The sequence below is a fragment of the Lithobates pipiens genome, unplaced genomic scaffold, assembly GCF_037356315.1.
Source record: "Lithobates pipiens isolate NorthernLeopardFrog02 unplaced genomic scaffold, aLitPip1_a1.2 Scaffold_8, whole genome shotgun sequence".
In the NCBI taxonomy this organism is placed as follows: Eukaryota; Metazoa; Chordata; class Amphibia; order Anura; family Ranidae; genus Lithobates; species Lithobates pipiens.
Genome location: NW_027507903.1, coordinates 652,352,701 through 652,641,058, shown reverse-complemented (window position 1 = coordinate 652,641,058; position 288,358 = coordinate 652,352,701). Strand labels below are relative to the sequence as shown.

The following is a 288,358-nucleotide window of genomic DNA, read 5'->3' as shown; positions in this document are numbered from 1 at the left end:
ACTCTGATGTAAGGGGGGGTCTGTGTGGACTCTGGTGTAAGGGGGGTCTGTGCGGACTCTGATGTAAGGGTGGGGTCTGTGCGGACTCTGATGTAAGGGGGGGTCTGTGCAGACTCTGATGTAAGGGGGGGTCTGATGTCAGAGGGGGTCTGTGCGGACTCTGATGTAAGGGGGGTCAGTGCAGACTCTGATGTAAGGGGGGTCTGTGCAGACTCTGATTTAAGGGACTCTGATGTAAGGGGGGGTCTGTGCAGACTCTGATGTAAGGGGGGCTCTGATGTAAGGGGGGTCTGTGCGGACTCTGATGTAAGGTGGTGTCTGATGTAAGGGGGGTCTGTGCGGACTCTGATGTAAGGGGGGTCTGTGCAGACTCTGATGTAAGGGGCTCTGATGTAAGGATGGTGTCTGTGCGGACTCTGATGTAAGGGGGGTCTGTGCGGACTCTGATGTAAGGGGGGGTCTGTGCGGACTCTGATGTAAAGGGGGGGTCTGTGCAGACTCTGATGTAAAGGGGGTCTGTGCGGACTCTGATGTAAAGGGGGTCTGTGCGGACTCTGTTGTAAGGCGGGTCTGTGCAGACTTTGATGTAAGGGGGGGTCTGTGCAGACTCTGATGTAAGGGGGGTCTGTGCAGACTCTGATGTAAGGGGGGGATGATGTAAGGGGGAGGGTCTGTGCAGACTCTGATGTAAGGGGGGCTCTGATGTAAGGGGGGTCTGTGCGGACTCTGATGTAAGGTGGTGTCTGATGTAAGGGGGGGTCTGTGCAGACTCTGATGTAAGGGGCTCTGATGTAAGGATGGGGTCTGTGCGGACTCTGATGTAAGGGGGGGTCTTTGCGGACTCTCATGTAAGGGGGGCTCTGATGTAGGGGGCTCTGATGTAAGGGGTGGTCTGTGTGGACTCTGATGTAAGGGGGGTCTGTTTGGACTCTGATGTAAAGGGGGTCTGTGCGGACTCTGATGTAAGGGGGGGGGGTCTGTTCGGACTCTGATGTAAGGGGGGGTCTGTGTGGACTCTGGTGTAAGGGGGGTTCTGTGCGGACTCTGATATAAGGGGGGTCAGTGCAGACTCTGATGTAAGGGGGGGTCTGTGCAGACTCTGATGTAAGGGGGGGTCTGATGTAAGGGGGGGGTCTGTGCAGACTCTGATGTAAGGGACTCTGATGTAAGGGGGGGTCTGTGCAGACTCTGATGTAAGGGGGGCTCTGATGTAAGGGGGGTCTGTGCGGACTCTGATGTAAGGTGGTGTCTGATGTAAGGGGGGTCTGTGCGGACTCTGATGTAAGGGGGGTCTGTGCAGACTCTGATGTAAGGGGCTCTGATGTAAGGATGGGGTCTGTGCGGACTCTGATGTAAGGGGGGTCTGTGCGGACTCTGATGTAAGGGGGGGGTCTGTGCGGACTCTGATGTAAAGGGGGTCTGTGCGGACTCTGATGTAAGGGGCTCTGATGTAAGGATGGGGTCTGTGCGGACTCTGATGTAAGGGGGGTCTGTGCAGACTCTGATGTAAGGGGGGGTCTGATGTAAGGGGGGGGTCTGTGCAGACTCTGATGTAAGGGACTCTGATGTAAGGGGGGGTCTGTGCAGACTCTGATGTAAGGGGGGCTCTGATGTAAGGGGGGTCTGTGCGGACTCTGATGTAAGGTGGTGTCTGATGTAAGGGGGGTCTGTGCGGACTCTGATGTAAGGGGGGTCTGTGCAGACTCTGATGTAAGGGGCTCTGATGTAAGGATGGGGTCTGTGCGGACTCTGATGTAAGGGGGGTCTGTGCGGACTCTGATGTAAGGGGGGGGTCTGTGCGGACTCTGATGTAAAGGGGGTCTGTGCGGACTCTGATGTAAAGGGGGTCTGTGCGGACTCTGTTGTAAGGCGGGTCTGTGCGGACTCTGATGTAAGGAGGGGTCTGTGCGGACTCAGATGTAAAGGAGGGGTCTGTGCGGACTCTGATGTAAGGGGGGGGGGTCTGTGCGGACTCTGATGTAAAGGGGGTCTGTGCGGACTCTGATGTAAAGGGGGTCTGTGCGAACTCTGTTGTAAGGCGGGTCTGTGCGGACTCTGATGTAAGGAGGGGTCTGTGCGGACTCTGATGTAAAGGAGGGGTCTGTGCGGACTCTGATGTAAGGGGGGGTCTGTGCGGACTCTGATGTAAAGGGGGGGTCTGTGCGGACTCTGATGTAAAGGGGGTCTGTGCGGACTCTGTTGTAAGGCGGGTCTGTGTGGACTCTGATGTAAGGGCGGGTCTGTGCAGACTCTGATGTAAGGGGGGGTCTGTGCGTACTCTGATGTAAGGGGGGGTCTGTGCGGACTCTGATGTAAGGGTGGGTCTGTGCGGACTCTTTTGTAAGGGGTGGGTCTATGTGGACTCTGATGTAAGGGGGGGGTCTGTGTGGGCTCTGATGTAAGGGGGGGTCTGTGCGGGCTCTGATGTAAGGGGGGGTCTGTGCGGACTCTGATGTAAGGGGGGCTCTGATGTAAGGGGGGTCTGTGCAGACTCTGATGTAAGGGGGGGTCTGTGTGGACTCTGATGTAAGGGGGGTCTGTGTGAACTCTGATGTAAGGGGGGGTCTGTGCGGACTCTGATGTAAGGGGGGGCTCTGATGTAGGGGGCTCTGATGTAAGGGGGGGTCTGTTTGAACTCTGATGTAAGGGGGGTCTGTTTGAACTCTGATGTAAGGGGGGGACTGTGCAGACTCTGATGTAAGGGGGGGTCTCTGCGGACTTTGATGTAAGGGGGGTCTGATGTAGGGGGCTCTGATGTAAGGGGGGGTCTGTGTGGACTCAGGCCACCTAGTGATAGAAGAGAAAAGTGCAACAAGGCTAAGCTTAGGGAGAACGCAATAGATCACTATTAGGGATGAGCCGAACACCCCCCAGTTTGGTTTGCGGCAGAACATGCAAACTAACAAAAGGTTTGTGCGAACACTGTTAAAGTCTATGGGACCCGAACGTGAAAAATCAAAAGTGCCAATGTTAAAGGCTAATATGCATGGCGTTGTCATAAAAATAGTTTGGGGAAAAAAAAAAAAAAGTTTTAAAAATGGCCATTTTTTTCGGGAGCAGTGATTTTAATAATGCTTAAAGTGAAACAATAAGAGTGAAATATTCCTTTAAATATCGTACCTGGAGGGTGTGTTTAGTATGCCTGTAAAGGGGGCACATTTTTCCCATGTTTAGAACAGTCTGATAGCAAAATGACATTTTTAAAGGAATAAAAGTCATTTAAAACTGCTTACGGCTGTAATGTAATGTTTGGTCCCGGCAATATAGATGAAAATCATTGAGAGAACAGGCATGTAGGGATGAGCCGAACACCCCCCGGTTCGGTTTGCACCAGAACTTTCGAACGGACCGCAAATTCATGCGATCTTTAGAACCCCATTGAAGTCTATGGGACTCGAAGGTTCGAAATTAAAAGTGCTAATTTTAATGGCTAATATGCAAGATACTGTCCTAAAAAGGGTTTGGGGACCTGCCTCCTGCCCCAGGGGACATGGGTCAATTCCTAAAAAAAAATTAAAAACTGAAGTTTTTTCGGGAGCACTGATTTTAATGACGATTAAAGTGAAAAAAAAAAGTGAAATATTCCTTTAAATATCATGCCTGGGGAGTGTTTATAGTATGCCTGTGAAGTGCCACGTGTTTCCCGTGTTTAGAACAGTTCCTGCACAAATTGACATTTAACGGAAAAAAAAGTCATTTAAAACTGCTTGCGGTTTTAATGTTATATCTGGTTCCAGCAATATGGATGAAAATCATTGAGAAAAATGGCATGGGTAGCCCCCCCCTGCCCATTACCAGCCCCTTTGGGCCTTGTACGCATATTAAGGGGAACCCCGTACCCATATTAAAAAAAGGAAATACGTGTGGCCCCCAGGCCCTATATACTCAGAACAGCAGTATACAGGAGGTGCAAACAAGACAGGGACTGTGTAGTTTTGTTGTGTTAAGTTGAATCTGTTTGTAATTCTGAACTGGTACATTTTTAAAGTGTAGCTCCAGTCAAAAAAACTATTTTTAAGCTTTTTGGAAAACATAGGGAAGGGTTATCACCCCTGTATAATTTGTTTTGTCGTCCATCTTTTTTCATCTCACTTGCTGTTGTCTCCTTCCATAGGCAAGTAGGAGATGTTTGTAAGTTGGATGTTTGAAAGTAGGGGCCTGCCCTATATGCTCTGCAGAAATGGCGGAACAAGGTGTTGGTTTTGCCACAACATTGTAAGCCCTCAAAGTGACTCTTGGTGGGTGCTGGAGCGCCCTGCTGTGATCGATTATATCAAGAATTGTAATTACATGCCATTGTTGAACAGTGGTAGAAAAATTGACCTTTGGTGGTTGTGGTGCTGGTGCCACAACACTATAAGTCCTCACCGTTACTCTGGGTAGGCACAGGAACGGGCCCTCCTGTGAAATATTATATCAAGAATTGTAATTACATGCCATTGTTGAACAGTGGTAGAAAAATTGGGCCCTTGGTGGTTGTGGTGCTGGTGCCACAACACTATAAGTCCTCACAGTTACTCTTGATGGGCACAGGAACGGGCCCTGCTGTGAAATATTATATCAAGAGTTGTAATTGCATGCCCCTGTTAAACAGGTTGGTACCTGGCTTAAGCTGGCATGGCGTCAACCACCTCTCAGCCTGCCCCTGCAGAGCTGACAAAATATCTGCCCCAGTGTGGCTCCTGTCCCCCAAACAAACCAGTGCAAGCACGGCATAGCATCGTTTTGCCTGCGTACTTGCGTAGCCCCTTGAACGCCTACGGAGCACCGCTGGTTCCGAGGACAGAGCACTGGAAGAGGCCATGAAGGAATAAGAAGAGGAGGGGGTGGAGGAGAGAGGTGTGTCACAACCAGTAGTAGCATTTTGGAGGCGTGGTGGCGGAACAACCTCCAACACTACTGCACCTTGTCCTGCATCCTTCCCAGCTGCCAGAAGAGTGACCCAATGGGCCGTGAAAGACAGATAACGTCCCTGTCCATGCATGCTGGACCATGAGTCAGCAGTAATATGCAGCTTACTACTGACCGCCCTGTCCAGCGAGGCAAGGACATTGCCTTCCACATGCTGGTAGAGAGCCGGAATCACCTTCCGTGAGAAAAAGTGGCATTTGGGGACCTGCCACTGAGGAACCGCACATTGTGCCGAGTCTACCAACTGAAAAGGTAGCAGTTTTAGTGCTAGCAATTTAGCCAAGCTAGCACTCAACCGCTGGGCATGTGGATGGCTGGGAGTGAACTTCTTTTGACGTTCCAGCAGCTGGGCAGGGACATTTGCCTGCTATAATCGGACGTGGGTGTACTGCTAGCAGAGTGCCCGCAAGCACTTGGCTGTGACACACCTAATTCTACACCTTCATTCCTCTCAGAGCAGGTTTCAGAGAGGACTGAAGGTCTAGTGGGGTTGGAGATGCCAGCTGATGAGGAGCAAGGAGACGTCCGCTTTGTTCTTTGGTGTGGGTCTTTGAGGTATTCTTGCCAACGAGCTGCATGGCAGGTCAACATATGTCTGGTCAAGCATGTGGTGCCCAAGCGGCTGATGTTTTGGCCACGCGAGATACGCTTGAGACATATGTTGCAAATAGCAGCGGTGCGATCTGATGCACTCGTCTCAAAAAAGGCCCACACCAAAGAACTTTTAGAATAATGCGCAGAGGCAGGGAGCTCTGCGGTGTGATTCAGTCGGTGTGCTGCCCCTAAGCTGGCCCCCTGGAGGGCATCCTGCCTCGTTGGAGATGTGCCTCCTCCTCCTCCTCCTCCTCCTACTCTCTCATACCAGGCACCCATGGAGCAAACCTAGCAGTATGCTGCAGCTTGTGGAACATGACTGACACATTTCTGTCCTTCTTGAGCATCCCCTCTCTCTGCGCTCACGCTAATGCCTTATTCTAGCTGGGTATCATCATCAGAGCTTACAAAACACTGGGCATCCTCCTGGAGCATGTACCCAACACTGTGCTCAAAGAGTTCAGGGGACTCCTCAGGAGGACGTGGGGAGTCTAGGGAAGGAGTCATTGATGATGACATTGAGACGAGGGAAGAGGATGCATTGGCAGCTGCTTTGCTAGTACCCTGAGCCTGGGTGAGAGAGGATGAGGAGGATGAAGAGGGCTTGGTCATCCACTCTACCAAGTCTTCGGCATGATGCGGCTCAACACGTCCAGCTGCCGAAAATAAGGAAAAGCGTGTCCCATGGCCACGTGCTGATGACGATGCACCACGTCCACGACCAGCACTGTTGTCTCTAGACACAGAGCCTGCTTGCCATCTTTTATCGGCTCGCGCCTGTCTGCCTCTCCTTGTTGGCCTTCCAGACATGGTAATGGCCTGAAGGAAGATGGCAAAACCAGCAATTGGGTAGTGTATATTGTGCTGGAGGCACACACCACCCACTAACTCCTGCAGATGCCTTTATTATAGAACAACAGGAATTAAAGGGTAGATACCAGTGTATACTGTGCTGTGCTGAAGGCACACAACACCCACTAACTCCTGCAGATCAATTAATTAAGCTCAATTACAGAAGAGTAATATAACTATATAGGTGGATAATGGTGTATACTGCACTCAGGGCACACAGACAACACCCACAAACTCCTGCAGATGTCTGAAAGCTCAATTACAGAAGAGCAAGAATGCTAAATTGGTGGATAACGGACGGTGTATACTGCGTTGAAGGTATTCAGGGAACGCCCACTAACTCCTACAGACGCCAACACACTATACAAGGCCGCCGCGCTGGCGGCCTTATATAGTGTGGGGTGTGTACTACACAGCCTGAGCTATGATTGGCCACAGGCATCCTACCTGTGGGCAATCATGGCTGCTCTCACTGCCGGCGCTGTGATTGGCCAAGCATGCGGGGTCACAATGCATGCTTGGCCAATCATGAGCCAGCAATGCACTGTGATGGCACAGTGTATTGTGGGCCGTGAGCAGCACACGAATTTGGCGCGAACGGCCCACAGAGTTCTGGCTTCGCCGAACGGGCAAACAACCGGTGTTCGAGTTGAACATGCGTTCGACACGAACACCAAGCTCATCCCTACCGGCATGGGTACCAGTCCATTACCAGCCCTTAGGGTCTGGTATGGATATTAAGGGGAACCCCTCACCCAAATAAAAACAAAAGGCGTGGGTCCCCCAGGCTCTATATACTCTGAACAGCAGTATATAGACGGTCCCCGGGTTACAAACAAGACAGGGACTGTAGGTTTGTTATTCAGTTGAATCTGTTTGTAATTTGGAATAGGTACATTTTGTAAGTGTAGCTCCAGCCAAAAAATCTATTTTTAAGCTTTTTGGAAAACATAGGAAAGGGTTATCACCCCTGTAACATTTGTTTTGATGTCTGTGCCCCTGTTCAGAAGATTTCACCTCACTTTCTGTCCCAATGACAACTGAATTTGGAAAATTTGGGGATTTTATTGAAACAAGGATTGGTGATAAAGCATCAGTGGAGAGGAGACATGTTTTTCCCATATTAACTCTTACAGAAGAGAATTTCCCTTCCTAGGGGTAGATTTTATCTCACTTCCTGTTGTCTCCTTCCGTTTGCAAGTAGGAGACGTTTGCAAGTCGGATGTTTGAAAGTTGGGACCTGCTCTATATGCTCTGCAGAAATTTGGGCCTAAGGTGTTGGTGGTACCAGAACACTGTAAGCCCTCACAGTTACTCTCGTTGGGCGCTGGAACAGGCCCTGCTGTGAAATATTATATCACAAATTGTAATTACACGCCCCTGTTAAACAGGGGCAGAAAAATTGGGTCTTAGACACTGGTGCTGGTGCCACAACACTGCAACCCCTCACAGATTCTCTCGTTATCAAAAAATTATATGTTGAAAAGGGCCCAGGCGCCACCTCTAATAACTAAATAGAGATCTATATATATATGTGTACATATGTATATACATACACATACAACACCAACAGCCACAAGTGAAAGAAAACCAGGAGAGGGGAGTAGGCAGGACAGGCTCCGGGCAAACCATATAATTTTACCCTAAGGGTAAGTGATTATCGGAGAGATATAGATCCAATACTGATTATTATATTCCCTGGATAATATTACAAGAGGAAAAACTACAGTACTAACTACAATATACTAGAAGAAGTTCAAAAGCAACCTTAAAAATACCATAAAAACATCATAGGTGCATGTGTATAACACTAAATCTAACTGATGTAAACGTATACCCAGTGTAAGCAAACTAGTCACAAGAAAAAGATAAATAAACCTATGATAGGTATTGTTGAAAAAAAAGTGCAAACGTGCAAAAGTGCAAAAACACAAAAGTGTGCAAAAATGCAAAACCGCAAAGGTGTGCAAAAATTGCAAAAACATCAAATTAATCACATAGAAGAAAATAAATAAAATTATATATAAAAAATGTAATATATATAAAAAATATGAAAAAATGTGAAAAAGCAGAAAAACAAAAATATAATAACTTAGTGCATAAAGTCCATAAACAAATTCATAAATCAATCAATTAAACGTCCTTATGGAAACATATAATAATAAGTGCAGTCCAAGGCAAGGTAGGTGTATATGCTCTAAATCTTCAAGCAGGTGCAGTTTAAAGTGACTGGTGCTCAGACACATATAATTCAGGTGACTTCCGTGCTCACCCCCTCAGCTCCCCACTCACCGAATCTCTATGCCCACAAAGGGCAAGCAAGCCTGTATGTTTCAAAATGCAGGAACTGGTCAATCCATAGGTAAAAAGATCCAAAGGAAACAGCTTTCCACCCTTTTCTCCTTCCTCGATATGTAGAGAGGTTCCAATAGGCTGGTGTTAGTAGATCGGGGTGTCCTCAGAGAGATAAAAGGGGTCTCATAGTGTAGTAATTCCAGATCTCAAGCGTTAGTTTCAAACCATAAGCTTTATTGATTAGCACACCGGAAAAAAAAAAAAATTAATATTTAAAAATTCAAATAGCATAAGCCCACAAGGGGAGTGGTATAAAATGTAACAAAATTACAGTCCCGGGATAGCAATAGACCAAGGGAGTTTTTTGTATAAAAAAATGAATGAAAATAAAAATAAAAAAATAAAAAATAAGAGTAAAAAAAGGACAATTGTGTTTGCACACCCCCTCTGGCTAAGCAAGTATAGACAGAGTGAGTCCTAGGTGAGGCTATCCCTACTGCAGGGGTCACAGTTTTTTTAGACCGTTATGGACCTTTATTAATTCCCGTGAGGACTAACGGTGACTGACCCTCCCCTAGGGTGTCACGTTCTGGAGTTTTTTTCACTGTGACCCACTGTGATCCATGCCTCATTCATTTTTAGAAATGTGAGGTAGTTAACACTGTCGTGAGCTAGGCGAGTACGCTTATCGGTCACGATCCCCCCTGCTGCGCTGAACGTCCTTTCGGACAGGACACTGGATGAGGGGCAAGCCAACAGTTTGATTGCAAATTGGGCAAGCTCTGGGCAGAGGTCAAGCCTGCCCACCCAGTAGTCCAGGGGTTCATCACTCCTCAGAGCGTCCACATCGGCCGTTAACCCGATGTAGTCGGACACCTGATGGTCTAGGTGTTCCCTGATGCTGGATCCAGATGACACCTGTCGATGGGTCGGCTGAAAGAATGACCTCATATCCGAAGTCACCAACACATCTTCAAACCGGCCTCTTCTTGCAGGCGCTGTTGGATTGGTACCCACAACTCCTTCTCTGGGAGTGGGAATTGCTCCTCTGCCAGCGCACGCAAAAGCAGAATGCAGCATTTCTCAAAGCAAGGCCTGGAAGTGCTGCATTATGACAGCCCTCTGTGACGGCGGTAACATTTCCGCCATTTTGTGTTTGTACCGGGGGCTAAGTACGTTGCCACCCAGTACTGGTCCTTGACCCTTATGCTTTTTATACAGGGGTCCCTATTAAAACACTGGAGTATGAAGGCCCCCATTTGCACTAAAGTGGAAGCGGTGTGGTGGCCTGGCTCCTGCTCATCATCCAGGATAATGTCGCCCTCTTCCTTCTCCTCTCCCCATCCACGCACAACAGGGATCCCAGAAAGCTTTAAAGCATGCTCTTCTTGCTCCTCCTCATCCGCCCCGTCACCATCCTCCTCTGACTCCTCTTCAGACTCCTGTTGTTGACTTGTCTCAGATAGAGTAGCCCCCCGGGAATTCATCCAGCATTGCGACTTCCTCATCTTCCCGCTCCTGCTCCTCCACAGCTTGATCAATGACACGACGCAATGCATGCTCCATAAAGAAGGCATAAGGTACCATGTCACTGATGGCGCCATGGCTGCGACTGACCAGTTTGGTGATCTCCTCAAATGGATGCAGAAGTCTGCATGCGTCGCACATGAGCAGCCACTGGCGCGGTGAAAAAACCCCAGCTCCCCAGAACCGGTTCTGCCACAGAGTTCATACAGGTAGACGTTAACTGCACGTTTCTGCTGGAGCAGCCTATCAAGCATATAGAAGGTTGAGTTCCATTGCGTCGGGCAATCGCAAATAAAATGTCTGACCGGCAGATTGTGTCGCCACTGAATGTCAGCAAGGCGAGCCATGGCCGTGTAAGATCTTCTGAAATGGGCCGAGATTTTCCTTGCCTGCCGCAAGATGTCCTGGACCCCAGGGTATTTGACAAGGAATCGTTGCACGACCAAGTTTAAGACGTGTGCCATGCATGGCACGTGCGTGATTTTGCCCTGTTTCAATGCGCTAAGCAGATTGGCACCGTTGTCACACACCACTTTACCAACTGTCAAATTGAGCGGTGTTAGCCACTGATCTGCCTGTGAATGCAAAGCTGAAAGGAGTGCCGGGCCAGTGTGGCTCTTGGCTTCCAGGCACAACAGACGCAGCACGGCATGGCAACGTCTCACCTGGCATGTCGAATAGGTTCTGGGGAGCTTGGGCGGCGCAGCGGAAGTGACGCTAGCAGCGGAAAAGGAGGAGTCAGCTGAGGAGGAGAGGGAGGAGGATGGAGTAGGAGGAGGAGGAGAAGAAGAGTCAGGCCTGCATGCAATCCGTGGCGGTAAAACCAAATCTACACGGGTGCCACGGTTTACATGCTTGACGGCCGTCAGAAGGTTCACCCAGTGGGCAGTAAAAGTGATATACCTTCCCTGCCCGTGTTTGCTAGACCTTGTGTCTGTGGTCAGATGTATCTTGGCACCGACACTGTGTGCCAGAGATACATTCACTTCCTGCTGAACATGGCCATATAGCTCTGGGATGCCCTTCTCAGAGAAATACTTCCTTCCTGGGACCTTCCATTGTGGTGTTCCAATGGCCACAAATTTGCGAAAGGCCTCCGAGTCCACCGAGTCCACCAGTTTATATGGCAGTAGTTGGCGGGCTATGAGTTCTGACAAGGCAGCCGTCAACTGTTGGGCAAGAGGGTTATCCGGCGTCATTTTTTTACGCTCGAACGGAAGCCTGCCTTTTTGCAGAAAAACGTGAGCTTGGCGTGATGGAAGGTGGAGTGTAGGACAATTGTGAGGAGAGAGGAGAAGGAGAAGTAGAAGACGAGGCTGAACGGTGAGAGCCTGGAGTGTGGCTTTGTGTGTTCCGTTGCTCCCACTCGGCTCGGTGATGGCTGCTCATGTGCCTTCTTAAGGCGGTCGTCCCTAGGTGAGTGTTGGGCTTACCGCGACGAATGCGTTGACTGCAAAGATTGCAGATGGCAACGCTATTGTCAGCAGCGGACACGTTAAAAAAAGCCCACACTGCGGAGCCATGTGCCGGTGTCCTGGGAGCGCCAGATGTGACCGTACATGGTCGATGACTCGCTCCTGATACATTTGCAGTCTGCTTTGTCCCTCCTGTGCAATGTAAGTTATTCCTGCTTCTCATCCCTATCTGCTGGTCCATATCTCCCTCTGAACTCTCCTCCTCTTCCTCTCTTGTGGGCACCCACGTGACATCACTAGACACGTCATCATCAACATCACCTTCCCCACCGCTATAAGTAGAGATCTCGGAGTAGGCAGCAACACCGGGGACCAACTTCCTCCTTGGGCTGATCTGGGTACTGTCGTCAGACTGCTGAGTAGCGGTTGTTGCTGCCTCCTGTTCCTGATCCAATACCAAGAGTGGCTGCGCATCAGAAATGTCTTGATATGGATCGGAAAATAATTCCTGTGACTCAAGCGGAAGATATGTGGTGGTGGTGGTGTTGTTGGTGGTAGTGTCTTTGGGGGTGCACATAGCAGAGAGTGAAGAAGAGGGTGAAGATCGAGAGGATGAGGAGGGTGCAGAAGAGTAAGGCTGAGCGAGCCATTCAGCCAAGTCTGGTGCGTCCTTTAAAGTAATTGAACGCACCTTCTGCAACTTCCCACTTTGGCTCAAGCCTGTTGCTCCTGCCCTACTCCTACCACCCCTGCGGAAGGGCCTGCCTCTTCCTCTGCCTGTCATTTTTTAAATGACCCTGTGACAAAACTCTCAGTCCCTATACCGATGAAGGACTGCTGCAGTATAGGGCAGCGGTCAGCAATAGTGCACCTCAACCCTATGTATTGTGGACCGATACCAGTCCTTATAGAATGGCAGACTGTACCTCACTCAACCCTATGTACTGTAGCACCCTAGACAGACCAAGTTACCAGTCCTTATAAGGACTTTTGTGGACCAAGTAGGTTGTGTGTGAGTGATTAGCAGACTGTACGTCAGTCCCTATACCGATGAAGGACTGCTGCAGTATAGGGCAGTGGTCAGCAGTAGTGCACCTCAACCCTATGTACTGTGGACCTATACCAGTCCTTATAGAATAGCAGACTGTACCTCACTCAACCCTATGTACTGTAGCACCCTAGACAGACCAAGTTACCAGTCTTTATAAGGAGCTTTGTGGAACAAGTGGGTTGTGAATGATTAGCAGACTGCAGCAGAAGGGCAGCAGTCAAGTATAATATTCTTTCTATATTTGGAAGAAAGAATATTATACGTGTACAAGCCTATTACCATACCACTGATACCAGTCCTGAAAAGAACCTTTGTGGAACTAATAGTAACAGCTACTGATTAAACTGACCCTCACTGCCTCACACACTGCTTCCTGCCTGTCCCTATATAAACTGACAAAACAGAGGCTGCTGAAACAATAACTGGTTACTGGAATAGCACTTTTGTGGACCTGATAGTAACAGCTAATGACTAAACTGGCTGTCCCTGCAGCACACATCGTCCTGTCCCTTTCTCTAAACTGACAAAAGACACTCAGGCTGCTGCAACAATCGCTAGCACAGCACTGCCTATCCTGAACTACACCTAACACCTATACCAGTCCTGAAAAGAACTTTTGTGTACCAAATAGCTAGCGATTTGGGTCACTGTAATCTCTCTCTGCTCCACACAGCAAGCTCTCCCTATAGTGACAGAAGAAAGAATGTAAAATGGACGCCGGATCGGGTGTATTTATAAGTTAGGGGGAATGTCCAAGTGTCCATGTGCTGTAATGTCTCAATTGGCTGTCCTGTACCCCATGATGGATGTGTCATCATAGGTCAAAGTTCTTTTACACAGTAAACGTGGAAGTCCACCGGGCGAACGGCGCCAATATTCCACCGAACGGGCGGACCGCGAACAGCCGAAATTCGCCGCGAAACGACCGCCGGGGGAACCGTTCGGCCATCACTACTCCCTTCATGCAGACATGACGGTCCAAATTACTACGGTGACTAGTGTTGTGGAGAAACCCCTCTGTGTCCATCAATATAACCAAAATATGGGAGGGTTGGACCTCAATGACCAGTTGTTGGCACCGTACCTGGTTGCCTGTAAGGCCAGACGCTGGTACAAAAAAGTGTCTGTTTATTTCAATTGGCTTTGCTGAACGCTCATGTGCTACAAAGAGCTTCAGGACGGACTGGATCCTACCTTAAATTCCAGGAAGATATCGTCAGAGCCCTTCTGTATCCAGACGGTGCTCCACCTCACCTTACCAATCCAAATGCAGTAAGCTGGCTGCTCTTTTTTACTTTATTCTTTCTATTCTGCAATGTTTTATTGTGTTTTACTGTTAACCATTTTTTTTTGTTTTCAGGTACGCCATTCAGTTGCAGCGGGGATTTATTTATGTTGACACCAACAGCGTTTGCTCCCACGATACATAAAGCCGTGACTCCAGCGCTGTCGGAGGTGATTTCACCACCACAGTTAAAAAAAAGAGCATATATGCCGAAGCATGGGGGCAGCAGGGGCGGAGGAACGATTTGCTCCTACCTTTTGCGAGAGGATGCCCCCATGCTTCGGCATATATACATTTTAGGCACAGGTTGCGTTAATAATGTTTTATTTTTTGCTATGTTTTTTTTTTTGTATTTGCTTTGCAGATATGGTATGTCTTACTGTTATACTGTAATGTTATTTTGTTACTTTGTTTTATTGTTAACCATCATTTGCTTAGCGGGTACAACATTTGGCTGCAGCACAGATTTATTTATCTTGACAGCGCTGTTAGAGGTGATTTCAACACCACAGTTAAAAACAAAATGGTGCAGGTATGCCCATCATTAGAAGTGGGTGGATGAAGGGAGGTATTCTAATGGTGGGCATACCCACTGATCAATCTCTTTTTTTCATTCAGCCCATAGGCTGCATGAACAAAAGATTACGATATATATGCCAAACAAGGACCAACAATGTACTGGTATGTTGCTGGAATTTTAGTGGTTAAACCAGAATGATGTCGCCGGGTTTAGGTATCATCTTGGTATCATTCTTTTCAGCCAGTGGTCGGCTTTCATGTAAAAGCAATCCTAGTGGCTAATTATCCTCTAGACTGCTTTTACAACAGTCTTCCATGGTTTTCTTTGGTTTTCTTTGGCTCTTCTGTCCCAACAGGGAAGCTGAGAATGCAGCCGGTGGTTCCACCAGCTGACCATAGAGCTGATCAGAGACCAGAATGGCTCCAATCCTCTCTATGGCTTAAGAAACTGGAAGCTACAAGCATTTCATGATTTAGATTTTGCCGGATATAAACAGCGCCATTGGGAAATTGGGAAAAGCATTTTATCACACCGATCTTGGGCCTGGTCAGATGCTTTGAGGGTAGAGGAGAGATCTAGGGTCTAATAGACCACATTTTTTTCAAAAAAGAGTACCTGTCACTACCTATTGCTATCATAGGGGATATTTACATTCCCTGAGATAAGTATAAAAATGATTAAAAAAATATATAAATGAAAGGAACAGTTTAAAAATAAAATAAAAAAGCAAAAAAAATAAAATAAAATAAAAGAAGCACCCCTATCCCCCCGTGCTCTTGTGCAAAGGCGAACACAAGCATCGGTCTGGTGTCATATGTAAACAGCAGATAAGGAAGAAAGGTGGGACTTTATATGAAGCATACACCCCTGGAGATATCACAATATACATGAAGATGGGCGGTACTAAGTATATCAGAACTATGGACATTCCATGACAGCATTACAAAACAACAATTGGCAGTCATTGGTTTATTGATATAAAAATAACAATAATAGTAATACCATAATAAAATATTGACATACTAAGTTCATAATATAACCATTAAATAGAACAAAGTTCATTGGAATATATAAATTATGACAATGATAATAATGACATAATATACTAGTAACATAATGAGTTCATATTGTACACATTGTATATGTAGCGCCCACACTTTATTAAGTGTGTGCTATCAATGTAAACTTAGTTTTTCTCAGAACTGTAATGGAGTTCTGGGGGTTAATTGTACAGGATTTACTTTGGCATCAGTCTGGCTGGGCTGTACTGAGGTTCCGCCTGGTCATAGGTGCAGTGAGGCACCTGTGACAGGCCGAGAACCAAGCCTAGTTGGACGTGTTAGGTACCGTACTTTCCCGGAGCCAATCAGTGGGCGCGTCTGGCCCCTCTGTGCAGTCTGGGAAAGGGTATTTAAGGTGCTGAAGTCACGTGTTCAGGGTTCGGCTGCTGCTTTGATTCCTAGTTCCAGTCCGGGGCAGCCCCGTGAGAGGTCCCAGACCCAGGAGTGTCTGCCATCCCGCAAGCATGGTCACCCTGACCATCCCCAGAGGCCCTCATGGTCTGGGGTGGGGATCTGTCCGTTCCCAAGCATCGGAACTGGTTAGTTTGAGGCCCAGTAACTGAAGGAGGATTCAAAGCGTCCCGGTGTGCTCTCTGTATTGGAGGGACACAGCAACTCATACAAGTGACCAGGGGAGGACTCTTCAGAGGAGGGCCAACAAGCTGGCTGCTCAGTAAGAGCCTGGGAGCTGAGTTGTATGGACACTAGAGAATCCACACTTCACACAGTATCACCAAGAAGGCTGAGAGATCCAGGTACTGTGGGAAAGGTTCCTACTTATCTTCAGTTACAATCTAGTCTGTGGCAGAGGCTTTGCAAAGTTTCCAGATCACATCTTGGCTGTTAGATCTCTGGCTAGAGGTTTATCCAGCAGTGAAGCGCCCAGCTGCAAGTAGCTACTCTTTGGGTTAATTAGAGACATTCAGTGGATGTCAGCAGTTCAAAGTGCCTGAGTTTTGTCACCCATGCCCTCTGTTGCCACCTGAGAATGTTTTATTGTTAGATGTTACCCCTACAAAATAAAAACCTTGAAAAGGACTTTTATGTGTCAGCATCTGAAGTCACTGGGTACTAACCCTGGGAACCCCTAGACAACAAGCGACAAGCCACAAGGAGGTAATTGGTAAGCCCAAAAAAGTCAAGGCCGTCCCTCGGGGATATGGTCGCTATACATAGAACTATTTTCATGAAAGCGTGTCTCCTTGGTAAAAAAACAATATCTCAACTTCATTGGTACAATCCGATTGGTAAGTATGATCATTGATGGTGTTGCAAATTATGAGCGAAAAAGGCATCTATTAGCTCAATGCGTTTCGTGGCGACTGTCACTCTATACCCCAAAATACATTCTGCTGCTTCTCCTGAGTACGGGGATACCACATGTGTGGGACTTCTTGGGAGCCTAGCCATGTACAGGACCCCAAAATCCAATCACCGCCTTCAGGATTTTGAAGGGCGTAAATTTTTGATTTCACTCCTCACTGCCTAGCACAGTTTTGAAGGCCATAAAATGCCAAGATGGCACAAAACCCCCAAATGACCCCATTTTGGAAAGTAGACACCACAAGCTTTTTGCTGAGAGGCATGGTGAGTATTTTGCAGATCTCATTTGTTTTGGAAAATGAAGAAAACATATATATTTTTTTCTTTTTTCAATTTTCAAAACTTTGTGACAAAAAGTGAGATCTACAAAATACTCACCATACCCCTCAGCAAATAGCTTGGGGTGTCTACTTTCCACAATGGGGTCATGGGGGGGGGGGGTTGAAACTGTCCTGGCATTTTATGCACAATATTTAGAAGCTTATGTCACACATCACCCACTCTTCTAACCACTTGAAGACAAAGCTCTTTCTGACGTTTTTTGTTTTACATTATTTATTTATTTTTTGCAAGAAAATTACTTTGCTTTTTTTTAATTTAATCTTTATTATATTATTTCTATAATAATCCATACATTTCATCTTAAAACTTTATTATACAATTATTATTCTTTCCCCTCCCCCCCCTCCGTATTCTGTTAACCCCCTTTGAATCCATTCCATGTTGTTTCTCCTATTGCCTGATAGTATACTTCTGCCATTTTAAATATTCTCCACTTTTCCCACGTTGCCCCGTATCTTTTCATTTGATCTTTCTCCATACTGATTAAATATTCAATATTGTTGATATACTCAACTCTCTGTATCCATTCTCTGATAGTAGTTTTTTTTTGTCTCTAGCCATTTTTTAGGGATGAGGGCTTTTTCCACATGAAGCAAAAATGGTACTAAGGTTTCTTTGTTTTGATTCCTAGTTTTCTCCGTGCCATAGAATAAGCAAGCCCAGGGGCAATTTGGTATCTTATCCCCAGTTATGATCTCTATATGGTCTAGTATACTTTGCCAGTATTGTTTTATCTCTGGGCATTCCCACCATATATGGAATGTTGTTCCGAGTAATTTGCATTCTCTCCAACACTGTGAGGATTTGGAGGGGTATATTCTATGCAACTTTTCCGGGGTCAAGTGCCAACTTATCAGACACTTGTAATTTAATTCTATGGACCTTATATCCGATGCATAATTATATGCTGCGTTTATCATTTGTGTCTCCTCCAATTTAATATTCATGTCCTGTTCCCATTTTGCTATAGCGGGTATAGCCCCCTGCCCCTCTATTTCTGTAAGAATTTCATATACCTGAGATATACTATGTTTCATTGTAATTTTTGAGTTACAGAGCTTTTTCCATTGGCGTTAGTGTGCTTTCATCCCTTATTGGGCCTGGGATTGAATTAACAAAATGTTGAATTTGTAAATATTCCCAATCTTTTAAGTTTTGCAACCCATTTTTCTTTATTATTTCCTGTTTTGATGTTATGTCTTTTAATTGTTTATTTAACATTTATTTCCCTGTTTTTAACATTATTTAACATTTGTTTCCCTAATTGTGTACCATTACCTGGAATAAAAAAATGTGTACCCTCTAGTGGAATTAATGGTGAATTATATATCCACTTTTCCCTACGGTGTAGTGCGTCCCATAATTTAAGTGCTATTAAAGTTATATCATGTGCTCTATTACTTCCTATTCTATATTTTGGCGGGATCCATATGTTTTTTTTAATTGTGAACCAAAGAGTATCTCCTCCATTTTCACCCATTTCTTAGTTGTGCCAGTGTTAACCCATTCTACCATTCTCGCTAAGGAGATAGCTATATAATACCTATATGTGTCAGGCAGTGCCAACCCTCCTTTTATTTTTTTCTAGTTAATAAATTATAAATTACCCTTGATTTTTTATTTTGCCATATAAATTTTAAGAAAAGTGTTTTAGTTACCTTAAAAAAACTTTTTTGGAATACTAATCGGAAGCATTTGAAATTTATAAGTATTTTTTGGTAAAATCACCATCTTCAACATGTTAATTCTACCCATCCATGTGATTGATCCCTTTTTTATATTCCCTAGCTCTGCTTTGATTTCATTTAATAATGGAATATAATTAGCTTGCTATAGATCTTGGGCCTTACTTGTGATTTTTATTCCTAAGTATGTTATTTCTTTTTTCTCCCATGTAAAGGGGAATTCTTGTTGTAATATTTTCTCCTCCTTTTTGTCTAATCCTATATTCAGTATAACTGTTTTTCTCGGATTTATTTTAAAATTCGAGAGAGCTCCATAATCTCTTATCTCTTTGATTAAGCAGGGAAGGGACAATCGCGGGTTAGTCATGTATAGGAGTATGTCATCCGCGTATGCCGCTACTTTATGTTCCTCATCACCCAATTTTACCCATATTATGTTAACATTATTTTGAATTTTTGCCAGTAATGGTTCCAGGGCAATCACATAAAGGAGAGGCGAAAGCGGACACCCCTGCCTTGTGCCATTCAGCACCTCAAATGGGGGTGACATCCTCCCATTAACTCCTACTCTCGCTGTTGGCTGTGTGTACAAATTATTTATCCATTTCAACATCTTTGGGCCTAAGCCTATGTTCTGGAGAGTTTCCATCCTAAGGCACCAATCTACTCGGTCAAATGCCTTTTCGGCATTGATCGATATTAATATCATTGGGAGCTGGTTTTCCTTATCTTTACCCGTAAGTAAAAGAGTTCTCAGACTATTGTCCCTGCCTTCCCTACCTGGTACAAATCCTACTTGGTCCCCATTTATTAGTTCCGGCATAAGATTTTTCAATCTTGTTGCTAACACCTTCGCATATAGCTTTGTGTCAGCGTTCAGCAGCGCTATTGGCCTATAATTAGAACAGACTGACCTATCTTTCCCGGGCTTCGGTATAACCGTTATGCCGCGTACACACGAGCGGACTTTTCAACATCCAAAGTCCGACGGACTGAGTCCGTCAGACTATTCGATCGTGTGTGGGCTGCAACGGACTTTTGACTCGCCAAAGTCCGAAGGACTTTAGAATATGGAACATGCTTCAAATTTTCCCGACGGAACTCCGCCGGACCCGGTCCCTTCGAAAAATCCGCTCGTGTGTATGCTATTCCGACGGACTAAAACCGACGCTAGGGCAGCTATTGGCTACTGGCTATGAACTTCCTTATTCGAATCCAGTCGTACGTCATCACGTTCGAATCCGTCGGAGTTTAGTGTGATTGTGTGTGGCCAAGTCCGCTCCGACGAAAAGTCCGTCAGAACTCCGTCGGAACTCCGGCAGAACTCCGACGGAACTCCTTCGGAAGTCTGTCGGACATAAGTCCTCTCGTGTGTACGGGGCTTTAGATTTGCCAACAACGATTCTTTCCTAATATCCTCGTTCTTCCCTATTTTGTTTAAGTATTTGCACAGTTCTACGGCTAATTGCTCTTTAAATTTCTTGTAATATTTAATCGAGAAACCGTCCGGACCCGGACTTTTCCCGTTAGGGGTTTCCTTTATTGCTTTATATATTTCATCTATTGTTATGGGCTCATCTAGACTCTTAGCACTTCCTGCTGTTATTTTAGGTACATTTATTTCAGCCAAATAATCTTGCATTTTTGCTTTTCTAATCTGCTTTTGTTCTCCTGTCTCTGTACCTCTAATTGAATATAGTGCTCTATAGTATGTTTTAAAAGCATTGGCTATCTCTGATGTTTTATATTTAATTTCCCCGTACTCATTTTTGATCTTTTCAATGTAGTTTAAGGTTTTTTTTTTCCCTTGATATCCTTGCCAGATGTTTCCCTGGCTTATTTTCCCACATGTATCTTTCTTTAGCTACATTCCTAAATACTTTTCTTGTCTCCTGTTCCAACATATCATTTAATTGTGCACATTTTTTGATAATCTCCTTATGTATGCTTCTATCTACATATTTCTTATGATATTGCTCAAGCTCATATAGTTCTTTTTTTATATTATTCAATCTCTGTTCACTTTCTTTTTTTATCCCAGCACCAATGGAGATTAATTCCCCCGTATCAGGGCCTTATGAGCCTCCCAGAGTGTTGCTTTAGACACATCTATTGTGTCGTTGGTTTTAAAATATTGTTTGATCTCTGCTTTTATTATTCTCTCTACTTCCCCATTTTCTATTAGGGCCTCGTTAAGTCTCCAAGTGCCTTTTCTGTGCTCCATTTCCCCTTCTCTAATTGTAACTATCACAGGTGTGTGGTCCGACGAGGTGATTATTCCAATCTCCGCATCTACCACGCTTTCCATTGTTTCATGGTCTACTAGTAAATAATCCAACCTCGCATACATTTCATGCACTGTGGAGTAATAAGTATAATCCTTTTTTTCCAAATTAATTATTCTCCATATGTCCACAAGCTGTAATGTATGTATTTTTTTTAAATATTCTATGTTGTTTAATTTCCTGTGGGGGGAAACGCAACGTATTGTCTAAGTCCGGGTCAAATTAAAAATTTAGATCCCCTGCTAAGATCACTTGGCCTTGCTTAAATTCCACTAGAGCATTCAAAATCCCATTTAAGTATTTTTTTTTTGGGCACTTACAGTAGACATTTACCAATGTGTATCTTTTCCTATGTAGGGTTACTTTTAAAAATAAAAACCTCCTCTCTGGGTCAACCTTCCTATCCTCAATTACAAAGTTCATATTTTTTGATATTCCTATAGCTACTCCCTTAGCCCCCCTATTTGGGGAGTCTGCATAGTACCACGTGGGGAATGTATATGTATTTAGCCGGATGTTGGAATTAAGGGATATGTGCGTCTCCTATAGGAAAACAATATCCGTAGAGTGTCTCTCGACTTTCTTAAGGATAATATGTCTTTTCTTGGGAGAATTCAGTCCTCTTACATACCGTATATACTCGAGTATAAGCCGAGATTTTCAGCCTCTTTTTTGAGGCTGAAAGTGCCCCCCTCGGCTTATACTCGAGTCATCGCCGTCTGCCTGCCCGATCAGCGTGTCGAGCAGACAGACGGCGGCCATTCTACTATTCAAAAGCCGCGCCTCCATCTGTGATAGGCGGAACAATCAATTTCCCAGCAGTCAGTGGTCCGCCTATCACGGACATCCGCTCATCCTCATACTACGGACGAGGATGAGAGGATGTCCGTGATAGGCGGAACACAGACTGCTGGGAAATTGAGTGTTCCGCCTATCACAGACGGAGACGCGGCTTTTGAATAGTGGAATGGCCGCCGAGGCGCCGCCGAAGAGCGGCGATCCTGGCATGGCAGAAGGACGGAGGCTCGGGACGGAGGCTCGGGACGCAGGCTCGGGACGCAGGCTCGGGACGCAGGTAGGCTGGACACACAAGGCTGCACGGACACACACACAGGGATGGATGGACACACACACAGGGATGGATGGATGGACACACACACAGGGATGGATGGATGGACACACACACAGGGATGGATGGATGGACACACACACAGGGATGGATGGATTGACACACACACAGGGATGGATGGATTGACACACACACAGGGATGGATGGATTGACACACACACACAGGGATGGATGGACACACACACAGGGATGGATGGACACACACACAGGGATGGACGGACACACACACAGGGATGGACGGACACACACACAGGGATGGACGGACACACACACAGGGATGGACGGACACACAGGGATGGACAGGCATGTCTCACCCTCGGCTTATACACGAGTCAATACGTTTCCCAGTTTTTTGGGGTAAATTGGGGGCCTCGGCTTATATTCGGGTCGGCCTATACTCGAGTATATACGGTAATATGTTAAAAGTTTTTTTTTATAATTGTAATTTTTATTAATTTTCAAAGCAAAAACAATACACTTGTGCATTGGAAAATTCAGTAAATAGAGAAAAATATAGATCATGGTGAAAAACATTAGTTACAACAGACAGAGAAAAATGTCCACAAGCGCAGGCACAAAGGTGAACTGCATATCCATATCTCGTACTGTAAATAACAAACGGTTTATGTAAATCAAACAAACTATTTAGTTCAACAAGAGGCCGGTGGCCAAAAGAAAAAGGCAAAACAACCGAACATTCACATGGTCAGCATAGAAAGTCCACGGGAGGGGGGGACAAGTTACCCGGAGGACTGGGTAGGGAAAAGAGGGGATGGTAGCCGTCAACAAAGTGCCCTGATCGGAAGCTGCAGTCAGATGGATGTACCGTAGGGGGGGCCCCATATGCCGATCGATCCCAGGGTTCCCACACTTTATCGAACTGGGGAACCAAATCATGTACCGAGGCTGTCAGATACTCCATTCTCCTAATTTCAGACACCAGTTGGAGTAATCTAGGCCAGGGGGGAGTTGCACTGGACAGCCAACACAGTGGGTCAAGCCTCTTAGCAGCAAGTAAAAAGTAGGAAACCAGTCGATTGGTGTTTTTAGGTATACCTGGTATAGGGAGACCCAGCAAACAATGTAGGGGATCGATCGGGAGGGACACCCCCGTCACCTCCACCACCAACGACCCCACCGATATCCAGAAAGGCCGTATCAAAGGGCATTTCCAGAAGATATGAAACAGTGACCCAATGTCAAGACCCCATGGCCAACAGGATGACGAGACTGAGGAATCGTATTTGTGGATGACATCGGGGGTCTTATACCAAAACATAAGGATTTTTATTGCTGCTTCCCTTTGTGTGACACACTTAGAGGATTTGAAAGTAGAGGACCAAATCTTATCCCATGTCTGCAGGGAGATAGGTTTGTCCAACAACTGAGACCATCTACTCATATACAGATGTGTAAGTTCGTTTAAAGGAGTCGACTCATGGAGGATTCGGTGAATAGAGGAAATTAAATTAAGTTGATGTGGGCCTTGAGCGCAGAGATGCTCAAAAGCTGTGGGAGTGTCAAGGGTTAAAGTCGGAGACCTAGAGCTAAAGAAGTGTCTCACCTGTAGGTAGAAGAAAAAACGAATGTTTGGGGATGTCATATTTTTCTCGCAAGGTTTCAAAGGCATGGAGTCTACAGGAAATAGGGTGTACCAGGTTTCAAAGTTGGAAAAGAGGGGGGTCTAGCCACGGGGAAATCCTACCCATGGACAATCCATCAGGGATAGTAGGATTAAATAAGACATTCGTGAGGGGGGGGCAGGCCGAGGCGAGGGAGTACTTTTTGTTACACTTTTGCCACAAATCCAAAGTGAAGGACATTGGGGCCGTACATTGACGTCTAAGGGTAGGGGGTAGTGGGGATGGGACGCCCCAGATCAAGGAGCATGGGTGAACCGTTTACAGGACCCCCTTCTCAATAGCAGCCCACCGACTCGTGGCATTAAGAGAGGACCAGGTAGCAATAATTCGTAAATGGGTAGCATGATAATATTTCACAATATCCGGAGCACCCAACCCCCCCCCCCCCGACCCATAGGCGCAAACACCACTGAGCTGGCAAAGCGATGAGACCTGTCAGCCCATATACATTTTAGGAAACGTCGTCGGAGAAGTTTAAGCTGTGGGGTTGGAATGGCAACTGGCAGTGTCTCAAAGTGGTAGAGCAGTCTGGGCAAGACTGACATTTTAAGGACGTTGATCCTGCTCAGCAGGGATAAAGGGTATTTTGACCAGGTCAGTAGTGAATTATTTATATCCTGAAACAGGGCAGGAAAGTTTGCACGGAACATGTGGGAGTAAGAAGGGGTCAGAAAAACCCCCAGGTATTTGAGTGAATCACTGCACCATCTATAGGGATAAGATTCTTTTAGTCTAGAGAGTTGTGTGGCAGGGATATGTATGGGGAGGGCCTCAGTCTTGGAGGTGTTAACCTTGTACCCAGAAATACCCCCAAAGGATTTTAGTAGCTTGTGCAATGAGGGGAGGGAAACCTGTGGATTGGTAATAGTTAGCAAGATGTCGTCAGCAAAAAGTGATAATTTGTACTCTCCCTGTCCCATCACCACCCCACGGATATCTGGATGAGAGCGTACGGCCTCGGCCAGGGGTTCCAGACATAAAATAAATATTAGAGGAGATAGAGGACACCCCTCCCGAGTACCATTCAACAGGGGGAAGCGAGGCGACAGAAGGGACGACATCTGTACCTGGGCAGTGACCGTTGAGTATAAGGCTTCAAGTGCCCTCAAAAAGGGGCCCCTAAACCCATAAACCTTGAGCGTGGTGAACATATAAGGCCAGCTAAGCCTATCAAAGGCCTTTTGGGTGTCTAAGCTAAGTAGGAGTGCTGGTTTGTTGGTCCTATCCAGAAGATCGACCAGGTTGATCGTGCGGCGGGTGTTGTCTCCGGCGTGTCTGCCAGGTACAAACCCCACCTGATCTCTGTGAATAAGTTTGGGGGCAAGAACCGATTGCCGGGAGGCAAGGATTTTAGTAAATATCTTGTAGTCAGAATTCAGAAGGGCTATAGGCCTATAATTATCTGGGATGGAGGGATCCTTACCCGGCTTGGGGATCACTGAGATGAAGGAGTGTGAGAAATGTGAATGGGGAGGGGTGCCCTTTAGTAAAGTATCAAATAAAGTGAGCATGTGAGGTCCCAAAATGTCTAGGTTTTATAGTAGAAATAGGGAAGACCATCAGGGCCAGGTGACTTATGCGATGGAAGTTCCCGCACTACATCAGAAAGCTCCTCCGCCGATACCGTCTTATTAAGGGCTAGATCGGTCGACGAGAGTTTGGGGAGTTTAATATTGGAGAAGAAGGCTTTAAATTTCTCTTGAGTAAAGTGGAAATGGTTTTCTGGGGAAAGACAGTTGTAGAGTTTATGGTAAAATTTGTCAAAAATGTTTGAAATTTCATGTGGGCAATAGGTCCTAGATCCGTCAGGTCGGGAGAGAAACTCAGGAAAAGAATTGAACGCTCGTGGACGTAGTTTGTTGACTAGCATTGTATGAGGTTTATTGGAAAATTCGTAGAATTTCTGCCTCATCCAAAGCAGCGATTTGGCTGACCGGTTGAGTTGTGCTGTTTTAATCTGTTCCCTAAGGAGAGTGACCCTCCGGAGCCTTTCCACCGTGGGGGCGCCCAGGAGCTTCCGCTCAGCTGAGAGAAGAGCAGAGGTTAGTGATCGGATAAGTTCGGACCTATCTCTCTTCAATCTAGAGCTCTCTGCAATACAGGCGCCTCTAAAGACGGCCTTATGGGCCTCCCACAGGGTGGAATAATCCGGGACCGACCCTGTGCTCAGTTGGAAAAATTCCGTGAGGCTCTTTGCAAGGACAGAGCGTGAGCTTTCAGAATGTAAGAGGTGGCTGTTAAGTCTCCAGTGACAGGATCTAGGATAAGCCTGAGTGAGTAAGAGATTTAGGGTAATGGGGGCATGATCGCACAAGGTAATCGGCAACACCTCAGAGTTGACCACGTGTGGGATGAGAGGAGCGGAAATAAGAAAGTGATTGAGCCGCGAGTACATTTTATGGACTGGAGAATAAAAGGTGAATTGCTGAGCTGTGGGGTGTTTGATCCTCCATGAGTCGAAAAGCCGATGGGACCTGATGAGCTAACGGAATGAGGTGGCTTTGGAAGCCATCCTCCTGGAGGGTGTGGATGAGAACAGAGTTTTTCTATCTCTGGAGGGAGACATGACCAAGTTAAAATCCCCCCCAACTATCATAAAAGGCTGGGGTGAGCAATGAGGGGAATCAAGCAGGCCACTAAGGAAGTCAAGCTGGCCAACATTAGGGGCATACAGATTGACAAGAGTCAGGGAGGTGCTCAAGTGTTGGCATTCTAAAAGTAGGTACCTGCCTTGGGGGTCTGCATGGGATTTTGTAACCTTAATAGAACACGACTTTCTGATCAAAATTGCAACACCCGCCTTGCCTGTGGGGTCAGAGGCCAGGAAGGAGGTAGGGAAATGTTTGGAGGCAAACTTAAGGGAGCCATCCGCTTTAAAGTGAGTTTCTTGCAACATAATCACGTCCGCACCGAAAGACCTGAATTCCTTCAGGGCCAACCAGCGCTTACGTATGGAACCTAGGCCTTTTACATTATAAGACAGAATTTTTAAAGCCATAAGGGTGCGTTAATAAGATAAGCAATGGTAAGTACCTGGGAATAGTGGCACAGCCTATGGTAAATAACAGTATTCCGGAGCATCGCTAAAGGGAATGTGACTTTGGCGTCAGATATACCCCGGCGATGAGAAAAAAGTAGGAGTGCCCAAAGCCAGGATAACCTGAGGCCTAACCAACCTTTGTAGTGCATAGGAGAATAATGAAACTGAGCTCTAAAGGTGGACATAGTAGTACATAAAACATTATTAAAATACAGTAACAAAAACATCAAAAAATAAACAACAAAAATAAAAAGAGCTGAAAAAAAGAAAAAAACATTAGCATGACCTGAGGGAGTCACGTGCCTCAGGGGACCCAGGGAGTCAACCCAGGTCAAGAGGGTCATGGCCGGACGAACACCAGGGGTGGTCGGACTGAAAAATGGAAGGGTCATCAACTCTCCTTATGAATTCATAAATTAACAAATAACATTTAACATTGTATAGTTCTCGTAGAAAAAACGGAGCCCCATGGGGTGGGGAAAAAGAGTCCCAGCTTGACAAGTCAAGGCAAAGGACAAACTGAATGATACCATAACAACAGGAACTTCTCCCTTCCAATACACAGGAGGAAGGGAAAAATGAGAGGTTCAAAGCAGCAAACAAACTAAACCACAAGAGAACTGGTGAGAGGGTTCAGGAGGGTGTTTGTGGAAACGTGGACGCTGAGGTGTAGAGAGGTGCCTCCTGGTTTTGCTTCGCACGGGCGTCCAGATGCAGCTTGGAGTGTTGGGTAGCGGGTGAATCTGGACTTCGGCGGGATGTATGTCCTCCTCAGGGAAGGGAGGGAGACCAAGGTTCTTTAAGAAGGATTCGCTTTCCGGAAGGTCCCGTAAGGTGTGCTGAGCTCCGTTTTTTGACACCATCAAACGAAAGGGAAACCCCCAGAAGTATGGGACCTTGTGGTGTTGTAAGTGGGAGGTGATCGAGCGAAGGTTCCTACGTTTTGCCAGAGTGATGGGAGAAAGATCACTGAAAATCTGCAATTTCACCCCTTGGTAGATTATTTGAGGTTTGTTGCGTGTGGAACGGATCAGTGCTTCCTTGCTTTCAAAGAAGTGAAACCGGACAACAATGTCCCTGGGTCTGGCTCCAGCCGGAGGTTTGGGGGCCAGGGAGCGATGTGCTCTATCAAGGCACCAGTCAATGTCCACGACCGTGGGGGCCAGGGTGTTAAAGAGGCCCAGGAGGTAAGGACGTAGATCAGTCACCCACAGTCTCCGGGATACCTCTAAAGCGTAAGTTCTGACGTCTTTCTCTATTCTCCAGGTCCTCCTGTTGCAGCTGTAGTTGGGAGACAGAGAGGCGGAGGTTGTGATTGTCCTCTTCAACGGCTTGGACATAGCTAACCATCTCGTCAAATTTATTTTCGAGTGTGTCTGTACGCTCACCCAGCTGGTTAATCTCCTTTCTGAGTTCAACCGCGAGCTTATTTACCTCGGCCGAGACATTATTTGTGATCTGTTGTAGCAAAAGGTGTAGTTTGGCGTCCAATTTGGCATCTAAAATAGCAGGGGTAAGGATCCCCTGCACTGAAGGTGGACCCGGGTCAGGGGCCTGGGGAGCATTAGCCGGGGGAGTGCCAGAGCCCTCAATCCCCAGAGTGGAATCCATAATGGCGAAGGGATCCGGTGGAGAATGAGAGGGTGCAAGTTGAGATCTGGTGACAAAACGATCCATAATAGGCCCTGTCTGCTGTTCAGGGATATGTTTGTAATGTTCCTGTTGCTGACCGATTTTTACCATGGGGTGCTTTGGTACTGTAGAGATAAGAAAAGCTTACCCCCGGATCTGTTAGTAGCTAGTGTTGTTTAGCGGGGGTCGTGGAGAGTGGATAGACCCCTTAACTCATTTAGGAGCCACGATGGTTAAAGATGATTGTGGTCATATTGATTACTGGTGACAGGGGCAGTCAATGTCAGGAGGTTTTATTTATTTTTTTAAACCCTTCACCCTATGGAGCCGTGGTAGTGGGAGCTGTGAGAAACTGGGTGTAGCAGGGTGTAGCAAGATGGCCACCAGGATCCAATATAGGCCGGAGCCAGGGTCTTGCCTGGAGAGGGCTGCCAGAGACTATTGACAAAAATCAAATAAGTGATGTTGCGCTCCCTTAAAATAGATAAAAACTCTAAAGTGCCTAATGCTTACTATTGGTTGCATACAAAATTGCATACAAAATTGCATATACCAATACTATAGACCCAACTATCGTGACAAAACGTAGTCCATAAATAAAGTTTCAAGTGCTAAAAATACAGTGTTTACACAATATAAGAGTGTCCAGTGCTTGATAAAAATCGCATAAATCAAAAGTGCCTAATGCTTACTATTAATTACATACACAGTTGCATATGACTGCACAGTAATGTAAACTCATCTCTAAAAATCGCATAAATCTAAAGTGCCTAATGCTTACTAATATTTACATACACAGTTGCATATGACTGCACAGTAATGTGAACTCATCTACCGTGACCAAAAGTAATCCGTGAATAAAGTGTCAAGTGCTGCAAATTATACTTAAAACATATGACATTTGCACAATATAAGAGTGTCCAGTGTTTCATAGATCCAAAAATCACATACACCAGTGAAAATATGTCATGCAAGCGAACTTGTTCCTCGAAAAACAATTAATGCTGCAAACTGTATTGGTAATGACATATATGTGGATCACACAGTGCAATTAAAATACATAAAATAAAATAAGAAAACACACAGTCTCTTAAAACAGCATATATAAAGTGCCACGTGCTTCGTACAGTGCTTCTCCAGGTACAAGGTGCCAGACAAAACAGTGTGTACACACTCCTGTGCCTCTTCAGTGTTCCACACACATCAAGTGAAATGGCCCCTTACCTTACTGCTGTAAGGAAAACAGCAGAAAACAGGGATCTCAGGCTATCCAGGTGGTGTACCCCTACTCCCGGGTTATGGATATTGTCCCCACATCAGTTATTAAAATGACAGGATCTCCTCTGCCACCAGATCCAGCAACGTCTCCTCTTAGGCACTTTAGATTTATGTGATTTTTAGAGATGAGTTTACATTACTGTGCAGTCATATGCAACTGTGTATGTAATTAATAGTAAGCATTAGGCACTTTTGATTTATGCGATTTTTATCAAGCACTGGACACTCTTATATTGTGTAAACACTGTATTTTTAGCACTTGACACTTTATTTATGGACTACGTTTTGTCACGATAGTTGGGTTTATAGTATTGGTATATGCAATTTTGTATGCAATTTTGTATGCAACCAATAGTAAGCATTAGGCACTTTAGAGTTTTTATCTATTTTAAGGGAGCGCAACATCACTTATTTGATTTTTGTCATACGTTTTTCAGTGGTAGGGTTTATACCTCTGTCGGTGTTCTGCTGCAACCCACCCCTAGTATTTAGTGAGATTTGTATATGATAGCGCGGGGATATCCCAATTCTATCTGCCAGAGACTATTTTTGCCTGGTGCAGTGGGATAAGGGTATCAGTTCTCATAAACCCCCAGAGGTGGCCCAGTAAGGTGTCCTCCTGACGCTGTGGAGGGGGAATTGGAGGGGAGTAGGCAGAGGAGAGTTCAAATAGCCCCACAGGGGACTCACCAGGCCGGAGGGATGCAGAGCAGGGGATCCCAGAAGACCTCGGTGTGCAGAGGTGCAGCGGGTGCAGCGATTCGGCGGCCGAGTACGCCCCCTCCGGGCCGCCTGGATCCGCCGCCGGAGCGGCCCTCGGGTAGCACCGCAGGAAAGGCCGGGGATGATGGAGGCCTAGTAGGCCGCAAGATGGCACCCGGCGAGGCGGCCTACAGCAGCCGGAACGGACCAAATCCTTCGATCCACGGACCGCAGATGGCGGTCAAACACAGTCAGACCTGTGGAGGAGCACCCGAGGAGCAGGATGGTGTAGTTTGTGGGCACCTAGGGCGATCTGGAATGGCGGATGGCACCAGATTGTCGGAGGTCCGGCGGAGCTCTGCAAGAAAGCGTTCCGGCCGGCCACGCCCCCCATATGTTAAAAGTTTAAACTCTATCATTAGGCATATCTTGTACCATTCTTATTTCATTTAATGGATTCGGGTCAACAGATTTTCCATCCCTTCTAAATGACCACAAGGTGGCAGTACATGTAGAGTACACTCAGTGGAGGTGTGCTGATTATGTTATTATGGAGCACTTCTGATAAATGACCACAAGGTGGCAGTACATGTAGAGTATGCTGAGAGGAGATGTGTGGATTATGTATTATTATGGTGCACTTCTGATAAATGACCACAAGGTGGCAGTACATGTAGAGTACACTGAGTGGAGGTGTGCAGATTATGTATTATTATGGGCACTTCTGATAAATAACCACAAGGTGGCAGTACATGTAGAGTACACTGAGGGGAGGTGTGTGGATTATGTATTATTATGGTGCACTTCTGATAAATGACCACAAGGTGGAGGTACATGTAGAGTACACTGAGTGGAGGTGTGTGCATTATGTTATTATGGTACACTTCTGATGAATGACCACAAGGTGGCAGTACATGTAGTGTACGCTGAGTGAAGGTGTGCAGATTATGTATTATTATGGGAAACTTCTGATAAATGACCCACAAGGTGGCAGTACATGCAGAGTATAGTGACTGGAGTTGTGTGGATTATGTATTATTATGGGGCACTTCTGATAAATGACCACAAGGTGGCAGTACATGTAGGGTATACTGAGTGGAGGTGTGTGGATTATGTTATTATGGAGCACTTCTGATAAATGGCCACAAGGTGGCAGTACATGTAGAGTACACTGAGTGGAGGTGTGCTGATTATGTGTTATTATGGAGCACTTCTGATAAATGACCACAAGGTGGCAGTACATGTATAGTACGCTGAGTGGAGGTGTGTGGATTATGTTACTATGGTGCACTTCTGATAAATGACCACAAGGTGGCAGTACATGCACAGTACACTGAGTGGAGGTGTGTGGATTATGTTATTATGGGGCACTTATGATAAATGACCACAAGGTGGCAGTACATGTAGAGTACACTGAGTGGAGGTGTGCTGATTATGTTATTATGGAGCACTTCTGATGAATGACCACAAGGTGGCAGTACATGTAGAGAACACTTAGTGGAGGTGTGTGGATTATGTGTTATAATGGAGCACTTCTGATAAATGACCACAAGATGGCAGTACACGTAGAGTACACTGAGGGGAGGTGTGTGGATTATGTGTTATTATCGAACACTTCTGATAAATGACCACAAGGTGGCAGTACATGTAGAGTACACTGAGTGGAGGTGTGCTGATTATGTTATTATGGAGCATTTCTGATAAATGACCACAAGGTGGCAGTACATGTAGAGTACACTGAGTGGAGGTGTGCGGATTATGTGTTATTATGGAGCACGTTTGATAAATGACCACAAGGTGGTAGTACATGAAGAGTACACTGAGAGGAGGTGTGCTGATTATGTTATTATGGAGCACTTCTGATAAATGACCACAAGGTGGCAGTACATGTAGAGTACACTGAGGGGAGGTGTGGATTATGTATTATTATGGTGCACTTCTGATAAATGACCACAAGGTGGCAGTACATGTAGAGTACACTGAGTGGAGGTGTGCGGATTATGTGTTATTATGGAGCACGTCTGATAAATGACCACAAGGTGGTAGTACATGTAGAGTACACTGAGAGGAGGTGTGCTGATTATGTTATTATGGAGCACTTCTGATAAATGACCACAAGGTGGCAGTACATGTAGAGTACACTGAGGGGAGGTGTGGATTATGTATTATTATGGTGCACTTCTGATAAATGACCACAAGGTGGCAGTACATGTAGAGTACACTGAGTGGAGGTGTGCGGATTATGTGTTATTATGGAGCACGTCTGATAAATGACCACAAGGTGGTAGTACATGTAGAGTACACTGAGAGGAGGTGTGCTGATTATGTTATTATGGAGCACTTCTGATAAATGACCACAAGGTGGCAGTACATGTAGAGTACACTGAGGGAAGGTGTGGATTATGTATTATTATGGTGCACTTCTGATAAATGACCACAAGGTGGCAGTACATGCACACTAAACTGAGGGGAGGTGTGTGGATTATGTATTATTATGGTGCACTTCTGATGAATGACCACAAGGTGGCAGTACATGTAGAGTACACTCAGTGGAGGTGTGTGGATTATGTTAATGGGTCACTTCTGATGAATGCCCACAAGGTGGCAGTACATGCAGAGTATGCTGAGTGGAGGTGTGCTGATTATGTATTATTATGGTGCACTTCTGATAAATGACCACAAGGTGGCAGTACATGTAGAATACACTGAGTGGAGGTGTGCAGATTATGTATTATTATGGGGCATTTCTGATAAATAACCACAAGGTGGCAGTACATGAAGAGTACGCTGAGTGGAGGTGTGTGGATTTTGTGTTATTATGGAGTGCTTCTGATAAATGACAACAAGGTGGCAGTACATGTAGGGTACACTGAGTGGTGGTGAGTGGATTGTGTGTTATTATGGAGCACTTCTGATAAATGACCACAAGATGGCAGTACATGCAGAGTACACTGAGTGGAGGTGTGCTGATTATGTTATTATGGAGCATTTCTGATAAATGACCACAAGGTGGCAGTACATGTAGAGTACACTGAGAGGAGGTGTGCAGATTATGTTATTATGGAGCACTTCTGATAAATGACCACAAGGTGGCAGTACATGTAGAGTACACTGAAGGGAGGTGTGGATTATGTATTATTATGGTGCACTTCTGATAAATGACCACAAGGTGGCAGTACATGCAGACTACACTGAGGGGAGGTGTGTGGATTATGTTAATGGATCACTTTTGATGAATGACCACAAGGTGGCAGTACATGCAGAGTATGCTGAGTGGAGGTGTGCTGATTATGTATTATTATGGTGCAATTCTGATTAATGACCACAAGGTGGCAGTACATGTAGAGTACACTGAGTGGAGGTGTGCAGATTATGTATTATTATGGGGCACTTCTGATAAATGACCACAAGGTGGCAGTACATGAAGAGTACGCTGAGTGGAGGTGTGTGGATTTTGTGTTATTATGGTGTGCTTCTGATAAATGACAACAAGGTGGCAGTACATGTAGAGTACACTGAGTGGTGGTGAGCGGATTGTGTGTTATTATGGGGCACTTCTGATAAATGACCACAAGGTGGCAGTACATGTAGGGTACACTGAGTGGAGGTGTGTGGATTATGTTATTATGGGGCACTTCTGATGAATGACCACAAGGTGGCAGTATAAGTAGAGTACGCTGAGTGGAGGTGTGTGGATTATGTTATTATGGCACACATCTGATAAATGACCACAAGGTGGCAGTACATGTAGAGTACACTGACTGGAGGAGTGTATAATATGTTATTATGGCGCACATCTGATAAATGACCACAAGGTGGCAGTACATGCACAGTACACTGAGTGGAGGTGTGTGGATTAAGTGTTATTATGGAGCACTTCTGATAAATGACCACAAGGTGGCAGTACATGTAAAATACGCTGAGTGGAGATGTTTGGATTATGTGTTCTCATTATGTGTAATTATGGTGCACTTCTGATAAATGACCACAGGGTGGCAGTACATGCACAGTACACTGAATGGAGGAGTGTATATTATGTTATTATGGCGCACATCTGATAAATGACCACAAGGTGGCAGTACATGTAGAGTACACTAAGTGGAGGAGTGTATATTATGTTATTATGGCGCACATCTGATAAATGACCACAAGGTGGCAGTACATGCACAGTACACTGAGTGGAGGTGTGTGGATTATGTGTTATTATAGAGCCCTTCTGATAAATGACCACAAGGTGGCAGTACATGTAGAGTACGCTGAGTGAAGGTGTGTGGATTATGTATTATTATGGTGCACTTCTGATAAATGACCACAAGGTGGCAGTACATGTAGAGTACACTGAGTGGAGGTGTGCAGATAATGTATTATTATGGGCACTTCTGATAAATGACCACAAGGTGGCAGTACATGTAGAGTACACTGAGGGGAGGTGTGTGGATTATGTATTATTATGGTGCACTTCTGATAAATGACCACAAGGTGGAGGTACATGTAGAGTACACTGAGTGGTGGTGAGCAGATTGTGTGTTATTATGGGGCACTTCTGATAAATGACCCAAAAGGTGGCAGTACATGTAGAGTATAGTGACTGGAGTTGTGTGGATTATGTATTATTATGGGGCACATCTGATAAATGACCACAAGGTGGCAGTACATGTAGGGTATACTGAGTGGAGGTGTGTGGATTATGTTATTATGGAGCACTTCTGATAAATGGCCACAAGGTGGCAGTACAAGTAGAGTACACTGAGTGGAGGTGTGCTGATTATGTGTTATTATGGAGCACTTCTGATAAATGGCCACAAGGTGGCAGTACAAGTAGAGTACACTGAGTGGAGGTGTGCGGATTATGTGTTATTATGGAGCACTTCTGATAAATGACCACAAGGTGGTAGTACATGTAGAGTACACTGAGAGGAGGTGTGCAGATTATGTTATTATGGAGCACTTCTGATAAATGACCACAAGGTGGCAGTACATGTAGAGTACACTGAGGGGAGGTGTGGATTATGTATTATTATGGTGCACTTCTGATAAATGACCACAAGGTGGCAGTACATGCAGACTACACTGAGGGGAGGTGTGTGGATTATGTATTATTATGGTGAACTTCTGATGAATGACCACAAGGTGGCAGTACATGTAGAGTACACTGAGTGGAGGTGTGTGGATTATGTTATTATGGAGCACTTCTGATAAATGACCACAAGGTGGCAGTACATGTAGAGTACACTGAGGGGAGGTGTGGATTATGTATTATTATGGTGCACTTCTGATAAATGACCACAAGGTGGCAGTACATGTAGAGTACACTGAGTGGAGGTGTGCGGATTATGTTATTATGGAGCACTTCTGATAAATGACCACAAGGTGGCAGTACATGAAGAGTACACTGAGAGGAGGTGTGCTGATTATGTTATTATGGAGCACTTCTGATAAATGACCACAAGGTGGCAGTACATGTAGAGTACACTGAGGGGAGGTGTGGATTATGTATTATTATGGTGCACTTCTGATAAATGACCACAAGGTGGCAGTACATGCAGAGTACACTGAGTGGAGGTGTGTGGATTAAATGTTCTTATCGAACACTTCTGATAAATGACCACAAGGTGGCAGTACATGTAGAGTACACTGAGTGGAGGTGTGCTGATTATGTTATTATGGAGCATTTCTGATAAATGACCACAAGGTGGCAGTACATGTAGCGTACACTGAGAGGAGGTGTGCAGATTATGTTATTATGGAGCACTTCTGATAAATGACCACAAGGTGGCAGTACATGTAGAGTACACTGAGGGGAGGTGTGGATTATGTATTATTATGGTGCACTTCTGATAAATGACCACAAGGTGGCAGTACATGCAGACTACACTGAGGGGAGGTGTGTGGATTATGTATTATTATGGTGAACTTCTGATGAATGACCACAAGGTGGCAGTACATGTAGAGTACACTGAGTGGAGGTGTGTGGATTATGTTAATGGATCACTTTTGATGAATGACCACAAGGTGGCAGTACATGCAGAGTATGCTGAGTGGAGGTGTGCTGATTATGTATTATTATGGTGCAATTCTGATTAATGACCACAAGGTGGCAGTACATGTAGAGTACACTGAGTGGTGGTGAGCGGATTGTGTGTTATTATGGGGCACTTCTGATAAATGACCACAAGGTGGCAGTACATGTAGGGTACACTGAGTGGAGGTGTGTGGATTATGTTATTATGGGACACTTCTGATGAATGACCACAAGGTGGCAGTACAAGTAGAGTACGCTGAGTGGAGGTGTGTGGATTATGTTATTATGGCACACATCTGATAAATGACCACAAGGTGGCAGTACATGTAGAGTACACTGACTGGAGGAGTGTATAATATGTTATTATGGCGCACATCTGATAAATGACCACAAGGTGGCAGTACATGCACAGTACACTGAGTGGAGGTGTGTGGATTAAGTGTTATTATGGAGCACTTCTGATAAATGACCACAAGGTGGCAGTACATGTAAAATACGCTGAGTGGAGATGTTTGGATTATGTGTTCTCATTATGTGTAATTATGGTGCACTTCTGATAAATGACCACAGGGTGGCAGTACATGCACAGTACACTGAATGGAGGAGTGTATATTATGTTATTATGGCGCACATCTGATAAATGACCACAAGGTGGCAGTACATGTAGAGTACACTAAGTGGAGGAGTGTATATTATGTTATTATGGCGCACATCTGATAAATGACCACAAGGTGGCAGTACATGCACAGTACACTGAGTGGAGGTGTGTGGATTATGTGTTATTATAGAGCCCTTCTGATAAATGACCACAAGGTGGCAGTACATGTAGAGTACGCTGAGTGAAGGTGTGTGGATTATGTATTATTATGGTGCACTTCTGATAAATGACCACAAGGTGGCAGTACATGTAGAGTACACTGAGTGGAGGTGTGCAGATAATGTATTATTATGGGCACTTCTGATAAATGACCACAAGGTGGAAGTACATGTAGAGTACACTGAGGGGAGGTGTGTGGATTATGTATTATTATGGTGCACTTCTGATAAATGACCACAAGGTGGAGGTACATGTAGAGTACACTGAGTGGTGGTGAGCAGATTGTGTGTTATTATGGGGCACTTCTGATAAATGACCCAAAAGGTGGCAGTACATGTAGAGTATAGTGACTGGAGTTGTGTGGATTATGTATTATTATGGGGCACATCTGATAAATGACCACAAGGTGGCAGTACAAGTAGAGTACACTGAGTGGAGGTGTGCTGATTATGTGTTATTATGGAGCACTTCTGATAAATGGCCACAAGGTGGCAGTACAAGTAGAGTACACTGAGTGGAGGTGTGCTGATTATGTGTTATTATGGAGCACTTCTGATAAATGGCCACAAGGTGGCAGTACAAGTAGAGTACACTGAGTGGAGGTGTGCGGATTATGTGTTATTATGGAGCACTTCTGATAAATGACCACAAGGTGGTAGTACATGTAGAGTACACTGAGAGGAGGTGTGCAGATTATGTTATTATGGAGCACTTCTGATAAATGACCACAAGGTGGCAGTACATGTAGAGTACACTGAGGGGAGGTGTGGATTATGTATTATTATGGTGCACTTCTGATAAATGACCACAAGGTGGCAGTACATGCAGACTACACTGAGGGGAGGTGTGTGGATTATGTATTATTATGGTGAACTTCTGATGAATGACCACAAGGTGGCAGTACATGTAGAGTACACTGAGTGGAGGTGTGTGGATTATGTTAATGGGTCACTTTTGATGAATGACCACAAGGTGGCAGTACATGCAGAGTATGCTGAGTGGAGGTGTGCTGATTATGTATTATTATGGTGCAATTCTGATTAATGACCACAAGGTGGCAGTACATGTAGAGTACACTGAGTGGAGGTGTGCAGATTATGTATTATTATGGGGCACTTCTGATAAATGACAACAAGGTGGCAGTACATGTAGGGTACACTGAGTGGAGGTGTGTGGATTATGTTATTATGGGGCACTTCTGATGAATGACCACAAGGTGGCAGTACAAGTAGAGTACGCTGAGTGGAGGTGTGTGGATTATGTTATTATGGCACACATCTGATAAATGACCACAAGGTGGCAGTACATGTAGAGTACACTGACTGGAGGAGTGTATAATATGTTATTATGGCGCACATCTGATAAATGACCACAAGGTGGCAGTACATGCACAGTACACTGAGTGGAGGTGTGTGGATTAAGTGTTATTATGGAGCACTTCTGATAAATGACCACAAGGTGGCAGTACATGTAGAGTACGCTGAGTGGAGGTGTTTGGATTATGTGTTCTCATTATGTGTTATTATGGAGCACATCTGATAAATGACCACAAGGTGGCAGTACATGTAGGGTACACATTGAGTGGAGGTGTGTGGATTATGTGGTATTATGGGGCACTTCTGATAAATGACCACAGGGTGGCAGTACATGTAGAGTACACTGAGTGGAGGAGTGCATATTATGTTATCATGGCACACATCTGATAATTGACCACAAGGTGGCAGTACATGTAGAGTACACTGAGTGGAGGAGTGTATATTATGTTATTATGGCGCACATCTGATAAATGACCACAAGGTGGCAGTACATGCACAGTACACTGAGTAGAGGTGTGTGGATTATGTGTTATTATAGAGCCCTTCTGATAAATGACCACAAGGTGGCAGTACATGTAGAGTATGCTGAGAGCATATGTGTGGATTATGTTATTATGGTGCACTTCTGCTAAATGACCACAAGGTGGCAGTACATGTACTCTGCATGTACTGCCACCTTCTGGTCATTTATCAGAAGTGCTCCATAATAACACATAATCCACACACCTACTCATCGTATTCTGCATGTACTGCCATCTTGTGGTCATGCATCAGAAGTGCACCATATTAACTTAATCCACACACCTCCACTCAGCGTACTATACATGTACTGCCACCTTGTGGTCATTTATCAGAAGTACCCCATAAAAACATAATCCACACTCCTCTACTCAGTGTACTCTGCATGTACTGCCACCTTGTGGTTATTTATCAGAAGTGCCCCATAATAACATAATCCACACTCCTGCACTCAGTGTACTCTACATGTACTGCCACCTTGTGGTCATTTATCAGAAGTGCCCCATAATAACATAATCCACACTCCTGCACTCAGTGTACTCTACATGTACTGCCACCTTGTGGTCATTTATCAGAAGTGCCCCATAATAACACTTAAAGCGGAGGTCCACCCTAAAGTGGGCGCGCTGGGCGGGTAAGTGTCCTTATTTTAAAAGTCAGCAGCTGCAGTATTTGTAGCTGCTGGCTTTAAAAAAAAAAACAAAAAACGGCGGAACTCCTGGCGGACTCCCGCTTTAATCCGCACATCTCCACTCAGCGTACTCTACACTTACTGCCACCTTGTGGTCATTTAACAGCAGTGCCCTATAATAACACTTAATCCACACACCTCCACTCAGCGTGCTCTACACTTACTGCCACCTTGTGGTCATGTATCAGAAGTGCCCCATAATACCAGATAATCCACACACCTCCACTCAGCGTATTCTACATGTACTGCCACCTTGTGGTCATTTGTTAGAATTGCACCATAATAACATAATCCACACACCTCCACTCAGCGTACTCTACATGTACTGCCACCTCATGGCCATTTATCAGAAGTGCTCCATAATACCACATAATCCACACACCTCCACTCAGTGTACTTTGCATGTACTGCCACCTTGTGCTCATTTATCAGAAGTGCCCTATAATAACATAATCCACACACCTCCACTCAGCGTACTCTACATGTACTGACACCTTGTGGTCATTTATCAGAAGTGCCCCATAATAATACACAATCCGCACACCTCCACTCAGCGTACTCTACATGTACTGCCACCTTGTGGCCATTTATCAGAAGTGCTCCATAATAACACTTAATCCACACACCTCTATTTAACATATTCTAAATGTATTGCCACCTTGTGGTCATTTATTAGAATTGCACCATAATAACATAATCCACACATCTCCACTCAGCGTACTTACTCTACATGTACTGCCACCTTGTGGTCCTTTATCAGAAGTGCCCCATAATAACATAATCCACACACCTCCACTCAGCGTACTCTACATGTACTGCCGCCTTGTGGCCATTTATCAGAAGTTCTCCATAATACCACATAATTGGCACACCTCCACCCAGCTTACCCTATATTTACTGCCACCTTGTGGCCATTGATCAGAAGTGCCCCATAATAATACATAATCCTCACACCTCCACTCTGCATACTCTACATGTACTGCCACCTTGTGGTCATTTATCAGAAGAGCCCCATAATACCACATAATCCACACACTTCCACTCAGCGTACTCTACAATTACTGCCACCTTGTGGTCTTTTATCAGAAGTGCACCATAATACCAGATCATTCACACACCTCCTCTCAGCGTACTCTACATGTACTGCCACCTTGTGGTCATTTATTTGAATTGCACCATAATAACATAATCCACACATCTACACTCAGCGTACTCTACATGTACTGCCATCTTGTGGTCATTTATCAGAAGTGCCCCATAATAACACAATCCATACACCTCCACTCAGCGTAATCTACATGTACTGCCACCTTGTGGCCATTTATCAGAAGTGCCCCATAATAATACATAATCCTCACACCTCCCCTCAGCGTACTCTACATGTACTGCCACCTTGTGCTCATTTATCAGAATTGCCCCATAATAACATAATCCACACACGTCCACTCAGTGTACTCTGCATGTACTGCCACCTTGTGGTCATTTATTAGAATAGCCCCACAATAACATAATCCGCACACCTCCACTCAGTGTACTCTGCATGTACTGCCACCTTGTGGTCATTTATTAGAATTGCTCCATAATAACATAATCCACACAACTCCACTCAGTGTACTCTACATGTACTGCCACCTTGTGGTCATTTATCAGAAGTGCCCAATAATAACACTTAATCCGCACACCTCCACTCAGCGTACTCTACAAGTACTGCCACCTTGTGGTCATTTATCAGAAGTGCCCCCTAATACCACATAATCCACACAACTCCACTCAGCATACTCTACACTTACTGCCAACTTGTGGTCATTTATCAGAAGTGCCCCATAATACCAGATAATTCACACACCTCCACTCAGCGTACTCTACATGTACTGCCACCTTGTGGTCATTTATTTGAATTGCACCATAATAACATAATCCACATACCTACAATCAGCGTACTCTGCATGTACTGCCACCTTGTGGTCATTTATCAGAAGTGCCCCATAATAACATAATCCACACTCCTCCACTCAGTGTACACTACATGTACTGCCACCTTGTGGTCATTTATCAGAAGTGCTCCATAATAACATAATCCATACACCTCCACTCAGCGTACTCTACATGTACTGCCACCTTGTGGTCATTTATCAGGAGTGCCCCATAATACCACATAATCCGCACACCTCCACTAAGCGTACTCTACATGTACTGCCACCTTGTGGTCATTTATCAGAAGTGCCCCATAATACCACATAATCCACACACTTCCATTCAGCATACTCTACACTTACTGCCACCTTGTGGTCATTTATCAGAAGTGCACCATAATGCCAGTTAATTCACACACCTCCACTCAGCGTACTCTACCGGTCCTGTCACCTTGTGGACATTTATCAGAAGTGCCCCATAATAATATATAATCCGCACACCTCCCCTCATCGTACTCTATATGTACTGCCACCTTGTGGTCATTTATCAGAAGCGCCCCATAATAACATAATCCACACTCCTCCACTCAGCGTACTCTACATGTACTGCCACCTTGTGGCCATTTATCAGAAGTGCTCCATAATAACACGTAATCCACACACCTCCACTCAGTGTACTCTACATGTACTGCCACCTTGTGCTCATTTATCAGAACTGCCCCATAATAACATAATCCACACACATCCACTCAGTGTACTCTACATGTACTGCCACCTTGTGCTCATTTATCAGAAGTGCCCCATAATAACATAATCCACACACCTCCACTCAGTGTACTGTGCATGTTCTGCCACCTTGTGGTCATTTATCAGAAGTGCACCATAATAACATAATCCATACACCTCCACTCAGTGTACTCTACATGTACTGCTACCTTGTGGCCATTGATCAGAAGTGCCCCATTAACATAATCCGCACACCTCTACTCAGCATACTCTACATGTACTGCCACCTTGTGGTCATTTATCAGAAGAGCCCCATAATACCACATAATCCACACACCTCCACTCAGCGTACACTACATGTACTGCCACCTTGTGGTCATTTATTAGAATTGCACCATAATAACATAATCCACACACCTCCACTCAGCGTACTTACTCTATATGTACTGCCACCTTGTGGCCATTTATCAGAAGTTCTCCATAATACCACTTAATCGGCACACCTCCACCCAGCATACCCTACATGTACTGCCACCTTGTGGCCATTTATCAGAAGTGCCACATAATAATACATAATCCGCACACCTCCACTCAGCGTACTCTACATGTACTGCCACCTTGTGGTCATTTATCAGAAGCGCCCCTTCATAACATAATCCACACTCCTCCACTAAGTGTACTTTACATGTACTGCCACCTTGTGGTCATTTATCAGAAGTGCTCCATAATAACATTATCCATACACCTCCACTCAGTGAACTCTATATGTACTGCCAACTTGTGGTCATTTATCACACGTGCTCCATAATAACACATAATCCACACACCTCTACTCAGCGTACTCTACACCTACTGCCACCTTGTGGTCATTTATCAGAAGTGCCCCATAATACCAGATAATCCACACCCCCCCACTCAGCGTACTCTACATGTACTGCCACCTTGTGGTCATTTATCAGAAGTGCCCCATAATAACACTTAATTCACACACCTCCACTCAGCGTACTCTACATGTACTGCCACCTTTTGGCCATTTATCAGAAGTGCTCCATAATACCACATAATCCGCACACCTCCACTCAGCGTAATCTACATGTACTGCCACCTTGTGCTCATTTATCAGAAGTTCCCCATAATAACATAATCCACACACCTCCACTCAGTGTACTGTGCATGTACTGCCACCTTGTGGTCATTTATCAGAAGTGCACCATAATAACATAATCCATACACCTCCACTCAGTGTACTCTACATGTACTGCTACCTTGTGGTCATTTATCAAAAGTGCACCATAATAACATAATCCACACACTTCCACTCAGTGTACTGTACATGTACTGCCATCTTTTGGTCATTTATCAGAAGTGCACCATAATAACATAATCCACACACCTCCACTCAGTGTACCCTACATGTACTGCCACCTTGTGGTCATTTATCAGAAGTGCCCCATAATACCACATAATGCACACACCTCCACTCAGCGTACTCTACATGTACTGCCACCTTGTGGTCATTTATTCGAATTTCACCATAATAACATAATCCACACACCTCCACGCAGCGTACTCTACATGTACTGCCACCTTGTGGACATTTATCAGAAGTGCCCCATAATACCACATAATGCACACACCTCCACTCAGCGTACTCTACATGTACTGCCACCTTGTGGTCATTTATTAGAATTGCACCATAATAACCGAATCCACACACCTCCACGCAGCGTAATCTACTTGTACTGCCACCTTGTTGTCATTTATCAGAAGTCCCCCATAATAACACTTAATCCACCAACCTCCACTCAGCGTACTTACTCTACATGTACTGCCACCTTGTGGCCATTTATCAGAAGTTCTCCATAATACCACCTAATCGGCACACCTCAACCCAGCTTACCCTATATGTACTGCCACCTTGTGGTCATTTATCAGAAGCGCCCCATAATAACATAATCCACACTCCTCCACTCAGTGTACTCTACATGTACTGCCACCTTGTGGTCATTTATCAGAAGTGCTCCATAATAACATAATCCATACACCTCCACTCAGCATACTCTACATGTACTGCCACCTTGTGGTCATTTATCAGAAGTGCCCCATAATACCACATAATCCACACACCTCCACTCAGCGTACTCTACATGTACTGCCACCTTGTGGTCATTTATCAGAAGTGCCCCATAATAACACTTAATCCACACACCTCCACTCAGCGTACTCTACACTTACTGCCACCTTGTGGTCATTTATCAGAAATGCCCCATAATACCAGATAATCCTTACACCTCCACTCAGCGTATTCTACATGCACTGCTACCTTGTGGTCATTTATTAGAATTGCACCATAATAACATAATCCACACAACTCCACTCAGCGTACTCTACATGTACTGCCACCTTGTGGCCATTTATCAGAAGTGCTCCATAATACCACATAATCCGAACACCTCCACTCAGCGTAATCTACATGTACTGCCACCTTGTGGCCATTTATCAGAAGTGCCCCATAATAATACATAATCCGCACACCTCCCCTCAGCGTACTGTACATGTACTGCCACCTTGTGGTCATTTATCAGAAGTGCCCCATAATAACATAATCCACACTCCTCCACTCAGCGTACTCTACATGTACTGCCACCTTGTGGCCATTTATCAGAAGTGCTCCATAATAACACATAATCCACACACTTCCACTCAGTGTACTCTACATGTACTGCCACCTTGTGGCCATTTATCAGAAGTGCCCCATAATAATACATAATCCGCACACCTCCACTCAGCGTACTCTACATGTACTGTCACCTTGTGGTCATTTATCAGAAGCGCCCCATAATAACATAATCCATACACCTCCACTCAGCGTACTCTACATGTACTGCCACCTTGTGGTCATTTATTAGAATTGCACCATAATAACATAATCCACACACCTCCACTCAGCGTACCCTACATGTACTGCCACCTTGTGGCCATTTATCAGAAGTGCTCCATAATACCACATAATCCGCACACCTCCACTCAGCATAATCTACATGTACTGCCACCTTGTGGCCATTTATCAGAAGTGCCCCATAATAATACATAAGCCGCACACCTCCCCTCAGCGTACACTACATGTACTGCCACCTTGTGATCATTTATCAGAAGTGCCCCATAATAACATAATCCACACACCACCATTCAGTGTTCTCTACATGTACTGCCACCTTGTGGTCATTCATCAGAAGTGCTCCATAACAACATAATCAGCACACCTCCACTCAGTGTACCCTACATGTACTGCCACCTTGTGGTCATTTATCAGAAGTGCTCCATAATAACATAATCCATACACCTCCACTCAGCGTACTCTACATGTACTGTCACCTTGTGGTCATTTATCAGAAGTGCCCCATAATACCACATAATCCGTACACCTCCACTCAGTGTACTCTACATGTACTGCCACCTTGTGGTCATTTATCAGAAGCGCCCCATTATAACATAATCCACACTCCTCCACTCAGTGCACTCTACATGTACTGCCACCTTGTGGTCATTTATCAGAAGTGCTCCATAATAACATAATCCATACACCTCCACTCAGCGTACTCTACATGTACTGCCACCTTGTGGTCATTTATCAGAAGTGCCCCATAATACCACATAATCCACACACCTCCACTCAGCGTACTCTACATGTACTGCCACCTTGTGGTCATTTATCGGAGGTGCCCCATAATAACATAATCCACACACCACCATTCAGTGTTCTCTACATGTACTGCCACCTTGTGGTCATTCATCAGAAGTGCTCCATAACAACATAATCAGCACACCTCCACTCAGTGTACTCTACATGTACTGCCACCTTGTGGTCATTTATCAGAAGTGCTCCATAATAACATAATCCATACACCTCCACTCAGCTTACTCTACATGTACTGTCACCTTATGGTCATTTATCAGAAGTGCCCCATAATACCACATAATCCACACACCTCCACTCTGCGTACTCTACATGTACTGCCACCTTGTGGTCATTTATCAGAAGAGCCCCATAATACCACATAATCCACACACTTCCACTCAGCGTACTCTACAATTACTGCCACCTTGTGGTCTTTTATCAGAAGTGCACCATAATACCAGATCATTCACACACCTCCTCTCAGCGTACTCTACATGTACTGCCACCTTGTGGTCATTTATTTGAATTGCACCATAATAACATAATCCACACATCTACACTCAGCGTACTCTACATGTACTGCCACCTTGTGGTCATTTATCAGAAGTGCCCAATAATAACACTTAATCCGCACACCTCCACTCAGCGTACTCTACAAGTACTGCCACCTTGTGGTCATTTATCAGAAGTGCCCCCTAATACCACATAATCCACACAACTCCACTCAGCATACTCTACACTTACTGCCAACTTGTGGTCATTTATCAGAAGTGCCCCATAATACCAGATAATTCACACACCTCCACTCATCGTACTCTACATGTACTGCCACCTTGTGGTCATTTATTTGAATTGCACCATAATAACATAATCCACACACCTACAATCAGCGTACTCTGCATGTACTGCCACCTTGTAGTCATTTATCAGAAGTGCCCCATAATAACATAATCCACACTCCTCCACTCAGTGTACACTACATGTACTGCCACCTTGTGGTCATTTATCAGAAGTGCTCCATAATAACATAATCCATACACCTCCACTCAGTGTACTCTACATGTACTGCCACCTTGTGGTCATTTATCAGAAGTGCCCCATAATAACACTTAATCCGCACACCTCCACTAAGCGTACTCTACATGTATTGCCACCTTGTGGTCATTTATCAGAAGTGCCCCATAATACCACATAATCCACACACTTCCATTCAGCATACTCTACACTTACTGCCACCTTGTGGTCATTTATCAGAAGTGCACCATAATGCCAGTTAATTCACACACCTCCACTCAGCGTACTCTACAGGTCCTGTCACCTTGTGGACATTTATCAGAAGTGCCCCATAATAATATATAATCCGCACACCTCCCCTCATCGTACTCTATATGTACTGCCACCTTGTGGTCATTTATCAGAAGCGCCCCATAATAACATAATCCACACTCCTCCACTCAGCGTACTCTACATGTACTGCCACCTTGTGGCCATTTATCAGAAGTGCTCCATAATAACACGTAATCCACACACCTCCACTCAGTGTACTCTACATGTACTGCCACCTTGTGCTCATTTATCAGAACTGCCCCATAATAACATAATCCACACACATCCACTCAGTGTACTCTACATGTACTGCCACCTTGTGCTCATTTATCAGAAGTGCCCCATAATAACATAATCCACACACCTCCACCCAGTGTACTGTGCATGTTCTGCCACCTTGTGGTCATTTATCAGAAGTGCACCATAATAACATAATCCATACACCTCCACTCAGTGTACTCTACATGTACTGCTACCTTGTGGCCATTGATCAGAAGTGCCCCATTAACATAATCCGCACACCTCTACTCAGCATACTCTACATGTACTGCCACCTTGTGGTCATTTATCAGAAGAGCCCCATAATACCACATAATCCACACACCTCCACTCAGCGTACACTACATGTACTGCCACCTTGTGGTCATTTATTAGAATTGCACCATAATAACATAATCCACACACCTCCACTCAGCGTACTTACTCTATATGTACTGCCACCTTGTGGCCATTTATCAGAAGTTCTCCATAATACCACTTAATCGGCACACCTCCACCCAGCATACCCTACATGTACTGCCACCTTGTGGCCATTTATCAGAAGTGCCACATAATAATACATAATCCGCACACCTCCACTCAGCGTACTCTACATGTACTGCCACCTTGTGGTCATTTATCAGAAGCGCCCCTTCATAACATAATCCACACTCCTCCACTAAGTGTACTTTACATGTACTGCCACCTTGTGGTCATTTATCAGAAGTACTCCATAATAACATTATCCATACACCTCCACTCAGTGAACTCTATATGTACTGCCAACTTGTGGTCATTTATCACACGTGCTCCATAATAACACATAATCCACACACCTCTACTCAGCGTACTCTACACCTACTGCCACCTTGTGGTCATTTATCAGAAGTGCCCCATAATACCAGATAATCCACACCCCCCCACTCAGCGTACTCTACATGTACTGCCACCTTGTGGTCATTTATCAGAAGTGCCCCATAATAACACTTAATTCACACACCTCCACTCAGCGTACTCTACATGTACTGCCACCTTTTGGCCATTTATCAGAAGTGCTCCATAATACCACATAATCCGCACACCTCCACTCAGCGTAATCTACATGTACTGCCACCTTGTGCTCATTTATCAGAAGTTCCCCATAATAACATAATCCACACACCTCCACTCAGTGTACTGTGCATGTACTGCCACCTTGTGGTCATTTATCAGAAGTGCACCATAATAACATAATCCATACACCTCCACTCAGTGTACTCTACATGTACTGCTACCTTGTGGTCATTTATCAAAAGTGCACCATAATAACATAATCCACACACTTCCACTCAGTGTACTGTACATGTACTGCCATCTTTTGGTCATTTATCAGAAGTGCACCATAATAACATAATCCACACACCTCCACTGAGTGTACCCTACATGTACTGCCACCTTGTGGTCATTTATCAGAAGTGCCCCATAATACCACATAATGCACACACCTCCACTCAGCGTACTCTACATGTACTGCCACCTTGTGGTCATTTATTCGAATTTCACCATAATAACATAATCCACACACCTCCACGCAGCGTACTCTACATGTACTGCCACCTTGTGGACATTTATCAGAAGTGCCCCATAATACCACATAATGCACACACCTCCACTCAGCGTACTCTACATGTACTGCCACCTTGTGGTCATTTATTAGAATTGCACCATAATAACCTAATCCACACACCTCCACGCAGCGTAATCTACTTGTACTGCCACCTTGTTGTCATTTATCAGAAGTCCCCCATAATAACACTTAATCCACCAACCTCCACTCAGCGTACTTACTCTACATGTACTGCCACCTTGTGGCCATTTATCAGAAGTTCTCCATAATACCACCTAATCGGCACACCTCAACCCAGCTTACCCTATATGTACTGCCACCTTGTGGTCATTTATCAGAAGCGCCCCATAATAACATAATCCACACTCCTCCACTCAGTGTACTCTACATGTACTGCCACCTTGTGGTCATTTATCAGAAGTGCTCCATAATAACATAATCCATACACCTCCACTCAGCATACTCTACATGTACTGCCACCTTGTGGTCATTTATCAGAAGTGCCCCATAATACCACATAATCCACACACCTCCACTCAGCGTACTCTACATGTACTGCCACCTTGTGGTCATTTATCAGAAGTGCTCTAACACATAATCCACACACCTCTACTCAGTGTACTCTACATGTACTGCCACCTTGTGGACATTTATCAGAAGTGCCCCATAATAACACTTAATCCACACACCTCCACTCAGCGTACTCTACACTTACTGCCACCTTGTGGTCATTTATCAGAAATGCCCCATAATACCAGATAATCCACACACCTCCACTCAGCGTATTCTACATGCACTGCTACCTTGTGGTCATTTATTAGAATTGCACCATAATAACATAATCCACACAACTCCACTCAGCGTACTCTACATGTACTGCCACCTTGTGGCCATTTATCAGAAGTGTTCCATAATACCACATAATCCGAACACCTCCACTCAGCGTAATCTACATGTACTGCCACCTTGTGGCCATTTATCAGAAGTGCCCCATAATAATACATAATCCGCACACCTCCCCTCAGCGTACTGTACATGTACTGCCACCTTGTGGTCATTTATCAGAAGTGCCCCATAATAACATAATCCACACTCCTCCACTCAGCGTACTCTACATGTACTGCCACCTTGTGGCCATTTATCAGAAGTGCTCCATAATAACACATAATCCACACACTTCCACTCAGTGTACTCTACATGTACTGCCACCTTGTGGCCATTTATCAGAAGTGCCCCATAATAATACATAATCCGCACACCTCCACTCAGCGTACTCTACATGTACTGTCACCTTGTGGTCATTTATCAGAAGCGCCCCATAATAACATAATCCATACACCTCCACTCAGCGTACTCTACATGTACTGCCACCTTGTGGTCATTTATTAGAATTGCACCATAATAACATAATCCACACACCTCCACTCAGCGTACCCTACATGTACTGCCACCTTGTGGCCATTTATCAGAAGTGCTCCATAATACCACATAATCCGCACACCTCCACTCAGCATAATCTACATGTACTGCCACCTTGTGGCCATTTATCAGAAGTGCCCCATAATAATACATAAGCCGCACACCTCCCCTCAGCGTACACTACATGTACTGCCACCTTGTGATCATTTATCAGAAGTGCCCCATAATAACATAATCCACACACCACCATTCAGTGTTCTCTACATGTACTGCCACCTTGTGGTCATTCATCAGAAGTGCTCCATAACAACATAATCAGCACACCTCCACTCAGTGTACCCTACATGTACTGCCACCTTGTGGTCATTTATCAGAAGTGCTCCATAATAACATAATCCATACACCTCCACTCAGCGTACTCTACATGTACTGTCACCTTGTGGTCATTTATCAGAAGTGCCCCATAATACCACATAATCCGTACACCTCCACTCAGTGTACTCTACATGTACTGCCACCTTGTGGTCATTTATCAGAAGCGCCCCATTATAACATAATCCACACTCCTCCACTCAGTGCACTCTACATGTACTGCCACCTTGTGGTCATTTATCAGAAGTGCTCCATAATAACATAATCCATACACCTCCACTCAGCGTACTCTACATGTACTGCCACCTTGTGGTCATTTATCAGAAGTGCCCCATAATACCACATAATCCACACACCTCCACTCAGCGTACTCTACATGTACTGCCACCTTGTGGTCATTTATCGGAGGTGCCCCATAATAACATAATCCACACACCACCATTCAGTGTTCTCTACATGTACTGCCACCTTGTGGTCATTCATCAGAAGTGCTCCATAACAACATAATCAGCACACCTCCACTCAGTGTACTCTACATGTACTGCCACCTTGTGGTCATTTATCAGAAGTGCTCCATAATAACATAATCCATACACCTCCACTCAGCTTACTCTACATGTACTGTCACCTTATGGTCATTTATCAGAAGTGCCCCATAATACCACATAATCCACACACCTCCACTCAGGGTACTCTACATGTACTGCCACCTTGTGGTCATTTATCAGAAGTGCTCCATAATAATGCATAATCCGCACACCTCCACTCAGCGTACTCTACATGTACTGCCACCTTGTGGTCATTTATCAGAAGTGCCCCATAATAATCCATAATCCACACACCTCCACTCAGTGTACTCTACATGTACTGCCACCTTGTGGTCATTTATCAGAAGTGCTCCATAATAACATAATCAGCACACCTCCACTCAGTGTACTCTTCATTTACTGCCACCTTGTCTTCATTTATCAGAAGTGCTCCATAATAACACACAATCCACACACCTCCACTCAGTGTACTCTACATGTACTGCCACCCTCTGACTATTGTCCCTGCCCTCCCTACCTGGTACAAATCCTACTTGGTCCCCATTTATTAGTTCCAGCATAAGATTTTTCAATCTTGTTGCTAACACCTTCGCATAGAGCTTTGTGTCAGTGTTCAGCAGCGCTATTGGCCTATAATTAGAACAGACTGACCTATCTTTCACGGGTTTCGGTATAACCGTTAGATTTGCCAATAATGATTCTTTCCTCATATCCTCATTCTCCCCTATTTTGTTTAAGTATTTTCAGAGTTCTGTTGCTAATTGCTCTTTAAATTTCTTGTAATATTTAATTGAGAAACTGTCTGGAACCGGACTTTTCCCGTTAGGGGTTTCCTTTATTGCTGTATATATTTAATCTAAAAAATAAAATAAAATAATGGGTATTTTATGTAGGAAAAAGAGAGGGGAAATAACCTCTTTCTGGACGGCATTCTGGCCCTCCATGCCTGCATCCAGTGTCATTGGCATTCCTGTAAGTAGTCTTGGTAAATTGGTGTTATTTCCCCTCTCTTTTTTCTACATAAAATTCCCATTATTTTATTTTATTTTTACAAATTAACTGTGTGTTTCAATACTTAGACATCTACCCCATACTTGCTCCTGAAGAGTGGCAGTCACCACGAAACGTGTCGAGCCAATAGGTGCAACACCATCAATGACCATACTTACCAATTGGATTGTACCAATGAATTTGAGATATCGTTTTTTACCAGGGAGACACGCTTTCATGAAAATAGTTCTATACAATGTGTACAATATGAACTCATTATGTTACTAGTATATTATGTCATTATTATCATTGTCATAATTTATATATTCCAAGGAACTTTATTCTATTTAATGGTTATATTATGAACTTACTATGTAAATATTGTATCATGGTATTACTATTATTGTTATTTTTATATCATTAAACTAATGACTGCCAATTGTTGTTTTGTAATGCTGTCATGGAATGTCCACAGTTCTAATATACTTAGTACCGCCCATCTTCATGTATATTGTGATATCTCCAGGGGTGTATGCTTCATATAAAGTCCCACCTTTCTTCCTTCTTATCAATTAATAGGGATGGAGGCGCTTGACGGTGTTATCCTTGCTTTCTCATAGAAAATCCCAACTGGTTGCTCTTGTTTTTTATATATATAAACAGCAATTGCACCAAGCATGTGAGGTATCACCATGAAGGTCAGATCGAGGGCAGTCATTTTAGCAGTAGACCTCTTCTGTAAATCTATAATGGTAACCTGCAAAGGCTTTTAAAGGCTTTTAAAAATGTGTGTAGTTTGTCGCTGCTGCACGTTTGCGCGTAATTTTAAAGCATGTCGTGTTTGGTATCCATGTACTCGGCCTAAGATCATCTTTTTTATTCCATCAAACATTTGGGCAATATAGTGTGTTTTGGTATCATTAAAATTAAAAAAGTGTGTTTTTTCCAAAAAAATGCGTTTGAAAAATTACTGTGCAAATACTGTGTGAAAAAATAAATGAACACCCACCATTTTAATCTGTAGGGGGTTCAAAGTAATTTTCTTGCAAAAAAAAAAAAAAAAAATGTAAAACAAAAAGCGTCAGAAGGGCTTTGTCTTCAAGTGGTTAGAAGAGTGGGTGATGTGTGACATAAGCTTCTAAATATTGTGCATAAAATACCAGGACAGTTCAAGTCCCCCCCCCCCACCCATGACCCCATTTTGGAAAGTAGACACCCCAAGCTATCTGCTGAGAGGCATGGGGAGTATTTTGCAGATCTCACTTTTTCTCACAAAGTTTTGAAAATTGAAAAAAAGAAAGAAATATATATTTTTTCTTCATTTTCAAAAACAAATGAGATCTGCAAAATACTCCCCATGACTCTCAGCAAATAGCTTGGGGTGTCTACTTTCCAAAATGGGGTCATTTGGGGGTTTTATGCCATCTTGGCATTTTATAGCCTTCAAAACTATGATAGGCAGTGAGGAGTGAAATCAAAAATGTACGCCCTTCGAAATCCTGAAGGGGGTTATTGGATTTTTGGGTCCTGTACACGGCTAGACTCCCAAAAAGACCCACACATGTGGTATCCCCATACTCAGGAGAAGCAGCAGAATGTATTTTGGGGTGTAATTCCACATATAACCGTGTCACGTGTGAGCAATATATCACTGCGTGAATTGCAGAAAACGTACCCGATTCTGTAGATCAGTGATTCTCAACCAGGGTTCCTCCAGAGGTTGCTCGGGGTTCCTTCAGCATTGGGCAATTTCTGCCTCTCAGATAAGTTCCCACTGACACCATTGATCTTTCTAACTATCTGTAAGGAGGTAATTCTTCCCAATGATCACAAGTGTAAGGACCATTCTTCCCACTGACCTTCACACTAATGTATCACAGGTTGTAGATTTCTCATTTCTAGCAGGGGGTTCCCTCAGACCACAGAACTATTTCATGGGTTCCTCTGTGTTGAAAAGGATAAGAAAGGCTGCTGTAGACGATATAACTTTTTGCGCAAACCAATAAATAAATATACGCTTATTGACATTTTTTTTTACCAAAGACATGAGGCTGAATACATTTTGGCTTAGATGTATGACAAAAATTGAGTTTATTGGATTTTTCTTATAACAAAAAGTAGAAAATATATATATTTTTTCAAAATTTTTCAAAATTTTCGGTGTTTTTGCATTCATATATAAAAATAAAAATCACAGAGGCGATCAAATACCATGAAAAGAAAACTCTATTTGTGGGAAAAAAAGGATGCAAATTTTGTTTGGGTACAACATTGCATGACCGCATATTGTAAAAAGTCCTCTGGTCTTTGACCAGCCAAATGGTCTGGGGCTGAAGTGGTTAAGGGATGCAGACCCTGTCACTTTTTCCTCATTAGAGCCCTGCAGGTGCAGCAGCTGATTGATTATAATCATGAAACCATACAGATTGGCACATGGACACAGCAAACACACAGGGATTTCTTCAGAATAACAAAAGGTCAGAATCAGCAACAAAGTTTGTTCCAATTTCTGCGATGTACAGAGATCACCCCGAGGGGAATGTTTTTTTCCTCAACAAAAGTAGAGTTACACTTTAACATATTTTTACTGCTAAAATTAACAGTTGTGATCAGTTCAGGATTTTACAATTGTATTTTTAGTATTTACAGAAGATTTGTGTAAATTTAACACAATTTTTTTGCATTTCAATTTACAACATTTTGATGTCATTATTTTACATCATTTTACAGGTAATTTCACAGACATTTGTTATCATGTAGGTTAAATGTTAGTGTTAAGGGTGATGGTTAGTGTTAAATGTTAGAGTTCAGCCACTTCCACACTGAGGCATTTTACAGGCATTTTTGCGCTACAAATAGCGCCTGAAAAGCGCCTGTAACCTGCCTCTTCTGCAGCCCCAATATGGAGGTCCTAGAGCTTCCACACCGGGGCGGAGCGCATGCAGGACACAGGGAGACATAATGGCTGTGCGTTTATTTCACAGAAACCAAATCAGAAACAGCCGAAAGCAATCATTATCTGTACCTTGACCCCTCCCCCTCCACACACCAATCATATTTCCCCAATGGATGTTTCCTCATATTTCTGTACAAACCGCCGAGAGGGAAATCTTCACATCAACAACAAAGAGATTTCTACCGAAGAGAGAAAACCAGAAATACAACATTTTACAGATTTATATCTTGTTTACTGTGTTATACCTCCGACATGACATGTCCCCTCCCCCACAGTCACACACTATTATTATTATACATTTATATATCTCTGACATATACCACAGTGCTGTACAGAGAACACTGACACTGTCACATCATTTTCTGTACCAGAGGAGCTTACACTCTAATGTCCCCTTCCCCAAAGTCATACTCTATTATTATACATTTATATATCTCTGACATATACCACAGCGCTGTACAGAGAACACTGACACTGTCACATCATTTTCTGTACCAGAGGAGCTTACACTCTAATGTCCCCCTCCCCCACAGTTACATCATTTTCTGTACCAGAGGAGCTTACACTCTAATGTCCCCTCCCCCCACAGTCACATCAGACTCTGTACAGAGGAGCTTACACTCTAATGTCCCCTCCCCCACAGTCACATCAGACTCTGTACAGAACAGCTTACACTCTAATGTCCCCTCCCCCCACAGTCACATCAGACTCTGTACAGAGGAGCTTACACTCTAATGTCCCCTCCCCCACAGTCACATCAGACTCTGTACAGAACAGCTTACACTCTAATGTCCCCTCCCTCCCCCCACAGTCACATCAGTCTCTGTACAGAGGAGCTTACACTCTAATGTCCCCTCCCCCCACAGTCACATCAGACTCTGTACAGAGGAGCTTACACTCTAATGCCCCCTCCCCCACAGTCACATCAGACTCTGTACAGAGGAGCTTACACTCTAATGTCCCCTCCCCCCACAGTCACATCAGTCTCTGTACAGAGGAGCTTACACTCTAATGTCCCCTCCCCCACAGTCACATCAGTCTCTGTACCAGAGAGGTTGTGTGTGCTGCAGCTCTCCTCTCCAGACACCAGGGGGCAGGTGCGTTCCCCAGCCCCAGTGAGGATGGGAGATTCTGGGGATGACCCGGGCGATGGTCCCCCTGGAGGATCCAACTTGCAATCCCAAACCCCATCTTCACCTGAAGACCACGGCTATGGCCCCAGACAACTGGAGTCTCCCCCCGGCTTTCAGACAGCGGGTTGCTGATTACTTAAAGAGGATGAAGAAGGAGGAGGAGAAGCTGGTGAGCCTGAAATCAGAGTACAGGGAGAAGAGAGCCGTGCATGATAAAGCATGGAGAAAGAAGAGACAGAGAATTAAACCAGAGGTCCAAGTTTTGGAGGACGCCATGAAGTGCCGGCAGAATCTGGTGAAACATTGAAGGATAAAAGTGGAGCTTTCAAGGAGAAGATCCAGAATGAGGAAAGGTTCCGGAGAATGAGGGATGACACCAGTGGTGGAAAGGCATCGGCGGTGGCAGTACGGGTGAGGAGGGGGTCCTGGATGATGCCCCTGTTATCCCATCCCCCTCAGGATCTGTCATACCGGAGGAAATGGTGGCCTCCTCCCCTCCCCAGCAAGCTGGAGGAACAACACAGGAGGCACATCAAGATGGCAGAGGTCTGCTGAACAATATTCATGAAATGGAGTCTCCTTTGAGTGGAAGAATCTTTGAGTTTTCAGCGGATGAGGATGATGGCGAGGACTCTGCACCTGGACCTGTATATATAAAACTTTCCGAAAAGTCATGTTTGGTAAAAACTGTCAGTATGGACTCCAGCATGGAGAGCAGCATGGCAGAAAATAGAAAAAGACGGCCACACTCCAAAATAATTCCTTTATTGAATAAAGCTTAATCCATACATCAATCAGAGACACAGTCCATATAAAAACTGATGCGTTTCGCACCATTAAAGGCGCTTAATCATAACTGTAGGACTACCGATCGCAATCTGTCTTTTATACACAGAATAATATATGGTGGTCACCTGACCGATTATATCCAATCCAGATAGCGATCAGCTGTGGTCCTGCAGAAACCTTTCACACATGTGGGGGAGGAGCGATCAAGGAGGTGATCAACCGATATATTAGATCATTTCATCCCATAAAAGAAAAAAGGAGCTAAATAATAAGGATATATTGGATGACCTTATAAATTCCGGGTTAGATTAACCAGTTGCCGACCGCCGCACGCCGATGTACGTCGGTACAATGGCACGGGCAGGCATAAGGACATACATGTACGTCCCTTGCCTCCCGCGGGTCGGGGGCCCGATCGGGCCCCCGCCCGGTGCCTGCGGCGGTCGGTATTCGTACGGGAGCGATCCCGGACGAGGGGACGGCCATTCATTCATGGCCACCCCCTCGCGATCGCTCCCGACGAATAGAAATCCCCGGTGACATCACTTCCTCTCCTGTAATGTAAACACAGGAGAGGAAGTGATGTATTCTCTCCTCCGTGTCGGTATTTTTCGTTCCGACACGGAGGAGAGCGGATCAGTAAGTTGCACCAACACTCTACACACACAGTAGAACATGCCAGGCACACTCACACCCCCCCTTTACCCCCCGATCACCCCCCCAATTACCCCTGCCCCCCAGTCACAGTGACACCAATGTCATTTTTTTTTTTTTTTTTTTTTTTTTGCATTGGTGTCATTTGTGACTGTAATAACTGTTAGGGCAGTTAGAGTTAGCCCCCTTTAGTTCTAATGTACCCCCCTAACCCCCCCAATAAAGGTTTAACCCCGTGATCACCCCCCGTCGCCAGTGTCACTAAGGCTGGGTTCACATTGCAGCGGTTTATGAGAACGAATGTGATTCGCACCGCACTGCAGTGCAAATCACATCCGATCTCTGTGCGATTCGAGTTCAGCCATTCGCCGCACCCGCCGCACCCGCCACACCCGCCGCACCCGCCGCAAATTCGCACGGGACCCTTTTTTTGGCCCGCAGCAGAATCGGATCGCATGGGTGTTCACACCATGCGATCCGAGTTTGCAGATCGCACTGCGATATGCGAACTGATCTGGGGGTGTCAGTAACATTTCACTGACACTCCCAGCAGTTCGCATAGGGCAGTGTGAACTGCCGCCGGGAGGCATGCGATGCGGGAACCCGCCGCGCATTCGTGGCGTTTCCGCATCGCTCCAGTGTGAACCCAGCCTAATAAGCGATCATTTTTCTGATCGCCGTATTAGTGTCACAGGTGACGCTAGTTAGGCAGGTAGGTATTTAGGTTCGCCGCAGCTTTTTATAGCGCCAGGGACCCCCATATACTACCGCATAAAGCCCCCTGATTGCCCCCTAGTTAACCCTTTCACCTGTGATCACCATATAACTGTTACAGGTGACGCTGGTTGGTTAGTTATTTTTTTATAGTTTCAGGGCACCCGCCATTTATTACCTAATAAAGGTTTAACCCCCTGATCACCCGGCGGGTGTCATTTGTGACTAATAACTGTTAGGGCAGTTAGGGTTAGCCCCCTTTAGTTCTAAGGTACCCCCCTAACCCCCCCAATAAAGGTTTAACCCCGTGATCACCCCCCGTCGCCAGTGTCACTAAGGCTGGGTTCACATTGCAGCGGTTTGAGAACGGATGTGATTCGCACCGCACTGCAGTGCAAATCACATCCGATCTCTGTGCGATTCGAGTTCAGCCATTCGCCGCACCCGCCACACCCGCCGCACCCGCCGCAAATTCGCACGGGACCCTTTTTTTGGCCCGCAGCAGAATCGGATCGCATGGGTGTTCACACCATGCGATCCGAGTTTGCAGATCGCACTGCGATATGCGAACTGATCTGGGGGTGTCAGTAACATTTCACTGACACTCCCAGCAGTTCGCATAGGGCAGTGTGAACTGCCGCCGGGAGGCATGCGATGCGGGAACCCGCCGCGCATTCGTGGCGTTCCCGCATCGCTCCAGTGTGAACCCAGCCTAATAAGCGATCGTTTTTCTGATCGCTGTATTAGTGTCACAGGTGACGCTAGTTAGGCAGGTAGGTATTTAGGTTCGCCGCAGCTTTTTATAGCGCCAGGGACCCCCATATACTACCGCATAAAGCCCCCTGATTGCCCCCTAGTTAACCCTTTCACCAGTGATCACCATATAACTGTTACAGGTGACGCTGATTGGTTAGTTATTTTTTTTATAGTTTCAGGGCACCCGCCATTTATTACCTAGTCTCACTAGTGTACCCCTAAATTTAGGGGTGTCTACTTTCCAAAATGGGGTCATTTGGGGGGGGTTTGTGCCATCTTGGCATTTTATGGCCTTCAAAACTGTAACGCCCTTAGAAAGCCTGAAGGCGGTGCTTGGTTTTCGGGGCCCCGTACGCGGCTAGGCTCCCAAAAAGTCCCACATATGTGGTATCCCCGTACTCAGGAGAAGCAGCAGAATTTATTTTGGGGTGTCATTTCACATATGCCCATGGCATGCGTGAGCAATATATCATTTAGTGACAACTTTGTGAAAAAAAAAAAAAAAAGTTTGTAATTTTCCCGCAACTTGTGGCAAAATATAAAATATTCCATGGACTCAACATGCCTCTCAGCAAATAGCTTGGGGTGTCTACTTTCTAAAATGGGGTCATTTGTGGGGGTTTTGTGCCATCTTGGCATTTTATGGCCTTCAAAACTGTAATAGGTAGTGAGAAGTGAACTCAAAAATTTACGCCCTTAGAAAGCCTGAAGGCGGTGCTTGGTTTTCGGGGCCCCGTACGCGGCTAGGCTCCCAAAAAGTCCCACATATGTGGTATCCCCGTACTCAGGAGAAGCAGCAGAATTTATTTTGGGGTGTCATTTCACATATGCCCATGGCATGTGTGAGCAATATATCATTTAGTGACAACTTTGTGAAAAAAAAAAAAAAAAAAAAAAAGTTTGTAATTTTCCCGCAACTTGTGGCAAAATATAAAATATTCCATGAACTCAACATGCCTCTCAGCAAATAGCTTGGGGTGTCTACTTTCTAAAATGGGGTCATTTGTGGGGGTTTTGTGCCATCTTGGCATTTTATGGCCTTCAAAACTGTAATAGGTAGTGAGAAGTGAACTCAAAAATGTACGCCCTTAGAAAGCCTGAAGGCGGTGCTTGGTTTTCGGGGCCCCGTACGCGGCTAGGCTCCCAAAAAGTCCCACATATGTGGTATCCCCGTACTCAGGAGAAGCAGCAGAATTTATTTTGGGGTGTCATTTCACATACGCCCATAGCATGTGTGAGCAATATATCATTTAGTGACAACTTTGTGTAAAAAAAAAAAAAAAATTTTTTTTTTGTCATTATTCAATCGCTTGAGGCAAAAAAATAAAATATTCAATGGGCTCAACATGCCTCTTATCAATTTCCTTAGGGGGTCTACTTTCCAAAATGGGGTCATTTGGGGGGGTTTTGTACTGCCCTGCCATTTTAGCACCTCAAGAAATGAGATAGGCAGTCGTAAACTAAAAGCTGCGTAAATTCCAGAAAACGTACCTTAGTTTGTAGATGTGACAACTTTTGCGCAAACCAATAAATATACAATTATTGACTTTTTTTTTACCAAAGACATGTGGCTGAATACATTTTGGCCTAAATGTATGACTAAAATTGAGTTTATTGGATTTTTCTAATAACAAAAAGTAGAAAATATCATTTTTTTTCAAAATTTGCGGTCTTTTTACGTTTATATCGCAAAAAATAAAAATCGCAGAGGCAATCAAATACCATCAAAAGAAAGCTCTATTTGTGGGAAGAAAAGGACGCAAATTTTGTTTGGGTACAACATTGCATGACCGCGCAATTACCAGTTAAAGCAGCGCAGTGCCAAAGTGTAAAAAGACCTCTGGTCATTTACCAGCAAAATGGTCCGGTCTGAAAGTGGTTAATGGGCTGCAACAGGTCGTCTCCTTGGCACTCCATACATATAATATATTTCTATATCACATACATAACATACGATATTCATGTGTCTGCCAAATACCCAATAAAACCGATAAGTGAGGTATAAACATCAATAAATGTGCAAAACAAAACATGTGATATAAAATGTGTTAGAAGATTCTATAAATGTGTGCATACATGTCGTTCCGTGTATGTGGCTGGATATCGATATCCGATGTTCAAGATGAAAGCAGAACAAAGCGAGATGCTTCACCCATGAAATAAGGTGATAATAGACACACACACGGATGTATACATACATGTACAGTGTGATAATAGACACGCACACGGATGTATAAACACATGTACATAGTGATAATAGACACACTAACGGATGTATACACACATGATAGAAAAGGCAGGTCAGGGACAGAAACCGTTTTGTATAATGTGTGGAATAAGAACATATTGATCCTCAACAACCTAAATGTGGCCACATGTGACATGAGACCCCATAATCTACGTGTCCATAGAACTCCAGATGTTTCATGTTTGTGTAAAATTAGAATATTCATCATCACTTCAGATCACTAATATAGTCCTAGTGTGTTATAGCAATAGAAGAAAGTGAGGTGAAAGGACTATATAGTACCGAGCGATGTGAGGGAGGAAAGGGACTGTTTATACAAAGTAACATGAAACTCAATAGATAGGAATGGGGGGCAAACGGGCAAAATATACCGAAGAATGAAAATGCCTAAAACAAGTGAAATAGTGAATGGAAGGGATTATGTGAATATCATATACTATAAATGATGTTTTCAATTGTGATAGTAGAACAAATCCTATTCAAAATGTGAACATCACATATCGATATCCAGCCCCATACACGGAACGACATGTATGCGCACATTTATAGATTCTTCTAACACATTTTATATCACATGTTTTGTTTTGCACATTTATTGATGTTTATACCTCACTTATCGGTTTTATTGGGTATTTGTCAGACACATGAATATCGTATGTTATGTATGTGATATAGAAATATATTATATGTACGGAGTGCCAAGGAGACGACCTGCTGCAGCCCATTAATCTAACCCAGAATTTATAAGGTCATCCAATATATCTTTATTATTTAGCTACTTTATCTTTTATGGAATGAAATTATCCAATATATTGGTTGCCTTGATCACCTCCTTGATCGCTCCTCCCCCACATGTGAGAAAGGTTTCTGCAGGACCACAGCTGATCGCTATCTGGATTGGATACAATCGGTCAGGTGACATCCATATATTATTTTGTTGTGTATAAAAGACAGATTGTGATCGGTAGTCCTACAGCTATGATTAAGCACCTTTAATGGTGCGAAACGCATCCATTATCATCTGGACCTGTGTCTCTGATTGATGTATGGATTTAGATTTATTCAATAAAGGCATTATTTTGGAGTGCGGCCGTCCTTTTCCATTTTCTGCCATTTGACTTTGCCGAGCCAGCACCCTTCATCTCCTATATACTAGGACGGTGTGAACACAAGTGATACCACCTGGAGTAGTAATTACCTTGATTTGATGTTTCTGGACTATGGAGAGCAGCATGGAGAGCATACTTGCCGACAGTCCCGATCAGAGGCTGTCCCAAATAAAATTCCGGGAGTTGCTTCTGGCTCCAAAAATATGGCCGCCGCTGCGATAGCTCTTTCCTGATTCCCCTGGCTCAGATCTGAACTCCGCCCCTCCAGCCCTCTGCACTTCAGCTCCTCCCACTCTCCCTCGCAATGTTATTTGGTTGTCTCCACCACCATTTTCATGGTGTTGTACTGAGACAGTTTTAACCCCTTGAAAACTGGGGGCATGCACGGGGGTGGGGGCAGTAGACGGCTGAATAACATTATGACAGAGTGGGAGGAGCTGCAGTGAAGAGGGCTGGAGGGAGAGGGCTGGAGGGTGGAGATTAGGAGGACTGTACTGGAGGCTATAGGGGCGGAGTTGCGATCTCAGCCGAGAGCCAGGGGAAGCAGAGAAACTGATTTCATCACACTGGCCTGTGAGAGGCGGAGCCAAGGGACTCCACTGCACTGGGGACATCTGATCTAAGGAATGACTCCTCTGGGGACACCTTCTCTAAGGAGGAACTCTGCTGGGGACACCTTATCTAAGGAGGGACTCCGCTTGGGATACCTGATCTAAGGAGGGACTCCGCTTGGGATACCTGATCTAAGGAGGGACTCCGCTGGGGACACCTTATCTAAGGAGGGACTCCGCTTGGGATACCTGATCTAAGGAGGGACTCCGCTTGGGATACCTGATCTAAGGAGGGACTCGGTTGGAGAGACCTGATCTAAGGAGGGACTCCGTTGGGGACACCTGATCTAAGGAGGGGCTCCGTTGGGGACACCTGATCTAAGGAGGGACTCCATTGGGGACACCTGATCTAAGGAGTGACTCCACAGGGAATTTTGCCTCCTCATGTACAGAGATGAAGTGCTCTCTGTGTCAGGACCTGGGGCATCTGGCTTAGGATTGCAATAAGATGCAATCTTTGTGGTAAGTTTGGACATGTGTACAGTCAGTGCCCTGAGGCCTTACATAATCAGTCACTTTGGTGGAAGAGATTTTTTTGTCTGGACATGGTGAAGGCAGAGGAAATTGGGGCTGTGGCAGGGGTCCCCAATGTCTCTGTCCCTGTTGTCTCAGTGCAATCAGTGTCTGATGGTCCATCCAATGTTCTGTCATCCCCTCGTGTTGTACCCCCAGAGTCGGTGCCTATGGATGTTGTGTCTGATCCCCTGTGTCAGTCTCCCCATAGGTAAGGGGGCTGTGGTGGGAGCTGGACCAGTGTGTATGATTGCACTGATCCTGCTCCCCAGCATCTGAGGACCAAATGGTGTGAGACACTGGGGGATGGAGTGAATGATGGTGGGGTGCTGGGGTTAAGGGTGGGGGACTGTTGTGGTGAGTGGAGGGAGTGGGGTGGATGATGTTGTGGGTGATGGTAGAATGGAAGGTGAGGGGGTTTTTCAGTCAGGATTGTCTCATGATAATATGGAGTGGTTGGAGACAAAAATAAAGTCTGGGAAGAGGAAGAACAAGAAGGATGTGCCTGTACCTGAACTTGGGAGTGTGGAGGTGTCCAACACATTTGAAGTGCTTTCTGAGGTGGAGGGAGAGGGTTCTTTGTATTATGAATCTGTGATTTCAATGTAGGAGGAATCACAGAGTACGTTGAAGTGTGTAGGGTCACTCAGTAGGGAGGGGGTAAGCAGGCTAAGAAACGTTTACTTCATTCATCCTGATGGTGGTTCCCACTCCTTGGAAGGTGGCAACCGTTAATGTCGCCAGCATACAAATCTGTAAGTGCTCGTAACATGGCCTTATTTTTGCTCAGTAGGTTTGATGGTGATATTTTTGTAGCACCCCGATGTTTAGGCAGGGTTGCTCCTAAATGTACCTGCCAGGTGTAGTTACCTTGGTTCATTGTTAGGGATCAATTGATGTCACACAAAGTCTATAATTGTTGCACTTTTCTCTTCTGCCACTAGGTGGCCAGGTACCTGGTGACATTAGATAAGACAAGGGCAAAGCAAGGACAGAGTAGGAGTATATGGGGTACGTCAGCCAATGGGCAGGGGTTTTCTTAAATCCTTGGCCTGCTGGGAGAGCATATATATTTGGGTGGAGTCAGGTGATCGGGGTTCGATGCCACCTTGACGGCTGTCTGGGTGGACTTGAGTTGTACTGCCCAGACTGCTAGGCTGCAGTTTGGGCCTATCCTGGGCACACCTGGCTGCCAGGCTGTGTGAGGGTCTATCCAGAAGCAAGAGAGCAGGGTAGGGTTGGGATTGCGGCTTACAGTCCAAACAGAAGTGCCGGTGCTGCCGGTTGGGGAACCTGATGTGGTTGGAGGTAGAGGGGAAGCTGCCGCCACTAAGGGACCAACCGCCTTATTACCAGGGACCACAGTGAGTAGCTGAAGTAAGTACCAGAGCAGTATTCTCACCAACGGGGCACGGTGAAGAATTGGGAAACTTCAGCAGGCGTCAAGCCAGGGACCCAACCAGCGAAGGTGACGCTTGCAGAGCAGCCTTGTGTGCCAAGCCAGGGACCGAGTAGGCCAGTGGGGTGAAGCTTGAGAAGTATCTGAAGTGCCAAGCTAGGGACCCAGCAGGGAAGCTGGGGTGAGGCTTGAGGAAGAGCTCAAGGGATTAGTTGGCGGTGAATCAGCAGGTCTATGAGAGACACTGGGAGCTCAGCGGGTTGAGAACCTACAAGAAGTGACTGTAGAGAAAGTGAAGGAGTTTATTACAAATTGAGTTAGAAACCGTCCTAAGACTGTTGCCATAGGAGACAGCATTCCTACATATGCAGATGTGGTGTCTTGCTGGATGCCGTTCCCTGCATGGCTGTCTACCTGTAGAAGTCTCTGAGTCTGCCAATTAACATTGCAACTTCCTAAGGGTGTCCTGACCCTAAACCAACTACCTAAGGGTGTCCTGACCCTAAACCAACTACTTAAGGGTGCCATGGCCCTAACCCTCTTCCCCACTGTTCTGTTCAAGAGAAATAAAATCTCTTTGCATTTCAGAAGTGTCTGGCGCCCATGAATCTATCTTGCACTACAACCACTACGCCTTACAACCCACTCTATATTGAAGGATGTCAGCAGCTCTTGACTCTCATTAGGCTAAAAAGAGGCCTGGGACCTTGCTTCATTTTCTCTTTATAAGCGACCCGGTTGCCACTATAGATAATGACTCCAAATGATTATATCTGTGTAACTGGGGGGGAGCTGGCTGCGGGGTATGAAATGGAGGAGTGGGAGACTAAGTGGCTTAATATGCGCAATTGCACAAAATCACTGATGATACGTGAAACAGCATTGAAACGTTTTACACGCTGGTACTATACCCCCTGGCACCTACATACTATTTACCCCCAGGTCTCCCCTCCTGTTTCTGGGGCTGCACTCTTCCTGGTTCCTATTTGCACATATTTAGGGAGTGATAGATTACGAACTATCAGGGAACTATTCCCCCTCATAGAGACGTTGGCGGGCAGACAAGCTCTGGCACATGAACATTGTCCTTTTTTTTTGGTAAAATCCCAGATGTCCCCAAACATTTGCTGAGACTCATACACACTACATGTGGAGCTATGCGATGGGCAATTGCACTAAACTGGAAATCAAATGTGGTAACCTCCTCTCCAGTAATCACACGTCTTCACCAAATGATGTGGATGGAAAAAACTTTCCATACATTACAGGAGTCCAAATCTTCTTTTGATGGAAAAGGAGAGGCATGGTTCATTCATCGCCATTCACAATGAGATCCTTCTACAACTATGAGCTCAATGACAGTTGGTTCTCATGTAATTGATTTACCTTTCACCTATTCCAGTTCTTTCAGTTCTTTTGCAGACAGAATTTCTCTTTTTGTTTTTTGATGTTGTTTTCTTTTGATATTATATACAGTTCTTATATGATGCATATTCTCTGTCAATTCATAGATTGGGGTACATCCCTTTGCCTTTTGGTTTTCCATTGGATGAACCTTACTTGGGGATCCAGATTGTGTGACGGGAATACGGAGCATCTAATGTATTTATATCACCTGATTACAATTCCATGTATTATATATATCTCTATGTCATCTTTCACCATTTGTCTATTGTCATTTATTGTTCTTTTTTATTTTTTTCAATAAAAAAAAAAAATTGTAAACAAAAAAAACTTTTAGGCCCCTTTCAGAGGGGTGGATGGAATTGTGCTTTTAGCTGCGGATTTTATAGTGTTCACAATGCTTTCCTATGGCCCTCATTCACACACTGCGTTCAGCTGCGATTTAGTTACATGCGGTTTGGTGCGGATGGAAAAAATAGAATTGAGCGATTTAGCGCCGCTCTCTGCACATAGCCGCAGGTAATCGCAGTGTACTATTTCACCTGCGGATCGCAGCGTGAGAAGAAAAAAGAACAGGAAGCGCATCATAATCCGCAGGTGTAGCTGGGAAATGACACAGGAAGTTCAGAGGGAGAGAGGAAAGAGGAGAAGGCAGCATGGCGGCACCACATATTTACCAATGAGGTCATTATAGCCCTGGTGCTGCCCGACCGGAGTGATGGGACTCAGAATGCCCGGGATATGCCAACCAAGTGCTGAAGAGATCAAAGTGGGAGGAAGTCTAGAGATTTGTCCCACCGAACTGGGGCGCTATGTCTGCAACTCAACAGGACAACCGAGGTGAGGGCAACCTTTGTGGTGTCTATGTAGCAGGGTACACAGGCATCATTGGTTTCCCATACCAACCACAAGCTGAAGATTTACCCCCTCAATGACCAGGCCACAGCACTGCGTCACTGACAATTGTGCAATGCTACAAACCAAAATTGTCATCTTTTTTTTCCTACACAATGTGTCTTTGGGAAAGGTATGGCATTTGTATGTTTTGTGTCTGTACTCGTAAGGTGATCTGTGAAATAATGAATTGCGGGAGGGACAGCCACCATTTTGGAAGACAGATTGGACACTTCTGAAACTTTTGTTTGGGAACAGTGACAGTAGCGAGCGGGAGATGGAAAATAGCCTCTGATTACTGTATTCATGTCACTGGCAGTGAAAGGGTCAATATGGGAATCCAATGCTTGGTGTCTCCCCTAGAAGTGTTTCTCAGGTGGGGGGTCCGAGCAGATCTCTCTCCCCCTTTGTTCCTAACATGCGTTATGTTTGATATATAACAAATAATACAATGGAATATATATTGCAGGAAAGGAGGTTTATACACAATGGAGGTCCCTATGTGACCGCTACAAGAAAGAACTAAACCAAGAGAGGTCTGCAGATAGGAGCGGAGCGCCCTCAACTCCTTGTAGGCCCAACCCCCATGGAGAGGCTTTGTCATTTTAGAGGCTCACCACCGAGATGAGCTCGTAAGTGTGTGTGTGTGTGTGTGTGTGTGTGTGTGTGTGTGTGTGTGTGTGTATATTTTTTTACTTTATTTTACATTGTGGGCGGTATAGCTGCACCGTCCCATTGATTTCAGTGGGCTGGAGAGGTGAAGGTGTGGTATACACACTGCTCCTTCACCACTCCAAAGATGCTGCTAACAGGATTTCTGTTTGCGTCTTGCCAGAACACCACTTAGGGTTGACACCTGTCCAGGATTCACCCGGACAGTTCAGGTTTGGAATCATGCGTTCTAGTTTTAAGACCACCTGCAACCCGGACACATTATTCAGACCGGACTATGGCTTCCCAGCGGGGTTGCTGGCTGCAGTTGTGTAAGCCGAGAATGTCTGTTACACTCTCTATCACACTACCCAAAGCCAGCACTAACAATCCCCACCCCCCACACACACCACCCCCCCACACACCACACACCACCCCTCACACACACACACACACCACCCCCCACACACACCACCCCTCACACACACACACATCACCCCCCCCACACACACCACCGCCCCACACACACACACCACCACCCCCCCACACAACCACCCCCCACACACACCACCGCCCCACACACACCACTGCCCCACACACACACCACTGCCCCACACACACACACCACCCCCCCACACACACCACCCCCCCACACACACCACTGCCCCACACACACACACCACCGCCCCACACACACCACTGCCCCACACACACACACCACCCCCCCACACACACCACCCCCCCACACACACCACCGCCCCACACACACCACCCCCCACACACACCACCCCCCCACACACACACACACCACCGCCCCACACACACACACACACACCACCCCCCCACACACACCACCCCCCCACACACACACACCACCCCCCCACACACACACACCACCCCCCCACACACACACACACCACCCCCCACACACACACCACCCCCCCACACACACACACCACCCCCCCACACATACCACCCCCCCCCCACACACACACACACCACCGCCCCACACACACACACCACCCCCCCCCCACACACACCACCCCCCCACACACACACCACCCCCCCACACACACACATCACCCCCCCACACACACACCACACACACACCACCCCCCACACACACCATCGCCCCACACACACCATCGCCCCACACACACCACCCCCCCCCCCCACACACACCACCCCCCACAGATCAGGAAATGTCTCACTGCCTGTGATTAGCGCAGCTCTGCGCCAACTTCCTGCTGGGCTCTGCATGTGGAGCATGAGAACACGCCTGACCTCATCCCTAATAGAGGGCTATTCTGTAGTGTACACATGACAGTATTCAAGTGTTCCTGCAAGAGCACGAGCGAGGCGTGCAAGTTCATCACCAGAAAATGATGGCGCTGACCCAAGTCAAGAAACCAATTCAGAGAGAGTTTCATCCCAAGATTATCAACCAGTCACTCAAGAGCCTGCGCTATGTATTTTCCAAACGTCACAACAACCTACATCCACAAAAAAACATATTACTTACATATGACAAGGGAGCTGTTCTTGGTACACAACGGCTTCTTTTTTTGGGCAAAGTACCACATCAGCAATTCTGGCATTGGAGGTCTTACTGCTAACATGAGATCTCCATAAAGAGGACCTTTCATCTCTTATTTCTATTACATGAAATCTCCATAAAGAGGACCCGTCATCTCTTATTTCTATTACATGATATCCCCATAAAGAGGACCTGTCATCTCTTATTTCTATTACACGAGATCTCCATAAAGAGGACCCGTCATCTCTTATTTCTATTACATGAGATCCACATAAAGAGGACCTGTCATCTCTTATTTCTATTACATGAGATCTCCATAAAGAGGACCTGTCATCTCTTATTTCTATTACATGAGATCCACGTAAAGAGGACCTGTCATCTCTTATTTCTATTACATGAGATCTCCATAAAGAGGACCTGTCATCTCTTATTTCTATTACATGAGATCCACGTAAAGAGGACCTGTCATCTCTTATTTCTATTACATGAGATCTCCATAAAGAGGACCTGTCATCAGTGGCGGCCCGTCCATAGGGGGCGCCCAGGTGCCGCCTCCCCTCCGCCTAGGTGTAAAAAAAAAAAAAGTTAAAAAAAAAACAAAAAAAGTAAAAAAACAAACAAAAAAAAAAAAATGTCATTTAACAATTTAACATAGTGTACTGTGGCACCGGTCACAGTGCACTATGAGAAGCGCCACATCGATGCAATCACAAGATTGCATCCATGGCGCTTCATTTGCGGGTTAAAAACCCGCCTTGCGGAGCACTGTAGAACGCCGACTAGCTTCCGCGCGTAAAATCACTGTGATTCTACGGGCGGGAGCATTGTCTTTCTTAGACAGGGAGGTCACTTCCGGCTTTCGGCTGCTTCACGAAACCCGGAAGTGACATCGGCAGCTCCGTTCCTCAGCCCGAGCGGAGCTGCAAGAACGGTGAGTGCCATACATGACTCTCTTACCTATCCAAAGTCTTAATATACATCATTCTACCAGCATTTTCTTTACCTGACTAGAATTCTCATTAAAATTTTCACCAGAAATACTTGCTTTCTATGCTGTAGTTTTAGGTACGGGAGTGACAGAGAACTATTGTACTGATCTCAAACACGCAACTTCATGTTATGCAGTATGAAGTGAATTTGTTGAGCAGCCAAATGCCAGACAAAGCACTCGCCCTAAGTCATATTCACAAGAAGTTGAATATGTGTAAAAGTTCTACAAGAAAGATGTACCACTTCTTGAACTACAGGAAGGACTTGAAATTCTGGCCTAAAGGAATGCCAAATAAAGAGAACATCTAGAAACTGATTACCATAGTTGACTTTGCTTTGCCCCGCCCTTGTGCATTTTTTTGTTGCAAGCTTTGCAAAAGCAAAGACATCTTTATGTTTTAAAATTAATACCAGTCTGCTGCTTGCAGTTTTCATTTTCCAGAAATTGAAAACTGGGTGGAAACTAAGCAGAAACATGAAGAAGCTGTTATTGTGAGCATGTAACATTTGTTGTGAGCATGTAACATTTTACAAGTTATTTCTACTAGGTATTGTAACAAATTATTGCGAACATGTAACATTATGACCCCTTTCACACTGGGGCGTCGGGGCCGTCGGCGGTAATGCGCCGCTATTTTTAGCAGCGCTTTACCGTAGTTTTTGCAGGGTTTTTTGGCTGCTAGCAGGGTGGTTTTAACCACCGCTAGCGGCCAAAAAAGGGTTAAAACCACCTGCAAAGTGCCACTGCAGTGGCGCTTTGCCAGTGGTTCAGTTCAATGGGCAGGAGTGGTGTATACACCGCTCCTTCACTGCTCCAAAGATGCGGCTTGCAGGACTTTTTTTTTAGCATCCTGCCAGTGTACGCCTCCGGCTTTCACACTGGTGAGACGGGAGAGGCGCTTTACAGGTGCTATGCAGGCGCTATTTTTAGCGCTGTAGCGCCTCTAAAGTGCCTCAGTTTGAAAGGGGTCTACAGTATTCCCCAAACTATGCTTGTTCTGATCATGTTTCCAGTGCTTTATCTTTACAACGTATTGGAGGTTATTTTCTAAAATTGGAGTGTGCAAAATCTGGTGCAGCTTCCAGTTTTTATTTCCATAGCTTAGTTTAACAATCTGAAGTTACAAGCTTATTTTCTATCATGCGCTGCTGCAAAAGTTTAGTAAATCTCCCCCACTGGGCCTGATTTACTAAAGCAAATGAACAAGAGCAGGAATAAATTGCTATGGTACTAGTACATTGCAGGTTTGCATGTGAATTTCTGTGCACATAGTATACTGTATGTGATCTCTAAACCCATATAGCAAATCATACACTGATATTTAATGTGTATATTGTAGGTCTAGTTTGCATTTTATTTAAAACATTTAAATAATGCTGCATTTGTGCATTTTGTTCCAATAAGGTCCTGGAGATTCCATAGCAAACCACACTTATTGCTAAATAACCAGCATATATGCCGTAGCCTGTGCATCAGACACCTAGTAAATTCCATAAGGATACAGTGGGGGACATTTACTAAAACTGGTGCCCTCAGAATCTGCTGCAACTTTGCATGGTAGCCAATCAGCTTCTAACTTCAGCTTATTCAATTAAATGTTGACAATAAAACCTGGAACCTGATTGGTTTCTATGCAGAGCTGCACCAGATTTTGCACTCCTCAGTTTTAGTAAGTAGCCCCCCAGTGAACTTACCTAAACAATCAAGGACATGACATATGCGGAAATCCTATAGTGACAATAGTTTTCAAAATCTGTTTTTAAAGATGTTGTATTTTATGAATTAACTCGCCAGCATTAAAGTGGAAGCAAACTCATAGATTTAATCGTTTCAAACAACAATTACATTGAGTTTTGTTCTCAACCAAACTGTCAAATTATCCAATGACTGGTGTCATCAGGGCCGGTGCTACCACTAGGCAAACTAGGCAGCCGCCTAGGGCGCACTGCTGCCTAGGGCGCCTGGCCACTGGTATTCCTACTCGTTTCTCTGTGCCTGTGTCCCGACTGAATGGAAGCAAGCAAACATTAATTGATGGGCACTGGTGAGGCTGCATTGATGGGCGCTTGTGAGATTGCATTGATGGGCGCCGGTAGGCTGCATTGATGGCCGCTGATGTGGCTGCATTTGATGGGCGCTGGTGGGTTGCATTTGATGGCCACTTCATTAAAAACGTGGGGTATACATGGGCAGGGAAAAGGGGGTGGTGTCAGGGGCAGAGCCAAGGGTGGTGGCGAAATAAGGTTTAGCCTAGGGTGTCAAAAATCCTTGCACCAGCCCTGGGTGTCATAACTGATCTTTTGTGCAGTATCATGGCAGTTGATGAATAAACAGAGGTCAAAATGGCAGCTTCCTTGGCTGAAAATGTTAGGCGGGTTTACTTCCACTTTAATTGAGTCCCCGAATGGTCATATTTAAAAAAAACAAAAACAAAAAAAAAAAAACAGGCACCTCCATGTACTTTTGTGAGGCCATATTTTTTCCATTTTTCCATTATGATTTTGTGGCATTTGGAAGAAGGGAAGAAGGCAAATGCTAGTGATTGCTTTCCAGTGCACAATAATCTGCTGCTTTCTTGTACCCTCCACCAATACACTGAATGAATATCGCTTCCACTGCAGACTTACAATAATAAGTAGATTAGAAATTGTTTTTGCAATGCTCTGCCAGCTAATACAGACAATTCATTAATATTTTATATGGGCCTATCCTGCTTATTCAGCACTGTTACATCCAGGTTTGATGCTTTTGCTTTTAGGTCATCAAATTCCAGCTTGGGAGCTGGGCCAAAGTTTCTATGTTATGGTTATGAACCTCGTGGTACTTTTATTGCATTCTTTAACAGTTGGTTTAAACATTGACATTTTCAATATTTTATCCAGATATATAATCTGTCCTGTGATTCTGGGGCTGTATACTCTGTCCTGTGATCTGAGCTGTATACTCATGACACTATGGGTGGAAGGAAGTGGAATACAGGGGACGGATTAGGTGGATTACATAAGGAGCGTGGTTTATGCGAAGTGGGAGGGGCCACAAATGATGGGCGGGGTCATGATGGGCGGGGTCTGCCGCCCCCCCATCCAAAAACTTCACCTGCCGCCACTGCTTGTCATCTCTTATTTCTATTACATGAGATCTCCATAAAGAGGACCTGTCATCTCTTATTTCTATTACATGAGATCCACATAAAGAGGACCTGTCATCTCTTATTTCTATTACATGAGATCTCCATAAAGAGGACCCGTCATCTCTTATTTCTATTACATGAGATCTCCATAAAGAGGACCTGTCATCTCTTATTTCTATTACATGAGATACCGATAAAGAGGACCCGTCATCTCTTATTTCTATTACATGATCTCCATAAAGAGGACCCGTCATTTCTTATTTCTATTACACGAGATCTCCATAAAGAGGACCTGTCATCTCTTATTTCTATTACACGAGATCCACATAAAGAGGACCCGTCAACTCTTATTTCTATTACACGAGATCCACATAAAGAGGACCTGTCATCTCTTATTTCTATTACATGAGATCTCCATAAAGAGGACCTGTCATCTCTTATTTCTATTACATGAGATCTCCATAAAGAGGACCTGTCATCTCTTATTTCTATTACATGAGATACCGATAAAGAGGACCCGTCATCTCTTATTTCTATTACATGATCTCCATAAAGAGGACCCGTCATTTCTTATTTCTATTACACGAGATCTCCATAAAGAGGACCTGTCATCTCTTATTTCTATTACACGAGATCCACATAAAGAGGACCCGTCATCTCTTATTTCTATTACACGAGATCCACATAAAGAGGACCTGTCATCTCTTATTTCTATTACATGAGATCTCCATAAAGAGGACCTGTCATCTCTTATTTCTATTACATGAGATCTCCATAAAGAGGACCTGTCATCTCCTATTTCTATTACATGAGATCTCCATAAAGAGGACCCGTCATCTCTTATTTCTATTACACGAGATCTCCATAAAGAGGACCTGTCATCTCCTATTTCTATTACACGAGATCTCCATAAAGAGGACCTGTCATCTCTTATTTCTATTACACGAGATCCACATAAAGAGGACCTGTCATCTCTTATTTCTATTACATGAGATCTCCATAAAGAGGACCTGTCATCTCTTATTTCTATTACACGAGATCCACATAAAGAGGACCTGTCATCTCTTATTTCTATTACATGAGATCTCCATAAAGAGGACCTGTCATCTCTTATTTCTATTACATGAGATCTCCATAAAGAGGACCTGTCATCTCCTATTTCTATTACATGAGATCTCCATAAAGAGGACCCGTCATCTCTTATTTCTATTACACGAGATCTCCATAAAGAGGACCTGTCATCTCCTATTTCTATTACACGAGATCTCCATAAAGAGGACCTGTCATCTCTTATTTCTATTACACGAGATCCACATAAAGAGGACCTGTCATCTCTTATTTCTATTACATGAGATCTCCATAAAGAGGACCTGTCATCTCTTATTTCTATTACACGAGATCCACATAAAGAGGACCTGTCATCTCTTATTTCTATTACACGAGATCTCCATAAAGAGGACCCGTCATCTCTTATTTCTATTACATGAGATCTCCATAAAGAGGACCCGTCATTTCTTATTTCTATTACACGAGATCTCCATAAAGAGGACCTGTCATCTCTTATTTCTATTACACGAGATCCACATAAAGAGGACCTGTCATCTCTTATTTCTATTACATGAGATCCACATAAAGAGGACCTGTCATCTCTTATTTCTATTACACGAGATCCACATAAAGAGGACCTGTCATCTCTTATTTCTATTACATGAGATCTCCATAAAGAGGACCCGTCATTTCTTATTTCTATTACACGAGATCTCCATAAAGAGGACCTGTCATCTCCTATTTCTATTACACGAGATCCACATAAAGAGGACCTGTCATCTCTTATTTCTATTACACGAGATCCACATAAAGAGGACCTGTCATCTCTTATTTCTATTACATGAGATCCACATAAAGAGGACCTGTCATCTCTTATTTCTATTACATGAGATCTCCATAAAGAGGACCTGTCATCTCTTATTTCTATTACATGAGATCTCCATAAAGAGGACCTGTCATCTCTTATTTCTATTACACGAGATCCACATAAAGAGGACCTGTCATCTCTTATTTCTATTACATGAGATCTCCATAAAGAGGACCCGTCATCTCTTATTTCTATTACACGAGATCTCCATAAAGAGGACCCGTCATCTCTTATTTCTATTACATGATCTCCATAAAGAGGACCCGTCATTTCTTATTTCTATTACACGAGATCTCCATAAAGAGGACCTGTCATCTCTTATTTCTATTACACAAGATCCACATAAAGAGGACCTGTCATCTCTTATTTCTATTACACGAGATCCACATAAAGAGGACCTGTCATCTCCTATTTCTATTACACGAGATCTCCATAAAGAGGACCTGTCATCTCTTATTTCTATTACACGAGATCCACATAAAGAGGACCTGTCATCTCTTATTTCTATTACATGAGATCTCCATAAAGAGGACCTGTCATCTCTTATTTCTATTACATGAGATCCACATAAAGAGGACCTGTCATCTCCTATTTCTATTACACGAGATCTCCATAAAGAGGACCTGTCATCTCTTATTTCTATTACACGAGATCCACATAAAGAGGACCTGTCATCTCTTATTTCTATTACATGAGATCTCCATAAAGAGGACCTGTCATCTCCTATTTCTATTACACGAGATCTCCATAAAGAGGACCCGTCATCTCTTATTTCTATTACACGAGATCCACATAAAGAGGACCTGTCATCTCTTATTTCTATTACACGAGATCCACATAAAGAGGACCCGTCATCTCTTATTTCTATTACATGAGATCCACATAAAGAGGACCTGTCATCTCCTATTTCTATTACACGAGATCTCCATAAAGAGGACCTGTCATCTCTTATTTCTATTACACGAGATCCACATAAAGAGGACCTGTCATCTCTTATTTCTATTACATGAGATCCACATAAAGAGGACCTGTCATCTCCTATTTCTATTACATGAGATCTCCATAAAGAGGACCTGTCATCTCTTATTTCTATTACACGAGATCTCCATAAAGAGGACCCGTCATCTCTTATTTCTATTACATGAGATCTCCATAAAGAGGACCCGTCATTTCTTATTTCTATTACACGGGATCTCCATAAAGAGGACCTGTCATCTCTTATTTCTATTACACGAGATCCACATAAAGAGGACCTGTCATCTCTTATTTCTATTACATGAGATCCACATAAAGAGGACCTGTCATCTCTTATTTCTATTACACGAGATCCACATAAAGAGGACCTGTCATCTCCTATTTCTATTACACGAGATCCACATAAAGAGGACCTGTCATCTCTTATTTCTATTACACGAGATCCACATAAAGAGGACCTGTCATCTCTTATTTCTATTACATGAGATCCACATAAAGAGGACCTGTCATCTCTTATTTCTATTACATGAGATCTCCATAAAGAGGACCTGTCATCTCTTATTTCTATTACATGAGATCTCCATAAAGAGGACCTGTCATCTCTTATTTCTATTACACGAGATCCACATAAAGAGGACCTGTCATCTCTTATTTCTATTACATGAGATCTCCATAAAGAGGACCCGTCATCTCTTATTTCTATTACACGAGATCTCCATAAAGAGGACCCGTCATCTCTTATTTCTATTACATGATCTCCATAAAGAGGACCCGTCATTTCTTATTTCTATTACACGAGATCTCCATAAAGAGGACCTGTCATCTCTTATTTCTATTACACGAGATCCACATAAAGAGGACCTGTCATCTCTTATTTCTATTACACGAGATCCACATAAAGAGGACCTGTCATCTCTTATTTCTATTACATGAGATCTCCATAAAGAGGACCTGTCATCTCTTATTTCTATTACATGAGATCTCCATAAAGAGGACCTGTCATCTCCTATTTCTATTACATGAGATCTCCATAAAGAGGACCCGTCATCTCTTATTTCTATTACACGAGATCTCCATAAAGAGGACCTGTCATCTCCTATTTCTATTACACGAGATCTCCATAAAGAGGACCTGTCATCTCTTATTTCTATTACACGAGATCCACATAAAGAGGACCTGTCATCTCTTATTTCTATTACATGAGATCTCCATAAAGAGGACCTGTCATCTCTTATTTCTATTACACGAGATCCACATAAAGAGGACCTGTCATCTCTTATTTCTATTACACGAGATCTCCATAAAGAGGACCCGTCATCTCTTATTTCTATTACATGAGATCTCCATAAAGAGGACCCGTCATTTCTTATTTCTATTACACGAGATCTCCATAAAGAGGACCTGTCATCTCTTATTTCTATTACACGAGATCCACATAAAGAGGACCTGTCATCTCTTATTTCTATTACATGAGATCCACATAAAGAGGACCTGTCATCTCCTATTTCTATTACACGAGATCCACATAAAGAGGACCTGTCATCTCTTATTTCTATTACACGAGATCCACATAAAGAGGACCTGTCATCTCTTATTTCTATTACATGAGATCCACATAAAGAGGACCTGTCATCTCTTATTTCTATTACATGAGATCTCCATAAAGAGGACCTGTCATCTCTTATTTCTATTACATGAGATCTCCATAAAGAGGACCTGTCATCTCTTATTTCTATTACACGAGATCCACATAAAGAGGACCTGTCATCTCTTATTTCTATTACATGAGATCTCCATAAAGAGGACCCGTCATCTCTTATTTCTATTACACGAGATCTCCATAAAGAGGACCCGTCATCTCTTATTTCTATTACATGATCTCCATAAAGAGGACCCGTCATTTCTTATTTCTATTACACGAGATCTCCATAAAGAGGACCTGTCATCTCTTATTTCTATTACACAAGATCCACATAAAGAGGACCTGTCATCTCTTATTTCTATTACACGAGATCCACATAAAGAGGACCTGTCATCTCCTATTTCTATTACACGAGATCTCCATAAAGAGGACCTGTCATCTCTTATTTCTATTACACGAGATCCACATAAAGAGGACCTGTCATCTCTTATTTCTATTACATGAGATCTCCATAAAGAGGACCTGTCATCTCTTATTTCTATTACATGAGATCCACATAAAGAGGACCTGTCATCTCCTATTTCTATTACACGAGATCTCCATAAAGAGGACCTGTCATCTCTTATTTCTATTACACGAGATCCACATAAAGAGGACCTGTCATCTCTTATTTCTATTACATGAGATCTCCATAAAGAGGACCTGTCATCTCCTATTTCTATTACACGAGATCTCCATAAAGAGGACCCGTCATCTCTTATTTCTATTACACGAGATCCACATAAAGAGGACCTGTCATCTCTTATTTCTATTACACGAGATCCACATAAAGAGGACCCGTCATCTCTTATTTCTATTACATGAGATCCACATAAAGAGGACCTGTCATCTCCTATTTCTATTACACGAGATCTCCATAAAGAGGACCTGTCATCTCTTATTTCTATTACACGAGATCCACATAAAGAGGACCTGTCATCTCTTATTTCTATTACATGAGATCCACATAAAGAGGACCTGTCATCTCCTATTTCTATTACATGAGATCTCCATAAAGAGGACCTGTCATCTCTTATTTCTATTACATGATCTCCATAAAGAGGACCCGTCATTTCTTATTTCTATTACACGAGATCTCCATAAAGAGGACCTGTCATCTCTTATTTCTATTACATGAGATCCACATAAAGAGGACCTGTCATCTCTTATTTCTATTACATGATCTCCATAAAGAGGACCCGTCATCTCTTATTTCTATTACACGAGATCTCCATAAAGAGGACCTGTCATCTCTTATTTCTATTACATGAGATCCACATAAAGAGGACCTGTCATCTCTTATTTCTATTACATGATCTCCATAAAGAGGACCCGTCATCTCTTATTTCTATTACACGAGATCTCCATAAAGAGGACCTGTCATCTCTAATTTCTATTACATGAGATCTCCATAAAGAGGACCTGTCATCTCTTATTTCTATTACATGATCTCCATAAAGAGGACCCGTCATCTCTTATTTCTATTACACGAGATCTCCATAAAGAGGACCCGTCATCTCTTATTTCTATTACATGAGATCTCCATAAAGAGGACCCGTCATCTCTTATTTCTATTACATGATCTCCATAAAGAGGACCCGTCATCTCTTATTTCTATTACACGAGATCTCCATAAAGAGGACCTGTCATCTCTTATTTCTATTACATGAGATCTCCATAAAGAGGACCCGTCATCTCTTATTTCTATTACATGATCTCCATAAAGAGGACCCGTCATCTCTTATTTCTATTACACAAGATCTCCATAAAGAGGACCTGTCATCTCTTATTTCTATTACATGAGATCTCCATAAAGAGGACCCGTCATCTCTTATTTCTATTACATGATCTCCATAAAGAGGACCCGTCATCTCTTATTTCTATTACACGAGATCTCCATAAAGAGGACCTGTCATCTCTTATTTCTATTACATGAGATCTCCATAAAGAGGACCTGTCATCTCTTATTTCTATTACATGAGATCTCCATAAAGAGGACCTGTCATCTCTTATTTCTATTACATGAGATCTCCATAAAGAGGACCTGTTATCTCTTATTTCTATTACATGATCTCCATAAAGAGGACCTGTCATCTCTTATTTCTATTACATGATCTCCATAAAGAGGACCTGTCATCTCTTATTTCTATTACATGATCTCCATAAAGAGGCCCTGTCATCTCTTATTTCTATTACATGATCTCCATAAAGAGGACCTGTCATCTCTTATTTCTATTACATGATCTCCATAAAGAGGACCTGTCATCTCTTATTTCTATTACATGATCTCCATAAAGAGGACTTGTCATCTCTTATTTCTATTACATGAGATCTCCATGAAGAGGACCTGTCATCTCTCATTTCTATTACAGTGACATCAGTTTTTTGGGGCAAAAAAATGTGCCTGTGTCTGATCTATTCAAAACAGGTTCTGAAAGTTCTGACACGACTTCAATACTTGGGCAAGCATCATGTATACAGGGGCGGACTGACCATTCGGTCACTCAGCCACGGACCGAGGGCCCGACCACTAGGGGGCCCCATCAGGGTTGTCAGCCATAATAAAAACCAGGGACAGTATGTAAAAAATCTGTGTTTTTTTTACTTCTGTCCCTGAAATGTCCCTTACGACATACTTTGATTGTAAAAATCTCGACTCAGCCAATGGGAAAACAGTGTACCCGCCCCCTTCTCCAGCGCGGCTTATTTGAGATATGAGCAGGAGATGCCGACAGCTGGAGGAGAGAAGAAGGAGGGGGAGGGGACAGCCTGCAGCCTGATAGAAGATAAGCTAACTGAGCTGAATGTATTATTATGAGTGGTTTACCCCTGTCAGCAAGGGGGAGGGGAGGCTGTGTTTGCTCAAGCAGGGCCCCTCCTGTCTCTGAAGCAGTAGATCGTTTATCTGTCTGAGGAGAAGTGAACTGCTTCTGGAGGAAGTTCATGTCCTGAATGTCTCCCCCCAATCTCTGCTACACCTCCCTACTTATTACCTGCCCACCAGTACACAGGCACAGTCCCCTCCCATGCATTACTACTTCCTGTGTCTGTGAGCTACTGGGGTACTACAAGTCCCAGCATGCCAGGAGATTGGGGCAGCAGTGTGTTCCATCAGACTGATTTTTGGGTAAAAAGTGCTGGTGTGTTTACTGTGTATATGCATACTGTATGTGTACTGTGCATGCATGCGTCTGTGTGTATGCTGTGCACTACTGTGTGTGTCTTTGTATACTCTGTGCATGTGTCTGTGTGTGCGTATATATATATATATATATATATATATATATATATATATATATATATGTAATATGTATATCACTACAGTATATAGTGTGTGTGTACGGTATATTCTGTGCACATGTATATAGTGTGTGTGTATGTATATATATATATATATTAGTGTGTGTGTGTGTTTATACTCTTGCACGTGTATATACTGTGTGTGTATATACTGTGCAGGCATGTGTCTGTGTGTGTGTGTGTATATATACTGTGTATCTACTATGTGTGTATATATACTGTGTGTGTGTGTATACTGTGCATGCATGTGTATGTACTGTGCATGCATGTGTGTATACTGTATGATCCATGTGTGCTCACTGCTGCTCAACAGAATTTGATCCAACAATCCTGTGCCCATAAAAAATGCCCTTGTTGCCATTCAGAACCATCTGATTGGTGCACTGCTGAGCTCAACCTGGGATCAGGCAGCAAGGCAGGTCTGGGTGCACACCTGTGCAGTGATAACACGGTGCACAGCTTTTATTCATATGCCCCACTGCCCGATCTGAGGACAACCCCAGCAGTTCACTATTCCGCTGGCTCTACGACTGCACATGCACAGTTCAGAGCCTGCAACATGTGGCTTTATTTTAATTTTTTTAAAGGCCTTGCACGCCAGCTGCCTACCCCACCAAGCACCAAGGTGCAAGTGTGTGTGTGTGTGTGTATATATATATAAGGGGATAATCATGGAAGGTGGCACTCTGGGGGCTCTACCATAGGGCATGTCAAAAGTGTCCAATCTGTCTGCCATAATGTCGCAGTCCCAATGAAAAAAAAAACGCAAATCGCCGTCATTACTAGTAAAAAAAAAAATATATAATAATAAATTATAATATAAATGCCATAAATCAATCCCCTATTTTGTAGATGCTAACTTTTGCGCAAACCAATCAATATACGTTTATTGTGATTTTATTTTTTAACAAATATATGTAGAAGAATACATATTGGCCTAAACTGTGGAAAAAAAATGTGTGTGTGTGTGTGTGTGTGTGTATGTGTGTATATATATATATATATATATATATATATTAGTATAAAGTAAAAAAATATTGCTTTTTAAAAAAAATTATCTGCCTTTTTTTGTTTATAACGCAAAAACTAAAAATCCCACAAAAGAAAGCTCTATTTGTGGGAAGAAAAGGACATCAATTTTGTTTGGGCACAACGTCGCACGACCGCGCAATTGTCAGCTAAAGCGACGCAGTGCCAAATCGCAAAAAAGTGCTCTGGTCAGGAAGGGGGTAAATACTTCCGGAGCTGAAGTGGTTAAGACTCTCCCATTGGCCATGCCCATTGTTCGCCATGGTTCACTATGCATGCCAGGGGTCCATGATGTTGTTAAGGTGGCACTGCTCATGAGAGGCTCTTGGTGCCTTTACTGGGTCACCAGCTCTAGGTCTCCTGCCACCCTGCATTTCGCCGAGCTTTGTGCCCCTCCTCTAAAAAAAAAAAAAAAAAAAAAAGGCTGCCACGTGGCTGTCATCTGTAAGCCTGGGGGCCCCATAATCTCTTATTGCCCGGGGGGGCCCCCATAAGGTGTCAGCCCGCCCCTGCAGGTATATCAGTATGCTGTCCACCAAGTGTGACCTCAACATCAGAAGCATAATCTATATATTCTATCTATTTGCAGACAAATCTTGATAGGAGAGTCCGGGCTCCTTCCACCACTCATCAAACACGCCATACTCAGCAAGAGACACCTTTTTGAGGAATATTTTGACCAAATAATTCAAGAAATTAGAACCCAATCGCAAAACCCTGCCACAAAACATGATGAATTCCTCAACATCTCAGACCCTGATGTGATGTTTTTGAGAATATTACTGTGTGTAGTCGGGGAGATTCCTCCTGATAAGTGTACTGAAGTCAGGGGTGATATACATGCCTATCTTACATATATAGTTTCTGCTTGCAAAGAGCAATGCCCATACCCAAGATTTCAGCCATGGGGTCTGGGTTTTAATACACCTAGTGGCTCTTTGAATAAACCAACGCCAAGTCATCAGTACCATGAGACCACACCTGCCATGAACCCATACGCAGGACCGCCACCAACGTATACACCTTTCCCATCTCATCCTGGTTTGCAAAGAATATATGTGCAGCCACACCCAGTCAGTTCACCCTCATCTTCACAATCAGGATCACCTATAGATCTTGGTAGTGAACCAAGCCATTCTTCCCTGCGTTCCCCTTACCCAGTTTATGAAAACTTGTAGTTTTGTTGTTTATGGCTTTTTTATTTTTCAGTTTTTGGTAATGCAATGTTATTTATATCTTTAAACCAGGGATATGCAATTAGCGGACCTCCAGCTGTTGCAGAACTCCCATGAGGCATAGCGAGACTCTGACAGCCACAACAATGGCACCCAGAGGCAGAGGCATGATGGGACTTGTAGTTTTGCAACAGCTGTAGATCCGCTAATTGCATATCCCTGCTTTAAACTAACTAATGTTTACAACCCCTTTAAGTTAAGTAGACCAAGGTTAGGTTCCTGCCACGTTTTCGGTGGGGCCATCTCTCAGGAGAATGTTGGACACTCTGAAGCACTTAATTTCAAAATGGATGTCTGATGTTGCTCCCTGCACCCCTCTTTGAACAAGCCATTTGTTGTTTATATCTTTTGTGATGTTATTTGTTGTACTGAGTCATGTTTTACTAAAATTCTCAACATTCCAAAGGAATAAAAACAATTTTTTTTATTTTTTTTTCTACAGATGCATCAATGTTTTGTAATGTTTTTCTATTTTTTATACCCTTTGTTAATTTACATAGCAAAGAAAAAAATAAATCCAATTTAATTGGAAAAAGTTCTCAACTACTTTATTTTAAAAAAAAAATGTAAAGAGTGATAATAAGAAGGTTGATGCAAATGGATAACAGAAAATACTAAACATAATCATACTGCCACGGTAGATGTCCATCATCGGTAAGGAAAAACTCACAAAAATGATCCTGTAGCGCATGATTGCTTGGGTGAGTGGTAGTAACACGCCCTCTGTGTTCTTCACAAACAGGTAACGGGGATTAATTGGGCGTAACCGCCTTTCCCCTTAGAAAGTTATGGAGAACACAGCATACCAAAACCACATTGACCGTGTGATCCACTTCAAGGTGCATTGCAGTCACCAGTACATGCCATTTGGCGGTACAAATACCGAATGCGCACTCCACCAATCTGCGTGTACGGCTCAGACGGTAATTAAAAAGGTGCTTCTTGGCAGTAAGACCATGCCTCGTATAGGGCCTGATGAGGTGAGTGAATAGGGAAAATTCCACATCTAGCGCTACTAGGGGCAGATCCGGTCAAGCAGTACCAGGTAGAGGCCTTGACTGTGGTACATTAAACTCTCCATACTGCAAACTCTGTCCCATCATGGAATTCCTAAAAATTCTCGAATCTCCAGAACTCCCATAATCTCCAACGTCCACCGCTATGAAGCACATGTTTGTGTCACTCCGTCCCAGCAGGACAATGGAGAAGTACTTTTTGTAATTAAAATAGCGGGAACCTGAGTTTGGTGGCTTGATGAGCCTGATATGTTTCCCGTCTAATGCCCCGATACAATTTGGGAAGTTAGTCTTCTCCCAAAATTCCTCCGCTATCTCTTCGCACAGACCGGCTGTTGGTTCCGGCATTACTGTGGTCTTACGCTCCTCCCAAATGGCAATACAGGAGTCATGTACTATAGTCAACACAGTTGAAATTCCCATTAGGAACTGATGATGAAGGAGGTAAAACTCGCTCCAGTGCCAAGGTATCTGCAATACAAAATTGAGAACAATTCAGAAAATATAAAAAAAAGTATAAAATATATAGATGTGTGTGTGTGTGTGTGTGTGTATATATATATATATATATATATATATATATATATATATATATATATATATACACACACTACTGTCAATAATGTTGGTAAACCTGCATGCACATGAATTTAAGCATATGTTCAAGATATGGAAAACCTACGTTAAAGTAAGTAACAGTCGTTCTTCCTCACATATGCATCATCTCATGTTGGTATTGTGTCTGATGAGGCCTCCTCCAACAAGTCCCAACAATTCATCAAAACTCACCACCGACATCCTCGTGAAGTTATAGAACTTGTCTCTGTGAGTTCTCAGTTCACCAAAGATGACGGCAAAGTAGCCAATAGAAAGACTCTGTGAGGTTAAAGGTGCACCCAGTAATGACGGGGACATCTCCTCCACTCGATCTCTCTTCTCCTCTTCATTCTCATGAGCAGCAATATGAGCATTGCCATCAAACTACCCATACATGCATTCATCTTCAACGATCTCAGCACCATACACAGAACACTCCTCTCACTGCAAAACTCCGACACACACTCAGCCAGTGAACAAAGAGACAGGAAATAGATGGTTTGAAATGCAGAGGACCGAAATGCATCATGGGTAGATTCAAGGAACCGAAAAAAAACAATAAATAAAAAAAAGGGTTTCTATGGGAATTACTACTGCAGCTAAACACAACCGCATGTAACCGCACAAAAACGCAGGTAATCGCATTGTACAAATGCAGTTGATTGCAGTGCCTTGAATTTCACAGAACAAATTATATGCTTTTAACTGCGGCAGATCAGCCATCGTGTGAAAGTGGCCTTAATCACTTGCCTACTGGGCACTTAAACCCCCTCCTGCCCAGACCAACTCTCATTGGACACACCGATCGAGTGATAAATGGCCGCTGTGATTGGCCATTTAGCACGATCTGTGATTGGCTGTGTCCAAGGGACATGGCCAACACAGAACTTCCTGATGCACGCCTGCGGTGGTGCGTAGAGGGGAAGTTAACAGGAGGACGTCCAGGGATGTCCACACGGCAGTTAGCGTCCGCGCTGTAGCCGTCTTTTGGCTATAGCGCGGGCATGAAGTGGTTAAAGCCTTGGGCATTATACAGGTGACACAAATATTTAACCCCCTTTGAATACCAAAGATTGGGATCCAGGATAGAGTATAATTATTGTAAATTAACCACTTGCTTACTGGGAACTTAAACCCCCCTCCTGCCCAGACCAATTTTCAGCTTTCAGCGCTGATGCACTTTGAATGACAATTGCACAGCCATACAACACTGTACCCAACTGACATTTTTATCATTTTTTTCCCACAAATAGAGCTTTCTTTTGGTGGTATTTAGTTACAGCTGAGAGTTTTATTTTTTGCTAAACAAACAAAAAAAGATGCAAAATAAAAAAAAATTAAAAATCATGTTTCATAGTTTGTTATAAAATTTTGCAAACAAGTCATTTTTCTCCTTCATTGAAATGCGCTGATGAGGCGGCGCTGGTGGGCACTGATAGGCGGCACTGGTGGGCACTGATAGGCGGCACTGGTGGGCACTGATAGGCTTCACTGGTGGGCATTGATAGGCACAGTTAAGGCGGCACTAATAGGCAGAGATAAGGTGGCACCGATAGGCACAGATAAGGCAGTACTGATGGGCACAGATAAGGCAGCATTGATGGGCAAAGATGGGCACAGATAATATGGCACGGATGGGTGGCACGGATGGGTGGCACTAAGGGGCACTGATAGGTACCACTGATAGATGGGACTGATGGGCACTGATAGGTGGCACTGATAGGTGGCTCTGATAGGTGGCACTACTGGGCACTGATGGGCGGCACTGATGGGCACTGGTAGATGGCACTGATGGGCACGGATATGTGGCACTGGGGTGCAGCACTGTTGAGGCAGATTGTGGGCACTGATAGGTGGCACTGTGGGCACTGATGGGTGGCACTGTGGGCACTGATGGGTGGCACTGATGCGGGGCACTTTTTTATTATATAGGTGGCACTGTCAGGGGGCAGGTGGGCACTGATACGCTGGCCGTGATCGGGACTGATGTCCCGATCATGGCCGCTGGTGATCGGCTTTTTCGGCTAGGAAAAATAGCCGATTACCGGCTCTGTTGTGTCACATGATCAGCTGTCATTGTCATAGACTCGCTGATCACAGAGCACGCCGCACAGGCCGCTCGTGCACGGGACGACGTCAATAGTAGTACGTCAACAAGCAGTATAACGGGGGCGTGGCTTGGACGCCGAAGGGAATGGACGCTGCATGCTGAGCTGAGCTGAGCTCCGTCGGACCGTGACACTAGCTTCCCCTCCAGCCAGATCGAGCTGTGCGATGGACGCCGCTTGCTGAGCTTCCCCTCCAGCCATATCGAATTGTGCGATGGATGCCGTTTGCTGAGCTTCCCCTCCAGCCATATCGAATTGTGCGAAGGACGCCGCTTGCTGAGCTGAGCTGAGCGCCGTCGGATTGTGACACCAGCTTTTTTCCCAGCCATATCGAATTGTGCGATGGGCAGACGAGATAGACTGCCTGAATGTCCTGAATCACAGAGCTCCTATCCCACCTCTGGAGTACGCCGTATAGCGGACATTTTCGATTCTCAGGCACAGAGGACACAGAGGACTAGGGGCCGCCCCGCTAGTAAGATGGCGCTGAGAAGCCACGAGGCAGAACACAGCGAGGATTCCAGGTCGGCTTCAGAGGATAGGGTAAGGGAGCAGGATTGCTCAGATCACCCTCTTAAGCTTTCAGAAATGACAAAAATAGCTGCGGACATTAAAGGCACTTTGTTTTCTGCTATTAATGATCTAAAAGCTGACTTTATAGCTCTGTCGGATCGGCTGTCCCAGAATGAAAGAGCAGAGGCAAAAAGGGATAGAGCGGTGGAGAGGCTGTCTTCCACTGTCTCATCCCACACCATTCATCTTATTCAGATGAACAAGCACCTCGAGGAACTTGACAATCGGGGGCGCAGACAGAACATTAGAGTGAGGGGGATCCCCGAGAAGATTGAACCTGCTCAGATAAAACAAGCTTTGCAGTCAGTGTTTAACGGAGTGTTGGAGAGACCTAAGGATGCTGACATTGAGTTTATAAGAGTGCACAGAGCGTTAGCATCAAAGCCAAGTGACACAGCTCCTCCAAGGGATATTATATGCTGCTTGCAAAGCTTCCCATTGAAGGAAGAGATACTGGGGAAAGCAAGGAGGAATGACCAGATCTTTTTTAATGAACATGCTGTGGCACTATATCAGGATCTTTCCTACATTACACTACAGAACAGGCGAGCTTTGCGCCCATTGACTAACGTTCTAAGGGAAAGGGGCATCCCTTATCGATGGCGCTTTCCTTTTGCGTTGAACGCCACGTTTTTGGGAAAACAATACCATCTGCGCATGCCTGAGGATATTTCAAGCTTCTGTGCACAGCTACAAATTCCACTGACTGAAGTGCCGGAATGGTACAGGGAGTTTCGTTGCCCCCCGTTGGGGACCTCTCCACCGCATACCCCACAGTCATCTCCGTCGAAGCTAGTAGCCAAAAAACCTCGCCCGGACAAATCTCAGAGCTTGAACAGGGGCAGATCTTCACAACCTGGGACAGACTACTGGCTACAGCTACATGCCTGAGTTCAGAGTGGGAGCTTGTCTTCCTTCCTTTGTTTTTTTTTTTAGGACCGGTTAATAACAGGTTCCATATATTTCACACTTGGGCACTGATATGTCGGATAGCCACTTCCCATAAGTGATGATTCCTGCTCGGGGTCTGTTGAGCTGTTTCTAGAGACTCCCCCCCATTAAAAAGAAATTTCTTTTTTCTTTTTGGCTTTTCTCCATATTGACTTTATTGTAGCTGAACTGAATATGTTTATAAGGGGAATGGCCTGAGTGGCACAAAGATATAAGGACACACCTTTTTTTTTTTTTTTTTTTTTTTTTTGTGTACATGCAGTGGTGGGGGAGGGATGGGGGGTATTATCTGTATTATCTGTATTATCTGTATTATCCTTATTATTTTTATTTTTGGGTACTTTAGTTATGTTTATACGCTGGGGTGTGGGGCCGGGAAGTAGCTGTGATCCGATTATTTCACTCTTAGATATGGTAATTTAGGGAAGGAATCACACACCGCTATAGGGGGACTGTGGGGGTGTTAAGTGTGGCAGCTGGGGGTATATTGAGCACTAGGATCAGCCAGAGTATTATGGGTGGTATGGTAGTTGGCGATTACTGCAGTTTTCATTATAGTTTTCATTATAGTTGTTGTTTATTAAAGGCGCCTATAGCGCAATATTAAAATAAATTCCATGTTCATAATCCTGCTCATGATCTCAGCCTTCTGGCTGGAAGGGTATATATGTGGCCTTAATATGTGCTTAATTTTTGAGTCACGGAAGGATTGGAGTGGTTTTTCCTTATATTTATTTAAACAGATAATTAATAGTTTTTGTGTTTTGGGTTTTAATTTATTACCATTTTCCGAAGGAAAGTCCTCCCATTGCTTCCACATGTGCATCGCTGTCTGGTTTTATCCAGACGGGGATTCACAACGTTTTCTTTTTTCTTCTCCTCTCCTACAGTTGATAGGAGGAGACATTTTATCTAGTGATTCCATTTGGGTGTCTATCCACCTAAGTGACGGTTTTTTTTTTTTTTTTTTTTGTTGTTTCTTACCTAATCTTTTCTTTTTTCCCTTCTTGCAATTGTATTTAATATGGCGTACTCTATGTTAGATGAACATGCTTTTGTGATCTCCCATAACGTTAGGGGTCTAAATACACCGGAGAAGCGAATGGCGGTGCTTAGGGAACTCCATAAGCAGAAACCGGCAGCGGTGTTTCTTCAGGAGACCCACTTCCGGTCCGGTAAGACTCCTAGATTGCATGAGAGACATTATCCATATGTTTTTCATGCAACAAATCCCGAGGCTAAATCTAAGGGGGTGACAATTTTGCTACATAAAAATGCTGATTTCACTTTACACCAGCAGATGGCGGACACTGCCGGAAGGTATCTATTTTTGAAGGGGATTTGGGCGGGAACTCCGGTTACCTTGGCCAATGTTTACTTCCCCAACACTGCACAGGTCACGTTTTGTCAACATGTGGTAGATGAATTGAAGGGCTTTGCATCTGGATGTGTGGTGTTGGGGGGAGATTTTAATTTAGCGCTAAATCCCCTTCAGGATACATCAGATGGCAGGTCCAGCATTCCGTATAAAAAGTTGCGTAAAATCAAGACACTTTTAGCTTCCCTTACTTTAGTAGATACTTGGCGTTTGGCAAACCCCTCAGGTAGGGATTACACATATTTTTCTTCCCTGCATAATAAATTTACACGCATAGACTACATTTTTGTTACTCAAAGGGATATATCCCGTATAAAATCTGCTAAAATAGGTGTGCAGACCCTCTCTGATCATGCCCCTATATCGTTGCAGTTCCATAAAACGAATATACATCGCGGCCCCCACTCGTGGAGATTAAACCCCTCCCTGCTCACGGATAAGGACAACACTGACAAAATAGCGGATATAATTAAATTATATTTTACAGAAAATGTCTCTGAAGAATTGTCGCCTTTTACAATTTGGGCGGCCCATAAATGCGTGGTTCGGGGGGAACTCATACGGCTGGGGGCCGCGAGAAAAAGGGTTGCAGAGAGGGAGATTAACGATCTTATACAGACCATTAGAGACCTAGAGGGGAAGCATAAACAATCCTTAGCAACTGACACAGCAGTAACGTTATTAGATTTGAGGAAAAAATTACAAGCTCATTTGAACCTTAAAGCACAGAAGATCCTTTTCTTTAAGAAGGGGTTCTTCTATGAACACAATGATAAAACAGGCAAACTTTTAGCGAAGGCCCTTAAGGAAACATTATTATCGACGAATATTGCTGCAATTAAAACCAGTGCTGGTCAGACAACACAGGATGCTGCAAAAATCGCGCAAAGATTTCAAGAATATTACTCCAATTTGTATAATTTACCGCAGCTACATAAACCTAGCGACTTAAGGGGGACGTCAGCAGAGATTACTAATAAATTTCTGGCTGACAGCGGACTCCCCAAACTTACTGAGGAGGAAGCGCTGTCGCTGGAAGAACCAATAATTGAAGGTGAACTTACTACAGCTATTAAGGAATTAAAAAAGGGGAAAAGCCCTGGACCGGACGGTTTAACAGCCCACTATTATAAAACCTTTACGGAATTATTGATTCCATACATGATTAAGACATTTAACCACTTTCGAGACCCACAAACGTTACCAGAAGATTTTCTGAGAGCGCACGTTACAGTATTGCCTAAACTTAATAAAGACCCTCTAGATTGTGCCAGTTATAGGCCGATTTCTTTATTGAATGTGGACCTAAAAATTTATACGAAAATACTAGCGAACAGATTGCGCCCATTGTTGCACAAACTTATAGGTCCAGAGCAGGTAGGTTTTATGCCTGGTAGGGAGGCGAAAGACAACGTGATTAAAGCCCTTAATCTTATACACAGGGCCCAAACAGAACAATTTGAAGGCATGCTCTTATCTACAGATGCAGAGAAGGCCTTCGACCGTGTGTCGTGGGACTTCCTGTATGCGACTTGCTCTCATATAGGTCTGAGAGCACATATGCTATCCTGGATTAAAACTATTTATTATAACCCTACGGCACAAATTAAGGTGAATGGGACACTGTCAGACAAGGTGCAGATACGGAAAGGGACTAGGCAAGGGTGTCCTCTTTCGCCCTTGCTGTTTATACTCACCTTGGAACCGTTAATCCGCACAGTTAATTTATCATCCTCTATACATGGCTTCCACGTAGGCGATAAGGAATATAAGTGTGCTGCGTATGCGGATGATCTATTGTTTTTTATAACTCAGCCGCATGTTACTATGCCTAATTTGTGCACTATATTTAAGCATTATAGCTATATAGCGAATTTCAAAATTAATTATAAAAAATCTGAGGCCCTTAACCTTACGCTACAAGAGACAACGCGGGAGGCTGTTTTACGCAACTGTAAATTTAAGTGGGAATCCCGCTCTCTTAAATACTTAGGAGTTCATTTGACTCCCAGTTTAAACGAGATATATAGCCAAAATTTCTTGCCATTGTTACAAAACGTGAAAAAAGACCTGGATAGGTGGACACTCAAACATTTCTCCTGGTTTGGTAGGGCAGCTATCGTCAAAATGACAATCCTGCCCAGATTTCTGTATTTTTTTCAGACGCTGCCCATATGGTTACCTGCAAATTTTTTTCGGTCATTGAATGCTATTTTTAGACACTTTCTATGGGCATCTAAAAAGCCACGCATAAGCCTTGCAATACTTACTAGAGATAAAGGCAGTGGGGGAATGGGATTCCCCAATTTCAAAAATTACTATAAGGCCACTCATCTTACCAGAATGATTGACTGGACCTGCCATGCGGATAATAAAGATTGGGTGAAACTTGAAAACGATGTAGGCCCTATCCCAGTGACATATTCCCCTTGGATTCCGTGGGACTTATGCCCTAAACAGCTTAAGCAACATCCCCTTATAGGGACCACTTTAAGACTACTACAAACAGTGTCTCAAAAGACGGGTTTGACTACTTCACCTGGCCCATTAACACCGCTAGTAGATAATCCTGACTTTATACCAGGCATGCATAAACCTATCCGGCACTTCATATGTGGGAATCTGCCCTTATTAGCCATTCATTGCTTTGAGGGTAACAAGATTAAATCAATGGCGGACTTACAACATACTTTGGGCTTAACCGTTTTGGGACATTGGACGTATAGACAAATACATGATTATATTTTGAGCCCACGGAGGCTTAAACATTTTATACGACCATTAACGCCATTTGAGGCGGTTTGCCTTCGTGCTAACGCTTCTACGAAAAATATCTCTCTCACGTATGCTTGGTTACAATCCGCAGCATGTCTGGAACCTAATAAACATAAGCTTTTCTGGGAAGCAGCATTAAATGCATCATTTACAAACGATCAATGGCTACAGGCATGTGTATTTGCTCATAAATGTGCAATTAGCACCAGATTACAGGAAACTTCTTTTAAACTTTTGACGAATTGGTATAACACGCCAATTAAATTGCATAAGTGGTTCCCTGCTGTTCCAGACCTATGTTGGCGTTGTAATCAAACTAAGGGCACTTTACAACATATATGGTGGGAGTGTGACCTAATCAGACCATACTGGGCCCAAGTGATTAGTATTATACAACAAATAACTGATACACAGATCCCCCTAGACGCTAAATGTTGTCTACTACACATTACTGACCTCTCAATGAGAGAATATAAAAAATCGCTGATCAGATTCCTACTAACTGCCGCCAACACAGTGATACCGAGACATTGGAGGAACACTACGACTCCCTCAATTACGGAATGGCTGGGAGAGATAGGATATTTGCACAAAATGGAAGAAATTAGGGCTATAGCCCATGAAAGCACGGGCAAGTATATAGTTGTATGGCGACCTTGGGTAGTGTTTAGCTATTCTTCTGTATACGCCTCTCTGATACAAACATGAGGTGGAGGGGGCGTTGTGTGTTAGAGCTAGCAATGCCCGCTTATTCCTTAGGGACAACTGTTTTTTTTTTTCCTCTTCTCCTTTCTCTCTTTTTTCTAAGGTGCTGGCCCTGAGATAGGCTGTCACCACTTTTCTATATCCATTAGTCACATTTGGCCTTTGTATGATAGGTAATAGGGTGAATTTAGAGTGGTATAAAGTTATAATGCAGACATGCCGGGACAGGCTTTTACAATCCATTGATATATATGTTTAGGTCCTATTGACGCTTTGGGATTGGTAATGTACCTATCCTTCTACTAAGAGGTCTTTCCATCTTTTGGAGGGGCTTATTAGTTTAAGGGGATCTCCTGTCAATCTGTTTATATGCAAACAAGAGGACTAAAAGTATGAGTCTGTAACACTATTGCTACCCTATTGTACACACAGGCAATTGTATTAGCGATTATTATGTATTGTTATATTTGTATTGTAACTGGCTAATTCTTTAATAAATTCTAATTGTAAAAAAAAAAAATAGTAGTCCCGGCAAAGCAGGTCCGCGCTGTAGCCGTCATTCGGCTATAGCGCGGATCTCTAGAGGTTAAAGTTAAACCACAGAGGGTTGTTGGGAGATTTCAGCCAAGTATGTGTGGAGACTTTCTTAACAATATAAGGAAAGAGTGAAAGTGTAGTGGTTATGACCGAGGTTCCAGGGTGGTCAGGAACCCGTCCCTTGTAAACAATATTATGTAAAGATAAAGTCATTTATAACACTTTTTCAAATAACATGGCATTGGTCAACTACAATAAACAAGTCCATCAATGCAAGATTACAAGTTCAGTGAAAGCTGTGCACCAAAGTGTGAATTGTAAAAATGGAATGAAACTTACCGCTTGATGTTATCATTGTTTTTGTCATCCAGCCCGTTAGTCTGTGGGTGATAGGCTGCCGTCACACTCCTTTTAATTCCCAGAAGGCAGCACATCCTGTCGTTGAGCTAAAAAAAAAAAGTAGAAAGTAGCAATAAAAAAAACACAAAACAGCAAAGATAATACAATTGAAATTACACATACTTGATTAACAAATTCTTTGCCCTCGTTGGAAAGACGTATGTAGCACTAACCCCTGAAGGAGCTGCTGGTTTGATTGGGCTTACCGTCCGTTACCTTCTTCACCTCGATTTGTGTCTAGGGGTTCCCGTGGTAGATGGCCCAGAAACTTTAGAGACTGACGACAGATCCGCTTAAAGGGATTTTTATTTGCAAAAACTGTAGTTAATGAACAGTCTCTTAGTATAGGATCAGAGGGTTAGGAGGAAAGGTTCAGGTACTCTAATGCCACGTACACACGTAGCCGACTATCCGACGGACTTAGACTGGCGAACTTCCCGCCAGACTGTCCGTCGGACTTTCCGAACGCGCTACTTGCCCACACACGGCACTTTTTCAGCGGACTAATGCGGCGTACTAAGTCCGTCGTACTATCTGCCCTACTTTTGAAATGAACAGACTCGCCCACACACGTGGAGGAAAGTCCGCTCATTTCGAGCGGGTCTCCAGGTAGGCGGGGCCCGCGAAGGAGACGGCGCTAGCCCCACCACCTGGTATGGAGTTAAAGGGGAACCCCAACGCTGAAAAAAATCGGCGTGGGGGTCCCCCCTAAGTCCACAACAGACCCTTGTCCAAGCACGCTACCCGGCCGGCCAGGAAAGGAGGGGCGAGCGAGCGCCCCCCCTCCTGAGCCGTACCAGACCACGTGCCCTCAACATGGGGGTGCCTTGGGGAAGGGGGCCGCACCCCAAAGCACCTTGTCCCCATGTTGATGAGGACAGGGGCCTCTTCCCGACAACCCTGGCCGTTGGTTGTCGGGGTCTGCGGGCGGGGGGGCTTATCGGAATCCGGGAGCCCCCTTTGTGAATGAGTATGGGGTATAATGTACCCCTACCCATTCACCTGTAAAATAAAGTACAAAAAAACACAACACACAAGTTAAAATAGTTTATTGCACAGCTCCGGGGATCTTCCGTCTTCGGGGGTCTTCTCGCCGGACTCCTCCGCTATCTTCTTCTAGCTCTTTTGCTAGCGGAGGAGCCTGGCATTCTTCTTCGTCGCCACGGCCTCTTCTTCCGACTTCGGGGGTCTTGTCCCCCTCTTCGGGTCTTCTGTCGCCGCTGCCGCCGCCTTCCGTTCTTCTTCTTCTTCTCCTGGAGATGTTGACTCAAAGCTCTCTCTGGCCGCAATGCCAGGGACGCGCTGCGCGGTGACTTATATAGGGACAAGGGGCGGGGTCATCGGTTGATGTCACATGGGTTGATGTCACATGGGTTGATGTCACATGGCGACAGTCCCAGCATCCTCCGGGACTGTGACATCGTAAGGGGGCGGGGTCACCGTGTGACATCAACCCATGTGACATCAACCGATGACCCCGCCCCTTGTCCCTATATAAGTCACCGCACAGCGCGTCCCTGGCATTGCGGCCGAAGAGAGCTTCGAGTCAACATCTCCAGGAGACGAAGGAGAAGAACGGAAGGCGGCGGCGGCGACAGAAGACCGGGCCACCGCCTGTAAAAGAGCTATAAGAAGGCGCGGTTGCCCGGCAGAAGAACCGAAGAGGGGGACAAGACCCCCGAAGTCGGAAGAAGAGGCCGCGGCGACAAAGAAGAATGCCGGGCTCCTCCGCTAGCAAAAGAGCTAGAAGAAGATAGCAGGGGGCGTGGCTTGGCGCGCGCGGAGAATGGCTGCCTGAAACCAGAGCTCCGGGAGACCCGCAGTCCTATAGCCTTCTCCTTGGCAGTACCGCAGCTGAAAATGAGCAAATCAGGGCGCCACAACACGGGGACTAGACCGGGCCGGTCCTCAGCTCCCTCATGCGCCCGCAGCATCCAGGATATCTTCGCCACCCAGACCCGCTCAGGCCGCAACACGCCGACCAAGATGGCGCCGGCTCGAGGCGAGGAGGAAGAACTCAGCGACGGGTCCCAGTCAGCGGCGGAGGACGCGGTAAGCGGATCGGGGCATCCCAATCACCCTCTCACATTAGGAGACATGACCTCCATAGCCGCAGACATTAAAACTACTCTCTTTTCTGCAATTACTGACTTAAAAGCGGACTTATTGTCGCTGACTGAGAAGATGACTACTATGGAGAGGGCGGAGGGCAGGAGAGATAGAGCCATAGTCAGGCTGGAAGCCACTGCTGCATCCCACTCTGCCCATTTGATTGAAATTAACCGTCATTTAGAAGACCTCGACAACAGAGGCAGGAGGAGCAACCTAAGGGTGAGGGGGGTCCCGGAGTCGGTGGGCCCCGAACAAATACCTTCCGCCCTAAGATCAATCTTTAACAATCTATTGGAGAACCCGATTGATACCCCCATAGACCTGGTGCGAGCGCACAGGGCCCTGAGAGTGAAACCTTTGGACTCCGCACCCCCCCGGGATATTGTCTGCTGCCTCCAAAGCTTCCCACTTAAGGAGGAGATCCTAAATCAAGCACGGAAAAATGAACATGTGTTCTTTAATGACAGTGAGATCTCCCTGTTCCAGGACTTGTCACCTATCACTTTGCGCAACAGGCGGGCGTTGCGCCCACTCCTAGAAGCTCTCAGGAACAGGGGGATTGTTTACAAGTGGCGATTCCCCTTTGCCTTGCAGGCCACGCTGGATGGGAGGCACTTCGTTTTGCGGATGCCAGAAGAGCTGCCAGGCTTTTGCAATGCCCTAAACATCCCGTTCACGGAGCTACCAGACTGGTATGTGGAGTTCAGGCTTCCCCCGACTGATTGCAGTCCTGAGAACACACCCCACGCATCCCCTGCTAAACCCCCGCCTAAGAGAAGCAAGATGGGAAAATCTGGAGGCCAAGGCCCGAGCCGCTCGTCCCTTTCTGCTCACCCTCCTAGACAGCGTGACTGCCCCTGAGCAACTTGCTCGACTCAATGAGATGGTCCTTGCTACCCTATACTGTGGTCATCGCATGGTAACTGCGGTTCGTGTTGGGTTTTTTTTTTTTCCCCCCTTTTTTTTTTTTTTTTTTCTTTTTTTTTTCTCCCCTGTTCTGCTAAGGACTCTCTCCACTGCTGCGCTGTTGCCTAGTTGGCATTCCTCTACTATCCCCGCTTGCAGAACCCGGGTTGGATGGGCTGGGAGCCGGAGGCTGCTGGCTGAGGCCTTTAGTTTATAGTTTGTGCGGCTGATTGACTGCCTATCGGGACTCGGCCTGAAGTTTTTCCAAACCCCCGGTTGATATCCTAATTTTTATTTTTTGTACTGACCCGTTTACGGTTTTACGGATCATTTATACTTAATTTAGTCCTGTTTTTTTATACTGCCAAGGAACTTTTATTTGTGTTTTCATGTTCAGATTTGTTGGACTGCGGGACCTTCTGATTCCAGCTCTCCTATATGGATTTCAGTTTGGTTGATTGCTTTGGTACTCGTTGCAGACTTCAAATAGTACAGACGTGCCCTAGCATTCTCTGCTCGGAGTTCCTCCCACTTACCCCGCAAGTGAGTAGTGTCGTGCCGTTAATGCGCACGGGTACTGCTCACATTCTATTATAAAGCTTGCAGTCCTGTGTACTGCAGGCAGATTCTTGTTTTCTTTTTCCCCAGATATATAGCCTGAACCCACGGGCTAGATCCCTATCTCCCCTCATTTTTTCCCTTCCCCCTTTTACCCTCCTCTAATCTCTTCTTTCTTTGCCTTCTCCCTCTTTTTCTGTGTCTTTTTCTTTCAGGTTACAAGGCGGCGAGAAGAGGGAGTAGTGCCTTCACAATGGCGTACTCAGGGCTGGGCCACGGTCCTACCCTGATATCTCATAACATCCGCGGTCTGAATACCCCGGAGAAGCGCTCTTCCTTGCTCAGAGAACTTAATAAGGTAAAACCTATGTTTGTTTTTTTACAAGAAACGCATTTCCAGTCCACTAAAATTCCTACCCTACGACATAAAAATTTCCCTATGGCATATCATGCCACAAACCCCTTGGCTAAGACCAAGGGAGTCACGATTTTGCTGCATAAAGCGGCGGGTTTCGAGGTCACTCAGCAACTAGTAGACCCTGACTGTAGGTACCTGTTCTTGAAGGGGACCTGGGGAACGGTCCCGTTGACGTTGGCTAACGTGTATTTCCCAAACAGGGCCCATATAACTTTCTGCAGACACTTTATTGAGGAACTCAAGGGTTTTGCTGAGGGTGGTATTTTGCTCGGGGGGGATTTCAATATACCGCTAAACCCCTCCCAAGATACGTCTTCGGGCAAATCCAGTGTGACTTATGGGGCTTTGAAATGTATCAAGAATCTTTTGCACTCGGTAACGTTGGTAGATTCGTGGCGCACCCTGAACCCGTCCGGTAAAGATTTTACTTGCTACTCAGCACCCCATGACAAATATGCGCGTATCGACTACATTTTTATTACACAGAAGGATCTGCCGGTGTTAAGTGAGGCGCACATAGGTATCCAATCAATCTCAGACCATGCTCCCACCTCTCTCTGTCTTAAGCGAACCGAGCGCAGGCCGAAACCATGCATGTGGCGTTTAAACTCTTCCTTGTTGTTAGATATTGAGCTACTGCCAAAATTGACTGACGTTTTGCGCCACTATTTTTCTGAGAATAGCTCTGATGATCTCTCCCCCTTAACAATTTGGGAAGCACACAAGTGCGTGATGAGGGGGGAGCTCATTAGAGTAGGAGCTGCCCGCAAGCGGGAAGCCGAAAAACAGATTAAGTCCCTTTCAGCCAAAATTGCCGGTCTGGAGGCCCAGCATAAACAATCCCTAGACGCTCAAAAAGCCCAAGAACTTTTGGCGACACGCGGCGAGCTCCGAGATATCTTGGAAGCTCGCAGTAAACGCGCGCTTTTCCTTAAGCACAAACTTTATTATGAGCACGGAGATAAGGGGGGGAAATTTTTGGCGAGGGCGCTAAAAGAGGCCTCCTTAGTTAACAACATTATGGCGATTAAAACCAGTGACGGCCGGCTAACAAATAGAACGGACGAGATTGCAGAGAGTTTCCACCAATTTTATTCCAAACTCTATGACATTCCCCTCCAACACAAACCGGGGGAGTTGGGGGGTGACAGGGCCCAAATTATTCAGGATTATTTGAGGCAGAGCGACCTACCATCGCTCTCCCCAGAGGATGCGGAGTCTCTGGAACGACCGATCTCTCCAGAAGAGTTATCGCTTACCATCAAAAACCTTAAGCCCGGAAAGAGCCCAGGGCCTGACAGGTTGTCGGCCCTTTACTATAAGACGTTCGGGACCGTTCTGGAGGCCCCACTTCTAAAAACCCTTAACTTTCTTATGGACCCTCACCAAATTCCTGCCACGTTCTTGGGGGCTCATATCACGGTGCTCCCTAAGCCAGGCAAGGACCCATCGGAGTGCGCAAGTTACAGGCCCATTTCTCTTCTCAACCTAGATCTAAAAATTCTAGCCAAAATAATCGCAAACCGCCTGCGCCCCTTTTTGCCTCACATAATCGGTCCAGAACAGGTTGGGTTCATGCCGGGGAGGGAAGCCAAAGATAATGTGATTAAGGCCCTGAACTTGTCATACCACTGCCGCAGATTGGGACTCGAAGGCCTTCTCCTGTCTACTGATGCGGAGAAGGCCTTCGACAGGGTCGCGTGGGACTATTTGTTGGCGACTTGTGCCCACATAGGTCTGAAATCCCACATGATGTCCTGGATTTCCTCCCTGTACATGAACCCCACGGCTCAGTTAAAAATCAATGGAACCCTTTCAGAACCGGTAACCATTAAAAATGGGACGCGACAGGGCTGCCCCCTGTCGCCCCTTTTATTTATACTCTCATTAGAACCCTTTATCCGTGTAGTTAACCAAAACCCTGATATTACAGGCTTCCAGATCGGCTCTAAATCCTACAAAACAGCAGCTTACGCTGATGATCTGCTGTTTTTTTTGACTCAGCCCCATGCTTCTATCCCCAATCTATTAAAGGCATTCTCTATCTATGGCTATGTTTCTAATTTAAAAATTAATTATGCTAAGTCGGAAGCCATGAATATTTCTCTCCCACCCGAGGTTTTAGATCAGGCTCAGACCAACAATTCCTTTCGTTGGGAAGTGAATACGCTTAAGTACTTGGGAATTTTGCTGCCCTCTCAACTTGACAAAGCTTTCTCTAGCAATTTTACACCTATGCTGAGGCGGATCCAATCTGACTTAGCGAAGTGGTCCTTTAAATTCTTTTCATGGTTTGGGAGAGCAGCAATAATTAAGATGGTGGTACTCCCTAGATTGCTTTATCTTTTTCGCACCCTACCAATCGCGGTACCGGTCAGCTTTTTTAAGCAATTACAGTCTGTACTCTGGAAATTTGTTTGGGCGGGCAGGAGGCCGCGTGTTGGCCTTCGCCTGTTGATGAGGCCGAAGGCAGCGGGAGGCTTGGGCTTCCCGAATTTTAAGCTATATTATTATGCCGCGCACTTGGCCAGAGTTATAGATTGGCATTGCCATTCTGAAAACAAAGACTGGGTAGCTTTAGAAGAAGCAGGCTCCCACACTCCTTTAAAATTCTCCCCGTGGATACCCTGGGCTAGCTGTCCCCCAGAGTTCCTACAACACCCTCTTATTAGGGCAACCCTACAAGCCTTTCATAAATCTTCTACAGAGTATTCAATTGCTACTTCACCGGGACCTTTGACCCCCTTGCTGAATAATCCGGATTTCCCTCCGGGGGAGGATACAGGTACATTCGCCTGGAAGGGGTCGTTACCCCTTCTGGCTCTACATTTGACTCAGTCTGGACAGTTTATTTCTCAGGACGATTTGCTGAGTGGCCCCGAACCCCAGGTGCTCTCCTTCTGGAATTACCGACAGGCACGTCACTATGTCATGGCACCCGTGAGACGGAAGGAGATGCTGAGAGACCCTACCCCTTTTGAAACTCTTTGCTTGGAAGGCAGGCCGGTGGAGAGGGCGACCTCACTTATGCGCACTTGCCTTCAGCAGCAGGGGAGTGCGGATCCGGTACGTTTTAGAGACCAATGGGAATCGTCACTCCAGACTCGCCTTACAGATCTGCAGTGGCACAACGCATGCATTTTGGCCCATAAGTGCTCTATTAGTACTAGGCTACAAGAAAATTCTTATAAATTATTGTCACAATGGTATGCCACTCCAGAAAAAGTAAAGAGATGGTACCCTGCTTCCACGGACCTCTGTTGGAGGTGCGGTGAGGTCAAAAGAGACATGTTGCACATATGGTGGAATTGCCCCCGGATTTCTGAATTCTGGGGCAAGATATGTGACCTGATTTTACGCATTACGTATATGACACTACCCCTGACACCGGCCTGCTGCCTGCTTAATATTTCTGATTGGCCTCTGGGCAGATATAAAAGATCTTTGTCAAAGCATCTCCTTATTGCCGCTAAGTTCCTGATCCCTAGACACTGGAAATCGACCTCAGTCCCGTCAGTAGGGGAATGGTTACGGGAGGTTAACCGAATGTTCGCAATGGAAGAGACGCTGGCCACAGCTAACGAATCCTCTGAAAAATTTCATAGCACCTGGTCCCCATGGGTCCAGTTTAAATATTCAGACTCATTTGCTAGCTTATCCACAGGTTGATGAGTTCCCCGATCTTTTTGGACCGACTATTTAGGTGTTTGCTGACCTATTTCAGCAGGCGCGGATGTGGATCTCTGTGTGAAAACTGCCTCCATCGCAGTCTTGCTCCTTGACTACTTATTTCTATTTCTTTTCTACCTTTTCTCTCTTTTTCTCTCATTACCCTCCTTTGTTCCCCTCTAGCTCACCCACCCCCCCCCCCCCCCTTCCCCCTTGTTAAAACATGTACCTTACAGATCAGTTGTACTATCTGCTCACAGGATACTATACTGTTTAAATTAGGTGCTGTGACATTGTTCTTTTTTTGTTGAGTACTCATTCTTTTCACGGAAGCTGTAATTGCCGCTCCGGACCTTGAGTCCCAGTTACATTATAGCTACCAGAAGACATTTATAATTTTATATGTATCTATAAGTCTGAGTATAATTGCTATGCACTATTTGTTTCTTACATTGCATACTGTGATGTTTTAAGCCTGTTATGTGATTTAACTTGAATAAAAAAAATTTTTATTGGAAAAAAAAAAAAAAAAAAAAAAGAAGAAGATAGCAGAGGAGTCCGGTGAGAAGACCCCCGAAGACGGAAGACCCCCCGGAGCTGTGCAATAAACTATTTTATCTTGTGTGTTGTGTTTTTTTTGTACTTTATTTTACAGGTGAATGGGTAGGGGTACATTGTACCCCGTACTCATTCACATAGGGTGGGGGGCCGGTTATTCGGGGGCCCCCTTATTAAAGGGGGCTCCCGGATTCCGATAAGCCCCCCGCCCGCAGACCCCGACAACCAACGGCCAGGGTTGTCGGGAAGAGGCCCTTGTCCTCATCAACATGGGGACAAGGTGCTTTGGGGTGCGGCCCCCCCTTCCCCAAGGCACCCCCCATGTTGAGGGCACGCGGTCTGGTACGGCTCAGGAGGGGGGGCGCTCGCTCGCCCCTCCTTTCCTGGCTGGCCGGGTAGCGTGCTCGGACAAGGGTCTGTTGTGGACTTAGGGGGGACCCCACGCCGATTTTTTTCGGCGTTGGGGTTCCCCTTTAACTCCATACCAGGTGGCGGGGCCAGCGGCGTCTCCTTCGTAGGCCCGCCTACCTGGAGACCCGCTCGAAATGAGCGGACTTTTCTCCGGGCGGGAAAAGTCCGTTCATTTCAAAAGTATGGCGGACTGGCATACCCACAGCCGGATTGTCCACCGAAATGCGAGTCCGGCGGGAAGATTGGAGTGCAAAACTACTTTCTAAGTCCGCCGTACTTTGAGTCAAAAAAGTATGCCGGAGGCTACACACGGGGGGGATTGTTCGGCGGACTTCAGTTTGCCGGACTTTTCCACCCGCTTGTTTGATCGTGTGTACGCAGCATTAGTGTCAAAGTCAATAATAAAGAACTCTCTTAGGCCGCGTACACACGGGCGGATTGTCTGTCCAACTTAGTCCGCTGAACCGTGTTTCAGCGGACAATCCGCTCGTGTGTGGGCTTCAGCGGACTTTTTCAGCGGACAGTCTGACGAACAAAGTCTTACGGAATTTCCGAAATTTTGTCCGTTCAAACTTGGTTTTGTCCGTCCAAACTTGGTTTCAGCGGACAGTCCGCTCGTGTGTAGGCAAGTTGGACGGACTAAGTATGGCGCATGGTCAGAAAGGATTTACACGGCCGCAGGTTGCATTGCAGTGTATAGGACGTCGTTTTTCTAGTCCCGTCGTACGTGCTGTACACGTCATCGCGCACACTTTCAGCGGACTGTATGCTCATCGTGTGTGGTCATGCAAATTTTGAACGGACTGTCTGTCGGATTGTCTGACGAACTTAGTTGGCCAGACAATCCGCCCGTGTGTACGCGGCCTCACTTTGACTAAATCCAGAGAATAGCCATTCACAGCTGGATGTTCACTCAAGTTGGATAGTCCCTCTCTCACAAGGCCTAGCAACCAACAAGGTGCTTAAATCAGGAACAAGTCTCTGCCACAGACGTTGTTGTAGAACATGTAGAAATAAGTCTCTGCCACAGATGTAGGAAACTAGAACTTGTAGAACACTTATGTAATACCTGGATCTTTCAGCCGGTTTGGTGATACCCACGAGATTGGATTCACTTAGGTCCCTCAGCCTCACCAGGCTCTTGCTAAGAAGCCAACCCGTACATGGCTTTTTTTCGGCACTACAAGTATATTTGTTGATATATCATGGAGCAAAGACACTGAGCCACCTCAACAGCCGATTTAGATTTTAGAGGATAAGCCTCCACTCACTTTGAATAGAAATCAGTGGCAGTCAGGATATATAGATAACCATCCACTGTTTTGGATAAAGGGCCTGTAAGGTAAATGCTGACCAGCTCCCAGACAGCAGACACCTGTGATGAAAGACTTAGGCCGAGTACACACGGGCGGATTGTCTGTCCAACTTAGTCCGCTGAAACGTGTTTCAGCGGACAATCCGCTCGTGTGTGGGCTTCAGCGGACTTTTTCAGCGGACAGTCTGGCGGACTAAGTCTTTCGGAATTTCCGTAATTTTGTACGTCCAAACTTGGTTTCAGCGGACAGTCCGCTCGTGTGTAGGCAAGTTGGACGGACTAAGTATGGCGCATGCTCAGAAAGGATTTACACGGCCGAAGGTTGCATTGCAGTGTATTGGACGTCATTTTTCTAGTCCCGTCGTACGTGCTGTACACGTCATCGCGCAAGCTTTCAGCGGACTGTCTGTTCATCGTGTGTGGTCAAGTCCGTTCATTCAAATGTTGGACGGACTGTCTGTCGGATTGTCTGACGAACTTAGTTGGGCAGACAATCCGCCCGTGTGTACGCGGCCTTACACTCCAATGCCTTTGGAGCTGCCAAAGGCTTTCCAACCTTCTGCAACTGGTCACATTCCTGGATCTGTTTAAAAATAAACAAAAAAAATAAAAAATAGACCACTTGGTAAACACGTGTAAAGCTCTCATAAAATGGAAAAAATTATTCCGCGCTAGGAAAAAAAAAAAAACGAAAACAAATATACTAAATGTGAAACAGGCAGCAGCAATAGATGTGATACAACACCAAACAAGTATACAGAAACAAAAAACTGCGCCAACCCTACAGTAAAAAGTGTCAGAAAGTAATAACAAAATAAATAGGCATTAACCTTAAATGATTATAACAATGGAAAAACACCTTAAGTGCATAAAGAACACAGCAATGTGTAAAGTGAAAAAAACATAAATAAAAGTCCATTCAAGGGAAGTTCCTATGTGGATCCAAATAAGCGTTTGTGACACCACGGTGATTAGAAACGATCCAAAAGCTCATAAAAGTGCCCGTCACCGTACAATGAATGTGCTTACCAGAAAATAAGCAATTTGGGCGTTTGTATATAATCGATGGGTCCCATCAAAAGATATCCTCCTTTTTAGTGGGTCAAATCTCCATCTCCCAATAATGCCCTCCAGGTATTAATATGCTTCGTGGAGCTCAGTAATTCCCGAAAAAGAAAGGGGCTAACATGGCATGATATCGTTTGAACAATTTATTAAAGAAAAAGGTAGCACACTTACATGTGGATGAGTAAAATACAGCTTGTATAAACAGTAATAAGAAACCGGCCGGTAAAACAGGAGCCCGTCCTCCTCTCAAACAGCGTGGTGGCGTCACTGCGTGCCCTCCCAGACGCGTTTCGTCATACCTGACGTTGTCAATGGGGAACGGGCAGCGCAGTGACGCTCCACCTCATAAAGATACTACAGCGTACCAAGCCTCATTCTGAGATGCAGGGCTGGGTACTAGCACGCCATTGTGGATAATGGCAAATAGCCCTAAAGATACGATCTGTCCACTGCTGGTGATACAAAAGGACTACGATATACTATAGATCGCTGACTTGATGAACATCATGCAGATGCAGCGGATATTCAAAAAATAAATAAAATAAAAATAAAATGGATAAAAAAGGCTTGCGCATACTGAAAATGACATTAAGTGCTGGCTCATGAGTGTTAGTGCGCCGCCAGGTGCAAAGTAAGTATTACACCGGCACCGCACCGCATCCCAATATATAAAAACAGGAAAAATCCAAAAATAAAAGGGAATTAACCAAATAGTGGGATAAGTAACATTAAATCATGTAAGGGGATCGGTACAAAGAAAACATGTTAAACCGCATTCGACATATCTAACATGTCTAACCCCTATACATCAATGGTCACTAAAAATATATAGATAGCCAAAAGGAATCACATTGATCAGAGGGTCTGTAGACTATATAATGACCAGAGAAAATGATTATAAAAATATTCCATACGTATGGGTTCACCAAAATAATCACAAGAAATTGTTCATACATCAAAGTCAAACCCTTTAATTGCATAGGAACAATAACTTGAATGGTGACGAAGGTTTTATCAATACAAAAGAAAAAAACACAAATCCGAAATGAAAAGGATATAATAAAATATGATAAAAAATAAAAAATAAAAAATCAAAAATTTAAAATATGTAATGCATAAAATCTGTGCAAAAATAAATATAATGAAAATATCCTATATCTAGATATCATAGCCCAGTCCAACATCTCAGAACTGGCAAGGCCGCAAAGACTATCATGGTACATATAGAAAATAGATTTGACATACATAATACATAAAGAATATATATGTGTCTTACATGAAGCTATCAACCATAATATTGGGAATGAAAAAGGAAATGAATCAGGAATTGTCAATGAAGGCATTGACATCAGTGTCAATATTAAGTCCAAAGGGGATATAAGTTTTGAGGCGATGGACCCAAGACATCTCGAGTTTTGAAATTTCCCTCACTAAAGAGCTGCCCCGCCAATGAGGCTTATATTTGTCAATCCCTAAAAAAAGGGTCTTGGAAGGGTCTTTGTTGTGAAATCTCAAGTAGTGCTTAGACACAGAATGATTTGGGAAACCAATAATGATGTTAGTTATGTGTTCGTTAAGTCTGACCTGTAGGGGGCGTTTTGTGCGTCCCACATATTGCAGCCCACAAGGGCATTGCAACATGTAGACCACTCCCGTGGTGACACATGTAATGCATGGTTTGATGATATGATCTAATCCAGTGGCCATACTCCGAAAAGTGGTGGTCCGTCTCTGATTGCAGGAGTTCAGAGAGCAGACCCTACACTTTCCGCATTTGTAAAATCCAGTGAGTTGGTCAAAAAAAACCCTACTCCTGGCGGGAGGGTCAACAACATTGGGTGCTATACGGTTACGTAATGACGGAGCACCTCTGAATACCACTTGAGGTTTCTCACTGATCACATTTTTTAAAGTGGCATCACTACTGACAATGTGCCAGTGTTTATTTATAAGTTTTTTTATACTCTTCTGTTGAAGAGAATAAGTAGTTATAAAAGGGACTTTTCCATGGAAATCATTTATACGTGGACCCCTTTCAACTAACAGGTCATCACGATTAATGTTGGTCACTTCATTGAGGGTTTTGATCAAAAAATCCTGTTGGTATCCCTTTTCCAAAAATCTGGAGGTAAGTATTTCGGCCTGTACATGAAATTCCTCTATTCTGGAGCAATTTCGTCTAAGTCTAATATATTGACTTTTAGGGACTGCTCTAAGCCAGGGGATGTGGTGACAACTGTCGATAGGAATGAATGAATTCCTATCTGTGTCTTTAAAGAATGTCGAAGTGACAAAACGATCCTCTACCACTGAAATATTCAAGTCCAGAAAATTGATTCTTACCTGACTCAACTCGTAACTAAGACTTATGCCCCTTTCGTTGTTGTTCAAGGACTCTAAAAAGTTCCTCAACTCACTCTCTTGGCCATTCCAAAGGAGGAGGATGTCATCTATATACCTAGCCCACAATCCAATCTGGGGTATATTGTGGGCATAGATGACATCCTCCTCCCACTTGGCCATGAAGAGATTGGCCAAGCTAGGGGCATATTTAGCCCCCATAGCTACGCCCATGGTCTGTCTATAAAACTGGCTCCCAAACCAAAAATAGTTATGGGAAGCAGCAAACTGCAGGAGAGACATAAGGAAAGCTACCTGCTGGGTAGAGAGCCTAGGGTCTCTATCTAAATAGGAATGGACTGCAGCAAAACCTAAGTTATGCGGAATACTCGTATACAGGGAGGCCACATCTGCCGTGACCATCCATGTATCAGGACCAGCAGACAGGTTTTCTAAAAGGTTGATGACATGTCTCGTATCTTTAACATAGGAGGGAGTCATTTGGACCAAAGGCTGCAGATATGAATCGATATATCTGCCCACCCGGGAAGTAATGGAATCAATACCACTAATGATAGGTCTTCCCGGGGGACAGACAGGACTCTTATGTATTTTAGGTAAGTAGTACAGGATCGGTGTGCGTGGGGCTCTAGGGATCAGGAAATGGCTCTCTTTGTTGTTCAAAAAACCGGCTACCTGCCCTGCCTTAACCAACTTTTGCAATTCCTTAATATAGGTAAGTTTTGGATCAGAGGGTAGTTTAATATAAGTATTGGTATCACCCAAAATTCTATTAATTTCTGCCTCATAATCCGCCCGATCCAGCACTACAATAGCACCACCCTTGTCAGCAGGCCTAATGACAAGATCTTTACTCTCACAAAGCGAGTCCAAACCTTCCTGCAATTCTTTTTTCATTTTACATCTCTTCACTTCCAGTGCATCTAAGTCTCTTAAGACAACATCTCTGAAGACACGTAATGCAGCAGGGAGAGTGCCGGGAGGGTTAAAAAGTGAGGCATTAGCCAAGCCTGAATGAACAACCTGTGGAACTGCATTATTTGATGTATTAAGATTATGTGTATTGGATGATCCCATCATATATCTTTTAATATTTATCTTCCTCACAAACTTATGTACATCCATATAAGTTTGGAATTTATTTAGTCTAGCTGGGGGTACATACTTCAAACCTTTGTCAAGAATTAGTTGTTCAGACTCTGACAAAGTTTTGGAGCTCAAATTAAAGATGCCCTTACCAATTACATTCTTGGCCTTTTTAATTGTTCGGGCTCTCCTCCCCCCTCTGGTTCCTCTCCTCTTTCTCCCAGTCTTTTTATGCCTTGTGTGGGTTTGTGAAAACCCCAACTGGTAGGTGCATTAAGGCCCAAAGAGCCCTCAGCAAGTTGTTCCTTGGTAGGGACCTGATGGAATTTGGTTCTTAAAGGTTCCTGGACTGGGACAAAAGAGGCTTGCGAGTTACCTTCAGTCACAGGGGTGTTAAGATCGCTTAGTGGAAAGAAGGAGTTCCCAGTGGGAATACCATAATTCCACTCCGAAAATCCTCCCATATCGTAATAAGGAGAGGGGTTATGATCCCAATAATTACCCCCCTGGGAGTTCCACCCATCATAATAATTGTTGGGGGGACCTCTTCCTCTTGTATTTGAATGTTGTACCCAACCTCTCCCACGGGGTGGGTAGTTCATGTTGTGGGGGAGTGTGTATTCACCATTCCCATTCCTATGCCCATTATATGGTCTCGACGTGCCAAAAGGTCTAAATTGGCCCCGAGGGGGAAGTGCACCCCTATTGTTACCCCGTCCTCTCCGGGGGGAAGGGTGTGCATAGTTAGTGTTGTTGGACTGGACTTTGTTCATGGATTGAGGTCGTTTTTGATTAGACGGTTGTGGAGGTGGCCCAGGTTGTGAAACTGTATCTACTGTAGGGCCCACTGTTTGTGTGGAACTCACCTCCATGCATTCCTGTGTGGGACCCACTTCCAACAGTTTTTTTTGCCACTCAAAGACAATATTGTTATTATAATCAGCTAGATCCCTATTATATTTTTTCTTCTTTTTGGCCCTTTGATCTCTGTCCTCTTTTTCAAGGATTTTTAATAGGTTCTGCGATTTTTCTTGATAATCTATACTTCCTTTGACTGGAAATAACTTAGTTTGAATTTCTTTTATCTCATCATCTAATTTTGATAATTTAGATAAATTTTGATAATTTTTGATAAAATGATAGAAGAAAAAACATTAAAAAATTAGTGTGTACCCAGCATTCAATATCCTTGCTCATGCCTTTCCAGATGAATCTTGATGACATGGCCATCCTGGTCTTCAAAATTTCTGAGTGACCTCCCATAGGAGTAGAATGGAATTCTCCAAAGATCCTCCTAGCTTCTTCCCTGGATCTAAAAAACAATTTTCCCCTCAAAGTAGACCTTGTCTCCTGGAATGAAAGGGAACAATTAACAGTGTGTCCTGCGAGCCCCGAGGTGGGGGATGTTATCAGTGTGCCTCGATCCCCACTGGGGGGAGGAATTGCAGGGGTGCTGACAGTGTGCTGCAAGATCAGTATATGTGATGCTGCTGACGTATGTACACTGATCTGTGATGTTGAGCTATGTACTCCTGACACTATATGGGTGGAATACAGGGGACGGAGTGGGTTAATTCTATAAGGGTTGGGGCTTATGAGAAATGGGAGGGGTCAAAAGGAAGGGCGGGGTCTGGCATCCCCAATCCTAAAACTTCACCAGCCGCCACCGTCCTACAGTCCCAGAAAATAGCACCCAAATAAGGTCAATTAGCACTACCGTATATACTCGCGTATAAGCCAACCCGAATATAAACCTAATTTTACCACAAAAAACTGGGAAAATGAATTGACTCGAGTATAAACCTAGGATGAGAAATGTGTAGCTACTCTAAGTGGAAAAAACGGTCAACAATGCCCATTTGCAGCCTCTCTATGCCCATTTGCAAGCCTCACTGTGCTCATTTGCAAGCCTCACTGTGCTCATTTGCAGCCTCACTGTGCCCATTTGCATGCCTCACTGTGCCCATTTGCAGCCATAGGTCCTCCAAACTTCAAACTCAGTAGTTAATGGTTCCCAGATGCCCCCCAGCTGCAGCCAAAATTTGGAGTCTCTGGATCCAAAGGGCCCCGAAAATGACATTGCTGCAGATGGACACAGTTGACCGACTTCGGGGCCCCGTATCTCGGGACCACCTGGTGCTAGGAACCCCAAATTTGGTGTGAAAACCCAGTGGAACTATCACTACAACTACAACACTACCCAAAGTAAGTCGGTTCAGAAAATGTCAAGCAGTTCGGCAGCAGAGAATTACATTTTCTGAACTGACTTTGGGGCCCCATATCTTGGGGTCACTTGGTGCTAGGAATCCCAAATTTGGATATGTTGTAGTCCTAGTTCCACTGGCGTTTCTAGCACCAAGTGGGCCCGAGATACGGGACCAAAGATAGTTTTGAAAATGTCATTCTCTGCTGCGGAAAAGTGATTGACTCGAGTATAAGCTGAGGGGGGCATTTTCAGCACAGAAAAGGGTGCTGAAAAACTCTGCTTATACTCGAGTATATACGGTAACTCTCAGAAACTGGGCGCACATGCAAATGGAAAGCAGCGCTATTGACGGCAAACATGCCTGTCAGATCACATATGCTGGAATAGTGGACATCAATGGGGCTCAAACCTGCAAAATCCAAAGTTCTCACTGAAGGCTAATATTCAAGTTATTTGCCATAAAAAGTGTATGGGGACCCGAGTCCTGCCCCAGGGGACGTGTATCAATTGGAATTTTTTCATTTTAAAACAGCCGTTTTTTTCAGGAGCAGTGATTTTAGTAATGCTTAAAGTGAAACAATGAAAATTCAAAGTTCCTTTAAATATTGTGCCTGGGGGGTGTCTATAGTATGCCTGTAAAGTGGCGCATCTGGCCGATGTATGGAACATTGCTGCAGCAAAATTACATTTCTAAAGGAAAAAATGTCATTTAAAACTGTAAATCTGTAATGAATTGTCAGATCCCAGCAATATAGATTAAAAAAAACAAGAAAAAAATGGCGTGTGGTCCCCCCCAATCCATACCAGGCCCTTTGAGTCTGGTATGGATATTAAGGGGAACTCCAAAAATCCATACCAGACCCTTATCCAAGTAAGCAGCAATGGCGAGGAAAGGGGGGATTAGACTGTGCTCCCTTCCTGAACCATACCAGGTTGCATGCCCTCAACATGGGGAGAGTGCTTTGGGGTCCCCCAAAGTGCCTTATACCCGCATTGATGGGGACAAGGACCTCTTCACCACAACCCTTGACTGGTGGTTGTGGGGATCTGTAGGTGGGGGCTTATCAGAATCTGGAAGCCCCCTTTAACAAGGGGGCCCCCAGATCCCGGTCCCCCCATGTGAATGGGTATCAGGCAGATTGTATCCCTACTCATTCACCAAAAAAAGCAGTGAAATATGCCAAAAGACAATAGCCGTTTTTTGACAATTCCTTTATTAAAAATGTTTTATTCTCCTCCTGCGTCTTCCTTTGGTCTTCTTCTTCCTCTGGTCTTCTCCATCTTCCCCCGCTTCATCCTCTGTTCTTCTTTCTTCCCCACCGTTGAAGATTCGGAAAACGAACCTCTTCCGATGGGGCTGATGACGTCATTCCGAGACCCCGCTCCTTGTGACTTCACTGCCTGGGCCATGATGGGTCAGTAATGTCACAAGGGGGTGGAGTCTTCAGGTGATGTCATACGATGGCCATGCCCCATAGTTATATATGATCTATGTGCTATGGAAGGGGACAGATCGGCTGGCCGCAGCGTTGGAGGATGGTCGCTATTTTCATGTTCAGTGGGTTGGTGGCGGAAGCAGCGGTGGAGAAAGACCGGAGGACAAAGCAGGGAAGAAGAAGCCAGAGGAAGATAGAGAAAAACAGAGAAAAAAATGTATTCATAAATGTTGTCCTAAATATATTTTTATTTTTATGTTTTTGATACAAAAGAAAATCCCAATCAGTGTATATTGATTGGTGTGTGAAAGTTCTATCATCTACAAACTGGGATATGTCCTGGAATTTGTATTCTTTTATTTGTTTTATACTACAAATGGCGGAGATAAAGGACTTCTAGTGGGACTCTGACACTAACTGTCACTGGGGGGAAGTGACATCACCAGTGACACTAATACAGAGATCAGTGCTAGAAATATGACACTGGCTGGGAAGGGGTAACATCTCGGGGTGATGAAGGGGTTAAATATGTTCCATAACTCGGTGTGCACAGTGTGCTGCATTATACTAATGATCTCTGACAAATCACTCCCTCTGTACACAATCCAACACTTAGCTCTGAGCTGTGATTGGACACAACAGATCAGCTGGTCCCGGGAGTGAATCATTGACTGGGGCGCTGTGTCCAATCACATCGGGAGTCAGGTGTGGGGAGAACATGCTCCTAAACCTGGGAGTAGACAGAGATGTACCAGATCACCAGTTTGCCTACATCGCCCCCTATCCTCAGTACAGCGCCCCCCATCCTCAGTACAGCGCCCCCTGTCCTCAGTACAGCGTCCCCGTCCTCAGTACAGGGCCCCCGTCCTCAGTACAGAGCCCCCCGTCCTCAGTACAGCACCCCCTGTCCTCAGTACAATGCCCCTGTCCTCAGTACAGAGCCTCCCGTCCTCAGTACAGAGCCCTCTGTCCTCAGTACAGAGCCTCCCAGCCGCCGGCGGCGCGCTCCCGATGGCAAGGCGGCAAATTTAAAGGGACGTACATTTACGCCCATTTGCCTGCCCGTGCCATTCTGTCGACGTACATCGTCGTGCGCTGGTCGGCAAGTGGTTAATGTGAAAAACAATGATTCTATTGCCCTTAATGGGCTGTAATAAGAATTTGAATGGAACTAGGCTACCATAGATATATTTTCCCTAACTTCAACACTATTTACATATTGTACAATATAAGACGTACATAAACTCAGTACAGAGCCTCCCGTCCTCAGTACAGAGCCCCCCGTCCTCAGTACAGAGCCCCCCGTCCTCAGTACAATGCCCCCGTCCTCAGTATAGAGCCCCCCGTCCTCAGTACAGCACCCCCTGTCCTCAGTACAATGCCCCTGTCCTCAGTACAGAGCCTCCCGTCCTCAGTACAGAGCCCTCCGTCCTCAGTACAGAGCCTCCCATCCTCAGTACAGCGCCCCCCGTCCTCAGTACAGCGCCCCCGTCCTCAGTACAGAGCCCCCCGTCCTCAGTACAATGCCCCCGTCTTCAGTACAGAGCCCCCCGTCCTCAGTACAGCACCCCCTGTCCTCAGTACAATGCCCCTGTCCTCAGTACAGAGCCTCCCGTCCTCAGTACAGAGCCCTCTGTCCTCAGTACAGAGCCTCCCGTCCTCAGTACAGAGCCCTCCGTCCTCAGTACAGAGCCTCCCGTCCTCAGTACAGCGCCCCCCGTCCTCAGTACAGCGCCCCCGTCCTCAGTACAGAGCCCCCCGTCCTCAGTACAATGCCCCCGTCTTCAGTACAGAGCCCCCCGTCCTCAGTACAGCACCCCCTGTCCTCAGTACAATGCCCCTGTCCTCAGTACAGAGCCTCCCGTCCTCAGTACAGAGCCCTCTGTCCTCAGTACAGTGCCCCCTGTCCTCAGTACAGCGCCCCCTGTCCTCAGTACAGCGCCCCCGTCCTCAGTACAGCTCCTCCCATCCTCAGTACAATGCCCCCCGTCCTCAGTACAGCCCCCCTTCCTCAGTACAGCCCCCTTTCCTCAGTACAGCCCCCTGTCCTCAGTACAGCCCCCTGTCCTCAGTACAGCGCCCCCCGTCCTCAGTACAGCCTCCCATCCTCAGTACAGCGCCCCCCGTCCCCAGTACAGCTCCCCCAGTCCTCAGTACAGCCCCCCGTCCTCAGTACAGCCCCCCGTCCTCAGTACAGCGCCCCCCGTCCTCAGTACAGCGCCCCCTGTCCTCAGTACAGCGCCCCCCTGTCCTCATTACAGCTCCTCCCGTCCTCAGTACAGCACCCCCTGTCCTCAGTACAGCTCCTCCGTCCTCAGTACAGCTCCCCCCGTCCTCAGTACAGCCCCCGTCCTCTGTACAGTGCCCCCGTCCTCTGTACAGCGCCCCCGTCCTCAGTACAGCACCCCCCGTCCTCAGTACAGCATCCCCCGTCCTCAGTACAGTGCCCCCGTCCTCAGGACAGTGCCCCCGTCCTCAGGACAGCGCCCCCGTCCTCAGGACAGCGCCCCCGTCCTCAGTACAGCGCCCCCCGTCCTCAGTACAGCGCCCCCCGTCCTCAGTACAGCGCCCCCCGTCCTCAGTACAGCTCCTCCCGTCCTCAGTACAGCTCCTCCCGTCCTCAGTACAGTGCAGTCAGGTGGTCGGTACGTGGATAATATTTGCACCAGAACATATATATGATTTTCAGGAAGATGGAGGTTTAATGCCGACATTCCATTGAATCATAAAACATTGTGTGTGTGGAGATGGATGTGTGTCTCAGTCTTGGTCCTGATAGTTGGGATGAAGGTGGAGCAAACAAGGACAATGAGATTGTGATTAGAGACATGGATTGTATTCTTCTTCCAACATCAACATCAACTTCCATTATCACCAGAAATAGAAATTGGTAAATGTTAGACAATCACTTTTATAAACAAATCCAGTTTACAAAGTTAATTTAACCACTTAACAACCGCCCTATAGCCGAATGATGGCTACAGGGCGGTTTCTTTACTCTGGGAGGCCGTCATATGATGTCCTCCCAGAATTGTGCTCTCGCACGCCCCCTGGGGCGCGCACTCAAGAGCATTCGTGACCGCCGGGTCCGCGGCCATCGCTGCCGTTTACCACGTGATCGCTCCATCAAATGACGGAGTGATCACTAGTAAACAAACCGGCGTCATGTTATGACGCCTGTTCCTCCCTCCCCTCTCTGTACCGATCGGTACAGCGGAGGGGGAAGAGATCGGTGTCAGCAGTGCTGTGGGCTGCATCTGCAGTGCCCACATCGCTGCTCACTGAATTTAACCCCTCAATTTCCTGCCAATACTCTGCAATACCCTCCAATACTCTGCAATACCTGCCAATACTCTGCAATACCCCCCAATACTCTGCAATACCAGCCAATACTCTGCAATACCCCCTTATACTCTGCAATACCCCCCAATACTCTGCAATACTCTGCAATACCAGCCAATACTCTGAAATACCCCCCAATATTCTGCAATACCCCCAATACTCAGCAATACCCCCCAATACTCTGCAATACCAGCCAATACTCTGCAATACCCCCAATACTCTGCAATACCCCCCAATACTCTGCAATACTCTGCAATACCAGCTAATACTCTGCAATACCCCCCAATACTCTGCAATACCCCCCAATACTCTGCAATACTCTGCAATACCAGCCAATACTCTGCAATACCCCCAATACTCTGCAATACTCTGCAATACCAGCTAATACTCTGCAATACCCCCCCAATACTCTGCAATACCAGCTAATACTCTGCAATACCCCCCAATACTCTGCAATACTCTGAAATACCAGCCAATACTCTGCAATACCCCCCAATACTCTGCAATACCAGATAATACTCTGCAATATCCCCCAATACTCTGTAATACCCGCCAATACTCTGCAATACCCCCCAATACTCTGCAATGCCCACCAATACTCTGCAATACCTGCCAATACTCTGCAATACCAGCCAATACTCTGTAATACCCGCCAATACTCTGCAATACTCTGCAATAACCCCCAATACTCTGCAATACCCGCCAATACTCTGCAATACCAGCCAATACTCTGCAATACCCCCCAATACTCTGCAATACCCGCCAATACTCTGCAATACCCGCCAATACTCTGCAATACCAGCCAATACTCTGCAATACACGCCAATACTCTGCAATACCCTGCCAATACTCTGCCATAAATTGCCATACCCAGCCATACTCGGAGATACCCAGCCATACTTGGAGATACTCTGCAATACTCAGCCATACTCAGTGATACCCTGCAATACCCAGCCATAGACGTCCCCCCGCCCTCCGGTGCTTCTACCGACTCGCCAATACGATCAAAGCCAGAATCTTTTTTTTATTTATTTTATTTCAGGCTTCCCAGCCTAGAGGTGAGATGTGTGGTCTTATTGACCCCATATCTCACTGTAAAGAAAGACCTGTCATGCCATATTCCTATTACAAGGGATGTTTACATTCCTTGTAATAGGAATAAAAGTGATCTAAAAAATATTTTTGGGAAAAAAAATGTCAAACTAAAATAAATAAAGTAAAATGAACAATAAAAAAAATAATAATAATTAAAGCGCCCCTGTCCCCATGTGCTCGCATGCAGAAGCAAACGCATACGTAAGTCCCGCCCACATATGAAAACGGTGTTTAAACCATACATGTGAGGTATCACTGGAACGTTAGAGCGAGAGCAATAATTCTAGCCCTAGACCTCCTCTGTAATTCAAAAAATTTAACCAGTAAAAAAAAAATTAAAGCGTCACCTATGGGGATTTTTAAGTAGCGATGTTTGGCGCCATTCTACCGGCATGTGCAATTTTGAAGAGTGACATGTTAGGTATCTATTTACTCAGCATAACTTTATCTTTCACATTATGCAAAAATTGGGCTAACCTTACTGTTTTTTTTTTCTTAGCACAAAACATGTTTTTTTTTCCCAAAAAAAGAGTTCGAAAAATTGCTGTGCAAATACCATGAGTGATAAAAAGTTTCAACAACCACCATTGTATTCTCTAGGGTCTTTGCTAAAAAAACATACATAATGTTTTGGGGTTTCTATGTAATTTTATAGCAAATAAATGATGATTTTTACATGTAGGAGAGAAATGTCAGAATTGTCCTGGGTGTTCCAGAACGCCTGATTGTGCTCCCTGCATGTTGGGCCTCTGTATGTGGCCACGCTGTGTAAAAGTCTCACATATGTGGTATCGCCGTACTCGGGAGTAATAGCAGAATGTGTTTTAGGGTGTAATTTGTGGTATGCATATGCTGTGTGTGAGAAATAAACTGATAATATGACAATTTTGGGGAAAAAAAAAGGAAAAAATCTTGATTTTGCAAAGAATTGTGGGAAAAAATGACAACTTCAAAAACCTCATCATGCCTCTTACTAAATACCTTGGAATGTCTTCTTTCAAAAAGGGGTCATTTGGGGGATATTTGTACTTTTCTGGCATGTTAGGGTCTCAAGAATTGAAATAGGCCGTCAGTACTTCAGGTGTGATCAATTTTCAGATATTGGCACCATAGCTTGTGGACTCTATAACTTTCACAAAGACCAAATAATATCCACCAATTTGTACTTATTTTTACCAAAGATATGTAGTAGTATAAATTTTGGCCAAAATTTATGAAGAAAAATTACTAATCTGCTAAATTATATAACAAAAACGAAGAAAAATTCTTTTTTTTACAGAATTTTCGGTCTTTTTTCTTTTATAGCACAAAAAATAAAAAAACGAGCGGTGATTAAATACCACCAAAAGAAAGCTCTATTTGTGTGAAAAAAAGGACAAAAATTTCATATGGGTACAGTGTTGCATAACTGAGTAATTGTCATTCAAAATGTGAGAGCACCGAAAGCTGAAAATTGGTCTGGTTATTAAGGGTGTTTAAGTGCCCAGTGGTCAAGTGGTTAAGGACAGAGAGTAGAAAATCTCCCGAAAATATTTTATTTCTGCAAATCCCAACAGAATGGATCAGTATGTGCTGCAGACTGCAGTCACTGGAGCTCCACCGGATGTGGAGGCCACATGTTTCCGGTGACAGTGGAGCTCCATCTGCAGAGATTCACAATAAAGTTTTGTAAAAAAAAAAGAAGTGGAGTGGAGGCCACATGCTTCCTGTCTACGGTGGAGCTCCACTCTGCAGCAATACCCTTTCTCTCAGCTACAGCCATTCATTGTGTGTTACAATAAAGTTGAATAATAAAAAAAAGGTGGGGTGGAGGACACATGCTTCCTGTCAAATGTGGAGCTCCACTCTGCAGCCACACCCCTCTCATAAATGAGGAAGTAGGAAAGTCTCATGAATGAGGAAGTAGGGGAAAATAAAGAGAAGTGATATAGAACTGATGAGAAGTTCTGTGATGGTGGAAGATGAAATATGATGTTCCAGGTAGTCGGGTCTTAGAGACATTTCCTGAGATGTGAAGAAGAGATCTACAGAATCCAAAATTTCCATAGAGAAGGTAAGAGAGATGGGAACATTGGGATGGGCGGGACATAAAATACATCAGAAGAGACTTCTATTTATTATGTAAAGGAGAACTCCACCTTTAACTTGCTGAGAAAGTGTAGTAGCTTATCTTCACCCTCCTTACCCAACTTCTCTAGATAGCATACAACCCACATGACTTCCCTAGGTAGCCCACAACCCACGTGACTTCCCTAGGTAGCCCACAACCCACGTGACTTCCCTAGGTAGCCCACAACCCACGTGACTTCCCTAGGTAGCCCACAATCCACGTGACTTCCCTAGGTAGCCCACAACCCACGTGACTTCCCTAGGTAGCCCACAACCCACGTGACTTCCCTAGGTAGCCCACAACCCACGTGACTTCCCTAGGTAGCCCACAACCCACATGACTTCCCTAGTTAGCATACAACCTTTGTGACTTCCTTAGGTAGCATACAACCCTTGTGACTTCCTTAGGTAGCCCACAACCCATGTGACTTCCCTAGGTACCCCACAAACCACGTGACTTCCCTATATACCCCACAACCAACGTGGCTTCCTTAGACACCCCACACCGGCTTCCCCAATGGGGATAAGGGTCTCTTCCCCACAACTGTAGGGGTCTGTGGTTGGGGGCTTAATGGAATCTGGAAGCCCCCTTCAACAAGGGGCCCCCCATATCGTACCCCTACCCATTCACCAAAAAAGTGTCAAAAAGTAATAAACACAAGAGACAAGTTTTTGACAATTCATTGATTAAAAAATAAAATATAAAAAAGTGTCCCTCAATGTAAATCCCTTGTCAATAACGCCGCCTGTCGGCCCGAAAACAATCAATGAAAAAAAAAAAGCTAAAACATTCCACCTCCTAGGATGGCCTCCCGCCAAATGCATGCTCTACACTTTGGCATTTCTTATATAGGAAGGGGTGGGGGTCACCTGGCTACATCACCCAGTGGCACCGCCCTGTCAGAAACCATGAATCAGACTGAGACAGAAGTACAGATAATCACACTTGTTTAATAATAATAATAAGGTAAACAGAGTAAGCGTAGTCAATACATAGCCAGAGTTAAGTAGCCAGATCGGGTAGTCAGCCAATGCCAATGTCAGAGAGCCAGAGATCAATGTAGTAGTACAGCAAGCAGGATCAGGAGCCAGAAGGGACGTCAGCCGAGCAAGTCTTCAACAGGAACGCAGGAGAAAGTCTCTGAGATGTGACTAAAGGCAAAGGCAGAGATGAAGTGAGCGAGATGGCTTTCAGTAGCCAGGACTGATGAGCAGATCATCAACAGCTGAGTCACTGTGGAGAGAAAGGAGCTGGAAATTAGCCGACAGCTAAGCAGCTAGCTCAGAGAAGGAAGGGCTGAGCCCAGGCCTGACAGTACCCCCTCCCCCTCTGAGGATCACTGGGCTTGAGGGGAAAATGCCTTTGGAAATCACGGAGGAGGACAGGGGCATGTACCTCCGAGGATGAGACCCAAGAGTTTTGCACTGGACTGTACCCCTTTCAATGCACCAAGTACTGTATGTGCCCACGGAACCTATGGGAGTCAACAATGGATTGTACTTCATAATCCTCAAGGTTCTGTATAGGGTGAGGATGTGGCACAGAGGGTGGTAAAGCGGTTGCAGACCAAAGGTTTCAATAAGGAGACATGGAACACATTAGAGATGCGCAAACTAGGAGGAAGGTCCAACGCGTAAGCCACTGGGTTAATCCTGCGAAGGATACAGAAAGGCCCAATAAACCGAGGTGCAAACTTCAAAGAAGGAACACAAAGTCAGAGGTTGCGAGACGACAGCCAGACTCTGTCCCCAACCTGGTAGTAAGGTGCAGGCAGGCGTCTGCGGTCAGCATGGAGTCTGTACCTATCATTAGCATGTTGCAAAGCCTCCTGGACTTGTACCCAAGTGGAACGAAGGCCACGGAGATGCTCCTCTAACGCAGGAATACTCTGCGGAACAAACGAGGCAGGCAACGCGGAAGGTTGGAAACCATAGTTCGCCATAAACTGGGACAAACGGGAAGCTGAATTCAAGACACTATTGTAAGCAAACTCTGCCCATGGTAAGAGGTCTGACCAGTTGTTATGATGGTCAGAAATATAGCAACATAGGAATTTCTCCAATCACTGATTGGCTCGTTCTGCGGCCCCATTAGACTGGGGGTGATACGCAGAGGAGAAAGCAAGCTTAATAGCCAACTGTGCATAAAAAGCTCACCAGAACCGGGACACAAACTGACTATCCCTGTCTGAGACCATCACCTTGGGTAGCCCATGTAAGTGGAAGATCTCCCGAGGAAATATAGAAGCCAGTTCCTTAGAACTGGTCAACCACCATAAGGATAACTGTGTTGCCCTGGGAGTTGCGTAACTCCACAATGAAATCCATAGACAGGTTGGTCCAGGGCCTCTCTCCATTGGATATGGGTTGTAGGAGGTGCACTGGAAGGTGTTGTGGAGTCTTACTATGAGCACACACAGAACAGGCAGCTACAAAGGCGGTTACATCAGCATGTAAAATAGCCACCAGAATTGTTGGAAAATGGCCCAAAAGAGTTGATTCTTCCCAGGGTGGCCAGAAGCCTTGGGAGAATGGTAGGTCTAGAGCACAGCAGTATGGAGACTCTTGGAACAGAGCAGCGATCGCAAGGTTTCTCAGGAGGAGCATCGACCTGAGTAGCAAGAATTTGGTCACCCAAAGGAGAAGTAGTGCAAACCATAGCCAGAATATGATCAGGAGGAATCACAGGAACCAGAACCGACTCCATCTTGGAAGTGGAGGAAAATTGTTGTGACAAGGCTTCAGACCTTACATTCTTGGTACCGGGTAAGAATCAGACAATGTAATTAAAACTTGACAAGAAAAGAGTCCATCGCTCCCTTCTGGGAGAGAGGTGTTTAGCCTCAGACAAGAATGTCAGATTCTTATGGTCAGTAAGAATGAGAACCGGCACAGTGGTACCTTCAAGGAGATGTCTCCATTCTTTCAGGGCTAAAATGATAGCCAACAGCTCTCTGTCACCAATCTCGTAATTGCACTCTACTAGTGACAATTTTATTGGAAAAGTAACCAAACGGATGCGCAGAAACAAAGGCAGCCTTGAGACTCTCAAAGGCCTTAATGGACTCCGGAGACCAACTCTATGGGTTGCCATCTTTCCTGGTCATATCAGTCAGGGGCTTGACCAGAGACGAGAAGTTACGAATAAACTTCCGATAATAGTTGGCAAAGCCAACAAAGCGCTGCAGTGGATATAAACCCACGGGTCGAGGCCACTGTAGGACCGCTGAAAGTTTCTCTGGGTCCATCAAAAAACCAGCAGTGTAAATGACATGCCCAGGAATTTGCTTTCAATATTTTTATTGAGATTTTTTTTCATGAAAAGTATAACATTCAATAACCATCCCATTGGGTCTCACCATGTGTTAACTGCAACCCTTTCTGAGTAGTTCTGTAGGGAACACTAGCGGAGGCAGCCCCCCCGTGTCGGGAGTTGTTAAGCCCACCACCCCCTTGGGATCACACTGTGGTGGTGCCCAACCTCCCTCAGGCCCTGTGTCCCCCCCATTTTTATAACTGCGACTGTCTGGCCTCCTAGCTAGCCTGGTCAGTCTCTTCAGCAAGCTCCACAGAGGGGCGATTCAATAAGGTCATTTGGAAACACAGTCGCAGGAAACAGCTTGGGTACCTAGTCTGTTTATAGTGCTATCTGCTGTACCAGTTGGGGGCATAACTTCCCCTACTCATACATAAAGGAAAGTGGGAGCAGAGTGTCCCCAAGAGAGAAAGAGGAGGGAGGGAGAAGAGGAGAGGTGGAGTTCCAGGTGCAACTAGTTATCCGTTCGTGACTCCCAGGCGGAGGGAAATATTGCAAATAGAGGCCCAGGGTTCCCAAATAGCTTTGCATCTTCCCCTTTTGTCTTGCAGTTTCGCTACTAGTTACTTCATCACCCAGGAAATTTTTCTCACAGCCCCCCTGAAGGGTACTGAGGGTGTTTTACACACCCTTGCGAGTTTTATTTTTGCTCCCAAGAGAATATAGAACGTTAGAGTTTTCAGGGTACTTGGGATCGAAGGGATTTTGTGGTTTAAGAGGGCTATGGTGGGGTCTGGGGAAACCGTGAAGCCCGTTATCTTCCTCAGGGCGTGGAACACCTTTTTCCAGTAGGACCTAATTTAGGGACAGGACCACCAGGTGTGGAACATTGCACCCTCCAGTTCGCACACCCCCTTGCAGATGCTTGCCAGCTTTGAGGGGACATACCACCTGGTTATAAGTTTGATGTTGGCTTCAATCAGGGAGACATTAAGAATTTATAGGAGCGTTGGAATGCTTGGTACCAGACAGCGGGTTCCCATGAGTGTCCCGTATCCATTTCCCTAGCCCGGGCGTATGGTGGAATGCTGTCCTTATATGCCAGGAAGGAGTAGATTAAGGAGATACCTCCCCTCTGACCTGTAATGTTAGAGCACCATCGTTCATAAGGGGTCATTTTGGGTGGCTCACTCTTAACCATCAAAATAGAATTGTGGAAATGGACAAGTTGGGGAAAATCTGAACAATTCTGAGTCAGGCATTTCTAGGTTTGTTCAGTGACACAGGCTTAAAGGTCCCTACGGGGACAGAAAGTGACCAATGCGAAACAAGCCTTTGTTAGTCCACCAGAGGAACGCTTGAATGTTCAGGCCTGGAGGAAACATCGGATTGTGGAAGATTTGGGATAGGGGGCGCAAGGTAGAGGCCAATGAATGTTGTTTGTGAAGCGTAGTGCACAGTGCCACCGAGTGGGCGAGGTTAGGAGACATAATAGGAGGTCTTGTTTTTGTGTCGCTCCACAGGAGGTAGTCTATCATATTTAAAGAGTCTGCTGTTCTTTCCGTTGAGAGCCAGTCTAGTTTAGGACCCCTAGGGTACACTATCGAAATCTGGGTGAGCTGGGCGGCTTGGTAGTACAACCACAGGTTTAGAAGACCTACCCCTCCCTGTGCTTTAAGCCTGTATAGAACCTCCTTGGTACACCTATGGCCTTTATTCCCCCAGGCAGATCATACTATTTGTGACTGTAGTTTTAGAAGGAATTGTTTCTTTATAGAGATTGTAAGAGATTAAACAGATATAGCATACGCATGAGAAGGGTAATTTTAACTGTGTTGACTCTGCCCAGCCAGGATAGACCACATTTCGACCACCTCTCCAGGTCCTCACTACACCTACGCACCATGGGGGGGGGTAGTTCGCTGAAAAAAGATTGTTAATCTTGTTAGTGAGCCTGATGCCCAAATATGGAATAGCGTCTGTCGCCCAAGTGAAGGTAAAACTGTTTTGTAGCTGGGTGACGGTGTCCGGGGGGACAGAGACATTCAGTGCTATGGTTAATAGGTTAACCGTCAGGCCTAAAAATCCGCCCAAAGTCCCTGAGGACTTTGTCCACAGTTGGAGTGGATGTGAGGGGGAGGTGATGAAAAGGAGGAGGTCATCTGCAAATAATGCTCACTTAAGTTACTGATCACCGCATGTTACCCCCCTTGATGTCTGCATTGGTCCGAATCGTGTTAGCCAGCGTTTCCATGGCCATCGCGAAGATGAGGAGGGACAATCCCTGTCTGGTCCCCCTGCCAATGGCAAAGGTGTCCGAGTATCTGCCTAGTAAGCGCACTTGTGCATTAGGTGTCGAGCATAGCGAGTGAATTAGACCTAGGAAGTTTGGTCCAAAACCCCATTTCTCCAGCAACTCAAAAATGTATGTCCAGGCTACTGAGTAGAATGCCTTATGGAGGTCTACTGAAAGGACGTACCCCTTCTGAGGTGGACCACCATCTCAGCGGGGGTTGAGCAAAGATATAACATCAGCAGCTCTCCTGATTTGGTCTGGGCCCTGTCTCCCAGGGATGAAACGCACCTGATCTCTGTGTATGTATGTTGCAATGAAACATGCCAATCTATTAGCCAATATCTTAGTCATTATACGTTATGTTATGTTATGTCAGATCGTTATTGATGAGCCAGTTTGGGCGATAGTTGTCGACCTAGCTTGCATCTTTCCATGGTTTGGGGATGACAGAGATATAGGCAGAGTTAAGGTCTCTGTCTAAGGGGGCTCCATCCCTGAGAGCGTTGAAGAACCGCGTAAGGTAACGCGCTAGACATTGGCCAAATTTTTTGTAATATCCCGTGGAGAAACCGTCTGGCCCAGGAGAGGAGCCCAGTTTGAGGGATTTGATGGTGCCTAAAACCTTCCCAGAGGTAAAGGGGTCCTCTAGGAGTTCCCTGTGGCCTTGGGCTATTGATGGGACAGGGAGGGAATGGAGGAAGTTACTCTTGTGTGCAGGAAAAGGTCGGAGGGTCAGGTTTTGTATTGTTTAGAGTAGAACTTCAAGAAAGAGTCCATAATTTTTGGTAGGGTGTTGGGTCAGGTCTCCAGTTGGGGATCTAATCTTTGGAAAGTCTAGCGTGCGATTTTTGGGAGTCAGTTTAGTAGCAAGTCTGGATCCAATTTTGTCCTGTTGGGAGTAAAATTTTGCCCCAGACCATCTGAGGTGTTTTTCAGCTGCTGTTGTGAGTGATAGGTTGAGTTGAGCTCAAGCCCTATCCAGCTGTGCTAAAGTCACTGGCTTGGGGTTGCGCTTGTGGGTCTTAGAGACTGCCTGATGTTCTTACTTTATTTTAGAGGAAAGCTGGATGAGCTTCCCTCTGAGGACCATTTAGTGGGCGGCCCACAGAGTGGCAGGGGACACTTCATTGTTGTTTTTTCATTAAAGTACTCTTTTATGTACTGTTCTATCAGTGTACACTGAATCGGGTCACTCAGAAGGGCCTCGTTGATGTGCCACCTGGAAGGGCCTGAGTAGCCAGAGGACCGACTCGTGACTAGAGTTACAATAGAATGGTCTGAGAGGGGGGTATCCTTTAATTTTGGGTGAAAGGGTCAACGGGTCCGATTTGGATTGCGTGAAAATGTGGTCTATCCTGGCATGGGAGTTGTGGGGAGCCAAGAAGTGTGTGTATAATCTTTTGCTCGTGGATTGAGCTCTCTCCATACGTCCACCAAACATGCCTCCTGCAGTAGGTGGGCTATTCTTGTGCTCTATTTCGAGGGGCTTTTGGGTCTGGGTTTCCCCTACACTGTTTTGTCTATGGAGAATTCAAATGCCACATTGGAGTCCCCTCCCATGAAGACCGTTGTTGGCCCTTGTTGGGGGCGTAGTACGATATGAAGGTATAGGTTTCCCCATCTATGGCGCCCGAAACTAGAATGGATCGACCTAGGGGATCTGTGACTACCTCTGTCTGGGATAATTTGATGTGTTTGGAGAAGCAAATGGCTACTCCCTTCGTCTTGTTATCTGCGGAAGCCAAAAAGAATTGTGGGTAGTGCTGGTGTAAAAAGGAGGGTCTATGGGTGGCAGGGAAGTGTGTCTCTTGTAAGAAGAGAATGTCAGCCTTCATGTCATGATAGATTTGGAATATTTTTCTGCGTTTGATCAGGGAATTGAGACCCTGCGTGTTGTGAGTGATAATTTTGAAAATGGTGGATGGGGGTTGTATCAATGGATCAAAGGTGAGAGTATCTCAAGCCCGGTATAGATCTTACCTTCTCTTATTGATGATTCCGAAAGGAGTGACCATTTCAGAGGATGAACCAACACCCTGGCCCTGGATCGAATAGTTTGGAAATTCCGGGTACACCTGGAAGTAAGAACGAAGGAAGTAGAAAACGGAGAAGCAAGGAAAGAATGAGAAGAAAAATTATTAAGCGTAAGGATTGCAGCAATTGTATTGGCTAAAAAAGCATGGTAACATGGGCCCCCCAGGCCCTCATCCCCCCCCCCCTCAGGGTGGGTGCGGACCTGCCAGCACCCTCCTCATAACCTGAAGGATCAGGAGTACTCTGAGTCAGAGTCTCCTATTCCTCCCAGAGAGGACTTGACCCACCACGGTCCTTCCGCTAGTAATAAACAGTGACATTACAAAATAAACAGAACACCCTTGAAAAGAGTAATATGTGATTCAAAATCCCACACGGTGACTCTCCACCCCAGGCCGCTCCCCTGAGCATCCCCCGTAGTCAACAGGAGACCCCGGGAAAGACCGGTTCTGTGTGGGGAAAATAAATTGCCTCAAAGCCCACCTTGGGATCCCCCCTCCTGACCTTCTGGCCCAGCTTAAGAGTGCCCGATATGGAGAAGGCGCTGAATGGAATATGTGGGCCCAGAGGCAAACGACATCTTGATGGGAACACTACAAGACTCTGTATACGTTTTTGGAGAGAATGGCATATAATATGGGAGAAACAGAATATAATTAAAGAAGCAACTCTGAAACTAGGAACAATTAAAGTCTCACTCCTGGGCTACTTGACTTGGCCCCGCTGCCCCAACCTACTCCCAGAAGAGGCATCTATCTTGTCGTTCTGCCACCCAAAATAAGGGAGGAGAGACCACTAAGACTCTAGGGAGGGGTGCATCAGGGAAAAGCGGATCTCCAAGGGGTATGGGGTATAGCCTGGATCGAGCGAGAAGGGAAATCCTAAGCCAGGGCCCTGGGTTAGGGAAGTGGACAGACCAGTCAGTCATGTCAGCAATGCATTCTTAGACCTCTTGGAGTGTTGCAACAACCAGTTGGGCTGCAGGGGGCTAACAGGAGGTGGTTGTTTTGATGACGAGGAGGGTTCCTTGTTGGGTGGAGAGGGAAGATGTTCCTGGGAGAGTAGGCCAAGGTGAAGAAGTAGGCATTTGCCCTTCACAAAGGATGAGAAGCCATATCCTTTATTGCGATAGGAAAAATTCAGGTGGAGAGGGAACAACCATCTGTACGACATCTCCTTCTGTTGTAGGACTTGGAGTAGTGGTTTAAGCGATCTTATTTTTTGCACGTTGTAGGGTGAGAGGTCAGCAAATATCTGGACTGCATGACCCAGTAAAGTGAGAGCCGAAGAACCTCTTGATTTTCTCCTCACCTCCTCCTTCACCAAATAAAAATTAGGTTTGACTATAATGTCCCTGGGAAGTCCGTCGGAGCAGGGGGGAGCTGTAATGCCCTATGAGTTCTGTCCATTTCCAGGTGGTGGTCAGCAATGTCTGGGATGAGGCCCGTGACAAGGGCCTTGACTGCTTGATGAATGTCTTTCACAGATTCAGGGAGTCCCCGTATCCTGAAAGTGTACCGTCTGGACCTGTTCTCCAGGTCATCGATCTTTGAAAGGGTAGTTTCCAGTTGGTCCTGCATGTCATGGATGCTGGCTGAATTTTGATTTATTCTAGCAACAGACTGATCAGCCTTTTTTTCTATGACATTTATCCTCAGCCCCAGCTGCTGCAAATCTGCATGAATGGATGAGGTGATATGGGCTGCATTCAGAAGACAGCTATTATAAATGGGAAGTCAGTGGGGGCTGGAGAGTTGACACAGGCTTCCCGGCCTGAAAAGGGATCATGCATAGGTGTTGTGGGGATCCCTGATAACGATCTCCCTAGCAGTGATTCAATGGATGTGGGAGAGGGCGGCATGGTCAGTGGGGAGCTTGCTGTATCTGGAGAGGACAAGGGAGCCATGTTCTGGTCCGCTATGGACTCATCAGCTGCCTCTGCCGAGTTTCTCCCTCCTGTGGGGGCCGCCATTTTAGCATAGCTGAGCGGGCCTGGAGCGGTGTTTAACTGGCTGCTGACATCCATGGGTTCCCGGGGTGTTCCCCTGCTTAGGCATCCTGGTGTGGCTTGCCAGTGTTCTGGAGGCTGTAGCGGGCGTTAGCAGGGCCGTGGTGGCACGGAGCTCTATAGGGATCACGGCCATCTTAGTAGCTTCCGTGCATGCACCTTGATAGCCCAAGAATTTAACCTGTTCACAATGGAATTCGCACGTTTCCAATTTACAGTAGAGATTGTTCTCTCTTGGTCTCCGAAGCACACAACAGACATCTGTTTATTGGCTCTCCAGGGACTTGGAAAATATTATGATTTAGTCGAGATAAACCACCACACATAACTGCAAGAAATCTTGGAGGACATCGTTAATGAACTCCTGTAAAACTGTCAGAGCATTACAAAGGCCAAAAGGCATTATGAGATACGCATAATTACCTGATCTGGTATTAAACACAGTTTTCAACTTGTCACCCTCCTTAATCCCGGCGAGATTGTATGCCCCTCTCAAATCAAGCTTCGTGAAAACCGTTGCTCCCTTGAGGTGGTCAAATAACTCCATAATCAACAGAATGATGGGATAGGCATTCTTAATCGTGAAACATTTGAGATCCCTATAATCAATACAAGGTCTCAGTTCACCACTCTTCTTCTTCACAAAAAAGAAACCAGCACCAGCAGGAGATGAGGATTTGCGGATGAAAACTTGAGAAAGTGCATCTGCAACATACTCCTCCATGGCCTTATCCTCTAAGACCAACAAAGGGTAAACCCGGCCACGAGGGGGTATAGCACCAGGTTGAAGGTCAATTGCGCAATCATATGACTGGTGTGGAGGCAAAGTACCAGCTTGACCTTTGTCAAAGACATTGCTAAAATTATGTTAATCCTGCGGCAGGGAAGAGAGTGAAGAGGTGCACAGGACCTTGACTACCTTCTGGGAGCATGACTAACTGCATTGTGGCGACCAAGAGAGAACCTCAGAACGGAAACCAATAAAAAGTAAGGTTGTGAACCAATAACCAGTGGAACCTTAGGTGTGGAAATAACTTGGAATTGGATTATCTCATGGTGAAGAGCCCCTACAGCCATGAACAATGGAACAGTCTCATGATTCACAAGGTCAGGCTAGAGGTCTCCCGTCGAGCCTCAATAGCAAGTGGAATATCACGCAGCTGCAGTGGAATCGAGTGCTTCGATACAAAGGCAGCATCAATGAACAGGCCTGCAGGCACAGAGTCTATAAGAGCCTGTATGTCGATTTATGACTCAGCCCAAGACAGGGTAACCTAAACCAGGGGCTTATCTTTCTAGGAAACTGGAGACAAAATGCCACCTAAGTTCTGTCCGTGACAGGACCTCAAGGTTTGGGCGTTCCCTGGATGGGTAGGACAAGATTTCAAATAGTGACCACCCTGGCCACAATAAAGGCACAATATCTCCCTCCTAGGGGCTCTCTCATCCGCAGAGAGACGCTTGAAGCCCCAGTGAATGGGTTCATATTCACAGACCGAATCGGTACCAGGAGGCATGGGAGGTGAGGGAGGCAAAAGTGGGACTGCAAAGCTCGGAGACAAATGTACAGGAGGCTTGCGCCATCGCTCCTTAAATGAGTCTTTCTCTGAGTCTGGAGTCAATGAGGATGGCAAATGTGATGGCATGGCAAATGTGATCAACCTCTCCAGCTCAGTGGGTATATCTCAGGCTGCTATCTCATCCTTGATGTTATCCGGGAGACCATGAGAGAAGGCAGTCACAAGGGCCTCATTGTGCCAGGCAACCTCTGCTGCCAGAGTACGGAATTCAATGGCGTAATCCACAACAGTTCTCGTACCCTGATGGACATGAGGCTCTTGGCAGTAGAAGCAGAGCGTGCGGGAATGTCAAATACCCTTTTGAAGGAAGCCACATATTCTGGGTAACTCAGGACCACAGGTTTTTGCATCTTCCATAGAGGGTTTGCCAAGGCCCTCTCAGAAACCAGACATGCCTCTTATAAAGTTAATACTCGAGGCGGGTGCCTGCACAGAGACTGGAGCAGCAGCAGGGACAGCCTGCAACACACGTTGTACTGGAGCAGCCATAGGAAGATTCCAGGTGAGCCATGCGATTCAAGAGCATTTGTAACGCCATGGCAAACTGATCCATGCGGTGATCCTGGTCATCCAATCTGGAAAAAATATTACCAACAAGTGGACTGACTGCATCTTCTGAATTCATGGCCTGCGCCTACTGTCAGAAACCATGAATCAGACTGAGACAGAAGTACAGTTAATCACACTTGTTTAATACTGATAAAAAGGCAAACAGAGTAAGCTTAGTCAACCCATAGCCAGAGTTCATTAACCAGATCGGGTAGCCAGCCAATGCAAATGTCAGAGCCAGAGATCAACGTATAAGTACCGCAAGCAAGATCAGGAGCCAGAAGGGACATCAGCCGAGCAAGTCTTCAACAGGAACGCAGGAGAAAGTCTGAGATGTGACTAAAGGTGAAGGCAGAGATGAAGTGACCTGGATGGCTTTAAGTAGCCAGGACCAGCAGATCACCAATAGCTGAGTCACTATAGAGAGAAAGGAGCTGGCAATTAGCCAACAGCTAAGCAGCCAGCTCAGAGAAAGAAGGGCTCAGCCCAGCCCTGACACGCCCCTTCTGATGTCATGGATTGGTGCATGCTGGGCAAGTTACATCACAAGGGGGTAGGGCCACCAGGTAATGTTGCCAGGTGACCCCGCCCTTACCTATACAAGGGACCCCTACAACCTGCAGTCCCCCACCACCACAGCCCATGGTTGTGTGGAAGAGACCCTTGTCCACATCAACATGGGAACAAGGAGCTTTGGGGTGGGTGGGCAGAAGCCACTCTGCCCCAAATCCCCCACCCCCCATGTTGAGGCTTGGTATGGTTCAGAAGGGGGGCTGCTTGATCTCCCCCCCCCCCTTTCCTGACCTGCCAGGCTGCATGCCTAAATAAGGGCCTGGTACACCATTTTTTTCACTTTTTTCTATTGATGGCTGTTTTTTTTTTTTCTTCAGCTGTCAGTGGGGAAACCCATAGAGAGCTGACTCATCGGTTGCTAAGGACACCACAGCCAGCTTCCTGGCCCCTCTCCTTAACAACCAGATTACATTGCACCCAGATTGAGCAAAGCTTTGCCCACAGATTACATTTTACAGCACTCAGTGCATTGAAGGGTGTTTGGCAGGGATAATACTCGGTGAAAACCCTGCAAATTCAGGTGTTCAGGAAAAGGTGAACCGTTCACCCCAACATGCTTGTGATAACTTACCGCATGATTTCATGCGTTATTTTAAAATGTATAATACTTGCAAGTTTATAATGAGAGTTTCTTTGTGAATTTTTAACGTTGTAAGATATATTGCAGCATACTTGAATGCAATAACATATCACTTAGTGGATTGTGCCCTATGTCTTGTGCCTAGTAGCCAGGAGTTTCCCTGATTTGTTGTTTTGGGCAAGATAGTGGATCTTTAGAGACGGAAGGTATTTATCATGCTGCTGAACCATCAACCCTTTGAGTTCAGTACGGAGTTTAGTCAAGGAAGTGACCACAGTAACATCTGGGGAGGTTTTGTTTTTGACTTCCAGATTTTGGATATTAGTCAAGTTTGGGGCCCCATTGAATGGGTCATGCTGGGTTGATGATGTCACAAATTGGATAAGGCCACCATGTGATGTCATTTGGTGGCCCTGCCTCTTAAGTATTTAGGAATTGGATGGTGGGGGCAGCGCATGGTGTGATTGATGCTGGATCTACACTGGGGGACTTTCTTTTTGTTTCGTTTTAACTATTTAATGATCGCCCCAGCAGGCTCTCCTGTATGAACCGCCATCATTGTTCATCAGCTCGTGCAGGCGGTGTTGCGGGCGTGCCCGCAGGTTCAGTGGACTCGATGTCTGCCAGCAACCTGCGGTCGCAGTGAGGAAAGGCAGAATGGAGATCTTGTCCTTGAAATTTTAAGCTTCTTCTATAAGCAAATAATTTATTTGTGCTTAAAAGCACAAATGCAGCTCCCTTATATAATGCCAGGAAAAATGCGCTTGTATATCTCAAAGTAACACAGACAGATGCTGGTATCACATTGAGCTTAGCAGAGTCCTGCAATAAAATGATCTACTGCTTTATTTATATTGTAAACATGAATAACAAATGAAGATGGTGGCTTCAGAATCAGCCAATCAGACACTTGTATTCTTTCAAAAGAACCAATCTTACACATATATATTCAAATAGAATTCCAATAGTGACGTGTGCAGATGGTCGTATTCAGAGCCATGCGGCCAGCCCCCTATTTGAACACTAATTACATGGCTCTGAATACGATTGTGTGCACATTCCCACCGCTACCAATGACATGAGTCATACTCTATCATGGCTCAGTGGGCCATATTTTTTGTATGGTTATGCTATGGTTCCCATGTACGCAGATCTGCTTACTAGGAACGTTAATGCAGTCGACATGAAGTGGTCAGTCTCTTCGGCAGGCATGAATGAACATCCTTAAAAAAGCAAACAGATCTGCTGTGTCCACGGGAAGGTTTCCACTGTCAATGGTCTTCCACCATCGTCTGTATGTGTGAATATGCTCGCACTATTGTCAGTTAAAGTAACGCAGTGCTGTATCGCAAATAATGGCCTAGCCATTAAGGGGGAAAATCCTTCTGGTCCTGCTTGCTTTGTCCCTCCTCTTTCCTGACCTGCTGGGCTGCATGCTTGGATAAGGGTCTGGTATGGATTGGGGGGAAAGCTGTTGTGTTTTTTTTTTTTTTTTTTTTTTTTTTTTTTATGCGGTCTTGTTTACATTCAGCTGTCAGCAGGGAATTCTGCTGACAGCTGTTGAGTCATCGGTTGTTAAGGACGTGGCAGCCACCGACTCTTTAACAGCCAAAATGCAAACAAAAAACACATTAAAAAATGCAACAAAAACACGTGTTCAGAAATGCAAAATGCAACGGAAAACTGCATCAAACTCAAACTCAACCACATAGATGTGACCTGAGGCTTCTGCTGCATACACATGATCAGATTTTCTGGTAAACTAGGTCCGATCGTGTGTGGGCTAGTCCGATCGTTTTGGGGGGGGAGGGAATCCGACGGACCTAGAAATAGATCATGTTTCAAATCTATCCAATGGACTAAAAATATGGACGCAAGAGAAGCTATTGGCTATTTGTTCCGTTTTACATGATCACGTTCAAAACTAACGGACTTTCGACCGGACTTAGTCTGTTGGTGTGGGCCAAGTCCGTTCTTTCTGAAAGTCCATCGGAACTCCGCCAAAAGTCCGTCGGGAAGTAGTAGTTTGCCGGAAAGGCTGATCGTGTGTACTCTGCATTTGTCTTGTAAAAGTGCCAACCTATTACAATTAGAAAAATATCTGGTTTGACAAAAAATGGAAAACCTGAGCAATCGGTGAAATAATAACAAATTGTAATAATATCATGTATTTGTTATGACATGCTTCGCCTTTGCATGTTCAGATTGGACACTGTGTAATCTTCTATTGTTCTATACTTTATTTCACTACTTACTCTGTTAATCTTTGATATGTTCTTTCCTTTGTTACCCTGATTACTTCCCTTACTAATAATCTGCTAAGTATACATCACAACATGTTTGTCTGTAATTCCTTCATCTATAATCTTCTTCTCATTGAGGTTTGTGAATATGGAAGTGATACACAAGAGACGTGTACTGAACGCTTTCCTTCTTCCTTCTCCTACATGACTTTATTCTTATGTCGCACTTTGTTAACGGACTCTTTTGTATTTTGTTTGCTGGACTTGTAAAAGGTTTTAATAAATATCTAATATAAAAATAAATCCTCTTTATACCGGTGTTGTGTGAGGACCATTAGAACACATTGTCTGTTGGATTAAGTAACTAATTGCTCTGTATGCAAACTTTCCTTTCGCAGCCGACTCTCAGAGTCTTTCGTTTTCTAACATTTGTAACCTGCGGTTCATCAGAAGGTTATTCTTCATATCTCCTTCAGAATTCATATGAATTATTATAATTTAATATCAGAAAAACCTGACATATCAGTATACTGTACACAGAATAGTCTGGTCTGAAGGACACACACAGATCCCATCCATTAACCACTTAAGGACTGAGCCTCTTTCTGATGTTTACCAGTTAAAAACATTTTTTGGCTAGAAAATTACATAGAACCCTCAAACATTATATGTTTTTTTTCGAACACCCTAGAGAATAAAATGGTAGTCTTTGCAATACTTTCTGTCACACCGTATCTGAGCAGCGGTCTTACAAGACAACAATAAAGTTAGTCTATTTTTTTTATATTGTGAAAGATAATGTTACACGAGTAAATTGATACCCAACATGTCACGCTTCAAAATTACGCCCGCTTGTGGAATGGCAACAAACTTTTACCCTTAAAAATCTCCATAGGCGACGTTTAAAAAATTCTACAGGATGCATGTTTTAAGTGACAGAGGAGGTCTAGGGCTAGAATTATTGATATCGCTCTACCGATCGTGGCAGTACCTCACATGTGTGGTTTGAACACCATTTTCATATGCGGGTGCTACTCACCTATGCGTTTGCTTCTGCACGCGAGCTCGCTGGGACAGGGTACGTTTATTTATTGTTTTCTTATTTATTTTACCTTTTTATTTTTGTACTGTTTTTTTTTTTTTTTAAATTTGTGTGACTTTTATTCCGATTACAAGGAATGTGATAGAAAAAAAAAAACATGACAGGACCCCTTAAATATGAGATCTGGGGGTCAAAAAGACCTGAGATTTCATATTTATAGTAAAATGCAATAAAAAATAATTTTGTCATTTAAAAAAAAATGAAAACAATGTACCTTTTAAGAGCTATGGGCAGAAGTGACGTTTTGATGTCGCTTCTGCCCAGCAATGATATGGAGACGGATGGGGGCCATCTTCCCCTCACTAGTCTCCTTGTCAGGTTACAAGAAGGATCTGATCGCCTCCGCCGCCGCCAATGGCTCCGGTAAGTGGTGGAGGGCACCGGAGCGTGGCAGGAGTGGGGACCTCTCCCACCACCGGTAAAAGGGATCTTGCGGTGAATCTGTTGCAGAGACCACTTGTTGTGGTTTTTAAGAACAGTTTCCCACACAGTATTTATAATAAAGTCGTTTTTAACGAGGATATTTTTAAGATACAAAATCAATCTATATGACACAGTCTATACATGTGAAACGTATTCACGGAGACAACTGATCATACAAAATAGTTACATTTATTGGTTGACAAAAACAAATATTTACATGATTTTAAATATCGATTGCGTCACATGAACATCTTGACAATTAATGGAAACACCCGTAAAATGAACGTAGTTCCTTGGACATAATATCACCATGATAACTTCTCAGTAGAATCAATAACCTTACTGCAGGAAAGTAAGTGGTTAATAATGTGAAATAAATTAGAAGGTTGTTTTGTCAATAAATGTGGCAACTATGCAAAAAAGAAAAATATAATGAAAAATGTAATCTTTAGAGAAAAATCTAAAAGGCGGTTATTGATTCGGGAGAACGTTCATTAATAGTATTGCATTCAATACATCAATATTTGAGAGAACGTACATGATAAAATCAACATGACATAATTACCCATTCCAAGATGGCTACTGCTCCTAATGGCTGGTTACCAGAGTTAAGATGGCTGCCGTGTCTTTCAAAATGGATACTCTTAAAGAGGATTTACTTCTTGTGACCTCCGAGTTCCAATGATCAGGTTCAGGAATCTTCATGAATGTGAAAATATGTATTCATGCATGGTGCATGCTTGTCAGTCTGTCTAGGAGTGTGTGTATCTCCCAGTGTCCCCCTCAGGGTGTGTCCCTGAGCCTCCCTCCCCCATGGCATCGTACTTGCTCCTAAATACCATCTCAGACAATGAGATCATAAAATTATATTAAGTTCTGCCCAAAAGGTATGTGTTCCTTACTTTTCATTGGTAGGCAAGACTTTATAATTCACCATTTCTGGGGGCCCAATCATTTTAAGGTAATAGCACCTTCAGCCACCAGGTGTCTCACATGTGTCTGGAGTTTATCTCTTTAAGTTAATATATTCTATTTTTATAATATGTATTCGTTTTTTATATATGTTGTCACAAATATATATATCTAGTGTTCAGGGATGCTAGTAACCAACATAATATAAAATACGCTTAGCATGATTTTGATTAATCCCTACTACATAAAATGTTTATATAGATAGATAGATTGCCCAGCTTTTCAATGGGTCATATAAATAAGTCACCTAATTCTGATGGGAGGGGGAGTGTTCTTTTTGGGAGCAAAATTTATTATTTCTTCATAAATTTACAACACACTTTTATCTTAAACCTTATCTTATGGTAGCTAGCTGCTGCCATAACAATGATATTGCTCTTCAAACAGCTGATGTATAACAATGGTGGGCGGTCCGGAAGTGGTTAAAGTGTACTGTATACCTCTCCCTGACAAAGTGGCCACTAAAGAGCCACACAATGTGTTGTTTGTGTTTTAACCTGTTTTTATGATGAATAAATACCGACCTTCCTGAAGAATCCTCTTGGAAGCATCTTATTAGTGAATGGAGGTCTCTGCTGACCACACACGGCTTCCATTTTTGGGGTCTTCTCTTTTATCACCTGACCTCTCTGTAGACATCTTACTGGCTGATACTTTGGAGCTGATTAGTACCAGTCTTGGCTATGAATGGAACAGATTTGGGAAGTGACACCTAAAAATACAAGTCTGTATAAATTGTGGCCCTCAGCAGGGTAGGATTCTTTTGTGACCCCGATATACCAACTAGATGAATGCCGAGTAGAAGGTTCTGATTGACCCTCACATTTATGGGTTGTAAATGACAGAAATCCATCCAAGGCTAATACTTTCTAATTGGACAGCCAGAAAGCCAATTGTTATCCACAGAAGGAAACAAATGCTCCTAATTGGTTCCATTCATCACACTACAAATGAGTTGATTATTCTTTGTGGTCCTTCCAGGTGATGTCATCTCGGATCATCTCCTGATGTCATGGCGACCTCTTCCTCCTCATCCTCCTCCTCACAAGGTATGACTGCTGATCCTGACAATCCTTTCCAACGTTTTCCTCCATCTCACATCTCCAGAGATTGGAATTAGATGATAGAAATCTTATGTTTCTATAGTCTGGGCATTTCCTGTAGACATCTGGTCAGTCCACCCATTAGAAGAGTGTAATACAAGAAAACAAATATTACGCTAACCTGTGAAAAGAATAAATAGAACAGCTGCTACACACGAATGTGACAAAATTCATATACAAAGGAAAAGCAATAATGTAGCACTAATAGTAAGAACAGTACTGATATACTGTAAAAAATACAAACAATACAACAAATGTGTGTATACTAAAAACTGTGATAGAGTGACTAACACCTAAACAAGTGCAATCCAAAAAGTCAGTGAAGACTAGGAATACAAATAAATCAGTCCCAAGTGTCAATAGATCAGATACAGTGGTTCATATGGTAGATAGACAGAAGAGGATCCAAAGGGCATCTGAGGACAGTGACATCAGACGAATATACAAAAGGTGGATACTCTTTCCAGAACCAAGGGACCTGCGTGTGGGCAACACCAGGTCTACCGAGCATAAACTGATGAATCCTCAATCTCTCAGGAATAATACGGCAGGTCACAGATGGTCCTTCAGCCAATGGAGGGACTGTTGGTCTTTCAGCCAATGGAGGAACTATCCGCAATAACCTCAGGCGCTCCAATCCTCTCTCAAGGGAATCCAAAGGTGGAAGGGTAGTCTCCAAGCAATGAATCAAAAAAAGGGCCCACAGAGCAGAACATATGTAAAACAAAAAGGACAACAACTTCCCATAGTTTAGCTCAAAATACAAGTTTATAAATGCTAAGGGGGTAGTAACGGCGCTCGCCTGCTGTTAGTAATACCTGCAGGAGACTCACCTGCTGTTAATTGCACCTAGTCCCTGCGGGAGTCTATTTCAAATCAAAGGGTGTAACTAAAGTGAAACCTAGTTATTAACCAGTTGCCGACCGCCGCACGACGATGTACGTCGATAGCATGGCACGGGCAGGCATATTGGCGTACATGTACGTCCCTTGCCTCCCGCGGGTCGGGGGCCCGATCGGGCCCCCGCCCGGTGCCTGCGGCGGTCGGTATTCGTGCGGGAGCGATCCCGGACGAGGGGACGGCCATTCGTTCATGGCCACCCCCTCGCGATCGCTCCCGACGAATAGGAATCCCCCGTGACATCACTTCCTCTCCTGTAATGTAAACACAGGAGAGGAAGTGATGTATTCTCTCCTCCGTGTCGGTATTTTTCGTTCCGACACGGAGGAGAGCGGATCGGTGAGTTGCACCAACACTCTACACACACAGTAGAACATGCCAGGCACACTCACACCCCCCCTTTACCCCCCGATCACCCCCCCAATTACCCCTGCCCCCCAGTCACAGTGACACCAATGTCATTTTTTTTTTTGCATTGGTGTCATTTGTGACTGTAATAACTGTTAGGGCAGTTAGAGTTAGCCCCCTTTAGTTCTGATGTACCCCCCTAACCCCCCCAATAAAGGTTTAACCCCATGATCACCCCCCGTCGCCAGTGTCACTAAGGCTGGGTTCACATTGCAGCGGTTTATGAGAACGAATGTGATTCGCACCGCACTGCAGTGCAAATCACATCCGATCTCTGTGCGATTCGAGTTCAGCCATTCGCCGCACCCGCCACACCCGCCGCACCCACCGCAAATTCGCACGGGACCCTTTTTTTGGCCCGCAGCAGAATCGGATCGCATGGGTGTTCACACCATGCGATCCAAGTTTGCAGATCGCACTGCGATATGCGAACTGATCTGGGGGTGTCAGTAACATTTCACTGACACTCCCAGCAGTTCGCATAGGGCAGTGTGAACTGCCGCCGGGAGGCATGCGATGCGGGAACCCGCCGCGGATTCGCGGCGTTTCCGCATCGCTCCAGTGTGAACCCAGCCTAATAAGCGATCATTTTTCTGATCGCCGTATTAGTGTCACAGGTGACGCTAGTTAGGCAGGTAGGTATTTAGGTTCGCCGCAGCTTTTTATAGCGCCAGGGACCCCCATATACTACCGCATAAAGCCCCCTGATTGCCCCCTAGTTAACCCTTTCACCAGTGATCACCATATAACTGTTACAGGTGACGCTGGTTGGTTAGTTATTTTTTTATAGTTTCAGGGCACCCGCCATTTATTACCTAATAAAGGTTTAACTCCCTGATCACCCGGCGGGTGTCATTTGTGACTAATAACTGTTAGGGCAGTTAGGGTTAGCCCCCTTTAGTTCTAAGGTACCCCCCTAACCCCCCCAATAAAGGTTTAACCCCGTGATCACCCCCCGTCGCCAGTGTCACTAAGGCTGGGTTCACATTGCAGCGGTTTATGAGAACGGATGTGATTCGCACCGCACTGCAGTGCAAATCACATCCGATCTCTGTGCGATTCGAGTTCAGCCATTCGCCGCACCCGCCACACCCGCCGCACCCGCCGCAAATTCGCACGGGACCCTTTTTTTGGCCCGCAGCAGAATCGGATCGCATGGGTGTTCACACCATGCGATCCGAGTTTGCAGATCGCACTGCGATATGCGAACTGATCTGGGGGTGTCAGTAACATTTCACTGACACTCCCAGCAGTTCGCATAGGGCAGTGTGAACTGCCGCCGGGAGGCATGCGATGCGGGAACCCGCCGCGCATTCGTGGCGTTCCCGCATCGCTCCAGTGTGAACCCAGCCTAATAAGCGATCGTTTTTCTGATCGCTGTATTAGTGTCACAGGTGACGCTAGTTAGGCAGGTAGGTATTTAGGTTCGCCGCAGCTTTTTATAGCGCCAGGGACCCCCATATACTACCGCATAAAGCCCCCTGATTGCCCCCTAGTTAACCCTTTCACCAGTGATCACCATATAACTGTTACAGGTGACGCTGGTTGGTTAGTTATTTTTTTATAGTTTCAGGGCACCCGCCATTTATTACCTAGTCTCACTAGTGTACCCCTAAATTTAGGGGTGTCTACTTTCCAAAATGGGGTCATTTGGGGGGGGTTTGTGCCATCTTGGCATTTTATGGCCTTCAAAACTGTAACGCCCTTAGAAAGCCTGAAGGCGGTGCTTGGTTTTCGGGGCCCCGTACGCGGCTAGGCTCCCAAAAAGTCCCACATATGTGGTATCCCCGTACTCAGGAGAAGCAGCAGAATTTATTTTGGGGTGTCATTTCACATATGCCCATGGCATGCGTGAGCAATATATCATTTAGTGACAACTTTGTGAAAAAAAAAAAAAAAAAAAAAAAAGTTTGTAATTTTCCCGCAACTTGTGGCAAAATATAAAATATTCCATGGACTCAACATGCCTCTCAGCAAATAGCTTGGGGTGTCTACTTTCTAAAATGGGGTCATTTGTGGGGGTTTTGTGCCATCTTGGCATTTTATGGCCTTCAAAACTGTAATAGGTAGTGAGAAGTGAACTCAAAAATTTACACCCTTAGAAAGCCTGAAGGCGGTGCTTGGTTTTCGGGGCCCCGTACGCGGCTAGGCTCCCAAAAAGTCCCAAATATGTGGTATCCCCGTACTCAGGAGAAGCAGCAGAATTTATTTTGGGGTGTCATTTCACATATGCCCATGGCATGCATGAGCAATATATCATTTAGTGACAACTTTGTGAAAAAAAAAAAAAAAAAAAAAAGTTTGTAATTTTCCCGCAACTTGTGGCAAAATATAAAATATTCCATGAACTCAACATGCCTCTCAGCAAATAGCTTGGGGTGTCTACTTTCTAAAATGGGGTCATTTGTGGGGGTTTTGTGCCATCTTGGCATTTTATGGCCTTCAAAACTGTAATAGGTAGTGAGAAGTGAACTCAAAAATTTACGCCCTTAGAAAGCCTGAAGGCGGTGCTTGGTTTTCGGGGCCCCGTACGCGGCTAGGCTCCCAAAAAGTCCCACATATGTGGTATCCCCGTACTCAGGAGAAGCAGCAGAATTTATTTTGGGGTGTTATTTCACATACGCCCATAGCATGTGTGAGCAATATATCATTTAGTGACAACTTTGTGTAAAAAAAAAAAAAAATTTTTTTTTTTGTCATTATTCAATCGCTTGAGGCAAAAAAAATAAAATATTCAATGGGCTCAACATGCCTCTTATCAATTTCCTTAGGGGGTCTACTTTCCAAAATGGGGTCATTTGGGGGGGGTTTTGTACTGCCCTGCCATTTTAGCACCTCAAGAAATGAGATAGGCAGTCGTAAACTAAAAGCTGCGTAAATTGCAGAAAACGTACCTTAGTTTGTAGATGTGACAACTTTTGCGCAAACCAATAAATATACAATTATTGACTTTTTTTTTACCAAAGACATGTGGCTGAATACATTTTGGCCTAAATGTATGACTAAAATTGAGTTTATTGGATTTTTCTAATAACAAAAAGTAGAAAATATCATTTTTTTTCAAAATTTGCGGTCTTTTTACATTTATATCGCAAAAAATAAAAATCGCAGAGGCAATCAAATACCATCAAAAGAAAGCTCTATTTGTGGGAAGAAAAGGACGCAAATTTTGTTTGGGTACAACATTGCATGACCGCGCAATTACCAGTTAAAGCAGCGCAGTGCCAAAGTGTAAAAAGACCTCTGGTCATTTACCAGCAAAATGGTCCGGTCTGAAAGTGGTTAAAGTGCTTAATGGCAATTTTACACATATAGCGATACCCTCACTTAAGAGGGCCGCAAGTTTGGTTTGGGCCCTGAGCGCAGCTCCGCCAACCCCCCCCTGGCAATCTGCTCTACCCACTCTGGCACAGTTAGTATCTAGCAATACACATTAAATCGCTTATACTCTAAATATGTGTGTGTGCGTGGGTGGATAACTCAAGCTCATAGACAATCTTTCAAAGTATATAACTGACTTTACTTGTTGTTTTTATAAAAGGAATAACATGAATCGAACATTTGGTTTGCAACACATAAGCAGGTCCCTGTAGTAACCAGTAATAAAGATAAACAGAGTAATCAGCATAATAAAGTATTGCTATGCAACTCTAGCGCTGCCCTTTTTCAGCTACTTCCCCGCATGGGTAAACTAACACCCAGCACTATCTACCTATGCAGTCAGGCCTGACTGATCTAGATGGAAGTCCAGTGAAACAATATTCGCTAGCAATCTTTCGGTGGTGCACTTGAAGAACAACTTTGTAATCCAAACGAATAGTAAAGGTAAAGTATCTGTCTTTAAACAGCTCTCACCACCTGGACAAGTCCAAGTCCGTTTCCTCCGCCGATTCGTCTAGGAACAGGAATCCACCAACCTCCGAGTCTTCAATCCTTCTGGTGTACTGCAGCAAGGATGAGAAAATGTCTCTCAGGTGCAGCTAGGCTGGCAGAGGGCTCTTTGGAAAAGAGCACAAGGCTCAGGCTTCAGGCCTTGTGCCTCCAGCAGTTCAGCACAGACCTCCTCTTGCTAGGAGAGGGGGGGGTGTCCAAAAAAAAAGAGCAAACTAGGCCTCTCCCCCTCCTTATATGCCCTCCCCCATGAGTCTCTGGGGCATAACTCCAAACATCCTGGGAACCAGCGGGGTTCTGGGAACAGTAGTTTTATAGTCCTTAAAGAGACCCTGCTACACACACATACATAAAATTATAAAAATAAAAAATAAAAATGCAAATAAATATCCCACATGTGCAAATAGATAGCAATATGAAACGTGCATAAAGATATTATAGAGATCCTAACTCACATTTTCACAAAAATATTATGTGTTAGTACAGAAACTTCAATACACTTACTACAGTGTTAAAAGTGCATATATGCATTTGTGCAAAACATACATTGAAAAAAGTGCTAGGTGCTTATAAAGTTGCCACAATATCAATATCAACCGTGAAAAAAGTGCTACGTGGTTCTAAAAGTGCCACGATATGTAAATCCAGTCCTTTGCACTTTGTAAAATCGCTAAATGTAAGCGTGCAAGTTATGAGTTGATACGGAAATCCAATGACGAAACGCGTAGGGTGTGGCCTATGGTGTACACACTCTCTCATGGCGGCGGTGAATTCAAACGCTGTGACTTGCATACATACTGAGGCGCTGTTTTAATCTTCTATTTTGTGAGTAGTACTTTATGCATTCAATAAAATTTGTTTTTAAAACTGGATTACACTATGTTTGCTCCATTCTATTTTCAATGAGGATAATTACTGGATGGTAACCGGACCAGCTCTATATAGCGGCACAGGGGCTCACACTGTGGAGGCGCATTAACCCCTTAAGGGGCGGGGGAGCTGGTGAGTGCGGATTATTGTCTTTAAACACGGAAATCGCACCGGTTGCAATCCAGGAATCCACTAAACATTGAAGCACACTGTCACTTTTGTTCCAGAAGGACTTTCTGATATAATTTTTTCTGCCGTTGGATTTCCGTATCAACTTATAACTTGCACGCTTCCATTTAGCGATTTTACAAAGTGCAAAGGACTGGATTTACATATCGTGGCACTTTTAGAAGCACGTAGCACTTTTTTCACGGTTGATATTGATATTGTGGCACCTTTATAAGCACCTAGCACTTTTTTTAATGTATGTTTTGCACAAATGCATATATGCACTTTTAACACTGTAGTAAGTGTATTGAAGTTTCTGTACTAACACATAATATCTTTGTGAAAATGTGAGTTAGAATCTCTATAATATCTTTATGCATGTTTCATATTGCTATCTATTTGCACATGTGGAATATTTATTTGCATTTTTATTTTTATAATTTTATGTATGTGTGTAAAATTGCCATTAAGCACTTTAATAACTATGTTTCACTTTAGTTACACCCTTTGATTTGAAATAGATCCCCGCAGGGACTAGGTGCAATTAACAGCAGGGGAGTCTCCTGCAGTTATTACTACCAGCAGACGAGCGCCGTTACTACCCCTTAGCATTTATTTACGTTTTTCTACCTTTTAGGTTGAATATGTAAGGTAGTGGCAGCCCCTCCTTTTATCACTACGATTTTTGGTCTTCACCTTTGGTGCAGCCTTTTGATTCTTTAGTAACAATTTAGGGTCCTTAGCGCAACTTATCCCCCTCTTTCCAAAATACAAGTTTGGCTGTTTATTGCCATAAAACCAGCATACAAAAATGAAGGAATAAAAATAGTGATCACAATAATAAAAGCAATATAGGGAACATAGAAACCACGTCCTACGTGTTTCATCCCAGGGGACTTCTACTGGAGCATCTAACTGCTCCCACATATTGCACATATATATTATATAAACTATAGAATATGTAACATCAATCAAAGACCTTAATCAATAATTAGTAACAAAGAATTTGTTGATAGGAAGAAGTTAATCACATGGTAGACTATGCTCCCACCCCACAATGAGAAAACCAATCACTCACCCTGTACTAAACCTCCTAACCAATGGCCGGGAACACCGGGAATGTGGGGATGGGATCACACTGTAATCAGGGTTCTGAAAAATGCAGTGAAAACGGGCAAAAAGCCTGAGAAAACGGGCCCTCTGAACATGTGGTGAATATTAGCCAATCACTGACTAAATTACTGGCCCTGTAGGGCCCAATATAGCCAATCAAGAGAGGGCCCTATCCAACATAAATATAAAGAAAAATGGCATAAGCCCCGAAAACGAGGCTTGACTTGGAATAATACAAGCCCCAAAAGCGAGGCGTGGCTAGACCATCCTACCCGGAAGTGACGCAAATGAGTGTACGTGGCCATCCGCAAGTCACCACGCACGCGCCACAGTAGGGCCCCGCAAATCGCATAGCACCAACCACACGTGCGCCACAACAAAAGACAGAAAATGCACATTGCATAAAATCAGTGGCGTAACCAAAAGAAGGAGGGAGAGATAAAACATCAGACTTGCGCCAAAGAGCGCAACAATCAACATCCACATCCACATGAGTGATTATGCTCGGTAGACCTGGTGTTGCCCACACGCAGGTTCCTTGGTTCTGGTAAGAGTATCCACCTTTTGTATATTCGTCTGATGTCACTGTCCTCAGATGCCCTTTGGATCATCTTCTGTCTATCTACCATATGAACCACTGTATCTGATCTATTGATCCTTGGGACTGATTTATTTTTATTCCTAGTCTTCACTGACTTTTTGGATTGCACTTGTTTAGTTGTTAGTCACTCTATCACGGTTATTAGTATACACACATTTGTTGTATTGTTTGTATTTTTTTTACAATATATCAGTACTGTTCTTACTATTTGCACTACATTATTGCATTTCACCCATTAGAAGAGTTCAGGAGTTTTTCATTAATTCCACCATCACATTCCCGTGTCTTCAGATTTTATTTATCATTGATGGATATGATTTTCTGAGATGGTCCAGTGATCCATTATGAAAGGTAAGAGAGTAGTGGTGCGCAGTACTAACTCAGGAAATATTGGCCTACAAAATCTGTAGATACTATAGATGCAGGTGTTTAAATGCTAGGTGTGTGGCCACCCAGACCAAAAAATGTATTGGGAGCTTAATATGTACGTTCTATGAGGGAGCGTGCGAAAACCTCACCACTATCACATAATAGTGTTTGGGATGTATATTGAAGTGATATAAAAAAAAAAAAAAAAATATAGTGGTAAAAAACTAAATAATTTCTGATGTGATTTTTTAGGGTGAGCATAGGACTCTAAAATAGCAATGCTAAGCAGTAAATAGGTCCGTTCTTACAGCATCCCATAGGTAAAATCAATATATAAGAATTGTGATAAAAAATATATTGCGATTTGTTGCGACTAATCCAATCGCATAAAAAGTGCTGGTGCTAAGTGATACAATAAACGTGTTGCAATGTCTACTACACCGTGAACAACAATGTATAAATACACAATTATTAACTAAAAAACAGTTTAGTGCAAAAAGAAAAAAAGGAGATAGCTACTTGTGATTAGCAAAGAAATCGCATAACGTGCCAGTGTTAGACAAATTGAGTTGGATGCGTATGGGTGTCTCTTCACCCTATACTAGGTAATAACTGCAGTGAAGTGAGATAAATTCATGCAAAATTGGCACAGAAAAAAATTGAAAAACGCAGCATTAAAAACGCATAAAAAATAAATGTTACAGGTGAAAAAAACTATCTAACAATAATGCAAGTGAAATAGTGCTCAATGGTCAGAAACTATATGACATATACATTCCACAATAACGTGTGTAAAAATTGTGTCCATATACAACATGTGCGACAACCAATAGCGATTATATCCAAAATCGCATCAGGTAAAAAACGCATGCAGTACTGGTGTTAAGTGCTATATGAACTATAGCGATCTGGTCGGTGGTGATAGTAGTGAAAAATATCCCACGTGGTCCTGTGTACTCAGGATATGGGTGTCCCCTTACCTTACAGCTGTAAGGTAACAGCATGTAACATATATATCCTCAGGGTTCCTGGTGGTCTTTATCCCACGAGGTCTTGTTACTGTGTCCCCGTCTCTTGCCTATTCCGCTGTGTGGTCACTTTAAATTGGTTGTTCAGCGATGCCCAGTATAGGGGAGGGGATGGTTACCTCAGCAGGGTATGTAGGGGATTTAAGCAAATAAGGAGGAAGGGAGCCCCATAGTGTAGTATTTATGAACAAAGTTTCAATTTATTCAAGAAACAAAGAGATACTCACAAACAAACACAGTTCAAGCATAGAGTATAAACGAGCTGCGAGCTCGATTGCGTCACTTCCGGTAGCGTCCCGACGCGTGTTCGTCACGGTCACGTGACTTCATCAGGGGATCCCCTGATGAAGTCACGTGACCGTGACGAACACGCGTCGGGACGCTACCGGAAGTGACGCAATCGAGCTCGCAGCTCGTTTATACTCTATGCTTGAACTGTGTTTGTTTGTGAGTATCTCTTTGTTTCTTGAATAAATTGAAACTTTGTTCATAAATACTACACTATGGGGCTCCCTTCCTCCTTATTTGCTTAAATCCCCTACATAACCTGCTGAGGTAACCATCCCCTCCCCTATACTGGGCATCGCTGAACAACCAATTTAAAGTGACCACACAGCGGAATAGGCAAGAGACGGGGACACAGTAACAAGACCTCGTGGGATAAAGACCACCAGGAACCCTGAGGATATATATGTTACATGCTGTTACCTTACAGCTGTAAGGTAAGGGGACACCCATATCCTGAGTACACAGGACCACGTGGGATATTTTTCACTACTATCACCACCGACCAGATCGCTATAGTTCATATAGCACTTAACACCAGTACTGCATGCGTTTTTTACCTGATGCGATTTTGGATATAATCGCTATTGGTTGTCGCACATGTTGTATATGGACACAATTTTTACACACGTTATTGTGGAATGTATATGTCATATAGTTTCTGACCATTGAGCACTATTTCACTTGCATTATTGTTAGATAGTTTTTTTCACCTGTAACATTTATTTTTTATGCGTTTTTAATGCTGCGTTTTTCAATTTTTTTCTGTGCCAATTTTGCATGAATTTATCTCACTTCACTGCAGTTATTACCTAGTATAGGGTGAAGAGACACCCATACGCATCCAACTCAATTTGTCTAACACTGGCACGTTATGCGATTTCTTTGCTAATCACAAGTAGCTATCTCCTTTTTTTCTTTTTGCACTAAACTGTTTTTTAGTTAATAATTGTGTATTTATACATTGTTGTTCACGGTGTAGTAGACATTGCAACACGTTTATTGTATCACTTAGCACCAGCACTTTTTATGCGATTGGATTAGTCGCAACAAATCGCAATATATTTTTTATCACAATTCTTATATATTGATTTTACCTATGGGATGCTGTAAGAACGGACCTATTTACTGCTTAGCATTGCTATTTTAGAGTCCTATGCTCACCCTAAAAAATCACATCAGAAATTATTTAGTTTTTTACCACTATATATTTTTTTTTTTTTATATCACTTCAATATACATCCCAAACACTATTATGTGATAGTGGTGAGGTTTTCGCACGCTCCCTCATAGAACGTACATATTAAGCTCCCAATACATTTTTTGGTCTGGGTGGCCACACACCTAGCATTTAAACACCTGCATCTATAGTATCTACAGATTTTGTAGGCCAATATTTCCTGAGTTAGTACTGCGCACCACTACTCTCTTACCTTTCTTGATTCTTTGGGGTTCAGGTACCCCGTATTCAGTGTGTGCAGCGGCACTAAAAAACTATTCCCCTTCCTGATTAGGCGCAGGAATAACTCCTATACTTATAGTGATCCATTATGACTGGAGGTCCCCAATTTTTGGGGCTATTTGTGTAGTGGTCGGGGGAATCCTTTGTCTATAATCCTAAGGAGAAAACAGCCCCGTGTCACATGACACATACTGCTGGGAGATTTGGGGGTAATCAGAGTTCTTAGTTCACACTGATCAGACTCCTCATTATTCAGGGAGGAAGGTTTTTTAAAACTTTTTATATTTTTCTTTTAGTTTACTATGAAACAATCAATAAACATGATGTTTAAAATGATCATCCATACATATACATTAGGGGGTCTGTATATAAAATAATTACTATGAGTTTGTGTCATTTGTACAGTCATCACTAATAATCCCTGTAATTTATCTAATAGGTTTACTTCCTATGATCATCAGCTCATAATACATTATTTTCTTGAAATACCTCAACCAGTAAGATATGGCATTATGACCACTAGATGGAGCTGATGATCATAGAAAATAAACATATTAGACACATTATAGGGATAATTCACAAAGGTGATGTTTTTTGTTTTTGTTTTTTGTTTTTTTATTAGCCCCCCTAGGTGTTTGCACCCAATATTAATCCATCTGAGAGGTAATTTACCACTATGGTGGCAATCATATGAGATTACCACAGGGAATCCAATCCCTCCATAGGATGATGTACATTTAGACATATTGGGGGATCATTTCCTTTCCCTTCTATATGCTCTTTATAGCATTGCTGGCTACCAGTACAGACTTATCTGCTGTCATGTGTCAGAAATCCTCCAATCAGGATGAATGTTTATGGCTGCTGATTGTCCTCTCTGCAGGGTCGGCTCCTGGTGTCCTGGGAAAGAGGAAACAAACCCCCGGGGATCTTCTCATATATTCTCTGGAGGATCTGAAAGGAAGTGACTTCAAGAGATTTAGGAACAAATTGTCTGATTTCTCCTATGGAGATAAACGTCCCATCCCCCGAGGAAGACTAGAAAATGCAGACTGGATCACCACCAAGGACATCCTGATAGACACATATGGAGAAGAAGGGGCTCTGGATGTCACCATTCATGTCTTTACACTGATCGATCTGATGGGACCCGCAAATGACCTCCAGGAGAGGAGAGCAAAACATGGTGAGTTCCCATCTATAATGACCATTTCCTACCAATTCCTGATCAATATCTGTGAGAGGAAGAACTAGGAATGTCACCCAGGGAAAGCCAGTGACCAATCAGGAGATTTCAACTGGATGATCCCCTTCCCACTGACAGTACACACTTATAGGGCCTCACAAAAAGGGGTCTTTATTCTGGGGGCCACATATTTGGGTACTTCCCTTTATACTGGGAGAGCGCTACACAGAGACTCGGATCCCACCAAGATCCCAGGGATTGTACTAATGATCAGAATCCGGGACTCCCGGTTCCCTGTCACATGAACACTGTGATATCCTCTGGCAATCATGTGTGTCTGTGCAGCTCACCCCTGTGTTTTCTTTCTTTTCCAAATTGAGAGAAAGATACATTGTATACATACAGGATCCATTATATAATACATTGTATACATACAGAATACATGATATAATACATTTTAGACATACAAGATTCATTATATAATACATTGTATACATGCAGGATATATTATATAATATATTGTATACATACAGGATCCATTCTAGAATACATTGTATACATACAGGACACAATATATAATACATTGCATACATACATGATCCATTATATAATACATTGTATACATACAGGATATACCATATTATACATTGTGTTCTTTCTAATAAAGAAAAAAATAGCTAGATCAAGGTTTGATCCGGGTCAGTGCCAGATTTAGTTTTAGGGTCAGGGTTAGTGTATTTTGAGTATTTTTATTTTTAACCACTTAAGGACCAAGCCTCTTTCTAAGATTTGGTGTTTAAAAGTAAACTTTTTTTTTCTAGAAAATTACTTAGACATTATATTTTTTTTTTCTAACACCCTAGAGAATAAAATGGCGTTTGTGCAATACTTTCTGTCACACCGTACTTTCATACAAGCACACTTTTTTTGGGAAAAAATACATTTTTTTTTTTTAAACAAAAAAATAACAACAGTAAAGTTAGACCGATTTCTTATTTTTTTTATTGTGAAAGATAATGTTATGGCGAGTAAATTGATACCCAGCATGTCACGCTTCAAAGATGTGCCCGCTCGTGGAATGACGACAAACGGGAGAGGACGGGATCACTTCCACTGCTATAACAGCTCCGGTAAGCGGCGAAGGGCACCAGAGAGCGGTGTGAGGGGGGGCCCCTATCCTGCCACAGATTAAAAGTGATTATGCAGTGAATCCGCCACAGAGACCACTTTTATCATAAACTGGACCACTCATTGAAGAAGAGGATACCAGGGTTATGGTAGCTGCTGTCACAACAGCGATATGCCGACATATATCAGTGTGAGCCGGTCAGGAAGTGGTTAAACATTTTCTAAACTAGTATCAGTGTCAGATTTTTTTAGGTAGGATAAAAAAGCAAAATGTCTGCAATGTTTTTTAGGCTGTACTACGGGTACAAACCACAACTAACAGTGTTGGTGCCAGTGTTACCAGAAGAAGCTCAATTTGTCCTGAAATGAATACGGTATAATCCTCCTGGATACACAATGTAGTTGGGATGATATGTACAGATTTATTAACACAGGTCAAAGTTGTAAAATTGTGTTCAGGCATTAACATTTGTTTTCCCCTCAGTCACTAAGGGGTTAAACAATCTTTACTGAGGGAGTTTACAGCATAAAATACATTTGGGTATAAAATTGTGGATGAAGGAAAAGGTTACAGAGTTCAGGAACAATGTAAGAGGGAAGCAGAGTAACACTTCTCCAGGATGCCGGCAGTCAGTCACCATAACACAATGACATCACTCAGCATGCCAAGCAGAGCAATACAATCACAGCCAAGGCTCCAGATTCTAGGTGTGTGTCTGTAATCCCTGCATAGAGAATTGGGGGCTTTTCTGGTCCCCCCACCATGGTCACATGTCACTGCAATGTGCTGAGATGTTACCAGGCAGACAAAGACTCTCCCCATCACCTGGAGGAGGAGAGACTCCAATCTACAGAGGGTTGGTGGGATGATGGTGTCTGGGAGGATCTGCTACACTAATAACTCTCTTAGTTATTATTTTATACATTTCAGAGGTTTGTCAGGACTAATCACTTCCCTAATCTTCTTTCCAGCCAAACTGAAGAAGACGACACATGACAACACATTATCAGGTTAGTAGGACATCCACCTTTCATATGAAATCTCTTCTGGATGAACATTTTGTTTTTATTGTAGTCTGGATCAGTGGTGGAACTGCCAGGGTCACAAAGGTTGCATTTAAAGTGGAAGTAAACCCATCGATTTAAACAGTTAAATAAAAAAAGGCATGCCGGGAATGCTAACTGCACATTGGCTGTGCTCTCAGCCAAACTATCAAACCATCCAATGGCTGGTGTCATAACAAATCACATGTGCAGCACCATAGCAGTTGAAGATTAAGCAGGCAAAGATGGCAGCTTCCTTGGCTAAAAACGATAGGGGAGTTTACTTCCACTTTAAGACCGGGCCCTGGTGTTCTGCCACTATAGGGGGACCAAGATGGCAGGAAGGGGGCCTACTGCAGAACATAGGCTCAGTTCAGACTTTTGTGATCCCAAGTTGCAATTTTGTGATTTGACATTGCAGTCTATGCCACTCAAATCACACCAACGCCCTAGAAAAGTATTGCCTTTTCTTTGTTGCTGTGAGTTTAGTCACATTTATTAGGACAGCACCCATTGAAATGAATGTGTTTTGACTTATCATGCGGTTTTGTGTTGAAAGTCACATAATAAGTCGCAGCATTCTTAACCTAAAGGGCCCCACAAGAGGAACAAGCAGAAAGGGCCCCTGCCTTGGGGTTGCCACCTCATCCCTTTAAACCCGAACATATATGAATTACACAGGCTCTGAGACTAATTTAGTACAGATAAGGCACCAAGTGAGTTTAATTACCACCTTAATCATCCACAGAACCTGTGTAATCACTATGTGTTCGGGTTTAAAGGGATAAGGTGGCAACTCTTTACTGTTTCAGAGAGAAGAGCCCCAACCTTGGAGGGAGGGGACCTTGGACCAGAGGAAAGGGCCTAAGCCCTTGTACACACGGTCGGACATTCTGACGGAAAATGTCCGATCGGACCGTGTTGTCGGATAATCCGACCGTGTGTGGGCTCCATCAGACTGTTTGCATCAGAATATCCGACCGACAACATTTTTAGAGCTGGGCTATAAAACTTTCCGACAACATGATCCGATCGGACTTTGTCCGATCGTTTGTAGAGAATTCCGATCAGACAAAGTGCCACACGTATTGGCTACTAGCCTGAATGTAGTCCCATTGTAACGAAATAACGTCATCATGTTTACGAACGGTCGGATTTTCCGACAACTTTGTCCGACCGTGTGTATGCAACACAAGTTTCGGACAAAATCCGTCGGAAAAAATCAGACGGATTTTGTTGTCGGAATGTCTGATCGTGTGTACAAGGGCTAAGACTGACGGAAAGGGCTCCAGCAGTCAGGGGGTACCCTTCATGGTTTCTTGCACTGGAGCCCTGTAGGTTCTATTTTTATGTCTCTGGTCTGGATGGTGTGTCCATAGTTTGGATGCTTTCATAGTCCTCCTGTATTTCATGGGATATCTTCTTTTAGGGTTCCATTCTTCGGGTTTATGATTAGAATACAATATTCCCAACTTTGTCTTATAAATACTATTTCATGTGTGTATGAGGAATAAATTATTCTCTTTTCTCTCATAAAGACATCAGTAAAGAACACAGAGAGAAAGAGAAATTCCAGAGGATTAAAGAATATAATTCCTGTATGGGGGAGGCTGTTCATCTACAGGAAAGATTCACCAATTTATTGATGATAAACGGACCCCAGAATAAAAAGGGAAAAGAAGAAGAAATAAGGAGTTCAGGCAGAAGACATCTACAGATCATGGAGAAAAGGTCCCCAACCACAATCCAGGCCCTCTTTGACCCTGATAAATGTGGGTTCATCCCTAAGATTGTGGTGTTACACGGACCTGCTGGGATTGGGAAAACAATGACCTCCAAGAAGATCATGCTGGACTGGGCCTCTGGGGATCTCTACCAAGACAAGTTTGATTTTGTGTTTTATCTGAGCTGTAGAGAAATCAACACCATCCCTGAAAACATAAGTCTTGTGGGACTTTTATCCAGAACCTGCAGACTGAGTTCAGATGACCTGGTGTATGTTCTGAAGGATCCTGGAAGTCAGAGAAAACTTCTCACCATAGTTGATGGGTTTGATGAACTGAGGTGGACTCTGGAGGAGAAATCTAAGGGTTGTCTTGACATTTCTATGGAAACCCACAAAGAAATAATTCTCCAAAGCTTGCTCAGGGGACAGGTTCTCCCAGAATCTTCTCTGATCATCACCACAAGGTCACTGTCCATGAAGAAACTTAACACATTCATCTATGATTCTCGCAATGTGGAAATCCAGGGATTTACAAGGGACAATCTAAAGCAATATGTCCATAAATTCTTTGAAAATAAAGAAGATGCAGACAAGGTTCTCAGTATAATAAAAGACAATGACGTTGTGTACACCATGTGTGCCGTCCCCATCACATGCTGGATTGTCTGCACTGTAATGACACAAGAAATAAGAAAAGATTTGGATGCAATTCAGTGTCGTACAACGACTTCAATTTACCTTCTCTACCTGGAGGTTTTACTAACCCATCACAGCAAGAAGGAGCAGTCTGTACACCGGAAACAAACCTGTCTGAAGAAGCTGTGTGCTCTGGCCAATCAGGGAGTTCTGAACCAACAAATCTTATTTGAGAAGAAAGATCTAGAAAGACATGGACTTTCTCTGGATGAGGTGGAGTCTGTATTTCTGAATGAGAACATCTTTCGTTGGGACGTCCGCAGCCAAACCTGCTACAGCTTCATCCACCTGAGTGTACAGGAGTTCCTTGCTGCTCTCTATTATGTACTGGATGATGGGTCTGGGTCTATGGAAGGTACTTTCCTCCCGGAGATCTGTGAAGGGGAATCACTCGATGTCTTCAGTTTATATTCCTCACATTTAGTATTATCTGTACAATTCCTGTTTGGTCTCTTAAATGAAAATCAGGTGAAGACATTCTCAGAGGTCACAGGAATCTCCATCTCACTCCGAGCCAAACCTGCAATGATGGAATGGGCCATGAAGGACAATCATCAGACTTTCCTTATTCAGACCATCTTCTATCTGTATGAGACTCAGGATGAGGACTTCATTAGGAGAGTCCTGTCTGGTTATAAAGATTTGTCTCTGAGCGGCTCATATACTGATCACTTGTGGATGAAGAGGAATTTTTCCAAGCAGCTGATCTATTGCTTGAAGACTTTGAAGAGAGAAAGTTTTCAGTCTTTATATTTTGTAGATCTCACTGTGGGTCCAGAGTGCCAGAAACTTCTATCTCCATTCCTACACAGGATTCAGAAGGTCAGGTAAGTGAGTGTGAGGATATCCTAACTGAATCCAGAGAATGGGCAGGAACCTGCATACAGTATAACGGTGATTATCAGACATGTTCTCCATCTACCACACTTGTTAGAAGTCCTGGGAACTCACACTTTCCTCAGCCCTAAGCCCTGCTTCACACTACAGCAATTTTCCAGCGACATTCTGATGACATGTAAAGTCGCAGGTCAGGTGAAAACACAAAGATTTTATTGTACGTCCTGCACTACTTTTGTGTGATTCTTGTGCTGCACGACTCCCATAGACTTCAATGTAAAATCACCAGAAAGTCGCACATTTGTCTGAATCTTTAAGATTTTTCCTGCGACTTCTGAGGCTTCTTTACCCCTCACCTCTCCTCCCTGGTCATCCTTGCTGCCTAAAATCTTCCTCCAATCACATCCCAGTGACACCTGAGCGTAGCGGAAACGCACATTCCCACTTCCATTATTTGTGTATTTTCCATGTGTAATCACACATTGTGTATAGGGAGCCCATTCACTGGAATGTTCTGCCCGACATGCAACAAACACCCCAAAGTAGCTCAAGAATCTTCTCAGTCATGGAGCGTCATGCATCTTGGCAGCAAAACATGCGTCTGATAACTGTGATTGGGGTGTCATTAACAATCAGCCGGCATTCATATCTGCGTGTTTTCAAATACGAGGCGACCCACACAGAAGATGTGCGCTTTGTCATACGTCTAAAAAATGCACAGCAACGCACGGCACACATGCGCAGATGTAAATGAACGATAACACAAAAGCAATGCTCCTTGTTGTGCTCCTTTGAAACATACAGCAAAGCGCATGTATTCTTGCGGTCTGCCATGCATTCAAATTGTGCAAATTAATAATAATGCAAGTGTGACCCACATTTATGAAACGCACAGCAAAGCATGGATTTTCTTGCAGACATGAACTGGGTGGTGGGAAATTAACTTGAAGCGCAAAAATTCACATTATAATAGTAACTAAAAGATATAAAATGAAGCGTAACAATCTAAACAATAAAAATTCCAAAGTGCTATAATGGTGGGAACCGCCAAACTAAACTTGTTGTACTTGAAGTTAATTTGTATGGCAATTATCTGTAGAGGGGTTTCCACCATCCCTGATAATATAAAAAAGATGTCTTCTTCTCATATTGATGTGTATTACATGTGACGTCACATATCACTGGAATTATCACACTGGTAGGTAATCTGTATGGTAAATATCTATAGGAGGGTTTCCACCATCATTTTCTATGTCATTTTTTCAGTGTGACGTGTATTATATGTGACGTTACATATCACCGTTATTGTGGTAATATTGACGTTTATTGAGATTTCCATACATTAGAGGATGTCACCATTATCAATCAGTTATTGATTAGTAAGTTAGGGCTGCACTTTTATTTGTGGTGTGAGAACACATAACAGAGTTTAGTGGGAGGTCTTTTACTGACACTTTTTTAACTTCCCTCCAGTATTTTATTGTGAACAGTAGTGTGGCAGGGCCGGACTGGCCTACTGGGATACCCCCCGGTAGGCCGCCTGCCCTGGGGCCGCTTTTAGTTATGGCTGCATTGGTGCTTGTTACTGCGGATCACAGCGCCGGCTGGCTCTGTGTTCCGTGGGCGCTCTGTAACATGGCCCCACCCCCCCAGACCAGCTCGTGTGATAGTAGAGCTGGTCTGAGGGCGGGGCCATGTTACAGAGCGGCCGCCGAACACAGAGCCAGCCAGTGCTGTGACCAAGCCGTGTGTGCCTGGATAGCAGGATGGCCGGGGGGAGCTGCATATAGAGGAAATGAGCCTTCTATATTCCTTCATACAGCCACTGAATGCTTGCAGGAGGGAGAGGAGAATCAAGCATTCAGCTTCTGCATGGAGGAATATGGAAAGCTCATTTTCTCTATATGCAGCCCCCTTTGCTGATCCTCCTATCCAACTTCTTTTACTGCCCCCGGTTCACCTTGTGCTTCCTGCCCCCCTGCTTTCCTCCCTCACCACACTCTCCAGTCCCCCCCACAGTTCTCTCCCCTGTTCTTTCTGCCCCCCTGCTCTCCAGTTCCCCCATCCTTCTCTAGCCACCATCCCAGTGCTCTTCACACCCCCCCAGTGCTCTTCACACCCCCCCAGTGCTCTTCACACCCCCCCAGTGCTCTTCACACCCCCCAGTGTTCTTCACACCACCCCAGTGCTCTTCACCCTCCCAGTGCTCTCCACTCCCCCCAGTGATCTTCACACCCTCCCGTGCTCTTCACCCCCCAGTGCTCTCCCCCCTGTTCTGCCCAGTGCTCTCCCTGGCCTGTTCTTTCCCCCCAGTGCTCTCCCCCTTTTTCTCCCCCCAGTGCTCTCCCCCCATTCTTTCTCACCCCCCAGTGCTCTCCAGCTCTCTCCATCATTCTCCACTCCCCCCAGTGCCCCCCTGTTCTTTTCCCCCTATTCTTCCCCCCTCGTGCTCTTCACTCCCCCTTGTTCTCCCCCCAGTGCTCTCCCCTGTTCTTTATCACCCCCCTAGTGCTCTCCAGCTCTCCCCATCACTCTCCAGCCCCAACCCCAGTGCTCTCCAGCCCCCCATTCTCCCCACCCCTGTTCTTTCTGCCCCCCCGGTGCTCTCAAGCTCTACCCATCGCTCTCCAGCCACCCCAGTGCTCTCTACCCCCATGCTCTCCACTCCTGTTCTTTTTGGCTCCCCCCCAGCACTCTCCACTCCCCACCCCTGTACTCTCCACTACCCCTGAATTTTGCCCCCACCCATGTGCTCTCCAACCCTACCAGTGCTCTCCACCCCCATAATGCTCTCCAGTCCCCCATGCTTTTCCCCGTTCTTTCTGGCCCCCACTGGTGCTCTCAAGCTCCCCCCATTGCTCTCCACTCTCCCCTACTCTTTGTACCCCCCAGTACTCTCCAGCCCCCGTGCTCTCCACCCCTGTTTTTCTGCCCCCCCAGTGCTCTTCGTCCACCCCACACTCTTAGCCCCCTCAGTGCTCTCAGCCTACCATGCTCTCCACCCCTGTTCTTTTTGCCCCCCCCAGTACTCTCAAGTTCCCCCCAGCGCTCTCTGCTCCCCACGCCTGTGATCTCCACTACCCCCTGCTCTTTGCCCCCACCCATGTGTTCTCCAACCCCGCCAGTACTCTCTGCTCCCCCTTCTCTCCAGCTCCCACCCAGTGCTCTCCACTTCCCCAGGACCAGAGGACAGGCCGTCTGGGACCTGAAAATGAGGACAGCTGAAGGTGCAGGTGGCCAGGGACCACTCCATCTCACAGCAAACAGATCCTCTGGAAGGAGCACTGTCCCCATCCAAAAGGAGAACAGACCCTGCCTGCTGCTGGCCGTCATGGATATCCTGCTGTTATGCAAGGTACCGTACAGAGCATCAACAACACACCTTCCCACAGACAGGGACTGCAGACTGGGACATGGGGCACAGGAGAGGCTGCATTCATGGGCACAGCAGAGGCTGCCTTAATGGGCACAGGAGAGGCTGCCTTCATGGGCAAAGGAGAGGCTGCATTCATGGGCACAGTGAGGCTGCATTCATGGGCACAGTGAGGCTGCATTCATGGGCACAGTGAGGCTGCATTCATGGGCACAGTGAGACCTCATTCACGGCACAGTAAAGCTGCATTTGATGGGCACAGTGAGGCTGCAATGGTGGGCACGGTGAGGCCACATTTGTGGGCACAGTGAGACCTCATTTACGGGCAGAGTAAAGCTGCATGTGGTGGGCACCCACTCCCCTTACCTTAGTCTATTGTTTCTGTGGAAGGTGGTTCCCCCCCCACGTTCTTAGTTCCTGGGGTCCCCCTTGATGATTGTCCACTTACCACTTTTAACTGGAATTTGCATATATATATGTAATCTCCCTATGTGATTTCATATCTATATATAATACACTTTTCATCAAATGTGCTTTAAAATGTATGGTTTTCCCTTTCATGAACAAGAAAATAATGACGTTATGCTGTGGGGCTGGTATGAAATTTTTTCCAGGGCTGGTTTTTATTCCCAGTCTGGCCCTGTAATGTGGTGATTATTACGTATTATACTAAAGATCGGCATTTGGCATTAATAAACAGATTTTAGTTGTGCCCCACCAGGCCGACCCTCCCCCATTGGCAATGTGCCTGGCTGCTCAGTCCAACTGCCTATCCCTGCACTGATTGGAAGCACTCATAGGCAGCACTGATAGGCAGCACTGATTGGCACTGATAGGTGGTACTGGTTGGCAGCACTGCACAATGGCCCTGATAGGTGGCACTAATGGACAGCACTGATTGGCACTGATAGGCAGCACTGATGGGCGGCACTGATGGGCAGCACTGATGGGCAGCACTGATGGGCAGCACTGATAGGTGGCACTGATGGGCATTAATAGGCAGCACTGATGGGCACTGATAGGCAACACTGATCGGCACTGATAGGTGGCACTGATTGGAAGCACTAATTGGCACTGATCGGTGGCATTGGTTGGCACTAATAGGCTTCACTGATTGGTAGCACATGTGGGCACTGATAGGGATCACTGATGGGCTCTGATTTATGGCATTGGTTGGCACTGATAGGCAGCACTGATGGACACTGATAGGCAGCACTGTTGGGCATTGATTGGCACTGATAAGTGGCATTGGTTGACACTGATAGGTGGCACTGATGGGCACAGACAGATGGCACTGGTGGGCAATGATTGAAACTGGTGGGCACTGAACAAAGAATGAAAAAAGGAGGGGAAAGTGGGGCTGGAGGACAACCAACCTCAGGGACTTTTAGACTGTACCCGGGTAGAATCAGTCAGATATCCATATAAATAAGATAATTTGTATTTTATTAACAAAATAGAGAATACAAATGAAACACAGGACAATATTGACATCAAATAAAGATGTTAATTCATTAAATATATACAGGAGAGGCATAAATCCTAAAATCATAAGATGTTACCAGTCCTACATATATAGTAATGCTGCTGTTTTCTACATGTTTCGCTCTCGTGAGCTTCCTCAGAACAGTGCAGCTTACATTAAAAACTATGAAAAATAGAATAGAAATGTTTTTTTTTTTTTTTTTTATATGAAAAATTATTTTTGTTAATAGGATACATATAAATATGAATACATATATATATGGGTATTGTACATACAGAAAATATTAAACATAAGGGCGTTAGACAAAAATTGTTAATCAATAATTATTGCAACATGAAAAGGTGGGCAGGTAGATAATATCTCACCAAAATCGCATGAGCTCCAAAAGTCTCTGTTCCTGGAATTAGATCAAATGGATCCAACCAATAAAATCATGCATAGAATAAATCAGTTGATATGGAAAGTAATGGCTGCACTGAAAAGCAACATTCCCAGAAAATCTGCAGAGAGGGACAGTATATGATCATGAAAAAATGAGTGTTTGAATTTATAAATTTGAAAATTTAATGTTTAGTGTTTTCCCCAGAAAAAAATGAAATGGAGAAATGAATGGTCTCAAAAAAACAGGAATTACTTGGATATTCTTTAGGTAGCTAACGTTGAATCAATCAAAACGGCTTCCGACCATAGTGATGTTGATATAGTATTGCCAGAAAAGTTCAGCAAAATCTTTGGTCCTACCACCTGTTCAGATGGAAGAGCCAAAAAAAGAAATATAAATTTGAAAAGTTGTAATGCAGTAATCGCTGACAATGAATGAATGCTCGTGTTGGTCTAAATCAGGCATGTCCAAAGTCCGGCCCGCGGGCCAATCGCGGTCCAGTTTTGAACGGCCCGCCTGGCTATCAGGGCTGTCAGATGAGTGATCCCCTGCCGGGCTATACATCGGCACTGTGAGAAGCTCCTCAGCCCCAAAAGTGAAAGTAAAATGCAGGGAAGTGTGCTGTGCTCTCTGCCTCCCCCTATAGTGCAGTACCCGGCTGAATGAGGAAGCTGGAAAGGTACTGTACTATGCTAGAAGCTACATTTGTTTTAAAAGTGCTTTATTCATGTATGTATGTCTGTATGTATGTCTGTATTTATGTATGTCTGTGTGTCTGTATGTATGTGTGTCTGTGTATGTGTCTGTATGTGTGTGCGTGCATTTGTCTGCATGTGTCTGTGTGTATGTTACTTTTAATCCAGACCCCCCCCCCCCCCATTCCTGTACTATCAGAACTGCTTTTGTAGGGCTTGTGTGTGATAGCAGCCAGGACTGCTACTCCTCTGCAAAGCAATCCATGCACAGATCGCTTTTCAGAGGCATTTGAAAGGCGGTAAAGAGGCATTATGTTGCCTCCTGACCACTTGTTTTAAGCCTGTAAATGCAGCATCACTATACTGCAACTGTGCAATGCACACAGTTGTGGGGTAGTTGCAGTGCAGGCCCATTCACCCTGGGTATACCTCCATCTGAAGCCATATCATGTGTACACCCCCAGCTGTTACCTCTGCAGCTAAAGGGGGACAAGTTGGGGGTGGTAAAAACAGCTTAACCATGTAGTTTTACTGCCCCTCCAACCTGACATGTGAACAAGCCCTTGGTTCACATCTGTGTGGCTGCTAGCTGCGTGTAGGGAAGCCCAATCATTTCAATGGGCTTCCCTACCCACAAAAATGCAGGGAAAGAAGTCCCCAATCTTTTTTTTTTTTTTCTTTTTTATTGAACTGCACCAAAAGCACCCCACGTTTTCCAATGTGTGGGGTACCATTAAGAATTAATGGTACCCCTAAAGAGCAGAGGCAAGAGAATTCTTGCTGGGCAGTGTATTAGTGCTTGAACGAACACGCAGACAGAATTTTAATGGTTCAATGGTCGGCCCTCGTGCATGTTCACTTCATCAAATCTGGCCCTCTTTGAAAAAAGTTTGGACACCCCTGGTCTAAATGAATAGATTACCTGCAAGGTGATCAGTCAAAAGGAGGGTTGATCAGCCATAAAAACTGCGTCGCAAATGCAACAGATAGCCAGCCGACCGAAGGGGAGAACCTTCCCAATCAATTGCCAAAATTGCACTGATATCAGCTGGGGTTTTAAAGCCCTCTCGAGCTTGACGGCATCTGACGTCACCGCCAAGCTGCGGGCACATAGAGAGAGGCTCCGCCCTGTGCAGAGCCTAGATCAAGGTACTGCGCATGCGCGAGTGACGCAAATCGTGTCATCTTCGCGTGACGGCCATCTTGGAAAGCCCTGATGCCCTTAGTGTCTTACAGGAGAGGACAGGGGCCAAAATTAAAAAGCAGAAAAACAAATACCGCTTTGTCATTAATCCAAGGAGCAGCAGGATTGGGAATTTCAATGATGGAGGCAGTGCCTGGGGCGAAAAGAGCCTCACAGAGGAGGGCACCATAGGCTGCGACCTTAGATTGATTAACAAGGTCTAGTGCCCCCGGGCGCCCATGCAGATTTCTTAAAGGGGACATGTACATATATATTGGCGGCGGTCCAACGATATTATATAATCTATAGGCAAATGAATAAGGATGCCACGATATAAAAAAATAAATGAAACATCAATAGTGGAGATTAAATTGAATTATATTAATTACATTGAACTAACATTTTGGGAAACTCATGCGACCACGGTGCTATACATCACCATACATCTGCACACCTGAACAAAATAAATAACAATAAATAGTACAAAAAGCATGAATATATAAAGAGATATATAAAAATATATGTAAGAAACAGAAAAGAAATATATATATAATGAGAACCTACAGAAATGGCTTATAACTGAATGTATCATTTAAACCTGGAGGGCAAGTTGCCCTTAAATTAAAGATCCAGTGTGCTTCACGCTGCAACAAAATGCGATTGTAGTCACCCCCTTGATCACCTGAAGGTACGTACTCAAGTGCGAAAAAGTGCATCTTGGTGGCATCAAAATTGTGCTAAAGGCCAAAATGACGGCTAATTGGGGTTTCCAATTTCTTCCCCCACACCAGAGAGACATGGTCCCTGATGCAGTGGAAGAAAGGACGTTTTGTTTTTCCTATATAATAGGCATTGCATTCGCAGATCATAATGTAGACAATGCCAACATATTGACAAGTCACTGATAACCTGGGCTTGAATAAATGACCATCTGGTAGCAAAATCGATTCTGAGGCACAGATGTACCTGCAGAAACTACATTTATGACACGTTTCACACCCCCTATGTTTTCTACCCACCGTTGACTGAGGGACATAATGGCTACACACCAGAGTATCCCCCAGTGATCGGAACCTCCTGAAGGTGATCTCAGGATAATCCAAAAGATGCTTGGATATCCCTAGATCACTCTTCAGAAGGTACCAATATTTCTTTAGGATGTCTTGCATCTGAGAGTGCTGACCATTGAAACGTGTTATCAGTCTAACACCAGGACAAGATTTAGGGGGTCTCTGACCATGGATCAAAGTGGTTCGATTTAGTTTTTTTGCTTGTAGATAGGATCGTTTAAGGCACTTATTGTTGTATCCATGGTGCCGTAGATGTAAATGGAGCTTTCTAGCTTCTAATTCGAAATCTATGTCATTGCTACAATTTTGCTTCAAGCGAAGGTACTGACCGTAGAGAATGCTAGCTACCAGGGGGGCGGGGTGAGAGCTAGAGGCATGCAGCAAGGTATTTGCTGCTAAAGGTGTTAAAGCTGTTTACGGTGTAGGGTGGAATGAATGTGCCCTGTGGAGGTTACAAAAATTTGTATATCAAGAAAAGTGAGTCTAGAAAGACTCCTCTCCATAGTAAATTTGAGGTTAAAACTATTGATTCCCAGAAGATCAACAAAAGTTAGCAAATCAGCCTCAGTGCCAGTCCAAATGAAGAAAACATTGTCAATATATCTTCTCCATGTGGGAACCAATTCGAAGAACCCTTGCAGATCATCTTGATGAAAAATGTGTCGCTCCCACCCCCCCAGGTACAGGTTGGCATAGGATGGGGCACACTTGGTCCCCATTGCCACACCCTGCACCTAGAGGTAATGGCCCAAACAGGAAGATGTTATTGGTCAACACGAAATGCAGAAGGTCCAGGATAAATTGATTATAATCTGAGGAGGCCCCGCCGCTCTCAGAAATGAAGCCCTCCACAACGCAAACTCCCAAACATGGGGGATGGAGTTGTAGAGGGCCTCAACATCAAGAGTGACGAGCCAAGATCCTGCCGGGATCGAGGTCCCCTCTATTGCCTTTAATAAATCTGTGGTATCTTGTAGATAAGATGTTAAACACTCCACATAGGGACAAAGAAAATCATCTATAAGGGCACTCGCATGTTCCGTAAGAAATCCTTTCCCGGATACTATCGGGTCGTCCGGGCGGATTAGATGGATGTTTATGCACCTTAAGTAGTGCATATAGGGTAGGAGTTTTTGGATTTTGTATATTGAGAAATTCCCAAGTTTTTTTAGTGATAGGTCCCTTATGATAAGCGGATCCAATTCATTTTCTATATTGGTTGGTAGTATAATTAATGTGACTTTCTGGAACTTTACGATACCACTCTTTGTTTTGTAATAGTTTCCCAACCATTGACTCGTATTGTGTGTTGTCCATCACCACCAGTTTTCCGCCCTTGTCTGAAGGCTTAATGATAATATCCATATTCAGTTGTAAAGAAGCAAGAGCCTCTCTTTGTTGAACAGTTAGGTTTGAATGTTTGCAACCTACCCATTTGGTTTCAACAATTTCATTGGTTACTTGTTGTAAAAAGGCCCAAATGTTGGGATTGCTTTGAAGGGCAAGAAATCTGGTGGACTTTGGTTTGTATTCTTTTGCCTTGGAGATGGATATACTGCAGGGAGGGGCCAACCAAAGAGAACAGAAACCTTCACCAGACAGGGATTCCACCTCTTCTAGATCCGTCTCATCGATGTGCCCCTCCTCCCAGAGCTCCATTAGTTCCTCCATAGCTTTAATGTCATTAAGAGTCACTGCTTGTAAAGAGGAGTCCACCTGTTGTGGAGCCTGAATCGATGGTTGGGAACCATCATATAGGACCCTAAACATTAACTTACGGGCAAATAAATTTAAATCTTTAATTAGCTCAAATGTGTCAATCGATTGGGTCGAGCAGAAGGTAAGGCCAAGTTTCAAAATAGAGATCTGAGTCTCAGTAAGAGTGGTAGATGATAAATTTATTATTTTGAGATCATCTAGGATTGCTTCGGAAGGATCAGTGTTGGATCCAGCACTTTTTTTTTTGTGATCGTGCACCGGTTGGGAAAAAATAGGGGCTGTGCAAAAACCCGATTCTAAGGTGCCTGCAGCCTGACCTCCTTCAGATTGAGGAGAAGCTGCAGCCAACAGCGAATCAGATGTGCCGAAATGTGAGGTGATGGAAGAAGAAACTTGTGTTTTTGATGAGCCAGGAAGTTTGGCCATAGAGGTACTTGTATTCATAGGAGTGCGATTCAATTGAGGAGGTTGTTTGAGCTTAGCACCCCCCTCCTTACCGTTAGTGAACTTGTGTTGAAATGACTTCTTAGATGATGAGATTCTTTCCGTAACCTGTGAAAAAGGGACAGAAACAAAAGAGTGAGAAGAAGTGTCAGAATCCGACTGTTCCGAAGCAATAACAGTAGCATTTGATGATTTGACCAGATATTTCTTCCTATTACTAGATGAGGTCCAGTTGTAAGCCTGACTATTGTCATATGCGAGTTTATCCCGCATATATTTTTTCTCCTTAGTTTGAATTAATTCCATTACATAATGCTCTAAATTGGCCTTCAGTGTGGTTTCCCGATCTGCAAAGAGCGCATCCGTGGTGATTGTCTTATTCTCCTCATATAGTTTTTCAATTTCACTACAACACTTAATTCATTAACATAATGAGAACAAAGCAGCTGCATCATGTTGTCTGAGCACTGTTGCAGATTAGCTTCCCATTGGGATTTGAGCAAGCTCCAGCTTGTGGATGGTTGGAAAAATTTGGATTCTTAAACCCCAGGGTGGACATTTGGTCATCAGCATATTTAGAAAAGTACCATTTGTTTCAATAGATTTGTGACTTTCTTTCCAACATACCTTGGAGTCTTGGCCCCCATACACACAGTAGGACATTCCGGCAACCAAATCTGTGGGATAAATTCCGACGGATTTAGTCCGGAAGAGGTCCGGAAGTGGTGTCGCATACACACGGTCGGACTAAGTTGTTGGAATTTCCGGTTGCCAAGAATGCTGTGATGTAAGCCGCGTACGAAGGGACTAGAAAAAGGAAGTTCAGCACCACATCCGGCACCCTTTGGGCTCCTTCTGCTGATCTCGTGTTTATCGCGTGTTAGTAAAAGTTTGGTGAGAGACGATTCGTGCTTTTCAGATTTGTGCTTCAGTTCAGTACTGCTCTTCAGTTTCTGCTTGTCTTTGTGTATCTGATTATCAGTGCGTGTAGTCAGTAAGCATTTGTTTCTCATTGTGGACTATATCTTGGTATAGTACACTTTGATTTGCATTGCTTATTGTCTGCTTCTGCTTTTCAGGTCGTTCTTTCAGGCATTGCTGTTTATCAGTGTTCTGTTGTCCGTTCTGACCAGCCGACCATTGAAAAACATGTTTCGTGTACGTATTCGTCGTACAGTTTGTGCTGTGCAGGCACTTGGTGTTGGGCCTTTAGCTTTCACACAAGCCCGGTCCATGAACAGGGAGGGGAGGCGTTTGTGGACCAAGAATTGGTTGCGCCAGCATGACCAGTTCTCTCACATGCTTTTGCTCCGTGAGATCCTGGAGAATAATCCTGATGATTTCAGGAATTATCTCCGGATGACGGACCCTGTTTTTTACCGTCTGCTGGCTTTGCTGTCCCCTTATATCACCAGGCAGGATACCTGCATGTGGCAAGCCATCACTCCGAAGCAGAGGCTCATCGCCACGTTGCACTACTTGGCGACAGGAAGATGCCTTCAGGGCCTCAAGTTCTCCACAGGCATCTCCCCCCAGGCTCTGGGGATCATTATTTCAGAGACCTGTTCTGCCATTATTCAGGTCCTGCAGAAGGACTATATGAAGGTAAGTTTTCTCCTTTAACATCACATTCTATTTATTTAATGATTGCTAATGTCTTGGATTTCTTTCCTCATTCCCTAATTAGCATGATTGCAATATGCTCTAATTCATATGCTCTGCCCCTTTGTCCTCATGCATGCTGGAAGCTTTTCAAGTTCCTTTTTGGTCCTTCATGCATATTTGCCTCCACTAACTTCCCCACCATGCTCTTCTGGGCCCATAAAACTATAGTCTAGTCACTTAGCAATGCCTTTGTCAGCTCCATAGTATTGCTTTCCCCTAAACACCCCCTAAAATGTCTACAAATGTTATGTGTGTGCTTCAATTCATGCAGAATGACATTGTTTTATTTTGGTTGGGCCAAACTCATTATGAACCCCCCTTCCCCCCAACTGCTAGGTCAGCTGATAGCAATCCTCTATCTGCTGACTTTACCAAACCCAATACACACTATACCTACCTTTTTTCTGGTCACATTTATGGACAAATTCACCAAAGCATGTAGTGCAAGGGCCTGCCTCAATACTTTCAAATGCTATATATTTTTTTTCTCCTATTAATAGCAGAATGACAAAATGTGCTTCCATTCTGTATTATTTTTGGTATTATGACACTTCTTACCTGTCCGATGGGCTGCCAATAGTGTAAGTAAGGAGGGGCTGCCCAAAGTATCACACATTATTTAGACATTCAGCTCTCAATGAAGTGGAGAGGGTTACCTGGCCAAAACATCCCCCCCTCATTTTTTGCAAGGGCCCATCAGATGGGGGGTGGGGGAGGGATGGGGGGTGATGACTCTGATAAGGGGACCTTATACTTTAGGCTTTAAATACTCATTTCCCAAAATGTTATACTGATCTTGGCCAAAAATGTTTGTGTCTAATCTGCTTGCAATGTTGATGTGCAATATTACAAATTTTTTGTCTTGTTTCACTCCACAGTTTCCTTCAACGCCACAGGAATGGCAGACTGTGGCCTCCCACTTTGCTAGCCGTTGGGACTTTCCCAAATGTGGAGGTGCAATTGATGAGAAAAACTTCTGCATCGTCCCACCCCCCAACTCGGGGTCCTACTATTATAATCACAAGGGGTTTAATAGTATCGTGATGTTGGCCGTGGTGTCAGCAACCCATGACTTCCTGTATGTGGATGTGGGGAAAAATGGCCAGATGTCGGATGGTGGAGTGTTCTCATGGACGGAATTCTACTGGCGTCTCCAGAGTGGCAGTCTGGGCTCGCCACCCCCAGAAGAGAATCAGGAAGGACTCCCGTTTGTATTAGTCGCGGATGAGGCGTTTGCCCTGGCAAACCATCTGATGCGACCTTTCCCGATGAGGACCCTCACCCTGGATCAGAGGATCTTTAATTTCTGGCTGGCCAGAGCCAAAAGAGTTGTGGAGAACACTTTTGTAATACTGGCCAGCCAATCCACATGGCTGAATATAAAATCAATCACATAGTGCTTGCCTGCTGTGTTCTGCACAATTTCTTGAAAAGACATTCAGCAAACTATGTGGTCTCAGTTGGCCCAGATGCAGACTTGCCTGAAAATGATAACCTCACGGCCCTTGAAGCTGCTCATCCTGGCTTGCCCCCCCCCCCCAAAGCACCCGTGAGGTCAGAACCCAATACATGGAGTACTGTGTGGGTAGGGGGGCCATTGATATGCCAGACAATGTCTGAGAGGCATTCTTTGAAACTACAGTAATCTTTGTTTTCATTTACTGCTTGGCTTGGTTTTAGGTGTCTTCTAGGTACATTTTTTATTTTTATTGTTGTGCCTTTTCTACAACAGTGCAAACCCAAGTTCTGAGCGAGATGAGGGGACAGTCTCTTCTTCAGATAATTTTATTATGTTGTGGGTCTGCTGCACACACACCTTGTTTTTGTTAACTAATGTATATAGTGCATTAGTTACCAATATCTTGCTCATTTTCCGCACCATGGCAGAAATATGTGGGGTCAGGAAAATGGCTTGATTGGCAAAATTTACACATCACTGTGGGTGTTATTTACTAAAGGCACATCCACTATGCACTACAAGTGCATCTGAAACTGCACTTGGAGTGCGAAGTGGAGTTGCCTTTAGTAAATAACACCCATTGTCACCGAAAACAACAATTTTACTCCAAATACTGCTTTTGCGCATTGAAAAAGGAAGACACACATTTTTGATAATTTCACTTTTTAATCAAAGCACATTCACATGTGCGTTTAGAAAAGAGTTTTACAACAAACCAACATATTGGGTGTATCAAAAACATTATTTTAGGTAACTTTTTTTGAAACTCGGTGTTTTTGTGTAAACAGGCATGTATCAAAGCGTAACATACAGAACACAGGAACTTACAAAGTTCAACTTTGAAAAGTGAAGACAATATCAGACATGGGTATGTACAAACTGTGCTGATATTGCCTTCATCACATGGGGTGTCACCCCTGGAAAAGTCAAATTTGGAAGATGCACACAGTGTGTCAACATGTGCTATCTCCCATCATGGAGGATCAATGTACATGTTTTTGGGCTGCAACCCCTTCATCTCAGCCACTTTCTACAAAACACGTACATTGATCCCCCATGATGGGAGATAGGGCATGTTGACACACTGTGTGCATCTTCCAATTTTGGCTTTTTGTAAAATGCAAAATTATACATCAATGATGTTCTTCATTTTATTTTGAACATCATTGATGTTTTTTCTGTATATTTTCTAAATCCCGAATGCACCTCATTATCTCCCCAATCAGTATCTGGGCACTTTCACTGGTAAAATTTGATTCTTCTTCCACATCACCTAAAAAAAAAAAAAGCAAAAAAAAACACCATGTATTATAAATATGACAACATACATTGATGAGCTTACCAGAAGCTGTGGTCTCTGACGCTCACCTGTTGTGGTGACAATTTGTCCAACTTCAACGATCTCTCCTTCCTCCTCCTCCTCTGCTTCTGGTGTTGGAATTTTGCCTTCTTTGGGAGGTGCGGGGTCCCTGGTGTCCTCAGACTTCCCGAGTCTTCTCTCCCCTATGAGAATGTAAAAAAGGAATACTTAGCACACAGAGGGCAGAAATAGGAATATGAAACATTGCTTGGAAGTGTGGTACAATTGTGTTTTTTGGGTTTTCAAAGGTGAGAACATTATTGTGGACACTTTGTTAAGCTGGAATACTTACCTGCAGTGTGAAGAAATGTAGTGAAGTGTAATTTGTGAAAACATCATGTTAGGTGTGGGCTAACGAACAATGTTTCTTATGAACGATTGTAACCATGAACTTGAAAGTGGCCATTTTAAACTGTACAACATGAAATCAAAGCACATGGAGCAGTATACAAGCAATAATAATCATATGAACACACAACTACTTACTTTTTTGAAGAACACTCTTGATCCTTCTGTACTGATCGTGCTCCCTCAGTTTCAGGTCTGACCAGCATTTTCTCAGTTGATCCTTGGATCGGCGTACCCCAAAATTCTTCTGAAGACTCTTCACAACTTTAGTCATGATCTTGGCCTTTCTGATATTTGGGTTTGGGTAAGGTCCATACTTCCCATCATAGTCAGTCCTCTTCAATATGTCCACCATCTCCAACATCTCTCCAAAACACATATTTGAGGCCTTAAATCTTCTCCTCCAGGATCGGAACATTTCAGGCTCCGGGCTTTCCTCACCCTCCTCCTCGTTAGTGGAACTATTAGTGCACACCTGTGTTCTGTCCGCCATGTGCTCTACCCACTGCGCCAAAAGAGAAGGGGCGGCGAATAGTCTAGAAAGAACGTCAGAGGCGGGCGGAGTTTCACGCATGTGCACTGTATATAAAACGCAACACACGTGTGTCGTACGTATGATCTGTCAACAGAGTGAGGAGCTGACGCGCCGATCGTGCAAACAAAGGTACAATTTTTAACTTGGTACATCACTAGACTAGACTGCTTCTATCTAGGCCTATGTTGGGACAAGATTAGGAGGGTTTAGCATGGCATTATTAGTATGTTAGGGTTTGTCTTGTGTTGAGTCTTGCAGACAAGATGGATCCCTCCAAAACACCAATTTTATGGAGCTATTCCTTAAACTGTTCAGGGAGCTGCCCTGCCTGTGGCAGATGAACAACCCATTTTATAATGACCAAAGTAAGAGGAAGGCAGCGCTGGAGAAACTTCTTGCTTTGGTGCGAATCATGGTCCCCACGGCAGACATGACCTATGTGATGTTTAAAATTGGTGCCATGAAGAGTACATATCTCAGGGAGAAAAAGAAGCACCTGCAGTCCCTGAGATCAGGAGATCCAGATGCCATTTACAGTATTACCCCAGGATGGTGTACTTCGAGAGGCTGCATTTTCTGGTAGACCAGGGGTTACCCAGGCCATCACTCTCCAGTCTTCCTTCAAGGCTTCCTTCACCCCCAGCTGAGGCTTCCAACGTCCAACCTGGGCCTTCCAGGCAGCAACATGTGGAGGGGCCCAGCTTGAGACAGGTATAGCATTGTTGAACATATTTCTTGTTGTACATTTAATGATGCTAACTAGATGTTATTATTGATCAGTAAGTTGTGATTTAACAAAGTAGTTTACAGTACATCTCAATAGACAGTAGTGAGCAAAAATGTTTGGGCCAAGAATGAAAAATGCTCGGTTCAGAATGATAGCCTGTTCTATTTGGTAACATTCAATTTGCAACAGTCATGAGCACAAAATGGTGTGATTGATGAGAAAAAAACTAAAACTATGTCCCATTTTCATACACAGGAAGACCTCAGCCAGGAGGAGGCTGTGGCAAGTAGCAGCCAGGAGGTCGACCATTGCCCTCCTCCTCCTGCCACAACTACAGGAGCCCAGCCACAGCCTGGAAGGGAGCCTGGAGGGAAGTACCCAAGGAAGACAAGAGAGTGATGGCCGGGGTTCAGTCTGGTCTGACAGAAGATGCAGCCTCTTGTAGAACCACATCCTGGGGACATAGATAGCATCTGCTCTTCCTGATCTCTAGGACTTCTGGACCAGACTTCTCTCCCTGAGATATCTACTCTTCAGGCCACCAAATTAGCATTTTCGAATTAGTTCATGTCTGCCCTGGGGGACAAGTTTCTCCAGCGCTGCCTTCCTCTTTAGTTGTTTGACACGTAAATAAAGGTTTATTTTGGTTTGAAGCAATACTTGTGTATGTGTTTTACTTCAAAAAGGAGAGTTTATTTGTGAGTAGGCAGGTACATTTCAAAAATACAAAGTGAAATGAATAACAAGGAGCACCAACACCAAACAACCTCCTGTAGATTAAAAATGAAAAAACAAAATACAAAAAAAATAACGGTGTTGTGGTAAGTTGAAACCCAAAACACTCCCAAAAAAATGCAAAGATGAGCAAACTGACAAAAAAGGAGATGATGAAAAAACCAACCACAAAAATGTAAAACAAAAACAACAAAAAAAAGATTGTGTAGATGTGACGATTTTAAATATTGTATTGCTGGAATGAGTAAAAAGACTCAAAAAATACATGCAGGAGAAGTGTGTGTGACTATGAGCATCAAAACAATTTCATTCTTGCAGCATTGTAAAGAACAAGAGAATGTGCTTCATGAAAGAATTTTTAACATTGCAGCGTGACAAATGTGCTATATCGATTACGAGCGGTAATTTTACCTGAGCGAGCGCTTCCGTGTCCGAATTTGATTGTGAGCATGCGTGGCACCTTGTTCGTCGGAGTAGGCTATACATGATCAGAGTATGTCCAATCGGAGCATGTTGTCGGAAAATTTTATAGACAAGTTGGAAAACTTGGTCCGTCGGATACTCCGATGGAAACAGTCCGATGGAGACCACACACAGTCGGATTATCCGACAACATGGTCCGATCGGACACCTTCTGTCGGAATGTCCGACCGTGTGTACAGGGGCTTAGAAAGAATCTATCCATGGATAATCCTCCAGCCGCTATACTTTGTGACCGCTGGAAAGTGTTCATGAGGCCATCAAATGCATTACCACAGTATTTAGCCATTGAAGAGAAAAAAAAACTCAACTTTATTTTTAGAATTATGTTATAATATTAATTAAATTAATATAGTAATCGTATTATCGTAATCAGCAATTATACTTAAATCAACACGAATAATAGATTGATCGTATCTTCATCTATACTAGGTGAGGGGGTGGGTAACGCCCTAATAAATATGAAAGGAAAGATACAAAGATGAGGCGATCAAAAAAATGTTGCAAAGGGGTACCACATCCCAATATTGTATATAAACAAAGAATGAAAAAAGGAGGGGAAAATGGGGCTGGAGGACAACCAACCTCAGGGACTTTTAGACGGTACCCAGGTAGAATCAGTCAGATACCTATATAAATAAGATAATTTTAATTTTATTAACAAAATAGAGAATACAAATTAAACACAGGGCAATATTGACATCAAATAAAGATGTTAATTCATTAAATATATACAGGAGAGGCATAAATCCTAAAATCATAAGATGTTACCAGTCCTACATATAGAGTAATGCTGCTGTTTTCTACATGTTTCGCTCTCGTGAGCTTCCTCAGGACAGTGCAGCTTACAATACACATTATGAAAAATAGAATAGAAAAAAAATTGTGGCACTAATGGGCACTGACAGGTGGCACTGAAGGGCACTGATTAGTGGCACTGATAGGTGGCATTGGTTGGCAATGATGGGAATAGATAGGCGGCACCAATTGGCACTAATCTAGGAGAGGGGAAGTTTCCCATTGAGCACTCAGCTAGGCATGTAAGAGATAGAAAGGGGGTGGAGCCATATACACGGAGTGGCCTGCCCAGCCCTCGACATCAGCGTGTTTGATAGGCTAGCTGTTTGGTCCCACCCAACCCAGACATCAGCCCCGAGTTTTGACAGCTCCTATCTGCAAGCAGTGACATTAGATTACAGTTTAAAGCACTAAGCGGCTCTTACATGCCTCCTTGACTGCTCAATGGGAAACTGTCTCACAGGCAGCGCCCTATACAGTCTCTTGCAGCATCTTACAGAAGATCTCCAAACACACATTAGGGTGTGTCCAGGCACCCCCGGCACACCCTGTGTGCATGCCTATGGTCTGCATGTTTCTGAATGCCCAGCAACCTGCAGAAAAACACATGCTTTGCCACATGTTTTGGAAACATGTATCGTGCTCGCTTTGCCATTTTCGTAGTACAATCGTGATGGACGGTCGCAGCACATTTTTGAAATGTACAGCAAAGCATACAATTTCTGTGCGGTTGATGTGCATTCAGAATCATGCAGATGTAAATGCAGCCTGATTGTTAATGAGGCCCCAATCACGGTTAGCAGATGCATGTTTTGTCATGTGACAAAACACGCTATAAACACGGATCCATCAAAGTCACATAGGAATGCTTCTCAGTAAAGTCGCTTTGAAGTCGCACCTGGTCGCCAGGAAGTTGTAGAGCAAAGTCAAGCTGGAAGTGGCTGCGACTTTCATGTTTTGCTGTGTGAACCAGACCTAAATGGTGGTTCCCACATATCACCTTCTACACAACTTCTGGTAACAATCACATCATTTACATCGTATTAACCCTTTCCCTGCCCCCAATTATACCATTTATCACACAGAACATTTGGAGGGAAAGCTTTGTGTTCAGAGATGTGGGGGAGGGAAATAATGCCAGGGGTGTGACATCATCATCCCAACATTGGAGGGGCCAATTGTCTGCAGAAGTGGGCGGAGATGGGAATGTCTGGACTGCATTTTATATCTGGAACCAAAGTGGTGTTCCAGGATTTTCCAGAAGATGAATGGAGACCCCTGTGTAGGAAGGCCAGAGACCCCGTATACATATCAGGGGCCTCCTTTTAAGTTTTGTCTGGAGTGTGACTTCAATGACCACTCATAGCCACCAATGAGAAGTCCTCATCAGGTCCAGTATGAGACTGTAGAGCCAGAGGGAAGGCAGCCATGTGGAAGGGAAATGTTGGGGTTACATTGTTATTCTTGGTGTCAGAGGTCATACATTCTTGGTGATAATTATTATCTCATTATTGGCTTTTAGATTTGATGGTTGTACTATTTCCAGTACAGATTGTCCGGGAGAGGACAAAGCAGAAGATTATTTCTTCTTTTCAGGATATGAAAGGAAGTGTGATTCTCTTTCCTTTCTGATAAACCCGGAGAGTAAAATTCAGGAATTACGGTAAGAGAAATGTCTGATGTGTCGTGATGGGGAAATGTGACGTCTTGTGATTGTTCCCGTCTCTCAATGTCTCCTTCTATCTCTGGATGTCCTCCAACCTCACCCATGTAGAATCTTCCATCACCTGTCCTCTTCTCATGTCTTCTCCTCTCTCGGAGGGAATCTTTCTCTTTGTAATCTCCTCCATGGGATTTGGGGTTCTCCTTATAGTAGAAAAGTGACCAGGCTCTGTACATATGGAATGACCATCCATATTTCTAACAAGCAGGGAATAGGATGGAATAGACCCCCTTAGGACTCGTCTGATGATTATGTAGAAGGAAGCAATGCTCAGTAACACTTCTATGACATTTATCATGTGTCTTCATTGTGTTTATGAAGCTCTGAAAACACTATAAGAATGCTGGAGAAATGTCCGGGGGAGGGGTTGTTCTTCTAGTGGGAGGAGCCTAAAGGGGAAGTGATGTAGAGGAAATGATCTCCTCTGATATGTGGATTTTGGATATATTACAATAATTCTATAAAATGAGAACCAGCCGCCATGTCATCATACTCACTATCGCTCTCCTGCCCCCTGGAGGACAGATTTCCCGGTCTGAGGATAATACCCGCTTGGTGACTTGTTACCAGATCTGTTTTATCTGTATGTGTCACAATAGCTGGGATACACGGGTCATTAATAGTTTATTAATAATAACATGTAATATATCCTCACATAGAATCACAATATAATCATGTAAGAATGCACACAGCGCCCGGCGACCCTCCTCTCCTTCATAACAGTATAGCAGCGGCTCTCCTAGTGTATCTGACAGGCGTGATGACATCTCCACCTTTCACGTTACGCCCTAGGCGGGGCTTCATCATGTATATTTGTGTTGTTTGTTTAAAATGTGTAAATATTAACACTTTCAGGTTTAGGGAGTCTCACTTCTAGCGAAGTGATGAGGGATGAGCTGAACACCCCCACTTCAGTTTGCACCAGAACTTGCGAACAGACAAAAAAATTTGATCGAACACGCAAACACCATTAAAGTCAATGTTACATGAAAAATAAAAACTGCTAATTTTAAAGGCTTTTATGTAAGTTATTGCCATAAAAAAGTGTTTGCGGACCCGGGTCCTGCCCCAGGGGACGTGTATCAATGCAAACAAAAGTTTTTAAAATGGCCGTTTTTTCAGGAGCAGTGATTTGAATAATGCTTAATGTGAAAAAAATTAAATACTCCTTTAAATATCATGCCTGGGGGGTCCACTTAGTCTGCCTGTAAAGTAGCGCATTTTCCCCATGTTTATAACAGTACCATAGCAAAATGACATTTCCAAAGAAAAAAATGTCATTCAAAATTGCTCACGGCTGTAATATATTGCCAGATCCCAGCAATATAAATAAAAAAAAATTGAAAAACAGCAGGTCTGGCATGGATAGTAAGGGGAACTCCATGCCAATGTTTTTTTTTTTTTTAACCACTTCAATACAGGGCATTAATACACCCTTCCTTCCCAGACCATTTTTTAGCTTTCAGCGCTCTCACACTTTGAATGCCAATTACTAATGCAACACTGTATCCAAACAAAATTTTTATAATTTTTTTTCATTCAAATAGAGCTTTCTTTTGGTGGCATTTAATCAGCACTGTTTTTTTTACGACAGAAGTGAAAAAAAGAGCGAAAATTATAAAATTTTGCAAATAAGTAATTATTGTTCATAAATTTGGGCCATAATTTATACTGCTAAATTTCTTTGGTAAAAATAACCCCAATTAGTGGATATTATTTAGACTCTTTGAAAGTTATAGCATCTGCAAGCTATAGTGCAAATCATTGAAATCACATCTGATCACACCTGATGCACTGACGGCCTATCTCCATTCTTGAGGCGCTGAAATGTCAGGAAAGTACAAATACCCCACAAATTACCCCTTTTTGAAAATTAGACAGTCCAAGGTATTTAGGAAGAGGCATGGTGATTTTTTGAAGTTGTAATTTTTTCCCACAGTTCTTGGGGGAAAAAAAAGAATGTCCAACATGCAGGGAACCCCGTCAGGGGTTCTAGGAGCATAAATGACACCTCTAATTTCCTAATGATCTATTACATTTTTGAAGGCCCTGGAGCACCAGGGCAGTGGAATTACCCACAAAATGACCCCATTTTGGAAAGCAAACACCCCAACATCTATTCTATGAGGCATAATGAGTCAGTTCCTTTTTTTCCACAAGTCTTTGGAAACGTGGAAAGAAATTAAAACATATATTTTTTTTTTACACAAAGTGGTCAGTTTATAAGATATTTCTAACTCAAAGAATGCACATAGCAAAAATTACACCCCAAAATACATTCTACTACTCAACCTGAGTACGGCAATACCGCATGTTTGAGACTTTTACACAGCCTGGCCACATACAAAGGCCCAACATGCAGGGAGCACCATCAGGTGTTCTAGGAGCATAAATTACACCTCTAATTTCCTAAAGACCTATTACACTTTTGAAGGCCCTGTAAATGCGTTACACAAACTTTTTTTTTTTTAAAGCATCCTGTAGATATTTCATCCTCTGCTCCCCCCCCCCCCCACGAAGGTAGGATGAGTTCTGCAACCTTACCCTTGTAATGTGGATCAAGATGGGTTGCCAGCCAGTATTGATCCCTCTCCTTCATACCACAAATCGTAGGGTCCTTTTGCAGGCTTTGCAGAATCAGGGAGGCCATGCAATGTAAGTTTGCAGAGGCATTTGAGTCCTCTGGGTCACTAAGGATCACATTATCCGCAACTACCTCCTCCCAGACATGTTCCAATCCTTGGGTTTCTGGGGACTGAAAGCCATCCCTTGAAGACTAAATGGGGGGGGGGGGGGGAGAAATAGGCTTGGCGCTATACCCTTAAAAAATTTTGAAATTTGAAACTTAGATACACAATTGGCAACGAATTTCCAGCGTGCTGGATGGTAAAATGAAATGACTTTGTATAAATGTGTGTTGCCAACTGATATAAATGTGCCTATCAGCAAGTGTCAACAAGCAATTATTGCACAATTAGAAACCATAAGTGTCATAAAAATCATAAAAATTCTAAAGTTCATAAACCATAAATCAATTAAAACAGCATGCAGTATCCAAATGCAAAAAATATATATAAAGTGCAAAGTGCTGGTGAACAAGTTACAATCACTAGTGTTGTGACGAAAGTAGAGCTCAATAGTATAAGGAATAAAATATGTGGATATAAAAAAAAAAAAAAAAAAAAATATATATATATATATATATATATATATATATAAATAGTCCTTTTATCTATTATACACGTCAAATCCTCACATAGTGCAAATGTGATAAAAGGTGTATGTTAATTAAAGGTACAAAAAGTGAGAAAATGTGATAGAATCTTCTAGAAAAATATAACGATATAAGAATATATAAATAGAAAAATTGAAATGGAAAAAAAAATAAAAATAAAAAATGTTTTAAAATTAAAAATTAAAAAATAAAAATCAAAATAAAAATAGAAATAGTAAATAATAAATAATGTCCCGAAAAATTTTTTTGGTGTCCAAAAAGGAAAAAGGGGGTGATAAATTAGTGGGGTGTCCTCTGTGGGTGAGAATGGAGGAAAGGGGGAGGGTGGCTTCAACTGTTGCTCCCGGTGCTCTGTGACTAATTATGCAATTGCTCTCACCAGAGATGTGACCCCTTCCAGGGTGGATCAGCCTTCACAGTATCAGCCACTGTGTTGCTCTCTGGCTTGCCTCTATTGCGATTCTGGGAGACCCTCGTTCCTCCGTTCGTATGCCGGTTATATGTAATAAGTAAGAGGCATATCCATGGTGTAGTATGTTTTATAAAGATTCGTATTTATTGTATTGACAAAAAGTTACTCACAAACATCCGTTCGTATATGCGTTAAAAGGGGGATCCCGTTCGGCTGTCACGCCGTCTAAGTTAGCGGTGTATGCTGTCTGGTCACGCCCTACGCGCTTCGTCATCAAAGACGTCCTCTGAAGCGGCCATCTGCATACACCTTTTCCCATATATAGGGTGTAATGTGTCACCACGCATGTGCGGAGAATCCCACGGCCATTTTAATTGAGGGAATGCCCTCTGTTGATATTATATTGAACGTATTAGGCTAGATGGATGATTAACCAATGCGCCTATATTCATATGAATGTAAATGTAAATGTGAAGATTTATACTGCCGGGACACATTACTCCTTAATACATAAAGGGATTTTAACCTTCCGAATAATGGATACAACGTGATATGAGAAACTAAGAACGAAACATGAAAATAAAAACAATAATAAAATAAAATAAAAGCATAAATGTATAATCTGAATCTCTTTCTTTTTAAATTGTTTTAAACATTTATTGGAAAGTTATTTATTTAAAAAGTTATTTATTTAAGAGAATTTTTATTTATTATTAAAAAGTGTTTAAATGTTTAAGGAGGGAATTTAAAAGAGGAAAGGTATTTTCCCGAAAGTGATGTATGTATTTCTCTTTACGCGGGGGATTTTTTGGAAGTTCCTGAAGGAGGTGATATAAATATAGGTTTTATGGAGAAGGTGTGTTTAATATTCTTGTGTTTAAAATTTCTTTGGAAAACTAAACTAAAATATGGAATAGAGTGCGGTAAATATGAAAAAGTGAAAATGTAGGGGGGAGAAAGATTAGGTAATAATAATATTAAATAAAAGTTATTAGAAAGACCAAACACCCCGTGATTTTGGGTTCTTAATCCTTATTTGTTTTGTCAAGGGGATAATTAGAGGGGATAGAAAAAGGAGGATGGACTATATCTTGTTTGGGAACCTTGAATGAATAACGTTCGACCCTTTTTGTAGATTATATGGATAAGGTCAAGAGTGGGGATAAGAATAAAGATGGATTTAATGGGAATGGATATGTCATTAATATGGAGTGTCATATGGCCATATTAAAAAATTAAAATATATAAATGTGTTGTAGGCATTCGATCTATGTGAAATATCAATTTGTTTAGGCATTAAAAATTAGTTAAAAAACAATTGAGATCTAAATCAATATTCATTCCTGCAGGGTGTAAAGTTTCCATATTAAAAATCCATCTTGTTTCATTCTGTGAGACTTTTATGGTTTTGTCTTCTCCTCTCCAGTGGCCTTTGATCTTATCAATTGCGTAAAAAATCTTTTTTTTGGGGTCCTGGTTGTGAAAGTCTCTGAAATGCCGTGAGACACTGTGTTTGTCATATCCGTTTTTGATGTTGTTAATGTGTTCCCTAATTCTTTCGTGTAGTTCTCGCGTAGTTCTTCCCACATATTGCTTGTGGCAGGGGCACTCTATAACATATGTAACGTGAGTGCTTCTGCAGGAGATGTGCAGGAGATGAGTTCTTTTATAGAGAAAGTCCTACCATTGGTGGTAGAGGTAAAGGTGGTGATTTTTCTATTCGTTTTTTTACTTTTACGGCAAGGAAGGCATTGACCGCACTTGAAGAATCCTTTCAAGTGTTTTGCAATCTTTATCTCTCTTGGTGGATCAATTGTATTTTTAACCAATTTGTTTCTTAAATTAGGAGCTTTCCTGTAGATAAAGGAGGGATTGTTGGGTAAAAGTTGTTTCAGATTGTCGTCTACTTTCAAAATGGGCCAGTGTTTTTTTATTATTCTTTCTATTTCCTTGTGTTGCCTACTGAACCCTGTGAGGAAAGCTGTCTCTATGTTCTTTGTTTTCTTCTTGGTTGTTTCATTTCCTAACAGTTTTTTCCTTTCCATTCTCATTATACTTTCTTTAAGGCTTCATAGATGTGATTCTTTATACCCTTTCTTCATAAATCTTCCAATTATTACTTCAGCCTGGGTGTTAAAATCCTCTACTTTTGTGCAATTCCTGTATAATCTCAGGAGTTGCCCTTTGGGTATGTTGCTAATCCAACGTGGATGATGGCAACTTGAGGTAGGTATATACCCATTTCGGTCTGTGGATTTGAAATAAGTCCTTGTACCCAGGGTACCCTCTGATTTGAAAATCTGTAGGTCCAAGTAATTGATGCTCCGTTCGTCCCAATTTCCTGTAAAGGTAATGTCATATATGTTGTGGTTAATTTCCTCAAGAAAAGACTGTAGTTCTGAATGTGTGCCTCCCCAAATGATAATAATGTCATCAATGTACCTTTTGTACATTTTGAGGTTTCTCCTCGGTATGCCATAAATCTGTTCTGCTTCCCAGTGATCCAAGAACAGGTTTGCCACGCTGGGTGCATATTTTGCCCCCATGGCTACACCTTTTGTTTGTACATAGTGTTTACCTCTGTACCAGAAATGGTTATGGCTCATTGCCAGATCCAGGCCTTCTAATATATACTCAATCTGTTCTTGTTTGAGTTTAGACTTATTATGCAGGGCCCACTCAACTCCATTTAGTCCATCCTACTGTTTAATATTCGTGTATAGGGAATTCACATCAATCGTTACCAATATGTCCTTCTCTTCAATGTTGATGTTCTGAATATCCTTCAGCAATTGCCTACTATCTTTCAGATATGACTTGCCTTTCACTACTAGTGGTTGTAGGAATCCATCAATATAGGCGCCCAGTCTTGAAAATAAAGAATCTATGCCACTGACAATGGGTCTTCCTGGAGGATGTGTTTGATTCTTGTGAATCTTTGGGACATAATATATTACTGGGGTTTTTGGTGCATTGGGTACTAAGTACCTTGCTTCCTTTTTATTCAGTATACCTTTAGTGAGTCCCTTGTTGACATAGTTGTTCAACTTCTTGTTGTATTCTTCTTTTGGATTTTAGTACTTTATATGTGTCCGGTATGTTGAGGAGCCTAGATATCTCTTCTTCATAGTCTATTTTGTTTAGTATGACCAGCCCTCCTCCCTTGTCAGCCGGTCTGATGACTGTCTTTTTTCTTTTCCAATTCTTTGATAGTCTTCCATATTCCCTTTCTCGTGGCATAGATTCTTTATTTTCAAGACTGGGCGCCTATATTGATGGATTCCTACAACCACTAGTAGTGAAAGGCAAGTCATATCTGAAAGATAGTAGGCAATTGCTGAAGGATATTCAGAACATCAACATTGAAGAGAAGGACATATTGGTAACGATTGATGTGAATTCCCTATACACGAATATTAAACAGAAGGATGGACTAAATGGAGTTGAGTGGGCCCTGCATAATAAGTCTAAACTCAAACAAGAACAGATTGAGTATATATTAGAAGGCCTGGATCTGGCAATGAGCCATAACCATTTCTGGTACAGAGGTAAACACTATGTACAAACAAAAGGTGTAGCCATGGGGGCAAAATATGCACCCAGCGTGGCAAACCTGTTCTTGGATCACTGGGAAGCAGAACAGATTTATGGCATACCGAGGAGAAACCTCAAAATGTACAAAAGGTACATTGATGACATTATTATCATTTGGGGAGGCACACATTCAGAACTACAGTCTTTTCTTGAGGAAATTAACCACAACATATATGACATTACCTTTACAGGAAATTGGGACGAACGGAGCATCAATTACTTGGACCTACAGATTTTCAAATCAGAGGGTACCCTGGGTACAAGGACTTATTTCAAATCCACAGACCGAAATGGGTATATACCTACCTCAAGTTGCCATCATCCACGTTGGATTAGCAACATACCCAAAGGGCAACTCCTGAGATTATACAGGAATTGCACAAAAGTAGAGGATTTTAACACCCAGGCTGAAGTAATAATTGGAAGATTTATGAAGAAAGGGTATAAAGAATCACATCTACGGAGCCTTAAAGAAAGTATAATGAGAATGGAAAGGAAAAAACTGTTAGGAAATGAAACAACCAAGAAGAAAACAAAGAACATAGAGACAGCTTTCCTCACAGGGTTCAGTAGGCAACACAAGGAAATAGAAAGAATAATAAAAAAACACTGGCCCATTTTGAAAGTAGACGACACTCTGAAACAACTTTTACCCAACAATCCCTCCTTTTTCTACAGGAAAGCTCCTAATTTAAGAAACAAATTGGTTAAAAATACAATTGATCCACCAAGAGAGATAAAGATTGCAAAACACTTGAAAGGATTCTTCAAGTGCGGTCAATGCCTTCCTTGCCGTAAAAGTAAAAAAACGAATAGAAGAATCACCACCTTTACCTCTACCACCAATGGTAGGACTTTCTCTATAAAAGAACTCATCTCCTGCAGAAGCACTCACGTTACATATGTTATAGAGTGCCCCTGCCACAAGCAATATGTGGGAAGAACTACGCGAGAACTACACGAAAGAATTAGGGAACACATTAACAACATCAAAAACGGATATGACAAACACAGTGTCTCACGGCATTTCAGAGACTTTCACAACCAGGACCCCAAAAAAAAGATTTTTTACGCAATTGATAAGATCAAAGGCCACTGGAGAGGAGAAGACAAAACCATAAAAGTCTCACAGAATGAAACAAGATGGATTTTTAATATGGAAACTTTACACCCTGCAAGAATGAATATTGATTTAGATCTCAATTGTTTTTTAACTAATTTTTAATGCCTAAACAAATTGATATTTCACATAGATCGAATGTAATACATTCAACAATAAGGCCTACAACACATTTATATATTTTAATTTTTTAATATGGCCATATGACACCCCATATTAATGACATATCCATTCCCATTAAATCCATCTTTATTCTTATCCCCACTCTTGACCTTATCCATATAATCTACAAAAAGGGTCGAACATTATTCATTCAAGGTTCCCAAACAAGATATAGTCCATCCTCCTTTTTCTATGCCCTCTAAGTATCCCCTTGACAAAACAAATAAGGATTAAGAACCCAAAATCACGGGGTGTTTGGTCTTTCTAATAACTTTTATTTAATATTATTATTACCTAATCTTTCTTCCCCCTACATTTTCACTTTTTCATATTTACCGCACTCTATTCCATATTTTAGTTTCGTTTTCCAAAGAAATTTTAAACACAAGAATATTAAAATTGGTACATGCTCAGAATCCCAAGAGTTTGAGTTTCTGGGGGATAGAGAAGGTTACGAAACATTGGCGTGGAGGTAACTTCATACGCCAACTGAGCAGACGTGAGTCGTATTGGATACATGAAACAAAGGTTCTTGCCCCAAGTGGCTTGAACGTTGATTTTGATTTAAATTGCTTCATTTCGGATAGATAGTTTTGCTAATTTCATTTTTTATTTTTATTTTTATATTTATTTTTATTTTTATTTTTATTTATATATTTTTTATTTTTATTTTTATTTATTTTTATTTTTATTTATTTATATTTTCATTTTTCATTTCCACATTTCATTTCAATTTTTGTTATTCATTTTTCATTTTTTGTTATTCTTTTCATTCATGTATCTATTCTGGTATTTATTTTTATTTTTATTTGGCATACTTATTTCTATTATGTAATTCATTTGTGTTATATTGTTTTATCCATGCATGGATCAGTATTGCTTGTTGATGGCGTCGGCGGCATTGGGGTTTTATTTTATGTTTTGCAGTGGTGCAATGATGGGTTGAGATATTTTTATGTGTCCCCACATTTGTGCTATAATACTGCTCTTTTAAAGGTAATTAGAAATTTTTTTGTAATTTTTTTGTTATTTAACAAGCCCCTTTTGAGGGCACCGGGTTGGTGCGTGTGTGGGTTGCCATTGATGTGGTTCAACTTATATGCACCTCTCTGTGTTATTAGTTTTATTAGTTTTTATAACTTTTCTTCTCTCTCTGGTAATTATCTAAGTGTTAATTTGGCTTCCGGAGTCACGCTTGATGTGTGTTGTCTCTGTGAAACTGCCTTGCGCATTATCTTCTTTTCCATTGGCTCATTATCAGTATACCAGCTTAAAAGCGGCTGTCCGACGTCACGCTGTCGCCGCTGATGAAGTCCCGCCTACTTTCGGGGACGCAACGCGTACGGACCACGTGACCTAAGCCGTGACGTCATCCGCAAGCTGCTATACTGATCCATGCATGGACGCTGTGATACAATTGTTTTCATGCCCTGCACTCAGCACTGGAGATCAGTGCACCAGAATGTGAGTGTATTTCTTTTATTTCTGTTTTAAATAAACTTGTGGAAACAGAGAGCACTAGATTCTGTTCTTTGTTTTTTATGGTATCATATTGAATTGAGGATACTGAAAAGGATTCTATCTTTGAGCATTACCGCTATATCTACTGAATGTTGTGATTTACCCATGATGGGAACATGCGTTTTCTGACCTGCCTGTTAAATCAGGGGTCCATATTTTGAGGTGAGAGCCCATCTTGCTTATTGGTGAAGGAATCACATCATCACTTATTTTTGTCGATTTGAAGGCACATTGCACAAGCGGATCTTCTCTTCTGACATTTCTACCTGTTGTTCTTTATATCTATGGACTTTTGTGTTTGGACGCACTAAATGGTGTGTCACTTATTTATTTATGCGCTGTACTGTTACTTTTTTACAAGAATATTAAACACACCTTCTCCATAAAACCAATATTTATATCACCTCCTTCAGGAACTTCCAAAAAATCCCCCGCGTAAAGAGAAATACATACATCACTTTCGGGAAAATACCTTTCCTCTTTTAAATTCCCTCCTTAAACATTTAAACACTTTTTAATAATAAATAAAAATTCTCTTAAATAAATAACTTTTTAAATAAATAACTTTCCAATAAATGTTTAAAACAATTTTAAAAGAAAGACATTCAGATTATACATTTATACATTTATGCTTTTATTTTATTTTATTTTATTATTGTTTTTATTTTCATGTTCCGTTCTTAGTTTCTCATATCACGTTGTATCCATTATTCGGAAGGTTAAAATCCCTTTATGTATTAAGGAGTAATGTGTCCCGGCAGTATAAATCTTCACATTTACATTCATATGAATATAGGCGCATTGGTTAATCATCCATCTAGCCTAATACGTTCAATATAATATCAACAGAGGGCATTCCCTCAATTAAAATGGCCGCGGGATTCTCCGCACATGCGTGGTGACACATTACACCCTATATATGGGAAAAGGTGTATGCAGATGGCCGCTCCAAAGGACGTCTTTGATGACGAAACGCGTAGGGCGTGGCCAGACAGCATACACCGCTAACTTAGACGGCGTGACAGCCGAACGGGATCCCCCTTTTAACGCATATACGAACGGATGTTTGTGAGTAACTTTTTGTCTATACAATAAATACGAATCTTTATAAAACATACTACACCATGGATATGCCTCTTACTTATTACATATAACCAGCATATGAACGGAGGAACGAGGGTCTCCCAGAATCGCAATAGAGGCAAGCCAGAGAGCAACACAGTGGCTGATACTGTGAAGGCTGATCCACCCTGGAAGGGGTCACATCTCTGGTGAGAGCAATTGCATAATTAGTCACAGAGCACCAGGAGCAACAGTTGAAGCCACCCTCCCCCTTTCCCTCTTTCTCACCCACAGAGGACACCCCACTAATTTATCACCCCCTTTTTCCTTTTTGGACACCAAAAAATTTTTTCGGGACATTATTTATTATTTACTATTTTTATTTTGATTTTTATTTTTTAATTTTTAATTTAAAAAATTTTTTTTTTTTTTTTTCCATTTCAATTTTTCTATTTATATATTCTTATATCGTTATATTTTTCTAGAAGATTCTATCACATTTTCTCACTTTTTGTACCTTTTAATTAACATACACCTTTTATCACATTTGCACTATGTGAGGATTTGACGTGTATAATAGATAAAAGGACTATTTATATATATATATATATATATTTTTTTTTATTTTTATTTTATATCCACATATTTTATTCCTTATACTATTGAGCTCTACTTTCGTCATAACACTAGTGATTGTAACTTGTTCACCAGCACTTTGCACTTTATATATATTTTTTGCATTTGGATACTGCATGCTGTTTTAATTGATTTATGGTTTATTAACTTTAGAATTTTTATGATTTTTATGACACTTATGGTTTCTAATTGTGCAATAATTGCTTGTTGACACTTGCTGATAGGCACATTTATATCAGTTGGCAACACACATTTATACAAAGTCATTTCATTTTACCATCCGGCACGCTGGAAATTCTTTGCTAATTGTGTATCTAAGTTTCAAATTTCAAAATTTTTTAAGGGTATAGCGCCAAGCCTATTTCTCCCCCCCCCCCCCATTTTATCTTGTGGTTCCCACCCATTGGGTTGGAATTAAAATAGGGGCCGCTCTTACCTGTATCACAATCCATCGCCGACCTAAAACCCCCCTTGCTTTTATCATCCCTTGAAGACTGCTGCATGTTATCCTTGACATCCATGCTGACACAATCCTCCTCCTCCTCCTCTTCTTCCTGTGTGTTTGATGGACTCACAGAAATGGTATCTGGATAAAGGGGGCCTTGAGAGGAAAGGAAGTCCTCCTCCTTCCTCCTGCTGTTCTGCCTCAAGTGCCCTGTCCATGATTCCATGAAGCGTGTGTTAGACTAGAGAGACAGTGTCACTGAAGCATGCATTGTTGCTGCTCACCATCCTTGTGGCCTCCTCAATTGGTGACAGGACAGTGCATGCATCCCTGATCAGTAGCCACTAGCATGGTGAAAAGAAGCCAAGCTCCCCTGACCCTGTCTTGGTGCCACACTTGCACAGGTGATTGATGGCTCTCTGCTGTGTGTGCAGCTGCTGCAGCATTGCCAACGTTGAGTTCCACCTGGTGGGCATGTCACAAATGAGGCAGATGATAGGCAGGTTGCCTTCCCTTTTGAATGTCAACCAGCCAAGCAACGGCATTATATGACCAGTGGAAATGAGAATAGATTTTTCTGGCCTGCCACAGGAGATCTTCTAAGCCTGGGTACCTGGTCAAGAAACATTGCACCACCAAATCCAAGAGTGTGGCAAACATGCAATATGGTCAAGTGTCCCTGTCGGTGGAGAAGAGAGAAGGTTGGTGCCATTGTCACGTACAACCATTCCTGGCTGATGCTGGCATGGCGTCAACCACCTCTGAGCCTGCCCCTACAGAGCTAACAGCATCTCTGCCCCAGTGTGGCTACCCTCCCTACGCAGACCAACTAAAGCTCTGCATGACATGTTTTTGCCTGAATGCTTACGTAGCCCCTTAAGCATTTAGAGAGCACTAATGGTTCATAGGACAATTCTGCAGAAGAGGTCATAGAGGAAGAAGAGGAGAAAGGGGAGCATACAGATGTTGTATTATAATCACCACTAGCTTTTTGGAGGCGTGGCGGTGGGGGAACAAGCCCCAACACTGAACCCTGTCCTGCATCCTTCCCAGCTGCCAGCAGAGTTGAGAAGAGTCATGAAGGATAGGTAACATCCCTGCCCATAGTATAAACAAAAAAAGTCAGTGCTACTACCCATACACCACATAGATAGCAGAGATCCGCATTCGCTGGCTGAGTAGAGTAATGTAGAAAAAATGATCCGCACTCTGGTTGTTCTTAAAATGTTTTCATTTTATTGAATAGCCACAGTGAACAAACGCAGATTAAGTCAGTTGATGCGTTTCAGCCTATAAGGACTTAGTCATAACCACATTACAGACATAAAACTTTGAAATAAATAGCTCTAAAGATCACAGGCTCCACCCATTGATTGTCTTAATTGACTGCAGGCAATTATCCAAAAAAGAGAATCGGCTGCAATACATATAGGGTGATCCATGTGTATGCTACTAATTTTCACACACCTTGTAGTGACAATATGTACATGTATGTACACACACGCATGTACACACGTGCATACATTTATACACATATAAACATATGCATAATGAAACGAATTATAACATTTAAAAAAAATAAAAATGAATAATTCAGGTATGTGAAAAACCCCAGAAGAGAGAAAGGAGGAGAGAGAGAGAGAGAGAGGGGGGGCTCTGGGGAGAGGCATATTTAAAGTGGAGGGCCAACCTGATAAAAAAATACATTAAAAATTAGAAAAAAATCATAAAAAAATGAAAAAAAATTTTTTTTAACTTACAAGAAATGCCTGTTGCTAGGCACATCATCCTAATCTGCCTTTCTTCTCTCCTCGTCGCGTTGTCTTCTGGGTAATGGGTCGCGCTGTGTTCTGGGAACTGTGTGTCCCAGAACACAGCGCGTCCCATTCACAAAGCGATGTGTGACTCGCGCATGCGCAGTAGGAAACGGGCAGTGAAGCCGCAAGGCTCCACTGCCTGTTTCCCTTAGCGAAAATGGCGGCACCGGGACTTGAGGCCGAGGGACGGGTCAGCCTCGGGCGGCCGACATCGCGGGCACTCTGGACAAGCAAGTGCTTATTAAAAGTCAGCAGCTACATTGTTTGCAGCTGCTGACTTTTAATTTTTTTTTTTTTTCTAAAACGGCCCTCCTCTTTAATGTAAGTGCAAGTCCAGATCCCACCTCAGGTTTAACCCCAGGGTGATCTAGTTTTTAATCTAAATATCCACCATGCTTCTCTCCCTATCACCTCCTTTGGGTGAGTGAGACAATTTTCTATTCCTCTGAAGCAAAATGAGGAAAGATCGCCCTGATGACATTCTCTAAAGTGACTTGTTGCATTCAAAATATTTATAGCATTTGGGTTGTTTGTGTTGCAGTAATGTTCCTCTATACGGGCTCTCAGAGGATGTGTGGTACAACCTACATATTGAAGGCTGCATAAAATACAGGTGATCAGGTAAATTACATTTGTGCCACAGTTGATGTATTGCTGTATAATAAACTCTTCATCTGCGGCTGTGGCAACAAACGTTTTACCCAAAAGACACAAATTACAGTACCTACGGGTTTTTGTATTACAAGGATAACTTCCAGGATAGGAAAGCCAGGTGGGTTGGCATTGTTTAGATGAGAAAAGACTAGGTGATAGTGCAGTCCCTAATGTCGGCAAGAAAAATGGCAACCTACTTGCAAAATCCCATTTAAATCTTTATCTGTATATAGTATTGGCAGATTCTTTTTTATTATTCTGACGATATTCTTGGGAAAATGTAGTTACAAATTTAATAGGTTTGCCCATTCTTACATTTCTAGCGTTGTAAGGTTTATAAGATTTATTCTTATTTTTATACTCCTCTCTTGGTTTTAGGTTTATCTGACAGTAATTCCTCTCCATCCATTATCAAAACCCTTTCCAGTCCTTGGTGTATAACAGATTTGTTGTAACCTCGGTCCAATAAGCGCTGATGAATGTCCTTGCTAGGGATGAGCCGAACACCCCCCCCCCCCCCCGGTTCGATTTGCACCAGAACTTTGGAGAACGGCACGAAAATTCGTGCAAACTTTAGAACCCCATTGAAAATAAAAAGTGCTAATTTTAATGGCTAATATGCAAGATATTGTCCAGGGGACATGGGTCAATGCCTAATTTTTTTTTAAAAACGGCAGTTTTTTTGGGAGCACTGATTTTAACGATGATTAAAGTGAAAAAAGTGAAATATTCCTTTAAATATCGTGCCTGGGCGGTGTCTATAGTATGCCTGTGAAGTGGCAAGTGTTTCCAATGTTTTTCCAATGTTTAGAACAGTCCCTGCACAAAATTATATTTAACGGAAAAAAGTCACTTAAAACTGCTTGCGGTTTTAATGTTATATCTGGTTCCGGCAATATGGATGAAAATCATTGAGAAAAATGGCATGGGTAGCCCCCCTGCCCATTACCAGCCCCTTTGGGTCTTGTACGGATATTAAGGGGAACCCTGTACCCAAATTTAAAAAAAGGAAAGGTGTGGAGCCCCTAGTCCCTATATACTCAGAACAGCAGTATACAGGCAGTGTAAACAAGACGGGGACTGTGTAGTATTGTTGTGTTAAGTAGAATCTGTTTGTAATTTTGAACTGGTACATTTACGTATAACTCCAGTCCAAAAATCTATTTTTAAGCTTTTTGGAAAATATAGGGAAGGGTTATCACCCCTGTATAATTTCTTTGGCCATCCGTCTTTTTTCATCTCACTTCCTGTTGTCTCCTTCCATTTGCAAGTAGGAGACGTTTGTAAGTTGGATGTTTGAAAGTAGGGGCCTGCCCTATATGCTCTGCAGAAATGGCGGAACAAGGTGTTGGTGTTGCCACAACACTGTAAGCCCTCAAAATGACTCTTGGTGGGTGTTGGAGCGCCCTCCTGTGAACTATTATTGTTATACCATTGTTAAATAGTGGTAGAAAAATTGGGCCTTAGGTGGTTGTGGTGGTGGTGCTGGTGCTACAACAGTATAAGTCCTCACAGTTACTCTCGGGGGGCGCAGGAATGGGCCCTGCCATGAAATATTATATCAAGAATTGTAATTACATGCCTCTGTTACACAGGGGCTGAAAACTTGGGCTGTTGGCATCACCCAGAACCAAAAATGTTCTTCCAAGATATCGGCAGGATCGTTGAGGAGGAAGAAGATAGTCAGTCAACATAACAGGACAGTCATTCAGCATCAGCATAGGCAGTCTTGAAGTGATGTGACATTTAAAAAAAAAATATTCGGTTACATCAGCTTCAGGTGCTTTTTGAAGGTCAGTCGATCAACCGAGTCGGGGGACAGGTGTTCCCTGTGATCAGTTATAAAGCCACCAGCAACACTGAAGGAGCGTTCTGAAAGAACACTGGATGCAGGACAGGCCAGTAGCTCAATTGCATACTGTGCAAGCTCTGGCCAGTGATCCATCCTCAAGACCCAGTAAGCCAGAGGATTTTCGGTGGGAAAGGTGTCCAAGTCTGACCATGCCCCTAGGTATTCCTGCACCATGTAAATCAGACGCTGGCGATGGTTGCTGGAACCGATCATACCTTCAGGCTGAGGACTAAAAAATTGTCTGAACGCATATGTCAGATGGCCACCTTCTCCACCGTTCCTTCTGTGACTGACCGAAGCCACAGCATAACGTTGTCCAGCACCAGGAGTTTGTAACCTCCCAGTCTCTGGGAACGCGTTGCACAGACCTTTCTGCAAGGCCTCCCGGAGATGTCGCATCCTCTACTCCCTCTGCGATGGCAAGAGAAGGTCCGAAATCTTACCCTTGTACCGTGGATCAAGGAGCGTGGCCAGCCAGTAATGGTCCCTCTCCTTGATCCGAAGAATACGAGGATCCTTCTGCAGGCTTTGCAGGATGAGGGAGGCCATGCAGCGTAGATTAGCTGAGGCATTCAGTCCGGAGTCTAGGGATGAGCTTCGTGTTCGAGTCGAACATCGGCTGTTCGTCCGTTTGGCGAATACTGAACGTTATGGGCCGTTCGCGCCAAATTCGTGTGGCGCTCATGGCCCACAATGCATTGCGCCATCGCAGTGCATTGCTGGCTCATGATTGGCCATTCACCCTGACCGCAGAATACACCGTTATATCCACCTATATAGCTAGCTATATTGCTCTTTTTAAATAGAGCTTGCAGTCAGTTGTAGGAGATTCTGCATGCCCTGACCGCAGAATACACCGTTATATCCACCTATATAGCTAGCTATTTTGCTCTTTTTAAATAGAGCTTGCAGTCAGTTGTAGGAGATTCTGCGTGCCCTGACCGCAATATACACCGTTATATCCACCTACATAGCTCTTCTCTAATTGAGCCATCTGCCATCTGCAGGAGTTAGTGGGTGTTGTGTGTGCCTCCAGCACAATATACACTACCCAATAGCTGGTTTTCCCATCTCCCTTCAGGCCATTACCATGTCTGGAAGGCCAACAAGGAGAGGCAGACAGGCGCGAGCCGACAAAAGAGGGCAAGCAGGCTCTGTGTCTAGAGACAACAGTGCTGGTCGTGGACGCGGTGCATCGTCATCATCAGCACGTGGCCATGGGACGCGCTTGTCCTTTTCGGCAGCTGGACATGTTGAGCCGCAACATGCCGAAGACTTGGTAGAGCAGATGACCAAGCCCTCTTCATCCTCCTTATCCTCTCTCACCCAGGCTCAGGGAACTAGCAAAGCAGCTGCCAACGCATCGTCTTCCCTCCTCTCAATGTCATCATCAGTGACTCCTTCCCTAGACCCACCACGACCTCCTGAGGAGTCTCCTCTATGAGCACAGTGTTGGGTACATGCTCCAGGAGGATGCCCAGTGTGGCCAAAACATCTCGCGTGGCCAAAACATCAGCTGCTTGGGCACCACGTGCTTGACCAGACATATGTTGACCTGCTATGCAGCTCGTTGGCAAGCGTACCTCAAAGACCCACACCAAAGAACAAAGTGGACCTCTCCTTGCTCCTCATCAGCTGGGATCTCCAACCCTACTAGACCTTCAGTCCTCTCTGAAACCTACTATGAGAGGAATGAAGGTGTAGAATTAGGTGTGTCACAGCCAATTGTTTCCGGGCACTCTGCTAGCAGTACACCCACGTCCGATTATAGCAGGAAAATTGCCCTGCCTCAGCTGCTGGACCATCGAAAGAAGTTCACTCCCAGTCATCCACATGCCCAGCACTTGAATGCTAGCTTGGCTAAATTGCTAGCACTTCAACTGCTACCTTTTCAGTTGGTAGACTCGCCCCCCTTCCGTGAGTTTGTACAATGTGCGGTTCCTCAGTGGCAGGTCCCCAAACGCCACTTTTTCTCACGGAAGGCGATTCCGACTCTCTACCGGCATGTGGAAGGCAATGTCCTTGCCTTACTGGACAGGGCGGTCAGTGGTAAGGTGCATATTACCGCTGACTAATGGTCCAGCAGGCATGGACAGGGACGTTACCTGTCTTTCACGGCCCATTGGGTCACTCTTCTGGCAGCTGGGAAGGATGCAGGACAAGGTGCAGTAGTGTTGGAGGTTGTTCCGCCACCATGCCTCCAAAATGCTACTATTGGTTGTGACACACCTCTCTGCTCCACCCCCTCCTCTTCTTCTTCCTCCATGGCCTCTTTCAGTGCTCTGTCCTCAGAACCAGCAGTGCTCCGTAGGCGTTCCAGGGGCTATGCAAGTACGCAGGCAAAACAATGCCATGCCGTGCTTGCGCTGGTTTGTTTGGGGGACAGGAGCCACAGTGGGGCAGATGTTTTGTCAGGCCGAGAGGTGGTTGATGCTATGCCAGCTTAAGCCAGGAATGGTGGTTTGCGACAATGACACCAACCTCCTCTCTGCCTTCCGACAGGGACCCATGTGCAGTGTGTAGCTCACGTCCTTAACCTGGTGGTGCAGCGGTTCTTGGGCAGGTACCCGGGCTTACAGGATGTCCTGAAGCAGGCCAGGAAAGTCTGTGTGCATTTCCACCGATCATTTAATGCTTGTGCTCGGCTGGCTGAGCTCCAAAAGGAGTTGAACCTGCGCAAGAATCGCCTTATATGTGACATGCCCACCAGGTGGAACTCAACGATGGCCATGCTGCAGCGGCTGCACACGCAGCAGAGGGCCATCAATGAGTACCTGTGCGACTACGCCACCAGGACAGGGTAAGGGGAGCTCGTTTTTTTCTCACCACGTCAGTGGGGCATGATCAGGGATGCATGCACTGTCACCGTTTGAGGAGGCCACAAGGATGGTGAGCAGTGACAGTGCATGCATCAGTGACACTGTACCTCTTGTCCACCTCTTGGAGCATACGCTGCGTGGAATAATGGACAGGGCACTTGAGGCAGAACAGATGCAGGAAGAGGAGGACTTCCTTGCCTCTCAAGGCCCCCTTTATCCAGACAGTGTTCCTGCTGTGCCACCCATCACACAGGAAGAGGATGAGGAGGATGATTGTGTCAGCGTGGACGTGGAGGCTGGCACTCAGCATCAGCAGCAGTAGTAGTCTTGTAGCGATGATTGACAGTCCCAAGAAACCCGTGAACTTGTATATGGCTGGGAGGAGGTAGCTGCGGATCATGTTGTCCTTAGTGACCAAGAGGACTCCAGAGCGAATGCCTCAGCTAACCTACGCTGCATGGCCTCCCTGATCCTGCAAAGCCTGCGGAAGGATCCTCGTATTCTTCAGATCAAGGAGAGGGACCATTGCTGGGTACAAGGGTAAGGTTGCCGACCTTATCTTGCCGTCGCAGAGGGAGCAGAGGATGAGACATCTCCGGGGAGGCCTTGCAGAAAGGTCTGTGCAACGCATTCCCAGAGACTGGGAGGTTACAAACGCCTGGTCCTGGACAACTTGTTGCTGAGGCATCGGTCAGAAGGAGCGGTGGAGAAGGTGGCCATCTGACCGATGCGTTCAGACAATTTTTTAGTCCGCAGCCCCAAGGTATGATCGGTTCCAGCAACCATCACCAGCGTCTGATTTAAATGGTGCAGGAATACCTAGGGGCAAGGTCAGACTTGGACACCTTTCCCACCGAAAATCCTCTGGCTTACTGGGTTTTGAGGATGGATCACTGGCCAGAGCTTGCACAGTATGCAATTGAGCTACTGGCCTGTCCTGCATCCAGCGTTCTTTTGGAACGCACCTTCAGTGCTGCTGGTGGCTTTGTTACCGATCACAGGGTGCGCCTGTCCACCGGCTCAGTTGATCGACTGACCTTCATCAAAATGAATCAGTCTTGGATCACCGGCAGCTACCAAGCACCTGAAGCTGATGTAACCGAATAATTTTTTTTTAAATATCACATCCCTTCAAGACTGCCTATGCTGATGCTGAGTGACTGTCCTGTTATGTTGATTGTCTATCCTCTTCCTCCTCTGCTGATATGTTGGAAGAACATTTTTGGTTCTGAGTGATGCCACCAGCCCAATTTTTCAGCCCCTGTTTAACAGGGGCATTTAATTACAATTTTTGATGCAATGCTTTGCAGCAGGGCTCATTCCTGCACCTTAAGTAGAGTATATGGGAGAGGTTGCAGTGTCGTGGCACCAGCACCAGTGCCTAAGGCCCAATTTTTCAGCCCCTGTTTAAAAGGGGCATGTAATTACAATTCTTGATATATTATTTCACAGGAGGGCCCTGTTCCTGTGCCCACCCAGAGTAACTTTGAGGACTTATAGTGTTGTGGCACCAGCACAACAACCACCAAAGGTCAATTTTTCTACCACTGTTCAACAATGACATGTAATTACAATTCTTGATATAATCATTCACAGCAGGGCGCTCCAGCGCCCACCAAGAGTCACTTTGAGGGCTTACAATGTTGTGGCAACACCTTGTTCCACCATTTCTGCAGAGAATATAGGGCAGGCCCATACTTTCAAACATCCAACTTACAAACGTCTCCTACTTGCAAACGGAAGGAGACAACAGGAAGTGAGATGAAAAAAGATGGACGGCAAAACAAATTATACAGGCGTGATAACCCTTCCCTATGTTTTCCAAAAAGCTTAAAAATAGATTTTTTGATTGGAGCTACACTTTAAAAATGTACCAGTTCAAAATTACAAACAGATTCTACTTACCACAACAAACCTACACAGTCCCTGTCTTGTTTGCACCGCCTGTATACTGCTGTTCTGAGTATATAGGACCTGGGTACGGGGTTCCCCTTAATATCCGTACAAGACCCAAAGGGTCTGGTAATGGGCAAGGGGGGCTACCCATGCCATTTTTCTCAATGATTTTCATCCATATTGCCGGAACCAGATATAACATTAAAACCGCAAGCAGTTTTAAATTACGTTATTTCCGTTAAATGTCATTTTGTGCAGGGACTGTTCTAAACACGGGAAACACGTGGCACTTCACAGAAATACTATAGACACCCCCCAGGCACGATATTTAAAGGAATATTTCACTTTTTTTCACTTTAATCGTCATTAAAATTAGTGCTCCCACAAAAACGGTCATTTTTAAAAACATTTTAGGCATTGACCCATGTCCCCTGGGGCAGGAGCCAGGTCCCCAAACCCTTTTTAGGACAGTATCTTGCATGTTAGCCATTAAAATTAGCACTTTTTATTTCGAACTTTCAAGTCCCATGGACTTCAATGGGGTTCTAACGTTCGTACGAATTTGCGGTCCGTTCGAAAGTTCTGATGCGAACCGAACCGGAGAGTGTTCGGCTCATCCCTACCGGAGTCCTCTGGGTCACTAAGGACAACATGATCCACAACCAGCACCTCCCAGCCACGTACAAGTCCACGTGTTTCTTGGGACTGTAAATCATCTATAAAAGACTGCTGCTGCTGAGTGCCAGGCTCCACCTCCGTGCTGACACAATCCTCCTCCTCCTCCTCCTCCTCTTCCTCTTCCTGTGTGATGGGTGGGACAGCAGGAACGCTGTCTGGATAAAGGGGGCCTTGAGAGGCAAGGAAATACTCCTCTTTCTGCCTCTGTTCTGCCTCAAGTGCCCTGTCCATTATTCCACGCAGTGTCTACTCCAACAGGTGAACAAGAGGTACAGTGTCACTGATGCATGCACTGTCACTGCTCACCATCCTCGTGGCCTCCTGAAACGGTGACAGGACAGTGCATGCATCCCTGAGCTCCCCTGACCCTGGTGCCGTAGTCGCACAGGTACTCATTGATGGCCCTCTGCTGCATGTTCAGCTGCTGCAGCATGGTCAACGTTGAGTTCCACCTGGTGGGCATGTCACATATAAGGCGGTTCTTGGGCAGGTTCAACTCCTTTTGGAGCTCAGCCAGCCGAGCACTGGCATTAAATGATCAACGGAAATACACACAGACTTTTCTGGCCTGCCTCAGGACATCCTGTAAAGCCTGGGTACCTGCCCAAGAACTTCTGCACCACCAGGTTAAGGACGTGAGCCACACAGGAAACATGGGTCAGTTGTCCCTGTCGGAGGGTAGAGAGGAGGTTGGTGCCATTGTCGCAAACCATCATTCCTGGCTTAAGCTGGCGTGGCATCAACCACCTCTCAGCCTGCCCCTGCAGATCTGACAAAATATCTGCCCCAGTGTGGCTCCTGTCCCCCAAACAAACTAGCCCAAGCACGGCATGACATCTTTTTGCCTGCGTACTTGCGTAGCCCCTTGAACGCCTACAGAGCACCACTGGTTCTGAGGACAGAGAACTGGAAGAGGCCATGGAGGAAGAAGAAGAGGAGGGGGTGGAGGAGAGAGGTGTGTCACAACCAATAGTCGCATTTTGGAGGCGTGTTGGCGGAACAACCTCCAACACTACTGCACCTTGTCCTGCATCCTTCCCAGCTGCCAGAAGAGTGACCCAATGGGCCGTGAAAGACAGGTAAAGTCACTGTCCATGCCTGCTAGACCATGAGTCAGCGGTAATATGCACCTTACCACTGGCTGCCCTTTCCAGCGAGGCATGGACTTTGCCTTCCACATGCTAGTAGAGAGCCGTAATCGTCTTCTGTGAGAAAAAGTGGTGTTTGGGGACCTGCCACTGAGGAACCGCACATTGCACAAACTCACGGAAGAGGGCCGCGTCTACCAACTGAAATGGCAGCAGTTGAAGTGCTAGCAACTTAGCCAAGCTAGCATTCAACTGCTGGGCATGTGGATGGCTGGGAGTGAACTTCTTTTGACAGTTCAGCAGCTGGGGCAGGGAAATTTGCCTGCTATAATCGGACGTGGGTGTACTGCTAGCAGAGTGCCTGCAAGTACTTGGCTGTGACACACCTAATTCTACACCTTCATTCCTCTCATTGCAGGTTTCAGAGAGGACTGAAGGTCTAGGGGGTTTTGAGATCCCAGCTTATGAGGAGCAAGGAAAGGTCCGCTTTGTTCTTTGGTGTGGGTCTTTAAGGTACGCTTGCCAATGAGCTAAATGGCAGGTCAACATATGTCTGATCAAGCATGTGGTGCCCAATCAGCTGATGTTTTGGCCACGCGAGATACGTTTGAGACATATGTTGCAAACATCAGCAGTGCGATCTAATGCACTGGTCTCAAAAAAGGCCCACACCAAAGAACTTTTGGAATAACGCACAGGGGCAGTGCCCTGCACAGGCGGAGCTCTGCGGTGTGATTCAGTTGGTGTGCTGTCCCTAAGCTGGCCCCCGGAGGGCATCCTGCCTTGTTGGAGATGTGCCTCCTCCTCCTTCTCCTCTCTCCTATCAGGCACCCATGTGGAGTCAGTGACCTCATCATCCCTTTCCTCTTCATCACTGGAGCAAACCTGGCAGTATGCTGCAGCTGGTGGAACATGACTGCTAGATTGCTGTCCTTCTTGAGCATCCCCTCTCTCTGCGCTCACGCTACTGCCTTCCTCTAGCTGGGTATCATCATCAGAGCCTTCAAAACGCTGGGCATCCTCCTGGAGCATGTACCCAACACTGTGCTCAAACAGTTCGGGGGACTCCTCAGGAGGACATGGTGGGTCTAGGGAAGGAGTGACTGATGACATTGAGACAAGGGAAGAAGCACGTTGGCAGCTGCTTTGCTAGTACCCTGAGCCTGGGTGAGAGGATGAAGAGTGCCTTGTCATCCACTCTACCAAGTCTTCAGCATGATACGGCTCAACACGTCCAGCTGTCGAAAATAAGGACAAGTGTGTCCCATGGCCACGTGCTGATGACGATGCACCGCGTCCACGACCAGCACTGTTGTCTCTAGACACAGAGCCTGCTTGCCCTCTTTTATTGGCTCGTGAATATCTCCCTCTCCTTGTTGGCCTTCCAGACATAGTAATGGCCTGCAGGGAGATAGGAAAACCAGCAATTGGGTAGTGTATATTATGCTGGAGGCACACAACACCCACTGTAAAGACTGCAGATGCCTGTATTAGAGAACACCAGCAATAAAGGGTAGATACAGGTGTATACTGTGCTGTGCTGGAGGCACACAACACCCACCAACTCCTGCAGATGCCTGTATTAGATAACACCAGCAATAAAGGGTAGATACAGGTGTAAACTGTACTGGAGGCACACAACACCCATTAACTCCTGCAGATGCCTGTATTATAGAACACCAGCAATAAAGGGTAGATACAGGTGTATACTGTGCTGGAGGCACACAACACCCACTAACTCCTGCAGATGCCTGTATTAGAGAACACCAGCAATAAAGGGTAGATACAAGTGTATACTGTGCTGGAGGCACACAACACCCACTTTAACTCCTGCAGAAGCCTGAGAAAAGAACACACCGTCTCTGCCTGTCTATCTCTTTCCCTGCATGTCGGAACACACTACACAAGGCCGCCGCGCTGGCGGCCTTATATAGTGTGGGGTGTGTACTAAACCCCCTGCGCTATAATTGGCCGCAGGCATCCTGCCTTTGGCCAATTATGGCTCTCTTCAATGCCGGCACTGTGATTGGCCAAGCATACGGGGTCACAGTGCATGCTTGGCCAATCATGAGCCAGCAATGCACTGCGATGGCACAGTGGATTGTGGGCCGTGAGCACCACACAAATTTGGCGCAAACGGCCCATAACGTTCGGTATTCCCCAAACGTGCGAATAGCCGGTTTGACTCGAACACCAAGCTCATCCCTAGTCCCTGCTCAAAAGTTGAGTCTGTTGAACAATTTTGTTTGGCTTGAATATACTCCCCATTAGGGATGAGCCGAACACCCTCGGTTCGGTTCGCACCAGAACTTTTGAACGGACCCCGCGTTCGAAACGAACGTTAGAACTCCATTGAAGTCTATGGGACTCGAACGTTCGAAATGGAAAGTGCTAATTTTAACGGCTAATATGCAAGATACTGTCCTAAAAAGGGTTTGGGGACCTGACTCCTGCCTCAGGGGACATGGGTCAATGCAAGAAAAGGTTTTAAAAATGGCCGTTTTGGCGGGAGCACTGATTTTAATGACGATTAAATTGAAAAAAAAAAGTGAAATATTCCTTTAAATATGGTGCCTGGGGGGTGTCTGTAGTATGCCTGTGAAGTGCCACGTGTTTCCCGTGTTTAGAACAGTCCCTGCACAAAATGACATTAAACGGAAATAACACCATTTAAAACTGCTTGCGGTTTTAATCTTATATCTGGTTCCTGCAATATGGTTGAAAATCATTGAGAAAAATGGCATGGGTAGCCCTCCCTGCCCATTACCAGCCTATTTGGGTCTTGTACGCATATTAAGGGGAACCCCGTACCCATATTAAAAAAAGGAAATGCGTGTGGCCCCCAGGCCCTATATACTCAGAACAGCAGTATACAGGCGGTGCAAACAAGACAGGGACTGTGTAGGTTTGTTGTGTTAAGTTGAATCTGTTTGTAATTTTGAACTGGTACATTTTTAAAGTGTAGCTCCAGTCAAAAAATCTATTTTTAAGCTTTTTGGAAAACATAGGGAAGGGTTATCACGCCTGTATAATTTGTTTTGTCGTCCATCTTTTTTCATCTCACTTGCTGCTGTCTGATGTTTGTAAGTTGGATGTTTGAAAGTAGGGGCCTGCCCTATATGCTCTGCAGAAATGGCGGAACAAGGTGTTGGTTTTGCCACAACATTGTAAGCCCTGAAAGTGACTCTTGGTGGGCGCTGGAGCGCCCTGCTGTGAACGATTATATCAAGAATTGTAATTACATGCCATTATTGAACAGTGGTAGAAAAATTGACCTTTGGTGGTTGTGGTGCTGGTGCCACAACACTATAAGTCCTCACCGTTACTCTGGGTGGGCACAGGAAGGGGCCCTCCTGTGAAATATTATATCAAGAATTGTAATTACATGTCCCTGTTAAACAGGGGCAGAAAAATTGGGCCTTAGGCACTGGTGCTGGTGCCACCACACTCCAACCTCTGCCATATACTCTAGTTTTATTGCAGGAATTAGCCCTGCTGCAAAGCATTGCATCAAAAATTGTAATTAAACGCCCCTGTTAAACAGGGGCAGAAAAATTGGGCTGATGGCATCACCCAGAACCAAAAATGTTCTTCCAACATATCAGCGGAGGAGGAAGAGGATAGACAATCAACATAACAGGACAGTCACTCAGCATCAGCATAGGCAGTCTTGAAGGGATGTGGTATTTAAAAAAAAATTATTCGGTTACATCAGCTTCAGGTGCTTGGTCGCTGTGGGTGATCCAAGACCGATTCATTTTGATGAAGGTCAGTCGATCAACTGATTCGGTGGACAGGCGCACCCTGTGATCGGTAACAAAGCCACCAGCAGCACTGAAGGTGCGTTCCGAAAGAACACTGGATGCAGGACAGGCCAGTAGCTCAATTGCATACTGTGCAAGCTCTGGCCAGTGATCCATCCTCAAGACCCAGTAAGCCAGAGGATTTTCGGTGGGGAAGGTGTCCAAGTCTGACCTTGCCCCTAGGTATTCCTGCACCATGTAAATTAGACGCTGGCGATGGGTGCTGGAACCAATCATACCTTGGGGCTGCGGACTAAAAAATTGTCTGAAAGCATCAGTCAGACGGCCACCTTCTCCACCGCTCCTTCTGACTGATGCCTCAGCAACACGTTGTCCAGGACCAGGAGTTTGTGACCTCCCAGTCTCTGGGAACGCGTTGCACAGAGCTTTCTGCAAGGCCTCCCGGAGATGTCTCATCCTCTGCTCCCTCTGTGATGGCAAGATAAGGTCGGCAACCTTACCCTTGTACCGTGGATCAAGGAGAGTGGCCAGCCAGTAATGGTCCCTCTCCTTGATCCGAAGAATATGAGGATCCTTCCGCAGGCTTTGCAGGATCAGGGAGGCCATGCAGCGTAGGTTAGCTGAGGCATTCGGTCCGGAGTCCTCTGGGTCACTAAGGACAACATGATCCGCAGCTACCTCCTCCCAGCCACGTACAAGTCCACGTGTTTCTTGGGACTGTAAATCATCCCTATAAGACTGCTGCTGCTGATGCTGAGTGCCAGCCTCCACCTCCATGCTGACACAATCATCCTCCTCCTCCTCTTCCTCCTCCTCACCCTCTTCCTGTGTGATGGGTGGCACAGCAGGAACACTGTCTGGATAAAGGGGGCCTTGAGAGGCAAGGAAGTCCTCCTCTTCCTGCCTCTGTTCTGCCTCAAGTGCCCTGTCCATTATTCCACGCAGCGTATGCTCCAAGAGGTGGACATGAGGTACAGTGTCACTGATGCATGCACTGTCACTGCTCACCATCCTTGTGGCCTCCTCAAACGGTGACAGGACAGTGCATGCATCCCTGATCATGCCCCACTGGCGTGGTGAGAAAAAACCAAGCTCCCCTGACCCTGTCCTGGTGCCGTAGTCGCACAGGTACTCATTGATGGCCCTCTGCTGCATGTGCAGCCGCTGCAGCATGGCCAATGTTGAGTTCCATCTGGTGAGCATGTCACATATAAGGCGGTTCTTGGGCAGGTTCAACTCCTTTTGGAGCTCAGCCAGCCGAGCACAGGCATTAAATGATCAGCGGAAATGCACACAGACTTTCCTGGCCTGCTTCAGGACATCATGTAAGCCGGGGTACCTGCCCAAGAACCGCTGCACCACCAGGTTAAGGACATGAGCTACACAGGGCACATGGGTCAGTTGTCCCTGTCGGAGGGCGGAGAGGAGGTTGGTGCCATTGTCGCAAACCACCATTCCTGGCTTAAGCTGGCGTGGCGTCAACCACCTCTCGGCCTGCCCCTGCAGAGCTGACAAAACATCCGCCCCAGTGTGGCTCCTGTCCCCCAAACAAACCAGCGCAAGCACGGCATGGCATCGTTTTGCCTGCGTACTTGCGTAGCCCCTGGAACGCCTACGGAGCACCGCTGGTTCTGAGGACAGAGCACTGGAAGAGGCCATGGAGGAAGAAGAAGAGGAGGGGGTGGAGGAGAGAGGTGTGTCACAACCAATAGTAGCATTTTGGAGGCGTGGTGGCGGAACAACCTCCAACACTACTGCACCTTGTCCTGCATCCTTCCCAGCAGCCAGAAGAGTGACCCAATGGGCCGTGAAAGACAGGTAACGTCCCTGTCCATGCCTGCTGGACCATGAGTCAGCGGTAATATGCACCTTACCGCTGACCGCCCTGTCCAGCGAGGCAAGGACATTGCCTTCCACATGCCGGTAGAAAGCCGGAATCGCCTTCCATGAGAAAAAGTGGCGTTTGGGGACCTGCCACTGAGGAACCGTACATTGTACAAACTCACGGAAGGGGGCCGAGTCTACCAACTGAAAAGGCAGCAGTTGAAGTGCTAGCAATTTAGCCAAGCTAGCATTCAACCGCTGGGCATGTGGATGGCTGGGAGTAAATTTCTTCCACCGGTCCAGCAGCTGGGGCAGGGACATTTGCCTGCTATAATCGGATGTGGATGTACCACTAGCGGAGTTCCCGGAAGCACTTGGCTGTGACACACCTAATTCTACACCTTCATTCCTCTCAGAACAGGTTTCAGAGAGGACTGAAGGTCTAGTGGGGTTGGAGATGCCAGCTGATGAGGAGCAAGGAGAGGTCCGCTTTGTTCTTTGGTGTGGGTCTTTGAGGTACGCTTGCCAACGAGCTGCATGGCAGGTCAACATATGTCTGGTCAAGCATGTGGTGCCCAAGCGGCTGATGTTTTGGCCACGTGAGATACGCTTGAGACATATGTTGCAAATAGCAGCGGTGCGATCTGATGCACTCGTCTCAAAAAAGGCCCACACCAAAGAACTTTTAGAATAACGCGCAGAGGAAGCGCTCTGCGCAGGCGGAGCTCTGCGGTGTGATTGTCGGTGTGCTGCTCCTAAGCTGGCCCCCGGAGGGCATCCTGCCTCGTTGGACATGTGCCTCCTCCTCCTCCTCCCTCCTTCCAGGCACCCACGTGGAGTCAGTGCCCTCATCATCCCCTCCCTCTTCATCGCTGTAGCAAACCTGGCAGTATGCTGCAGCTTGTGGAACATGACTGCCAGATTGCTGTGCTTCTTGAGCATCCTCTCTCTCTGCGCTCACGCTACTGCCTTCCTCTAGCTGAGTGTCATCATCAGAGCCCACCAAACACTGGGCATCCTCCTGGAGCATGTACCCAACACTATGCTCAAAGAGTTCAGGAGACTCCTCAGGAGGACGTGGCGGGTCTAGGGAAGGAGTCACTGATGATGACATTGAGAGGAGGGAAGACGATGCGTTGGCAGCTGCTTTGCTACTACCCTGAGACTGGGTGAGAGAGGATGAGGAGGATGAAGAGGGCTTGGTCATCCACTCTACCAAGTCGTTGGCATGTTGCGGTTCAACATGTCCAGCTGCAGAAAAGAAGGACAAGCATGTCCCATGGCCACGTGCTGATGACAATGCACCGCGTCCACGACCAGCACTGTTGTCTCTAGACACAGAGCCTGTTTGCCCTCTTTTATCGGCTCGCGCCTGTCTGCCTCTCCTTGCTGGCCTTCCAGACATGGTAATGGCCTGAAGGGAGTTGGGTAAAACAGTAGTTGGGTAGTTTATATTGTGCTGGAGGCACACAACACCCACTAACTCCTGCAGATGCATTTTTTATAGAACAGCAGAGTTAAAGGGGTATATACAGATGTATACTGTGCTGTGCTGGAAGCACACACAACTTCCAATAACTCCTGCAGATGACAATTGGGCCCAAATAGAGAACAGCTATGTAGGTGGATTATAGCGGTATGTACTGGGTACAGAGCACGCAGACAGCACGCACTATCTCCTGGCACTACTGACTGCAAGCTCTATTATTAAAGATGGACCACTAGCTATAGAGGTGAGGTGAATATCACAGTGTATACTGCGGTCAGGGCACGCAGACAATAACCAGAAAACAGCAGAGTTAAAGGGGTATATACAGATGTATACTGTACTGTGCTGTGCTGGAAGCACACACACAACTTCCAATAACTCCTGCAGATGGCAATTGGGCTCAAATAGAGAACAGCTATGTAGGTGGATATAGTGGTATGTACTGGGTACAGAGCACGCAGACAGCACGCACTATCTCCTAACACTACTGACTGCAAGCGCTATTATTAAAGCTAGATCACTAGCTATATAGGTGAGGTGAATATAGTGGTGTATACTGCGGTCAGGGCACAGACAGTAACCACTACACAAGAGCAAGATAGGAAATCAGCCAAAAACGATTGGTGTGTAACTGTGTTGAAGGTACACAGAACACCCACTGCTTCAGATGCTAACACACTACACAAGCCCGCCTCAAAGGCGGCCTTATATAGTGTGGGGCGTGCACTACACAGCCTGAGCTATGATTGGCCACAGGCAGGATGCCTGTGGCCAACCATGGCTCTCCTCGCTGCTGCCGCTGCGATTGGCCAAGCATGCGGGGTCACAGTGCATGCTTGGCCAATCATGAGCCAGCAATGCACTGCGCCATCGCAGTGCATTGTGGGCCACACGAATTTTGCCGCGAACGGCCCCAACGTTCGGAATTCGGCGAACGCACGAACGACCGATGTTCGAGTCGAACGTACGTTCGACTCGAACACGAAGCTCATCCCTACTCCCCATAAGGGATGGCATTGAGGGTGTGGGATGGAGGACAACTGGCTGCAATAAGTGTAGTGTTACCAGAGCATGGTTTCCTATAAGTGCATGTTGAAACATCACTGTAGTTGGATCACCCATTAGAGTGATATCTAAAAAGTTGATACTGAAAGCATCATGCTCAATTGAAAAAGGAAAATTTAACTGATTATTATTAAGGCATGTCCAAAATTTAAGTAATCCTATAGTTTTACCATCCCACACCATCACAAGGTCATCAATATAGCGACCAGTCCACACAATCTGCCTAGCAAAAGGTTGCTGGGAGAGAAAAAAAATGTGTTCCTCCCACCAACCCATGTAGAGATGTGCCATGGAAAGTGAGAATCTAGCACCCATCGACGCCCCACAGCGCTGGACATAATACACGCCATCAAATAAAAAACAATCGTGTTTTAATAAGAGCTCAGCGCTTAACAAAATAAACTCCTGTAGCTCCTGAGAATAGGAGCTATAGCGTTAAAGATGATATTGGATGGCCTGCAATCCTGCACTGTGGGGGATCGACAAATAAAGAGCCCTCACATCCAGTGTAGCCCACACATAGGTGGATGTCCATTTGACAGATGTAATATGGGATAGGACTGTGCTCGTATCTCTAATGTAGCCAGGCAATCTGTGTACTAAAGGCTGTAGGTGCCAGTCTACCCATTCTCCCAAATGCTCCAATAAGGAACCAATTCCGGCCACGATTGGTCACCCCTGTAAAGAACAATCGATTTTGTGAATTTAAGGGAGACGATGGAAGACCAGCACCACAGGTTTATCCACATAGAGATTGTTATGGACGTCTGGTATTGAGTCTGACTTGGTGGAAGGGGACCTCTCTTATGGCTCTGGTTCCGGTCTCTCTGGAATGGGAACAGGGAGACTGGAGCGCAGCGGGGTAGAAGAGTCCAGCCAGGTGCAGCAACAGGTGCTGGGTAGGTGAGGATCCTTTGGAGCAGGAACTCTCTGTAGTATGGAAGCAGCAAGGAGGAGACTGCAGACTGTGGAATCAGGATGGATGGATCCTCTGGATGAGAAGGTAGCAGACACAGGAGTAAGCAGGAATCAGCAGAGGTATCAGGTACAAGCAGGTGGTTCGGCAACAGGAAAACAGTCCAAGAAAGGTCAAACAAGCCGGGGTCGGAGCAGGAGAGGTCAACAAGGTCAGACGGAGCCGGGTCAGGTATCAGATAGGTAGCAGGCAGATAACAGGTAACTTCAGGCACAAGCTGCAGACGAGACAGCACAGAACCACAGCAACTGTGTCTTTAAAAAGGGCCACTGGCGCCAATCGAGCTAACGCTCGCCCGTGCGTGCGTGTACTGCGCGCACATACGATTGTCGTGCACCCGCGCGTGTTGGAAGACGCTCGTGCCCACGACGACCCGCGACACGAACGCGTGTGCGCACACGGAGAGCCGGTCGCACGGAACGGACGGATTCCTGACATTGCCCCCCCACAAGGGGCAACCTCCGGGTGCCCCTAGAGGCTCTTTTCTCCGGGTGTGCAGCAAAGAAGGCCTGGATCAGTCTATTAGCATGTACATTAGAAGCAGGTTCCCAAGAATTACTCTCCGGGCCATAGCCCTTCCATTTAATTAGAAACTGACCTTGTCCCCGTCGTCTTCTGAAATCCAGAATGGCCTCCACTTCAAATTCTTCACTGCCATCAATTAGCACAGGGTCAGGCGGTCTTGTCTCTCTACCAGGGAAGGGATCAGGTACAGCAGGCTTAAGTAGAGCTACATGAAAGACTGGATGTATTCTCATGGAATCAGGTAGGGACAGTTCATAAGACACCTCGTTAATTTTTCTCTTAACAGGAAACGGACCCAGAAACTTGGGTGCCAATTTCCTGGAGGGGCATGCTAATTTTAAATTAGAAGAAGACAGCCATACCTGGTCCCCGACTTGAAGGATTAGTTCTCCCCTTCTTCCTCGATCGAAGCTCCTCTTGCTGTCAGCCTGAGCCTTGGTTATGACCTCCTGAAGGGTCCGATTATTCTGTTGCAGAAAGGATACCTTATCCTGAACCGCTGGAACATGGGATTCTGTAGGGACATCGGGAAGAAAACACAAGTTAAAACCGTAGTTGGCAAAAAACGGGGACTGCCCAGTGGTAGCATGGCTGGCATTGTTGTAGGCGAATTCCGCCAGGGGTAACAGGGAGACCCAATCGTCCTGGACAAAAGAAGAGAAACATCTAAGATATTGCTCGAGGGTCTGATTGGTGCGCTCCGTTTGCCCATTGGTCTGTGGGTGGTAGGCAGAGGACAGAGCCAGTTCTATTTTTAAAGATTCACATAGGGCTCGCCAGAAACGGGAGGTGAACTGAACCCCTCTATCGGACACAATATTGATGGGTACCCCGTGAAGCCTGATTATTTCTTTAATAAAAATATGGGCAGTCTCGGTTGCGGAGGGGGTTCCCGTTAAGGGTAGGAAGTGGGCCATCTTGGTCAGACGGTCACAAACTACAAAGATAGCAGTGCAGTTCTCAGAAGGGGGAAGTTCCACAATGAAATCCATAGTGATCATCTGCCAAGGGCGGTCGGGTGCGGGAAGAGGTTTAAGCAGCCCCCAAGCCCGATTTCTGGGGACCTTATTCCGACTGCATACGGGGCAGGAGTTTACATACTGCTTGCAAAACTCCCTCACGCCTGGCCACCAGAAGGAGCACTGTACCAGTTCTAAAGTCTTGCAGACACCAAAGTGCCCAGCGAGCGGGTGGTCATGAAGGAGACTCAAGACCTTAATTCTCACATCTTCAGGGACGAAGATCAAGTTGTTCTTCCAAAGCAGGCCTTCCCTGGATGCTAGTGAGATTCCCGGGGGACAGGGAGATGAGGAGGAGGCACTCTTTAGCAGAGACACTAGGTCTGGCTGGATGAGAAGAAAGGTGTTAGCAGGAAGGATGGTATCTGGGGGTGCGGTGTCCTTAGGACTGTCAAACATACGGGAGAGTGCATCAGGCTTAACGTTTCTTGATCCAGGGCGATAGGTTATATGGAAACAGAACCGGGAGAAAAAGAGGGCCCAGCGAGCCTGCCGAGGTTTTAGGCGTTTTGCGGAACGGAGGTACTCGAGGTTTTTGTGATCTGTGTAGATGAGCACGGGGTGTACCGCCCCCTCGAGTAAATATCTCCACTCCTCCAAAGCAGACTTAATGGCAAGTAATTCCCGGTCACCCACATCATAATTCCTTTCCGCTGGAGAGAGTTTTCGGGAAAAGAACCCTACGGGGTGCATCAGGTCGTCATCACCTAAACGCTGGGAGACCACCGCCCCCTACTGCTATCTCAGAGGCATCTACCTCTAGAATATAAGGTCTAGATGGGTCCGGGTGACTGAGGATAGGAGCAGAGGTGAACAAGTCCTTGATTCTCTTGAAAGCGGCCTGGGCTTCAGGACCCCAAAGGAAGCGCGTATTTTGCTTGGTAAGCTGGGTGATGGGGGAAATAATGGCTGAGAATCCTTTAATGAATTTTCTATAAAAGTTAGCGAAGCCCACAAAGCGCTGGATGCCTTTCTTGTCGGTGGGGGCTGGCCATTCAAGGACAGCAGCGACCTTTTGCGGGTCCATCCTGATGCCTGCTGGAGAAATTTCAAGGCCGAGGAATTGGATCTCCTGCTGTTCGAATTTACACTTCTCGGCTTTAGCGTAAAGTCCATGTTGCCGGAGCCGAAGCAGTACTCTGCCGACGTGTCCCCGGTGCTGCTCCAGGGACCTGGAGAAGAAGATCAGAATGTCATCAAGATATACGATGACGAAGATATCCAAGAAATCACGGAAGACATCATTAATTAAGTGTTGGAAGGTGGCTGGGGCGTTACACAACCCGAAAGGCATTACCAGGTACTCGTAGTGCCCAAAACGAGTTCGGAACGCAGTTTTCCATTCGTCACCTGCTCGTATGCGGACCAAGTTATAGGCCCCTCTCAAGTCTAATTTAGTGAAAATAGTAGCCGACCTCAGCTTTTGGAAGAGTTCAGGAATCAGAGGTAGGGGATAGCGGTTTTTAATCGTGACCCTGTTCAGCTCCCGATAGTCCACACAGGGTCGAAGGGTTTGATCTTTTTTAGTAACAAAGAATATTCCAGCCCCGGCAGGAGATGTGGAGTGACGAATGAACCCCTTCTTGAGATTCTCGGAGATGTATGCCTTCAGAGCCTCTTGTTCCTTCTCGGATAAAGGGTAGACACGTCCAAACGGGATCTCAGCCCCAGGAAGGAGCTCAATGGGGCAATCGTGGGGACGATGTGGGGGTAAGGAGTCAGCCCCCCGTTTACTGAAAACATCCAGAAACTCATGGTAAGACTCGGGGACAGATTGACATAAGTCCAGGTCTGGGTCTAGGCAGAGGAGTGTTCCGGTTTGTACAGAAGCCCCAGACAAACAGTGGTCCTGGCAGTAAGGGGAGAGGAACCTCACTTCCCCTGAAGTCCAGTCGATGGAGGGATTGTGGGCCTGCAGCCATGGGATGCCCAGGATCACAGGAAAGAGTGGGGATGAAATGACATCAAGGATTAATAGTTCTGTATGTTGGCAAGGGGTAGAGGTGGGTAGTGGAAGGGTCTCCTGGGTGACACGGCCGGACTTAATCTGGGAACCATCGGCCAAAAAGATAGCGAGTCCATGAGTCTTTTTCTGGAGTGGAATCGAATGCAGGTCGGTGAAGGCGGAGTCAATGAAGCAACCGCAGGCTCCGGAGTCAAGGATGGCGTTGACGTGTATCGTTCTTCCCGGCAGCTGAAACGAGAGCAGAAGGGCAACATGGAGAGAGTTGGAAGGCGGGTTAAAGGAACTGTGAGACGCAGAAGAGAGGCACTTACGTGGCTTCACAGGACAGTTGGCCATATAATGTCCGGAGCCGCCACAGTATAGGCACAAGTTCATTTGACGGCGGCGGGCTCGCTCTTCAGGAGACAGGGAGGGTCGGAGTAGTCCAAGCTGCATAGGTTCCTCAGGAGCAGGAGGCACACTGGCAGGTCCTCTTTGAGGAGGTGGAGAGAAGAAAGGTGTGGAAGACGGGGTCCCGGCCGTCATCCAGGCAGGTCTCAGTGGTTGGGAAGAGCGTTCGGCCCTACGCTCGCGAAGTCTGCGGTCTATCTGGATGGCCAGAGCAATTAAGTCCTCTAAGGCGTCAGGAGTGGTAACACGAGCTAACTCATCCTTGAGACTTTCAGACAGGCCCATGCGGAATTGGTGTCTAAGGGCCGCCTCATTCCACTGGGTATCTGCGCTCCAGCATCTAAGGTCCGAGACATAGTCCTCAGCCGTCCTGCGGCCTTGCTGGAGCGCAGTTAATGCAGACTCTGCGGTGGCAGCCCGTTGGGGATCGTCATAAAGTTGTGCCATCCCCTCGAAGAAGGTGGAAAGAGTCTGTATAAGAGGGCTGTCATTCTCCAGGAGGTGGTGGGCCCAGGACTGAGGCTCTTCTTGCAGGAGAGAGATGACAAACCCCACCTTAGTTGCCTCCAGGGAGAAAGTCCTGGGCTGGAGGGCAAAGTAAAGCTGGCAGGCGTTGCGAAAAGCCCGGAACTTGGAACGGTCCCCAGAAAATCTTTCTGGAGTGGGAACCCTAGGCTCAGGTGGGAGCATCATGATTGCCGAATGTGCAGCTGGCTGAGCAGGAGGAGGCTGAGGTGTGGTGTCTGGTGACCCCGGGGTAGAGAGATGCTGGACACGCTCCTCCAGCCTGGTGTAGCCATCCTGAAGAGATTTCACGGCCAGGGAGAGAGCCGCAAGGTGGGAGCAGATCTCCTTCATGGCGGAGGCCCCTTCCGCAGACTCAGACATGGCTGTCTCGTACTGTTATGGACGTCTGGTATTGAGTCTGACTTGGTGGAAGGGGACCTCTCTTACGGCTCTGGTTCCGGTCTCTCTGGAATGGGAACAGGGAGACTGGAGCGCAGCGGGGTAGAAGAGTCCAGCCAGGTGCAGCAACAGGTGCTGGGTAGGTGAGGATCCTTTGGACCAGGAACTCTCTGTAGTATGGAAGCAGCAAGGAGGAGACTGCAGACTGTGGAATCAGGATGGATCCTCTGGATGAGAAGGTAGCAGACACAGGAGTAAGCAGGAATCAGCAGAGGTATCAGGTACAAGCAGGTGGTTCGGCAACAGGAAAACAGTCCAAGAAAGGTCAAACAAGCCGGGGTCGGAGCAGGAGAGGTCAACAAGGTCAGACGGAGCCGGGTCAGGTATCAGATAGGTAGCAGGCAGATAACAGGTAACTTCAGGCACAAGCTGCAGACGAGACAGCACAGAACCACCGCAACTGTGTCTTTAAAATGGGCCACTGGCGCCAATCGAGCTAACTCTCGCCTGTGCGTGCGTGTATTGCGCGCACATACGATCGTCGTACACCCGCGCGCGTCGGAAGACGCTCGTGCCCACGACGACCCGCGACACGAACGCGTGTGCGCACACGGAGAGCCGGTCGCACGGAACGGACGGATTCCTGACAGAGATACTCAGCAATTTTGGATGACAAAACTCTCATACTAATGCCCAACTGTAAAAAAGGGTTAATTGAAAAAGTATAGTGGGATTGTTGGACAGGAGATGATATGTATGACTGTCACTAAGCTGTCAAATGGCTTCAGATCTATATTGTTCCTTAGTCATCACCACCACTGCTCCTCCCTTATCTGCTTCCTCTATCACTAACCCCTTATTGTCTTTTAACTGCTGTAGAGCCTGTCTCTCTTCCTTAGAGATGTTTGTTTTCCTAGATGTTAAGCTACATTGTTTCAATTGTATCAATTCTCCTTCTATTACAGCCTGAAAAGTATCTATAGTGGAATTTCTTGCATTTACAGGGTAGAAAAACTTGTCCCCATATTATGATGTACTACATGAAACTCCATAGGAGCCCATATGTGACTCAGAGTGCAGCTGATTCTCTTTTTTGGATAATTGCCTGCGGTCAGTTAAGACAATCAATGGGTGGAGCCTGTAATCTTTAGAGCTACTATTTATTCCAGTTTTATGTCTGTAATGTGGTTATGACTAAACGCTTCAACTGACTTAATCTGCGTTTGTTCACCGTGGCTATTCAATAAAATGAAGAAATTTTAAGAGCAACAACCGGAGTGCAGATAATTTTTTCTACAACATCCCTGCCCATGCCTGCTGGACCATGAGTCAGTGGTAATATGAACCGTTCTGCTGATTGACCTGTCTAATAAGGAAAAAAACATTGCCTTCCACATGGCAGTAGAGAGACGGAATGGCCTTACGTGAAAATAAATGCCATTTTGGAACCCGCCACTGTGATACAGCACATTCCACAAATTCACAAAAGGGTGCTGAGTCTACCAGCTGAAAAGGCAGCAGTTGCAGTGCTAGCAATTTTGGCAAAGCTAGCATTTAGACGCTGAGCATGTGGATGGCCGAGACCAAATTTCTTTTTACGGTTCAGCTTCTGGGGTAAGGAAATTTGCCTGCTGAAATCAACTATGCTGTGCTGCTAGCAGATTGGCTGCAAGTACTTGTGGCACCTATTGCTATACCAAGTTTATAGGAGGACGGGAGGTATAGTAGGGTTTGAGATCCCAGCAAGGAGAAGTCTGCCTTTTCTATGATGTGGGTCTTTCAGGTGCTGCTGCCAATGGACTGCACGACAGGTCATCATATGTCTGGTCAAGAATGTAGTGCCCAAGTGGCTGCTGTTCTGGCCATTCTTGATCTGCTTCAGACATAGGTTGCAAACAGCAACGGTGCGCTCTGCTGCACACATGTCGAAAAAGGCCCACACCAAGGAACGTTTAAGAGTTAGCAGGGAGCCAGCAGCGCCCTGCACCTGCGGAGCTCTGCAGTATGATGCAATAGGGTGGCTGCCCTTAAACTGCCCCTAGAGGACATCCGTCCTTGTTGGAGTTGTGCCTCCTCCACCTCACTTTGCTCCTCTCTTCTATCAGGCACCCAAGTACGGTCAGTGACCTCATGATCCCCCTCCCACCTCATCTCTGGAGCAAACTTTGCAGTACAATGCAGCTTGGGGAACATGACTGCCAGTTTCTTGTCTTTTTGTGGCACCCACTCTCTCTAAGGTCACGTTACTCCCTTCTTCCACCTGGGAACCATTTATCAAAGCCTTCAAATTGCTGCGCATCCTCCAGCAGCATGTAACTGATACTGTGGTTGAATAATTCTAGGGACTCCTAATTCGCAGTGCATTATGGGGTGTTCCGCGGCACTCAAATTTCCCGTGAACGTCCCATATTGTCCGTTGTTCGGCAAATGGTCAAACACTCGATGTTCGAGCTCATCCTTAACCTTGACTTTTATTTGCTGTTTTTTACAGAAGAGCTCTAGAGCTCTATTGTGGACCAAAGCAATTTATACGCTGGTCAATTTATCACCATTTATCACCACAAATCCTCATTTGACCCTTGCCAGAGAATGTGTCTGGAAACCTATTACGGTTCCTGAATTTAAGACCTTTCTGGACCTATCCCTCCTCATGGGCATTACTAAAAAGTGTGAGTCGGGGTCATATTGGGCCACTGACCCAATTCACCGTATGCCGTGTTCTCTACTTCCATGGCCCGGGCTAGATACAAGCAAATCTTGTGGTTTATGCACTTCAACGCCAATGAACTCTGTCATCCTTGGGGTGATCCTGAATATGATCGGCTCCGCAAAATTCGGCCCCTCTAAAACCACTTCAACAATTCGCAACCTTGTTTTTTTTTTCCAGATCAGATTATCTGCGTTGATGACTCCCTGATTACATTTTCAGGCCTTCTTGCTTTCAGTTTCTCCCCAGCAAGCGTGCCAGATATTGGGTCAACATATATAAGCTCTGTGACAGGGCCACACGCTATACATATAGTTTTATGTTTTACGAGGGAAAGGATAGTAGCACAACTGCCCAGGCTACATAGGGAGCAGTGGTAAGATTATTTGGGACTTGTTGTCACCCTTATTCAGAAAGGGGTACCATTTATATGTGGACAATTATTACACAAACGTGCTACTTTTTAGTCACCTTTTTGATTCTGGAATTGGCACCATGCGATCTAATTGCCAGGGCTTCCCCCATCGACTTTTAGATTACAGACTTAGATGGGGGAGAGAGCCTGCTTGAAGTATAAAAAAATCGCTTGCAGTAAAGTGGAGGGACACACAGAATGTTTTTGTTATGTCCTCCATTCACGCAGATACGACAGTCCAAATTCCAACAGCGACTGGTGTTGAGAAGCCCCTCTGTGTCCATGAATACAACCTTAACATGGGAGGGGTGGACTTTAAGGACCAGGTGATGGCATTGTATTTAATTGCCCTAAGGCCAGACGGTACAATAAAGTGTCCGTATAATTATTTTAACTGGCTCTGCTGAATGCTTTTGTGCTATACAAAGCGTTAGGATGAACTGGATCCTTCCTAAAATTTCAATAAGAGATCATCACAGCCCTTCTGTTTCCAGACAGTGCTGTAGCCCAACTTCCCAATGCAAATGCAGTGAGCCGGTGTTGTAAAATTTCATGCGACCCCGTGAATTTCGCTCACCCCGTCACTTCCGGTGAGGCTCCGTCATTCGAACAGCTGACGGCGGGCCTTTACTGCGCATGTGTCAATCCCCTGCCCTTAACAGCGCATGCGCTGTAGATTTATTCTCACGGTGGAGAAAAATTATAGCCTCGAGTGGGCGGAGACTTGCGGGTGGGCGGGCGGAGCTGAACAGATGGTGAGAATGTCCCCGCCCGTAACAGCTGACGGCGGGCCTTTACTGCGCATGCGCCAAGGAAGTGACGGGGTGAGCGAATTTCACAGGTCATAGCAAATTACCTTAGCGCCACGCTATTGGTTGTACAGGATACTGTCACCCCATAGGCTACCGTAACGATCGTTATGCATTCTGTATAATAAAATTAGCTGTGACCTGTGAAATTCGCTCACCCCGTCACTTGCGCTGTTAAGGGCAGGGGATTGACACATGCGCAGTAAAGGCCCGCCGTCAGCTGTTCGAATGACGGAGCCTCACCGGAAGTGACGGGGTGAGCGAAATTCACGGGTCGCATGAAATTTTACAACACCGGCTGCATGAAAGGCATTTTCCGGATGTCCTCCCTGGTACCTCTATAGAACAGTCTTCTGGACCGTACCTTTTCCACTTTAGTAGGTATTGTACTTGTTTGTGCCTTCTCCTACAATCTAGAATGGCCTCTACTTCTAACTTCTAACTCCTCACTACCATCAATAAGAACAGGTTCTGGTGGCCTAGTCCCTCTGTCAGGGAAGGGATCGGATACTGCAGGTTTTAACAGTGAGATGTGGAACACAGGATAGATTTTCGATGAGTCAGGTAAAGATAGTTCATACGATACCTCATTTAGTTTCCCCTTTACTGGGAATGGTCCTATGAACTTGGGTGCCAACTTTCTTGATGGACATGCCATCCTGAGGTTGGTTGTGGAATGTCATACCTGGTCACCCAACTGCAGATTCAGTTCCCCTCTTCTCCTCCTTTTATCAAAAGTCTTCTTGCTGTCAGTCTGGGTCTTCGTTACTGCCTCCTGTAAGACCTAGTTATTGCGACTGAGGAAATCCATGGTGCTCTGGACTGTTAGAACTGAAGATTCTGGAAAAAAGACAGGTGAAAGTCATAATTCACATTGAAAGGGGACTGCCCTGTAGTTGAGTGACTGGCATTGTTGTAGGCAAATTCTGCTAAGGACAGTAATGACACTCAATCATCTTGAACAAAGGACATGAAAAATTGAATATATTGCTCAAGTGACTGATTAGTCCTTTCTGTCTGCCCGTTTGTTTGGGGGTGGTAAGCTGAGGACAAGGCCAATTACATTTTCAAGGTTTTACATAAGAAGAATGAAGTGCATTGAACACCTCTATCTGGCACAATGTTTGCAGGGACTCTGTGTAGTCTGACAATTTCCTTTATAAACACTTTGGCAGTTTCCATAGTAGACGGTGTGCCTTTCAATGGCAGGAAATGGGTCATTTTGGACAATTGGTCCACAACTACAAAGATTGCAGTACATCCTTCAGAGGACAGGAGCTCTACTATAAAAACTTGGAGATCATCCTACATGGTCTATCAGGAACAGGCAAGGGTGGAGGGGCAGAGCTGGCAGCCAGAGGTGGTGGGAGATAGGAGCTCTGCCACGGTGGACAATACATCACGGCTCACAGCCCATCTACAGAGGCACAAATAGCATCCACAGAGAGAAGAGACAGAGGGACACACAGCAACCACCATGCATAAAAGAAAATAGAGAGAGGGACCAAGAAAACTCACTGATTTCTTCCCCCTAGCGGCGGGCTGAGAAATCCAAGATGGCGCTGGGAGCCACTCATCCTCGTCTGCAGCCAGCGTGCTCAGAGTCACAACAGAAAGAAAGACCATCCACTGCAATCCTCTCCCTTTAACAGCCCTCCAACAAAAAAGGAGGCTTGGGGAGGAAGAAGAGGCTCTGGATGATGCAGGGAATGGAGGGGAAAACATGGGGGGAATCCTCCACATCTGGTCAGCACCTTGATGCATTCCCCACGTCGGGGCAGCCCATTATAGACACAACTATGAAGGAGATGCTGCAAATACTGTGGGGGCCCTCTAACATGATATGGCAGTGTTTATGCATTTCACGCAGAGAAACGAAAGTTCAGCAACAGGTTAGAATATGTGGAGCAGAAAATGGAAGAAATCACTCCACATAATGAGCTGGTAGATGCACACTTTGATGTGGAAGAGGAGCTCAAAGCCATGCGTCTTAAAATGGCGGATATTGAAGACAGGGTTCGCAGGAACAATGTTAAATTCAGAGGGAATCCTGAATTGATTAAACCAGCTGACCTTTCTGCGTATTTGCAAAAGCTTATGACAACAGCCCTTCCATCCTTGTGTCCAGCTGACATAATAATAGGCAGGGCTCACAGACTGCCTAAACCTAAACCTAAATCATTCCTGCCTGACCAGGTCCCCAGGAACGTCATTGCAAGGATCCACTTTTATCATGTTAAAGACCAACTGATGCGATACGCTAGACAGCATCCTGCAATCCCAGACCCTTTCACTGGAATTGCACTCTATGCCGACTTGTCTAAAGCTACACTGACGGTGCTACACAATCTGGACCCTATCACCAAACTTTTGCGTAACCACAACATTTTCTACAAGTGGGGCTTTTTGGCCATACTGCTGGTGGATATGCATAATAAATTGCATTCGATCAATTCACTGAAGAAAGGCATGGAACTCCTCACAAAATGGCGTCTCCTCCCTGAGAATGGTGACCCTGCATCCCCTGAGCTCCTCCAGGACAGATACACTAATAATCACCAAAACCGGCAGGGTAACTGAACCACTCATGTCTATAGTCCTGCAGGATCACCCGCAAGCCTACCACACTACTCAGAGCCACTGAACCCTCTGTGCCTTCTAGTCTAATAACATGCATTTCTATTGGAACACCCTATCACCCGCTCTTTGGCTGATGTAAGTACTGTTCTTTCCCCAACCTCATTAAGGTGATGTTTCCCATAACCTGTTTTTTTTTTCGGCAAGTACTGCTTAACTTTTTTAAGTTACTGAACAATCCAGTTTGTTTGTTTGTTTTTTTCTTGTTTTTTTTGTTTTTTGATGGTTATAGTGGAGGACTTATCTCTGGTCATACACGTCATACAAAACATTAACAAAACTTCTCATACCAATTTTTAACACTAGATGGCGACAAAGCATGTACTACCATTTGAATGGAACTTAAACTAATGTCATACAATGTTAGAGGCTTGAACAGTCAAAAGAAGAGCATTATGGAAAACGGCCCTGGTCTTAAAATGCAATATTCTATGTGAGATGCATTTATCTAGCATGAAACCCCCAAAGTGCTCACACATAAAATTTCCACGGATCTTTACATCCAACAATACTTCCAAAAACATGGAGTTTTAATTGCTTTTTGGGACACTCTAACATTTTCTTTATTGCAGGACCATATTGACCCACAAGGACACTTTATCATACTGGTTGCACAAATAGACTGGGTCATATACACACTGGTGAACTTATATGCACCTAATGTAAAGGCAATGAAATTTATTTGTAAAATCTTTAAGCTAGCTAAAACAATACAAAAGGATAATCTAATTATGTGTGGGGATTTTAATATGATCTTGAATGGAGAGCTCGACTCCTTGATAGCCCACAGACATCTTTAGGATCTTTGTGCCATGAAGAAAGGCTCTTTGATCCTTGGCGATGCCTGAGAGCCACTGAGCGGGACTACATGTACTACTTCACGATGCATAGTAGCTAATGCAGAATAGATTTTATTCTTACAGGCATGTATACTCTATAGAAAGTCTGAAATGCTGATATCCACAACATCACATGGTTGGACTATGCGCCAGTAACTATCGATGTTGTGGATACGAGCAAAACATCTCACAAACTGCTGTGGCGCAACAACACTTCCCTAGAGAAAGGAAAAAAAAAAAAACACAGCACATATCGCAGCTCCATAAATCCATTGCTGATTTAGAGGCTTAACACAAAAATCCCATTACTACTTCCACCCAATTACTAGAAAGCCTTACTTCCTGCCGTGAGGAATTGTGGAAGGAACTCAGGGCAGACTATGACACTTCTTCAAATGCATGAAATTGTCATTCTACCCTCAAAACAGGGCAGGTAAACTTAGCCTTCCAACACAAAAAAGGCAAGCACGCACTAATCTCTCACATATCATACATCACCAAACTAACACCACGTTCCACAACCCTAAAGATATAGCCAACACCTTGAGAGATTACTATGAATCCCTCTAAAACCTTAACAAAGACCCGCACACCCATTAACTGACAGAAGTAGAGATAAATAAATTTCTACAAGGAATTCAGCTCCCTACCAAGGATGTAACCACACTTCAAAAATTGAATACTCCCTTCACCATCGGAGAGATCGAGAAAAAAAATAAAATAGGACTTTTCGCTGGCGATATCATCCTAACTATGACCAAACCAGAATCCTCTATTCCAGAAGTAAAATCCCTATTTAACAAAATTGAATATATAGTGGTGAACCGCCCATGAGAAACATGGAGTTCCCAAAGACTGTTGCCAACATCCTAAAATTTATAGAAAAAAATCTCTATATATAGGTGCAACAGTACCCGTCGGTACAGTAGGACTTTTAAGGTGAACAAATGATTTTTATAAAATATTATTTATTGGAATAAAGTTTTTTTTTTTTAAAAACAACATGTAAACAAACACGATAATCCATACAAAACATCAATGCATGGATGCATAAATGTATTTCATTAGATTTGATTATATGATTATACAAATTTGCTCCATTAGCCTGACATGTTTCAGGAGAACTTCCATTCTTCAAAGGCGTGTTTAGGAGAAAAGATATGTCCGGTGAACCAACACACATGGAATTATCTGTTAATGTTGAAAAATCACTCCATCAGCAAGTGTTCTATCACTGTTAAAACAAATTTTCTCTTAGGCCGCGTACACACGGGCAGACTGTTCGCCCAACTAAGTTCGTCAGACAGTCTGAGAGACAGTCTGTCCAAACTTTTGAATGAACGAACTTGCCCACACACGGCACTTTTTGAGCGGACTGTTTCAGCGGACTAAGTCCGCTGAAACAGTTCGCTCAACTTTTGAAATGAACGGACTCGCCCACACACGCGGAGGACAGTCCGCTCATTTAGAGCGGGTATCCAGGTAGGCGGGGCCTGCGAAGGAGACGTTGCGGGCCCCGCCGCCTGGAATGGACTTAAAGGGGAACCCCAACGCCAAAAAAATTGGCGTGGGGGTTCCCCCAAAGTCCACAACAGACCCTTGTTCGAGCACGCTACCCGGCCGGCCAGGAAAGGGGGGCGAGCGAGCGCCCCCCCCTCCTGAGCCGTACCAGGCCACGTGCCCTCAACATGGGGGGTGCCTTGGGGAAGGGGGGCCACGCGGCCCCCCAACCCCAAAGCACCTTGTCCCCATGTTGATGAGGACAAGGGCCTCTTCCCGACAACCCTGGCCATTGGTTGTCGGGGTCTGCGGGCGGGGGGCTTATCGGAATCCGGGAGCCCCTTTTAATAAGGGGGCCCCCGGATACCGGCCCCCCACCCTATGTGAATGAGTATGGGGTACAATGTACCCCTACCCATTCACCTGTAAAATAAAAGTACCCAAAAAAAACACAACACACGAGATAAAATATTTTATTGCACAGCTCCAGGGGGTCTTTAGTCTTCGGGGGTCTTGTCCCCCTCTTCGGTTCTTCTGCCGGGCCACCGCGCCTTCTTATAGCTCTTTTAGAGGCGGTGGCCCGGTCTTCTGTTGCCGCTGTTGCCGCCTTCCGTTCTTCTTCTTCTTCTTCTTCTCCAGGAGATGTTGACACGACGCTCTCTCCAGCCGGAATGCCAGAGCCGCGCTGTGCGGCCACTTATATAGTGACAATGGGGCGGTGTCACATGGTATATGTCACATGGGTTGGTCACATGGGTTGATGTCACATGGGGACTATGACATCCTAAGGGGGTGGGGTCACCATGTGACCAACCCATGTGACATATACCATGTGACACCGCCCCATTGTCACTATATAAGTGGCAGCGCAGCGCGGCTCTGGCATTCCGGACGGAGAGAGCGTCGTGTCAACATCTCCTGGAGAAGAAGAAGAAGAACGGAAGGCGGCGGCGGCAGCGGCGACAGAAGACCGGGCCACCGCCTCTAAAAGAGCTAGAAGAAGGCGCGGTGGCCCGGCAGAACAACCAAAGAGGGGGACAAGACCCCCGAAGTCGGGAGAAGAGGCCGGCGGCGGGGAGGAAGAAAGCCGGACTCCTCCGCTAGTAAAAGAGCTACAAGAAGATAGCGGAGGAGTCCGGCGAGAAGACCCCCCGAAGACGGAAGACCCCCGGAGCTGTGCAATAAAGTATTTTAACCCTGTGTTGTGTTTTTTTTTGTACTTTTTTTCACAGGTGAATGGGTAGGGGTACATTGTACCCCATACTCATTCACATAGGGTGGGGGGCCGGTATCCGGGGGCCCCCTTATTAAAGGGGGCTCCGGATTCCGATAAGCCCCCCGCCCGCAGACCCCGACAACCAACGGCCAGGGTTGTCGGGAAGAGGCCCTTGTCCTCATCAACATGGGGACAAGGTGCTTTGGGGTTGGGGGTCTGCGCCGCCCCCCTTTCCCAAGGCACCCCCCATGTTGAGGGCACGCAGCCTGGTACGGCTCAGGAGGGGGGCGCTCGCTCGCCCCCCTTTCCTGGCCGGCCGGGTAGCGTGCTCGTACAAGGTTCTGTTGTGGACTTTGGGGGAACCCCACGCCGATTTTTTTTCGGCGTTGGGGTTCCCCTTTAAGTTCATACCAGGCGGCGGTGCCCGCGACGTCTCCTTAGTGGGCCCCGCCTACCTGTATACGCGCTCGAAATGAGCGGACTTTTCTCCGGGCGGGAAAAGTCTGCTTATTTCAAAAGTTGAGCGAACTGGCATACACACGGGCGGACTGTTCGCTCAAACCAAGTTTCAGCGGACAATTTTTCGGAAATTCCGAAAAACTTTGTTCGTCAGACTGTCCGCTGAAGCCCACACACGAGCGGACTGTCCGCTGAAACACTGTTCAGTGGACAAAGTTGGGCGAACAGTCCGCCCGTGTGTACGCGGCCTTATATTCACCGACCGACACAGCTCCTTTCTGTAACTAAATGGGTTGCTATTAGGAGAACTAGGCAAAATTGTTATACAATACACAGAACTTTTAGTCCTGCCCCAGGGGGCGGACCCTGTGCTAAGCAACCCTCCCCACTGCTCCCAGCAGCCTCAGTTTTTATTTTGTCTAGTAAGGAGAATGGCCTAGGAACCCTGCGGGCCCTTTTGGTCTATTCTTTTGATGTAGGTTTGATGTTTTTTTGTGCAAGATGAAAGATCCTGGGATCTTCTATCAACTGCCGGCTGGGTGACAGGCTGGTTAATGATATCCTTGTAGTCTCCCCAGTTTGGCCATTGTGTGTGTGCAGGCCGCAGCTGAGGCTCGGCAGGCCATGACATGCCTCAGCTCCAGATGTAGTCAGTGAGCTTCAATGCTCCGGGATATACATATGACCGGCCTACTGCTGTCTGGATCACAGTATACCTGGCCAGCAGCTACCCTGTAACTGTGCAGGAGTAGGTCTGTGATGAAATGCCTACCAGCTCTTCAGGACTGGTAAGTAAGCTCCCCCTGCTTCAGTGGGGTGAGAAGCTGGGCATTCCCTAGGACAGAGATGTCCAAACTTTTTTCAAAGAGGGCCAGATTTGATGAAGTGAACATGCACGAGGGCCGACCATTGAACCATTAAAATTTTGTCTGCGTGTTCGTTCAAGCACTAATACACTGCCCAGCAAGAATTCTCTTGCCTCTGCTCTTTAGGGGTACCATTAATTCTTAATGGTACCCCACACATTGGAAAACATGGGGTGCTTTTGGTGCAGTTCAATAAAAAAAAAAAAAAAAAAGATTGGGGACTTCTTTCCCTGCATTTTTGTGGGTAGGGAAGCACATTGAAATCCCTAAACGCAGCCACACAGATGTGAACCAAGGGCTTGTTCACATGTCAGGTTGGAGGGGCAGTAAAACTGCATGGTTAAGATGTTTTTACCACCCCCAACTTCTCCCCCTTTAGCTGCAGAGGGAACAGCTGGGGGTGTACACATGATATGGCTGCAGCTGGAGGTATACCCAGGGTGAATGGGCCTGCACTGCAACTACCCCGCAACTGTGTGCATTGCACAGTTGCGGTATAGTGATGCTGCATTTACAGGCTTAAACCAAGTGGTCAGGAGGCAACATAATGCATCTTTACCGCCTTTCAAATGCCTCTGAAAAGCGATCTGTGCATGGATTGCTTTGCAGAGGAGCAGCAGTCCTGGCTGCTATCACACACAAGCCCTACAAAAGCAGTTCTGATAGTACAGGAATGGGGGGGTCTGGATTAAAAGTAACATACACACAGACACATGCAGACAAATGCACACATACACAGACACACATACATACAGACACACATACATACAGACACAAAGACATACATACATACAGACACACATACAGACACACATAAATACAGACATACATGAATAAAGCACTTTTAAAACGAACGTAGCTTTTAGCATAGTACTGTACCTTTCCAGCTTCCTCATTCAGCCGGGTACTGCACTATAGCTGAGGAGCTTCTCACAGTGCCGATGTACAGCTCGGCAGGGGATCGCTCATCTGACAGCCCTGATAGCCAGGCGGGCCGTTCAAAACTGGGCCGCGATTGGCCCGCGGACCGGACTTTGGGCATGCCTGCCCTAGGGGGTCGATTCGGGGGCCACCTCACCTCCTTATCTTCTCTCCCAAGTCCCGATCTCCCCTCATTCCCCCCCTCTGAGGGGGGTGGCTGCATGAGCTGCAGGCAGTGTGTGTGTGTGTGTGTGTGTGTGTGTGGGGGGGGTTCACTGGATTCTCACCTGTGGGGGCTCTGTGCGGCTGGCGTTGGTCCTGGTCCCGGTCTGGGGGGGTCCCAAAAGAGTCTCTGGGTTTGTTATGTCACCGCGTGCTGCTGTCCGCTGGCCATCTTGGATGTGGTAAATGCTGTATACCCTTTGTGAGCCTCAGCAGCCATCTTCTATGGCAGTGATGGTGAACCTCGGCACTCCAGATGTTTTGGAACTACATTTCCCATGATGCTCCACTACACTGCAGAGTGCATGAGCATCATGAGAAATGTAGTTCCAAAACATCTGGGGTGCCAAGGTTTGCCATCACTGTTCTATGGGATCTCCTATTAGTTACATTGGCGGCCATTTTCTTGGAGCCCGAGCGCTCTTTTCACCGCAGTTCTCTTGTGACAGCATTACATGTGCTCTCACATGCTGTTTCCTGTGTCCACTGTGTGTACAGGACGCTGGATGGCTCTTTGCTGAACGCTGAAACAAGCTCTGCAGAACATTTCACCGCTGTTATAGACAGCTGCTGCCGACAGTTTTCTCCAGTCTGCAACTGGGAACCTCCTAGGGACTACAGGCACTGCTACTGGCATTCACAGAATGCCCCGGGGTGGTAAGTCTGGCTCTAAGTACCCCCCACGAGGCGGAAGCAGGAGGGTGGGACCTTCACTGTCCCCTTGCAGGTGGCAGACAGGCTAGGGTCAACATGGCTTCAGAAACTGGTGTTTGTTCCCCTGAAATCCAGGCTATTGCATCCAGGTCACCTGCGGATGGCGCTGTACCCATGGGCACCCTGACGGCGGTCCTTGACGCTTTTGTTGCAAAAAATAGGGGCGGTGCATGGTAGGAAAGGTGCCCGTAAGAGGCCCCTGCCCCCCTGTCCTCTGGGGAGAGCTCTGAGGCAGACTCGGGTCCTGCTGCGGCTGGTGACCCCTGCTCTGACCTATCAGACGTGGCTGACCAGGACCATTCGGACAGTGAGGATGAGTCCCCGTCCGGGTCCGTGCACGATAAAGCACTAGTTGGAGCACTTATGACAGCTGTGCGTGATACCCTGAAAATTCAGGAGCCAGCGGATCCCTCTGCTGACGTACCGGTCCCTTTTGGGTCCCACAAACCAGCACATTCACCTAAGGTGTTCCCGTATTTGACTTAAATTTGCCCGTGCGTTACCCCTTTGGGGAAAGCCTTCTCAAAAAATGGTCGGCTCCTCCGGTCATGGACCCCCCAGTATCTAGGTAAAATAAAGTAACCACAATCCCGGTTGAGGGGACTCCTGCATTCAAGGATCCCACGGACAGGAAGGCCGAGGCAGTGGCTCGTTCCTTGTTTACGGATGTGGGGTCAGCAAACACTGACTGAGTGGGCAAAACTTTTGACTGCGAATTGGGGGAACAAAACGCCTCCCCTGTCTGCGTGGAGCTAGCAGACCAACTGGTGCAAGGCCTTAAGTACGTTTGTGACGTTGCATCCAAGAAAGCCTTGACGGATCTTTCCTTCCTTGGAGAGTGGCTCTTTGGAGCCTCGTTGGATGATATTATTAAAAATGCCACTGGTGGTAAGAGTACCCTAATTCCACAGGCCAGGAAGGCTGAGGCCGCGTACACACGGGCGGATTATCCGCCCAACTAAGTTCTTCAGACAATCCGACAGACAGTCCGTCCAACTTTTGAATGAACGTACTTGACCACACACGATGAACGAAGAGTCCGCTGAAAACTTGCGTGATGACGTGTACAGCACGTACGACGGGACTAGAAATTCGACGTCCAATACACTGCAATGCAACCTTCGCCGTCGAAATCCTTTCTGAGCATGCGCCATACTTAGTCCGTCCAACTTGCCTACTCACGAGCGGACTGTCCGCTGAAACCAAGTTTGGACGGACAAAATTCCGGAAATTCCGAAAGACTTTGTTCGTCAGACTGTCCGCTGAAAAAGTCAGCTGAAGCCCACACACGAGTGGATTGTCCGCTGAAACACAGTTCAGCGGACTAAGTTGGGCGGACAATCCTCTCGTGTGTACGTGGCCTAAGGAGCCACACCGCAGGCAAGAGCCCTCCTTTTCTGCTCACAAGCGGCTTTTTCATCCACTCGGTGCTTCGGCAAAACGCCCCCAGCCCGACGGGATGCCCACGGACGGACTGGAACTGCAAACCTAACAAGCCTGCGAACAAAAGTGCTACTGCATGAAGGTTTGCCCCCCACCCACATATCGGGTGGGGGGGTCGTCTTCGGGAGTTTGCAGCCCGGTGGACCACTGGGTCTGCAATCTGATTTCCACAGGCTACAAGATAGTTTCTCTCTTGGCCAGCAAAAGGGTTCTTCCCCTCCAGCATACCTGTATCCCCGGTTCTCTGGAAGGCCCTGTTAAGGGCGGGAAGGGACTTGCTGACTCAAGGGGTAATTGTACCGGTTCCGGAATCGGAAACGCTTCCAGGGGTTCTACTCAAATCTGTTTGTGGTTCCCAAGAAGGAAGGGATACGTCCGATCTTGGACTTAAAAGCCCTCAATCAATTTGTGAAGGTGCAGAGGTTCAGAATGGAATCAGTTCGCTCAGTAGTCGCACTCCATCAAGGGGACTACCTGGCATCCTTGGACATCCAGGATGCGTACCTGCACATACCCATATGCCTTCGGCATCAAAAATGTCTGTGTTTGGCTGTCGGAGAAGCCCACTACCAGTTTGTGGCTCTTCCTTCTGGCCTGGCATCAGCCCCCCCGAGTCTTTACCAAGGTATTGGCTCCGGTATTGCCGTTGCTGAGGCAATGTGGGATCACAGTCGTGGGTTACCTAGACAATCTCCTCCTGAGGGCATCTTCCACCTCAGACTTAGAGGAGGATATGGCGATCACTGTGCAGACCCCGCAAGAATTTGGTTGGCTGTTGAACCTAAAGATAATTGGAAAAGAAATACACTTTTACTCCTCTAGGGAGAGGACTTTAACATGGGCAAGTGGCCATACAAAATATACAAGATAAGATTGAAATAGCAATATGCAATTTAATAATATAGAAACATTAAAATTGACAAAATGCAATATACATGGCATCTGTTTACAAACATCAACAAATAATTGTGCATATCCTGTTATGTTGAGTGCTACCCCAATCCATCTGTAGAAGACCCTGCAGTGGACGGGGAACAGCGAACCCAACACGTTTCGAATTCTTACATCAATAAAGTCTCTTCATCAGGGGTGTATAAAATCGCATCACATACAAAAGGGGGGAAAAAAACAGGATATCTAAAGACAAAAAAATACAACAAAATTAACATCAATATTAAAGAGAAACAGGGTTAGATACAAGATAACTAAATGTATGAGGGGGAGGGAGAAAAAAAAATATATATATATTTTTTTTTTCTTTTAAAGAAAATTTTATTGAAGTTTATTTCAATACAGGAGAAAAACTATAAGTACAAACAGATCTCTTCCGAGTTTGTCCAGATAGCGAGCATTGGTAATACAATGAAGCAAAATGTACAAGACAAGAGAATAAATAACAGAGTCATCAACAACCCAAACAACATTGCAAAACTTTTCACAAGCAAGTGTGGTTTGCACCGATCGGACCCTGTGTAAGTCGGATGTCTAGGAAGTTAGGCTCTATTCCAAGAGCTGTCTCCAGGGAGGTTAATAGGCTTTGTTCACATATCATTATAATTATAATGCAGAGTCAAGGAGTTTAAAATCAGACACACTCTCAGAAACATATAAGTTATCCCCTGGACCCTGTGCATATTGAATTATGGGGATTGCGGTATCTGCGTCATTCAGAGAGATAATAGTCTTACTCCGCCAAGGTTAGTGTGAGCCGAGTCTTTATATTTTTTTATATAATTATTTTTTTTCCTTTTTTTTTTATACAATTTTTTTATTAATATGATTTTCTCTCCCTCATATATTTAGTTGTAGAGGACAACAGACATCACTCACCACTATGGTGACAAAAGATCAATAATTCGCACAATCAAGGTAGTGTGCAATGGTGAGAGGGGAAGATAAAAACCTCTCGTAACCGTCCTGGACAGACGCACCAGTGGTATTCACAGCCGTCATAAAAATAAATATGAACCACGTAAAAATGTACTCACAAGGGACATCAGAAGAATGTAACCCTGTAGAATAAACAGGAGTAGTAAGGAAAACGGGAGATATGCAGGTAAAGTGCAAACAAATATTGCAGTATACCCAGAACTATTTTATATAAAATTATATAACCCAACTCAAATGAAAATAGAAAGTATAACTGCATATCTAAAAATAAATATAAGGATAAAGATAAATATATAACAATAAACCTACTACAGGGAATGATTAGCGAGTGCTACATCCACTGTTGCGTCTTAACATCAGAAAAAATGGTGCCTGCATGAAGACAACAAACGCTAGAGCATACACTATAGTAATGATGATAGATACCTGATCACAGTACAATTAGGTTGCATAAGCACATACTATAGTGTGCATCCAAGAAGCCGCCACTCAAAATTAGTCAGAAAGGGTACGCCAATTATTTAGGTATATAAAATAAGCAGGTCCTAAAAAAAGAAAAGAAAAATGATGTACGCAAGTGATGGACAACAATATAGGGCCAGCAAAATAAAGGAAAATAAAGGAAAAAACCTTACAATACCAATGAATGAGGGCTGCTCTCAGGCTCACGTCCTGGGACTGCCAGGATAGAGCCTGAACTAAATGCAGCCATCAATTAAATCAGGGCAGGTCTAAAGGGTGGGCCTGTAAAGGTGTAGCAGCCAATAAAATAAATGAGAGGGCGGTCCTGGGTGCAGTGGTGCAAAAAGAATACATCCAGCCTACCGTCGCCAAGACAACAAGTGCGGCGTAGCTGGATTCAATAACAAACGCCAGGACAGAGAAACAATGGTGCGTGCGGCGTGGTAAACAAGCCCGCCGCTGCTATGGAAACGTGCGGGTCAGTGCAGGTGATGTAATTACGGCATAGTGCTGGTGTAATTACGTACCACGTGGTGTGCACGCCTGCCGTTGTCATGGAGACGTAAACGCCACAGTAAAACAACAAAACGCAAGCCGGTGGGTGGTCCCTCGAGACGGCAGAGTCCCGAGGAGCCCCCACACATGGAGGAAACAAAGCCGCCAATCCCCTGAATCACGCATAGCAACATGGCATGGCTGGAAACAGGAAGCAGCAGCATAAGGGACAGAAGCCGTCTCACGGCGCAGGAATGCCGGATGGGCGATCCGGAGAGGCCAGATTGCGTCCGTGCAATAAAGGGAGGCCGGACCAGCAGAGACAGGAACAGCCTCCCGTGCGCCGAGTGGGTACAGTGTCACGGGGTGCAGCAAAGAATGAAAACCATAGGGCATAATCATAAGTCCAGGACAAATTAAAACCAAAAAGACAAAAAAGATATATAATGGATGAGAGAGAGAAAAAAACATATATTATTACAAAAAAAGTAAATAAAAAAAAATTCAATAAAAAAATAAATAATAATAATTTTCTCCCATTCATCATTTTCCACATGACCAGCTCCATTGGATTATTGGTTAAAAGGTTCCCATTCACTTCCACCTGAGGAGAACCCTTCCAGAAATGGTCTGAAGGATAGGGTGCCGTTCAAACCAGGGGGGCTCGTGGCCTTTAACCAAAAAATCCAACGCTGTTCACGCTGGAGTAGCGTCTGGTTGGGGTCACCACCCCGTATTTCAAAGTGAATGCGGTCCAGAAAGACAAAGGACACCTTGGGGCATGCCCCAGCATGGACGGTGGTAACATGTCTACCCAAGGGGAGTGTCTGAGTACATGATTGCATGGAAATTAAATGCCGGTAAGCCCTCTTCCAAAACTCCTGGATGGTTTTACCAACATAAAAACAATTACAACTGCATAAAAGTAAGTAAACAACACCTGGAGTCTTACAGTTAGCATAATGGCGAGGTGTATAACGTTCGCCATTGGGAAGTACAAAATTGGGAGTAACATTCATAAATTGGCAATAATTACAGCCACCACATGCAAAAGTGCCAAAACGTTTGCATTGATCCTTCCGATTGTCGCCCCTAAATTCACTGAATACCAATTGATCATGTAGAGATCTAGCCTTCCTAAAAGTAAAAGATGGATTTTTTGATACTAGTGGACCAATTGTTGGGTCCATTGTAAATACATGCCAAAACTTTCGTATTATGGCCTGGACTCTATTAGACTGATTAGAATAGGTTGTGATAATCGAAATTGGATTCAATTTCTTCCCTTTGGAGGAAGGATAGTCAAGTAAATCCTTCCTAGTTCTACCGCAAGCACGTGTAAGGGCCTTCTTAAGACAGGTGTTGGAGTAACCTCGTTCTAAGAGTCGTGCTTTCAAAGAGTCTGCTTCTCTTTTGAAAGCAACGTCGTCAGAACAGTTTCTCCTGATCCTAAGGTATTGACCATAAGGGATCGATTTAATAAGTGCCGAGGGATGGAAACTGGATGCATGCAGGATCGAGTTACCCGCCGTATGTTTTCTATAAAGACTAGTACTGAGAAGGCCCCTTTCGTCTTTGTGGATGGTCACATCTAGAAATGTAATACTGTATTGATCATAGGTCATGGTGAATTTAAGATTAAACTGGTTCAGATTAAGTTTAATAAGGAAAGACTGCAATAATTCAATCGGGCCGTTCCACACAAGTAAAATGTCATCAATATACCGTGCCCACAAGGATACATTCATCATAAGTGGGCCAAGGTCCATATCATTATAGATGGCCTGTTCTCACTCCCCCAGGTACAGATTGGCGTACGATGGGGCACAGGAAGTCCCCATCGCAACGCCCTGCACCTAGAGGAAGTGGGAACCATTAAAGACAAAATGGTTGTGATGGAGGATGAAGTCAAGGGCATCCAAGATGAAGTTTCTAATGGAGGGATCCAGAGTCAAATCTCTAGATAACACTTTCCCAATGCAAGCCATCCCTCTCTCGTGGGGAATGGAACTATAAAGTGCTTCCACATCCACGGCCACCAAAGTGGCGTTGGGTGGAATAGAAATCCCATCGATACTTTGTAACAATTGCAGGGTATCTTGTACGTAGCTCGGGAGTTTGGCCACGTAGCGGCGAAGGTGGCTGTCGATCCATTCGCTTAATTTTGCCCTAATGGATCCATTGCCAGAAATTATGGGACGACCCGAGGTATGGCACAGACTTTTGTGCAGTTTGGGTAAACAATAAAATGTTGGGATACGGGGGTTCTTAGTCCGTAATGAATTCCCATTCATTTTTGGTAATAACATTTAGAGATCGCGCACCATCCACATGACTATAAAAATCACGATAAAAATTATTGACCAGTTCACCTGAGATTTTTTTATACCAATCTTTGTTGTGTAAAATTTTGTTACACATTTCTACATAAAAAGATGTTATCCATAATTACTATATTACCACCTTTGTCGGATGGTTTGATAGTAATTGCCGTATTGTTGGCCAAAGATTTAAGAGCATGTCTCTCTGATTCAGTTAGGTTGTCATTGGCAACATCAGTAATCTTGATCCGTCAGATCTCCTAGACATGCTAACTTGACAAATGCTAATACGTTAGTATTGGTGGCAAGAGGTGGAAAAAAATCCGATTTCTTTTTGAGAGTAATTTGAGGTGATGACGGTAGATCTGATTGGTCAAATCGGCCAAGTAGGTATTCAAGATCAACCTGGTCAATAAAGTCAGTGGGTTCATTTTCCTCAAGTAGTTCAACAAGGTCGTCCAGGGCTTTCAGTTCCTGGATCTCCAGGTTGGACTTACATGGGGCATCTTTAGAGTAAAGTTGTTTGAGTATTTATTTATTTATTTTTTATTTTATTTTTTTATTTTTTTTAATTTACATTTTTTTGTAATAATATATGTTTTTTTTTCCTCTCTCATCCATTATATATCTTTTTTATCTTTTTGGTTTTAATTTGTCCTGGACTTATGATTATGCCCTATGGTTTTCATTCTTTGCTGCACCCCGTGACACTGTACCCACTCGGCGCACGGGAGGCTGTCTCTGCTGGTCCGGCCTCCCTTTATTGCACGGACGTGATCTGGCCTCTCCGGATCGCCCGTCCGGCATTCCTGCGCCGCGGGACGGCTTCTGTCCCTTATGCTGCTGTTCCCTGTTTCCCGCTATGCCATGTTGCTATGCGGTGATTCAGGGGATTGGCGGCTTTGTTTCCTCTATGTGTGGGGGCTCTTTGGGACTCTGCCGTCTCGAGGGACCACCCACCGGCTTGCGTTTTGTTGTTTTATTGTGGCGTGTACGTCTCCATGACAACGGCAGGCGTGCACACCACGTGGTACGTAATTACACCAGCACTATGCCTTAATTACTTCACCTGCACGCACCATTGTTTCTCTGTCCTGGCGTTTGTTATTGAATCCAGCTACGCCGCACTTGTTGTCTTGGCGACGGTAGGCTGGATGTATTGTTTTTGCACCACTGCACCCAGGACCGCCCTCTCATTTATTTTATTGGTTGGCACACCTTTACAGGCCCACCCTTTAGACCTGCCCTGATTTAATTGATGGCTGCATTTAGTTCAGGCTCTATCCTGGCAGTTCCAGGATGTGAGCCTGAAAGCAGCCCTCATTCATTGGTGTTGTAAGGTTTTTTCCTTTATTTTCTTTTATTTTGCTGGCCCTATATTGTCGTCCATCACTTGCGTACATCATTTTTATTTTCTTTCTTTAGGACCTGCTTATTTTATATACCTAAATAATTGGCGTACCCTTTCTGACTAATTTTGAGTGGCGGCTTCTTGGATGCACACTATAGTATGTGCTTATGCAACCTAATTGTACTGTGATCAGGTATCTATCATCATTACTATATTGTATGCTCTAGCGTTTGTTGTCTTCATGCAGGCACCATTTTTTCTGATGTTAAGACGCAACAGTGGATGTAGCACTCGCTAATCATTCCCTATAGTAGGTTTATTGTTATATATTTATCTTTATCCTTATATTTATTTTTAGATATGCAGTTATACTTTCTATTTTCATTTGAGTTGGGTTATATAATTTTATATAAAATAGTTCTGGGTATACTGCAATATTTGTTTGCACTTTACCTGCATATCTCCCGTTTTCCTTACTACTCCTGTTTATTCTACAGGGTTACATTCTTCTGATGTCCCTTGTGAGTACATTTTTATGTGGTTCATATTCATTTTTATGACGGCTGTGAATACCACTGGTGCATCTTCCACTGTCCAGGATGGTTACGAGAGGTTTTTATCTTCCCCTCTCACCATTGCACACTACCTTGATTGTGCGAATTATTGATCTTTTGTCACCATAGTGGTGAGTGATGTCTGTTGTCCTCTACCACTAAATATATGAGGGAGAGAAAATCATATTAATAAAAAAATTGTATAAAAAAAAGGAAAAAAAATAATTATATAAAAAAATTTTTTTTCTTCTCCCTCCCCTCATACATTTAGTTATCTTGTATCTAACCCTGTTTCTCTTTAATATTGATATCAATTTTGTTGTATTTTTTGTCTTTAGATATCCTGTTTTTCCCCCCTTTTGTATGTGATGCGATTTTATACACCCCTGATGAAGAGACTTTATTGATGTAAGATCTCGAAACGCGTTGGGTTTGCTGCTTCCCGTCCACTGCAGGGTCTTCTACAGATGGATTGGGGTAGCACACAACATAACAGGATATGCACAATTATTTTTTGACGTTTGTAAACAGATGCCATGTATATTGCATTTTGTCAATTTTAATGTTTCTATATTATTAAATTACATATTGCTATTTCAATCTTATCTTGTATATTTTGTATGGCCACTTGCCCATGTTAAAGTCCTCTCCCTAGAGGAGTAAAAGTGTATTTCTTTTCAAATTATCTGTTATATTAGGATGGGGCAATGTTGAGGCCTTTCTAGATTTGTGATGCTCAGCACCTGGTTCAATTTGATTCGTTGAACCTAAAGAAGTCGGTGGTCGTACCGACTCAGCGTCTGGAGTACCTGGGTTTACTATTGGACTCCAGGGAAGTGAGGGATTTCCTCCCCTCAGACAAATTGCTGACTCTCAGAGCTGCGGTCAAGCTACTGATGAACCGCGAGTGGTTGTTGCTCCGCTTTTGTATGCGGGTGCTGGGGCTCATGGTGGCCTCCTTCGAGGCAGTTCCTTATGCCCAGTTCCACACCAGAGTCCTGCAGAAGGAGATTTTGACAAAATGGGAAAAATCTCCGTTGTCCCTGGATCGGCAGATCCAGATGAGCCAACCATTCAGGGACTCCCTGATCTGGTGGTTGAGGTCCCCGATGATTCAGTCCGGAAAATCATTCCTTCCTCTGACATTGACGGTGATCACTACGGACGCCAGTCTGTCCAGCTGGGGTGGAGTGATGGGTATTCAGTTGGCTCAGGGCCTCTGGTCAACGGAGAAATCCATGTTTCTGATCGATCTGCTCGAATTAAGAGCGATCAGGCTGTGCCTCCACACTTGGTCGATGAGTCTTCAAGGGCATCCAATCAGGATACAGTCAGACAACGCCACGGCTGTAGCATACATAAATCACCAAGGGGGAACAAGAAGCTCGACCGCTGCTCGGGAGGTCACTCACATACTTCTGTGGGCAGAGCGACACGTACCGACCCTGGCGGCCATTTACATCCCAGGGGTGGAAAATTGGAAGGCGGACTATCTGAGTCGACAGATGCTGGACCCAGGAGAATGGGCATTGCATCCGGAGATATTCAGGCTGCTGTGCCTGAAGTGGGGCACACCAGATGTGGATCTATTGGCATCCCGTCTCAAACGGAAGGTACCAAAATTCGTGTCCAGGACCAGAGATCCGTGGGCAGAAGCATCAGATGCGCTGGTGGCTCCGTGGGATCAGTACCAGCTGATCTACGCCTTTCCTCCACTGAAACTGTTACCACGCCTGCCTTGCAGAGTGGAAGCCGAGGGGATCCCAGTAATCCTGGTGGCCCCAGATTGGCCTCAGCAGCCCTGGTACGCAGACCTGGTGCGTCTGGTAGCAGACGCACCCTGGCGGCTGCCGCTGTGGGAGGACCTCTTATTTCAAGGTCCAATCTTTCCCCCTGCTTTACCATCACTGGCTTTAATGGCATGGGTTGAGGAACCGGTGTCTGTAGGACTCGGTGATTCCAACTATGTTGAGGGCATGGAAAACTTCTTCGAGGAAGATATACCACCGTACTTGGAAGGCCTATATCTCCATGTGTGAGGAGAAAGAGTAGCATCCACGCTCCTTCTCTATATCCAGGATCCTGCTGTTTCTTCAGCGAGGTGTAGACCAGAAGTTAGCACTGAGCACCATCAAGGGGCAAATTTCAGCTCTGGCTGTTTTTTTCAAGCGACCCCTGGCGTCTCACTCATTAGTGAGTACCTTTGTTCAGGGAAATGCGGCATGTAGTCCCTCCAGTGCGTCCTCTGTTACCCCCGTGGGATTTGAACCTGGTGTGGTCGGCGCTTCAGAAGCCGCCATTTGAGAATATCAGGGAGATTCCCTTGTTGACCCTTTCACAAAAAGTGTTTTTTCTGGTGGCCATCACATCGGCCAGGAGGGTTTCGGAATTGGCGGCCTTGTCATGCAAGTCGCCTTATCTGGTCATCCACAGGCATAAGGGGGTGTTGAGTCCGCAACCGTCCTTTCTACCGAAGGTGGTTTTGGCTTTTCATATCAATGAGGACATTGTTTTACCATCATTGTGTCCTAAGCCAAAGCACCACAAAGTGGTGGCCCTTCAGGCTCTCAATGTGGTAAGGGCTCTGAGGGTGTACTTGTCTGCCACGGCTCCCTTTCGGAAATCAGACTCACTGTTTGTTTTGGTGGCTGGTCCAAAGAAGGGTATGGCGGTCTCGTCGGCCACCATTTCCAGGTGGATCAGACAGATTGTGGTCCAAGCCTATGCCTTGAAGGGGCAGGTGCCCCCCTTTCCAGTCACGGCCCACTCTATCAGAGCAATCGGAACGTCGTGGGCCTTTCGACACCAAGCGTCTGTCGCTCAGGTGTGTAAGGTGGCGACCTGGTCTTCTGACCATATGTTTACCAAGTTCTACACGGTAGATGTCAGTGCATCGGCTGATGCCTGTTTTGGCCGCAAAGTTTTGAAGGCGGCCGTGTAGTTGCAATTGAGATTTTTTCCTGGTTTTTCGATAAAAAAGCAGTACTGTTTGTTAATGCACTGTTGCATTACTTCCGCAATGGTTGCGGACTTGGGATTCACTCCTGTCGAGGATACCCGGTTATATAGTGGTGTAATTCACCGACCGACACAGCACCCACCCCTCCTTTTCTCTACATTATACTGCTTGTTGACGTACTGAGGCTGCTGGGAGCAGTGGGGAGGGTTGCTTAGCACAGGGTCCGCCACCTGGGGAGGGATTAAAAGTTCTGTGTATTGTGTAACAATTTTACCTAGTTCTCCTAATGGCAGGCTAAACAACCCATTTAGTTACAGAGAGGAGCTGTGTCGGTCGGTGAATTACAGAGAAAAGGATTTTACGGTGAGTACAAAAATCCTATTTTAAATATGCCTGTGTGGTTTTGGTCCTCCTCTTTGGCACCTTGGTGAAGGTTGGCCTGCGTCTGGACAGAGACCCACTGCCCCGTGGTATATTTGGCAGAAAAACAATACCTTTAATACTAATGGAAAACAGTTGTATAAATATCCATACACAAACCAACAGTGATTACAATTACCGGAATATAACACACACTTTTTTCCCCTTAAAAGCAGGGGAAAATCACGGGTGCATGTTATACCCCGATCCCCCGCAGTTCATCCGCCTTCGGCTCTTCTTGGCGGCTTTCTGGTGTCTTTGGCTCTTCTCGGTGGCTTTCGGACGTTCTCGGCAGCTTTTGCCCTCCTATGGCTCTTTCCGGCAGCTGAAAGCTGCCGAGAACGGCTGAAGGCGGCCGAAAGCTGCCTAGAAGAGTCAAAAGCGGAATTTAAAAAAAAAAGAGGCAAATAAAACTGACAAGGCTGCAATGGTGGACAAGGCGGCATGACAAGGCTGCAATAGTGGACAAGACGGCATGACAAGGCTGCAATGGTGGACAAGGCTGCATAACAAGGCTGCAGGACAAAGCTGCAAATGACACTGACAAGGCTGCAATAGTGGACAAAGCTGCATGACAAAGCTGCAAATGACACGGACAAGGCTGCAATGGTGGACAAGGCTGCATATGACACTGACAAGGCTGCAATGATGGACAAGGCTGCATGACAAGGCTGCAAATGACACTGACAAGGCTGCAATGATGGACAAGGCTGCAGATGGCCAATAAGGCTGCATTGATGGACATTTAAATGTAAGCTTTTTTTTCCCTTAAACTTCCCTCCTAAAAGTTTTTTTCCTTAAAATTCTCTCCTAAACTCGGGGTGCATGTTATACGCCGATGCGTGTTATAAGCCGATAAATACAGTATATCTTTTCTCCTAAACACCACTCTGAAGACAGGATGTCAGGCTAATGGAGCAAATTTGTATGATTATATAATCATATAATCAAATCTGTTAATAATATACATTTATGCATCCATGCATTGATGTTTCATATGGATTATCATCATGTTTGTTTACATGTTGTTTTTTAAAAAACAAAATTTTTTCTAATAAATAATATTTTCTAAAAATCATTTGTTCGCCTTAAAATGGATGGGGAGAATAGCTGCATACCAAATGCATGTGCTGTCTAAATTACTATACCACTTCAGAACATTAACCATCCCTATCCCACATAAATTCTTCTCACAATTAGCAGTTAATCTTAACAAATACATATAGGCTGGGAAAAACCTAGAATTGCTCTAGCACACCTTTAAAAACCCAAACACTTAGGGGGCGTGGGCTTTCCCAATGCTCAACCATACTACACTGCAGCGGTACTTGACCAAATGCGATACTGGTTTTCTTGCCAAATAGATAACCAATGGTATAACATAGAAAGCAAAGTCATCCCAGGACACAACCTCCCTGCAGTGGCTTTAGCGGCATGCCTACACTACAGCCCAAAAATTCCACTTTATCCAATTATCCAAGCCACTCTTTCAGAATGGTCCTCCTTGAATAGACAGCACTTTACTGATACACCACTATGCAAAATAAAGATTCCACTAGTGACCTACGAACACTTAATCCCTGGTTTGTCAACCCAAAACTGGAGGAAACAAGAGGTACGCTTCTCCACATCTGATTTACCTGAACAGGACATGATGGATAAATACAAAATACTCCAATTAAAGCAATACTCAAAGCACTACTCAGAAACTAACAAAAATGGCCCCATAGAGCTACCTCAAATACTTTGGGATTACCAGAGTAGAAATCCAACCAAACACAAGCAGATATCTCTATTCTGCAAATTCTCTATCCCCCTGAATATGCACATTAAAATACCCAACATGGTAAAATGGGAAAAAGAATTACAAAAATAATTCTCCCTACACCAATGGCACTTAGCTATAAAATATAATAGCAGATCATTGGGAAAACACACAAAAAATACTTCATAGATGGTACCTCACACCCTTACGCCTAAATAAAATGAACCCAGAAATATCTTCATTATGCTGGCGAGATTGCCAAGCTATTGGTAGCCTACTACACATATTTTGGAGCTGTAAAGTAATTTGTTCCTTCTGCTCGGATGTCTCATCTCTTATCAAGGCTACTACAGGTATTAATCAGGAACTAAAACCAGCTTTCACTCTCCTTAGCATAGGTATTGAAAACTTTCCCCTGCTGACAAGGAAAGTAGTCTTACGTAACCTACTCATAGCGTGCATTACGCTAGCAAAAGAGTGGTGCTCCCAAGCGCCTCCAAAAATTGCAGAAGTAATTTCTAGAATGAGCGCACAATACACCATGGAAAAAATTCTTGCCTATAAAGAAAACAGAGCCGCAACATTTCATAAACACTGGGAAATCTGAAGGACATTTAAAAAGACCTCCTCACATCTATGACACATATTTATGACTAACATTTATAACTCTATTTTATGACAAGTACATTAGAACTTACGACCATTTAGTGGTAATAACCAATGTTAGCTGTGGTCACTTGCGGTGACCCAAAATTCACAGCGTGAGTGGACGTCCACAGCACTACCAGCATGTGTACTAATTTGTGCCAGAGGAGAAGTTTTTAATGTAACACCTTATAACTTACTATGCATCCTATATCCAAAGACCCTCAATAATGTCCAAGGGGGGCTCCCTCCTAATAAGTCTAATAGTGAGCCTGATCACAGTGAGTACCCGTTTGGGATGATAGGCCATACCTCCAGTTGAGGTCTTATTAAAGTGGTTTGGTACCTAAAAATGAAAGTTCATGTTATTAAAATCAACAGTTAGCATACTTACCTAAACGAACCCTGAAAAAAAAAAATATTATTTACTTACCTTTTATTTCTGATGTTTCAGCTGACTTCCGGGTTCTCCTCCCGTGGGAGTAGGGGTGGCTATCGTCCTCGCAATGGTCCCTGGGAAATTTCCCAAGAATCCATGGGGGACATTGAAATTGCGAAATCTCGCGAGATTTCGTTCGGACGCCGGTCACGTGACGAGGGCGTGTACGAATTTGCCATTTTTAAAGTGGGCAGGCAGCTGTATCTGCCATTACACACGAGGTAGCAAGCAAACAAGTGATTGCTTCTGTGGGTTCGTTTTCATTCATTCTTTGTTCTCTGTGCTGTGTGGTTTTCGTTGCCTTGACAACGGGGCGGGAACTTCCTGGAGTTTTTCTTTCCTTGTCACTGCTTTCACTGAGCATGTGCAAGATGGAGCGGAGCATGCTGGGAGCCAGACGTCATCATATACCAGGAAGTAAATGCCTGTGGGCTTCAGACGCCCACAGTTAAAATGGAAAATGCCAGAGTAGGTTTTTATAAGTCATCCTGAAGAAAAGATTTGTCGCGCCGGGAGTCAAATAAACGCCGGACGTGGATGCCAATCGAAGCTAGCACTCACCCACCAGTGAGACAGGTAAGAAAAAAATAAAAAAAGAGCGGAATCCCACTTTAAGCATCTTTTTATGAAGCCCGAGTAACAGTTACAATGTCTTTATAGTAAGTTTGATTTTCTGTACCCACTCTGTATCTTTATTATATTTTAAGACGTGTTTTCTATTTCACATGTATACTGTGGAAACGAATAAATATCTATGGTTAAAAAAAGGAACAGGCAAGGGTTTCAATAGCCCCAGGCCCTACTTCTTGCTGTCTTGTTTTGAGTGCAGACAGAACATGAGTTCACATACTTCTTGCAAAACTCCTTCAGACCCCAGGGGGCCTAGAAATGTCCGCAGAGGCTTCTTTGACTTGGGAGGGCCTGTTTGCAGTAGCAGGAAGTTATCTGCGGGCAAGATAGTGTCTGGAACAGATAGGTGCTTAGGATCATCGTACATATGAGATAATGCTTTGGGTTTAATATTCTTTGATCCAGGTTGGTACATAATATGGAAGGAAAAGTGTGAAAAAAAACAGGGCCCATCAAGCTTGCCCTGGTTTCAGCTGCCTGGCGGATCTTAAACACTCAGGATTTTTATGATCTGTGTATATTAGCATTGGATGGACAGCACCTTCCAACAAGTACCTCCACTCTTCCAAAGCTACTTCGATTCCCAGTAATTCCTGATCCCCCTACATCATAATTAATTTCTGCTGGGGAAAGCCTTCATGAGGAAAAAGCTACAAGATGCATTAAGTCCTTGAGAAATATCTGCCCCTACTGCCATTTTGGATGCATCCACCTCAAGGATGTAGGGCAATGAGGTGTCAGGGTGACTGAAGATTGGGCCTGAAGTGAAAAGTCTCTTAAGTGTCTTAAAAGCATCTTGTGCCTCTGGATTCCAGTGGAATCGCAGGTTTTGCTTGGTCAGCTGCGTGATGGAAGTGATTATGACAGAGAACTCCTTAGTGAACTTCCTTATATAAGTTTGCTAAGCCTACAAAACATTGCACTCCGTTTTTTTTCCGCAGGTACAGGCCAATCCAGTATGGTGGACACCTTCTGTGGGTCCATTTATTTTTTTTTTTTTTCATTTAAAAGTTTTTATTGAGGCCAACCGACAGGGCAAAATAGACCATCAACATAATATATCATAATACAAAGGTCAACGGGATAGAGAGTACCGCAGCAGCAATATAGCAATCCTTATTCATCGCGTAATGGAACAATGGTTGTTAAAATAGCTCCAGTACCCCTACGTAATAGTACAAAAACGACAACAAATGAGGACCTTATTAGTGCCACTGGTCGGGTGCCCCCATAACATTTTTCCCCAACGTGACGAAGAAGCTCTTCGACACGGAGAGTAGAAGGGAGAAAGGATAGATTGAAAAGAGAGAACAAGATCAATAGAAAGAAGAGGAGGAGGGAATAGAGTGAGGGGAGAAGGGAGAGGGGGGAGAGAGAAAAAAAAGGGGGGGGGGGGGGCTGGTTATATATGCAGGTGGATAAGAAATTGTGGGTCATGCCAGGGTCACATTCACTCCATCGAGGAGGCCACAAAGGTATTATAGTCTTGAGAGAACCGAAACTCGTGCCAGTAATGCCAGGTTTTATTGAATTCTTCCTCCTTTCTATGTAGTGCGGCCGTCATTTGTTCCATCAGGTTGATTTCATTCACCACAGTTATCCATTGACCAATCGTTGGGGGCTCTGCAGTTTTCAATTTTTGCAGGATACATATTTTAGCGGCATTAAGGAGATGAATCATTAGGGACTTTTTATACCCTCGTCTCGATATCGGAGTGAGGTGGAGCAAGCACTGCGTGGGGTCATCTACCAATGAAATGTCTGTCAGTCTGAAAATTACCTGTCTGATACTGTCCCAAAAGGGGCGGACCCGGGGGCAAGTCCAGAAAACATGCAGTAACATGCCGTCAGATTGTTGACAACGCCAGCAAGTAGGGGGAACTGAAGGATAGATCCTATGTAGGAGAGTGGGTACCCTATACCATCTGGTCAGCAACTTAATCCCCATCTCTTGAAATCTGCTCGCCATTGAGGAGCGGTGAGCAAAGAACAATATACATTCTCTCTGGTCCTTTGAAAAGATTAGGTTGAGATAGTTTTCCCATTTCGCTAGGAAGGGAGGCACGTAGCTATCTTGGGGCTCAATCAGCATCTTGTACATTAAGGACAATGTATGGCGGAGAGGGGCAGGATCTAGATATCACCTCTCAAAATTAGATGTGGCATAGCTAGCTGTGGGTACGTAATGTGAGGCAGAAAGAAAGTGTCTAATCTGTGTTGCCCGCCATCTATCCAGAGGGGGCGTCAACATTGCTTGGATCTCTTCTATGGTGCACCAACGGTCCCTCCGCAGAAAGTCTTGAAGTCTATATCTATTGGACGTAAGGAATTCCCTAAACCTCCTTCCCGACAGACTAGGGGGGAACTCCTGTACTCCAATCACCGGTGACATTGGTGAGGGGGTGTGGGGGATCATGGTGACGCTCCTCGATTTTGCTACCACCGCCAGTGTAGTCCCAATCAGTGGGTGGGATTTCAGGAGTGTCGGCAAGGCAGAGGTTTGCCACAGCAAAGTGGACAGTGGTAAGGGGGACATTGCCTGCTCTACTGTCACCCATTCCTTCTCTGAGGCATGTTTGGTCCAGTCTAGGGCTCTGGTTAAATGGACAGCATAGTAATATTTGAATGGATCTGGGAACCCTATACCACCCCTGGCTTTTGGTAGGGAAAGGGTGCGATGGGATATCCTCTTAGATTTGTAGCCCCAGAGGAAGTTCAAAAACTCCCCCCAGACCGACCGTAGGAAATGACTTGGGAACGTTTGGAGGAGGAACAGTAATTTTGGTACAACCGTCATCTTTAAAATGCTATTCCTACCTAGCCAGGAGAAAGAGTTTTTGTGCCACTGTTGAAAATCTAGGCGCAAAGAAGTGAGCCAGGGGTGAAAATTTGCCTGAAAGACCTCTGACAATGAGGGGGTTAGATACACTCCCAAAGGGAAATTTTGGCGTATGTTCCTGAGAGTCACCTCCGGCAAGTTTATATTTAAGGCTTCACATTTGTGCACATTAATTTTATAGTTAGATAGGGTGGAATACGTTCTAAGAGCTTGCATTAAGTTGGGTAGTGAGGTCTCAGGGCTTGTAATAAAGAATAGTAAATCATAGGCCGCCACTTTGTGATGTGCGCTGCCCACACCGATGCCTTTAATATTCTGATTTTCCCTAATGTGGGCCAAGAGGGGCTCTAGTACCAATATAAATATTAAGGGCGATAAGGGGCAACCCTGTCTCGTTCCATTGCTCAGACAGAAGGGAGAGGAGATTGCTTCATTGGCCCGGACTGCTGCTGAAGGATGGGAATAGATTGCCTCTATCCATTGACACATATGGGGTCCCAGACCCAGGTACCTCAATGTGCGTTTCATGAAAAGCCAATTGACCCGGTCGAAGGCTTTCTCCGCGACGGCTGAAATCAGCAACATGGGAGTTTTCCTGGACTGGGCCAAGTGGATAAGGTTCAAGGCACTACTCGTATCGTCTCTGGCCTCTCTGGTCGGGACGAAGCCCACTTGGTCATAGTGAACTAACTGGGGGACAAACGCAATCAGGCGATTGGCTAAGATCTTGGTAAAGATCTTGAGATCAGTGTTCAACAGCGATATTGGACGGTAGTTTGAACAATCCATCGCATCTCTACCTTCTTTTGGAATCAGTACTATGTGGGCAAATAAGGAGTCTCTAGGGAGTGGCGTCCCATCCAGGAGCGCATTGTAGGCTCGCAGAAAGCGCGGAACCAGATGCGCGGTGTATGTACGATAGTAAAGTAACGGAAACCCGTCGGGACCCGGCGTTTTACGCGTTTCCACACCCTGAATTGCTTTGAGGACTTCTGTTTCTGTAATAGGGCCTTCCATTTCTTCTCTCTCCTGAGGAGTCAACGAAGGGACACCCGAGGAGAGTAGATACTCATCTATAGCAGAGACTCGGGCCGTTAGGTTAGGTTCAGTATTCGAAGAGTGCAAATTGTAAAGTTTCTCATAATAATTGCGAAAGCAGTTGGCTATGTCCTGGGATTTATAGATTTTTTGGCCCGATGGGGTCTTCAATGAGGGGATATAGGAACGAGTAGTAGCCTCGCGTAACGCAAACGCCAATGGTCTGCCCGGTTTGCCACCAAATTCATAAAATTGTCTTTGTGAATACATGAGCTTGGTTTTTGCTTTAACCAGTAAAAGGGAGTTAAGGTTATCCTGCGCGTTCTGTAAATCCACGGCTACTTCGCGAGCTAAGGATCGTTTGTGTTGCCTCTCCAAAAGTCCAATGCGCTCCAAGAGAGTCAACCTCGCGTTGTCTGTCTTTCTTCACCTTAGCACCCAATTTAATAAGGACTCCTCTAATAACACATTTGTGAGCCTCCCATAGCAGGCAGGGAGAGGTCACCATTGCTTCGTTGATTGCAAAGTACGCCTTAATCTCCTCTTCCACTAATTTGGTGTATTGGGGCTGCTGGATCAAACTTTCATTTAACCGCAACGACCCCGGTTGGTGGGCTCCACTTTCTCCCACCCTGAGGGACAAAGAGATCTGTGCGTGGTCAGAAAAGGTTCTCACCCCTATACTACTGGACATCACTAGTGGAAGGGCCGATTGGTGCACCATGAGATAGTCCAATCTCGAATACGAATTGTGAGGGGGTGAAAAAAAGGTATAATCCCGAGTGTCGCTGTGCGCAATCCTCCAAGCATCCACCAGGTGAATTGCCAACAGGGCCTTCTTAATCCGACGTATGGCCGCGTAGGACATATGGGAGAGCCCCGAGGACGTGTCTAATAGAGGATCCAAGGCTATGTTTAGGTCCCCCCCTAGAATCAGCTGCTCCTCTGCGAACACAGTCACTTTGTCCAAACACAAACAGTCCTCAATAAAACCTACCTGGCCAATGTTGGGGGCGTATATATTAGCTAGGGTTACCATTTGCCTGAAAAAGGAACCTTTCACAAAAAGGTAGCGCCCAAGCTCGTCCCTGCATATTGCAGATGGTACACATGCTACATTTTTAGATATAAGCGTACTGACTCCGCAAGATTTAGAGTCTGGGGAGCAACTGTGGTAAACAAAGGGGTACCTGGAATTTCCGAGCCTTGGGAGTTTTGAGACCTTAAAGTGTGTCTCCTGTAGCATGGCTATCTGGGCACGGTTCCGCCATATCTCGCTGAGCACCTGTGACCTCTTCTCCGGAGTATTCAGACCACGGGCATTCAGAGAGAGCAAGTTCACTACTGGCATGGTAGTGAATGGTAGACCACCTATACGCGGTAGGGAAGAATAAATAAACAATAAAAAAAAGGAGGGGGGGTTGAGGGGGAGGGGTGAAAAAGAAGAGAAGAAAGGGGAAAGGGAGAGAAAAGAGAAAACAAACAGACAGAGAAGAACGACAGTCAAGGTGATTAGACCACCTGTTGGAAAGTTTCCCTCAATGGTGGTAGCACAAATAAGCAACAATAACTACACGAAAACCAACTAAATGTAGTAAACTCAAAATGAGTGTAAGGTCTCCACCCAGGACACAGATGGAGAGCGAGCCTATGTGGGGGGATTAGTGTCAACCATGGCGTGTCCGACACTACCGTCGGGCCTCCCCAGACCAAAGGTAACTAAAATATATTTTACAGGAATCCTGAACATATATTTGGCCAGAACTTATACCTGGCGACTGAGCCGCCCCCTAACCATGGAAAGGGAAGTTACCTAGAGAGACCTGGCACCCTTGCAATTTGGGGGCAAGCCGAAGCTCCATTCCTAGAGCACCAACCACCCATGGGGGGAGTGATTCTACGGTATGCCAACGGGTTGTAGGGGGCGGCACAAATCCGCCTACCAATCGCAGACAATCAAATGAACAGAATAACCATTTAACAGTATAACAGAGCAGTATTCCGCATGTGCCTCATGAGACTAGTCTAACCCGAGTGACCCCCAAACCTCTGAAGAGTCAGTCCAGTCCCCCAGAGGAACCGGAGCACAGGTGGAGCCCACCCTGGTATAGTTCAGATGGGGCCAGGTCCCAGATACAGCACCCACCCCAGTGGCTGAGTGGCAAGCAAGATATGTCCATACCACTAGTTGTGCCACCGGCACAGCCTCACCCCGCCACACACCATAGGGTTGAGCACAGTTAAGGCAGGCACGAAGAAACTGATAATTATGCTGGCGGTGTACAGTCCTGCTGAGCGATCAGTGTCAAGTCATCTTGGGAAGTCCACAGGAGTCATTGGGCGTGATCACAGTTCTGGATCCGAAGGATGGGCGTGAGATGGAGTGGGAGCAGTGCTTCTGGAACAGGCCCTCCTATGCCTCTGAGGCAGTGGGTTTACCACCTGAGAGGTAGGATTGTCAAGAAGGACATCTAGCCAGTTTGGGACAGATATTGGGGCCTATCCTAAAAACGCAAAAAGCTCGTTGAGTTGATCCGGAGACCGTAAGGTAAACTGACGAGACTCTTTCCTTACTTGTAGGTGGAATGGAAAGCCCCATGTATAAGTGGCTTCTACTTCACGTATAGCAGATAAGAGGGGTCTGACAGCCCTGCGCATTCCCAAGGTAGCTCGGGAGAGATCGGGCAGGAGAGGAATAGCTGCGCCATCGAAGTCAAGGGGACCCCTGTGCCAGGCTTTCTGTAGGATCAGCTCCTTTACTTTATAATAATGGACGCGACATAATACATCCCTCGGATGGCCATTAGCAGGGGCTATACCTGACGCAACTCTGTGGACTCTGTCGAGCTCCATTTCTGCCCCCGGTGCTCTACCGAGGTAGGTGTTGAAAATACAAGTAATGGTCGCAGTGAGGTCACCTGCCATCGTGGCTTCCGGTAGTCCACGGATCCTAATGTTATTCCTCCTGCTTCTGTTCTCAATGTCCTCTGATCTCAGCAGGAGTTGGGATCTGTGTTGGGACACTGTATTTTCCAATGCAGTTATGCGGGACTCCTGTGCAGCTTGAGTAGAATCAAGGGCAGTAACTCTGTTACCAGTGTGGGCAACCTGAGCCCGGAGATCCTCCACCTCTCTCTTGAGGGAGGATTCGATCCGCTGAGCCCAGTGGTCCAATTCCTGTCTAGTAGGGAGAGTGACCAGACTGTGCTGTATTTGTCTAAGTGCCTCTAATGGGGTTGCATCTGTCAGATCCTGTCTATCCATAGGAGAGGGAGATCTATTCAGGTCAGGTGATGGGATTGGAGAACGATCTCTCACCTCAGTAGCAGGCACTGCAGCTGGATCAGCGAGGCAAGCTTGTGGAAGCACCTGCTGGAGAGGTAAAAGGGAGGATAAACCCCTGTTCAAGGTTTTTGTTGATGTATTCCTTCAATGCTTCCTGCGCCCGTTCTGCCAGTGGAAAAATGCGCCCAAAGGGGATCTCAGCCCTAGGGAGAAGCTCAATCGGCAAGTCATATGGACGATGAGAGGGAAGTGTGTCTGCCCCTCATTTGCGGAAGACGTCAATAAATTTGTGAAACGGTTCAGGCACTGACTGGAGTATGTTTTGATCAGAATCCATACATAACAATGTGGCTGATGGATTAGGGGGCTTTAATAAACAATGTCTTTGGCAGTAGGCTGACAAGAATTTGACTTCTCCAGATATCCAGTTGATCTGGGGATTATGGGCCTGAAGCCAGGGTAGGCCCAAGATGATAGGGAACAATGGGGAGGAGATGGCATCTAGGCTCAGTAGTTCCTTATGTTGGGTGGAGATAACAGGTAATGGAGGTGTCTCCTGGGTTACCTGTCCTGACTTAATACAAGAGCCATCACCCAAGTAGACAGAAAGTCCATGCATCTTTTGTTGGAGGGGGATAAGTTGCTGACTGGGGAAAGTTAGGTCAATGAAGCAGCTGCATGCTCCGGAGTCAATGATAGCGTTGACTGAGATTGTTCTTCACAGGAACTGGAATGAGAGTGGAAGAGCAAGCTGAGTGGCATTAGCAGACAATGTTGACAGGTTAGCAGGAACAGATGGACACTTATGAGTCTTTGCAGGGCAGCTGCTCTTCAGGGGACATGGTTGGTTGCATTAATCCTAATTACATAGGCCCATTATCAGATGCTGAACTGGTAGGGCATGAACTGGCTGGTGCCAGGTAGTGTGTGACAAGGACTGGAGCTTTTGGTGTCATCCATACAGGATGGCCCTGCTGGGTGGAACACTATGATCCTCATTCACGGTGCTGCCTATCGATATCTAGGGTGATCAATCCTTCAAGGGTATTGGTTATTCCCACTCAGGCAAGTTAATCCTTGAGGTTTTCGGAAAGACCAAAGCAGAATTTGGTGTTGCAGAGCTGCGTCATTCCACTGGGGGTCTGTGCTCCAGCATCTGAAGTCTGTAACATAGTCCTCAGCTGCTATGTGGCCTTGCTGGAGCACAAACAGGGCAGTCACTGCTGTGGCAGTCTGCTGTGGATCTTAGTAAAGCTGGGCCATGGTATCAAAGAAGGATGACATAACATGCATCTGTTCACTGTTTCCCTTGAGTAACTGATGGGCCGAGGCCTGGGGTTCCCCTTGAAGCAGAGAGATTATAAATCCCACCTTGGTGAATTCTAGTGAAAAGTCTGGGGTTGCAGAGCAAAATAAAGCTGACATGCTTTGCGGAAGGCCTGGAATTTAGTTTGGTCCCCTGCGAATCTCTCTGGAGTGGGGACTCTGGATTTGGGTGGTAGTATCATCACTGAGGGAGTGGAAACAATCTGTGTAGGAGCAGAAGTGGATGCAGAAGTTGCATTAGTAGGAACTGTTAAATTCTGTACCTGTTCTTACAGCTTAACGTAACCCTCCTGTAATGATTTCATGGCCTGTGTGAGAGCTGCGAGGTGCTGACAAATCTCCTGCACTGGTGAGGTTCCTCCTATAGTCTCAGATATGACTGTTTGATACTGTTATGTACCTTATCATAGAGCCTGATTTGTAGGAGGAGAGCTCTCCTTCAGCCGTGGCTCAGGAGCCACTGGAGTTGGGACAGTGGCCTCGAGAGCACAGAGAGGTAGGAATGCCTGTGAGATCTGTGGTAGCTGGCACAGAAGGGTGGATGATAGATCACCAAGGAAGACCAGAATGTTGTTGGCAGCAGATGCAGGTCAGTGATCCGGTGAGCTGGGTGATGCAGGATCAGCAGCCGGATGGAGCAGGGTCAGTCAAGCCGGGTCAAACACAGGTAATCAGGTACAGGAAGGCAGCAGGCTGGAGCAGGGTCAGACAAGCTGGGTCAGCATAGGTAATCAGGTAGAGCAAGGCAGTTCTGCATGTCTCTTTGAAACCGCAACAGCCGTGGCAGTTCCTTTGGCCTGCCCCGCCCAGGCAAAATGCATGTATCAGAGGCTCCCACAGCCCTCTGCTGGAAAGTTGGTGCCCTGTTGTGATGGGTATCTGTAGATTGTCTAATAGTGGGTACTGGGGGTGTTGGGAAGGTGGCTATGCTTTCCAGAGCCTACTCCCTTGGGAGCTGATGGGTAGTTAACTACAGTACTGCTGATTTGCCCCCATTCTTCCACCCCACTCGATTCACAACAGACACAATCAAACAGTTGAACAGTGAACTTTTATTCTCTTGTTGTGGTCCATAGTATTAGTGGCAGTACAGGAAAGTATGAGCTGCTTCTTCTTCTTGGCTCCCCTGAGTAGCTAAGTCCCTTTCCCTTAGCGAACTGGACAATGCCCCTCTGAAAAGCATCTTGGTAAATTGGATGCTGGAAGTCCCAGGTCTCACCTGCCTTTCTTGCCTCCTGCAATCCTCCCCAGGCCAATCCAGGAAAGTCCGGATACACCCTGGTCTATCCCACCCGGGATGCCTGGTTCCTTCTCCCAGGATTTCTTGATTGATTTGTGTGCTTGAACCATCCAGCTCTGAGGTCTCTGAACCCTCAGGCCTTCCAGTTAGTGTCCTGCTCTTCAGCGCTGGGGTCTCTGAACCCCCAGGCCTTCAAGCCTGATCCTTGAGGTTACATTGGGCTGTTACTCTGCACCTAGTTTCTTCCCATCTCCCCCCAGGAAGCATGTGACCTCAGTATATATGTATGTCCCGCCCCTGACCATTCAAATGCCCATTCAAATTACCCATATACCCTGCCTGCTCTTCAGTCCCTGACCTGCCTCCTTTCCAGAAAATTTCCCTGGAGAAGCAAGGGAGATCTTCCAGGTTGAAGTACAGGTGGTCACACCCCCCCCCTCTATTCTACTTCTCCTCCCCAAACCAAATCAACAACCATGCCTAAACAAAAGAAAGTGTAAAGCACTGGCACTTTCACCTAATATCTACCTATTAGCATCCACCTAAATGTGGTGGGCACTACATATACATATACCCCTGATGAAAGGACTTTGAATCTGAAACACGTTGGTTACAGGATAGCTTTCCCTGGATTTGGTTACCAGAAAGTGTTTTTGGTTACTCATTCCATTAGTGTTTTTGCCAATTTAAAGTCCCAATTGGGGGTATTCTAACTTTCTCTATATATAGGTGTAGCGGTGGCTCCTGAAGAACACGTGCTATGCGGTTTTTCAAAGTTAATGTTATGCCTAAACTGCAGTTTGGTTTGGGTACAATTGTCTAAATTTAGACTTCAACATCAGTCTGACTGGACTGTGATGTGTTCAGCCTGGCCACAAGGGGCGCTGTCTCTTGTGGCAGGCATGGAACTGTGGTCTGGTTAGGTGCTTAAGTTACTCTCTCTCGGAGCCCACCCAGTGGGAGTGGCCCTCTCACTGTGCTTTCTGGGAGAGGGGATTTAAGATGCGGAAGTCACGTGGTTGGGGGTTCTGGTCCAGAATGATGTACTGACTTCATGGTCCTGGCCCTCCTGACCAGCCCCCAGGAAGGCTATGGCTTGTGGTACGGATCCACCCAATTTTGATGTCTCGGGGCTGGCTAGCCCAAGGCAAGGAAACTAAAGAAGGATTCTGAGGTGGTGGGGTGCTGTCTTTGGTTTGGGAGTGACCTAGTGACTTCAAGCATTCCAGAGGAGGACTCTTCAGAAGACCACATATGGGTTGGTTTCTTAGTAAGAGCCTGGAAGGGCTGAGGTACCCAAGAGAATCCAGTCTTGTGGATATTGCCAAGCTGGCTGAAAGATCCAGGTATCCTGCGAGTGTTTTCAAGTTTAGTTTCCCACGTGTTCTACAACAACGTCTGTGGCAGAGACATTATCTTGTACGTTCTACAACAACGTCTGTGACAGAGACTTGTTTCTTAGTAAGCACCTTGTTGGCTGCTGGGCATTGTGAGAGAGGGACTGTCCAACCTAAGTGATCATCCAGTTGCGAATGGCTATTCTCTGGATGCAGTCAAAGTAAGCAAGTTCTTCAACATTTTGACTTTGACACTAAGCCCTTGTACACACGGTCGGACATTCCGACAACCAAATCCGTCGGATTTTGTCCGAAACTGTTGAAATCTCGAAGGAGGTGATTGGTTTTTGGTGTCCTATACACGGCTAGGCTCCCAAAAAGTGACAACTTTATGCATTTTTTTTTTTTTTGTAATTTTTCAATCACTTGTGACAAAAAATAAAATGGGCTCAACATGCATCTCAGCAAATTCATTGGGTGTCTACTTTCCAAAATGGGGTAATTTGGGGGGTTTGTACTGTCCTGCCATTTTAGCACCTCAAGAAATGAGATAGGCAGTCATAAAATAAAAGCTGCATAAATTCCAGAAAATGTACCCTAGTTTGTAGACGCTATAACTTTTGCGCAAACCAATAAATATACGCTTATTATTATTTATTTATTTTTTTTCCATAAAGATTTTATTGAAAATTGCAAAAATTACAGGAACAGATCGTCACAAATAAACGGGTACAGTGCACAAGACAGTCAGCAAGAAAGAAACACTTCAAAGGAGGGGCCAAAAGGAACCTCCCAAGGGTACCAAGCAAGAAAATGAGTGGAGAAGACTGTTCCAACAGCTATATCAGATTTACGCTAAGTCTTACTATGGTGGATTCTCAGTGGCGGGGGGGGGACTCGGGTGGCTACCAGCGCTCACCCGAGACGCCCTAGAGTAGAAATCCTGGCCAAAGAATAGGGCAAAGAGAGGCGTCGGAAACCGGGCAACAGATACGTCAACAGGGGAGGGGAAGGGAAATGGGGAAAGGAGGGGGGGAACCGGGATGGGTGGGAGAAGGGAGAGGAAGGAAGAGAGAGAGGAAAAGCAAAAGGAAAAGAAAAAGAAGAAGGGAAGAGAAGAGGAAGAAGAAGAAGAAAGAAAGAAAAGGGGGGGATGTAGCCCCTCGCCCCAAAACCCCGAGGGGCAAAAGAGGTAAATAGCAGGGCGCTAGGTGAGAGTCAATGCTTAATCTGGGGGAACATGTTGTTTAAATTCAGGAGTGGTGGTAAAGTGAGACCAACAGGCCCACGTAAAGGAGTATTTCTCCATTCTCTCTTGGGAGATGTGAATCAACTCTTCCATGCCAGCAATCCTGGAGATGGTCGCGAACCATTCGCCCAAAGTTGGGGCGCGGGTGGTCCGCCAATGTCTAGGAACACACAACCTTGCAGCGTTAACCATGTGCATGGCCAGGGATTTGAAATAGGCTCTCTGGGAAAGGGACGTGTGATGGAGGAGAAATTGTGCCGGTGTGAAGTCAAGATCAAAGGTGGTGACTGCTAAGATGAGTCTGTGAACTTTCCTCCAGAAAGGTTGGATGCCCGGACATGCCCACCAAATATGTAACATCGTCCCAACATCGGCGTTACATCTCCAGCAAACATTCGGGATGGTAGGGGAAAATTTATGAAGGCGAGATGGAGTCCTATACCATCTAGTTAGAATTTTATATCCGTTCTCCTGGATGGCTACATTCAGTGAGCCACCGTGAGCATACTCATGGACTTTAGTCCATTCAGCCGGTGTTAAGGGGGTCGACAGATCTCTGTGCCAGGAGGATTGCGACGGGGATAGGGTCGAGACGCCCGAGTCTGAGACGAGGGCATATAGGAGGGAAATGAGGTGCTTTTGGGGCGTCTTACGGTTGCACAGGTCCTCAAACGAGGTGAGTGGTCTCATCCAGTCCTCCAGGGAGGCCTGGGTAGAGAGGAAGTGGCGAATCTGATGGTACGTCCAGAACGAGAAGGAGGAGGATTTCGAGAGGCTACGAAGAGTATCTAAAGAGGCGATCCTGCCCCCTGGGTAAAAGTGTGAGGCAAGGACGTCCTCAAAGGGCCAGTCCTTCCTAAGAAAGTTGGGCGAATTTCCAGGGGGAAAGTCAGGGTTGCATCGCAGTGTGGTTAAGGGTCCTGGGGACGGCGCAATGGGAACGGAGGCGGAGGTTTTCTTGCATAACATCAAGGAAGTGTAGATAAATGGGTGTGTGGCCAGAGAGTGTGGCCATTGTTTCGGGAGTAGCCAGGGAAGGAGGTGGATGGTAACAGGGGAGAAGGCGTTTTCCAAAGATACCCACAATTTTTCAAGAGGGTGGATATTCCAGTCTGCTATCCTGGTGAGATGGCAGGCTACATAGTACTTATATAGGTCCAGGAGGGCAATACCTCCTTTAGGTTTGGGCAGTGTAAGTCTGGAGTATTTGATCCTCGGGGGGAATCTTTCCATAGAAAGGCCGAGCAGACCCTTCGATAGGAGGAAAAAAAGCTGCCGGGTAAGGCCATAGGGATGGTTTGAATGAGGTACATGAAGCGAGGTAAGACAATCATTTTAAGAAGGGCTGCTCAGCCGAACCAGGACACGTTAAGGTGATTCCACTCCTTAAGATAGGTTTGGGTGTGGGCCAGGGCCGCGTGGAAGTTGAGGGAAAAGAGGTCAGGGAGGTGATGTGGGATTTAAATGCCTAGATACGAGATAGCGGTACGTTCCCAATGGAAGGGAAATGCTGCTTGACAATGGGCTACTTCCTGGGAGGGCAGGGTGACATTTAGGGCTTGAGACTTGGAGTAGTTGATCCTGAGGTTGAAAATCTTTCCAAAAGCCTCCAAGTCACGAAGTAGCGAGGGGAGAGAAGTGCGCGGTGCGGTCAGAGAGAGCAAAATGTCGTCTGCAAAGGCCGAGACCTTAAACTCCCTCCCCTTCACCGAGACCCCCCTGATGTCCAGGTTTGCTCTGAGTTTATTCAAGAGGGGCTCTAAAGTGAGAATGTATATCAGTGGGGAGAGGGTGCAACCCTGGCGGGTGCCGTTGCTAATAGGGAAGGCATCCGATAAGTGGCCATTGACTCTCACCGCCGCAGTAGGGCCGGCGTACAGGGCCATGATAGAGGCGAGCATGCAGTCACCGAGGCCCACCGCTGCTAGGACTTCTCGCATGTAGTCCCAGGCCACTCTATCGAACGCCTTCTCGGCGTCTAGAGAGAGAAAAAAGCCAGGAGTTTTAGAAGAAGTGAGCCAATGGTGTAGGTTCAAGACACGGATGGTGTTATCCCGGGCCTCCTTGACTGGGACAAAGCCCACCTGATCATTGGGAATTAGACTAGGGATCAGGGGTAGCAATCTGTTGGCTAAGATTTTGGCATATATTTTAATGTCAACGTTCAACAGTGATATTGGCCTATAGTTTGCTACCAGGAGCGGATCTTTACCTTCCTTGGGTATTACGGCGATGTGGGCCTTTAACATCTGATCTGGTCGCACTTGAGGATCAGCTAAGGCGTTGAACGTGTGTAGGAGGTGAGGGGAGAGAGTGTCCAAGTAGGATTTGTAATATTGGAGGGAGAACCCGTCCGGCCCCGGGCTTTTGCCGACCTTCATCTGCTTCAGTGCGGTGTCTAACTCAAGGGGGGAAAACCGTGCCTCCAGGGATTAAGCACACAGGGAGGAGATGGGCTTGGGACAGTGTAATGAGAGAAAGTCCGCGATAATAGCATCGTGGGCCACTCGTGCGGATTGGGAGTGGCGCGGTGGCTGAAGGTTATATAGTCTGGTGTAAAAGTTCTCAAATTCTTTCACAATGTCCTCATTTTTGGTGAGTAAGGAGCCTGTGGGGCGCCGCAGGTTATGAACAGTGGGAGATAGTTTGGCTGATTGAACCGAGCGAGCCAGGAGGCGGCCACACTTGTTGCCATGCTCATAGAAGACCCTTTGGCCTAGAACATATCGCCTTTTAGTGCGTTTGCCCAACTCGTTTGCGAGCAAAGCTCGGGTGTGGATCAGGTCTTGGAGAGTAGCCTGGGCCTGTGATTGTTTATGGGACAGTTCCAACGCCTTTAATTTTGTCAAGAGGGTAGACACACGTTCCTGATGTAATTTTTTGGCTTGTGAGGAAATAGCCATCAGTTCCCCCCTAATCACACACTTGTGGGCCTCCCAAAGAGAAACCGGGGAGGCAACGGACCCTGAGTTCTCCTGGAAGAACAGCCGAATACTCGAGCGAATACGTTCCAGGGCGAGGGGATCCTTGAGCAGAGATGGGTTAAAGCGCCATATTTTTGTTTTGGGGCAGGATTCGGGGAAAGAGAGTGTGAGGGTGATAGGGTGGTGATCAGAGAGGAACATAGGCTCAATAGATGAGTGCTGAAGGAGGGGGAGGTCCTTCTGAGACAAAAAAAAGAAATCTATCCTTGAATACTTTTGGTGGGGGGCCGAGAAAAACTTATAATCTTTGGAGGAGGGGTAAAGAGTGCGCCAAGCGTCGTGAAGTGATAAAGCTTGGAGATGGGATATGATCTGACGCAGGGCTTTGTAGGTCAGCGAGGACGTCCCAGTGGACGTATCCAGTAAAGGATTCAGGGGAACATTGAAGTCCCCAGCTAGAAGAAGCAGTCTGCTCTGGAAGGATAGTAGGGCACAGGTTGTATGGAAGAAAGTAACCTGGTGGGCAATAGATGTTGGCCAACGTAATCGGTGTAGACGCGTAAGTGCCCTTAAGGAAGACATACCTGCCCTCCGGGTCTATCAAGGAATCGGTTAGATGAAAGTTAGTGTGCTTGGAGACAAGGACGGACACACCCTTCGTTTTTGCTGCAGGATTGGTGGCATGGAAGGCCGTCTTGTAAACATGGTTCGAGAGTTTAGGAATGGCATCAGAGCGAAAGTGCGTCTCCTGCAAGAAAATAAAATGTGCTTTAAATTTGGTTAAAGAGGAGAGTACTTGAGACCTTTTTTCCGGCAAGTTAAGCCCCTTCACGTTAAGGGAAACGCATTTCAGTTGCAGAGGAACGCTAGTCGAGGAGGAAGATTGCATCGTAAGGGACTGGGCAAGTAAAGAGGTTGTAAAGAGGTCTCAGATGCAAAAGCCCAGACAGGGGAATGTGAAGCGGGGGGCCACACCCCTAGGGGAGAGCAAGGAGGAGAGTGGAGAGCGGGGCGGAAATAGTAGAAGAAAAAATAGGGGGAGGGGGTATGGGGGCAGATCAGGGGAGGAAAAAGATAAGGGAACGGAAAAAGAGGAAGCGTGTAGGGGAAGCAAGGGTGGGTGAGGGTAAGGGTAGGGAATCGGGGGGGACAGAAAATCAGAGGTAGAACTAGTCCAGCTGTCTACCTAGAGGGACGGGTAGTAAAACCTGGTGTGTCAGCCTGGTCTCAAAGAGACTGCTGTGTGGGGACTATAGAACAGACGAGGACTACATGACGGCCGCGATCCGGGGGATCTAGGTAAGTAAATGAGGGACCTCACCCACTCTGAGGAGGGACCAGGCGTATAGGGGAGCCTACCAATGGAAAGGAACCTGGAAAAAAAGGCATGTTGTTAGATAATATTAGCTAAACAGTAAAACAATAGAGAACCGTGACTAAAAATAAGAAAACAAGCCATGTGTCGCAGAGCCTATACAGTAAAACCAAAGTATACAAAGAACATTGCAACTGAACATGAAAAAAAAAAAAGGGGCATTTTCGACATCAGGAAATTGGCCTAGGGCGGGGAGGCCTGAGAGAAGTCTTGGTCGAGTACCTCACCCCCCTTGGAAAGGGACTGGGGGGGGGGGGGAGGAGGGGGAAGGGTGGGAGAGAGGGGGAGGAAGGGATATGGAAGGGAAGAGGAGAGTGGCAGATGAGAATAAGGGCAGCCACGGGGGCAAGTGCACAACTTAAAAATTTCAATCAGTGAGACAATGACATACAGTTACAGTTATAGGAGAGAGCAGCAAGATCATAAATTTGTGTCATCCCAACCTCCGTCCAAATAAGAAAGGGGCCTATAGGTGGCTATTTCGACTGCCGGGGGGAGGGAGGGAGAAGCCTTACCCCACGGGAAACGTGGGACAAGCCAAGTTCCAAAAACCCCTCAGGGCAAAAAGGATGGCAATCACCGGGGGTTTGCAGCATACATCCATAGAGAAGGCAGTGGGGGAGAAAGAAGGAGATTCGGGTGTAGGGCTAGGGTGGGATGAAGAAAATCTCATGAATCTAGGTATCCTCCTGGAGTGCGAGGGTAGTCCCACAGAAAAAGTTCGGTAAATTCCAGGCAGTGCTGGTCATCGTCCGGACTACAGCGGGGCTGGAGAGACTCCCATTAGTGTGGACACCCCACATTCCGGGGGTGAGAAATGATGTCACTGTGTGTCGCGGGGCGACGAGAGGTAACATATGGAAGTCTCGAAAGTCACAGAGGAGCGTGGTGGGTGGCGGCAGAAAATGGACGGCCGAAGCCAGCGTTACAGGGAAGGGGGGGTAGCAGGGCAAGCAAGGAAAGTCTCAGGGGCGGGAGCAGAAGGGAAGTGGGGAGAGGTACTCACACTCAGCGGGGCTCCGACAGCTACTGCTCCTCTCAGTCCCCCAGGGCCCCACCCCGTACCAGCGGGGGTGAGGAACTTCGTTGGCGCAGGTCACGGCGCAACGAGCGGGCGTTAGGAGACATCAGGTCAGGTCGACGATGGCGAGACCTCTGACGAGCGGCTTTCGGCGATGGGTTGAGAGAGACAGGGTGCCAGGGTTCCGTCGGAAAGAAGATTGCGTACCAGTCCGGAAGCTCGATGTGTGGGAGGCTGAGTTGGTCGCATAAGGCCGGAAGATCCTCTTGGGGTGCGGAGGAGGGCAGAGCGCCCTCTGGCGGAGGCAGATAGGCCGAAAGGAAACCTCCAGCGGTATTGAATATTTCTAGAACGTAGGGCCTCCAGCAACGGTCGGAGCACCTTCCTATTCTGGAGAGTGATCTGCGAAAGATCTTGGAAAAGTTTCACCTCTGCCCCATTAAACAAGATACGGCCCTTGATGCGCGCTTTACGAAGGATTTCTTCCTTGAGAGGAAAGTTCACAATCGCGCAGATAATGTCCCTGGGTGGTTCAGAGTCCCTGGGTGGGGGGCGGAGGGCGCGATGAGCTCTTTCCATGTCAATGGGGGAGTCTCCCGGGCGCTCCATGAGGTCATTGAATATGGTACACAGGGTGGATTGAATGGCATCCGGCTCAATGGTTTCGGGGACACCCCGCACCCTGATGTTGTGCCGCCGTCCACGGTTGTCCAGGTCCTCGACATGCCTGTGGAGCTCAAATACCTGGGAGAGCTGGGAGTCATAGGCAGCTTGCACCTGGCGAATGGCCGCGGCGTGGGTCTGGGCGGTCTGTTCCACACTGTCCATGCGGTGGGCCACAGCCAACAAGTCCGCCTTGAGGTCCGCGATTGCCGCGGTCACCGTGCATTTAATATCTTGAGCAACTTTCTCCAGGTCGAAGAGGCTCGGGGGGTGGGCCCCCCGGGGCTGGGCGCGGAAGCACCAGGCATGAGGACCGGTGGGGATCCGTCAGGCGAGGCCGGGGATTGGGCCTGCGGAGGAACGTGGGCCTGGTGTTTCTGTGACTGGAATATTTCCGGGATGTGCCTCCCCTGTAAGGTCCTGGACTCCTTAGGGGTGCGGGAGGTGGACGAGCTCCTGGTAGACCTGTGCATAGCAGGGAAAGGTGGTAGGCTCCCGTATGAGCAGGTAATGTATCCCCGGAACGCGGGAGCTCACCAGTTAGGCATCCATCACGGTCTCCGTCCAGGCCACGCCTCTATTATTTATTTTTTACCCAAGACATGTGGTTGAATACATTTTGGCCTATATGTATCACTAAAATTGAGTTTATTGAATTTTTTTATAACAAAAAATAGAAATATAATTATTTTTCAACATTTTCAGTCTTTTTTCATTTATATTGCAAAAAATAAAAATCCCAGAGGTGATAAAATACCACCAAAATAAAGCTCTATTTGTGGGAAAAAATGGACAAAAATGTAGTTTGTGTACAGCATTGCATGACCGCGCAATTACCAGATAAAGCAGTGCAGTGCCAAATTGTAAAAAGTTCTCTGGTCATTAAGGGGGTAAATCCTTCCGGGGCTGAAATGGTTAACGTAAAAAACCTTCATCCTTTACATCCTCTGTAATAATTCCTGTAACATCCTAGTATATGATCTATATCTATGGAGATGATATCTGATTGGTGGAGACACTAAAAAATGGGGGATGGAAGAATAAAGTGCCTGTAATGTGAAGTGTCCCCCATGTGAATGTAGAATCCCATTGTAAATATGGAATATCCACCAATATAGTACTTGTATCTCTAATATATCCCAGAAGTCTCAGCACTAAAGGTTGGAAATGTATATCCACCCCTCCCCCCTACATTCTCTATAAGGGATCCTATTCCTGCCACAATCCGGTGACCTTCAATGGGAACTCCTGATTGGTGGACTTTAGGAAGGTGATGGAATATTGGGGTCACTGGGGTATCCACCATCAGAAATTCTGCTGTTTTATTTCATAAACCCCCCAGATCCTTTCCTTTATCTATCAATTTCAGAAGCCCCTGTATGAGACACTGTGTGAGTTTCTGCTTAATAATGAGTACATAAGGGGGTGACTAAGCGGTCACAGCGCCCCCTTTTTATACTGTGTAGACATAAGTACTACAACAGCTTCATCTTTATCAGCTTCCCTAATAACAAGATCTTTCCTCTGTATAACATTCTGTATATCCTGATATTCCGCTCTAGTGATGTTATGTTACTTTTCACTAAATGGGAATAATTCCTCATATTCATCTTATAATATAATATCATGTGTCTGGATTTGTCTCTGCAGGTTGGATTGGTACGGTGTGACTTCCTCCGGCTGGGATGATCTCCGATCCATTCTTATCAATAATCGATCCCTCACCACACTGTATTTATCAGGGAATAATCTGGAAGACTCTGGAATGAAACTTCTATGTGAGGGGCTCAGAGATCCTGGCTGTACTCTGCAGGAGCTGGAGTGAGAATTTTCCTATAAATGATATAATATTCTGCAGGATTCTGGTATAAATCTTCTATGTGAGGGATCCAGACATGTCACCTAGATGAAAGTTATACAAATACAGACTTCTGATTGGCCGGTTACACTGGGAGTTCCCATCATAGTCCTCCAGGTCACTCGCTGTTATTGGCTTTCATCCCCTCCCCCCTCCACTGACTATCAGAGATCAGACTTTGGCTGGGGTCACACTGGAGGTCACAGCGGGTCACAGCAGGGGGTCCGGTGCATCTCCATTCACCATTTCAGGTCCAATTTGTCCCCAAATTTTGGGCCTAAAACAGACCAGAAGATGCACAGGGCTCCGTATTCTCTTCATTCAGTGACCAATCAGAGACAGATGGTCCTCAATTAGAATCTGGAAGGACAGAGCGAGCCTCTAGACCAGAAGTGACCCCTAGATGCCAATAAAATGCCCCCATCCTTGTAGATACAAAAGTGTCACCTCACTGAGCCTCAAAGAGAAGTCCTAGTCATTTCATCTACAAGCCCAGCAGGGGACGAGGCCGATACAGGGAGAAGACCCCGAACTGTCTGCCAGACATTGATTTATATCAGAGATCAGAGGAATCTATTTTATCTCTCATACAAAATAAAATATGAGTTGCAGAGAGATGGAAATAATTGCCCCTGATTGTAGACATGTTGGGGTACATGTACATATAACATTGTATGTGTAGTGAGGATAGAATCCAGGAGAAACCCCCAGAATGGTTCTATGGGGTCTGATCACACCAGACAAGCACTGATTGGTCTTGTTGGGATCAGATGCCGGTGCTTCCAATCCTCATCCATCAGAACCATTCATGGCCCATTTAGCTTTGTTTCCTTCAGAACACAGGACTTGTGGGCTGGGCAGGGAACGCCCCCCGGGGTTGATTGGCTGATGGCTAAACTCCACCCACATCCATACATTGAGGATCCTGAGATATGGACGGGGGGATTCCCATGGTGCCGGTCTAACTGGTGAATAGCGGATGTTCCTGACATGTTCCTGTCACAGGATAATCCTCAGAAAAAGTTTATTTCTCTTTTATTCTCACAGCCAGACTGTGTCTGTCCTTTTGTCTTTGTTGTATTTTCTGTCATTCTTTATCTTTCTACATATTTTATACACAAAATAACAGACTAGTGTAGCTCTGCTCTATATTACACAGACAGACAACCTACCTGCAGACAGAGGTAAGTGTTACCACAACCCAAGTGTTACTATACGGCTGTGTAACTATGTAACAAACCACCTAACCACCTGATCCTGATACTTCCAAATAATAATTACACAACAAAACTGATAATACAAAGCAAATACTACATAGAATATATGTCTGCTACTACCACAACCTCAGTGCTGGAACAATGTGCTGCAGAATAATGAATTGCTATTAATACACTTTATACAGAAAACTAACAACTTTATCCCGGTAATTGTAGAAATGGAGTCGGTGAAGATTTCCTCTCAGTAGTGCCACATCCAAAAACTTATTAGAAACAAATAAATACCCCTAAGGGGGACTTTTATGGCACTTGTATATATAAAGCGGTGCTCCGGAGAAATGTTACTTTGTAGATAAATCTCCCCTATAATCCTCATGATTCATGTATTCTAGTAAAGGTTACACTGTAATACAAAGGCCGCTTTCTATTTTTGCAGCATTGATTTCTTACTTCTGTAAGCCCCAGCAGGCCGCCGCCATCTCATGTGCGGGTATCTGAAGCCAGACTGTATCTCTTCCTGTATTCCATGGTTACCCAGCATGCACCTCCAGATCTCGCACATGCTCAGAGCAGCACGAGCTGTGTAATAGGTTGTAGGTCTGGTTTCCATAGCAACAGTGGTGTCAGAGGAAGTTCCTGCCCCTTAGCTATGGAAACCCTCTCCCTCCAGGAAGCAGGAAGTTTATCTACATTTACTACATCTCCTTGCAAAAGGAAATTACTTTATAAAAGATGATAAATGTAAAGGATATCCCTTGTTTCTGTGGAGATGTGTGTGTGCATATATGTATATGTGTATATATATATATATACATATATATATATATATATATGTATATGTGTGTGTGTGTGTGTGTGTATGTATATATATATATATATATATATATATAAACCATCTGCACAGAAAGAGGAATATCATTTAAAACTAGCATTGTTTAAAAAAAAATTACCTTTTGCAGAAGCTGCCCCATCATACTGCCACCATAAAAAATTGCCCCAATCAACATTGCCCCATCAAAATTTCCCCATTATACTGCCACCACCAAAATTGCCCCATTCTATTGCCCCATAAAAACTGCTCAATCATATTGCCTCCGTAAAAAATTTCCCATCACATTGTCCCCATCAAAAATGCCCCCTCCTACTGCCTCATCAAAATTTCCGCCATCATACTGCCACCATCAAAATTGCCCTATCATATTGCCCCATCAAAATTGACCCATTCTATTGCCCCATCAAAACTACCCCCATCAAATTTTCCCCATCAAATTGTCACCATTATATTGCCACCATCAAAACTGCCCAATCAAATTGCCCCATCAAAATTGCCCCATCATATTGCCCCCACAAAAATTGCCCCATCAAAACTGCCTCATCCTATTGCCCCATCAAAACTGCCTCATCCTATTGCCCCATCAAAGGACCCCCATAAAAATGTCCCCATCCTATTTCCCCCATCAAAATTATCCCATTATACTGCTCCCATCAAAATTGCCCCCATCAAAATTGCCATCATCAAAATTGCCCCAACATACTGCTACCATCAAAATTTCCCTATTATACTGCCACCATCAAAATTGCCCTATAATAATGCCACAATCAAAATTGCCCCATAATACTGCCCCCATCAAATTTGCCCCATCGTATTGCCCCATCATACTGCCACAATCAAAATTGCACCATCAAAACTTCCCTATCAAATTGCCCAATCAAAATTGCCCCATTATATTGCCCCCATCAAAATTGCCCCATTATATTTCCCTATCCATATTGTCCCATTATATTGCCCCATCAAAATCGCCCCATAAAACTGCCCCATCATATTGCCCCATCAAAATGGCCCAATTACACTGCCCCATCAAAATGGCCCAATTACACTGCCCCATCATATTGCCCCCATAAAAATTGCCCCATTATACTGCCCCCATCAAAATTGCCCCATTATACTGAACCATCAAAATTGTCCCATCGAAATTTTCCCATCATACTGCCACTATCAAAATTGACCCACATATTACCCCCATCAAAAATGTCCCATTATACTGCCACCACCAAAATTGCCCCATGATTATGCCCTATCAGAACTGCCCCATCCTATTGCCCCCATCAAAGTTACCCCATCCTATTTCCCCATCAAAATGTACCCATCATACTGCCACCATCAAAATTGCCACAATCAAAATTGCCCAATCAAAACTGCCTCATCATATTGCCCCAATATAATTGCCCCATCAAATTGCCCAAATTGCTTAAAATTACCTCTATAGAATTGCCCCATCATACTGACACAATCAAAATTGCCCCATAAAATTTCCCCATTAATTTGCCCCATTATGCTGCCACCATCTAAATTGCCCTACAAAAACTGCCCCATCATACTGCCACAATCAAAATTGCCCCATCCAATTCCCTCCATCAAAATTGCCCCATTATATTGCCACCATCAAAACTGCCTCATCAAATTGTCCCCATCAAAACTATCCCATCCTATTGCCCCCATCAAAATTGCCCCACAAAAACTGCCCCATCAAAATTGCTCCATCAAAACTGCTTCATCAAAATTGCCTCATAAAAACTGCCCATCCTATTGCTGCATTATACTGCCACCATAAAAATTGCTCCATCATATTGCCCCCATCAAAATGATCCCATCCTATTTTCCCCATAAAAACTGACCCATCAAAACTGCCCCATCAAATTGCCTGATGAGGCTACACAGATTGGCACTGGTGGGCACTGATGGGTGGCAGTGATGTGCTAATGGGTACTGATTGGTGGGCACTGTTATAACCACAACCCCAGTGCTGCGATTGGCTGGTGATACCACAACCCCAGTGCTGTGAATACATATTACAAACTAACACATTACTAATGGAAATGATGAATGTAATAAAACAATAACTAGTTACAAGTAATTGATGCCACAACTCCAGTGCTGTAAAATGAATGTATCTAGTTGGATATATAAGAGGAAAGTCCATATATCTGTGATCAATCTTCCTCAATGATGGCGCCCCCTCCAGTGTGTCACTACAAAATGAAGGGTGTTCAGAGTCCTCCACCTCCGTGCTGATGAAATGCCCCCTCAGGTATTGCCCCATATACAATATAGGTGTCATGTGCTTGTCCCTCCTCTGGGGGGCTCAATAGGCCCGGGGGACTTCCCACAAGATCAGCTGTCACAAGATTGGGGTCCCTTTAAGGGATCTGGTCCCTCCTGATTGGCTGGATATAGAACTCCAAACAAAACAAAAATGTCCCCAATAGTGAAGTCCGTTCTTCAAAACAATTGTTTCTTTATTACAATAAATGCACTGACAACCAATAATATGTCAGCATATCCAGCAACCAATTGGGCAGTAGATAATATCACTCACCAGAACCACTTCCTGTTTCAGTTCCAGGCAGGAAATGACATCATCCGGCTCCGCCCGAGGGCCGGCTGTCCAATGATTGGTTGATCTGCTGACATATTATCATTACTTGTCAGTGTGTTTAGTGATCCTCATGGATTTTGCTGCATGGAGACGCATGTGAAGTAGAAATCCCATTATTTCCTATGTGGCCGCTTCCCATCGATGTGCCGCAGTTTAGTGTGAAAGGGAATCTATATGGAGCCAATCACACCTCCAATGTGTGCGTTACCACCTACGCTGCAATGTACCCGCAACAGTGTAACTCCACACTAATGCCCCATACACACGATCGCACATTCCGACAACAAAATCCATGGATTTTTTTTTCCACGGATGTTGGCTCATACACACGGTCACGTCAAGAACGCGGTGAGGTACAAGACGTATGACGAGCCGAGAAAAATGAAGTTCAAAAGCCAGTGCGGCTCTTCTGCTTGAATCTGAGCATGTGTGGAACTTTGTACATCGGAATTGTGTGCACACGATCGGAATTTCCAACAACGGATTTTGTTGTTGGAAAATTGTTAGATCCAGCTCTCAAACTTTGTGTGTCTGAAATTTAGATGGGAAAAATCCAGTGGAGCCCACAAATGGTTGGAATTTCCGACAACATGATCCGATCGCACATTTTCCATCAGAAAGTCCGACCGTGTGTACGGAGCATTAGACTATTCAGGTGGGTGACGACTTACCTCCATTTCACAGGGGAGGTCCTACCAATATTCCATTCAAATGTCCCAACATTTCATTTTCTAAGACCCCACCCACTGATTAGTCATTGGATGTGTCTAATTCTGCCCCTCCCTGGAAGAACATTTCACCTCTTTCCTGCTTCTCCCTCCAGTATTGACTACAGTAATTGGACATTACGGTGCTGTGATGATCTTTCCTCCGTTATCTCCACAAACCGAACTCTGACCTCTCTGAAGATCACATTGGGTGATCCTTATGATGATTATCTTTATTATGATAAAGATTGTCACAGTGATGATTTTGGATATCGTTCTGACGATGATTATGATCATGACGATGATGATGACGATGGTGACGATGATGGTAACGATGGTGACGATGATGGTGATGGTGACGATGATGATGACGATGGTGACGATGATGGTGATGGTGACGATGATGATCATGATGATGATGATGATGGTGACGATGATGAGAAAATGTCGGAGTCAGAAGTGAGACGATGCATTGAGGTCCTCCAGAATGCCGGCTTCTCTGTGAATAGAGGATGGTAAGATCTGTTATATTGGAGGAAACGCACATACTAAGTCTTAGAATGTGAATAGTAAATAGAAGCAAAATGCAAAAAAAAATGAACTTTGTAGACACCAATTATAAAAAGTCACATAATTGTTTATTAAACACATAATAATACAAAAGAACACATTTAAAAACTTTTTTGCAAAAAAAGAAAAACTGACATCTCTCTAAGACAAAATATGCATGACAATAAACATCTTTGTAATCCTGCAAACATGATGTAGTATGCAAGAAAAAAGCGCTCTACATGTTTCACAATTGAAAGCTTCTTCGGGAGCTTATTAATTGTTCTTGGAAATCATATGGTAAAGTACGTCTCAGTAGGGCCCAGGTCCTGATAACATGTTAGGCACAGTAATAAACTGAGATAATATAACCAGTCAGCAACAAAGCCTGACACTATTAGTAGTCGGCACACAAATGTAGAACCAGATTGTCAGTTCAGCAAACAAACATAATTGCATGCTAGCACACCTGACAGGCCGCCCACAACACAAGTGTGAAGCGGCTCATAAGCAGGCGGCATGGTACAAGTAGCATAGATTCATTCAGCACATCTTTAGCAGCTGAGTGTTGAAATAAGCCTGATAGAGAAGTCAGTAAACAAAATCTCACCAGAGAAGGATGCCAACAAAAATGTGAATAGTAAAATGTAGACCACATTGGATGGAGATGAGATGATGGCGGTGAGAGGATGAAAATGAGATGATGGGGGTGAGATGATGGAGGTGAGATGATGGTGATGAGATGATGGAGGTGAGATGATGGAGATGAGATGATGGAGATGAGATGATGGAGGTGAGAGGATGGGGATGAGATGATGGAGATGAGATGATGAAGATGAGATGATGGAGGTGAGATGATGGTGATGAGATGATGGAGGTGAGAGGATGAAGATGAGATGATGGGGGTGAGATGATGGAGGTGAGATGATGGGGATGAGATGATGGAGGTGAGATGATGGGGGTGAGATGATGGAGGTGAGATGATGGGGGTGAGATGATGGGGATGAGATGATGGAGGTGAGATGATGGGGATGAGATGATGGAGGTGAGAGGATGAAGATGAGATGATGGGGGTGAGATGATGGAGGTGGGATGATGGGGATGAGATGATGGAGGTGAGATGATGGGGGTGAGATGATGGGGTTGAGATGATGGAGGTGAGATGATGGAGGTGAGATGATGGAGGTGAGATGATGGAGGTGAGACGATGGGGTGAGATGATGGAGGTGAAATTATGGGGATGAGATGATGGAGGTGAAATGATGGGGATGAGATGATGGGGGTGAGATGATGGAGATGAGATGATGGAGGTGAGAGGATGGTGATGAGATGATGGGGATGAGATGATGAAGATGAGATGATGGAGATGATGGAGGTGAGAGGATGGTGATGAGATGATGGAGGTGAGATGATGGAGATGCGATGATGGTGGTGAGATGATGGTGATGAGATGATGGAGATGAGATGATGGAGGTGAGAGGATGGTGATGAGATGATGGAGGTGAGATGATGGTGATGAGATGATGGAGGTGAGATGATGGAGATGAGATGATGGAGATGAGATGATGGAGGTGAGAGGATGGGGATGAGATGATGGAGATGAGATGATGAAGATGAGATGATGGAGGTGAGATGATGGTGATGAGATGATGGAGGTGAGAGGATGAAGATGAGATGATGGGGGTGAGATGATGGAGGTGAGATGATGGGGATGAGATGATGGAGGTGAGATGATGGGGGTGAGATGATGGAGGTGAGATGATGGGGGTGAGATGATGGGGATGAGATGATGGAGGTGAGATGATGGGGATGAGATGATGGAGGTGAGAGGATGAAGATGAGATGATGGGGGTGAGATGATGGAGGTGGGATGATGGGGATGAGATGATGGAGGTGAGATGATGGGGGTGAGATGATGGGGTTGAGATGATGGAGGTGAGATGATGGAGGTGAGATGATGGAGGTGAGATGATGGAGGTGAGACGATGGGGTGAGATGATGGAGGTGAAATTATGGGGATGAGATGATGGAGGTGAAATGATGGGGATGAGATGATGGGGGTGAGATGATGGAGATGAGATGATGGAGGTGAGAGGATGGTGATGAGATGATGGAGATGAGATGATGAAGATGAGATGATGGAGGTGAGAGGATGGTGATGAGATGATGGAGGTGAGATGATGGAGATGCGATGATGGTGGTGAGATGATGGTGATGAGATGATGGAGATGAGATGATGGAGGTGAGAGGATGGTGATGAGATGATGGAGGTGAGATGATGGTGATGAGATGATGGAGGTGAGATGATGGAGATGAGATGATGAAGATGAGATGATGAAGGTGAGAGGATGGGGATGAGATGATGGAGATGAGATGATGGAGATGAGATGATGGAGGTGAGATGATGGTGATGAGATGATGGAGGTGAGATGATGGAGGTGAGAGGATGGTGATGAGATGATGGAGGTGAGAGGATGGTGATGAGATGATGGAGGTGAGATGATGGAGGTGAAATGATGGGGATGAGATGATGGAGGTGAGATGATAGAGATGAGATGATGGTGATGAGATGATGGTGATGAGATGATGGAGATGAGATGATGGAGGTGAGAGGATGGTGATGAGATGATGGAGGTGAGATGATGGAGATGAGATGATGAAGATGAGATGATGGAGGTGAGAGGATGGTGATGCGATGATGGTGGTGAGATGATGGTGATGAGATGATAGAGATGAGATGATGGAGGTGAGAGGATGGTGATGAGATGATGGAGGTGAGATGATGGAGATGCGATGATGGTGATGAGATGATAGAGATGAGATGATGGAGGTGAGAGGATGGTGATGAGATGATGGAGGTGAGATGATGGTGATGAGATGATGGAGGTGAGATGATGGAGATGAGATGATGAAGATGAGATGATGAAGGTGAGAGGATGGGGATGAGATGATGGAGATGAGATGATGGAGATGAGATGATGGAGGTGAGATGATGGAGGTGAGATGATGGAGGTGAGAGGATGGTGATGAGATGATGGAGGTGAGAGGATGGTGATGAGATGATGGAGGTGAGATGATGGAGGTGAAATGATGGGGATGAGATGATGGAGGTGAAATGATGGGGATGAGATGATGGAGGTGAGATGATAGAGATGAGATGATGGAGGTGAGAGGATGGTGATGCGATGATGGTGGTGAGATGATGGTGATGAGATGATAGAGATGAGATGATGGAGGGGAGAGGATGGTGATGAGATGATGGAGGTGAGATGATGGAGATGCGATGATGGTGGTGAGATGATGGTGATGAGATGATAGAGATGAGATGATGGAGGTGAGAGGATGGTGATGAGATGATGGAGGTGAGATGATGGTGATGAGATGATGGAGGTGAGATGATGGAGATGAGATAATGAAGATGAGATGATGAAGGTGAGAGGATGGGGATGAGATGATGGAGATGAGATGATGGAGATGAGATGATGGAGGTGAGATGATGGAGGTGAGATGATGGAGGTGAGAGGATGGTGATGAGATGATGGAGGTGAGAGGATGGTGATGAGATGATGGAGGTGAGATGATGGAGGTGAAATGATGGGGATGAGATGATGGAGGTGAAATGATGGGGATGAGATGATGGAGGTGAGATGATAGAGATGAGATGATGGAGGTGAAAGGATGGTGATGAGATGATGAAGATGAGATGATGGTGATGAGATGATGGAGATGAGATGATGGAGGTGAGAGGATGGTGATGAGATGATGGAGATGAGATGATGAAGATGAGATGATGGTGATGAGATGATGGAGATGAGATGATGGAGGTGAGAGGATGGTGATGAGATTATGGAGGTGAGATGATGGAGATGAGATGATGAAGATGAGAGGATGGTGATGAGATGATGGAGATGAGATGATGAAGATGAGATGATGGAGGTGAGATGATGGAGGTGAGAGGATGGTGATGAGATGATGGAGGTGAGAGGATGGTGATGAGATGATGGAGGTGAGATGATGGAGGTGAGATGATGGAGACGAGATGATGGAGGTGAGATGATGGAGATGAGATGATGGGGGTGAGATGATGGAGATGAGATGACGGAGGTGGGGCATTGTTGAGAGGTCTTCTGACACCGGGGCTGCTCTGTAATGAAAATTTTAAATAGAAGTGCAGCGCTAATAATACAAACAATATTAATAAATTGCATTGTATAAAATTGTGAATCAGTGAAAAAGTGATAAAAAGAAAACTAAGGCAGCGTTCCAATCACAATAAAGTCCATATGGGTCTATGCAGCGTATTAAACTGGTGAAGATAAGTTGCAATCATGTCTCCCCGGGATCTGATTGATATGGGAAACAACAGCTAATGTTTCTGAGTCAACTTGGAAATATAAAAGAAAAGACCTTTCATAGAACCTGGGGCGTGACGTCATCACGTTTTTTCCTTCCCAGGCGGTGGAGTGACGATTTGTATTGGAAGTAAAGAGAAGTAAATGGAAACTCTGCAGCCTCCCTTTCTGTATCTGATTGCTGCTCCCGACACACTATTATCATTCTTGTCAGTGCAATTTATACATTTATTACATCTTTATGAATATACACACTGCACTATGAAAGGTTTTTTCTTTCATATTTCCGAGTTGATTCAGAAATAATAGTTGCTGTTTGGGATATCAGTCAGGTTCTGGGGAGACCAATCATTCCCGAGCTTGGTGACACCGTCCTGCCAGTCACCGCCTTCTGGTAAGCAGGCTACCTCACTTCTTGGGTGTCGATCTGACCGCACTACAATTTGTACGAAGATTTATGTCACGTTCTTCTACCTGCAACTTATCTCCACCGGTTTAATACGCTGCATAGACCCACATGGACTTCATTGTGATGGGGACTCTGCCTTAGTTTTCTTTTTTATAAATTTTTCACTGATTCACAATTTTTTATATAAGTAAGTAATTAGAATTTTTTGTTTCAATATTCTACATAGAACCACATGGACTTTATTGTGATTGGGACTTTGCCTTAGTTTTTCTTCTTATCACAATTTTTTCACTGATCCACAATTTTATACAATGCAATTTATTAATATTGTTTGTATTATTAGCGCTGCACTTCTATTTTAATTTTACTTTGCAGTTTTGTGTACTGAACTCATAGGTGCTGGCTGCTTCAGTTCATAGATTTACATATTCATGTGGGTGAGATGATGGAGGTGAGATGGTGGGGATGAGAGGATGGGGGGAGATGATGGGGGGGAGATGATGGAGGTGAGATGATGGAGATGAGATGATGGGGGTGAGATGATGGGGGATGAGATGATGGGGAATGAGATGGTGGAGGTGAGATGATGGGAGTGAGATGATGGAGGTGAGATGATGGAGGTGAGATGATGGGGGTGAGATGATGGGGGTGAGATGATGGGGGTGAGATGATGGGGATGAGATGATGGAGGTGAGATGATGGGGTTGAGATGATGGGGGTGAGATGATGGAGGTGAGATGATGGGGAATGAGATGGTGGAGGTGAGATGATGGGGGTGAGATGATGGGGGTGAGATGATGGGGAATGAGATGGTGGAGGTGAGATGATGGGGGTGAGATGTTGGGGGTGAGATGATGGAGGTGGGACGTTGTTGGGAGGTCTTCTGACACCCGGGCTGCTCTGTAATGAAAATGGAAGGACGGATGACAAACATTCTATACAGCCTGTACACATGACAGCCCAGCACACCCGGCATACAGTCTGCTATCCCAATGGTTGGATGGAGATGAGTGTGTGGCCCCTGCCATGGTGAGGGCCCCTCACTTTTCCATATTTTCTTACAGAACTCAGTATGAGCCCCTCCCCCTTCCATCATCACGACATTTCCTCCTCTAACACTCTCATTTTATTCTTCTATGAAGGGATTGGGGAGGCTGGAAATTATCTATAGAGAGATGAAGATAAGAAGATGGTGTGCGGGAGCCCCTCCCCCTCTCAGGTAATACACGGATCCTGATATGAAGAGAATGTCTGGAATGGATGATATCAGAGTAAAGTCACATCAACTCTCAGCTTTTATTTTCTCTTTCTGCTCCTTAAATATAGAATTCCAGTAATAGTAATCTTTGTCTTTTTTTCCTCTTCTAAATGGCATAATTTCTGCTCAGTATTGCCCACTTCCTGTGTTGTTGTGTGACCGGTGCCCCCTTCACAGCACTGATCTGATGGGGGCACCCGCGCATGCGCGCTCCCAACTATTGTACTACAAGCCTGCGGTGACACACTGGCTGCACCGCCCATCAGATCACTGCTACAACTCCGCCTCCATTGTCATCTGATTGGAGCCCCGCCTCTATGAGTGACAGCGGCCCCCGCACTTTCAGAGCTGCATGTGGATTGCCTCCTGGATGATGTTCTGTGACAACGGCACAAGGACCAAACATTACAACAAACTTTATTCATACAAGACACTGTCCTGTTGTGTTAAAGTTTACTGACAATACATTTTACGGACTCAATTTTCATTGGAAAAAAAGGGTTTAATTTAACCATCACCCCCCAATCATTCTGTCACCCCCCCCAGGAAGTTTCTGTGTCACCCCAGAAAGATTCTGTATAACCCCCCCCAGGAAGATTCTGTGTAACCCCCTGGAAGATTCTGTGTCACCCCCTCCCAGTTTATTGTGTGTTACCACTACCAGGGCATTGCGTGTCACCCATCCCACTGCAGAGCATTACATGTCACCCATCCTCATAGGCATGCACAGGGGGTGTGCCTGGGCACACTCTAATCACACTTTGCAGTGCCGATTCCCCCTACTGCCTGGGCTTCTCCCCGTATTGTGCTGCCCCATCCCAATGCAAAGTATGACATGTCACTCATCCCATTGCAGAGTATGACGTGTCACTCATCCCATTGCAGAGTATGGCGTGTCACCCATCCCACTGCAGCGCATTACGTGTCACCCATCCCACTGCAGAGCATTACGGGTCACCCATCCCACTGCGGCGCATTACGGGTCACCCATCCCACTGCAGAGCATTACGTGTCACCCATCCCACTGCAGAGCATTACGGGTCACCCATCCCACTGCAGCGTATTTTGTGTCACCCATCCCACTGCAGAGCTTTACGTGTCACCCATCCCACTGCAGAGCTTTACATGTCACCCATCCCACTGCAGAGCTTTACGTGTCACCCATCCCACTGCAGAGCTTTACGTGTCACCCATCCCACTGCAGAGCATTACGTGTCACCCATCCCACTGCAGAGCATTACGGGTCACCCATCCCACTGCAGCGTATTTTGTGTCACCCATCCCACTGCAGAGCTTTACGTGTCACCCATCCCACTGCAGAGCTTTACATGTCACCCATCCCACTGCAGAGCTTTACGTGTCACCCATCCCACTGCAGAGCTTTACGTGTCACCCATCCCACTGCAGAGCTTTACGTGTCACCCATCCCACTGCAGAGTATTACATGTAGTCACTAGTGATGGGCCAAACACCCTCTTGTTTGGGTCATGGCAGAACTTTCAAACATCACAAAAGTTTGGACCTGAATGGCAAACCCCATTGTAGTTTATGGGACCCGAACTGGAAAAATCAAAAGTCCACATTTTGAAGGCTTATATGCAAGTAATTGGCCATAAAGATTGTATGGGGCCCGGGTACTGCCCTGGGGGACATCAATGAAAAACATTTTTTAAAAACAATCTTCTTTAACCACTTCCGGACTGCCACACGCCAATATAAGTCCTCACTTTGAAGAGGGATATCATTGTTATGCAGCAGCTAGCTGAATGTGATGGAAATTCAGCCGTACAAATCTGAATGTCTGTATTTGCATGGCCCTGACATTGCATGTGATTTGCACAGATGTCGCACAGCGCACTGAGCGCAGCACTGTGTAAACCCGGCCTAAATCACAGAGCACACAATCATTCTGTATATTACAATGAGCTGTGTATGTAGGAGCCAGCAGCATGACTCCTGAATCTATGAATGACTCCTTCTAGAGAGCTCACAATGAGTCTCTATGGAATCACAAGCAAATAATAACTGATGACGGACTCAACTTCCCAGTAATAAAGTTTCAAAATCTTGTTTTTAAATTTGAACTTAAAATCGGAGCAGATAATAATGTTTTTCAATGTTCAGGTCAGGATCCATGTATCCTTTATTTTTTCATGTTTTTGGTGTGCAGAACGAGGTATAATTTGTATTTTTGGTTATGATAATATTTTTGTATAATTCAAGGTATCTGTTTTTAATTTTTTTGCTGTATTGCAGAGTTTATAGAATAGTTCTTGCAGCAAAATAAAGTTACTTAACATCAAATATGCTGACTGTACTGACTGAGGGTATCACAGGACTGAAGTTATGATCCTTAATCTTAGCTTGGAGGAAATGAGTTGTGAGTCCATTCAGTGATTCAAATCATTTCACTGAACTGATCCAAATGATTCAAATCACTAAAATGAATCCCTCTGCCCAAGTCTAAATCCTACAGAGGCAATACCTGGGTGGATATTTATATTCCTTCTTGGTCCCCGTTCTTAAGCAACTTCCGGGTCACATTACTTCCGGTTTCAGACATCCGCCCACTTGGAATGCACAGCGCCAATGAAGCACTTCTGCTTTGCGTAATTTCTGAAACTCTGCCAGCCCCAATCCTCTCCCCGGTCATTGGCACAGCCCTGCCTCCCCCTTGCTGATAGCTATCAGCTGGAAGCAATTTAGCCGCCACCCACATTCCATCTGGGATACTTGGAAACCTGGAAGATGGATTCGGAGGAGGTACACGCCACGGCTGTGATGTGAGACTCATCTGGCATGTCAATGGTAAGATGAGCCCTCTCCCGTCCCTCCGGATCCTACAGAATCCACTTGGATCCTTGATCCAGGTGATGTGAGTAGCCTCAGGGATCTCTCCTTCCTCCTCCCCTGGTAATTACAACAGACTCCCCTACATATATATATTTATACACCATAACTCATGAAGGTCTCCATTCAGTGGTCTAATTACATGTGGAAACACTGGAAGGAGACTTACACACACAGGGAACCAGGTGAGAACCCCCATGCTGGGACAAATTGTACTATGACATCACTATTTGATCTAATAGACCCCCATTTTATGCAATTACTGTTGGGTAGGTTCTTCTATGGTTTTCCCTTATAATGCCATCCATTGGAATTAAGACTGAAACTCAAGGGTGGCTTGGCTTATACCCACAGTCATTAAACCTATCTTCTTTTACAAATATATATATATATTTTTGAACTTCTCAGATCATACACTGGCTTCCCTATTAGTGTAAGGTTCCTTCCCTTTTTTGCTTTCACTTTTATTTTTTTGCCATTCCTAACATTAATCATATGACCACCATTACATAGAAGTCTGTTCTTCCCCGGTGAGGATGCAGAGGTCATACCCACGGGCACATCAGGCTCCCTCCCCATTGGACTAACTGCAGTATTGACATTACTCAGGTGAAATAACAATATACTAATATAACCTTGCACCACAGGTTTTAATTGATCTATTTGTCCCTCTGCTCCTTTCTTGGTTCTGGCACATGGTTGGAAATCCAAAGTAATCTATGCAAAAATATACAATCTAATATATCCTATATAACAATTGCATACATGTATTAGCTTGCCTATCCCTATACATTGGCTAGTCTATAAGAGTCTGATCAGCACAATAATATAACAAACACATCTGCTTAGTAAGCAATGTTACATTTATTTCCCAAGAAAATAAGAATATACTAAACAGCAGAATTAGGAAACTAACATACAAGTATTAAAATATTTTACAATATTACAAAGCTTACAATCAGAACACAATACAAGAATATACTTATCACATCCTCTAGAAAAGACTCTTTAGCTGGTCTTCAGATGTTGAAAGAGAGAGCTCTCAGTTTGAAACAGCCCTTTTTACAATCACACCTCATCCAAACCCCTCCCATTGCCAGCCCAATTCCATTTTGGACAAATCAGAATATCCCTGGGGCGTTCCTCAACAGGTTATATTACTAACCGTCCTGGGATATTGTCCACTAGGGGGCAGTGTTTGTATATGAATCACCACTGTCTGACCTGAGTCAAATCTTCATAGATATCTGGGTCTTTGATCTTCTGTATCTCAGCTCATCAATTATCTCTGCCAGTCATGCTCTCTTTGAAGCTCGCTTGCAGAGCAGTTAATCAGGAATTCTCATAGACAGATCAGAGTCAGAATTGTCATGCACAGTTAGAGGCTTAATTGCTTGTAAACTCAACTTGGGGGGGGGGGGGGAATCCTGTCCTCCAGGGAGTGAGAATATCTTCATCCTTTCAAAAACCATGGATGCCTGTCAGATTTTGGGAATAAAAACAGATGATATGTAGAAAATCCAGAAATATGACATTGGACTATGTCTACCAACAACATCAAATAAATAAATGGAATTCAACTTTAATCTGTTCTATATTGTACTGTAATGTCATTTAACTGCTTAAGCCCCGGACCATTTGGCTGGCCAAAGACCAGAGCACTTTTTGTGATTCGGCACTGTGTCGCTTTAACCAACAATTGCGCAGTCGTGCGATGTGGCTCCTAAACAAAATTGACGTCCTTTTTTCCCCATAAATAGAGCTTTCGTTTTGGTGGTATTTGATCACCTTATAGTGTCTACAAACTAGGGGATAGTTTATGGCATTTTTAATAATAATTGTTTTTTTTACTAGTAATGATGATGATCAGCAATTTTTATTGTGACTGTGACATTATGGCGGACACATCGGACACTTTTGACACATTTTTGGGACCATTGGCATTAATACAGCAACCAGTGCGATTAAAATTAACACAAGGGGCAGTGAAGGGGTTAATGTGTGTCCTAGTTTGTGTTCTAACTGAAGGGGGATTGGACTGTGCAGGAAAAACTCTGTATTAGCAATCTGTCAGTTTCTCCCCTCAGAGAAACGAAAACTGTGTGTTTACACACACCGTTCTGGTTTCTCCATGTGTCCTGAGTGATTTCGGGAGCCTGGGGGTGATCGAGACCGCCATGCGCTCGCATCGGCTCAGGGAGCGAGCAGGGGCCCCCTAGTGGCCGTTTATGTTACTAATGTAACATAACAGCGATTAGTGCAGCCGAGCCACGTTGCCGCAGTACAACTGCGGCGGCTGGTTGGCAAGCGGTTAAGTAGTTATGAATGTTTTATACATTTCTTAAATTTTCTGCTTCTATATTGATTAAAATATTTATCTATATTTATTTATAACCTTGTTAATATATTTGTTACAAGGTACATACAAAATCCCACTCCACCTTACCTTAGTTATTGATTTTTGCATGTATAGAACATACTGCAGCAAAACTGACATTTATAAACAAAAAATCACATTTAAATTGTTCTTTCCTGCAAGCTTTCTTTCATGGGTGTCCGCAGGTAGGGGCAAGGGGGGTCAAGTGCCCCCCTTGGAATTGATGATCAGATCTTAAATTCAGCACAGTTGCGTCGCTATCAGGGCTTCCTGCCCGCTCCTTTCCTTCCCTATGGGCCATAACTGTACATGTTTGCAAAGATTGGCAGCCCCATTTTCCACAGGGAGGAGGCTACAGCTCGATCGAGAGAGATTGAGAGACTGCAGCCTGGAAAAAAAGCTGAGGGAGAGAGTGCTACAGGACAAAGAATGAGGAGTGTGTAGGGCGGAAGCCAGAGAGACCAAGGTACAGACATACTACACTACTGACCAGAGTCGCCCCCGGGGGGCCCAGAGTGATCAATCATCCAGCCAGAGGGATCACTGCTGTAGTTTAGCTGGGTCTGGTAAGAGGGCCTGTTGGTCATTATACATTACTTATCCTAGGGACTGTACGAAGTCTGAAGTCTCTGACCATGATAATGTGATAATGACATTGTTGGAAAGGGGCGGTAAATGCATGACCCTAAAATGATTCCCCCCCTGAAAATGTTCTGCGGACGCCCATGCTTTCTTTATTTTATAAATAATGGCTGGGGGGCCGGTCTGTATGATGAGGCCACAATGTAGTGCACTGGGAACAAGAAAAAATGTAAAGTAAAATGGAATGATATACACATCACATTCACATATATATGTATTGATGAAACATTTCATGGAATGTATACAATGTAATATCTCAGTGTAATTGTACAATTATCTCTTGTAGATGGACAGAGATTTGTCTGGTGATTGTGTCCCGGTGTTGGGTCTGCTGGACCTCTCCCATGTATAGAGGATGTCCTCACCAACACCTCGGATTTCTCTGCAACCCTCTAAAGGAAAGTCTTCTACTCTTCATGGATATAATGGTCACCTCTCATTGTGAATTCCCTCTTCTCCCCTCCGTAGGATTCCACACTTTCCAATATTATAAATACTTACTATGATGATGATGAGGATCCGACTCATTATTAGGACTCATTTTATGGCGGGAAAAAAGTTTATCATTGATAGAAGCTGACTGGAACAATCATTAATACAGAGAAAGAGATTGCATCTTCTTCTTACTGCTGTCCTACTACTCTCCATCCTCCATACTCCTCTCCATCCTCCATACTGCTCTCCATCCTCCATTCTCCTCTCCATCCTCCATACTGCTCTCCATCCTACATACTCCTCTCTAATCTCCTCTCCATCCTCCATACTACTCTCCATACTCCTCTCCATCCTCCATACTCATCTCCATCCTCCATACTGCTCTCCATCCTCCTCTCCATCCACCATACGCCTCCTCTCCATCCTCCATACTGCTCTCCATCCTCCATACTGCTCTCCATCCTCCATACTGCTCTCCATCCTCCTCCCTATCCTCCATACTCCTCCCCATCCTCCATACTACTCTCCATCCTCCTCTCCATCCTCCATACTGCTCTCCATCCTCCATACTGCTCTCCATACTCCTCCCCATCCTCCATACTGCTCTCCACCCTCTATACTGCTCTGCATACTCCTCTCCATCCTCCATACTACTCTCTATACTCCTCTCCATACTGCTCTCCATCCTCCATACTCCTCTTCCTGCACTCTCCTATTATTGCATTTTCTCTCTTTTTCCTATATTCTCTCATCTCCTTGGATGTAATAAAGTGATGCGGCTCTATGTAACATATACGGCATTCCCGGCACCCAGTGTCTCTCTCTGCAATGTCTTTCTCCATGTTGCTGACATTATCTTGTATAAGAACAGAACCCGATCCATCAGCAATCCCAAGGAGAGACGGAGATCTCATAGCCGGCTCTCTGCTGCCTTATATCAGAGTTTTTCTTCCACAACCAGAACTTTATCCCCCTGAATGACAAGCTTAGCCAAGTCATCCCATTTCTAGAAGTTCATCTTTACTTCTGCCAACTCCCCCATCTCTGCTCTGCATGACTCTCTGCCAACACGGCTCCTAAGATTCCATTGTGCCGAGCCCGTTCAGCCGCTTCGCCTTTCACTGACAACTTGCTGCAATTTTTATTGTATCCTCTAAATGGATTTATCCACCGATTGTTCTGATTACATTTCATGTCTGATATATTGTATATGAGGATCATGTATTATTCCCCGAAGGATTTCATGTCATGGATCATCACCCAAAGGGATGCGATTATCCCGATTTGATTATTGGACTACCAATATTATTACCTGGTTATTGGAAGGTGTTATTCTCTATAGATTTACCCCATTGAGGTTTCTTACTCATCAATAAAGTTTTGTATATTTTATTAGCCTTATTCTGTGATTATTACCAACTTCTTCTTAGCTTGTTCTCCACAGCCCATACCATCTCACCTCTCCCTTCTCTCCTCTCCTTTCTCTCCTCTCCCTTCCCTCTCCTCTCCCTTCCTCCTCTCCCTTCTCCCTCTCTCTCCTCTCCCTTCCCCCTCTCTCACCTCTCCCTTCTCTCACCTCTCCCTTCCCCCTCTCTTCTCTGCCCTCTCCCTTCTCTCACCTATCCCTTCATTCCCTCCCTCTCTTCTCTCCTTTCCCTCCCTCCTCTCCCTTCCCCCTCTCACCTCTAATTTTGCCCTCCTCCCTTCTACCTCTCACCTCTCCCTTCCCCCTCTCTCCTCTCTCTTCCCCCTCTCTCCTCTTCCCCCTCTCCCTTCTCTCACCTCTCCCTTCCCCCTCTCACACCTCTCCCTTCCCCCTCTCACCTCTCCCTTCCCCCTTTCACACCTCTCCCTTCCCCCTCTCACACCTCTCCCTTTCTCCTCTCTCACCTCTCCCTTTCCCCCCTCTCTCCTCTCCCTTCCCCCTCTCTCCTCTCCCTTCCCCCTCTCTCCTCTCTCTTCCCCCTCTCCCTTCTTTCACCTCTCCCTTCCCCCTCTTGTACCTCTCCCTTCCCCCTCTTGTACCTCTCCCTTCCCCCTCTTGTACCTCTCCCTTCCCCCTCTTGTACCTCTCCCTTCCCCCTCTTTTACCTCTCCCTTCCCCCTCTCACACCTCTCCCTTCATCCTCTCTCCCTTTCCCCTCTCTCACCTCTCCCTTCCCCCTCTCTCATCTCTGCCTCTCTCTCATCTCTCGCTGCACTCTCACCTCTCCCTTCCCCCTCTCTGCATTCTTTCCTTTCCTTGCACTCTCCCTGCCCCCTCTCTATATTTACCACATAATATGTTCCTTCCATATACTGTTTGTAAATATGCATGTATTTTATGGTACACATTTTATGTCATGTTTCCTATATATTAGCCCCACGTTAGATGCACAGAATGCAGGGGTTGCAGGTGGAGCATTGAGGACACCTAGTGGTAGGTGAAGAAATAACAGCCCAGTCCAATCACAACTTGCTATGGCTAGGAAGAAGGTAGGTGCAGGCAGGAGAAGCAGGAATCTCCTGAGGTCTCTGGTGAAGACTTTTCACCCTTCTATGAAAATATGAGTCTGTCAGAGCTGCAGCCAATGCTATAGGTAGGAATAGGGAAGAGATGTCTGTGCTGTGTGCAGTTGGAATAAGAGACTGGCAGATATCATACACAAGGTGGAGGGGATGGTATTGCGTGAGGTGGGGTACCCTCAGGTCAAGGGAATGATATTAGGTGAGGTGGGGTCTTTATAGATGGAGGGGATGGTATTGGGTGGGGTAAGGGTCTCCTCAGGTAGAGGGGATGTATTGGGTGGGGTGTGATCTCCTCAGGTGGAGGCAAAAGTATGTGCTGCCCCCCCAAATGAGCTCAGGTGTTCCCAGTGCAAATCTGCCATCATACAAAGACATTGTTGTGCTCCTCCAATCTTGTGGTTGGTGAAGACCCTTTTCTATTCCCCCATGACGGTCCACCTGAGATTTTCACCTATACACAATGTCAGAACATGGCCAAAGTGTATCCCAAAATTCATATTTTATTATTATAAAAATACACAGAGAAAAGGCAACCCTTCTGGACACTCCCACAAAACTAAGGCATACTGGGAGTAGGAGGGGCTATACTGGGTCCACAGTTTTTGTTTGCCAGTGTCCCATTCTTCCCGTAGGAGGCAGTATAACCTGACAGTCTCTGAAATCATGGGCCCCTCAAAGAAGAAATACAGATTTTGTTTTCCTTGACAGAGAGATTTCAATGGTAACACAGAAGGGTCATCAGAACAGCCCCCGGAGAGATACCGCACACCAGCCAGGGGCCCACCTACCCATCTAGAGCCAATGATTGCACCTGCTGCTAATGGGTCACTGAATGAGGACTTGTCACAAAGGTGAATCTATGGTGTCAGCTAGATCATTATTTCCCAGATGGGTTCCTAACAGATCACTGGGATCTAGTCATTGGTAGACAGGAGAGGGGAAAATCTGGGCTCTCTTTTTGCACTCCATCCATGGACAGGTCCTCTAATCTTCACTATTCCTCAGCAAGGCCACTAGCTGTCCTTGTTATACAAAAATAAAATATGTATCTGCATAGGAAATACAGCCATGGAAATATGGAACAGCAAAGCACATTAATAATGTGCAATTCACACCCAACAGCAATAATATAAATGGGAATTCTGATTCCATTGGAGGGCCCAGAGTGGAAGGCCAGCCTCCATCTTTGTCCATCCACAAATCACTGTGAGATGTGATAACACTGTGTGTGGCTCCTCATGTACTGATTGGCTGGATATGCATTGGGCCCCCAATATGGTGGCACTACACCCAGCTGATGGGGTTATAGGGAAGAGTCATGTTCAGGGACATCCCTATAACCCCATCTGTAGCGTCCCGATATACACGTATGTTCTCCTGTGTGATGTCCACATCTGTCACATGACCTCTGCTGGAAGGCAACATGGTTTCTGGAGTTTCTCTTTCTTGTTGATGCATCCCAGTCACCTGGTAACAAGTTGCACATGAAAGCTTTGTAGAACAAAAGCTTGGCTTCTGACCAACTGGTGTGATGGAAATCTTTGATTAGCACTCTACAAGCAAGCTTCAAAGATAGATGATTGATCTTCTGTAACAGGACATTCATGAATGGGCCAGCTAAGACTGAAGGGGCGTGACCAGAAGTGGATGTGGATGTTGGTGCGAGAGTGAGAGAGCGATGTGAGAGTGAGAGTGCTCTCCCTCCATCTCCTTCGCCCTTCACCTCTGCTCCCACCTGGAGCAATTCCCCTCCAGGGAACCTCGGATCACAGACTTCATTAGTAATGGCATGCTGATGAGAGTGGAGATCTCCCCTCAAACATTCAGGATACCAGGTACAGAGAACTGTTCTCCGTTATCTGGCAGAGGCATGCTGCTACAACAGGAGGAATACGGTGAGAGAACCCCCGCTCTTCCCCCCAGGGGCGGATCCAGAGTCTAGTCTCGGGAGGGGCACTGCTATAAAATATGTTTTTTTGGGGGCAATTTATATGGGAAATGGCTGGTATTTGCGCTTCAATCATTACGGCACCATGGTTGTTATGGTGTCAGGATGATTGAAGCGCATTATTTCTATTAATACATTGTAATATAAAATTAAATGGTTCATCTCACCATAATGCAGAATCAGTGGGAGCCCTGAGGATGTCACTTGCCATGTCGCCTGCCACCAAATGTGGATTGTCACTTGCCACGTCACCTGCCACACATTGCGGATTGTCACTTGCCACGTCACCTGCCACACATTGCGGATTGTCACTTGCCACGTCACCTGCCACACATTGCGGATTGTCACTTGCCACGTCACCTGCCACACATTGCGGATTGTCACTTGCCACGTCGCCTGCCACCAGATGCGGATTGCCACGTAGCCTGCCACACAGTGCGGATTGCCACTTGCCACGTCACCTGCCACACATTGCGGATTGTCACTTGCCACGTTGCCTGACACACATTGTGGATTGCCACTTGCCACGTCACCTGCCACACATTGGGGATTGTCACTTGCCACGTCACCTGCCACACATTGCGGATTGTCACTTGCCACGTTGCCTGCCACACATTGCGGATTGCCACTTGCCACGTCACCTGCCACACATTGCGGATTGCCACTTGCCACGTAGCCTGCCACACATTGCGGATTGTCACTTGCCACGTCACCTGCCACACATTGCGGATTGTCACTTGCCACGTCACCTGCCACACATTGCGGATTGTCACTTGCCACGTAGCCTGCCACACATTGCGGATTGTCACTTGCCACGTCACCTGCCACACATTGCGGATTGCCACTTGCCACGTCACCTGCCACACATTGCGGATTGTCACTTGCCACGTCACCTGCCACACATTGCGGATTGTCACTTGCCACGTCACCTGCCACACATTGCGGATTGTCACTTGCCACGTAGCCTGCCACACATTGCGGATTGTCACTTGCCACGTCACCTGCCACACATTGCGGATTGCCACTTGCCACGTCACCTGCCACACATTGCGGATTGTCGCTTGCCACGTCACCTGCCACACATTGCGGATTGTCACTTGCCACGTCACCTGCCACACATTGCGAATTGCCACTTGCCACGTAGTCTGCCACACATTGCGGATTGCCACTTGTCACGTAGTCTGCCACACATTGCGGATTGCCACTTGCCACGTAGCCTGCCACACATTGCGGATTGCCACTTGCCACGTAGTCTGCCACACATTGCGGATTGCCACTTGCCACGAAGCCTGCCACACATTGCGGATTGTCACCTACTGTGTCATTTTTCTGCTAAGGTGGTCTTTTGTTGGGTCCCAGAGTGAAGATAGGCAGCAGAGAGATGATGCAATCTCTCTGCTGCACACAGCTTCCTACACAGTGAGGGCAGGACTGGAGGGATGCAGGGCAGTGAGAGATGATGTCATCTCCCTGCTCCCCTGCCTGCTGGCTTCCTGATTGGCCAGCAGCCCTCCTAAGCTGCCCAGCTGCCCCCCCCTCACCCATCCACTCAGCGCGGGTACCCGCGGAACCGGCCGCGATTGGACCCGCGGAACCGGCCCGCTGGTACCCGCGGAACCGGCCGCGATTGGACCCGCGGAACCGGCCCGCGGGTACCCGCGGAACCGGCCGCGATTGGACCCGCGGAACCGGCCGCGATTGGACCCGCGGAACCGGCCCGCTGGTACCCGCGGAACCGGCCGCGATTGGACCCGCGGAACCGGCCCGCGGGTACCCGCGGAACCGGCCGCGATTGGACCCGCGGAACCGGCTTTGCTGTCATCAGCTGCCAGTATTCTCGGAGGGGGCAATTGACCCGTTGCCCCCCCCCTGGATCCGCCCCTGCTTCCCCCCTTTCCTCTCTCATGACAGAATGGCATCTCAACTAAAGGCTGCCAGTATTAGTATGAGAAATCCTCTTTGAACTTCTATAGCAGCTCCACAGGCTGGAGGAGAAGGATGAAGTACAGCTCATCCCCCCTGCTTTGAAACTCTCCGGATATCAGTGCTGTGGCTGGGGGAGAAACTTCCAGTTATTTATCTGTTGGAGGAGGGGAATGGAGGCTGTGTAGAGATAGTACAAGGATTTTTCATTTTTCTTTCCTCCTGTCTCCCCCACACCTTTCTTTATACTCTGGCGTGAAGCCAGAAAGCTGGACTGAGAGGAGTATTTTTTGTCAGTGAAGAGGATTGCCTCCCCCCTCTCCTTTTCGTTTCATTGTTGTCTCAGATGGGCTGGTCTGCACTGAGCTCATTACACTGGTGATGCTGGAAACTTAAAGGGGTTGTAAAGGTAAATGTTTTTTCACCTTAATGCATTCTATGCAATAAGGTGAAAAAACATCTCACAGTGCCGGCTCCCTCAGCCCCCCATTTTACTTACCTCACCCCTCGAAAGTCCCGCGCTTGCCCCCGACATCCTCTTCACCACTTAGCCTGGCCGCTGATTGGCTGGAGTGGATGGATTGAAGGCAGTGCAGCTATTGGCTCGTGCTGCTGTCAATCACATCCAATGACGCGTCGCGCCAGGGGGCAGGGCCGTGTAATACAGCGAGCAGCTATAGCCGCCGGCTGTATCACGGGAAGCAGAGAGAGCCGCCGAGGGACCCCAGAAGAGCAGGTTCGGGGCCACTCTGTGCAAAACGAGCTGCACAGTGGAGGTAAGTATAACATAACATGTTTGTTATTTTAAGACTAAAAATGACTTTACAATCCCTTTTAATGTGCTGAAGGTGAAACACTTACTTTGTTTCTTTTTGTATCAACTACCAGGCACTGAACTATCCCCATAAAACTATGTGAGAGACTGCTAAGGGGATGTTTACTGAGACAATCATATTATAATATACACATCACAGTGAGCCAAGACTCGGAGGATTAACCCCTGCAATACTGGCTGATACCTGGATAATCTTTCTCTCCCTAGTTGCCTGTTATTTCTGGGGTATCACCAACTGGTGGTTATAAAAAACGTTATTCCTAAAATACAGAACCAGCTCTATAATCGGTGTGGGAGACTGAAAGAGAGCTGGGGGCTATGGGACAGTTTCACACCAGAACAGCGAGGATTAACCGAAGTATTTCTTGCAGTTTTATTTGTGTTTTGGTCCCATCCTAATGAATTACATAAGCATATAGCTGTATAATCCGAGGAAACCCTCTGAGGGACTTTTTTACATTTAA

The 288,358-nt window shown here is 45.2% G+C and overlaps 1 protein-coding gene across 3 annotated transcripts; it reads left to right on the top strand.

The window, feature by feature from the left end:
- Positions 1 to 119,816: 119,816 nt before the first annotated feature.
- LOC143961713 (NACHT, LRR and PYD domains-containing protein 12-like) lies at positions 119,817 to 282,072 on the top strand. Of its 3 annotated transcripts, XM_077471041.1 has the most exons (10): positions 119,819 to 120,029; positions 138,683 to 138,750; positions 150,783 to 151,085; positions 153,186 to 153,224; positions 154,796 to 156,506; positions 176,498 to 176,638; positions 262,240 to 262,410; positions 267,925 to 268,323; positions 274,261 to 274,337; positions 280,532 to 282,072. In XM_077471041.1, the coding sequence occupies exons 2-9, from the start codon at positions 138,714 to 138,716 to the stop codon at positions 274,295 to 274,297; spliced, it is 2,838 nt and encodes a 945-aa protein (XP_077327167.1). In that variant the 5' UTR covers positions 119,819 to 120,029; positions 138,683 to 138,713; the 3' UTR covers positions 274,298 to 274,337; positions 280,532 to 282,072. The 3 variants fall into 3 exon arrangements, with proteins under 3 accessions (XP_077327169.1, XP_077327167.1, XP_077327168.1); XM_077471043.1 differs by lacking the exon at positions 150,783 to 151,085 and having other exon boundaries at positions 119,817 to 120,029; XM_077471042.1 differs by lacking the exon at positions 176,498 to 176,638.
- The last annotated feature ends 6,286 nt before the right edge of the window (positions 282,073 to 288,358 follow it).

What these genes read in the sequence shown, in the direction of transcription:
- LOC143961713 (XM_077471041.1), top strand. Translation starts at nt 138,714, where the DNA reads ATGGCGACCTCTTCCTCCTCATCCTCCTCCTCACAAG. An exon ending in CTCATCCTCCTCCTCACAAG is followed by an intron (nt 138,751 to 150,782) that starts GTATGACTGCTG and finishes TCCTCTCTGCAG; the next exon opens with GGTCGGCTCCTGGTGTCCTG. An exon ending in TTCTCTGTGAATAGAGGATG is followed by an intron (nt 268,324 to 274,260) that starts GTAAGATCTGTT and finishes TCTTCTATGAAG; the next exon opens with GGATTGGGGAGGCTGGAAAT.